This window comes from Astyanax mexicanus, chromosome 1 (assembly GCF_023375975.1).
Source record: "Astyanax mexicanus isolate ESR-SI-001 chromosome 1, AstMex3_surface, whole genome shotgun sequence".
Taxonomy (NCBI): Eukaryota; Metazoa; Chordata; class Actinopteri; order Characiformes; family Acestrorhamphidae; genus Astyanax; species Astyanax mexicanus.
The window spans coordinates 20,224,982-20,513,339 of NC_064408.1; the positions used below are offsets into that span (position 1 = coordinate 20,224,982).

At 37.5% G+C, this 288,358-nt stretch overlaps 6 protein-coding genes across 11 annotated transcripts in view; 4 read left to right on the top strand and 2 right to left on the bottom strand.

Annotated features, from left to right (window-relative positions):
- LOC103023522 (ADP-ribosylation factor-like protein 3) overlaps positions 1–5,030 on the bottom strand; it is a 10,774-nt gene extending 5,744 nt beyond the window's left edge. The window contains exons 1-3 of one of the 2 annotated variants that reach the window (XM_007254006.4): positions 4,194–5,030; positions 1,667–1,810; positions 1–31 (exon numbers count right to left, since the gene is read on the bottom strand). The exon at positions 1–31 is cut by the window's left edge and continues 86 nt beyond it. In XM_007254006.4, the coding sequence (XP_007254068.1) occupies positions 1–31; positions 1,667–1,810; positions 4,194–4,196 (178 nt within the window). In that variant the 5' untranslated portion in view covers positions 4,197–5,030. The remainder of the gene's footprint in view (positions 32–1,666; positions 1,811–4,193) is intronic. The other variant, XM_007254005.4, reaches the window with a different exon arrangement.
- Positions 5,031–6,286: 1,256 nt separating this feature from the next.
- Positions 6,287–15,708, top strand: wbp1 (WW domain binding protein 1). Its single transcript, XM_007254004.4, has 4 exons — positions 6,287–6,610; positions 8,630–8,732; positions 9,122–9,289; positions 9,812–15,708. The coding sequence occupies exons 1-4, from the start codon at positions 6,479–6,481 to the stop codon at positions 10,303–10,305; spliced, it is 897 nt and encodes a 298-aa protein (XP_007254066.2). The 5' UTR covers positions 6,287–6,478; the 3' UTR covers positions 10,306–15,708.
- Positions 15,709–20,727: 5,019 nt separating this feature from the next.
- lman2la (lectin, mannose-binding 2-like a) lies at positions 20,728–29,980 on the bottom strand. Its single transcript, XM_022667763.2, has 9 exons — positions 29,768–29,980; positions 29,092–29,210; positions 27,773–27,890; positions 27,556–27,638; positions 25,630–25,662; positions 25,315–25,476; positions 23,830–23,944; positions 23,571–23,690; positions 20,728–21,765 (listed from the first exon to the last, which is right to left on the bottom strand). The coding sequence occupies exons 1-9, from the start codon at positions 29,892–29,894 to the stop codon at positions 21,623–21,625; spliced, it is 1,020 nt and encodes a 339-aa protein (XP_022523484.1). The 5' UTR covers positions 29,895–29,980; the 3' UTR covers positions 20,728–21,622.
- Positions 29,981–31,509: 1,529 nt separating this feature from the next.
- On the top strand, positions 31,510–44,028 carry mtfp1 (mitochondrial fission process 1). The gene is made up of 4 exons (XM_007254003.4): positions 31,510–31,688; positions 37,103–37,230; positions 39,039–39,271; positions 40,562–44,028. The coding sequence occupies exons 1-4, from the start codon at positions 31,619–31,621 to the stop codon at positions 40,626–40,628; spliced, it is 498 nt and encodes a 165-aa protein (XP_007254065.2). The 5' UTR covers positions 31,510–31,618; the 3' UTR covers positions 40,629–44,028.
- Positions 44,029–45,979: 1,951 nt separating this feature from the next.
- On the top strand, positions 45,980–52,510 carry LOC103034713 (zona pellucida sperm-binding protein 3). 2 transcript variants are annotated; one of them, XM_022667844.2, is made up of 10 exons: positions 45,980–46,083; positions 46,261–46,436; positions 48,036–48,133; positions 48,313–48,380; positions 50,521–50,701; positions 50,881–50,980; positions 51,082–51,170; positions 51,938–52,023; positions 52,139–52,225; positions 52,320–52,510. In XM_022667844.2, exons 1-10 carry the CDS (start codon positions 46,023–46,025, stop codon positions 52,472–52,474), a joined length of 1,101 nt encoding a protein of 366 aa, XP_022523565.2. In that variant the 5' UTR covers positions 45,980–46,022; the 3' UTR covers positions 52,475–52,510. The 2 variants fall into 2 exon arrangements, with proteins under 2 accessions (XP_022523565.2, XP_022523566.2); XM_022667845.2 differs by having other exon boundaries at positions 52,110–52,225; positions 52,320–52,407.
- A 19,768-nt stretch (positions 52,511–72,278) lies between these two features.
- Positions 72,279–239,950, top strand: LOC103034396 (mediator complex subunit 13L). 4 transcript variants are annotated; one of them, XM_049474575.1, is made up of 31 exons: positions 72,279–74,587; positions 106,591–106,828; positions 178,587–178,671; positions 179,890–179,973; positions 201,747–201,898; positions 203,070–203,264; positions 204,908–205,072; positions 208,663–208,810; positions 210,055–210,159; positions 212,317–212,973; positions 214,573–214,786; positions 216,188–216,266; positions 216,364–216,485; positions 218,160–218,262; positions 218,761–218,981; positions 220,541–220,746; positions 221,928–222,838; positions 225,041–225,220; positions 225,903–226,126; positions 226,250–226,445; positions 227,194–227,530; positions 228,667–228,919; positions 229,184–229,372; positions 230,662–230,885; positions 231,478–231,620; positions 232,658–232,816; positions 232,937–233,101; positions 234,965–235,128; positions 235,644–235,805; positions 237,135–237,247; positions 237,663–239,950. In XM_049474575.1, exons 1-31 carry the CDS (start codon positions 74,516–74,518, stop codon positions 237,793–237,795), a joined length of 6,399 nt encoding a protein of 2,132 aa, XP_049330532.1. In that variant the 5' UTR covers positions 72,279–74,515; the 3' UTR covers positions 237,796–239,950. The 4 variants fall into 4 exon arrangements, with proteins under 4 accessions (XP_049330532.1, XP_049330541.1, XP_049330539.1 ...); XM_049474584.1 differs by having other exon boundaries at positions 220,577–220,746; XM_049474582.1 differs by having other exon boundaries at positions 218,764–218,981.
- Positions 239,951–288,358: the final 48,408 nt, after the last annotated feature.

The window sequence follows — 288,358 nt, forward strand, 5'->3', positions numbered from 1 at the left end:
CCTGAGACTGAACGCTCTTTATGTTGAAGCCCTGGGAAAACACAGCAACATGTCATGAATAAAACAAATACGGTGCCTACTAAACTGTTGGTAATCTACATGCAATTAAAGCAGGTCACTCTTCAAGACCTCTGTAGATGGTATCTGTGGATGTGGCACAGAGAAATCAGAGATAAGGGGTGTAGAATTGAAAGCCAGTTCCTCTAATACACCTGCTAAAACTGACAAGTCATAAGGAAGTTAAATCTGGTGTAATTAAAAAGTAAAACGTCATTACTGTGCAGGAATTTGGCCTTTACTTTCTAGCCCATTCTACAGGTAAATGGTGCAGACATCACAACAACAAAACAAACAGAACTCTTGACTGTATGAAACTTCTTCCATTGCTCCAAAGCTTACTTAGTCCCTAAGGTCCCCAAGTCACTCACATCTTTATGATCAATTAACCAACATTGTACTATCACGATATTTTTGGCTTCTCAGGGTTAGGTCAGCGCTACTCTTTTACTAGGTTTTCACATAGAGAATAAATGTATAGAAATATATTAGTGAGGATTTTTTCTTCTAATTTTTATCCCATTTTCTCCCAAGTTACACAGCCAATTACCCAACCAACTCATTAGAACTCCACCATCACTAGTAATGCCCCAACACCAAGAGGGTGAAAACTAGCACATGCCTCCTCCGACACGTGAAGTCAGTCACCGCCTCTTTTCAATGCTGAGTAGCATCACAGCGCACTTGGAGGAAAGCGCAGCGAGTTAGTTCTGATACATCAGCTCACAGACGCCCTGTGCTGATCAACCTCACTCTTTGGAGCGATGTGAGGAGAGAGCACCATCTACCCAACCAGAGAGAGCAAGGCCAATTGTGCTCTCTTAGGGCATCGGTAGTCGACGGCAAGCTACATGACAAGCTACATACAACCTAAATGGACTGGTTGTAGTGAAACATGATAACAAGTAAAACAATTTGTCAAATAGCCCACTTCTATTCTGCATTCCCAAATACAGCACTTTTAGCCAATGCTCCAAACAGGCTTACATGAATTTTTTACCTATTTGTTTGTGCTCATCAGTTGACTTACTGTGACTAAATTTCAAGATGGCTGCGCCCGGAGAACAACATTAGGGTATTGTTTGTATAAAAAGCATTTTTATTATACTACCTGTCCACTTTCAAAGTTCTCAGTGCCTCATTTTAAATGTCCTCAAATGCCCTCAGAATTCTACAAATGTAGTGTGGAGCTCCTTAGAGCTCGTTAAAGGTGCAAAAATTGGGAGTTCTATGCATGGGCAACGCTATGTACAACGCGAAGTTTGTACATGTTATCATGTTTCACTACACCCCAAGTCAATTTCACACTAGGGTTCTACTTTTAAACGCAAAAGCGTTAAGAGTGTTAAGATAGTAGTGTGATGCTCTTGGGAATATGTGAGAAGAACATAAAAACTTATAAGTAAACAAACTTCTACTTCCCTGGTAGACAGCAGTACATGTAATCTTAACAAGTGTCCACAGACCTTTTGTATGTTGCCAAATGTGTAAAGAAATTAATGATGTATTATGGTACAATACAACAATAAGGCTAAATCTATTATTATTCTGTAACAGACTAGATTCTGTGTGTAGTTTAGTGTGTGCGTCTGCCAGTGCATATCCGTACCTGTGTAGGTGTAATGTGACTGATGTCCTCTGCTGCCAGCTGTTTAAGCAGCGTGGTTTTGCCTGCATTGTCCAATCCCAGCAGCAGGATACGCACTTCTTGATCTGGAGAGTGTTTCAGTTTTCTCAGAACGGACAGCAAGCCCTGATGCACAATTCAAAAACATTAAGTTGATATTAACTTAATCAAATGTTAAACACCAGTTCTTGCAGGCCACAACACTGCAGAGATAAGCGCTTTGCCTCAGCACATGCAAATAGGCTAACTTGAGAGATATTACATATTTTTTACATATTACAATTTGTTTCTTTACGATACTGATACCAATATTGTTCAAACAACTCAAACACTGCTTCCACATAAGAACACTGTATTTTAGCTTTTGATTTTTTCAAAATGTGTTATTTAACTACTGATAAAATCCTTACTTATTTTAATATCCCAGGTAGGGATATGCCATATCATCTCCTATGCAATAACAGAATTTAATTTTTATTTTGTTGTACTTGTGTATTCTTGAAAATACTTATTTAATTCAGTGTTCTGTCATATTGCCAAGAGTAGCATTATCACGAAAATTCCATAAAATATTGTGGTTTTATTTTAGGGACATATCACCCACCCATAATTGTTACACAGTGTTTGAATGAAATGCAAACAATAGTTATATTGACCCATTTCTTACTAATTTAATCTAAAGGTGCTGAGCATTGCAGTTCTTCAGCAGTAATTAGTTTAATTGTGTGTTTTATTGGGGGGAGGGTGGCATCCCTTGCATCTCTTCTCAAATTAAGCTCTCCATCCCATTTTAAACACCTTTTTATAGCATGTCGGAAAATTGTTCTTCACAATATATTTCAAAAGAATGGAGAATAATTAAATAACACAGTGAAACACAGCATATGTAAACAGAGCTAAGAAACCAACAGACACAAGTAGTTAATGTGTGGCCAATAGCAAAGCTTCTAGAGAGGCCTTCCACCAATCAGGCTAAGCTTTACTCTGATGAAGATTGACACAGATTTAGCCAGGCATGCTGGGGACGTATATGTGCAGCTAAGGATACAAGAATAACCTGAGAACACATGGGCAGCCCTTAGCCTAGTTACCGCAACCTATAGGTCATTTTATTTTATACACACTGTGAAATAAAAGCCTTACAATCAGTCTAATTTAGCCAATGGTGTATGTATTCTATGTACAGCATGAACTGCTACAGGTAGTTAGGGAACCCTGCCAGGTGATTTTAACCAATTCATGTCCCAAAAACTGATATTAGTACGACAGAAAAAGGCTTTGTTTGTACAGTTAACCCTGCCTATTTGTATTGCTATGACTGGCATTTTAATAAATGTATACAGACAAACCAAATCAAATTTAAATACAGTCTTTTTGCTTAACACTAGGTCTTTCACAACAAATGCGTTATTGCCTTTACAATAAAGAACACAACCTCCATTTTTGTTGTTCTCAATATTGCCTGTTGTGTTTATTTACTAAGGAACTACGGTAAAATAGCTGGAACACTGACTTTGTTTAAAAACAATATTTAATCTAATTCCAATGTTTTAATATTCTTAATAATTCTATGCTATTTTTTCATTATATCAGTGGAATAGAGTGGGTTTAAAAGAAAAAACAATGTTGTTTATTGCAATTATCGCAATAGATTTATTGTGACAGGCCTATTTGAGCAAGTGAAAAACACAAGATGACGAATTGGAAGATGACAAAAAAATAAATAAAAATGTAAGAACTATAAAAAAACACAAATTAAACTAGATAATATGAAACAATACATTGTAAGTATATAAAAGTTAGATTTAAATATGTAGATGGGACATGTAAAATATGTGTAGGCCTTCAATTACTCTATTTTTTATTATTATTTTTATGGACAAATTAATTTTTATTAATGGTTATATTAATAAATTAAATACAATTTATAAATTAGCTCTGCTTATATTTGTTAAGAGACACAAAAAATACCTACATGGAAAAGACATATATGTAAAATGTATTTATAAATATATAAAAATGTATGGTCAAATGGTCAAATAACCTATATTGTTCTTTAATAGGCTGCATTGTTTAAAATACATTTAAAAAATATATAAATACATATTTTTAATGTATATGCAATATATCTTTCATATAAAGAAGCATATTGCTATTTATTATTAGTTTTCTTTGTGTATCGTGAGGGTATTTACTTTTTATCGAACACAATTTTCAATAATAAGGTTTTATTAAACGCGTTGTCTCAGCAAAGAAAATGTCAATTAAAAACTGAACATGAGCTTCTAGAAACATCTTTAGTCCTCCAACTGCTACACACAAGCCGAGGAGGTGCAACAGGTGGTACTGGCACAGGTTTAAAAGCTGACATAATTAGCTAGCTAGCTTAACTAGTCAGATAACAAGGCCACGTTTCTGCGCTGCTAACCTGCTAATACACCTGCAGGTGTGAGAAAACGCTGCTGGTTGTAATGTTTTGTCTGTGTTGTCGGTCAGGCCCGCTACTCACCATGTTGTGGTCCGCCTGTCTCTGTGTCCTGCAGATCCAGGATTTGACATCAGCCTGGCCTGAGCAAGCTGTCAGCCTCTATCTGTGCCACATGTGACGTCTCACTAAGCCTGAACAATGTCCACTTGTCTGAGGCTTCAGTACAGCCCAGCTTTCCTCCTAACTCACAACTCACAACAGCTCCAGTACAGCCCTGCTTTCCTCCTAACTCACAACAGCTTCAGCACAGCCCTGCTTTCATCCTAACTCACAACAGCTTCAGTACAGCCCAGCTTTCCTCCTAACTCACAACTCACAACAGCTCCAGTACAGCCCTGCTTTCCTCCTAACTCACAACAGCTTCAGCACAGCCCTGCTTTCATCCTAACTCACAACAGCTTCAGTACAGCCCAGCTTTCCTCCTAACTCACAACTTACAACAGCTCCAGTACAGCCCAGCTTTCCTCCTACTCACAACAGCTTCAGTACAGTCCAGCTTTCCTCCTAACTCACAACAGCTTCAGCACAGCCCTGCTTTCCTCCTAACTCACAACAGCTTCAGCACAGCCCTGCTTTCCTCCTAACTCACAACAGCTTCAGTACAGCCCAGCTTTCATCCTAACTCACAACAGCTTCAGTACAGTCCAGCTTTCATCCTAAATCACAACAGCTTCAGTACAGTCCAGCTTTCATCCTAACTCACAACAGCTTCAGTACAGTCCAGCTTTCATCCTAACTCACAACAGCTTCAGTACAGTCCAGCTTTCATCCTAACTCACAACAGCTTCAGCACAGCCCTGCTTTTCTCCTAACTCACAACAGCTTCAGTACAGCTCTAACAGATCTATCCTGTTCCTACACGTGCGTGGAGGTGTTCACCTCCTCTGCGCCTTTAAAGAGCAAATGAGAAAGCATGGCTTATTTATTTCATTCTTTATAAATATTAAACAGAGGCTGGTGTCTTTAGGCATGGCTTTCTGGGTTATGTTTAGTGTAATCAAACAGTTTGTAGTAACTGTTAAAAGCTTACAGCTCCTTAGCATGTTTATATAAGCTCTGTGAGTTTATGTAAGCAAAGTATAATAATAAGATAGTCCAATGATAGAGAACAAATAGAATAGAATAGAATAGAATAGAATGGCAAATAACAAAATAGAATGGACCTAATTGGACAACAGATTAACATACTATGATATAACTAAACAGGACAGAACACTATAGAAACAGAACAGAGTGGAGTTGATTTGATCAGCCTAGAATATAAAAGATCATTACAAGATACAGCAAAGTAAAATAGAACATATTAGAATATGACATAATGATAAAGATAGAGTAAAAACAAAACAGACTATAATACAATAAAACACAGAGTTAAATAGAAAAGATGTGATCTGATCAAACAACATAGAGTAGAATGGAAAAGAAAAAGAAATAAGCACAAGGTAGAATACAACAAAATACAATATAGCATAATAGAACAGAATAAAATAGAAATCTAAAGTAAAATAGAATAAGATTAGAATAGGAAGGAATAGAATAGAATACCTCAAAATAGAAAAGAATAGAACAGAATAAAATAAAACAAAAATTTCCCAATCCATGATAAATAAAAACTGACTGTATTGTCTTTAAAAGGGTATAATTGCTTTGTAATTCTATTTTATAACGTCGGTGGCGTTTAATGCTATTAAAATGACAATTATCTAATGTAATGTAATTTCTGGGGTGATATGTTGTCCACAAAAAATCCTATTCTGACAGGCCTTTATAGAATAAAATAGAATGGGGCATGATTGAGAAAAATAGAACAGAAAATTTTAGAATAACATACAGAACAGAAAAAATGGAGTATAGCAAAATATGAAATAACGTAAAAGAACTGAATAGAAAATCGTGGAACATTTTTGAACAGAACTGAGTATCCTTGTCTATGGGTGTTCCGGAAGATTATGTTAAATGATAAACTGGATTATTTACAGGTCGTTGACTGAGATCGTATGTTTATCTCTGTATGTATTTATAATGAGGGTCACGTGACCGCGCTGTGCGCTCCACCACATCTCTGGCAGGTGATCGGGAGCGCGTGTTTGGATTATAGGCACGGAGGAATTCCGGGCTGGAAAGGGGATATGTTTGGATCTCTGCTCTGGAATGAAGGTGTCGCCGGTTGTGTGAGGAAACGGCGCCCTCTGGAGCCGAGAGCGGGGCACTGGCTGCGGTGCTGCCCTCTCCCAGCCTGCTGCTCCTCGGCGCAGTGCGAATGTGAACAAAAAGAAAAACATGTCGAACGACTGTTCGCTCGGTGAATGCGGAATCTTCAGCGTGTCTCGGGTTTGAAGCGGAGCTGTCGTTTCCGCGGCGAAGAGGCCGGAAAGATGGTGCAGAAAACGCTGGGATCCATTGTAGGTCTGCTTTGCACAGGGACCTGTTTGGCCCAGGTAAGCGGATATGGAAGCGTTTGATGCGGGGCCGCCTGTAAATCAAGACCCGGGATCACAGCTGGAAGTAGGCCCTCTATTGTGCGGTTTTGTTTAGTTTTGTTCTTGTTTTCCCCACAAAGGAACTCAAACACGACGACTTAATAATCGCGGGTTTGTGGGGAATATAAAAGGGCAGTCGTGTTTATTCGCGTATCGTGTTTTGTTAGTATGTTATGAAGGTTAAAGATTGTTTTTCTTTGTTAGACATTCTCATTTTTATGGGCTTCAGCTCAACAGATTGCTAATGGATGCTAACTGTAGCTCACTAGCTAACAGACTAGCTAACGGTGATTAGCATCAAGGTGAACAATAACGGGGCTGTGAGAAATAGTTGACAGCGGTGGCTGTAGACATCTAACGAGTTAAAATGCTCGATAATAATTCGACTTATAGGTTGTCGTTAGATTATCTTAAACTGCCAGTTTGCTGTTATTTAATTATTGCTTTCTAGAACAATAACATAAGCTACCTGCTAGCCGGTGTTCTGTCGAATTGTGCTACATTGTCAAACCGTGCTACACTAATGTGTATTTAACTGAAAAAATACAAAAGAAAAACTAAAAAAAAAGCACCACATTAGACTGTATTTCCAGTAAAAGTCCCAGAAGATGTAGTTAGCTAGTATATTTAGATATCATAAATGACCGTATCATATTAAAGTTATGGCAATGAAAGGTTATTGCAAACTGTTTTGGTGTTTTTGTGATTAATGATAATTATTGTGTTCACGATTATTAATTTCCATTTACACTTTTGTGCAATGGCAGTGAGTCCAGGTTGTTCAATGCAAAACAAACAAACAAGCAAACAAACAAAAAAATGATTCATTGCAATACTTAAAGAGAAATAATCAAAAACTGTAGGTCAGCGCATGCGCAGTGCCTTTAGGAAACACGTATCGGTGAGCAGCATACTTCGACAGAACACCGGCTAACGCTGCTGTCGGTACTGAATCAGGAAATATAGTTAGCAGTTAGTTAATTATGGTGTATTTGGTAGGAATTGACAAACAAATTGCCCTTTTGGTTTGTTTTTGGAAAAAAGAAAGTTAGCTAGCTAACTAACACGATATAATTAAAAATGACACGTTTCATATTATTTTCATTCTTGTATGTGTTGGGCTTGTAGGAGTTGTTGGGAAACTTGGTCATCTCTCTCGTTTAGATTTAGGTTTATTCTGACAATAATAAATACGTTTACTAATGTAATGCGTATCTTTGTCCATATTTTAAATGAACTACTTTTATCCCCAAAACTAACCAAGCACTTGTACATTCTGTAAATAAGGTTAGATGTACAAACACACATTTGAACGCTGTCCTTTAATGTGGCTCTCAAGATGTTCAGTATCTGTTACCTGTAGGAACTTAAGTAAATTAAAACAACTGAGAAATGCTGTAAGATTTTACACATCTTTTACATGGCATGTGATTAATACATCACCATTGTTTTTTTATATTCAGTTAAAGAAAACAGATGAAAACCAGAGAGAACTATTTATTAAATGTCCAAATGTTCTCAGTTTAAGGAAGGGCTATCTATTACAAGGAGGGAACAATTAATAAAATAAAAAAGAAAGGAAAGTTATATATTGAAGTGATGGATGAAAATGTAAAAATAAATGGGTTTTGCAATTTATACATTTGAGAAGAACAGACTGTTAAACTGTGGAAGCAATGTATTAAATTAAGGAAGTAATTAAACTAATAATAATAATAATAATAATAATAATAATAATAATAATAATAAACTGTTCTCTAAAAGGTATGTAACTGAAGGTTGTCTGTTAGACCAAGAGGTTGAATTGTTAAACTTGGAGAATAATTGATTTAGTTGTTCCCTAAATCATTCAATTTTGTGTCTATATTTAAAATAATTTACATATTTCTAATAATGAGAAAGGTAATAATAATGAGACATCATAGTATGGAAATAGCTTTCATGTCTAAAGTCCTCTCCCACCACTTTATTTCACAGGGAAAGGAGTCATGTATTGGCGTGAACAGTGAGAGATATCACTGTGATATGGGCTACTGTTGTGGGGAGAGGGAGTGCTGCACATACTACTACGAGCTGTGGTGTAAGTTTTTTTTTTTTCTTCTTCTTCTTCCTTCCTTCTCACTGACCTATTTTACACATCACCCTTTGTTGTCTTCTTCCAGTTGGCTGCAGACAAAATTCCTTAAAATAAAATAAAAATAAAAATTCTTTGAAATAAACACCAAATCTCAAAGCCATTTTAAAAGTTATAAAAAATGATAAACGGCTTCTCATGTATTATTCACAGCCATAGTGCATTTGTTAGCTTTACACTAATGTTTGTAGTTATTTTCCATTTTCTTCTGCATTTTCTGTGATGTTCAATAATATTTTTCCTCTGCATGTAATCTAGTCTGTGGGTAGACTGTAAAGAAACCTATTCATTTATGTTCTTAGTTAAGTGCAGTATGTTAATGTTTGTGTGTTTAGGGTTCTGGCTGGTGTGGACTCTAATCATCATGCTGAGCTGCTGCTGTGCATACCGACACCGGCGTGTGAAGATGCGCCTGCAGCAAGAGCAGAGGCAGAGAGAGATCAGCCTCATGGCCTACCAGGGAGCCTCCAGTTCCTTCATCTCCCCACCACCCCTTAACCTGCGTGAGTGTGCCTACACAAGCTATAAAGTAACACATCATCACCCTGCAAGACACTGTTCTTGAAACAGCATTTGTTTTTTCTTTGGGGAAATGCTGGTTAGAAGGAAACCTGAGTGTTTGCTTAGTCTAACGTCTTGCTTTGCAGCCTCAGCGCTGAAATGAATAAACCACCTGCTTGTTTTGGTAGTTTATTTTAATAGGTGCTGATTACGCCTGGACATGTATCAATTGTGGGAACATGGTCCATGTCATTGAGGGTGCATATGTTCCCACCTCACTGCTCAACTTGAGCCAAATCCCAGTGCAGTATTATGTTGTCTCTCACTTACACTTAGTGCAGATGGGTAGCCTTTCATCTTGACATTTAGGTTCAACACAGATGTATCTTTCGTAAACATTTGATGTGTCATTCATGCAATGATTTTTTTTATTTTGTGTTTTTTCAGAAAGAAAATTATGTATTATTATGTATCTTCTTTTACCATTGTACTTGAAATTAACCTTCTCCTTTATTCAATTCCAGGCTTCTGGACAGACTGCAAGCTACCTGATTATGAAGAAGTTGTAGGCCACCCCCCAACACCTCCTCCACCTTATTCCGAGATGCCTCCAGAAATCTCACCCTCTATCCAACCACCTGCCAATCAGTCAGAGTCAGCTGTGGTTTTGGAGCCCCCAGTAGAGGCTGCACAAGCCGAAAACCAAGCATCTGATTCACCGGAACAGGACCTTGCAGCAGTCGCGGCCCCATCAGCGTGTAGGGAGGATGAGGGACCGGATGTCCCCTTGGAGGAGGAGCTAAATACACGACGGAGGCACGTGACTGGCGACTCAGGTATCGAAGTGTGCGTGTGCCAGTTGGATGTGGACGAATGCTCTGGGCCAGAGGAGGATGAAGGCAGGCTGTGTCAGGTATCTGGAGGTGGCTGTTGCTCTGAGCGTGAGGCCCTGAGACCCAAAGAGCACTCTCACTCACCCGAACCCTCCTCCACACCCAGCGGAGACCGCCTGGTCTGAGTCACATACAAAGGCTTCCAGCAATAAGGCATGGAAAAAGGGGATGGCAACGTCAGCTTCGTCAACGTTATGATTATGACCTAGTCAATTATATTTTTCATTTTTTTCATCCTTTTTTCCTTTTTATTTTTGCCAGTGGGTAGGGATGACCTTCAAGTGCACATGGTAAGGCATTAAGTGATGTCTTTTGCCATTCGAGTAACGACTGAATGAGTGACTTTCTGCCTGTGTCAACAATGATGACACATGGTCTCTCTTTTTTTTTTTTTTTTTTTCTTTCCTGGAGTGGATTTCTTTATTTAGCTTGGTTAAGTGGTTGTGTTTTCCCTGAATCACCCTTGTTTTGCTCTTTTTTCAAACTGGTTTGAGTGCAGTGCTGCGATTTGGAGTGGGAAGACAAAGCAGCACTTCCAAGTAGAGCTTCTTCATCCCAGCGCAGTCTCGGCCACATTACAGTACAAATGAGCATTCCCACCCACTCTGTACTCTGTACTTTGTCTGTGTGGCCTGGGTTTGGTCTTTTCCCCTCTTGACATTTTGTTTTGGCCATGGCGTCATAGACTGGCAGTCACTGACTCATCACAAGGGGGGCTGAAATGCAGGGAATGGTCAGGGGAAATGTTCCAGGAAGAGCGTCCCTCCAGTGGTGTCTAGGCCTGACTGCATGCTTTGTTTTTCACAAGCCTCTGTTAATGAGAGCACAGCTGCAAGCCTGACATCAGCCGAGCTCCATCCCCCAGGACCAAAGCACCTCTCAGTCAGAGAGGAAGAGAAGGGACTGGACAGCACAGCTTAATAAGAAGACAGTTCCTTTAAGATGAGGCAGTTGCGACATGCCCCCCACACACCCGCACACACCCTCTCCCCTTGGCTCAGAGACATGCTGTGGTCAACAGTGGGTCGTAAGCCAGCAGACAAGATATGCTTTGACTGCTGCTCTGGTTTCGGGGGCACCACTGCCATTCGCTAGCTTTCACTTTAACCCCCCGTTGACGCTCGGCCTGTGAAGTGAACATCTATAAAAAGCCAGTGGTTGGCAACCTTCACGCCAGACTGATAGCAATATAAATGTGTCTAGCCAAGTCATCCCTCCTTGGGGGTGTGGGTGCGGTGTTTAAGCTCTTTTGCTGTTTTAGCTGTGAGAAAAGAAACAGCAAACATTGCAGTTTAAGAAAGAGGAGAGATGAATAGAGGGAGGGAGTGAGTTGACTGAATATTTAATTGGTGTAAATACCATCTTTCTTTTCCTTCGTATTTGGTAACCTACGTCTTTTTCCTTCAGCTCTCTGTTAACAAGAACCTTCGACATTTTTGTACATGACACTTTCCAAAGCAATAAGGTTTCTTGATCCCTCAGGTTTTAGACCACTGTTGTGACCACAAGTTGCATTAATACCATGCATGTCTGTTTATGCGTGCGACTGTGAGGGCATCTCTTCCTGTCTCTTTGTATTTAAAACGTGAAATAAAAAAAAAAGTTTTCCAACAGAAAAATGGACAGACCCAGCCTTGACCAGTGCTGCTGCTGTTGCTGCTGCTATTTTGACCCTTGTTATAGAGCTCTGTGTGCGGGTATGTTTTGCTTTGCTCTCACTCGAATCGCTCCTCCCCTAGCTCATTAAAATCTGTCTATCTTCTGATCTAGTACGCCATTCTCTTAATGCATTGGGTACATTCTTTTAGCTGACTAACTAAAACCAGCACACACAGAGGTGCTGTGTACCATGTGTGACATTTTTTCCACATGGGTCAGCCTAGCTGTGTACTTGCATATATTCATTCATGTGAAGGGGTATGTATCTCTTGCATCACATGCTTTCTTTCTCCGTGGAAAGGCACCAAATGAAAACAGCCGTCCCGCAGAAGGTGTGACACCTGCCAGCACAAATAGTGGGAGCAGAAATGCTGTGCTCTCGTGGTGTCCTTGTAGTTCACTTTCAGTTCCGCCACTCTGTACTAAGTGCATACGGTGGCAGTTATTATTAGCACTTGTACTTATTGCATATTCATAGCGTTTAGTACAACTATAGTTGGTTTGCTCTGGTTTATATCAGTTACAAGATTTGAAAACCTGAAGCATTTTCTCTTGATTTGGATTGGTTTGGGTTGTTTCACACTGGTAAAATACAAGTGCATCAAAATGTGTTACATCAAACTATGTGGGAATGTTATCTCCGCTTATATGGAGCAACAGCAAACGTGGCATCTGCTATATTATTTGGCTCTAGAGTTTGTGTGGGATTTTTGCGACCAAGACCACCTACGCTCAAGGTGACATTGTTTTGGTCATCACCTGAGATTGATTACTGTGTTCACACCTGCCCAAACAAATCGCATCAAGGGTAAAAATGATCCAGTTTAGTTTGAATGAGTCTGAATTTAATTGGACTAAAAAATTACATGTGTAACGTTCACACGTTTTCTGTGGTGCAGACCGCCTGTTTCATTTGCAGTAGTTTGATGCATTCTTTATGCGGTTGCCAGTTATGCTAGAGTAGAGTCACCTACTTTGTTTTTTCGCTGTAGCTTGAGCCAGTTTTGAGGCACTTCAAGCTAATTTTCTAGCAGGAGGACCATTATGTTTTTAGAGCCTTTCACATAAAAGGGGGTAAAGTGATGGTAGTCCTGCTGTGTTAGCAGTGTTGCCTTACTGTGGTCATTTTGGTTATACTGAGATAGATGTACACAAGCATCTTTAGTCTTGACTTTAAGTTAATCTGTATGTGTTCTGTTCATTTTGAGCATACGCTCCATAATCATTCTTAGAGCCTTCTTTAGATTTAAGCTGGGTTGACAGTGTGATTGTGTTTCTTCTGATGTTCTGGATGTGGTTTAGGCATTCTGATCAGGCAAAGGCATGATCTGTAGTGTATTGTTCAGTAGTGTAGATAGTTGTTGTTCCTCCCTTGTGGCATAGAAAGCCTGTTTTGGGTGCTGAACGAGAATCTAGAACCTAGATTTTTGGGGAGAAATTTCTGGATTGATGAAAAATGATGAGAGTGGTGTAGCTTTCAGAGAAGTTTGAGGTTGTAACCCAGTTGATATGTAGAGTATGTGTTGACTTGAGTTGCATGTCTTCTGCATTAGCATCGTGATCTAAATGAGATTTCTTTTAGTTTTTGATTTTTGGTGATTCGGTTGGAAATTACGGAACGGGGTCTCCGCATGAGCCCGCTATGCTTGTGTGGGAGAAAATATATTGCCAAACTTATATGGCGCTACGTGTTTACCTGCATAAAAAAGGGCTAGTCAATTACAAACTCTAGGTTTGAGGTTCATGTGATGTTCTTGTTTGTATGTGGAATAATACACGATTGTACTTTTCAGGGCCTGTTTTGTAGGTGCACTGAAATAGAAGGAGCGTTTTGAGGGGTTTCTTTTGAGATTGGCAGAGTTAGCACCTCTTTGCAAGATTCGTTTGGTTTGGGAAAAGTAAGTGGCCCTCAGGTTTTTCTGCCTTTTGTGTGACTGTCCTTTGTGTGCGTATTTTTCTCATCTTTTCTTGCTATCTTCTTCTGCTTGAGGGAATACCCCTCAAGAGAGCGAGTGTGAGTGTGTGTACTTGTGTTGAGCTGTATGTGACGGCGATGAGACCTAAACCTGTGCCTCTCGTGGTCTCATTTCGCCAAACGGCTTGAACGTGGCAACAGAAACCTTGGCGACAGATCCGTAGAAAACGACTTTTCTTTCCCTCCCTCCTTTTGACCGAGGTCTCGTGAAGGGAGTCGAGCCTTGTGCAGGCGCATTGCTTCAGGGAAATTACGGTCCTGTCTCGGAAATTGCCACATCGCCCTCTGTGCTCTCTCTCTTTCTTTCCTTCTTTCCTACTTTTATTATTTCCTAAGAATTTTGTCTGGATTTTGACCCCGTCCAGTTTCCACAACACATCCAACCGGGATGTTTACACTTACTCTGTGCCTTGCTCCTCACAACGAAGCTTTCTCAACGGAAAATTCCCACCCCTACACTCCCTTCCCCCTCCTCCCTTCTGTTTTGTGTGTGTGTGTGACTTCACACCTCTGTAATGTACTGTACTGTACTGTATCTAACTAGGCTATGCAAAAAATAAAGTAAAAAATGGAGGAGGAAAGTAGGGGTGGGGTTTAAAAAAAAAAAAAAAGAAAGAAAAGCTCACGCACTCTCATGTATGAGGTTATATATGAGTGCGCTATGGTTGTCAGTCCATGCTAGCAATACTATTCTAAATACACATTGCACTGTACGTTAGTAGGCATACATCTTAATCTATTTAATTAATAAGAGATTTGAGGAGGAGGAGGAGGAGAATGAAAGGGGACAACAAATGGTTGCTACTATGATGATTTTTAGGTGTTGAATGCGTTTGTGAGGCCGTATCTTTTGCCATGTAAAAGGAGGAAAGGAAGGAAAATGAAAAAGCCATGACGGTTGGTGTTTGTGTCCTCATGTCTCGTCTTGTAATGTGATCTGATCTAAATAGCTCAGTTTGCAGTCGCTCCAGTGCGTCCTCTGTAATTCTCCTGTCAGCCTGCCATGGGAGAGACTTGTTTTCCCTCCTGTGCCACGGGTATATTCATAATGCTCTGTTTTTTTGTTTTTCCCCATTTTATGCAGTTCCAAACTGGCAGCATTCATGTTACTGTATTAGTTTCACCTCACTGGCAGCACTCAGTTTTCACACAGGTTGTATCTGTAATGGTAAATCTGGCTTCTTCACAAAACTGAGTGGAATTCTGCTGTTTTGGTGTTCTTTTGCTTATCAGCGACTGAACTCTGAACTGTGGACATTTTCTGTTTTTTTTTTTGTTTGTTTTCATTTTTTTCAAGTTTTTTTTTTTTTTAGTTTTTTTTTCTCTCCAAAGTATCTGCCCAAGTGGACTTTAAATGACGACGCCTGTGTTAGAGGGCTGTATGATTTGAACAGTGTGATTACAGTGTGAAGCTTTCTAGCCCTTTCTGCATGTCATATGAATAAGTTGGCCTTTCACACAGGCTTAGGGCAGTTCTTTCCATCACATACCAACGTAACTTACTATTTTAATGCCATAATTTGTACCAATCATTAATGTTCAGTTAAAAACGTGTATCTCATGTATGTTTATTGCGTTTCTTTGACACATATTTGTTGACAGATTTTGTGCGCAGAATGATTTTTTTTTTTTTTTTTTTTGACAAAACAACAGCAAAAAAAAAGAAGAAAAAAAGGTAAAATGTTTGCATGAAGTGGTCATTTGAGAGCACAGACCCTTTTCTTTGTTCTTATCGCCTAGATCAAGCCAAAAAAAAAAAGGTTAAAATGTGGAAACTGAAATACAAGCACTGAAATGTGTGGTTATATTGTACTGCTAGGGATTAGTAAGAGGTTGGCTGTGTACTCTTTAGTTATTTGTATTTTATTTTTGTAATAAAATAAATGATAAAGCACTCGACTGTCTAATTGTGTTCTTTTGATCTCTGCTCAACTAAGAGATTTAAGGAAATGTCACTAATGGGTTTCCATTCACCTAGATTTAGCAAATTTTGAAATGTGTATTAAACAAAAACTGAATGGAAAAAAGGTCAATATATCCAAATATCAATAAAGCCAAACTGAAAAAAGAGTAATGGTAAAGGACTTTTCTAATAAAAAATGATGTCAAGCTGTGAGAGCGTCTCCAATGTGTCCAGTAACTGTTTTTTTATTGCTATTACTTAATACAGAGTGTATACACTACTATGAACTGTCGACTACTATGAAGTGTCCGATCATGACAGTGGATTGATTGTGGTGCCTGGTGATCGCCATAAACATCAGGTTTTATAATAGTAATAGTATAAAAAACGGAGTTCTATCTCCGTTCTTCTCCCCCATTGCTGCTTCTAATCAATTCATTCACAGGTTTTTCGCATAGCTGTAGTGGATGGACACATTTTCTATTCTGCTAAAATTTTGTAACTGGGCAAACCTATTATGAAAAATATGGATGCCAACCCGTCTACAGACATTACTATGATCATAATGACTCATGATGTAATTACTGGAACTACATGGCTGTTCTTAGGAAAGCCAAAGAATGAACCTGTTTTCAGGATCCTGGCAGTCCCTAGATTCACCCAGAGGGCTGAAAACATGAATATAATTAAAAGAAAAGAAAAAAACACTGCAAAAAGGGAGCTTCGTCTGAACATGCTAGTCTAATCCTTAATAACTCCTTTCCTGAGAACAGTAACTTGGAAAACCTACAAGGAAATGATGCTATTGAACATTCTGAAATAGTAAATCCAAAGCTTGTCTGAAAAATGGTTCAGTGCTCTCTCAGAACTGTCTGGTGTGTTTTTACTCCCAGGTTTGTGGCCAGTGTCATTGTGATGGCACAGAGATTTGAGCCCTAATTTGGTGGGCCACTGTTCATCCAGCCTGGTGACTGGCTTAACGATAGATGGATGAATGGATGGATAGAACTATAATGGCTAATTATGTAATTACTGATATAAAATCGCTGTTCTTTGATAAATTATGAACTTTTGTCAGTGCTGACTCTTTAATCATAGGGCTAAAGACATTAACAAATGACAAAAATTACAAAAAAACGAAAGGAAAACAAATGAGAAATTTCCAAGAAGCATAATGCTTAAAGGGAGCTTAGTTTAAATGGAACTCGATTCTCTCGAGAACAGTAAGCTGGAAAGAGTTTAAAGAAATAAAGCTTTACATATTTGGAAATGATGAATCCAAAGTTTGTTTAAATAAAATGCATCTACAGTGCCTTCCCAGAACTGTCTGGTGGGTTTGTACTCCCAGATGAGTGGCGAACATAATTGTGATGGCATAGAGAGTTCAGCCACTCCTAATCACAGTAGTTTACATTTTTTTTACATAACTAGTAAAGAAACTAAAATCACAACTTACTGCCCATATTCTTCGCTGAAATCTATTTTGTAATTATGCATACCCATTACTAAACGTGGATGAAAATCCAGCTGCTGACACTGATATGATCATAATGCCTGATGTGTAATTATTGATATTTCATTATGGCTGTTGTTAGGGACGTCCAAGAATCTACCTGTTTATGGAAGCTTGGCCGTACCCAGAGGGCTGAAAACATAAATGTAATTAAAAAAAACAAAGCAAGGAAAAGGAATGGAAACTTTCTAAAAACACAATGCTAAAATGGAGCTTCGTCTGAACATGCCGCTATAATTCCTCGTAGCTCCTCTCCTGAGAACAGTGACTCAGAAACACTTCAAAGAAGTAATGACCAAGAGCCGGAGCTGCACTCAAGGACGTTGATTCAAGTGACCTTTTTTTCCTCTCGCAGTGTTCACTGTCAGCAACAACAACTCGCTCTGTTTTGTATGTGCATGGAAACAGCACACACACACACACACACACTGAGCATATACCCACTGCTCCTCGGATGTGTCCACTTAATGCTAACTTAGCAATGACTTTGTGCTTAATCCTCCTGTTAGCTTCAAATTTACTAACATCTTTTATGTTTGGGGTCAAATTAACCCCAGCAGTTTTAAACTACAGAAAATTATTATATAATAATACAGTTAGTACATAGGTTTACGTCACATGCTATATTTTAGTTGACTACTTAAATAGCTATGTAAAATAATTCTATCCTTCATCTCACCCACCCTTATACAACCAGGATACATGTTATTTAACTATGGAGACATTTGGACATCACCATAATATATTATTGATTTACCTGAAATTGAAAATAGAGATCTTATTGTTTTTTTAAGGAAAGTAGTGAACACAGACTGAAACATCTGGGACCAACATTCTTACAACACTGTGCCTGAAGTTGGGCTGCATGATATTGTAAATTGCAATATTTTGTTGTTCTTTGGTATTCACTGCAATTAGCGATATAATTGATGATCGATTAAAAAAAAATTATATTAATCTCAACAACATTCTCTAATTAATCACAGATATTTAATATATATATATAAATATAATTCTCCGAAAGACTAAAGCTTTTATTGATCGATATTTAAAAGAAAAATCAATGAAAAACAAAAAAAAATAGCAAAATGTAATTATATTTATATAAACATTAAAAGTATTAATCACAGAAATATTAACTAATTAATCATGATTAAAATCCTGATATAAAAAGTTAAATGCTGGTACTTCTCTGTTTTTCAGGAGGAAGGGGGACAAAAAAGTAATAAGGTGGGAGGTTTATTTTTTTGGTACCACTTTAAAATAAGACTACCTTTATAAAGGGTTTATAAATGGTTTACAATTAGTTTATTAATGGTTACTAATTAGGTTGTAAATGCCTTAAAAATCATTAATAATCAGTTATAACACATAAGTAGAAAGGGCAACCATGACCTGTTCGCCAAATAGTGAACCCACAGCCGTCTATAATGTTGCCCTTTCTATGTATGTGTTATAACTGATTATTAATAATTTTTAAGGCATTTACAACCTAATTAGTAATTATTAATAAACTAATTGTAAACCATTTATAAACCCTTTATAAAGGTAGTCTTATTTTAAAGTGGTACCATTTTTTTTACTTAATTGGAATTAATATTGATCTAATGTGTATTGCCGATTTGATATATGAAAATATATATATATTAGTATTTTTTTATTTGTTTTAAATGATATATTTTGCTGATACAATCTGTGTAGGTGTAAATTGAAAATGAGAGCAGTGGGAATTTCCTCTTGTATCTAGCAGGATGTAGCATGACATACGATTTATTTTGCTTGTGCGAAATTGCACATCCTGTAATGTTACTATTGCACAAGCACAGTTATATATTGTGCAGCCCTGCTCTGAATAGCAGTTGTCATCATATCAAAGAGAGAAGCTGGTTGGCAACACTGTGCAACACTGGTGAATCTGGTCAGAAGGAAGTAGTTGAATTCCAAATATGTTGTCATCCAATATTAATGAAAGAAAGCAATTTATTCAGTTTCCTCTATACATACTATATCTGAGTCTGGGTTCACAAAAGATCTCCTAAGAAGAAACTCACAAAGAATCTTCAGATCATTTATAAGGACAATGGAGTCCATTATAATAATAAGATCACAGCTTTGGACTAATCATCACTTAGGGCTGCACAATACTGGAAAAACTGACACTGCAACAGGAATTTTACCAAATTTCTACAGATCCGAATTGTTGTGATATTATTAATGTACCAAGACAGGAGTATAATAAATACAATGAGAACAGTGTGGATTTTGTTTTTTAAATAAGCATTTAAAAAATGTAGCATTACAGAAATTTGAACGGAATGTGACACTGCACATTCTGCTGTGCCACTTGTGCTCATACCCAATGTTCAAACAAAAGCATTCTCATATTATATCTGCTGTAGAATTTTCTTTTGTAAAATTTGAAGGAAGATATAGATGATTTTTTAAATGCATGTCAGAAACATTCTCTTATAAAAACTAGTATTGTTCTCAAGACACGCATTTTGGTTTTCTTGGGTAGCTGTTTGTAACGTAACATTTTATTTTCCAGCATTCACATAAATCAGTGCAGAATGGAGGAAAAATAGAATTAAGCTGTGTTTTAATCCATCATTAGTGAACAAGAACAAGAAGTGATGCAAACGAAAATCCTCCTCAAATAATATGAGACTTGTGGTGTGACCTTGTAAAGCCACTATTTTCCTTAATACAAAATCTCTAATTATAATCTGGTTAAATTATTCTAGAAATGTAAATATTAAGCCTGAATTTTAGAGCTGTATCTTCTTCTGAGCCTAACATAAGGTTAAGAACACAGAACTTAATTATTAAAGAAATTTTAAAATGGGAATTTTAAATAAATGTCTATAGTTTATAGAATAAAACAACAATGTTAATTTTAGTCACAAATATACCTATAGATAGCAAAATCAGAAAAACTGATTCAAAAACTGAAGTGGTCTCTTCATTTTTTCCAGAGCTGTATATTGTTATTGAAGAAGGTGTTGAACTAAACCCAACCTGAGCGTGTTATTTCTGACAATTAGCAGAGCTATGTTAGGAGAAATAAATCCACTAGTCTTGCAGTATATCTCTCCTCACTTTTTGGTTGTATTCGTTGGAAGTGTTTTTGGAGGTGTTCATTTTTTTTCAGCATATAATATAGTATTGTGTATCCAACTGTACCACAAAGTGTAGTCTCAGATAGTGTGCTAAATTTGTAAATTAACTGGGGTCTTGAAAAAAAAGATTTTTTTTTTCTTAATCTTAATTACCCCAAACAAAAACAATGTACAAAAATACATTATTTTTATTTGGTGGTGATGTTAAATGGTTTAGCTTTTAAATTAAACATATTAAAGAAACAATATCGTAAGTAAGTAGATAAAAATGATCAACATTTTCTGTCTTGAGACAGTTTTGTAAATCTGGCCTCTTTCTTATTTTAATGTTGATGATCTCTCAGTGCAAGGAGGAAAAAACAAGCAGGTAAGAGCAGCTAAGAGTAATGAAGCATTTTTTTCTAGAGTGAAAAATTGCACAATAATGCCACCAACTGGCAGTAAGGTTCATTCAACATGCAAAATGTATGCAATGACAACAGATATGATGAATACTGAAATTTGTATTCAGTCAGTACACCCAGACATGTTTCAGTAGTGTTTCATGCATCTGTGCTTTATGACAATAAGAGCAGCAATGTAATAAAACTATGGATTGCTTTCACTGCTTTAAAAACACAACAGCAATAATAATTACTTAAGAGAAGTAGGGAGACATAAAATCTCAATAAATAGAACATTATAGCTTCTTCAGTCAGTTCTGTAGTGAGTTTCAGGACCCACTGAATTGTACCTAAAGTAAAAGCATATGGAATTGAACGGATATTTCAAGCTTTAAATGGGGATGCTGATACTGGGACGGGTTTGGTAGATCGGTTGGAGGAAAAGACACATTCGGCAGTCTTATCAAAGGCAGTGCACCAAACCGCTTCTTCATCATCACAGCTCAGTAGAAGTAGAAGAAATGGAATATTTACAGAAAAAAAGTGGAAATCAATGATTTCTTATGTTGAAATACTCAGACATATATAAGGCCCTGCAGGTTTGGAGTCAAACAGGCTCAAAATACTCCATATAGTCACTTATATAGTCACATTATCATCTGTTGCTTTGATTTTAGTCTTTAAAGGTTCTTCATGGTTGTTTTTCAATGGCTTTCCTTCTTCGTCTCACATTATTCTTGTACCTTCACAACCCAGCGGTTCAGTCAGCGGCACTGAATGGGCCTGTGGGCTCCATCAGTACAGGCCACAGAGGTCCACAGAAGTCATTGTCTCTAAACCACAGGTCTTCAGTAGCTGCAGTAGCGATCACAGAGGTAATTTCGACGTGCTCAGTAGAAACGCTTGCGTCTGCTCTCGTTCCAGTGGCTGTAGACCACCAGTCCGACGACGATGAGGAGGAAGAGTCCCAGCATGGAGAAGAGCACGGTGAAGAAGATGGCGATGCTGCTCATCCCTTCTCCATCGTAGTATTCTGAAGGAGAAAAGGAGAAGGTTTGTTATTTTACAGAGTACATATGATGGAATAGGAAGGAAAAAGGAAAATAAATGCATTGGACATATTTGACTAATAAAATATGGGTCAGTTTGCTGGAAAATGATTAAGCCAAGTCCTGGACTAAACAGCATTTTGAATGGAGATTATCTATTGAGAGGAAAATATAGTCTACAACTAGGCCTAATCACTACATGTTCAAATGTTTGTGCACATTTATTATTATGAATGCATTCAGATACTTTAAGCTGCACTCATTTCTGAAACAGATGTTCTTGTAGAGAAGTGTTGCCAATGATTTTTTTTTACAACCTGTGGGCCACAGAGGTAATGCAAGGGGACTGAAGGCCAAAAAACAAAACAAAAAATCATATGTATATAGTTCAGTAAATGTAATTTAAGATGTGAAATTAATTATTTAATAAGATGTTAAGAAGTTCATTTATTTTCAGACCAAACATGTTTAGGTCAAGCCAGCTGATAATAGCTGGTTTGGCATAGTACAATCACAGGCATAGATAGCTAGTAGATTAACACACTAGGTACATTATTAATGAGAGTCTGAGTGAAGTGGTTTTCCTGTGTTTTACATATTGATGAATGGTTAAAACTGAGTCTTTGACAACAAAGGACCCTGAATCTGCACCATCTACAAGTAAAGCAGCCACTATAACTGTGACCAAGAGAACCGAAAAAAACAAGTATAAATTCAAATGGGGAAAAAAGGACAAAAAAACACAGAATAAGAACCTTGCACTAGGCTTCATGTGCACAGGAACAGAAAATTATGAAGTTTACAGTTGTGCCTAGAGATTCCCATCTATAGATTTTATATATTGTATATTTACTGCCACGTATTTTGTCTGTCATCTGGGCTGCTGTGTAACATTGCAAATTTCCAAAGTGGCATTAATAAAGGATAATCTTATCTTTTCTGGAAAGTAGACACAGCTACTCTAACAAAAAATAACTTTAACTAACTTTATACCTCTAGATCCATACTGGTCTCTCTGATGATATAGACCAGCGATTCTCAACTGGTGGCTCAAGACCCACCAAAAGTGGGTAGCGGACACAGTCCGTTACATTAAAAGAATTAAATATTACAAATAATTAATGCTTTTTAGATGTTGTACTTGTCTGTTATATCCAGGGACAAAAGAGACAGAGAGAGTTTCTTATTAAATGTACTCTAAATGCAGAGCCATGCAGATCTAATTTTGTGGCCTTATTTTTTTGTGCAGTAATGATATTTAGTTTTATTGTAGTATCTTTTATAAATCTAGTTGTCAGGTTTCATCTCAGTTTCTTAAGAAAATGCTTTTAAATTCACTTTGCATGCATATGTATGTTTAAATGGGATTTTGAAGGGTATTTTTCACAAATAAATTTGACTATTTTGTATTCTATAAAAGTTGTTCGCAACTTAATGACCATGACAAAATGTGCCTCCCAGGCTGAGAACCCCTGATATAGACCATATCTAACCCCCGTAGCACCACTGATGCATTGCTTAGTGTCACCAGTTCCATTTCACACACACCAACAGCTCAACAGCACTATATCAACATATGCAAAAACCAAACAAAAAAACAGCCTACATCTCCCACTGCACAACACCTGCACACTTAATCACACACTCACTGCCCTTCCCCACCCAACCTCAGCCCTTGTTATCCACAACCATCCACTAGATCTTTCTATACATCATCTGTACAGTACTGATCCCAAATCACAATAAGAATAAAAGTACTTTGTTCAGTAGCAATTAAATAATCCCATACTAATGAGCAGCTCCATATTGTCCACACTTGGAATGGTGACCTCGTCCTCCTCGTCTTCCTCTTGCTTACTCCGTAATACTGTCAGCTGGTACAGCTTCATAGAAATGAGGTCATGGTTGTCTGCCAAAAACAGAGCACATTAAATACAGAGTGGTTTCTAATGGAAATATATATATATATATATATATATATATATATATATATATATATATATATATATATATATATATATACACACAGTTGTGAATGTGGCCATTACCTGAGAGGTCTCCAGTGATGGCAGACGCACCAAAGTAGTAGCCCTGAGGCAGACGCACACCTGGGATGTCCAAGCAGTCCCGCCATTCATGCTGACCGTCAATATCAATCATAACCTGCAGACAAGAAGTAATGCAGTCAACCATGTGCAGCCAATACAACAATAGGAAGTAGTTGTATAAGTAGGTGTATAAATAAATTTCAGTTGGTAATTAGGGTTGTAAGAAAATATCAATATCATATGTAAATATTTTGTTTTATAATACTGTATTTATTTAAAAAAAAACAGTATATTTTAAAATTATTAGCTAAAAAATGATTAGTATACGGATTGATGTCAGAAAGTTGTTCATTTAGTGTTGTGTTTAAGCCCCTAACCACTAGATAAAAGTGTTGTACTCTGACTGGATACAAAGTAAACTCTTTTACTCATATATACAGCTCTGGAAAAAACTAAGAGACCACTTAAAAATGACGAGTTTCTTTGATTTTACCAACTTAAAAAACTCTGGAATATAATCAAGAGGAAGATGCATGATCACAAGCCATCAAACCAAGCTGAACTGCTTGAATTTCTGCACCAGGAATGGTATAAAGTTATCCAAAAGCAGTGTGTAAGACTGGTGGAGGAGAACATGCCAAGATGCATGAAAACTGTTAATAAAAGTTTTCATGCATTCCACCAAATACTGATTTCTGAACTTGTTATTTCAGCCATTTCTCATTTTTTTTGCAAATAAATGCTCTAAATGACAATATTTGTATTTGGAATTTGGGAGAAATGTTGTCTATAGTTTATAGAATAAAACAACAATGTTCATTTTGCCCAAACATAAACCCATAAATAGCAAAATCACAGAAACTGATTCAGAAACAAAAATGGTCTTTCAATTTTTTCCAAATGTTTTTATACTATAACAGATTTCCTAAAATGTAATTTTAACAATCTTAATATATTTTGCTTTGCTTACAGTATTGCAATATATTGAGTTCAGAAATCAATATTTGGTGGAATAACCCTGGTTTTTAATCACAGTTTTTACACATCTTGTCATGTTCTTCTCCACCAGTCGTACACAATGCTTTTGGATAACTTTATGCCACTCCTGGTGCATTTTTTTTTCTTTTTTCCTCAGTGCAGTGGAACTGTGTTATCTAAAAAGATTGTACTCTGAAACTATTGTGATAAGTTGGAATGGTCGTCCCATATCCTGATCTAATGCTCTTGAAAAGAAGGATGAACTCTTTTAATTACCCCTGATTACCCCGCTTTCAGAAGAAACAATGAATAAGCCACACACACTGAATTTCTTTCCACTGGTCGTCCTTTTTTCCACTGGTACATATGCTATTTGAAAGCTGGTTAAGGTAAAGCTGGTGTACCTGTATGGCAGGTGCACCTTCTAAAATGACTTAGACAAACAAAATAGGCCATATTTGTGTATGAATCATTGTGTATTCTGCATGTTTCTCCAGCAGCCCTCACCGTCAGTCTGCGGCGGACGTATCTGATGAAGAGGAAGGTGTCGTGTTTCAGGTTTCGCACCATCGCATTACAGCCCCCCAGTTCTGTAGGTCTGCCATCTCGCTCATGGTCGTAGCCTATGGTCCCATTCCCCACCATCGCCAAAACATATGGAAAGATCCTCTGATGCACACAAAATAAAATTCAATGCAAAAGAATTTAGGCTGCTCAGATACAGTCTATACTTAAGAAATACTTTATTGAACAGAAATAATAGGGTGTGACCTAAAACAGGTCCAGTTTAGTACAGGGAGAGGTTAATAGGTGAATGGGTACCTGGGTGCGAGGGGTGTACCTTTTCTTCTGGGCCTGGATCCATAAAGAAAGTAAAAAAAACAACAAAAAAAAACATAACTAATTAAATAACACTTTTATTAAAACATTAAAGTTAACTGTATACAAGAGATAAAAAAGTCACATTAAATTCAATTTCTTTATGCATGCTTGTAAGAAAAACAAAATTAACAGTAGGCTTAATGATCAAGGTATATGACAAGGCAGACAAGGCAGACAATTAAGCATTATACCACAGTTAGTTCCGACCCTGCAATGTGATTGGCTGAGAGGTGTTCTATGAGCGCCGTTATCAGCCGGTAATGCACTGTAACCGAAGCTCTAAGTATATTACTTCACCACATACAGGTAACCAAGAAACAGTGCAACACTTACAAGCCAAACAGATGAGCAATGCCATTTTTTTAACTTGTGGACTGTTTATAACCAAACAGATATTTTTTTCTTATTCTCTATAACCCAAAGTCTTTTAATAAACAGCAATAATGGCCGCAGGCCGAGTGGCGTAGATCAGCACAGCAGTGTATTACTACAATTATAATATGTTCTGTTTGGATATAAACACTCCTCGAGTTAAAATAGTTCCAATGCTGCTCTGTTTGTAGCTGCGCTGTTTGGCTTGTAAGTGCCGCATCGTCGCTAGGTTACCTGTATGTGTTGGAGTAACACATGGAGAGCTTCGGTTACAGTGCATTACCGGCTGATAATAGCACTCAAATCACCTCACAGTCCAGTTGTAGGTTCCTTGATTTCAAATCGTAAGCACAGAGCGTGTACAATTATCAATAAACATTTCTTCTCTAATATAAAGCACTGACCTGTCACCACTGCTTAAAAAAATCCTAACATTAGAGAAAACACTGTTATATGTCTTTCCTTGTTTGGTATGAAGCATTTAGAAAAGTGCTTTTCTCCTATTTTCATAAAAATAATTAGGGCTGCCAAATATTTACTGCATCCCTAATTGCAATATCAATTATTACCTGGCTAAAGCACAAAGGGGTTTAGGTTACAAACAGAGACAAGAAAGTAATGTGAGCCTCGCTTTCACCTGCCATGTTTGTTTTGTTGTATTATTTATGAGACATTTAAAAGGTTCATCATAGTTTTAAGAGATTGGACCGCTGTTTTTTGTGAGCAGCCTAAGGGTGTGTAGCATTTGTCATTAAAAAGTGTAGATTCAGCTTTTTCCATTTTCAGATTAAGATAAGACAGTGCTCACTGATCTGATGCTGATCTGCCCTCCTGTGGAATCCTGTTCCAACCACAACATGCCACACCTGTTCCAGCTTGGCTGGATCAAAAGTATTAGAATTGTATCGCTAGGGGGTGAGCAATTGTGAAGAATGTAATGCTGTGTTTGAGTGCTCCTCAGAAGGCTATTTAGACCAGATAGTGCTTGTTAAACAACGTAAATATCATGCGGAATGTAAAAGCATAGGCTGTATCATTTAAATGTATAGTTTTTCCAAAGTCACATTAAACAATACATGTAGTAAACTCTAGAATACTATAATCCAAAGTTTGCAATTTTTAAACACTATATGTCCAAATGTTAGTGGACACCCCTTTTAGTTGCATGCATTTCTGACCCACACACACAGCTTGTGTAGTCTCTGTGAGGAGAGAAATATAGTCAATAGAATAGAACTAGATAAACATGATGATCCTATTATATAACATCCTTGATTTCAGAAAAACAATGTGCAGATATCCTAATAATTTTGTTCATATAGCGTGTAGTGTAGTGTATTGTAAAATGAGTATTTCACTGCTTTAGACACAGATTTGAACTAAACTCTGTGAGAAAACAAATTACGATGGTGACCACTAAATTAGAATTCTATAAATCCTGCATTGCAGGCCAGACATAACAGAAATGATAAAACTTTACTGTTAGAATCATACCTCTATATGCTTTTCTTCATTAGGGTAGGTATCTACAAACACGCCCAACCCAGTGAAAAAATCCTTATTCCCAAACACTGGCCCTGTAACAGCAAGACATACAGCTTCTGTCATTTAAAAAACAGTACACAGAAGAATCCTAGTATCTAAACATTTAAATTAATGAAAGAGGACTACAAAATGTTCTTTTTTAGTAAAAGTGTTTTTTTTTTTTTACCTTTCTGCATGCGTTCTTTTGTGTACCACACTGCCAGGCCGTCCCCATTCAGGTTCTTTTTCCCTTGACCATGGATCTTGAAGTGTACCTGCAGCTCCCAGTCTTTCAGGTTGCATGGCTGCACAAACACACACAGACACATTAACATTACTCCATAGGGCATGTGCAACAAATGGGCCCCATGTATTTTAATTATGCTCAGTCATGCTAGTGGTCCAGATTGGTGAAGTTGCTTGGTGACAAAGAAGAAAATATTTGGGCAAGTATTTATTTAAATATATTTTAAACAACTGCATTATATTTAGGTTTTCTACATGTATTTCTAAACATACTTTACATACGTTTCTTTTTTTAATAAAGCTGGTCATGTTGGTCGACCAGCTTAGTCATCAATCAGCTTGGTCTTAGGGGTTTTGTGTGAGATTAACCCAAAATGGTCATGTGTGTGTCAAAGACCATTCATATTAAAAACTGTGTAAAGTTCCTTACAGCACTTTTTTAATCATTTTACCTCAAGAAGTTCCTAAGTGATATATACTATCATCACTACAGAACAGTGTGTAAATCTGTATTCTGTCACCTGACCTTATTTACAGAATGTAAGTGTGCTAGCTTAGAGATGCAGACAAAACTAGTTCATTTAAAAGTGTATCTTTGGCTTCTACATCTGTTCTAACCATTTGAACAATTCAGTGCTTTAATGAATTCATTTAAATTTTCAATTCCATTTTATTTCTATAGTCCTTTTTACAACAAAAGTTGTCACAAAGCAGCTTTACAGAGAAAAACAGGTCCACGCCTCTTATGAGCAGCACCACAGAGATGCCAATTATTGAGGTGACACAGTGGCAAGGAAAAACTCCCTAACATTAAGAGAAAGAAACCTTGGCAGGAAATTAGACTCATTTAGAAGAACATTAATAAATGTTTTACATTCCATATAACTAGTTCTGACATTATTTCTAGAGTATGGTGTTAACAACAGTTAACAATGGTGTTAAAACAGGATCTTATATTATCTACAGTCTTGTGCCCACAATGAAATTAAATTAATCTGATCCAATTTACAATTTGGTATCACTATTCAGAAACAGTCTGGGCTCTTATTGGTTAAAGTGGACTGAATTAATAGGGCCCATTTGGGAGGCCCAACTGGGTACCAGTAACAACACACATACAAACTATCTCAGAGGCTTTTTAACCCTGTGTAAGCCCACATTCTCATGTTTGCTGGCTTCAGCTGAACTACAATAATGAACTGTGTGCTTTAGGGTCAGACTGGGATAGAACAGGTTGAGTCCAGGGTGTCCAGTACTCACTATGCGGCTCCACACTGCCCCCTGCTTGCTCTGCACATCAGGAGTCAGACGAACATGATCAGTAGTTACCATGGTATCTCCCATCAGCTCCCAGTGAGAAGAGCCAGACACACCAATAGCTGAAAGAGAAGAGAGAGAAAGACAGAGGGGGCGTTATATATTATATTATACAGACAACACTGATTAATGACCTGCACAGAGGAGAGGGTCAGCTGCATATTTTACTGTAGGCCTATAGCTAAAGAGTTAGCTACCATGTTTGGAGAACATGGCCGGTTACATACTAGCATACATAGCAAAAAATAAATAAATAAATAAATGACATATACAAATATATGGCTATAATATTTAATGTTTAATGTCTATAATCAAATATGGTAAGCACATATTAGGTACCACTGTCAGCTAGAAAGCTAAATATTGACTGAATTTATTATAAATTAATAAAGCTGTAGAAATCAATGTATTATAACCTGCCATAACTTAGATTCTTGTCACGTGGGGCATTTTCATTTATGTACAGCCTATATATAATAATTCTACCTCATTTAAACACACTATAACGCTAAATAAGCAACGTTTTCGTATATTATTGTATAATAAGCCCACTATTTTTATTTACTGCCATGCCCGGTCAGCTGCTCCAGTGCACCGGTTGGTTATTTAGCTATCCTACCTTGGTACGGCTTCGACAGTGAATATTCCCTCTTTAAAAACTCCTCCATTTCATGGTCGTCGTCTGATAAACACGAATACAAGCTCGCGATGAAGATCAGATACTTCGCCAGCACCAGCCGAGCCATTTTGCGCAGATTCACCCCCAAACCCGTTCACCGCTTCCCCTGTTTTCAATGGTCAGCAGAGGCGGCGGCCATCGTATTGCATTGTACACGCCTCCCAGAGAACGCGATTGGCTGGCGCCACAACATGGCGCGCTCCTATTGGCTGCCGTGCCAATCAATCAATTCCCAGGGGTGTAATATAATCCATCTGAGCTATTGGCCGCTGCACTCAAATACTGACCAGTGGGGACCATACAAACGCTGTCAAATACGAATATATAGAATAAAATACGTTAATTCTATATTTTATTTTTCTATATTATTTTATGTGTCTTACACAGATAAGAAATAAGCCATTCGTCCACTGTAAAAGGTTTATATAGCCTGTAATGCGCGTTCCTAATTACATATTTGTATTGTTCAATATGAACTACTCACAAATGACGATTTCTAAATCTAAAATTGAAATACATTAAATAAAAAAACTAGCAATCATTGTATTATAAGTTATTAGCGTTATCCTTGAAAAAGCTAAATAGACTTCCGGCACGAATTATGTAAGCAAGACTAAAGGGACCGTCTGCAAACGTCTACATTAAAACAATCTTATGTTAAATACATTATGCGAAAGGTGATATTGGCTATTCACAAAAATAATAAACAAACAAACAAATACATAACAGCAGCCCCTCTCAACCAGGAAAATTTAGGGTCTATTTAATGTGTTAAACAACAACAACAACAACAACAATAATAATAATAATAATAATAATAATAATAATAATAATAATAATAATAATAATAATAATAATAATAATATTAATAATAATATGGTTGGGACAATGAGAGGCCTATCTGAACATAGACAAGTGTGCAAGCAAATGTTATATTAGTGTGTGTAGATATAATGTTAATATATCTGAATGTTAAAATATGTAAAACTATAATTAATATTAATGGCATAAAATGTTATGCAATTAAGGATATGTACCTCTTAATCGTGTCAAAATTGACTGACCACCTCAGTAGGCCCTACATACTTAAGATATGAGGGACTGAACAGGGTTTAGTTAGTTCAGGTATTTTGATTTTGAAGGCGGTAATCATTTTTGAGTACTATTTTGATTGGCACACATTCTCAGTGTGTGTGTTCATGTTGTACCTGTAATTTTATGTGTATAATGATTTAGTTTGTTAAAGGAAATGAGCGTAATTGTTATTTTAAAGGCCACTAGTTTCTTATAGAACATAATTATTTGAGATACATCATACTATTGTTATAATAAGGGCATTTCATGCCAATTATATATAAAAGTCCACTCAAATGCCCTACCATTGAGCTCTTGTGCAAGGCCCTTAACCCAAAGTATGCATTTATGTTTATGTTTTCTTAATCTATGCAAATAAAACATAATTAAAACTAAATATCTACATTCACAACTTAATTAGATATCACATATCACATGTTTAAACCACTAGGACCCTTTACATTGTGATATTAACCATTAGATAATGTATAATACAGTTTATGACCGTTATACATAGGTAACAATCCCTAGAAACCAAAAGAAATAGTTTTATTACAACAGCTCCTTTTTTAATCGCAGCCTGTAATTTGTGGACGGTCCCTTACTTTACAATGTGGCGCATAGGACGAAGCTGCTGCTCCTCTCCAGCCTATCTGCTTCACACAGTGTAGTGCTGTAACCCAGCTGTTCCCCAGGTAATGTGCTAGAAAGAGAGTAATGGAGTCCGTATCCGAAAACGAGAGCAAGAAGGTCGACATTTATCGTGACACATGGGTTCGCTTCCTCGGTGAGTAAATCTGGACTCTTAGCTCACGTGTGTTCATGTTTAATGGCAAGGAAGCTAACCTTCTGTGTCTCTGCTCTCACTAAAGAGCAGCTAGCTAGTTTTTACACCATGTACCTGGCTTTCTTTAAGCTAAACTAATGTTGTGAATGTGTCTAAAATAGACTATAGCACAGTTCTGTGTGTATATTAGTGTTAGTGTGTATAGCTATCTGACTGTCTTCATTATAGGTTGGATGTTAAACTTGCACGAGACAACAATGCAGAAGTGTGAGTCAGACTAGTGTGAACAAATAAGTAACTATAGTTAACATAGCTTAGCTGAGAGAGTCACACCCTGCACAGAGTGAAGTCTCAAAGCCACAGCTTTCCTGTCTGAACTCTTCAGTGTAGCTGGATTACACTGTAACTCAATATGTCTGCACTGTATTTTAAATATGTTAATTAATGCTAAAAATATTGATCAGACAAGTTCAGCATAATTCTGGATGAAATGTGTACCTACTGGTTTACTAGTATTTAAATCAGAAAATACATAAAGGCTGTTACTATGTTCCTCCTTAACCTCCATAAATGCATTTCACCTTGAAACCTCTACTGGTGCATTCACTTTCTAACTAAGGCAAGCAATTAAAAGTGAAACCTGGTGTTGAAAGGACTTGTCTTGTAGGGAAACATGATAACTAGTATGAACTTTTGTCGAATAGCTCAACTCCTTTTACCCCCAGCATTTTAAAATGCAGTGCTTTTAGCCAATGCTCCTAACAGGCTTACAATGCTAGTGTTAGGGGCATAGCATTGCCCATACAAAAAAAAAATATTATTTTACACTATTAACAAAGTAGCACACTTCACTGGTAGAATTCTGAGAGCTCTGACATTTAAAACGAGTCACTAAGAAGTTTGAAAGTGCACAGATCATTAGCTTATTATACAAAAATATACAAATGCGTTGCTTATTTAGCGTTACAGCGTGTTTAAATGTGGTAGAAATGATATATATATAAGCTAAACATAAGTAAAAATGCAATTGAAAAAACAGGAGGACCAGTGAGTGTTTTTTGCCATTTCTCGGTCACGTGACATCTCCTTCAGTAGCTCCTCCATTTCCACTCGCTGTTGTGTTTAAGTGGATTTCTATGGAAATGTGCGCCCAAAGTGTAATTACAGTGAGTGACGCGAGGAGACGAAACTCAGAGATGTGCATCCAGACAGGACTAAAATTACCGGAGGACCACAGAGTTCAGCAAAAAACAGTATGTAAGCCGGTAATTTTCTCAGAGGACGTCTGAAAAAAAACACATACATGGTCGTTTCGGATGGGAATAAAATCACAGAGGACACCCCCATAAAAAAGAAAACTACCCCAGGTCTCCCTGAGAAACTAATTCTGATTTTTACAGGATGGTTAATTTATAGCTAATAAATTCAGCTATTTAGTTTATTTAAAAAAAGAACTGTTTATACACGCAGTACCTTAAAGTAGTCCTCTGGATTTCAACAGAATTAATTTAGAAATTTGTTCCCCTATCCTGTCTCTTCATTCATGTTCGCCAGATTACTTATCAATACTTTTAGGATGGCAGGATACCTGTGCACTTTCAAAGTGTCACGTCGCATTTCTCCAAGGAGTACCTCACAGATGCATTACCACCTGCAGCTGCTGGTCGTAATGATCGTGACCGGCAGTGTCTGGCTAGAATTGTCCAAGCGAACAGATAAACAGCTGTGGCAAAAATAATTTCTACATTCAGTCCGTAAAGCCCCACAAACATATCCTGCAGGTCCTAAAATCTAAAATAATAATGACAAAAAATAGATTAGGTATCATATAAAACTAATAATACATACAAATAAAATTAAGATGACAAATATATTAACATCCTAAATTTCACCCATCAGTAAACTTTTGATTAAAAGCTAAAACCTGACAGATTCTATATTTTGTTGCTGGTTAAATAGAGCAGTGCACACTGCGGATGTCAAACTCACTTTACACATGCTACATCCTCTCATTTTGAAAAGGGTACTGATGTTCTCAGTTTGCTAATCACAAATTAAATATCATTAGCACATTTTGTAGAAGCGTTGTGAAAACTAACTGGCAGCTCACTGACTGACTGACTGACATATGATAGCTTTCTCTGACTGCTCTACATTTTATACAGTATGTTAAAGCTATATTCATATTTCCCCAATAAACTAGGTCATGTGCAGTTTTTGTGTACCCTTCAGGGATCTCACAGCACTCTATTAGTGCTAGCTAATATTTCTAAAGAACATCAGCTCCAATCTCAGTGAGGTAGCATGAGGAAACTACTGTGACAGACAAGTGTATAAAACAGTTACCAGATTAGTGAGTTAGAGTAATTCAATATTTTCAAATATTCCAAAAAAAGTGGAAAAGTTAAATCTTCGCTAAAACCAAATGGCAATAAAGAAATAAAAAACGTTTTAAGAATAAAAGTTGAAGTATCAAGCTGTAAGTCACATCACGTTCTTTTGTCAGGTGCCACGAAGGGGTAAGTGGTAAGCCTTTAGATAAGGGGTAAGCCTTTAGATGAGATGATCATAACGCAGCTTTTAAGAGTTGCTTTAAACATTCTGTCCAATCCAAAGCTCATCTGACAAATGATTCTGCACTACTCTCTTTGGACTGTCTGGTGTATTTGCACTTCCACAGGTATGCTGGCCGTTGCTGGGCCACTGCCAGTCTTGCTCAACATTTCTAAACTGTACACAAAAAAGCAAACACTTGCATCTTCATTTTGCTTGTTTTGAAGCCCTTTATCACCAGCAGTGTTTTTACATAACTTATATTGGATGGAAACCCAATTATTTCTCATTTATTCACACCAAAGTTTCAAAATTGCAAGTAACATTTGCGAATGCTGTTAATCTTGAATTTGTCCTGCCTTCAGCTTTAATACAGATCCTTTTGCATTAGTGTCAGTTTGGTTTTGGAAGAGTTAATGCTTTTAATATGCATCTGAACTCAATTAAAACATTACTGTTGAATGTAGATTCTAAACTTATGTAGTAAGCCTTACCACCTACATACCACCCCTGGTTTACCACATTCAGTCATATTCAATATGGCTTCAGCTCTTCAGTTGTCGGGAAGGCCAGGGTGACTTTGAAATCTGCTGTGTGACTAACTTAGATGCCATAGCCAGCTGGCTGAACACCCCCTCCCCTCCCACTCCTGACTACTAAACAAAACACAGCCCTGCTCTTATATTTTGCATGTCAAACCTCTCAAAACTGCCGTTTTCAAGTGTTATCTCAAAGTGCTGCAGTTGAAGCGCTCTCATAACCAAGTGTACATTTGGTTAAACAGCATGTTGGCAGTGTGGCACTGTGTGAAGTGTATTGCTGTAGCCCCTCATGATGATCGGATAGTTGTGAGAATCAATAGTATAACTGTTTGGAAAAATGCCCAATGGGAAAGTAAATGCTATTTTAAAGCAATAGTTATTAAAGCAGTCTAGAGTGAGTGTATGTTTTGAAGTGAGTTTTTTTTTTAAATATTGTGCTGCTTTTGGTTGTGCCTGCATCATATTAATGATTCATTATTGCATATTAACAATCACAAAATAAAGAGCAAAGATTACCCTTCATAGTGTAAAGGCAAACACATTTGCTGGTAATTCATAGAAATTAATGCAATCCAGTCGAAATCTGTTATTCTAATTCTGCTGGCAAAAAAGTAGAATTCGGCACAACACCTGAAAAGGTAGTTCTCCAAACTGCAAAATGTACATTGGTGCAGACTTCAGCCTTTTAGACTTCAGCGGCTTTAGGGAGTTTAGATCAGATCAGATCAACCAAATGATTAGAAAAAATAGATTTGATCCAGACAGTTGAATCATCACCAATGACCGTGACATCTGATGGGCAATCAGACACTTTACCTGTTTGTCTTTAAGTTCAAAATGCTCCTAAAGAGCAGATCCAGGTCTTTTTTGAGGTCCTTTCGTTTCACAAAAGCTAATGAGCTGACAAATAATTAGCAGTAAATAATAAAGCAATGTAGCATGTATCATTTTTCTTCACAAAAAACAAGCTGTTTGGCATCTATTTTAAACTGTGGCAGTGTTTTGTGTCCTGTTGTAGTTCTGAGATCGGATTTTTCAGCTTTCAGTTAAAAACATTTGGGGACAAAACAGTCTGAAAACACAGGAAAAGATTGGACACGTTTAGAAACAATAATATAATATAAAATATAAAATAACTAAACCTGTTTAGGACACTCACATGACTTTTTGTTTTTCATTTTGATAAGGACTTTGAAGCAGTGTATCGACACTAGTGTATGATAGTGAGACTTAAGTGACTTTGCAGTCATAGTCTGAAACCTCTGATGAGAGTGTGTGTGTATTGCTCTTCTTTTTTTCTCTTTTTTCAATGCACACTTGTATATATTTTAAACTGTTGTGGTAAAAAATAAAGATCACGGGGAACTTCTTTACTTTTGCTGCTTCTGGTGCTTCCAACCATTTTGTGTTTCCAGTTTCCTCTTCTGCTAATTTTATGGTAGTTCAAAAACATACTTTATAATGCACACCACTACTACTAAGAAGTATACCTGTTACTAGGGGTGAGCGATATGGCTCTAAAATAATATCACGATATTCCATGGTATTTTCACGATAACGATACTTTTGATATAATCTGTATCTAGTAGATATATAATGGGAAATGAGAACAGTGTGAATTTTTCTTTTGCTAAAAACAGCAAAAAAGTAGTACCCTGCTGTGACAATTAGAAGTGGGTGATATAGCACAATATTTCAGAGTATAATATCGTTCACGGTATTCAAAATTTTTGGCGATATTATCATGTACGATACGATATGGCACACCCCTACCTGTTACTCTCAGAGTTCCAGAAGCCGTCTTGGAAAACAGTGGTATTGTGCCATCTTTAGCTTTTACTACATTGCTTTTGATTATTGATAGAAAAAGGTTATTGTACAGAAGCAGTGTTCCTCATTCCAGAGCATTCTCTCTGTTTACATTCTGTGTGAAGTTCTCTTACCAGCACCGGCAGCATGATGGCAGCAGAGTTTTAAAGCCTGGGCTTTGCTGACATTAGGCCACAATCTCATTAAAGCCTCCGGCCCTCTTTCAGAAGCAAACCTAGATGTCACTAGAGCATTGTTTTCATTAACATGTCAGACCTGTAATGAAGCTCGAATATTGATGGAGCCAGGCAGTCGCCGTCCTTGCATGGCAAAGGGCCAGCGTGGAAATTATAATAATGGTTCTAATACATTAGCTGCGAGCGCCAGGCGCTGGGGGATCGCCGTGTTGGGGGCCGTAGTGAATTGTTCTGGGGCTTGCCACAATAGCGAGGCAGTGTGGAAGTTTAATTGCTGTCGTATCTTACCCTGGCACTGCCTGTGCCCCTGCAGGCTATGCCAACGAGGTGGGGGAGGCGTTCCGTGCCCTGGTTCCTGTCAGCATGGTGTGGGCCAGCTACGCGGTTGCCACAGCGTATGTGTCTGCAGACGCGGTGGACAAAGGCAAGAAGGCAGCTGTGGTAAGTTTAAATTGCAGGTTTGTGAAAGAACCTTAGGACATTTTACCAATTCATATACAGCTCTGGAAAAAAAATAAGAAACCACTTAAAAATGATGAGTTTCTTTGATTTTACCAAATTGAAAACCTCTGGAATATAATCAAGAGGAAAATGAATGATCACATGCTAAACACTAAGCTGAACTGCTTGAATTTTTGCACCAGGAGTGGCATAAAGTTGTCTAAAAGCAGTGTGTAAGACTGGTGGAGGAGAACATGCCAAGATGCATAAAATCTGTGATTAAAAACCAGAGTTATTCCACCAAATATTGATTTCTGAACCCTTAAAACTTTATGAATATGAACTTGTTTTCTTTGCCATATTTGAGGTCTGAAAGTTCTGCGTCTTTTTTGTTATTTCTACCATTTCTCATTTTCTGCAAACAAGTGCTCTAAATGATCATTTAAGTGCTATAAATGATAATCAGAGAAACTGATTCGGAAACTAAAGCGGCCTCTTATTATTTTCCAAAGCTGTGTATGGACAAAAATATGTAGGACACTTACAAATGCATTGTTTCATCCAAAATCAAGAGTATTATAATGAGTTTATCCTGCTTTTGTTGTAGTAACTGTCTCTACTGTCGATGGAAAGCTTTCCACCAGATTTTGGAGCATTGCTGTGAGAATTTGATTGCTTTCCACAACAAGATTGTTTGTGAGGTCATTCCAAAAGGAAGCACTGGATCACCATCATTCCAGATCACACAGCTCAGTGCTTGTCGGCTGTATACCCCTCTAGCCCATACTTGGCATTAAGTAAGCTTGGTGCCAATAGGTTCATGTTTATCTGCTCCAAAGGGTCCTATTCTATTGAGAATGCTTCTCTACAAGGGCTAGACCAGCTGTGAGTGTGCATTTGTGCATCTGTGTCAGCAATAGCTGTAGCTGAATGCTTTCATTGAAAGGGGTATCTACAAACATTTGTGTACCAAGGCTATAAAATACACTAGATTCAAATGTTTGTGGACTTGCCTTATAATTAGTGCATTAAGCTACTTTAAAGTGCACCCACGTGTGGATAAAATAGCCCTAAATAAGCAAATACCAGCAATTATGGATTTATTGGTGTCAGTTTCACAGAATTTACTATCCAACATCATGTTTACCCTGTTCATTTGATGAGTAATGAAGAGTAATGAAGCAGTAACTTTAGTAAGTCAAATACTAAAGACAGAGTCTTAAGGAGAGTCTTAGAGTGCCTATGTTTCAGTAAAAATACTGATATTTGATTGTACATATAAAATAATACTTATTAATGCATTGTAAACAAAAAAGATTCAATATATCACAATATTGATATCTTGTCCCACCGCTGCAGTCCAGAAGAAATCACTCAACATCAGTATTTGCCCATGCCAATGTTCCTATAGCTCAATGCAATCAAATCCTCATAATCCATCATCTAATGTAAATATTCCCAGAAGAGTAGAGGTTGTTACTGCAGCAACTGGGGACAAGTTCTCTATTAATATGTAAATATTATGAAATGGTAATTCTTTAAGTCTGACAAATATAAAGTCTCACTGAACCTTGTGTATATAAAAAAAAAGATACCATGTAAAGAAACTTATATATACATAAATGTACATACATAAATATAAATATACCTACATATTAGGCCAATGGAATATATTGTTTGATACATTTTGTTTATGGAGAAACTGAATTTATTATTGTAATAAAAAAACAGGTAATGTAAGAGGCTGATGTTTTGTTTTGTTTTCTGATTTTCTTGTTTCTGATTTATTGAACATCTGCTGTGTGAAGGCTCATGGTGACAACCCAGGAAAGACCACACGGATAGCAGTGGCAGTTGTGGACACATTTGTGTGGCAGGCCTTGGCGTCTGTGGCCATTCCTGGATTCACCATCAACCGTGTGTGTGCTGCGTCTCTGTATCTGCTGGGCAGGACCACGCGGTGGCCTTTATCAGTGCGCAAGTGGACCACCACCGCCATCGGCCTTTCTACTATTCCTTTCATTATTACTCCCATCGACAGGTAAGAGACCTCAGCATCGTATAAATTCATATCCTATATTTTTCCATTTTGTGTACCAAATCAAGAACAAGATCACTCCTAGTTGAACAACTTCACAAAATTGTTACATAGTTTCATTTATTTATCTACTCACCATTAGTGTGTAGCCTATTAGCCTCATAAATGGCTGATTTATTGCTTATTCAGGCAAGATTAGCTTGTGTTTGTTTCTTAATAAAGGATTAAATAAACCTGCCTTGCTCCTGCCAGACTGTGTTCCCCATTGCAAAAAAAGGAACTTTATTGTAAGTCTCAGCCAACAGACACACTTTGCAGGAAAGAAAAAGGTAACTTACTCTCATGGCATTCAACATTGTGTTGAAGCAGCTAGGCATTATATAAAATATAACTAAATACCCAAAATTAGGTAGCCCTGGCAGGCAAGACTACACACTGATTGTAAGTGAGGTTTGGTGGAGACATGCCCATTATGCAAATAAATGATGCCTGGAACCAGTAGGGAAGAGTTGCCTGGGTTAATAAGGTGCTATGTTTTTAAGTGAAATCTATAAAGATACAGCAAATAAAATGTACTTCAGAGAGCTTTCCCATCAAAAAGAGATGTGGTTAAAATTTAGGACACTTTTGCATTTTGAAAAAAAAAAAAGGTCTCACACTCTTATATTGGTTGGACCGCCTTTAGCTTTGATTGTTGGACGCATTCACTATGGTATTGTATTAATAAGCTTCTGCAATGTCACAACATCTTGCAGCATTGATGATGGTAGAGTCTGACCACTGCACAAAGCCTTCTCCAGCACATCCCAAAGATTCTCAATGAGGTTAAGGTCTCTGGACTCTGTGGTGAACTCTCTCAATCCATGTGTGAAAATAATGATCTCATGCTCCCTGAACAACTCTTTCACAATTCCAGCCCCATGAATCCTGACATTGTCATCTTGGAATATGCCCATATATATATATATAACCTGGTCTATATTCAGTATATTCAGGTAGTCAGTTGCCCTCATTCTTTCAGCACATACTGTTGCTGAACCTACACCTGAACAACTGCAGCATCAACCCCACATCATTTACTTAGTTAAATCCAGCAACTTTTTTTTGGCCAGGCAGTGTATATTGTTTTTGTGATGTTCCAAAGCAATGCATTAAACAAGCTATTTAAAATCCTAAATAGCAGTGTTTACAGATTATAAAAATACATTTCGGTTACATGGGAATTTCAAATGCTTGATTGTCTTTCAGTGTGTTTCTGACATTTCCTCTGTCTGTTTGTCTGTCTGTGTAAAGGTCTGTAGATTTTCTGCTGGACTCAAGCCTTCGTAAGGTGTATGGTGGAGGAGAAAAGCATGAATGAGCCCACAGGAGCCGAGAGTTCATCTAGATAAACCTCATCAGATTCCCGCAGCAGTGGCCACGTATATCTCCCACCAGTCACCATTAACAGACTGCTTCGTTCAGTTTCTTACACTGTCAGCATCTGATTGTGGCATATACAAATACTCACACAGCCAGGATATCGTCTTACTGAAAAGAGCCAGGCAGTGAGATTTAGTTTTTTTTTTTTTATGAGCTGTTTTATTGCCTGTTCTCAGGTTTTATGCACCTTAATGCTTTCCTCACAAACTGTTAGTTTTCATACTTTGTAAGGTTTTACTACTTTGCTGCACGTTCAGAGTGAGTAACAAATTTTCAGGTGTTGAAATGCTTGCTTGGTCGTGTGTGTTTCGTTTGCTCCTGCATGGGATTGACCCCTCAGGTCTCAAGTGTCATTAGATATTAACGGTTTATCTTCAGTCTGATACAAATGCAGGCTGGTTGGGAGAAGAGAACATGTTACAGAAAAAAAAGACAAAATATTAAACAAACATAAATGCCATCTCTGATTAATATTCTGGAGCCAGAAGAGGTGCAAAAATATTAAAGTAGTTATATAGGCTGTGTTCACATTACCAGACTAAAGTGACTCAAATGTCATACAGATCTGATTTATTCAGGGCTGTGTGGACATATTCAATCTGGTCTTTTAAAATCAGATTTTATTCAGTTTCATGTATGGTTCAAAATTTAGATATGCGACATCAATGTGCATACATTCATAATTTCTCTACATATGCACTTATGCTCTGTTCTGTTAGGGTCAGAAACTGTAAAATATAAATTGTACCACTTTTAAATTGCACATGAATAGCCAATGAAGTGGTATTTACAAGTTGGAAACTCAGTTAAACCTAGTTGTTAAACATAGCTGGATAATATTATTTCATTACATTTACGCCCAATCTCATCTCACCCCTTGGCCCTACCACTACATGGCCCTTCAAACAAGGATTTTTCAAAGGCACACTCAAATCAGAGGGCTGAGAATCACTGACGGCACAAGAGACCAAAGATACCCACCGTACCCAAAGTATTTTTCTTTGTTAAAAATTACGATTATCACTATATTACCATAGTTTAATGTATACGTTCAATGTTTTATGGCCATTTTCTTCTGTTCCAGCTGACAGAGGCAGAAGCTGCAGCATTTAAAGCTCACCTTCCGTCATTTTTTCTTTCATTTTAAAATGTCTAGTTGTGGTCTCTAGTATGAATGAATGACATGTGAGCCGTTTTTGTAAAAAAAAAGTGCTCAGGTGTCTCTGTATAGCTCTTTTTTAATGGACTGTTTTAGGGGTGTGTCCAAAATGACCGGATTCCAGCTTTGCTCATGAATATTCATACATGCAAACAGCATGCAAATATCTCTCCTCTGATTGGCTAGGAGCACTGCGACGCCCCTCCGCCGCTCTGCCGCTCACTGCCTCCCACCTCCTAACTGATGAGCGGTGATGTTGCGTCGCTTCAGCTCCGCCTCTGGGAGTTTCTCGAGCCAAGGTGGGCTGGTCTGTGAGTTTCTGCCTACGTAGGCAGAAAGATAATTCAAAATTCACCCGTTTTTCGGAGGGGGGGGAGGGGGGATTTCTTTGCTTAGCTCCTGCAGACAATGGGGGCTGCAAAACAGTTTAATGTGCAGGTGTACACATTCAACTCGGAGAGACCTACTGTATTCCACAAAAAACAAGAAAAATCGGATTTTCGCGGAAGGTGAGCTTTAAGGTGGAGCAGAAAAATAAAATATCTAATATAGCTAATTTCAGCTCCCCATCACAGTGGAATTAAGAAATGGACAATAATAATTAATTGCTGCACCACCTCCCCCCTTTCTGAGGACATACAGTGCCCTAAAGTTAATTAGTTAAACCATATGTTATATACAAATTAAGCACTTAAATGCAGCAATTGCTCTATTGTCATAAGCCAGCACCAGTGTTGTGCCAACTTCTGACTCCCCACTAGAATCCGACTCCCCCTGCACATGTGTCATGTTGCATTATGGGCACAAAAGATTATGCTTGCGATTCCTATTTCTGTTTTCAAATAACTATTATTATTTAAGCAACACATTAAAACAACAGATGGCGACATAATATCATATCAATGTCTGCATTTTAACACCGATGGGTTCATATTACAGATAGATACAGGTCATTTACATTTAGAAACGTGAACCTTCCGCTGAATTGAGTAATACGGTTTGTAATGTGAACGTAACCGTAGCACCTCAAACGTAGCAACATTTTTGGAGCTGTTATGAAATACACAGATAGAAATAGATTAATGCTTTGGCAGATTTTAAATGAAACTGAAAAGGGAAAAATAGCGGCTTTAAACTATGCTCACTATGCAAGTATCACCAAAGCCATCAGTTGAAAATATGTAAAGTGTAGAAAATATCTATATTTTAAGCCATAATCGCTACTAGATACGCACAACAACGTTGCCTAACAAAGCAGCAACTGTGACGTCAAACAGAAAATAATCATGCAGTTTTTCATTTATACTGTAAAAAAATAAAAGTACTACAAATGGTTCTTTGAGAGATGCCATAAAAGAATAATTTTGGTTTCATTAAAGACCCTTGTTAAAGAGATGTGTGAGAATGAAGAACATTTAAAAAAAACTTAATCTAAACAATCTTTAGCAAGTTATAGGTTCTTTATTAAACCAAAATTGGTTCTTCTATTTTTAAAGTGTAGGTGAATTTTATTGCTTTTCTTTCAGTTATAGTATATCCCAGCATTCACATATGTTAAATATGCATGTTTCTGTGAAGACTAGCTGGAAACCTTTGTTTACACAAACTGTTAAAAAACTTTACTGTTTTTTAAAAAGATAAAGATTTATTTTCTATGTTTTCATATATTATGAGGCATTAACTATTTGCATGCAGTGTAGTATAAAGTGTGGCCAGGCATTGGTAGCTAAAAGGTGTTCTATTCTAGCATCTTTTCTGTTAGTACTGTATAGTATATGGTCGATTCAAAACCTTGTGTCTCCATTTTTGTCAACTTCATTTTTGTCAACTGTTCCACTTAAATTGAAAGTGACTGTGCTTTTATCAGAGTTTCATGATGAATAGACATGATCGTTACCAGAAATGGTCGTTTGTTCTATTAACTTCTGTTGGGGAAAAAAAATATTATTAGAGACTGTAGATGATAGATAAATATATATAAAATAATTTTTTTTCTCCATTTTGGAGCTACAAGGTTTGTCAACTATATACCGTACATACATTTATATGTACACATGATTGTACGAAAACTGTTGGACAATATGTACTTTAAAAGTAAAATCTTTCATATGTGAAACAAAAAAAACACTGTTTAAAAAATGGAGGAGTACTGTAATAAAATCCATAATATGACCTAAAATATGTTTCTGGCATTTTATTGTGTTTTACTTAAATGGCATAATGAGTTGATTTGCACCCTTCAGTGACTGATCGTGTCTATAAGCAAGTTTTATTATTATTTGTTTTATTATTAGCTGTGTTCCAGTGTTTGAGCTGCAGCCAAGGTGAGGGCTGCATTTCCTGGCTGCTTATAGAAGGCAGTTTCAATGTGAAGAATTATTTGTATACAGCTGAGAAATGCAGCTGATGTTCGGAATTATTTGAAGGATGCAAACAACACTAACCATACACTAGACGACTTTAAAAAGACTAAAGTCTGAAACCCTCTCACATCTAAAGACATGTCAGAGACTTTTTATTCACAGATTTTGCCTCACAGGCTAAGGTTTTGCAAAGGTTGGGGGTCTTGCAGGGTCACTATTTGCAAGACTGCAAGTAGATTCTTTCTGAAATTATTTATGAATTAAATTTGTCTGCAACAGTGAAATCGCTTTAAATAATTGTTTGGTGTAAAGTCAGCATATTATATTCCTTGCGGCCCTCATTTACCCACAATTCTTTGTTTATGTAAAAAATTTTGTGAATCTGTACAAACTTTCTAAAAAAAAAAACAGCTAAAAACTTTGGAGTTTACCACGACTGGTTTGACAGACATTTGGTGGACAGCTGGTGGTTTATAGTAAACGTAAAGCGAAACTAGGGAAGTCTCACATTTTAGCTAAAAGCTAAAAAGAACTCTGACTTCAGGGCTTTTTTTAAATAGTAAATCCAACTAGTGGGATGAAATTGGCAAGGAAATGGCTACTACCAGTTTTTTTTTTCACATGTTTATTTGTACTACATACTCCCCATACTACCATGAACAAGATTTTCAACTGATTACCAACATCTTGGAGGTAAGGTAAGGGGTAACGTAAAGTATTAGGAGTACATGGCTTTAAAAAACAAAGATTTTTCACAAGTAAACTCCAAACAGAGGGCTATGAAAAATCACTGGCAAGATGGCTGCAAAAAAACATAAATGTTGTATTTCTTAGTTAATAATTATGAATAAAATCACAAGCAGTACTTCTCAAATAGTTAAATAAACCTAAAATAGTATAGAATATACTTTCTGGCTGCTGCTGCATAATGTATAGAGAAATGGGAAAATCTGAACAATAAGCTAGCGAACAGCTAACTTCAGCTATCTATCACTAAAGTATTAGGGGTGGACCATAATAAATAGTTGTTGCATTTCAACCACTTCCCATTGTAACTCATGCTGCCTTCAAGTCGTGTCAGAAATATCGTATTTACATTTAAGGCATTTAGCAGACGCCCTTATCCAGAGCACTTCGCTGTTTACTTTAAAATATCCAGAGCTAGTTTGTAGAGGATTAAGAGATGCACCAAACTTGATAATTTACAAGATAAGAGCACATGAATGCCACCAGAATCTCGGATTTACCAGTGGGACACTCAGATTTTTAGATAAGCTCAGAGATTTTCAGTTGGGGGCATGTCAGTATTAAATAAATAAATTTAAATTGATAAATAAATTCAATAAACTGTAGCAAACAGTTTGTATTGTAAACTGCCTACGCTTCTGTTATTGTTACAACACTTGCAGGGTGTTATTAGTTAACTAAGAAAATTACCAGTGAAAAAACATAAAATTCTAGTATAATTCACAATTCTAATTAGATAAAACAGCACTCAACTTATTCGCTTCATTCTCTTGTAGGGAAAAGTAACAGACCAAAAGTATAAACAAAGGATTTTTTCTAATGGTGTCCATTTTCACCCGACCAAAAACACTGGAACGCATGTCAAGTCGCAAGACCTCCAACCTCATAAGTAGGAATTTCCAAGGAGGACTTGAAGGCAGCATGAGTTCCAGGGGAAATGGTGACTGCAGAGAGTCAGTGATTGGATGTGTGAGATAAATTGGCTCCGCCTTTGTGTCCACCTTAAATTGCATCAGCAATTACAAAAGGCTTGCAAGAACCAGCACCACCATTTTGCCTGAAGATGGGTTTGATACAGGGTGGTCTGCTCTTACTTTTTGTGGTTTCTACTTTGAGCCAAAGAGGTAAAAATTTTAATCCAATCGTTGATGAGTTGATAACTGACTATGCATTTAATAATATGTAAATAATTATCCAGTTGTACAGAGTATGCTTGTTTACTAATAAATTTTTAATTATGAGGGAAATGTAGCTGCCTTTGCATTTTCTTTGGCTTTGAAAGCTGTATCTTTGTGTCACAGATCTAGTAATTGACTGTAAAGCCAATACGGTCACTGTTAAATGGAGGCCTGCTTTGAACTCGGCTCAAAAAGTAGATATTTCTCAAGCTCTTCTGGGTAGATGTCGACCATCCAGTGTGGCTGAGAATGTTCTGCTGTTCTCTGTTTGGATCCATGACTGTGGCTTCAGAAGACAGGTATGTAAAATAGTTTTTACACACCTATGGATGCTTTGTTCTGGTTTAGATCAGTTAACAAATGTGTACATTTGGAACATTTTCCGCTCGGTTTGTTTGTTTGTTTTTTACACAGAGAAAATTGTTGCATGCTCATTGTGTCTGGGGTGGGAGTAAGAAAGTAAATACAGGAAGAAAGTCCTGTCTTCTGAACTGGAAGAAATTACTGTACAGTTTAAAATGGAGCAGTTGGTAATTATCTGAACAATATACTACGCAATATACTTGTGGTGTAATGTTCCAGTTGGTAGTTGGGTTTGGATTGAGGTCCAATCATGTTTTCACCATAAACTAACAACTCCAGAGGTTTTTGGGCCCAGACAAGAACCACATTGAAGTCTAGACTTTTAGACTAGAGTCCAATTTAAACTGGACTAAAAATTGTAAAGACATAAATGTTGCCTTCAAATTTAGCTTGGAATACTCATACTCATGATTTTGAAGCTTGTTAGCACAACACGGTTTCTGTTCAAATGGTTTTGGTTGAAAACCTGAGCACCTGGGAATAAAGTTTTTTGGTTTACTTGCGTCTTTGTTTCGAATTCTGTTTCCAATAATAGCAAACAAAACAAATGAGCAAAGGACAAAGAGCATTAGGTAAGACTCTTATCCTGTAGAAGTATCAGTAGGATGTTATTTTTTTTCATTTTTTGTAAACCATTAAAAAATAAACTGCAATTCCTGTTAAATCAGCATTTATTTATTGATGCCCCAACTCAAAGGCTTATGGGAAAGTTCCAGTTTCCTTACTTATAAATACAAGTTTGTGGTGGTGTTTATATGCACTTATTTGTAAATACAATATTTTAGACCTGATTTGAAGGCAGCATTAGTCCAGTGTTTTTCAATACTAGTTCTGAACCCCCCCTGTCTTGCACATTTATTGCTTTCCTGTTTCTTAGCCCAACTGGTTAAACTAATCAATTCATTAACAAGCCCTTTCAGAGCTGCAGTGGGTGTGCTAAAGCGGGGACAATTTTTAAAATGTGTAGGACAGGGTGGTGCAACTGGTTTAAAGTAAGAAAGGCCTTCAGAAGTGTCTGAATACTAGTGGCAGGGTTCATACGGGTGCTTGAAATCCTGGAAAATGGTTGAATTTTAACATTCCGTTTTCCAGGCCTGGAAAGTGCTGGAATTTTGGAGAAAGCCGATCTCCGAGGTTGTTTGCCCAGCGTCAGCCAGAGCTGGTGAAACTTGAAAATGGGCCTTGAAAGTGCTTGAAAATTGCTTGAATTTTACCTTGTAAAAGGTGTATGAACCCTGTAGTGGGTACCTTTTTATTGCTCCCACAAATTTGTCGTTTGTGTTTTGTTGGTCTTTGAAAGCACAAGTACTTTTGTACTTACTTTTGGGAAAGTTTCCTGTTATTGTCGTTTGGGCACCAGACCCAAACTGTGGTTGGTGACTGTTTTCAGACACTTAAGTTGGCCTAAGATCATAAAAAAAAGGTTAGCAGAAAACAAGTCCCACCCCCCCCCCCCCCTTTGAAAGCCACTGACTTGATAGATTACCTTGTGTATGGCTACAAATTAAGGCCAACTTGTGGTTTGTTTCTTTAAGGTGGTTGAGGACAAGGTGACCTACACTAATCTGCTGACATATGGACTAGACTCTGGAGTTCCTTCCATTGTAAAGCGAGTGGAGTGTATTTATGACTCGTAGGTGGTGTCTTATTTTTTATATATATATATATATATATATATATATATATATATATATATATATATATATATATATATATATATATATATATATATATATATTTAAACATGCAATTTGAAAGGCTGTGTTGATTACATGCTGCGTACTTTCTTTTCTGCTCAATATTGTCAAGCAGGTCTGGGAAGACGACGTACTCAGAAAAGGCTAAGAATGACCTTGTCTTCACCCTGGAGTTCATGAACAGTGAGTAAATGATTCCCCCAAGGTTTGCATGCCCTCATACACCTTTTTCACCCTTTGGTTAGTGTCTTATCCACTGTTGTACTGCTATTAATAACACCAGCTTTCTATCCACCATATATCACTATGCTCATTTTTAAGAGTTTACTTTTTTCATCCAAATTTGTGTTGAAATTTCTGGTAATTTCAAATGAAATGTCTTATGAATGTGGCTTTTGGCTATCCTAACATGTGAACAGGCTATTTGACTAGATTTTGAATGGAACACAAAAATGAGTTGTTGTGGGACACGACAGAAGATTGACCACTTGTACATCTGCTCTTACCATTTTTTGGAGGGAAAAATCTGTTAAAAACCTTTAATGAAGCAGATGTGTCTGGTGTTGTGAGGCTGTCAGGAAAGGCATTAGCTTAAGAGCTTACCCAGGTGTCTCATGGGCACCTGACGTATCCACTTTACACCTTTAATAATGAAGTGATTTCACTGTGAGAAACTACGCAACGCAGCTTTTGGATTCATCAGATTGATCTACCATTTATGCTACTATACTTTTCTTGTCTTGTAATCTAAATTCTTTTAGTAGTTGTGATTTGCACATTACACTACTGATCTGGAACATGGGGTCACAAATTGCATGATCTTTCACGAGAAGGAACCTATGGCAAGCCTGACTCCTCAAAATCCTATTTTGTTATGTAAACGTGAACTGATACGTTTACGTGGCATGTGTAACTATTCTTGGCCTTCTCCTCACCCTGTGACTTGTTTTTGACCAGAAAATTTTAACATTTTATAAAACCAATTGGTACTTTTGGCAGTCTGGGCAGTGTGCCAAATCCTGCTGGAAAATGAAATTCGCATCTCCATGAAACTTGTCAGCAGAGGGAAGCATGAGGTGCTGTAAGATTTTTTTTTTTTTTCAGGAAATCACTGCATTGACTTTGGAATTAATATAACACAGTGGATCAACACCAGCAGATGACATGACTCTTCAAACCATCACTGATCATCAGTAAATTTTGCATTTAATTTGGAAAATCAAGGGAGCAGAGTTTGGAGGAAGAGTGGAGAGACACACAGTTCAAGCTGCTTGAGGTCTAGTGTGAAGTTTCCACTATCAGTGATGGTTTGGAGAATCATGTCATCTGCTGGTGTTGATCCACTGTGTTTTATATCAAGTCTAAAGTCGCTGAGGTGTTTTCCCAGAAAATCGTTCAGCACTTCATGCTTCCCTCTGCTGACAACTTTTATGGAGATGTTGCTTTTATTTTCCAACAGGACTTGCCCACACTGCCACACTGCCAAAAGTACCAATTGATCTTTTAAAATGTTCTTATTTTCTGAGACACTGATTTTTTGGGTTTTCATTAGCTGCAAGCCATAATCATCAACAATAAAAGAAATAAACGCTTAAATTAGATCACTCTGTGTGTAGTACATCTATATAATATAGGAGTTTCACATTTTGAACTAAATTACTGAAATAAATTAACTTTTCAATGATATTCCATTTTTATTTAGATACACCAGTGTTTGGTTGGGGCTTGCAAGGCATTGCCGATCACATGCTGAGCTTTCGAATCAATCTCTTGGCTTTTCACATATAGCAACTAAGCTGACTCAGATCCGAGGCTTTTGTCAGTGATCTCTGAAAACAGCCACTGAAAATATTGGTTTACAATTTAACTGTGATCCCAGGCTAAAGTCTGGTTTATCGGTTTACCCTACATGAAATTGAACTCTAATTGAACAAATCACTTCTATGGCCACCGATGTATAAAACCATGCAGTCCATGCATTAGTGAAAGAATGGGTCACTTTCAGGAGTTTAGTTGTAAAATTTCCTCGCTACTAAATATTCCATAGTCAAATGTCAGTGATATTATAACAAAGTGGAAGCAACTGAGAGTGGCAGCAGCTCACTTTGTCACCATAAAATGCTCAGGCACATAGTGCACAATGGTCAACCACTACAGACCTCCAAATTCCCATTGTTTTCTTGGGGAAGACCAACCCTGTATTTTAGCTCTTTTTTCCCATGCTCTATATTTCATCTAAATGGTGTGCTACGAGACCTTCTGGAATTCTGGATCTGGGCCATAGTGCTCCAAGCCATCTATAAATGATACCCCTGCCCTCTAGGTGATTTCACTGAGCCTGCCCAATCCTCCATGTTTACCCTGGACTCCAGAATTCACATTAAGGCTGAAGTGGAGCAGCAGGACTCTGAGAGTCTGCAGATTTACCTGCAGAGCTGTGTGCTAGCAACATCTCCAGACCTCCCTCATGCCAGCCAGCTGCATACAGTCATTTCCAATTCTGGGTGAGTAACTCTAACTCTACATCGTAATGCTCCCTTTTCCCACCACTTTCTTTCTCTTGAAATTCACAGGGGAGGGGGAAGCCTTAAAAAGCACTTTTAGTTACTGACTCAACAGCACTTTTCTCCTTCATTGGGTTTGACTGTATGAAGTGTTTTTATGACTGTATTCCTTTTAAAAGGTGCCTCACTGAAAGCAAGGAAGGTAACTCTGCGTTCTTGCCAAGACGGAGGCCCTCCGAAATCCTCTTTTATTTTCAAGCCTCTGCCTTAGGAGAGAATGTGAGGACTGTACAGTGTCTAAATATAGAGTAACGTGGGTTTGTGTGGGCTTTACTTTTGTACTTGTTTCCATGATTTAATGATACCTCTCATTTCTCCAGATTTTCTTACACTGTGAGATGGCGGCAAGGGATCCCCAGAGTTTTAGTGCAGATATAAAGGCTTGCCAGTACATGAAGGAGCAAAAGAGGTAATCACTCCTGGCTAAATTGAAAACTAAAGGGTAAATTAAACACAAATTCTTGAACTTTTTATAAACAGCTTGAGTATTTTTTTTACACTGCATGACTTAACCAAACTTAACTAGGAGACTCTGTTACTGTTTTCGTCATTTGTGACACCATTTGCAATGATTGGAAAACAAAAATGAGAAAAAAGACATGTTGCATGTGAGGTGAAGTTGTTGTTTCTGTTCCTCCTTAAATAGTGCTGTGGTTTTAGACATGTGCAAATATCAGAGGGCAGCTGCTGCATAATTTAAGATGGATTATAACATTTAAATCAGTAACTGCCTAATTGGTAGCAAACTTCAACTACTAAGGTATAATCCTGAACACACCTTTTGTGCTTGGCTTCCACTGGCTTTTGACTGGGCTCATTCAGATTGAGTCATTGACCAGTATACTCAACCAGATTACACTCAGTCAGTTTGAAAAAGTCAAACATGTTTGATGTAGTGAATTACATGATCTGCGATCATTAATACAAAAAAGTCTGCACCCCTCACACAATTCAAATCTATCTCCAATTGACAACTTAGACTAACAAAAAATCTGTAGATTAGAGTCAGAAAGCACGGACTCAGCTAGGCTAAATATCTGCGCTTTTAAAAATATTTTTATTGTCACAGAAAGGATTTTTGTTGAATGTAGTGAAGCTCATTAGATATTTGCTTTGGTTTGTTAAACTTCTAACTTGAGTCAATCAAAGCTAACAGATCATCAATTTCTGTTCTAGTTGGATGCTTCTGGATCACCCATCTCAAAGCTACATCTGTAGCTGCTGTGACACTGGATGTACAACAAGAACCAACCTTGTACCTGGTACAGTACCTTTCTTCCAGATGGTTTACCTTCTTTGTTTGGTGGATTTACCACACTCTAACACAGTTTGGTTGTTTGCTTATAAGGTGTTTTTTCCCCCTCATCTTTCATCAAGGGACAACAACACAGAAGGTTCTTGGGCCCTTTGCAGTAGTTGAACCTCAGAACAAAACTTCCGGCACATTCTGGACTGCTGAAGAAGGTCTGTATTGTTATTTGTTTATGGGAATGATGTTTGGAAAATGACAGTGCCTTTGAGCACATTGAAATTAGTGTGACGTTTGTGTGTCTTTCAGAACTGTCTGGGGTCCCAGTATGGGTGGTGGTGGTCACCGTCCCAATGGTGCTTCTTCTATTGGCAGGAGCCATTGCAACTGGCTACTATTTGTGCTTTTGGAGAGGTGGAAGAATCGGATACAGGCCTAGACGAGATCTTCTCACCAAGTATTAAGCCTCTTAATAAAGATGAGCATTCTTAAAGGCCAAAGCTTGTCCCTGATGTTTCTTCCATTGACTTGAGTCGACTTATTGCTTAGTTTATGTTGACATTTCCTTCAGTGCTGAAGATTTAGGCCTTGTATTGAAGGCCACAAGTGGAGCCACATGCTCAGTTGTATTGATTGATTGTGTATCATCTACTGAATGATTCAAATTTCCTTCTTGATCCAACTAACGTGGTAAAGGTGCGGGGCTTGTATCCTCTTTACTTGGAGTTGAGAGGATTCAGGTGCAATCTGTGGAGGCTGGAGAAGGGGGGGGCCGAATCACCTCTGCACATCTGAGCTTGCCACGCTGGATAAAAAGCCTCATCAATTATTCACGCCAGTGTAATGTCTCTGCAGCCCAGGTTGTTTACAGTATCTGGATGAGAGGTGCTGAATACCCTTGACCTTGTCAGTGCTGTGTAGAATCCACAAGGGGGCCCCACCGACACTGTAGATATCAATTGTACTGCTGTCAGGCCTGGAAACCTGCAGGAACAGTTCAGGCAGCCAGCAAAAACAAGAGCTGGCAGGCATCCATCCTCTGGGGACGATCACGACTGAAAATTTCTCAGCAGAAGGGTGTGCAAGGGGAAAGACAAAAGCACATTAAATTGGAGGGAGATTTTAGGAGAGAAAGCAAATTTGCTTTGGGGTCTGACTCTGTATTATGAAGCTGTGCATCAGGTTTGCACAGGTTTTTGTTCCTTCTTGAACCAAAGAGCAACTAACTCCTTGTATTGTTTTGACTTGTGGAGCATTTTTTTTTTACAAACAGCTGGATTTAAGGGTTGTAATCGAGGTAAATTTAAGCTTGGGCCCAAAGTTGCTACGTATAGATGTGTAGAAGTGTTGAGGTCCTCATTGTATCCTTGTATCTCTCCACCTACATATCCTTTTTTCAAGTCTTCTACACCCCGTTCTCCTTCATCCCTCCATCTCTGCCTCTTCTCCCCTGGCCCTAGGGCTGCCTCCTCGCCCTCATTAGAATAATTGGAATTCTGCTGCGATTGGCAGGTCGGCGAGCCTCGGCAGGGAGTGGGAGAGTAATGTTTTAATTCGGTCGCGCGAGTGCTGGGCTCTGACCGCATCCAAACATTTATTATGAGGCTCCCTTGAGCAATATCAGGTCGCATTAGGAGGCCCAAGGAGACAAAGAGCTGATGAATTGAATTAATCTGTGGAGCCCGGTGATAGATGGGCCTGTTCAGAGAGGCCGGCAGAATAGCCACATTGTTCATCTGTCACTTCGATGGCCATGGACCCTCTTTGATTTGGGCCTTGTATTGAAGGCCACAAGTGGGCAGGAGGGGTCCCCTCTCACCCCTGCTTTAAACATGGGAAAAGTGGCTATAAAGCGGCCTGTTGCAACCTTTAATTTCTCTTGGATGGACAGAGCAGAAAAGCTCTGGAAATTTGTTAAAGCAATTTTAATGACTTACTGACTGAACAATCTGACTGGTATTTATGATTAGTTGCCTGGTGATTGGGATTAAATTGGCTCTTTCTGTTGTGTAGAAGAATTTGTAAAAGGTTCTTAACAGAAATACAATAAAATTTTGAACAAAAAAGAACATTATTTTTTGCAGTATAATATATTGTAAAATAAAACAATTATTTAATCAAATTTCATTTTATTAAAGTTAACAAACCACATGAATTTGTGTTAATACTGTAAATAAATAAAATAGTATAAATCTAAATCTAATGATTCTAGCAATGGAGTGAAATAAATGATATTGCGCAGATAACAGTGTTCTGTTAGTAGGTGGGACATTTTACCAGTTTTTGTATTGACTCAATCAGCTAATGTGTTTTTAAAAGTGTAGCACAAGTGTTGGTTCACTGTTTGTTTTGCAAAATGTACTAGTATAATGTCCCATGACTTTTGCCACGTCCCATGGCAGCTAAAGAGAACTGCATTGACCTGCGAAATATGTTTGTGGGGTCTCCTGCTTTTAATTTGGATGCGAGTTGCTTGTCTATTGGCATGGACGGTTCTAGCCAGACACCTCCGTCACCATAATTACCACCCACTGCACTGTCCACTCTGAGTGATAATGATGTATTCCTGGGACAGACGTGACAGTGTTCAGGTGGCCTCGTGTTTTACCTCATAACCCCTTATATATTTAACAGGGGTGGGTGTTTTCAAGCTGTCGGGTAGAACTTTATATTCTCAATGTACATCCCATACTGCTAATGCCATAAGCTTGGCATGCTGTAAATATAAATATGATTATATTGTCATGGTGACTACTATTACCATCACTGAAAGCAAATCCAAGTCTTTACATTTCTTTGCATTAATCCTCTAATCCTCTAATCTACCCCAAACCCACTCACAAAATTAATAACTAAATACAATAAAAATTTGAATAATAAATTACGCAGATCATTTGCTAGTTCTGTGGATTCACACTTTAAATGAAATTCTGTGGATTAACACTTTAAACTTTAATAAATTTTTTATGTTTTGGCTGTAAAGTTTTAAAGAAAATATTAATATATATTTTTTTGAGTTGATGTTTTGCAATACTCTATCCTTCCATTAAAAACTAATTGGTGACAAACAGTGGTTTATTTTTTTGTGTTTTAACACCGCCCACAAGCAGATATGAAATCATTAAAAAGTTACTTTATTTCAGTAATTCAGTTAAAAATGTGAAACTCATATATTATATGTATTATACAGAAAGTGGTCTATTTGAAACATTTATTTCTTTTATTGTTGATAATGGCATACAGCCAATGAAAAGCCAAATAACAGTGTCTCAGAAAATTAGAATATTATATGAGAACAATTGGTACTTCTGGCAGTGTGCCAAGTCCTGCTTGAAAATGAAATGTTCATAAAAGTTTTCAGCAGAGGGAAGCGTAAAGTGCTGTAAGATTTTGTGGGGAAACAAAACTGCACTGACTTTGTACTTGATATAACACAGTGCACCAACACCAGCAGATGACATGACTCTCCAAACCATCACTGGTCATCAGTAAATTTTGCATTTCATATGGAAATCAAGGGACCAGAGTCTGGAGAAAGAGTGGAGAGTCAGACAGTCCAAGCTGCTTGAGGTCTAGTGTGAAGTTTATACAATCAGTGATGGTTTGGAGAGTCATGTCATCTGCTGGTGTTGATCCACTGTGTTATATCAAGTCCAAAGTCTTAAAGCACTTAATGCTTTTCTCTGATGACATTTTTTCTTTGGAGATGTGGATTTCGTTTTCCAGCAGGACTTGGCACAGTGCCCACAGAGCCAAAAGTACAAATTGGCCTTATATAATATTCTAATATTCTGAGACACTGATTTTTGGGTTTATATTGGCTGTAAGCCATGATCATCAACAGTAAAAGAAAGAAACACTTAATATAGATCACTCTCTGTGTGAAATACATCTATATAATATATGAGATTCACATTATGAATTACTGAAATAAAGTAACTTTTCAATGATATTCTAATTGTTTGAGATGCACCTGTAATTTTTATACTGTCAGTTCCTTAAACTGATTAAAAAATATAATATTGCTTACTTAATTGCAATACAAAATAATATACTGAATTGTAATCCGTGTATCATGATACATATTTTAATAGTACACAGCTCATGCACAAGCTGAATCATGTGAGGTGGATTAGAGCTGGATCTTAAGTCTAGAAGGTAGCTCTCCAGGCCCAGGGTGTATACTATCACAAATATTTGTATTTCTTGATATGTATAAGCAGTGTTAGTACTTGTATACCAGTGCAGAGGTCTTTCTGCTGCTGTAATAAATAATTGATAGGTGAACAGGGCTGCAACCTTAATGGTTATCCAGTGATTGAGGCGCATGGCTGGACTGTGGCATTTACCCCTCTCATATTGCAGTCTCTTGGAGGAAGTGTGTTTACTCTGGGGTGAGCAGGCCAGAGGAAACGCTCCCGTGGTCAGTGGGGAAAGGGAAGGGGTCGTGCTGAAGGCCACAACTGAAAGAGGTTAATTTATTGGGGTCAGTCTCAGGCTAAAACCAGCCACTCGCTCTAATGGACAAACCTGCGCTGTCCTTACAATAGCACTACAAGTATAGATTGATTTTTGTGTCCGATAATGATCGAAGCCATTATTTATATAGGAATATGGAGGAGCTCTGCATGAAGTGCTTTAAGTTACAGTCATTTATTTTCAAGCATGGTTCATTTCACACGGTTCATTTCTGTAGCTACCTATAGAACCGATGGGCTGGGATGTAAATTAAGATAAGATACAATTTGCTGCAAAATTAGCAATACTAATATGTGACGGCCTGTGATGCTTTGCTCCAGAATAGGACAATTAATCATAGTTAATCATAGTGACCAAATGTAAGGTTTTAGTGAGAATGTATAATTGCACGTAGCATGCTAAAAGTACTTTTAAAACATGCATTGTGGTGCAATATCTTTTCAGCTTGGATGGATCTAACAATTTTGGTCAGCATTCTGTTGTTCTCTCTCTTAGCTCACCAGCTCTCTTCAGTTTCATTTTTTTTTCTATTTCTTTTCCATATTTTCTCCCCAATTTACACGGCCAATTACCCAACCCACTCATTAGAACTTCCCCAATCACTAGTGATGCCCCAACACCAGGAGAGTAAAGATTAGCACATGCCTCCCTCAATACATGTGAAGTCAGACATCGCCTCTGCTGCTGATGTAGCATTATGGAGAAACATCACAGCACGCGACTCGGTTCAAATACATCAGCTCATAGATGCCTTGTGCTGATGGACTTCACCCTTTGTAGTAATGAGTTGAAAGAGCGCCATCTACCCACCCAAGGCCATTTGTGCTCTCTCATGGCTCCGGTAGCTGATGGCAAGCTACATGAACAGGATTTGAACCGCCAATCTCCTGATCATAGTGGCAGTGCTTAGCCCACTGGACCACTCTGATCCCCTCTTCAGTTCTAATGTTGTGTTTCTTTGGTTTACCAAAGCATAAGTTGAGCAAATAAAGACAATGTTAGCTGAGTATTGATAGTTGCAAATGTGTGGACAATATTTTGACAACCCCATAATGTTGCACACCTTAAGACATTTTATGACTTTGGTTTGATTTGGTTTGGTACCCCTTTGTCCCTAACTTGTTTCTCTTCATACTCTAATTATACTCTTGGTTTTAACTGTCTAAGAAATATTATAATACTTAGAAACATCACCATCTATGCTCACCTTCCTAATAGTAAAACAGTCTGATTCTAGGATTAATCAATGAACAAGGAGCCAGTAGATCTTTAAGAACAAACTATTATTGTCATGCCTGCAACAATAAAACCCATCAGACAAATACTGTATCAGTTACTCTATTCCTTAACAAAACGAAATGGCACATTTGTGTGGGTTTTGGCAGACTGTCACTGACACCAAACTATGAATGACTTCGTTGATGAGCTTTTCTTTTACGTTTTTTTGATGGCAGACAGAAACCCCGTTTTCAGGAAGATTCACAAAGTGTTTGACGTGTTATTGTTGTGATTCATGCAGCACAATGCAAGGCATGCATCAAGGCGGCGTTGATTCAGAGCAGAACGCCAGCAGGAGCGACTGAGGCTTGAATGAAAGGAGCTTGCCTTGTGAGATATGCTTGTTGGCACGGGCCGAATAGATGAGCTCTAAACTGTAATCGGCTAAGTGCGAACAATGCCAACAACAAATTCATCTGAAGCATTAAACAAGTTTTCCTTTTTTTCTTGTTGCTCACTTTGCACAGTGTAATTAAAATGCTCTCCCTGATCCGGGGAGACAAAGATTTAGGGATATTGATGGGGCATGTTGGAAAGTACATAAAATGAAATGGCCACCATATGCTGGAGCTAACAACAGATCAGGGTGACTGTATTAGGCATGGCAGGCCTCTTGCAGCATGCAGGGACCTTGGCTGGGCTCCTGAATTCTCAGAAACACAGACATGCATGGAATTAATTAGGATCTCGGTCATAAACAAAGAATGATGTGAAACCTCGTCGTATATAGAAAGAAATACGCAGAATTGATAGCGCTGGAAGAGGTTCAGATCAGGCCCTGTCCAAAACAGAGCTGAGGTCTGCCAAGAGTGAACAGAACAACGCTGAACTGAACTGGAAACATTTTTAAAGGGCATTGAAAGAAGAAAATCCTTCTAGAGAATGAGCATTTATAAGGAAAGGCTGTGTTTGAACAAACTTCACCTTGAAATTTTTTGTATGTGTGGGAAGAACTGATGCAGTGGTATTGAATTTCTGGGATGTAATGACGTCCAAAGGCCCCCTACTGGCTGTTCTGCTGGGGGAATGAATATTGATATTGGTTTAATATTTTAAGATGGTTTAAATCTGCTGCATAAACAGTTACAGCATGTGTATACTGATGCTGCATCTGGTAAAAAAAAAAATCAGTTGACTTACAATTACCCTAGATAAATACAATATATATTTAGTTATGGAGCAGTTAATCCAATAACACAGATAACAAGCCTATGTGGGAATTAGAAAGTTTTGTCCATTAGTTTCATATTGGTCCCACATACAGTATAATTGTCACTGGTGGTCACCATAAAGATTAATGTGTCTTAATGAGTGCCCATATGCCATTCTGCCCCTTTAATAGAAAATGTTCTGTAATGAAGTACCTTATATACCTTATCATACATCAGATGCCTTTAAGTCTTTAGGCTTCTTAACAATTTGAATAGGGAGAGACCACAAATGCTCCCAAACTCCACCATTTGAACAACATACCGTATTTTTTGCACCATAAGGCGCACCATATTATAAGGCGCACTATCAATTAAGGTCTATTTTCTGGTCTATTTTCATACATAAGGTGCACTGGATTTTAAGAGACAATATAAGGAACTTCTAATTCAGCAGGTCTCACCGCTGAGTGGTGGGGGGTGGGGGTGGGGGGGAGGTAGCTAACTAAGTTAAGTAAAGCTAAGCTAAGTAAACAAAACTATAATAATAATAAAAGGAGTGCTGAATGTTAATCGACACAGATTTCTCTCCTGAAAACTGCTTATTTGGGTGAATAAAGCACTTCCATTTATTTACAGTAAGTTTAGACTTACTGAATTACTCCTGCACTTATACTGCAGCATTAGCATTAGCGGCTAACCGCTCTAGCAGATCTAGCTGGGGTTAGCAGCAGGCTACAGGTCTAATACAGGTATAATACTCACCTCTGAACAGGGAAATAGCGGTTAGCAGCAAATGCTAATGCTACTCCAGCTCCCGTGCTGGAGAACTAAACTGAAACTCCTGTATAACGCTGCACTTCAGCAGAGTGGCTTTACTGCTCCTAATAAACTGACTGGTAAAATTCATACATAAGACGCACTGGATTAAAAGACGCATTGACGATTTTTGAGACAATTAAAGGATTTTAAGTGCGCCTTATACTGCAAAAAATACAGTATAGTATATTTTAAATCACTGATAAAATCTGAGAAACACAGTTTAAAGAGTTTGTAGCATTTGGCTCCACAATGCACAAAAAAACATATATATATTTTTTTCGCTCTGGCTTGGTATGTCTACTGCATGCCAACCCTCTCTACACTTAAAGTGCAAGCAGCAAACTGATTGGCTCCTTTTGTCAAAGGGCAGGACTTTACCCTTAAACAGATGCTGGGTTGAACATATTTCAACCCGTGGTTGATCTCCTCATTGATAACATCTCTTTTGCCCCAGCTCAAATCCACCACTGCCTAGATAGTAGAAATTTTATTGTCTTATCCAAAAGTACAATGAGATATCCAAACTTGAGATTAAAGATGACAAGTTCAAAAAACACTTACCTTTACTTTCCCTAATTGCATCAGGAGGCATTGTGCCCAAATGAGAACTTTCCTAATGACTTTAGAGTAAGAATTGTTGTGCTATACGACAATAAACTACAAGAACACACAGTTCGGTTCTGCTTTCCAAGGATTTTGAGTGATTTGTTTTAAAAAAAAAGTTGTATACCACCCCAAGTGGTATAGTAAAGAACTGTCTGTACACAATGTTCTTTTGAAGCCCTTCATGAAGAATCTTCATATCTAAAGTAATTTTAAAACTCAGTAAAAAATACAGCAATAGAAAAAAGAAGATGAAAAACAACTCACTCTAAAATCAATGTCAGGCCTTGAACGCACCCACTAGGGGAAGAAAAAAAAAACGTATGGCAAACTGTGATTTGTTTTCTGCTGGTGTAAACACACAAGTATTGATGTAGTTTGGTCATGTGCTTACTTGAACCCTAATATGTCTGGGGGGATGGCGTTGGCATTGTTATCCACTACACCACCAACATATATGTTCGCTGTATTCACACTGGCCTTGAATATTCTGTTTGCCTACATGTGGCTCCAGAATGTTCTCCCCATTCACACGGTTCTTATTCTGTAACAATATAAATAAAGATGACCGAGATAGTAGCATGTTCATTAATTTGAATGTTTTGTTTTATTTATTAGTTTACTAAAACTTACAGTATTTCTGGAGCTAACAAATAAAATGTTGGACCTAACAAATGTTGATAGCTAGTATCTTTCTATCAGCTCACACCTTTAATTCTCAGTGCCTTTATCTCGGGGAAGACGGCAGGAGGGAGTGTTTTTTTTCCTCCAGTGCTGTGCCACTGGGAAGTGGCTGTGAGTGGCTCTCGTGCTGGCCGGAGTGCTATAATTTTCCCAGGCTGGATGATGGATGAGCTGGTGTCAGCCTCAGTTCATTATAATGCATGCCATCTATTCTTCTCCCAGACAGCCTCTTCTCCAGGAAATGCCATTGAGAAAGAGAGAGAGAGAGAGAGAGAACAGAAAAGGGAGGGAGAAAAAGAAAAACATGCACGAGAGAGAGAGAGAGAGAGATAGAGAGAGAGAGCAGAATGTGATTATTTTGTGATTGTTTTGATGGACTGTGGTTATGAAAAGTATACACATTTTTCTTTTCTGATAACTACGTATGCATTATGGCCTCCCTGAAGCTGTTCTGCTGGCTGCTGCTGGTCATTCTGTGCTAAAAACCAAGTGATTTGTAAAAGCCTGGAACATCAGCGCACCACACCAGTAGTGAAAACCACTCTTTGAAGAGGCACCTGCCATTACTGGAGTCGCTGTAATTATTCTCAGCTAATATAAAAGGTGCCATGCATCTCTAACTAGCATCCACTGCCTTCACTGCTACTACCACTTTAATTGTGAGACTTTAAGAAGTGATAGATGTTTCACAATGTTATTTCCCTTGTTTAAGAACGTCCTACATCTACTACATCACTGAACAGTTTGTAGTTTTTAGCTGCACACTGCACAAAAACAAGTATTTTTATCAGCTTGATATGGCTGCTGCGCTTGCACAGATCTCCTATACTAGCCTGTTGACTCTCCTCCACTCACATTGTAAGCAGATTGGCTCCTTTTGTTGAAGGGCAGAACTTTATACTTGAAAGGATGCTGGGTTGAATGATGGTCTGTCTCCTCATTAATAACTTCTCTTAATAACGAGAGTGAGAGAGCAGAATGTGATTATGTTATGATTATCTTCTGATAACAACTTATGCATTATGGCCTCCCTGAAGCCATTCTGCTGGCTGCTGCTGGTCATTCTGAGCTAATGGTAGGTACATTCTTTTTTTATAGAAAAATTATAATAATTACACAGCTGCAATCACGATACAAAATACAATCTACAATAATCGCGACTCAATCAATTTATACCATCACCACATTTATCGAGCAAATTTTCAGGGTTAAAGCAATAGAGAGTCCCACAGCGTCGGATTTTTAAATATTAAAATTAACGTTCTTGTTTTTTTTTTTAAGTTTTCATAATATTTTTTAAAACTATCTTACCTGGCACAAACAGGTGGTCAATTCAATTGTCAAACGTGTTCTGGTTTTGCTTAGTAACACATATGATGAACCAATAGAATTCATGATAGATATAAGGTACATCAGCATCAAAAATTCCATAAGCGACAGATAACAGTCCATTAAAAGTGATCTAAAGTATCTTCTTCTGTACAATTAGGCATTGGACATTGCATAGTTTTGACAAAACAACTCCAACGGACAACAGCTCTAACAGGAAGTCTCCAAACCGCAACCAACCAAGAATTATCTCTCATTTTTTCAGTGAGATTTGGACTTAAATTGTATTTATATAAATTTTATTCTCATCACTGTAAAGAAGTTTAAAATCTATTTTGTTCCCATAGACTTTATTACACACTAAATTATAATTTGTTTTATTAGAATCATTTAACCAGTCTATATTACAGTTATCAAAGAGGTTTATAAAATCACTAAAAATGAGTTTATAGTATGAAATTTTGCTTCTCGCTTTAACTTTTATTTTTGTTTCCAATTTATAATGTTTCCTATCCAATCGACTTGTCTATCATTCCAGTTTGCTATGATCTTACATGATCCATTCTGTACACCTGCCTTTACCTGAGCCACTGTAATTTTTCTCAGCTAATATAAAAGGTGCCATTCATCTGTATCAAGCAACCACTGCCTTCACTGCTACTGTCACTTTAACTGTGAGGCTTTAAAAGCCACTAAACCCTAAATCATATTTTTTCATTAATAGCTGATGAAATGTGTTCCTTTGAAGTAATGAAACATACCAGTCCTGCCTAAAAAAAATATAAACATTTCCTAAACTTTAAAAAACGCTTTTATTTTGGTCATTTCCACCTCTGCATCGCCTTCTCAGGTTTAACTGTACTATAGGTGAGGATGATGTTTCTGTGTACTTTGGTACGCAGACACATCAGAATATACAGATCAGTCTGTCAATAATACCGCCCCCATCCAACTATCTGCGTCTCACTGCTGTCAGAGGCACACTGCTGCTGCTGCAGCTCAGCCAATCAGCTCACCCTCCTACCCCGCCTCTAAACCCATACATCACCCAGTGCCCCTCCCAACCTACTCCTCGCATTTTTTAGCCTTTTTCAAATTTGAGCTGAGGGAAGAGTCAGCAAGAAACAGGAGGTTTAGTGCCCCTTTAAGAAGTGATAGATGTCCCATAATGTTATTTCCCCGTTTAAGAATGTCCTATATCTACACTGTTCTAGAATGTTCTATTCATTTATATTGTTCTACAATATTATTTGCATTTATATGTCATTCTGGAAAGGTGTTTTAAAATAGACCTTTGTTTGTACTGTTCTACAATGTCTACAAGTGCTACAAGTATAAGTACTTGTGCTGCCGACTATATTTTATATTTATTTCAAAAAACATTTTAAAAAATTAATGTTTGATTACACTGTTCTAGAATTTCATCTCTTTATACTAAAATATTTATCCTGTGTTTATATAGTCCTAGAATAGTCCTTTTATAACATTGCATGTATGAAAATTCTAGAACTGAATAAATGGGGAGCCGTGACTAATGCCTTCATTACTCCTGCCTCTCTAACTTTGAGGCTTTGAGAGGTGTTAGATGTGATCACTGGCTTCATGTGAAAATAATATAAAGGGTATGAGATGTGATCATTACACCACATCCCGTTTCTTTCTCTTCATGACTCACACCAGCACATAAACTGAGAGAGCTGCTGTAAGCGGCTCACCTGGTTTATTATTTTTACATTCATTAAACTTGATTATTTATGGATTATGATATTACATTACATTACATTACATTTCATTTGGCAGACGCTTTTGTCCAAAGCGACTTACAATAATGAAGTACAAAAGTAATAGGAATTTAGATAACCCATTTTTAGATAGGGCTTAAAGGAGGTCGAAGGGAAATAAAGGGATAGAGAAGTGAAGTAGGGGAGGAAGGAAATGGGGTTAGAAGTAGTTAGTGTGTTAGAGGTGTTAGGAGAGTAAGTGCTCTTTGAAGAGCTCTGTCTTCAGGAGTCTCTTAAAGATAGCGAGAGATTCTCCTGATCTGGTAGTGGGAGGTAGTTTGTTCCACCATTGGGGAACTCTGTATGAGAACAGTCTGGATTGCTTTGTGTGGATGTTTGGCAAAGCGAGGCGACGTTCATTGGAGGAGCGCAGCGGCCGGGAGGTAGCGTAAGCCTTCAGGCGTGAGTGCAGGTAGGAAGGAGCCTGTTCTGTCATCACCTTGTAGGCGATTGTAAGAGTTTTGAATTTGATGCGAGCATCAACTGGTAGCCAGTGGAGCTCAATGAGCAGCGGGGTGACATGTGCCCGTTTTGGTTGGTTGAAGACCAGACGTGCTGCTGCATTCTGGATCATTTGGAGTGGTTTTACTACGCAGGCCGGGAGGCCAGTTAGCAGGGCATTGCAGTAGTCGAGGCGTGAGATGACGTCTGCTTGTACCAGGAGTTGGGTGGCCTGTTGCGTCAGAAACGGTCTAATTTTCCTGATGTTATAAAGCGCGAAGCGGCAGGATCGAGCAACTGAGGCCACATGGTGCGTGAAGGAGAGCTGGTCATCAACCAGAACACCCAGGTTCCTAGCAACCTTTGTCGGTGAGAGAGAGAGAGTCGATACTTATAGAGAAGTTGTGTTGAAAAGATGGTTTTGCTGGTATGACCAGAAGTTCAGTCTTTGAGAGATTTAATTGAAGGTGATGCTCCTTCATCCAAGAGGATATGTCAGAGAGACACGACGATATCCGTGCAGAGATTGAGTTAGCATCTAAGCATTCGCTGTTCTTTTATTTTACTGAGTAACTGATGATGATTATAATTTGCAATGAGACTGATGAGATAAGGCTGGATCATTTTAAGAGTATATAATGAAGATGTGATTAGGAAAGCCAGTCTAGTTTCTTCATATATACATTTATATGCCCTGGGTCACAGTGGGTCCAGAGACTATGTGGAATCATTAGACACAGAGGAGGAATATTCCCTGGACAGACACTAGTCCATTATAGAGACACAGCAACTAATGCCTTTACTCCTCTTTAAAATTTAAAAGCAAAACTATAACACCTTCAGAACCGTTGTGGCTGCTAAATGAAGTATAACTGTAACTGTGTTTTATTATAAAAAAATTTAATTACATTTTTGATTTTATTAGATTTTCATTCTTATTGTAACTTTTTAGATTTTATTACTTGTACTATAATTATAATTATGGTCCATTTGTATTAATATATGTTTATTTTAGTGTCCTTGTTCTTTTACTGTTCTTTTTATTTTAATTAATTGTTTTAAAAACATTTTTCTTTTTTTATATTTTTAGCTCCTAATTCAGTTTATTGTCTAAATTTGGTTTATAGATTTGTATTAATTTTATACTTAATTTAATTTTAAATTAACTCATATTAATTTGCTTGTTTCATCATATATTTTACTTTCTTCTTACATTATTATACCTACTGTCATTATTCTGTTACACTGTAAGTGAGAGTTATTCCTCAATGTATTTTTTAAATAAAAAAATAAATTAATTGATTGACTCATTGATTGACTCACTGATTGATTGATTCATGTAACATTAGTAAAAAGGGCATGGCATTGCTCCTTGAGAATCTTACTCAAATCATAATTGGGTAAAATTCTGTAATATTACTCTTTTGCCTTAAATCCAAATACTTCTTTTCTCTTTAGTGATGGTTCTGTATCTCTCAGCTTGTACAGAAATGCATGTGCAAAGTGTGTTCTTAAGGAGAGCCCTTAAAGTCACATTCTGACTCCAGGGGGAGCCCAGGGCCAAGATGTGCCAATTCTCTTCTAATGCTGCTTTAGAAGGTGATACAAGTGATAATTGGCTGCATGAGGAAATCATGTAATGGGTATGGGATGTGATTATTACAGCTGGGTCCGTTCTCTTCTTGTCATGACTCACGCCAGCCCATAAAGTGAAAGAGTCGTGGTAGGCGGCTCATCTGATTTATTGAAGAGGATTAGGGTACAGCACAGTATTCAGACACTGAAGGCACCTCACAACAAAGGTGGAATGCTGCTTAGGAGAGTCCTTTTCAGGCCTTGAGGACATATTGAACAAGGTGAAGAAACTACAAATGAATTCTGCCGTGTTGCTGGAGCGTCTGGATCAATAAGTGCTGGGCTCAGCTCTTGCCGGGTCTGATACATATCTCTCTCTCTCGCTCCCCCTTTCTTTCTCTCTCTCTCTCTTTTCTCCTCTGAGCTATAAGAAACGGCACCACGCCAACATCCACTTCTCTCCAACAGGAGAGGTTATCAGATACAGCTGGGTTTTACAATGCGTGCGGAAATAACCATAATTTGGCAAATGGGATAGTGCTCCCTCACTTATCACAGCATTGATTCCACGGCTGATGTTTAGTGTTTTCCTTTGGATCTGGCTGGCTCTGTTGGATTTTATCTTGTTTTACTTGCGCCAGTTAGGCCAAACAGTCCGGATTACATTCATAATACTCGATTATTTATGGATTTTTGACACCTAAGCATTCACTTTTGCTTTATTCCTTTAATGACATTGAGTAATTGATGATAATTATAATGTATTACACGAGTGATTGAAATTAGCCTGGATCACTTAAAGGGTATTTAATGGAGATGTGATTAGGAAAGCTGGCCTAGTTCATTCATTCATTCTTTCATTCATCTTCTTATCTCGTTCTTTCTGGTCAGGGTCGAAGAAGATCTGGAGCCGTCCCAAAAAGTTTGGGCACAAGGCAGGAATAGTCTCTGGAGGGGGAGCCAGGCCATCACAGAACACCACACACACAAACTCAATCCCATTCACTCACAGCCAGGGATAACTAAGCATGTTCAATTACCTTATTACATGTACATGGAGTACCTGGAGAAAATCCGCGCATGGGGCACTGAGGAAAACACCACACTTCTCACAGACAGTAACCAGATTAAGGATTAGACCCTTGGAGCTATGAACAAAAATATATGTAATCAGAAAAATAAATAATTAAAAAATCAAACACATATACTTTTTTCTTTATTTATAAGTATATGCTAGCAGTTTCTTTGTCATTGTGCAAACATCTATGTATGCACATCTGTATATTTACACTGCCTGGCCAAAAAAAAAAGAAGTCACAGAGTCTAATATTTCGTTGGACCACCTTTAGCTTTGATTGCAGTATACATTTACTGTGGTATTGTTTCTATAAGCTTCTCCACTGTTACAAGATTTATTTCAATCCAGTGTTGCGTTAATTTTTCACCAAGAACTTGCAGCGGCAATGATGATGGTAGAGTCTGACCACTGCACAAAGTCTTCTCCAGCACATTTCCAGGATTCTCAATGAGGTTAAGGTCTGGACTCTGTGGTGAACAATCCATGTGTGACAATGATGATCCCATGCTTCCTGAATCACCTTTTTACACTTTCAGCCTCATGAATCCTGGCATTGTTATCTTGGAATATGCCCGTGCCATCAGGGAAGAAAAAATCCATTGATTTAATAACCTGGTCTATATTCAGTATATTCAGGTAGTCAGCTGACCTCAGCACATACTGTTGCTGAACCTAGACCTGACCGACTGTAGCATTTGCTTTGTTAACCTTCCTGCTATCGTCAAATATATGAACATCCTTTATTCTCTTGGTTAATATGATCTTAGCAATTTAAACCTCCAAAAAATTATTATAATTACAGATCATTAAACATGTTGGCAAAGTTTACTTACCAGTGTGTATCAAGTGTTTTATTAGTATTGCATAAATATTATAAGTAATGTTTTGTTAAATCAGGGCCTAAAGTAAAGGGACATTTAGAGAAATTTTATAAAACTGAACGTCATGGTGATCTTAACATTATTACTACACAAATATGTCAAATATTGTTATTTTTGTTATGTTTTATGCCAACAAAACAGCCTTTATAAAACAGACATTAAATTTGAACCATTTGAACATTTTTATTTTTTATTAATTGTCTTCATTAAATTAAGAAAAGACAATAAATATGAATTACAAAACTAATGTCAACCATTTTTTCAGAGACTTGAAACAATGAATGGGGTCAGATTGAGCCCAAAGATAATAGGAGGGTTAAATCCAGGTGGAGACTTTTTTTTTGGCCAGCCAGTGTATAATTTTCAATTTCTTAATTTCAGTACAGCATATGCACTGACATGCCAGGTGTCATGGGACATAGAACTGTAATATCATGTCCTATTACTTTTGCTATGTCGTATAGAGGCTGATGTGTGTGGGGCCTCCTGCATTAAATGTAATTGTGATTTCTGCCAGAGTTGCTTGTCTGTTTACACTGACATTTCTAGCCAGAGGTCGCTGGTCACATCATAACCACACACTGCTCTGTCCACTGTGGGAGGTAATGCCTTCTATGATGTATTCCTGGGAGTCTGGAATTATATGCTGTGGATTAAAGAAGATTAAATTTCAACAGAACTTCAGGTACAGAATGTCTCATTTATCTGGAACCGAATATCAGACCTCACTGGAACAGTTTATACAGGTCTGAGTGTCCTTTTCCTAGCTGTTCCCTGAGGTAGGCTCTCATAAGCCTGTAGAGAAGTATTGCCAATAGAATAGGACTCTCTGAAGCAGATATACCTGAAACAGTTGGCACTATGTTGAATGCCAGACATGGACTAGAGAGGTAAAAAGCTTTCCAGCATAAGTTGTGAAGCAGTGCTCCATCCAATACTTTTGGGATTAGTTGCAGAGGTGGGAATCATCCTCACAGCAGTCTAGTACAAATCCCTCCCTGGACAGTCGAGACAGTTGCCATAATGTCTCAAATAACAGAGAACAGTGAATAAGCAGGTATCTCAGTATTTTTGTCTGTAAAATGTTCATTGTAGTGTAAAGTGTACATTGTAGTTTATTTCATAACAGTGTATAACAACTTTATTACAATATGTTAATAGGTTATGACAGTACACCTTATATAACTGCACTGTTTATTATACTATCTAACAGCTGGTGTCAAACGAAATGGGTTCCGAGTGGTCCAGCGGTCTAAGGCACAGCCACTATGACCGGGAGATCTCCAGTTCTTATCCGAATCCTGTTTATGTAGCTTGCCATCAGCTACCGGAGCCCCGAGAGAGCACAATTGGCCTTGCTCTTTCTGGGTGGAATCTGATCAGCACAAGGCATCTGTAAGCTGATGAATCAGAACCAAGTCGCTCCGCTTTCCTCTGAGTGTGATGCTACTCGGCAATGCCGCATCAGCAGCAGTTCGAAAAGAGGCGATGACTGACTTCACCCGGAGTCTTCACCCTCCTGGTGTTGGGGCATCACTAGTGATAGGGGGAGTCCTAATGAGTGGCTTGGGTAATTGGCTGTGTAAATTGGGGTAAAGAGGATAAAAAAAACTTTAAGTAAAGTGGAATTATGACAATTTGTGTTGCATTTACAATCAAATGACAAAAAATAGTAATTAATTGATACTGTTTTTCTGTTTTTTATCTTACTTTTGTCTATTACATTTCATGTTTATTTTAGCTGGGTTAATTGTGAAAAAATGTTAGATACATATTACTATGAGTGTGTAAATATAAATACATGTTTAGAATTGGCAAGTTTAAAGACATCTTACTGGCCTTCTTGCAAAAAGTAAGCAGTGAAGTAATGAGATAGGAATTCATACTGTAAAGTGTTATGGGTGTAATTTTCTTATACATGATGCAATTGCTCAGCAGAGATATGGAGAGTTATCTTTTTAATATGTGCACTCCTTCATCAGCTGATGATAAATGTGGAAGCTGTGTCATTCCTGTCAATCATAAGACATGGTTAGGTTCATATCCTCTTTAACCCTTTCACATCCAAATTCAGAGGAAAAGAATATGCACATGATCATTCTAAACACAGTCATACATCCTATTCTTTCACAAACAATATATGGCTGTAATTACTGTTTATTTGTTTGTTTGGATTCTTTCTTAATCTAACTTATTTAGAAACATTTTTCAGTTATTTTAAATTGCTCAGGAACTCAATGGAAACATGGAAAAGTTTCAGAATGGAAGCTAATCTCATCTCTGGCAGAAAGAAGGTAGCTGACCAATGTTGGCTTACTAATGGCAAAGCTGGTTATTGGCATTTTTCTCAGCATTTTCTGGGAGACTTGCCAGATACTTTTGTTTTCTTTTATAAAGTAGATTAGAAAAGAGTATTCATTCATTTTCAATTAAATCATTTTATTTCAGACCTAGTCATTATTATATTTGTAATAACTGCCGTCATTATTTTTTCAAATAAAAGTCTCTGTGCATTTATAATATAGTTGGTGAATGAGCTAGTTAAATTAGATTATTGTGCATTAAAATGATCTGGATGTATCAACATTGTCAGTCAGTGGGGTGCTGAACTTAAAATATATCAAAATATATGCTTGCCATACAGGATGGTAATAACTACACAATCACAGTCTGACAAATTGACTGTGTAGATTTTTAATACGCTCAACACTAATAGTGCCTATCTAAATGAGATATTTAGTTGTGGGGACAACCTATTAAGACGTGGGAACAAAATAATTAAGTCATGGTCCCAACTTATTAAGGCATGGGAACAAAATAATTAAGTCATGGGGACGACTTCTTAAGGCATGGGAATGACATCATTAACGCTTTAATAAGTCATCGCCACATGTTACTATTTTTTTTTTTTACATGATATCACCATAGAACTGTACTGCTTGGAAAGTTTACACACTACATTAAAAACTCATGTAAAAACTCATTTTTTATTAGTCTGCAAAATGACTTTTGTGCTTGGACTTGACACACAGAAGGTCTGACACACTTCATCTTCATCTAAAACACAGTGGCATATTAGAGGGAGCATGCCTTTATCTTCTTCTGCTTTTTCATCTTTTTTCTTTCTTTTTTCCTCTCTGTTTTGTATTTTCTTTTCTTTTTTTTTCTTCTGCTTATGGTGTGTTTAATTGGGTATCAGCGCCTCTAGCGTCGAGATGAGGTTCTGTCCCTCTCTCTCTCTCTCTCTCTTTTTTCTATCAAAAGAGGCTGAAAACGCTGCTGTAATCCCTTTGCTTTGATCACGTGCTTTTTTTGTGCTCTACTTTGCCAAATAGGAAAGCGAGTCTCTGTCGAAGCCTGGCGGCCGCCATTACATAGCTATGCGTGGTGGGCTGTCGAATAGCGCGAAAAGCTGCCAGCGACTGTTAGCGTAAGCACACACACACTACACTGTTTCTCACACACACACCGTCTCTATCTCTCTGTCTCTGCCTCTCTCTCACTCTCACACAGACACACACACATAAAAAAGTCACAGACACACACATATAGGCTACACTGTTTGTCACATCTACAGTATCTCTGTCTCTCTCACACACATACATATACACAGTCACACACAGTGGCTACACTTTTCCTCACAAATACAATATCTCTCTCTTACACACACACAAACACAAAGTCACACACACATATGCTACACTGTTTCTCTCTCTCTTACACACATACACACATATTTACACAAAGTTACACACATACACACAAATAGGCTACACTGTTTCTCTCTCTCACACACAGCCTCTCTCTCTCTCAATTTAATTCAATTCAATGTGCTTTATTGGCATGATAAATAGTGATACATTTCTGTTGCCAATGCCTGAGTTATACAGTTTTAACAGTAAATAATAGTGGACTGTCTCAGAGATTAACAATTTCTAAAGTGTAGAAATTAACAATTTCTAGAAAACAATTATCTATTTCTCTCACACACACAAACACATACATACACACACATAAGCTACACCGTTTCTCACAAACACACTGTCTCTCTAAAACACACATACACACACATAAAGTAAGACCCCTCTATTTGCATAGCCTCCATCCAAACACAGAGCGTGCGTCGCGTGTGTTGTGTGTGTTTTTTTTTAAGGATCCAGGAGCCTCGCTCTGTTCGATTTGTCCTCGGAGTGTCTCGGAAGCGCTCGGAACCTCTCGCTCGCGCTCGGCAGCTCTCGGCGACTCGGGGAAACAGCGGCTAAACAGTGCAACAGTGACGGATGGCACGCCGTGGACGCTTTCGGAGAGAGCTCGCTGTGTGATTTCTGGCCGACTCGAGCAGGGCAGATAGCTGAGGAGGCTCGTCAGACGGCCGTGTTTACTCGGTGACTGGAGCTATCGGCGGTGGATCTGTTCCTTATCTAGCTTATCCTGTATCTTAGTTATCTATCTGTCTGTCAGCGACTCGGACTCGTTTCTGGCTTTTGTTTGATTTTATTTAGCTTTACTTCTACAAGAAGAAGAAGGAGAACAAGAAGAAGAGAAACTGGCGAGAGAGAGAGAAAGAGAGAAATATCTCCGGGAGAGGACGTTACGTTATTTCGTAATTTCGTTCTACTTAGCTAACTAGCTAGTTATGTTTATAACCAGAGAAAGGAAGGAAGTTTTTTCCCCTTTCTCTTCAGTTTTTTTCCTTTCTCTTCTGTTTGTTGGTTTTTAGCTTATCTAAGAAAGCTAAGCTAGGTTTGGTAGCTAAGGAAGATTGCAGTTGCTGCTGCTGTTTGTTGCTACGGCTGCTGCTGCTGTTGTTGTTAGCTAGCGTTAATGTTAGCTTAATGTTGTTTTCTTATTGTTTTAACTAGCTAAACAGGTTAACTAGCTTTGCGTTAGCTAGCTAGGTTAGCTGACTAACTAGTTATCTTAACTAACTGCATAGCTAATAAGGTTTCTTTAGCTGGTTAAACATGTTCGTTTGTTGTCTTCGCTAGGTGGCTAACTAACGTTACCTCCTTCCCTAGTCTCTCTCTTTCTGTGACTGGGTGACTGAGAGACTGATAAAGAGAGAGAAAGAAAGAGAGTGAGGGAGGGAGTGAGAGAGTGAGGACAAGAAGAGGAGGGTCAGGTTTTTATTTTTAGCTCCTCCAGAACGCTAGTTAACTAGCTGGGGTTAGCTAGCTTGCGTTAGTTGCAAAGTGAAACGAGGATTTTTCACCATTCTTCCTTCCTCCCTTGCTCAGAAGCCAGACTGTGTTGTTGCTCGCGTATCAGGGGAAGAGTGAGGACGGCTCTATAAATAGCTCCAAAGAGAGGGAGAGAAACTACATCGACGTTAGCCAGCTAGTATCATTTTCTCTCGTGTGCCCCCTCTCTCTATCTATCGCTCTCTCTCCTCAGTCTGTGTGTGTGAGTGTGTGTGTTTTTTGCCGCCTTCTCTCATATATGGAGGGCTGTGGGGGAGTCAATGGAGTCCGCTCACTCGCTCCGCGCTTCTGTATTGTTCCTAAACAGAGACGCTTCAGTGGATTATACTAGCCATAGCGAGCTACAAAACTGAAACTTGAACTGGGAGCACGCCGATATTGAGACGTGTCCTCTTTTTTGTGTGGATTTTTTTTGTTGTGTGCAAGAAAAAAGGAGAAAGAACCGAGAGGATTGGAGAGAAGGAAGGAAAGAAAGAAAGGGCATAACTGGTCCTGGCTCTTGCTTTTTTGAATTACATTTATTTTTTTTCTTCTCCCGTGGATTACTAGGATATACTGTGATTATAGATATGCTATTACAGTTATTGTATTAGTAGTAGAAGAAAAAAACAAAAAACAAGTCAACTGGCATGGACAAGGATGGTCAAATCATCTCACGGCGGCTAGGAGGATTAAACACACGGAGGATCATCATCATCATACCCACCGCCACCGCATCGCCACAGACAATGATTCGGTTTCAGCCGCCTGACGAGAAGCATCCGAGCCACCCCGAGCTCGTGTGGATGGAAACAAAGTGTTAGTGCTAGCGCTAGTTTTCAGTTTTCGCCCCGAAGAAAAGAAAAAAAAGCGGAGACGGAGAAAGGAAGGAAGGAATTAAACCCTAAGGCATTCCTACGGATTCGCTACAGTGTTTTAAAAAAAGAGAGAGAGAGAGAGAAAGAGAGAAATCACGCCTCCGCTGGTTTACACTGCGTTGTTCCTCTCAGTCTGCTGGCTTTCTCCGTGATTTTTCTATATTTGTTGCTTGCTTTACTACTGAAGGAATCGTTCATCCACCTTCTTCAACCGACAACCAACCTACCCACCTACCTTCCTTCCTAAGTACCTGCCTAACTACCCCCTCTCAGAACCCTCTGCTCGGTTCTGATACCGATCGAGGATCTCGACATGCCCTACGCTGACGAGCCCATCGGCGGACGATTATGACTACAGCAGCGAACTGGGTGGCTAACGGGGCGAGCCTTGAAGACTGCCATTCCAACCTTTTCTCTCTGGTACGGTCAACCAACCTACTTCTATACACTCACTTATGTCCCATAGAGTCTAGCTAGCTAGTGGCAGCGATTGGGCTGGAGGGGGGAATGAAGCAGCTGAGGGGGTGTGGTGGTGGTGGTGTTGGGTGGGTGGGTTTGTGGGGTTTGTGCCTGACTGCCTGGAAGTGTGTGTGTGTGTGTGTGTATGTATGTATATGTGTGTCTGTGTGTTGGTTGTGGGGTTCTCCTTGAGGGCAGGGACCAATCAACCATCCACCCACCACCAGCCTACTGTTCTCAAGGTACAAAGGTGAAGCAATCTCTGGTAGCCTACTGTTATTAGCCAATCATTAACATGCCAAAAGAGCCTGAGAGCTGGGCTGGCTTGGAAAGGTAGGTTAACATTTCTTTTTTTGGCAGTCTGCCTCCTCATGAAATGAGCTTGAGGGCTACTGTACTGTTCCCCACGGTGTGGTGGTCAGGAGTGGTCAGGATTCATACTCACCATTCATCATGCCATTGAAAAAAGAAAGGAAAGAGATGCCTTGCTTTGGCAGACAGTTCATAATGGCCAGCTGCTACTGTATGGTATGGTTGGTAGTTGATTGGGAATGTTGTGCTGCTATTGCTCGGGTTGCTTGTTACACACACACACACAGGCAAATCTGTTTACTCAAGTTTCAGACAAAAACCCTTTGGGGAAAGGAGAGACAGGTTCAGCTGGGTGTTTTCTTAAGCTGAGCAGAATTCCCTCATCGCTGCAGGACATGCGAACCCTTTTGAAGGGGAAACATTGAGCACATCTCATTTACTGTCAGTTACTGTCCATAATTAGATGGTTTAAAAAGCGTAATTTTCCTACACTCATGGAAATGTGTCATTCATAATGTGTTTTGTTGCTATTTTAATGCTTTAAGGGATGTCTGAAGTCATTCAAGCGACACTTTTTTTCCTTGCATCAGGGGAGGTGATTTGATTTAAGCAGTGGATTTGTAAATATTCTGAATCCCATGCCTCTGGCTAGCCACTGGCATTCCTAGTGATTACTGGAAGATCAACACACCCGCCCATTCAGAAGGCGTAACAGCTTGCTCACATGTTGTCAAAATGGGAGGGCCGATCACAATGTATTAAGGTCAGGCCCTTTTTAGAAGCTCGTTTTCTTTTGAGCTGAATTAATATGTGAGTGAAAGCAGATTTTACTGTCCTATAAAGACATGAAGTGCCTATGTAATTTGTTGTCGTAAGCTTCCTGTGAAGTGGAACAGACTCTGTGCCTGTGGGAACATGTGAGCTGTGCAGCTGACATTGGCTTTTTTGAAGACTGCAATGATACCTGATATTCCATTAGTGCTGTATCTTCTATGTGAATCAGGGATATTTTCTTAGTTTCATTACAATAATACAGACTTGTATGTACATATTTGAAATTCAAATTCTAATGCAAGACATTTTTAACATCTTGGGCTCCACAGAACTTTATAACCTAAGCACAATGACAGCTGTTTAGCAGCATTTTAAATCTTGTATTTAACTAGGCATTAAAATATTAACTATCAACTTGTAGGTCTATATACTTTATTATGTGTTTATCTTAAAACCTTTTAAACTGTCACCACACTGTATATATTCACTTACATCCATACAATACCTTTTCTGTATTAAGCTATTAGCTATTAGCATCAATTTAACCAGTTTTGACTGTATCTCCTGGGATACATTACTCTGGTAATTAAACTAATTATTTAATTTTGGATCAGACACTTGTTTTTGCTTTGTTTGACAGTATTGTTTTGGGCTGCACTGTTTAAAACAAAGACATTACAAATGTTTTTGAGCAATGCTATTAAAGAATATTTTTTTGTTTCCATAAATAACCATCATAGTAAAAGAGATGTGAGTGTGTAGAACCTTTATATTGGTAAGGAACCTTTACATCAACCTTTTTAAATCTTTTTAAAGGTTCTTCACATATTTTATCTATTTTACAAAAGTTCTTAATTGAACCAAATTTAGTTATTTTATTGCATTACTCACAAAAACATCAGTAACACTTTTAGAATAGTGTACTAACAATTTTATATAATATGTCCAAACTATTGGTGTTAATTTGCCACATTTAGGATTAGATTTTAACTGTGTCAGGTTAGATGTTCTATATGTAAGATTTGTGCAGCCAACTTAATTGAGAGAAAATAGTTTTTACCACAGACACACCATGTGAGCAAGTGTAAAAAAAAAAGGCAAAAAGCTCAATATTTAAAAAAGCAACAAAAAACATATGTCCTATCCTTTTTAAGTCATAATCACCTGGCCAATGACTGATGTCGAAAGATGAGTCATGATGGTGGTAATCTTACACAGATTTCAGAAGCGGTCACTGAGATTAACTTCTCGTCCTTAGCTTTTTTCAGAACCGCAGAACAGAATATAAAAAACAGTGCTCCCTTTCCCAGAAATCCCAGGAATAGGGCAACAGGACAGGCGTTATTCAGAGGAACCTCAGCTGTGAGTCGAGTTTGAAGAAGTGCTGCTTCTAACATGAATTAGAGCACATGGAAAACTCGGTCTGGCCATCGATAGGAAAACAAGACAGCACAGTCTAAAAAAGAGTCAGCTCAGTTTGAGCTTGAAGAATGTGTCCGGCTGCAGAGCTATTTTTTGTGCCGGCAGGAAGAAAAGTCAGAGGGAAAGAGGGAGAGAGAAAGAGAGAGAGTGCGAGTGGGAGCTGGAGAATCTGTTTTCGTTTTAGGAAAGTATTATGTGTGATGTGCATTTCCTGAGTTCAAGCTCCGGCCCAGTTTGAAAGAAGCTGTCGCCCTCTGTGGCTCGGCCTTGACTTAAGTTGTAGTCACTGTTGAAATATGGAGTAAAAGGTACTATCCCTGAAAAAAGGGAAAGCACACACACAACAGCATGCCCACGCTCACATTTATATTCTATATACACATATGCTCAAGGAAACACATGTTGTTTCGCTTTAATTAAAGGAGTTTCTGTGGTCTTCTCCGACAGGGCTTCTCTGACTGAAACGTTGGTAATTAAGTGTCGTCGAGTGGCAGTATAATGTGATCAGCTAAGAGGTGCTCATTAACCAAACTGTATTCAGAAGGAGAGCTGCGAGTAGGCTGGCAACAATGCTGTGCTGCGGCCAGTGGGGGGAAAGAAAAGGAGGCTGAGTGAAAAGAGTAGAGAGCCAAGAAAATACAACTGAAAGTGAGTCCCTTTTATCCGAGTTAGTGTTGAGAAAAGGCAAAAGGCCCACGTTGAGATGCATGGAAATTTCTTCGTACAGTCAAGACAGCTCACCCCGAGATTATGCCAACCTTGGGCTAGGCAACTCAGAGGTCCCAGCCAGGTCTCCTGTGCCTCGCTGACTGCTAGGGCTTCCCTGCCATCCCATTAGAGGGGTACAGCAGGAGCCAGCAAATGCCATGCCCGATAGCTCTGCTAATAGCCACTCTAAGGGTGTCTTTTATGTCTGGCAAAGAGCAAGCTCCATTATGCAAGTGGTAGCTGCAGCAGTATTTTTTGTGAGGAGAATGGTTCTTAGAAAAAAAGAAGAGCGACCTAGAGGTGGATGATTCACTCAGCATAATCTCTTTATAATGGCTGTGCAAGGTAAGGCTAGATTCTGTTCAGTAGAGGGAGTCGCTGGAGGCGAGCAATCTGATTATTATCTTGGGCTACGAGTTAAGGTTTAGTAACCTGCTCACACTTCTTTTAGCAGAAGTCAGATTCTAGGAATACCGGTTGTCTAATTGCACCAGCTGTAGTGTAGCAAGAGAAAAGAGAGCCATCTGGCTTAAAAGGTAATCGTCCTCTCAGGCTACCGACCACTGCATGCAAGGTTGACTGCAGTGCCTTGGTTGTTTTGGAACACAGTTTGAGCTACACCTTGAAACTCTTGTTATTGACCTGAAAGCCCTTCATCCGGGACGTTCATCTGCTGGGGAATAATATTCACAGTGCATCACAGAGCTCTCCTCTTCCTCCCCCTCCACAGCACCCAACAGATTACTTCACTACAAATCGATCTATTAACGAGCCTTGTCGCTTCTGCTGCGCAGGGCACAATGATTGAGGGGCGTGGAAGCTTGTCGGAAAAGGGGGAATAAATCCTTCTTGGTAAAAGATGGATCTCGGGAGTATGTGTATGTGTGTGGCAGGGTCGGGGTGAGGAAGTGGGGAGGGGATCTGTGCCTGCCACCGGGTTGAAGCACAGCTCAAGAGCCTTGGTGGTATTCGTCTTCAGGCATGTGCATGTGGGTACCGCGACACTGCGGGACACCGATATTTGGGAGTGGCGGTGGTTTGAGTGTGAAATATGTAAGCCCTGCAGTGCCAGCTGTGTGCTATTCTTAGCCTTCTGGTGTTTCTGCATGCAGCGTGACACAAGGGAGTAGGAGACGAAGAGGAATTGGCAGAAAGGCGGGCAGACTCGCAGCCTCTGCCGCGTCATCTAGATAAAGGATGGTGGTCGTCCTCTGTGTCGCAGTCAACGCAGTCTTCTCTCCTTCAAGGTTGTATTGATGGGCCCGGCGGAGCTTCTAAATTCGGCCGTCTGATACGATCCTGCCAGGCTCTGACTGCGATGACTTCATCCGGTGGAGTCGCCTAACCAAATTGCATCACAGCGTGAGCCCATCTAGATTTCCAGCCCCACAATCTGACACGGGCCTCGTTGAACGATTTCCAGGGCACTGTACCGTGGTGCCTAGTGTGGGATTAAAATGAAGACTTTATACTGCTTGCTCTATAATCCTTTGACAGGATTCTGTTTGCAGTATGCTATTCTCAGATGTTGTTGCACAACAATAGGGAGGCTTTGGTTCAAGGTGGTCATGCTAAGTACTAGGGATTGTCTTGATCAACGCTGCATGGAAGTCAGGGAATTCTGGAAATGTTTTGTCATCTGCTAATTTGCCAAACTCGTTGCTTCAAAGCAATAGAAATAGCCATAACTTTGTGATTACTGTCTGATACACTATATGGACAAAAATATTGGGACAACTGCACTAACATGCTACTTCCCAAATTAAGGGCATTTTAATCAAGTGCTAGTCCTGCTTTTTCCAAAATAACTATCAGAGTAACTGTTACGTAGGTCCAAAAATATTGGATATGTGGAAATGCCTGAAGTGAGGAACCATGTGTAGAAGATGATCATTCCTCATGTGATCTAACATTGTACTGGTTACTAGTATTAGCTTGTTAGCTCACCCAGGAGGCAGCCTTTATTACTCATCAAACATGAAAACTAGCTATTTATTGCAGCTCTGTGTGAAAAGTAAAATACTTTCCTATGCTTGCATCTAAATTATTGTGCTATTGTCTGTTTTTCACCAATTATATCCAAATAGTAAGCCCACATATTAATATGGGAAAAAGTCTTTTTTTGGCAGATGTTTTTTTTCTTTTCCAACAGTTGTCATGTCGTAATGCACATCCATAGTGTCAAGCTACTTCTACATAACCTATCACCAGACATATGGGATTCCCATGAAGCTCAGTAGCATGGCTGTTTGTTGATGTCAATATTGTATGCCATACCTAATCAAGCAGTTCATGGAGCACCCTGAGGGCCCAGTGCACAGATGCTGCACACAGAGCGAATCACGCTCACTGTGTGCACTTGATCAACAGCCTAGTAGAATAAATATGGGTGTATTAAAGGAGTCATTAAGGTCTGAAGCTTTACTGCTGGTAGTGCATTCAGTCATGGTTTTAGTGGCTGAATTGAGGGCCACACCCACTCTGTAAGCAAATGACAGGTTGGGGAAGAACCGTTGCAGGCCGAGACCTGCTCTGAGGGGTGTTTGGTGCTATCTCCATGCTCAATCGGTAAAGAGTCTTTTTTTTCACCTGCCCTAGACACCCTCCTGTGACTGTTCACCACAATCTGGGATCAGGTTGGGTTGGTGATGCCTCAGCGATAATGTTCAGCTGGGGATGTGAAAAAGTGAAAGTTGCCTCTTAGGCAGTGTTTAAGCTTTGTTGATCAACCGCTGCTGCTGTTGTGGTTACAGGAACACTGAGAACTTACTTTAAAGTGCACGCACAAACCGGAGTAGTGAGTTTCTGTTGTTATTCTTTCAGCTAATAATCCACAAAAATACAGTTATTAGTGTACTAACCAAACAGGTGCTGACATCTCCATAGGTCCAATTTTAATGAATACGGGAATGGTTGGCTTATTAACGGACCTGTGTGGGTAATATAGCAGACTTACTGGCTCAGTTAGGAGGCACTCTAGGCAGTTTATATTAGTGTCCAATTACCCTTAAAGTAGCTGCTATTAAGCAATTACTTGATTACATGCATGCATTCGGTTGTGGAATATTATACTAGCAAGGCAATAACAAGCCTGTAATTTCCTACATTTTTATTCATCTATCTACCTTGTTTTCCCACAGCACCTTTAGATATAAGAATCAGAAAATTCACAGAATCTTTAAAACTAGAAATGCACCAAATATTTGGCAAGCCGAAAATAGCAACAAATGCTTTTTCATTGTTCAGACAGATCAACAGGGAGTCAGCAGGCAGTCAGCAAATAACACACACCAGGTTTAAGTTAATTTTTACTCCCTACTTGCAGCAATTAAATGAAATATCACACCGTGTATCAGTTTAGTTTTCCTTCTGAAAGATACAAGCTGCACAGGGCTAGATAGCTGAGTCAACTTAGCCTTAGCATTTGTTTGAATAGCTTTCTCTGTGTATCTCTCTGCTGATATAATTTGACTAAAAGTGCTCTGCTTAAGTGATTTTATGATTAGAATAGCACTCCTTGGTACACTTGTGACCAAAATGCCACTGCTTAGGAAGCTAAATATGACTGAAATAGCACTGCTTAAAATGGTATTGGGTGTTTAGCCTTCAGACAAATTCTTCAATTTCTTTTTGTTGCATTCCTAAGTTGAACCTATACTGACCAGTAATCCAGTTGGCTGAGTGCTAACTAGAGTTTAACTTTTAACCTTTTTTCTTAAATTTCATTAGAAAAATGGCAATTTATCACTTTCGCTCTCAGTATGGCAATATATCACATCATAAGCCATGTATTGTGATATGTATCTTATCTGCAAGTTCTATCCGGTAAACAGCTACAGCATTAACAAGTTTGAATTTTCCGCCTGGTTTTAAAGGGGGGTAGTCATAAGTTTCTTCTCTTTTTCCCATCAAATACCCAAAAGAGAACCAGGTGTCGGAAAACTGGGCTCTTGAAGCGTGACGGCTGCGAGCGCAAAAGATCGAGAACGGCGTCCCTTTGTAATTTACAGTCAATAGAAAAAGATCCCTAAACTGCCTGCAATGTTATCTGTCTGCTGTAACCCTGGAGACTGAATCCTGAAAATTGAATAAGTTGCTGAAGTCTTACAGATGTTGTATGTTGCCTAGCAACTGTTTTGACTTCCCGCCACCCCCCACTACCCTTCCTCTCTTGTTCTCCCTCCCGCTCTCTCTCTCCTTCTCTCTCCCTCTCTCCTTCTTTTCCATGCCTGTCAGAGTTAATTAAGTTGCATGGGAGACAAGCTGGTAAAGAAGGCCTTGGTTTATTTATTTGCCTGTTAATAATTCAGACTAAGCAGGGACAATGTTTTAGGTTGCTCGCCCATCGTTGGAGGAAGCTGCCTTGAGGGTCTCGTCTCGTGCCTTTGTTTGCCTACGCGTGGGCTCAGGTCCACCTAGTACATCACACTTTGGCTGCTTCTCCCCTTGCCCTGACAGGTGAGGAGTCGGGGGCTGGTGGCGCTGCTCCGCTGTGTGAGGCTCTCCCCTGATTGGCAGGTCCATCCGTCACTCTGCCCGAGGGACGCCAACTGCTCTAATTAGGTCGCTTGCTTCCTCTCGCCTCCCGGGGCTAGATCCCTGCTACGGAGCGGGATCAAATGGTGCCTCCTCCCATTGTGTTGTCTTGTAAAGGTGGCGGCAGAAGGCCCAATTGAAAGCACCTGTATGGAGGCACAAGGCCCAGGGGCTATTCGCCGCACCTGTCTGACACGTTTCTTTGTGGCCTGCTTATCCTGGTGCCGTAGTGGCACGCTATATATCCTGCTCATCAACAAAAGTGACTAGATCCAGCCACAATCATTTGGGTTAAGCACATTTCAACGGGTTAATTGTAGCAGGTTCTGCTCTAGATTCTGGGAGTCCGAACAGCAGGAAGTCAACTCTCCTCCTTGTTGTTGAAGGCTATGTTGGCGTCTACTCTGAGGCTTTGATGCAGGCAGGACACATGCTATGAACTTCCTGTGTGGAGCAAGGATGAAATGAGATGAGGCAGGGTAGTTCCTCTTCTGCTTTCCTTTTTATTCTGTAGTAGAACAATAACAAGGATTGACAAGATCCATATCGAGAAACTGGGTAATCTGTTGTTTGATCTCAGAATGTTCTGGGGCTGAGATTGTCCTCCACCTCTGTATGTAGCAGTGTAACTGTTGTTCTTTCTGTTCTCTGATGTAACCTCTGTGTCTCTGGGGAGTTATTTCATCAGGTTTAAGTTTGTTTATTAGCAGTCAGGAATTTTCATCCAACATACTACAAATAATGCATTAATGTTTACTTATTAGTCTGTAAAAGTATAATGATTATTGCCCTTGGCCACAATGAAGAAAATCTTGAAGTTGAAAGAAGTGGGAAGACTGACAGACAAAATGGATTGTTGTCCTTTTGTCCAGCATTTAAAAAGTTTATGCTGAAACAAAGTAAAGTGCTTATTTGGTTAAAAAAATATTTATCAGTTCAGTTTTCTGACCATATGAGGCTAAATTGGACATAAAAAATGGATGTAAAACTTTATCATTTCATTTTGCTCATTTAATTTAATAAAACACATTTTCTAATGCTTAATGTCTGCCCATCACAATCTAAATTAAAAAATTAGTAAAATATTTTTAGATTTTTGCATCTTTTAACAAAATTAGATTGAATCACACCATCCGATTTTTGTTACAGTGTGCAAACTTTCAGATTGTGAGGGGCAGAAAAACTAAAGAAATAGAAAAGAAATGGAAAAATGTAGTAATGAAGCTTTACTCTAAATTTGTTTTTGAAACATTAATAAAATTAAACCGCTAAACATTACACACAGGAAATTTGGCAGTGTTAATTTAACACTAACAGTGTTGATTTAACACTGCCAAATTTCCTGTGTGTAATGTTTAGCGGTTTAATTTTATTAATGTAAAGTGTAAAGTTTAAAGAGAGTGTAAAGTTTAACACTAATAAGTGTTGATTTAACATTAACAGTGTTGATTTAACACTGCCAAATTTCCTGTGCACTGGCCCTATTTTCAATTTTGCTTGTTTTAGATTTTTTTAATCAGTTTCTTCTTAATTGCACTTAATTAACACACTTCAAATCATGCTCTGAACTGTTTGTGTCGGAGCTCCCGTTCACATTCCCAGCTACTGCAATCAGTGGCCTTATTCAGCAGCATACAACAGTACACAGTGTAGTAATATGTTACAATAGAGAAATGACACAGTGCATAGTTATTGTATGTAGAAAGTGTACAGAGTGGTGGCGTTAGGCAAGTGTTGTGTAATATGCTTGTATTTCTGGCTTGTTTAATCCCTCTGTGCTTTTAGAAAACTGGAGACCCGTAGGGCTGTTATGAAGTGACTATATAAGATTTTGCTGGGATTGTGCTATTCTATATACACTATCCCCAGTGTGATAAACAGCTCCCCTCAGCAGCGTAGCGGCTCGTGTATCTAATTGTAAACGTGCCGCTGTGACAGCTTACAGGCTCTTTCCGAAAACAGCTCTTTACCCAAACTGTTGTTGGGTTTTTTATGAATGGAGACTTTTGTGTTTGCTTACCAGGTACCATCATAAAAGGGGCGCTCGGCTGTTCGTTCAATGGAGCGGAGAAGTACATGGTTAGAGAGCACCAGGATGTGTAGCAGATTCACAAGGACAAGTCTCCGCTCTGATACATGACCTTTTTATTCACGTGTTCCGACGCGTTCCGCCAAGATCGTTTTCCTGCACATGCTTCAGCACAAACATGCATTGTCGGCATAACCTGAGATGCCTGCACACGCGATAAATCGCAGGGCAGGGCTCTTTCAACAAACACTTACAGTTAATTTACTCCTGAAGATTCAGATATGATATAATCTCTGTAGGAATTAGTTCAGCACTTGTGATTGCAACGCAGATTATATTCTGCAAAACATATAATCTGTATGCTTTCTGTGTCACGTCCCCTCTCCCCTCCTTTTTTAAGTTTCATTCTGGTTAACGAGGCCTCCGACAGATGTGCTTCATCAGGTTTTCCCATGCAGTAGAAGTGTTGCAAGAGGCACCTTTGTTCTTCTACCTTTGAAATCATGGCCCTTTCATTTAGTAAGTGAGAAAGACAAACATTTGCAAAGACAGTTTAATTTGTGTGCTCTGACTTTATCTACACTGTAAAAAAGGTTTCAGTTGGCTAATAAATATAACACAAGTTAATTGGGTATCATTAACACAAAATGATTGAGTAAGCAACTGAACTGAGAATTTTGAGAACAGTCCACACTGTTACCTAATTTATAGCAGTAAAACATACTTTGGGAAAGGATTTAATAATATTATAAAATATTGGGCTCCTTATATACTATAAAGAAAAAAGTAAAATGCACCCCATCACTCCATATGTAGAGTAAATATGAACTACACTATACAGCTGAGACACACACACACACACAAAAGAAAAAGTTTACATAATAGTCATGTCTCCCAACCACCTCTTACCATCAGTGTGCAGTCTTGACAACCAGAGCTACCTTCTCATGGTTATCTATCTATAATTGTTAATGTTGTTATAAGCTGTAAGAGCAAGCTACAAATTTCTTTAGTGGAAAGGGTGACTTCATGCTGTGTTAAATTTCCCATGTAATGGGAGAATTGGCTGGCAGTATCGAAGCAGGGAGATTTAATCCTGTATTTAAAATACAGGAAAAAAATAATAAAAGTTAGTAATACTAAGTGACTAATAAAAATGCCTACTGGCAATCATGTTCCTCATTGCTGTTGTAAGTATTAACCGAAGACCCAAAGAGAAAGCAGCCCTCTCCGGCAATGCTTCACACTGTTGGTAGATTGGGTTTTTTCCCCACAGTGATTAATTTACATTAACCTACATTTTAAAAAAGTACTTCTCCATATGCTTGGCGCAATTATACATTCTCACCAGAGAGGTCCCTTAAATCGTGAAATCCTTTAAATGTACGAACTGTCGTTTTAAGTTTATTGTTGAACTGCTTATCTACACAGTTTTGACCTGAAATCAGATTTGTTGTATACTCTGCACACAATATGCACTTTCTGCACATTATGCATTGATTAATGGTCTCCAAACACGGTCTGACTGTTTGAACTTCTTGCTTACCAACCTGACAGCCAATGTCAAATAAGACTAAAAGTGTGCAGCGGTGTGCTGGCGACAAACTCTAAATGCTGCCTTGCAGGTTTTTCTAAGATTCGCCTCTTTGATAGCGCTGCACTTTTGGCCTATGGCCAGACTGTTTCAGGGGTGGCGGTTGTAGCAGCGTAGGCGGGGTGAGTCCCTGAGTGCTGTCTGTTATGATAAAGAAGAAGCTTACATGGTGTTTGTTCTGTGGCTTTACTGTCAGTCGCATCTTCTTGAGAGCCTGTTACTGGGACTGTTCATAAGTTAAGTGTTCCTGTGTTTCTGGAGGGATCAGCCCACGAGGCCTAGAGCTTTGCTGTGATCGCTGGCACCCCCTCAGAGAGTGAAAAAGATGATCTTACCCAGTCAGAATAGCGTACAGTGGTGGTGAAGCAGACATCTGAATCTCTAAAAGCTCCTCAAAAGCTGTAAAGTGATTGCACCTAATGATTACAAATACATTGCTTGACACCTGAACTTATTTATTTATGGAGGAGAGATACATGCAGGGTGTTTTGTGGCAAAATAGTCCTTTGAAGCACATTTTGTTTGGTTTTGCCACAATTTTACCACAATCATCCTTGCAAGCAGCTCTGGAAAAAAATTAAGAGACCACTTCAGTTTCTGGATCAGTTTCTCTGATTTTGCTATTTATAGGTCTATGTCTGAGTAAAATTAACATTGAGAAAATGGGAAAAGTCTGAAAAAGCTTTCAGACCTCAAATAATGCAAAGAAAACAAGTTCATATTCATAAAGATTTAAGAGTTCAGAAATCAATATTTGGTGAAATAACCCTTGTTTTTAATCACAGTTTTCATTTATTGGCATTGGCATATTCTCCTCCACCAGTCTTACACACTGCTTTTGAATAACTTTATGCCACTCCGTGTGCAAAAATTCAAGCAGTTCAGTTTGGTTTGACGGCTTGTGATCATTCATCTTCCTCTTGATTATATTTCAAAGGTTTTCAATTGGTAAAATCAAAGAAACTCATCATTTTTAAGTGGTCTCTTTTTTCCAAAGCTTTATATAACTCAGAAGACTATGGGGCAGTTTTAAAGACAGGAGTTAAGCTTAGTCTCGGACTGCACAACATTTTGAATGGAGATTTTCCATTAGAAGTAAAATATAATCTACGACTAGGCTTAATCCCTGTCTGAAAAAAAAAACAACCTATAGGTTCACTGGTGTGTTTGGGTCATGAGTCATGGCTGTTTCTATTTACTGCCATGTAAATAATTCTGTTTACCATTTAAAATACACTGATCTATGCAGAAAGTAGCTATTTAGCCTATGTGTGTTCAGTAAATTCATCTATGTTCTATCATGTGTTATCTATCCATTAATATGATTTGGGACAAATTGTATTGGTTATAACCTGATCAGCTTATCACCAAATTTGCAGTGATTTGCTGGGAACCCCTCACAGAGAAAAACAATGTAAAAAAGATGATCATGGAAAGGGTGGTTAGTGTGTGTGAAGGAACAGGAAGGTAGATGACACCTTACTGTTAGGATGCCTCCACTTCAGAAGGCGACAGAGTGACAGACGATAAGCCATTTGCTAGCAGTACTGGTGACTTGTGGTCATGACAACCAATAAAGATAGGTTGGCCGGACGGAACTGAGATTTTTTCAACTTTATGCAAATAAAGTATGATGAAGTCGAGTCAGAATTGAAGTCCTTGGTCCAATCACAGACATGGGTTATCTGAGGCTTTGCAGTCTAAGCACTCTGGACATTGTGTTCCTTCCTCTTTTTAGTTCATATTCCTAATGTTGCCATTGCAAAATGGAAGAGAGGAAATGTAGTATTGTATGGTTTAATGCAGAAGTTTGGACACTGTTTGGCTGTTCAGAGTGAATGTTGATTTCTTAGTAGTTGTAATATTTGTCTTTGTAGAAAAATACTAAAATATTGCAAAAATATATATAATAGGAGTGGACAAAATGGGTGTAAAATAATAATGCAATATTTTTGCAATGTTTATGCATCTTGGCATGTTCTCCTCCACCAGTCTTGCACACTGCTTTTGGATAAATTTATGCCACTCCTACTGCAACAATTGTAAGCAGTTCAGCTTGGTTTGATGGCTTTTGATCATCCATCTTCATCTTGATTATATTCCAGAGGTTTTCAATTTGGTAAAATAAAAAAACTCATCATTTTAAGTGGTCTCTTGGTTTTTCTAGAGCTGTATATAACTCAGAAGTCATTCCTCTTTTTATCTGCTTCTTTTTGGTCAGAATTTTGTGTCTGGAGCCTGTCTTAAATCACTGGGCTGGCACAAGGCTGGAATACTTCTAGACAAGGCATTAGTTCATGGCTGAGCACAAGACATGCTGGTTGACTTACATATAGGAGCATAGATTGTCCAGCATAGTACATTCATCTCAATGCTGAAATGTTGAGCAGCACACAATTGTCTCTAAAGACTTTAGTTTCCTCTTACCTCTCAAAAAACATGATATTTGGGGCCCTAATGGTCTAGCAGGCTAAGCGCTCCCACTATGATCAGGAGATTGCTGGTTCGAATCCTGTTCATGTAGCTTGCCATCTGCTGCCAGAGCCCTGAGAGAGCACAATTGGCCTTGCTCTCTCTGGGTGGGTAGATGGCGCTCTCTCCCCCACATCATTCCAAAACATGAGGCATCTGTGAGCTGATGTATTGGAATCAAGTTGCTGCGCTGTGATGCTACTCGGCAAAGCTGCATCAGCAGCAGTTCAAAAAGAGGTGGTGGATGACTACACAAGTATCAGAGGAGGCATGTGCTAGTCTTCACCCTCCTGGTGTTGGGGCATAACTAGTGATAAGGGAAGTCCTAATGAGTGGGTTGGGTAATTGGCCATGTAAATTAGGGAGAAAATGGAAGAAAAAAAACATGATAGTTGAATTGGCTATGCTAAATTGCCCCTTGGTGATTGCGAGTGTGGTACCCACCAGTCGACTGGAGGCATATCCAGGGGGTATTCCTGCTTTGGGTTCAGTGATTCATGGTTAATGCTGGACTCACCATGACCCTGACATGGAAGAAGCAAATAGAAAGATAAATGAAAGAATGTTTAATGAAGCAAATAAACAATGATAATACATGATTTATGTAGCTTATTTTTGCATATTTTCTTTCTAAACAACTCAATAATTCAAGACAAAGCAGTGCCTAAACTTGTAACCTGTAGAAACAGCATCAAGTTGTAAAATCATAGTAAATATGGTACATTTTATAAAACTTGTGGCCTTTCCATTGTAAATGTATGCTTGCCCTGCACTCACATTAGCAGGCGACAGATTGACAGGTGAACAGTCATTTCCTGTGGGAGCAGGCAACTTGCTGTGGCAGGGTGACAAGTAACAAACAATTTGAGATTTTCTGAACTTAATGAGTGTGAATTATGATGCAGTGAAACCACAATGTAAGTGTCTGGGTCCTGCAAACTCCTGGAGCCAATCGTATTTGACAAAGGTCTCCAGTCTCTATTGCCAGGTCTTACTTCTTCTGGCATTTCATTGCTGTATGCAATAGTGTCATTCCTACAACCTAGGAGAAACTCATAAACCATATAACCTATGGTTTAAACACTCAAACTGGGTTTTTTATTTCCCACAGACCAGTAAATCTTATTTGGTAATAATATATACTAGTTTTCATACATTCTAAAAATCATGAAACAGCCTTTAACAAACTTAAAATGGGACCTAGTAGCTCCACTCTTCATGCAGGTCTTCACTCATCCAACTACACTATTATCACAATTCACATCAGTGTCATAGGCCCTAAAATAGAACTGTGGGGGATACCACAAATTATGCTAAACTGAATATTTTTCCACATAACTCTTTAAGTTTATGCATTAGGATTTAAGGTGTAAAAATAGGAATTCCTATTATTGGCTTACTCTGGTGTTCAGGACACAACTTTTATCTAGAGATCTTAAATGTTTTTTGGTGTTGATTTTTAAAGTGTAATTTGCAGCCCGTTGTAACAGAAGCAGCCTCGCACCTCTAACCACAAAGTCCAAGGTGATGACTCAGGTTGTTCCTCAGTGTGTCACACGTTTGCTCCTCCAGTGAAAAACAAGTGTTAAGAATTTTCGTATTGTGCAGAAGTGTATTTGATGTGTTTGGTACTCATTACGAAACTGCCAACAACAGAATTTGAAAAGCTGTTCATAGCTGTTTAAAAGTTTCTACAATATATAGAACAAATAGGGATGTTCCAATCAGTTTTTTTTGTCCCCGATGTGATCCTCTTAATGTCTTAATGCTGGGGATCAGCTGATGTCGGTCCAATCCAGGCTGATCTTTGTGATTGTGGTCTCTTAAAATTTTCAGAGCTAAACTAATAAAATTAGTCCAGAATATTTCAATATATAAACTGCTGCTAAAAACATTGATTTTACTTTAGTACTAATCAGCAGCACACCTTCTCTGAATTGTGAGGCTATTTTTTATGCTTTAAAACCTATGGAATATAATCAAGAAAAAGATGGGTGATCACAAGCCATCAAACCAAGATGTTTGAATTTTTGCACCAGGAGTGCCATAAAGTTATCCAAAAGCAGTGTGCAAGACTGGTGGAGGAGAACATGCCAAGATGCATGAAAACTGTGATTAAAATCCAGGGTTATTCCACCAAACATTGATTTCTGAACTCTTAAAACGTTATGAATGTGAACTTGTTTTTTTCAGCCATTTCTTATTTTCTGCAAATAAATGCATTTACCAAAATTTACCAAAATTGCTACAGATTGAGATTGGTAACAAGTCTACATCCAGTCTTTGTTAGCAATATTAGCCTAGCAACTCCCATTGTAAAGCAGGAAACTTGGAACGATTTGTAAACATACAATTTTCTTTTAATATAAGATTAAGAATGGGATTCTATTGTGTGTGTGGTGTTTACTGTGGACCCGACTTTTTTGGCGATTCTATGGTGTTTCGCTGTTAAACCAGCAGGACAATCACACCCTTAAAAAGTCCCTAGGATTTCTGGGCAAGTATTCACCACAGTAACATAAGTAAAGGTTTGCATACATTGTTTGTTAGCAATATTAGCCTAGCATTTCCCATTGTAAGATATTAATATCAAACCACATAATAAACATGTCTTGGCTGATTGGTGTAAATGATAGATCTGTTTTATAAGATGTGAAAGACTTCGTTCTTCCGTCATGATGGAGTTGCTTAGTGACTTTGGTTTCCACGGTTACAAAGTTAATGCAGATTTATTTCTGTTTTCTGTAGCTTTCCTCCAGCCACCGATGCCTAAACTCCCTAATGGTTATCTACTGTATTCAACTCTTTATTTATTGATATTGTTTTGCAGAAATTCAGTTGCCCAATGATACGATTTGGGCCCTGTAGATGCAGAAATATCAGGTTGTTTATTTTAAAAGCTGAGTGGTAATATTAAATATGTTGTTTTATATTTTGACAACAGTCTGCACACATAAAGGTTGAATGAAATGTTGAATTCACTTTAAAATGTTAGGTTTCTTAAATTACTGCATGTAAACAGATACAAACTGGCTGAGTTGTTCCCAAGTTATAACAGTGGGGTATAAAAATTAGAAACCAAATAGTTTAAGAGGTATTAATGTCTAATTAAGTGGAATTATTTGTGTAAATGCTAACTTCAGATTGACCTCAATGACAATATGATTAACTAATAAATGTATTTTTTGATTTTGAGTTTTTAAGCTATTAGTTTTAGGTTAATAGGTTATTATTTTAAGTTATTAGTAAAGATACATTGACATTATTTTTTGGTCAAATCTAAACAAAATACATTTTTATTAATTTTGTAAGTTTTGTTTTGTATTAACGATTTTATACATTCAATAGCCTGAATGTAGTTTGCTTTGTTTTTAAAGAAAAAAAAGCTTTTAAAAAATAGAACTATTATTTTCTTTTGTTTATCAGAACAATGGAAGTATTTTTGTAATTTTCAGCTGAATGAATTTGGCTATTGGAATGAAATTTGTAATATTTGCTGCATCCTTTGTTAATTTATTTCTGTAATTATTTTATTATTTAAGCAATGATGTAAATATCATGCTCTGATTTCCTAGATCAGATTAAGATCATCATATTAAGAAAAAAATAACCATATTAAGAAATCTGTTAACTCGAGCTGTATTTTAGCTCAGTAATGGTGTTTTTCAGTCCATGTGTACTCTTAACCGGAGTATGGTTAACCGGATGGTGTCAAAACAGGTTTGGAGCAGCGCTGAAACTTGAGGATTTACATAATCATTGTCCTCTATCTAAAAGCATTATGATGTTTACGACACATTCTGCAAAAGTCTGATTTTTGCCTGATTTATGTAAACTTGTAGATTTCTTAATATCTGATTACCCAAGTTCATGTTAATGAACCAGTTTGTTATGTCATGTTAATGAACGGATTACTAACAAGCTCTGATGTTCTGTTGTAATCTGATTATGAAGTGCATGTAAACACACTCAATGTGTTTCAACCACTTTAACAATTAACAACCGCAAGGTTTAAGATGTATAAAAATATGTACATGACAAAGAGAGTGAGTAAATGGTGTTGGCTCAGTGTAACGTTTATTAATTTAACTTTCTGTCCATTTAAGGTTAAAAATAGAAAATTGGATGTAAAAACGAATTATTTCAAAAACTCATTTTTTTTAAATATAGTGCAGTGTACAAGTGTACAAAAAAGTTTTCATCCATGGTCAGTGTAACGTTTAGCAGTTAAATTTTCTGACTGTATCAAGCTAAATTCGAAATGAAGAAGAAATGTGTTTTCATCCAATTTTTCAATTATCAAGGTTTTCATTTTAGCCTTTCGCAAACAGAATTTCAAGAAAAATTAGAAGTTGAATGTTTTCTCAAATCTTTTCGGATTTGTCCATTGTTGTATATTCTAACACTAATCTGATGGTATAATTCAAATTGCATAATGCAAAAATGTAAAAATCAGAAAATAAAACATATTTTTTTTACATTTATAAAGTTACATTTATGAGGGGCAGAGATAAAAAAAAAAAATATTGGAAAACTGGATGAAAACGTATTTCTTGTACTCTGCACTACATTAAAAAAATGAAATAACGAGTTTTTACATCCAATTTTCTATTTTTGCATTTATCCTGAAACGGTCGGAAAATCAAATTAATAAACGTTACACTGACCGTGTTGTCACTGCTGGATAAAGACCTTGTATCTCCATAACTGCAAATTTACAGAACAAAAACAAAAAAGTCATTTTGGAGCATAAAATGTAACACAATATAAAGAGCAAATGCTTGATTCAAAATTTGCCAAAGTATGGAAAAAAGCAAATGTGGAGATACAGGTTTTTTACTTGACAGATGAAGGATGCTGGCAATCAAAGGGAAAGATGTGTCAACAAACCCTTGTCACGTAAATCTGACAGCTCGGTGTATTTCACTGCAGCAGCGCAGCTGTCTGAGCTGCAGTCAGTTACATGCATCTGTTGAACACAGAGTTAGAGCTGATTAAAGCAGTGGAGCTGTTTCATTTCTTTAAATGGGCCCATCAAGGAAAGTACCTGAAGTCTGTTAGCTCCAGGGTAAAAACAGACACTGTTTCTAACGAAAACAAGGCTATTAAAAGAGTTTATCTCTAACTGTCTATCTGTGCATCTGTGAAGGCTTTCATATTTTGGAGCATTGCTGTGAAGATTTGATTGTTTTCAGTGAAAAGAGCACTAATGCTCTTTTTTAGCATCTCCCATTGTAAAGCAGAAAACTTGGAGTGACTTGTGAACATACAGTTTTCTTTTAACATAAGAATAAGAATGGAAAAAATAAGAATCACATAAGGATCTATGTGCATGTTGAGTTTACTGTGGACTGGAATGTTTTTTTTTTTATTTCAGAGCATAAGTGAGGTCAGGCTGTTGGATGATCACCATCTCACCTCATCTCCATAATGCTGTATTTTTATATTGCTTAATACAACCGCTAACACATCACCAGGCTCTGTAATTTGTTTGAGTTTCTGTGAAGCTCTGTGAGACTGGAGCAGTACTAGCATTAGCCGCTAACAGCAGCACTAGCTCTTTTGCTGTTCAGAGGCGAGTATATTGGACTGTGCTTACGCGTGTCTACCCTGTTAAAACAAGCTTTGTGGAACGAACCGCTAGCCGATAGTGCCCTGGCTTACTGGAACACTTAGTGTTCCTCAGTGTAGCGCTGTGGAGCAGTGTTTACTAGCGCTAAGCACTGCTATCTGCTGTTAGCACTAAGCGCTGCTAACCGCGGCTAGCTGTTATTGGAAAAAATATTGGAAATCTAAGCTTACTGTAAATACACAAAGATTTACTTACCCAAATACACAGTTTTAAGGTGAGAAATTTGAGTAGATTAACATCCAGCACTCGTTTAACTTTACAGTTTTCCTTAGTTTTGGTCCCTTTTTCCTTTACTTAGACGACACCCCTGTTCCTTACTATTGTTATAGTATGTATGTATAAAATGCTGATGTGCCTTATGTTTGAAAATAGACCAGAAAAAATATGTTTATTGACAGTGTGCCTTATAATGTGGTTATAATGTGGTATAATGTAATTTTTTTCTGTAAAAATTTACAAATTAATTCATTAATTAATTTTAGTACTCTAAAATTTCTTCTCTGTTTTTTCATTATTTATTTTTTTTCTGAATTGTAAATTAAAACTAAAGTCATCTACTAAACTGTAAAGACGTATGGAATTATTCAGTAAACAAAATTATTTAAATTCTTCAGTGTAGGCATCTCTTGCTTAGATGACAGCTGTGAACATCTCGGCTGGATTTTCTCAGTCAATTTTATGAGGTAGAATCACCTGGAATTCAGGCTTTCAGTTAACAACTGTTCTGAACTCGTCAAGAGTTAATTATTACTTGAATTTTTTGTCTCTTAATGTGTTTGAGAGCATCAGTTGTAAAGTAGTGAAGAAGTAGAGTTACAGGTATACAGTGAATAGCTCTATTTCAGTAATGTTCTAATCCGTATTACAGCAGGGACTATTCAACTAAGTAAAGAAGAAAATAATTTAAAATGTTAAGATAAGATCTGCCTAACTGCTGGATGACTTCAGTTTTAATTTACTATGTAGAAAAAAAATTACTTTGACTGGTAGTGTGAATGCATCTGCTTAACCTGAAGAGCAAGTACTTTTTTTCTTTCTTTTACACACAAGCACACACACACACACACACACACAAACATTTCCACACTGAAAGCGAGCAGCTGGAAGACGTTATGTCCCAGGCCTGGAGCCTTTGCTTACATGTTGGCAGAGTTCAAGACCCTGATATGGAAGCCCTCTCACTTTCAGAACAGTGCCCACCTCTGCCCCGCAGCACACAAACACCCCCGCCACCACTCCCACCAAAAATCCGTTATTTTAACGGCACGTGTGGCCAGGTACCGATCCAAGTGCCAGCGCTCTGCTAGTTTAACGCTGGTGTTTAAACGCTGGCCAGCGTGGCAGGGTGCCAGGATGTGCTGCCAAGTCGGGCTCCTCTGGCGGGGGGTCGTACCCTGCAGAGGAATACTCGCCGCCCTGTAAAGTGTGTGCATTACCCTGCCTTCCCGCGAATTTCCTCTGCCGGCTTCTTCTCCTTTCGCTTTGAATAACTTGTGTCTTTCATCCTCTCTCATATTGATTACAAAGGATATTGAAGCTCAGTTCAAGCCATGAAGCAGTGGGCTGAGCTTTTGCACCTGACAGCTCTTTTTTTGTCTGCTTTCTTTCTCGCCAGCCCGGGTTGCTATGCTTTTTTCCGTCTCCCATTCTCTCTTTTGCTGCTGTGCTGTTTTCATTCTGAGAAATGAACTCCGTTTATTGACTGTCTTAGTTGCTTTAGATGTGTCTCAGTATCCCCTAGGCCAGGGGTGTCCAAACTTTTTTTGTTGGGGGCCAGAAGGAGAAATATATTTGAAGTCACGGGCCAACGACTAAATAAAGTAATAAAACAAATGAATATATTTATTAAAATAAAATATTAATGAAATATACCACTTTAAATAATAAATTTTCCTGATTATTTTATTTACACACCATTTTACGTGACTTACTTTCTTTATCTATATTTGACAGTGTTGTGTAAAGTAAGATTTTTCAAATTGATGTTCATTTCATGATGTCTCTTAATATTAAACTCCTTAATTACGGCAACTTTTAGACTCATTTGCCCTTTTTCTGCGCTAAAACTGTGCACTCTCTCCGCTTTTAGACTCTTTAGCCTGTTTTCTGCGCTAGAAATGCGCACTCTCTCCGCTTTTAGACTCTTTGGCCCGTTTTTCTGTGCTAGAAACGCGCACCCTCTCCGCTTTTAGACTCTTTGGCCCGTTTTTTTCGCTAGAAATGCGCACTCTCTACGCTTTTAGACTCTTTGGCACGTTTTTCTGCGCTAGAACTGCACACTCTCTACGCTTTTAGACTCTTTGGCACGTTTTTCTGCGCTAGAACTGCACACTCTCTCCGCTTTTAGACTCTTTGGCCCGTTTTTTTCCTGCGCTAAAACTTCACTCTCGCAGCTTAGACTCTTTAGCCCGTTTCTGACACCTAGTGTTCAAACTTTGAATCTCAGATTATGAAAACCCGCTTAACAGCGGGCCAACATTTATTCTATTTCTAAAATACCTTGCGGCCCGCTCAAAAACAGGAAACAGTAGTTTGGACACCCCTGCCATAGTTTGGACACCCCTGCTGTACATTTTTGTTGATAAATGAGGAAATTTAATTGTTATTAATGATCTGATATTGCCATTACACTCACACATGATAAAGGGCCGAACCAAGGTTCATGGCTTGTTACCTTGTGTAAATATTTGATCCGGTTAGTTTTGCTTTCACACTGCAGTTTAGTAAGTGCACTAAAGAACTTTTCTATCTTCTATCGTCATCAGCTATGTTGGCTGAGTCTCACTATTTTTTACATCAATTGGTTTGTAGAAGGGCTTGTGTCACTTAGCAGCATGTTGCCAGTTTTGCGAGTTCTCTTTCCAGCTGTTGCGCTGAATTTTGTCTGCTTTCTAGAATCTAATTCCTGTCAAAGCCATGCATATCACACAGTAAAATTAAATGATAAATAATTGTTCTGATTCCTTTCATTTCTGTTTATAAATACAGGTTGGATCTACAGTTACAGTAGATACAGCAGTCACAAACATAATCTGATGCATCCCATTCATCTCTGTGTGATGCAAGGAAAGGACACTTAGATTTAACTGCAGCACTGGTTTCATTTCTTCTTGTATTGTTTATTTAGAGATAATGTATGTATTATGCCTGTATTTGGTCTATCTATTCTCAAAAGTGGAGAACAAACTATAGTTTAGTTAATCCAGACTTGAGTCTACCTTCACTTGTGGTCAGACCAAACTTTGGTCCAAATGTTTGTGGTTGGTTGTACTGTTCAAACCTGCTTTTTTTTAGTTCTGTTCAAAGGTCTGGACTAAACATAGATGTATTTGTAGTTGTTATGTCTAGACATTTCTATTATAGACTTCTAATGTTTCACTTAACATTGTAAGTGACTCTAAAATAATGTAAAATATTTAAATAGTAATATTTACAGTACGTGTCTGATGACATGGCTATGTAAAATTAGTTCTTATCCTAAGAATTTTCTATTAAATTGGTTAAATTTCATTGTTCACATGATAAAATGTTAATTAGACTATTGAGAATATGGAGAAAGTTTCAGTGTTAGGTAGGGGTGTGCTATATTGTATCATACACAATAATATCGCCAACGTTTTTGAATATCGTGAATGATATTATACCTTAAAATATCGTGCCATATCCCCACCCCTAATTATCACATCAGTTTATAGTTTATTTTTTCTGTTTTTAGCAAAAGTAAATAACACTCTTCTTATTTCCTATTATATATCTAGAAGAGACAGATTATATCTGTCCAGTATCATTTTTTTTACATTAATCCTGGATATATAAATATAGTTAGGTTGTGCTATATCATATTGTATGCAATAATACATTTTTTTATTTTGTTGCAGTAGTGTATTCTTGAAATAGTGTTTTGTCATATTGCCAAGAATATCGTTATCGTGAAAATATCATAAAATATTGTGATATTATTTTAGGGCCATATCGCCCACCCCTAGTGTTAGGTCAAGTGTAAAGTGTCAAATAATAATATTAAAAAAAAAACAGAGGAACATATAATCACTTCAATAATTGTAAATCCTGCTAGCCCTCCTATATGATTCCAGTGGTATGTTAGCACTAAGCTTAAAGTAATGTCCAAATACACAAAATATATTTCCTGTTTTATTTAAAGCTTTTAACAAACTTTACTTATTATTATATATATATTTACCTCGGATTTTGCAGCTTTAGGAGAGCTTTAGAGCTTTCACTGCTGCTTTCTATCTTCTGACTAAAACCTTGGACTTCCTGGTTCTAAGAAGGACTAAGCTGCATTCCATTTCCTCAAGAGTACCCTTATATTCCCGACACACTGAGCCCAGAAAATGGGCGACGGTAACTGCAGTTGATTAAATACCTACATTCGGATAGGGCTGCAACGTCATCATCAGACACAAATGAGCACAAGCTCTTCAGTGGACTTACAATGACTAATGAGTAAACTTTTCTGCAACTTACTGCAAAGTGATACACCATTGTTCACTACTCCTACACAGTGTGAAGTTCCTTCCTACTGAACTTTACACTCCCTGTGGTTTGGAACCACCCGTAAAATGACTGAATATGCTGAAGTGAAGTTTACTTTGCAGGGAACTACTCGTGTAATTGGAATGCACCTCTTAAGTGATGATGACTGCAATTTGTTTCTCACAGTATGATTGTTTGATTGGTTCACTCTAATGTTCAAATTTGAAGTTAATTTGTGCATCTGGCCTTGAATTCGACTCCTGAAGTCCTAACCAATGGGAAATCTCACTTAGCTCTATCAGACTAGATATCACAGTGAAAATATGCTGATTGGATAATTTTCTGTCTGTTGTTGTATTTCCCATCAAAACCCCACAATAAAATGGGACTATTACTACAATACTCTACTTGCAGAGTTTAAATACAAGCTTGGTTCTGTTAAATATGTAAAAAAAGTGAAAATGACAGTTCTAGTTGCCAGCAAACATTAGACCATCTCTGAAGGCCTAGAAGGCCCTGAGGGTTCGCCTCTGGGTGCTTCCTTAGTCATAGTTTTTTTGCTATATGATGAGCAGAAGTCAGCATACTTGGGTGTTCAGTTTTGTTCAGAAATAATTTGTATCAGTTTCATTTTTATGATATCAAACATGGCAGCTGATTAAAATCAACAACTGGCTTTCAGTGGCTCTTCAGAAGGTCTGACCATGGCATATACAGGGGTTGGACAATGAAACTGAAACACCTGGTTTTAGACCTCAGTAATTTATTGTCTCGACGGAGAGTTCTGGTGGAAACAGGAGAGTTAAAGTGCACATTGAATTGAATTGAAATGAATGTTTTTTGGATACAATCCGGGTTAGCACCCGAACATCCCTTTCAGACCCCTTCCTCTTGCGTCCACAGTTAATCCTGTTGGATGTGGTTCATCCTTCTTGGTGGTATGCTGACATTACCCTGGATAGCGTGGCTCTTGATACATCACAAAGACTTGCTGTCTTGGTCACAGATACGGCAGCAAGACAATTGCACCAACAATTTGTCCTCTTTTGAACCTCATTATGTCCTCATTTTGTCACCCATAATGTTGTGTGCATTGCAATATTGAGCAATTTTGAGCAAAACAGTGCTCTAAACCTGCTAATTGAACCTTCACACTCTGCTGTTACTGGTGCACTCTGCAATTAATGAAGATTGGCCACCAGGCTGCTCCAATTTAGCCATGAAGCCTCCCACACTAAAATGACAGGTGTTTCAGTTTCATTGTCCAACTCCTGTAGCTCCTTATACACTGAACTTTGGAAAGTGGCATGTGTGAACTGGTTTGGTGCTGCATCCCAGAGCTGTTTTTGTGGTGGCGTTTGTAAGAGTTTGATAGGTGACAGTGAAGTAGGCCATTGTGCACACCTCCTGATGTGTCTGAACTGTTTTGGCTGTAGCCATGTACTGCTAATAGGAATGCTATTCTACAGACAGCTAATAAAGGTTAAAAAATGTTGTCTCATTTTAGTATTGCTCCATAACATGGTAGCTACACTGTGTAGCTAACATTTACGCCACTTACTGCACTATGTATCTTTGGTAAAGCAAGCATTATAACATTCATGCGAGCTGTGTAATGTTGTAAACCATCAGTTATCAGAGTCAGATTCGTATACAGTCCAATTATACTTCTCTACTGCCTCAGTCCACATCCTTCTTTCACTTTCATTGCTAGTTCTGTACCTCTCAGCTTGTCCAGAAACACGTGTCTTTTATTAGTGGCTCAAAGCACACATCATAATTATAATTTATAAGCATAGCCTAGATGCAAGAAATGCCAGTTCTAATCCAAATACCTGCTAACTGCTGCTTTAAACATAAGCGTGTTGTTTTACGTAATAACAAAGGAGTGCTTCATCCAATTTAGGCTGTGGACGTCAGAGAATACTGGAAGAATGTTACCATAGCTAGACCTACTTCCAATGAAAATGATGTAAGAAATATGATCACAAAGTCATATCTCTCTGGAGATGCATTTATTTTGCCAGATGTGAACCGTTTTGGAATCATTTTGGGATAATTATATAAACATATTAATGGCAGGTGTGAACAGAGCCAAAGAAACATGAAACTGTGTATTAAGAGCATCCAGTATTAGGCTGTTGTGTTAGGTTAGAAGTGCTCAAAATGGTCCCATGGCGCAATCAAAAATCACGCATTCGATTGTTTTCTATTGAGTAGTTCGGGTTTGATAATGTGACACACCAAGACTGTTATGTAACAGTTTTTGTATTATGCTAAAAAAAAAAAAAACAGCAGTGAGGTTCACGGTATGTCATTTCCATGTGCCATGTAACTCTCATTGTTCAACTACGCCAAGGTAAATAGAGTTTTTCCACTCTAGGACCCATTAAAAAGTGTATGAGAGGGTCCTTCTCTTTCTCTGGGAATCAAAGCCACACTCCCTCCAACCCCAGCCCTCTGCCAGAGCAGTTAGTGGATTTTATGAATGGGGACTTTTGTGTTTGCTTACCTGGTACGCTTGGCTGTTCAGTCAATGGAGCAGTGAAACTCTCAGTTAGAGAGTGCCAAGGCGCTAGAGTCACTCTGACGAGCCTCAGCTCTGATGCGTGACCTTTTTATTCATGTGCGCCGGTGCGTTTCTGTACTACCATTGCTGTGTGAAGACCTCTGCAGCTACTCCTTCCAGTACCGGAGGTTCGGAAGTCACTGAGATGTTTTGTTGCGCACATGCTCGTATGTCAACTCGAAATCAGAAGCCGACATGAGCTCGACAGATATCTGAGAAAAGATGTCCAGGCCTGAACGAACCCTGACATCCACAGTCAGGTCCTGTCAGCTCTGAATAAATGCACTGGCAGTCGGATTGCTCAAATGCTGTTTTTTTGTAATAGTCACTGTAGCTCAATAAGTATTCTTAAAGAAACCCCCAACACTAATATAAAAAAAAACGAAGTAGGGGTGGGCGAAATGGCCCTAAAATAATATCACAATATTTCATGGTATTTTTTGCAATAACGATACTCTTGGTGATATGACAAAACACTGAATTAAAAAAATATATTTCAGGAATACACTACTGCAACAAAATTAAAATAAATGTTATTATTGCATACAATATGATATGCAACAGTCAAAACTGAGATATTAAAAAATACAAGAATTTTATCAGATTTGTAACAGAAGTCAATTATCCAGAATGTCATTATACTAATAATAATGCACTCCAAATATCTTCATATATCCAGGATTAAAGTTACAAAATTAAATGACACTGGACAGATATAATCTATCTCTAGTAGATATACAGTATACTGGGAAATGAGAAAAGTATGATTTTTTTCTTTAAAAAAAAGTAGTGCCCTGATTTAATAATTAGGGGTGGGTAATGTGGCACGATATTTCAGGGTGTAATATCATTCACGATATTTAAAAATGTATCACACCCCTAGTTAGAAGTACAAAACTGATTGTTTTGATGGCTTGTTCACTTTGGGATTTTAATTTGGCTCATGTCTGACATTTGCCCATTTACTGACCAGCATGTGCAAAATGTGCAATTCAATCTGTTCCATCTTTCCTTAAAATTAATAATATCTATTAAATTAACCTTGATGTTGCAATAGAATGTATTCTTCAGTATTAAACATTGTGCTGTGATGTATATGTGACTTACTCTGGTAAGTCTGTGACTTTGGTTGAGGCAAAAAGTAGTTTTTCTGTAGATCGCTTGTTTATATCACTGCAACAGCTCACAGCAGCTACGTAATTTAGCCTAGCATTGTTTAAGACCTGTAACAAAAACAATATAATTATTTTTTGTATTAGACAGTGTTGCTCTCCTTTAGATGTGCACTCAGCATGTTGTCTGTTTAGCTGAAGAGATTGTAGCCAGATGTCTTTAGTTAGCTTTTTCTTTTTTTAGATTCCCTTCTTATGTGTAGTTAGATCTAGTCTGAGGTAGTCCAGATTGTTTTTTTTTAATAGAATGGATATTGGAGAGAAGATAAAGAACAAAAATTGATGTCTAGCATTAGTTTTTAACCTAGCATGGAGAACATTTTACTTCCCTGCAGTGATGGCATAGTTACTTTGAAAAAGTAATCTGAGTACTGATTACCCATTTAAAAAGTAACTTAGTAACTTTATGGGTTACTTGATTTTAAAAGTAACTAATTAGGATTATTACTTTATTAGCTACACTCAGCAGCTGCCAAAAAACACTAGTTTTAGCCTGTTAGCTTGTTAGCTCGCTAGCATGTTGTTATTTTGGCAGGGTTGCAGCCAACAGCAACCATTGTAAGTTCCAGCAATAAAGTGACGACTGTAAACATCTTCTTGTCCGTCGTTCAATACGTCCAGTCGGACTCTACAAAATCTTTTTGCTAAGGAAAATTACAAAAATAGTAATGCACCAGGACTTGGATAAGTAAACTAAATCTGATTTCTGGATTGGAAATAGTAACACGTTAGATTAATAGAAAAAATGGTCAGATTAGAGTGACATTACTGCTTCCCTGGGATTGGATTGCCCTAATGATGTGTAGTTAGGTCTAGTCTTAGGTGATATAGATTGTTGGTTGTTGAAAAAAAAAAAAGAATAGCTGGTAAAAGTGGTTTGACTAGGGTTAGCTTTTAGCCTAGCATTTTAGCTTTAGTTTACTCTTTTTTTTTTACTCTGAAAACAGATTTGAAGTATCAACAACACAGCATCACAGCATTGAATAGGACTAACAGAACTTTCAGTAGTGGCCTGGGTGTATGTAAATTTTTAGAACTGAACTAAAATGCAAATGAACTGTTATTAAAATTAGTTTTATGAAATGGAAACTGTTATGAATGGTTCAAACGATTATTATTGGTCTATGCAAAGATAAAAACAGTTTTTTTATTTTGGTGTACCTTTAAATTGAAATCTGTAAACTCCTATTTGAAAATTGGATGATGCTGAAGTTTAGCGAAGTTAAGGGTATTTTCTGTGCTTATTTTGATTGTGGATGACCATCGGACTGAGAAACAATACCTACTGTGAGGGAGAATGCTAGTGTTGCTAACCAATAACCAAAATTCAGTTGGAAAAGGGCAATGTATACCAGATAAAGTCTTAAATCTATGTGAAGAGGCACGATTGATTCTCTTAAAATTGATGAAACTTGATTCTGAGTGGTTGATAATTAAATTGGACAACAGAGTTTAGTATTATTTTCACTAAGTGTATCTATATTATAGGCATTTTGGGGGTTTTCTCATGATCAGAAGAAATAGGCAAAATAAATCCTTTTTTTTCATTGTTGATTGTTGTTTCATTGAAATGTTTTTTCACTATAAGCACATTGAAACCTTGTATTACCTGTGTGCAGCCACAGAGGGAGCTCTTCACACTTCACATGAACACTTCACGTAATCACATGACATCCATGACAAGGCTGGATGTAGAGTGAGGTAGAGGTCCATAGTAAACCTCTGACCTCTAAAGTACTTCTTAAGCTGGGAAAAAAAAGCTAAGTGCAGTCAAGCCAAACGCTTTAAAAACTTTAGAGAACATTAATACGATGAACATACCGTTATATCGCTTTTATCGCCCATATCGAACACCCCTAACAAGAAATGACGCAGCAGCGAGGATGGTGGGACGTGAAGGTAGCATGAATTCTGATCTTCTGACTGTACTGTTCAGACTGTTCTAAGGTAGCAGTGGCGCTGCTGTTGTTTTGAGGAGTGTACTCCCATCTTGGCCTTTACTCCTTTAGCAAGGAACCAGACTGATATCTCTATCCAGACGTCCTTGGCGCGCAGCGGCGGTGGGGGGAGCCACCCGGTGCTGCCCTTTTGACTGCTCATCAATAGCCCGGGCGGGGGCTCGTGTTTGACAGCGGCCGGCTGCCTCCTCACTCGGCCGGCTGCCGGACGCCTTTCAATCAAGCTGGACTGAGAAGGCGTCAAACAGTGGGCGTCATGCCAGTGACAGGCTTTCTCTCTCTCTCTCTTTCTCTCTCTCTCTCTTTTACTTTCCCTTTCTAGCCATGGTTCCGCCTCCTTCTGCATCACCCACTGTATCTCTCTCTCCCTCTCTCTCTCTCTCTCTCTCTCTTTCTCTCTCTCTTTCAGCTTGTCTGTTAGCAGCTTTCTTATCTTCCGCGGCTGAGCTTTTCTGCCATGCCCTTTCACACTCTCATTCCTCCTGTCTCTTTATCTGTCTTTTGTCTTTCATTCTTCCTTTTCTTTTTATCCACGGCTGAGAGCAGCTGTCGTTTCCACCCTGCATGTCACTCTATCAGTGCGCCGGTCCACTCTTTTCACTCTTTCCCTCTTTTTTTTTTTCTCCTTTTATTCACAGCAACAGTAATTTTCTGACTAATAATGACTATCTCTGCTGCGGCGTAAAGCTGCGAGCTGATGCCACTTGTGATCTGTCAGGCGAAGGTTGGTGTAAACAGAACGAGGGTCACAAAACAGCGTTTTACAGATAATCTGGAATTATCTGTCGAATCTTTGCTGAAGGAGCTCCGCATTGTGCCCGTCTCGCTTATCTGCCGTCGCCAACTGCAATAATAGAGCGAGTTAAGTAGCGCTTAAAGTGCGAGATGCAAACACAAGCCCATGAGAAGTGACTGTGAAGAAAACACAAGATGACAATCTGGGTTATTGACGTGGAGCCTCTGTGTCTTTACTAGCGAAGCTGCTATCATAGCTTATGATTAATTCGGAGTGTTGACTTTTTAATCAGCGTAGCTTCAATATTAAACATGCTGTTCCTCTGATGGGATTTTTCTGTTGGCATGTACAGTAAACTCACATTAATTCTCCATTTGTTTTGCTTAAATATGTAGATTTTATAGCATCTCTGTAGAAGAAAAAAGACTCATAGAGGTTTGCAGCCTTATCAGATTTCTGCTGATAAACCTTTGGGAACAGTTTGTCTTTGTTTGACAAGTTTTAGTTTCAGAGTGTGATGTGCATTATACAGTACTGTGCAAAAGTTTTAGGCACCTAAGCAAATTACACCAATTCATTTATCTCAGCAATACGATATGATTTAAACAGATGCAAATAAACATATATACAGTATAAAATAACAAGAATTTCTCATTTTAAGGTAAGTAGGTTGTCTACAAAGTGTAGTTCCATTTTTTTTTTCCTGGATGCCCTCTGCCAGCTTGTGCATGTGTTTAGTTCCATCAGCAGCTCAGCTGATTTAAGTCATCATATGATTAAAACTAGAAATAACACTCTTAAACTCAGATGAGGAGAGATTAGGAGATGTTTTAAGGAAATCAGGGCTGTAAAATTGCTGTTTGTATTTATTGTAATGCTTTAGTGTTTTACTGAGCTAATAAACACTTACTGCCCAGATAAGAAGCTTTTTCTTTACTTACAATTCCCACAGATGCCTAAAACATTTGCACAATACTGTAAATACTGTAAATGAACTGCTATGAATTGCTGGATATTAAAGATACATCATTCTTTTTTTACATTTTAAGCAAAAATATATATATACATTTTTTTTGCACATTTGTACATTGAAAAATAAGTTGAGAGAATCTCAGACAATTTTACCAAGAACTTGGATAGAGATACATGTTGAATTTGGAACTCTTATCGCTATCGGTTTACAATTTCTTTTTTAACAGTGTTCCGATGTCAAGATTTGGATGATATTTAAAACCGGAAAAAGGCCAAGAGGTGCTGGCCGCTCTATTACAATTGGCCGATTCTAGCCTCACTATTTTGTCCTTTTCTCGCATACAATAAATATACCAGCAAGTATCTGTTTTAAATATCATCCAAATCTAGACATCGTGCACTGGCAATGATTGTAAAAAAAAAAATATATCAACCGACAGTGATTGATGACAGTGCCGCTCTATTAGGGGTCCCCAAACTTTTGCATGCTGCTCTAAACTGTTCAAAAATGATAAAAATGCAAAAAAGCACAAACCAAACCATGTTCTCACTCTAAACCTCTTCTTGTTTCTCTCTGACAGGCGGAGTTGACCGGCATTAAATGGCGGTGCTACAACTTCCGCGGTGGCGGCGAGTACGGGCCGGTGATTTCAGCGCCGGCGCAGGACGACCCGGTGCTGCGCAGCTTCACGTGCTGCGTGCAGGCCAACCTGCTGTGTGTGTGGCGCCGCCGCGTCAAGCCTGATGCCAAGGAGCTGTGGATCTTCTGGTGGGGCGACGAGCCCAACCTGAGTGACATCATACACCATGAGCTCGAAAGTAAGCCTGCTAACCATTGTCTTGGGATTCAGTGTGTGTGTGTGAGTGTGTTTCTGTGAGTGTGTGAGTGTAAGAGTGTGTATTTGGAGCGCTTGCTCAGAGGGTCTTTACCTTTACAATGTGTGGAGACTGGTGGACTCTGGCCAAATTCCACTTTGGCTGCTGGTTAAGTGAGAAGCAAACTCTGGGCTGGTATTTTTAGCAGTGCTGCTGGATCCTTCTGTTGTTGCAGTTCAGCTTAGAACACACAGTTCTTATTAAGTGTGTTACATGATGTCATTAATGAGGCTGATTTTGAGCAATATGAAAATGTTGCGACTGATACTGATTCTGAGGGGCTTAGATTTGGAAAATGTCAATATTGGTTGAATATTGTGCCTGATTTTTTTTTTGTCAGTTCTGGCTGATACATTTTTATTTTGTTTATTTGTATTTTATTTTTATTCTAATCAGTGTCCTACTTTTTAAATTCCAATTAACCACAGAACCCTACTCTAACCTTTCTTGTTCAGACCAGAAAGTAGCAAAAAAAAAGTAATTTTGGTGTTCAGGCCGAAAAAAATGTGAAAAGACAAAATAATATACACTGGAAAAGCAATTTTATTTTAAGTCATGCTGTGCTTTGTTGATACGATTTAAAAATAGCAGACATAGTCTATTTAATTTATTAAGTGCTAAAAAAGTGGCAAATTTATTTTTAAAACCTGCTACAAAAATCTGCAATTAAAACTTGCAAAAAATGTTTGTTCTGCATTTGGTACTCAGGCTTTGGCCAATGTTTAATTCGATTGAAATGAAAATGTTTTTGTTTGTTTTCAGTTTCATTTCAGCTCTGCATGTTTTTTGGCAGAATAATCAGAAGAAAGGGCTGTTTGAGGAACAGAAACTGAAACTGTTTAACAGTTTAATACAGAGAGGATGGTTGTGTAGAAAGGATTTAAATCATTACAAATGAAAGGCACTTTAGAAATGTTTTCTACATTTTGGAATCTGTCTCAGATTTTGGCTTAAAAAAACAACAAAAAGCTGCTGATAGCTGTAGATACCCCACAAAATTCATATTTTAAATTCTACAAAAGCAAACGGGAACTTACTAATAAGCTAATTATGTAATTATTCTTCAATTATGTAAAGCAGTACAGGAGTATATAAGTAAGGGTAGGAAGTGTTTTTTTTTTGGTACTTTTGTTCTGTGTTTTGAGGAGATGCCGTCCTCCTTAATCTTCTCTTTATATCACTGTGTTGACCACAGCTTTTTTTATTTATTTACTGTTCTTTTATTAGGGTCCCTAAACGCATGGCTGAATGTGGGAGGATGTTGCAGGAGTGGCCTAATTTCTGTTGTTGTGCTTATTACTGCTGTGATGATTCTAATAACGCGCTTGGCATTTACAGCGAGCTCTGATAGCCTAAGAAATGGACTCTTGAAATAAAATGTAGCCATATAATTTCCCAGACGCTCTTTTGCACGGTTTACAGGACCTTGGGGAGGCACGCAGATGCTAGAGACGCACAGCGAGAGAGAGAGAGAGAGAGAGAGAGAGAGTGCTGAGTGCAGGCTCTTGCCTGTGAGACGGGCGTTGATTCTGTGTGGCGTGTGGCTCCTCGAGTGTGCTGCGTCGAGAGAGCACGATCAGCTGAATCTACACAAACTATTTATAGAGCCATTTGCATTATCTCAGTGCACACTCGCGGGAATCTCGTGGCTATTGACCAAGGCTGTGCCGAGCCGGGCAGATAGGACATTGGGGATGACATCAGAGAAAGGAATGGGAAGCAGGAGAGGATGATATGGATATAAAATGGAACGTGTGCATAAATTGTTGGAAATTCTGATTATGGTGTAGCTTCTTTGTGTATCTGACTGAATGAGCAGCAAGTGATCTCTATTTACAGTGAAATTACATCCAAAAACCCTTTGATGTTTATTCAACAGAGATTTTAGTATTGTATGCACAAAAATTTAAAAGTGTATGCATGTATAACATAGAAACAGAAATAAAACAGGAGCAGAATTTGATTGGATTGCCATGTCATTGATATGCCTTTCCATTTTTTTTGGGTAACAGAAAAAACTGATAGTGTCAGTGATAGAGGAGGAGGAGGAGGAGGAGGAGGAGGAAGTGGAGTATGAATCTGATTGCAGTCAATCAGACTCAAGTTTGTGGGGGAGGGGAGTATGCATTTGCAGGCAGCCTCTCAGAGTAAAGTGGGTGGGCAGAGGGGGTAGAGCCTGCATCTGATTGCAGCCAATAAGAGTAAAGTGGGCAGGGAGGGGAGTGTAGTGTGTATCTGATTAGAGCAGTCACAGTATGTGTAAAGTGTACAGGGAGGGGAGTGGATAATAAATGTGATTGCAGCCAATAAGAAGCAAGTGGGTTTGGGGAGGTTCAGAGGGGAGGGGTCATGTGTTTGGGTGTAGCCCAAAATTGTTTGCAACAAATCAGAATAAAGTGGGCTGGGAGGAGAGTAGGGAGGAGAGTAGGTAGGTAGGTGGGTGGGTGGGTGGGTGTATGAATGGATGGATGGATGGATGGATGGATAGATAGATAGACAGATAGACATATAGACAGATAGATAGACAGACAGACAGACAGACAGATAGATAGATAGATAGATTGATAGATAGATGGCTAAATAATGACTATAGCTATGAACTAATGGAATTTCATCCATTGCAGAATACAGGATCTTCTTCTTGTATTTACTTTTTTTTGGTCCAACCCAGACAGCAACAACCAATAAGCAGAGACAAAAACCTATTGTCATTTGTTGTGATGGATTATGGAACACTTGTTTTTTCCCCGTGTGAAAAAACAACAAACTTGTTTCCAAGCTTGTTAATAGATTTGGACCTGATTAGAGATCCTCTTGAGACCCTGCGTCCTCATATGTGGACATTACATTTCTGGTTCTCTGCACCTTGATACTTCATGTTTTAAAACATTGACCCTTGGCCTCATATAGTAAATTGATTAAAAACAAGATGACAGGAATCCCAGTCAAAAGTTTCTGCAGCCAGTCCGACTAAACAGGTGTAGTTTAATCTGGTATATTGGCTAGATAATGACTATAGCTATATACTAATTAAATCTCATCCATATTGCTTCATGTTAAACTAACTGTACAGAAATCTGCACTAGTCCAGAATACAGGATCTTCTTCTTGTATTTACTATTTTGGTCCACCCCAGCCAGTCATGACCAATAAGCAGAGAAGAAATTATCTTGTGAATAGTTGTGACATACAGTATTATAGACCATTTGGTTTTTTCCCTGTGTAAAACCATCACCCAGTTTTAAGAACTTAGAGATTAGAGATCCTCCTGAGACCTTGTGTCCTCATATGTGGACAATACATTTCTGGTTCTCTGCACCATGAAAAATGTACAAGCAAAAATCCAGGTTTTAGAAGATTAAACGAACTATAGATGTGAAAAGCCCTTATTGAGGTACACTAGATCAGATGAAGATCACCCTGTTTGCTGTAGTTTTGGTGTAGGTTGTGTAATTGTTAACCTTGTTTAATTAATACAGTCTTCTGTCCAGTTTGTACAAACAATCAGGCTGTAATCTGAATGCTGCTTTTGTATCATGGAGAGCAGTGTGCGTTTCATTCAGAGAGACAGAAAATTGGTCTCAGATATTTGTGCTCATCCTTGTTTAGACACACACACACACACACAAGTGCACACATGATAGAGAAGACCTCCGGCAGCATGACTCATGCCACTCTGTATGCCCCGCTCCGCATGTGCGAGTGAGTGTGTGTGTGTGGGTATGTGTGTGTTCACATGTCACTCACCACAGCCCACCCTCTATCTCTGCTGCTCGCTTTCTCTCTATGTTCTCCTTGGAGGCTTCATCGCTGACCCCCACTGCCCCCCCAACCATTTCTATAAAACAACTGCATCTAGCTGCCACATGCACTGAATGGCAGGGCAAGGTTAAGGTCAACTATCTCTACTGTACTTTTTGTCTCCATGCCAGACAGGGCCCAACCGAGCCCAATACATCACTTTTTTAGCTGTTGTCACTTTAAGGGTGCTTTTACCTGTACATTGGTGGTCTTGTTCCAGATCAAAATAAATCATGGTCTTGTTCATTTGTTGTGTAAAATCACCTTGTTTTGGGTGGTTTTAATTTTGAGATCAACTACAAGAAATTGAGGAAAGCTATCATCACCCACTAATCAACAGAATAAGAAAAAGGAGTAACAGCATTACAGCACAATTTTTTACAAAAAAAAATTAAGAGAGCACTTCAGTTTCTGAATCAGTTTCTCTGATTTTGCTGTTTATAGGTATATGTTTGAGTAAAATTAACATTGTTGTTTTATTCTATAAAGTACGGCTGAGATTTCTCTCATATTCCAAATACATATATTGTCATTTAGAGCATTTATTTGCAGAAAAGATGCAGAGCTTTCAGACCTCAAAGAACACAAAGAAAACAAGTTCATATTTATAAAGTTTGAAGAGTTCAGAAATCAATATTTGGTAGAATAACCCTGGTTTTTAATCACAGTTTTCATGCATCTTGGCATGTTCTCCTCCACCAGTCTTACACACTGCTTTTAGATAATTTTTGGATTGGATTATATTCCAGTGGTTTTCAATTTGGTAAAATCAAAGAAACTCATCATTTTCCAGTGGTCTCTAAATTCTTTCTAGAGCTGAATAATTATATTTGCTGAGAATGTTTATATAACAAGCATGTTAATTGGGCAAATTCAAGATTCAAGTCTTGAGTACTGGGCTTGCAACTGATGCTGCTGGTAGTAATCACAGTAGAAACAATTATGAGGATGTGCCCCCTAGATCAAGAAAATGTGATAGTATATCTCAGTGAGTTGCTACCTATGTGTGCCCTTCTGTCCTTCCAGTAGTAAAGAAAGCTGTTATAAAGTGCCTTCTATGCTACCCCTATTAGACAGTGTCCCATTAGAGAAAATGGGATGCCTTGCAGTATAGGGTTCTTCTACTAGGCCTGTCACGATAGCATTTTTTTTTGTGAACGATATATCATCCCAGAAATTATTGCAATAAACGATAATATTGTCATTTTAAGACCATTTAACTTCACTGACTTAATGATAATAGTATAGCTTAACAATGCAATTCTAGCCTTTTAAATACAACAATATTTTAAACAATCATAGTTTGGAAAATGTATACTATGTTCTTTACCTACCTGCAGTTCACAATGTGTGTATGGAGTTGCAGTTTAAATTGAAGCATTGGTCATTAAGCATGACTGGCTTAAATATGTTCACTGTTATATTTGTGAACAAACATAACAAAAAACAATAGACAATATCACGATTATCAAATATTATTGAGGTCATGTCCATTTATTGTACAATAGGTCAATAATGTAATTGTTGTGACAGGCCTATTTCCCACAGGTGAAAAACATAAAGACGTGCCTGATTAAGTGCTTATTTAATGGTGAAGTGCCATGCCAGTGGATACAATGTGATGTGATACCCTATATATGCTCTCCCAATGGAAAAAACAGTATTTGATGGCACAAGACAAAGTAAGTTGTTGTCAAACTTCAATCTATTCCACCCATTTATTGTTTCAGTTTTAGCCATGCCCCCTGTAGAATGTATAGGCCCCATGTTGTGCAGTTTTTCTCTCCTGCCCCTTAGTCCCCCACTGCATGTGATTATAGTGGTGTGATAGCATAGTGGATAACACCATAAACCTGCACATTGAATCCTTGAGCAAGACACCAGAAGGCTGCTAAACACCGGACACACCATATAACACAGAATCATATATCATAAAAATGCTTAACACTGATTAACGAGTGTCAGTAATTCAGTAGTCCAAATCAGAACATGATGCGTATATTGTGTGTTTGCTTTGCGTTCATTTACCTTGATATGCTGAAAACTAATCAAAAGCAGGGTTCCCTTCCACATTTATAGGAAAATCTGGAAAAACTGTATTTATAAACAAAAAATAAATGAAAAATAAATTATTAGTTACTATTTTTATTAGCAGCCACAAAAAAGAGAGAAAACATTAATGATGATTTGTCATATCTATATTTGTCATATCTATAATTCTAGGGTTGCTGGTTCAGGTTGCTGGCAATATCTCTGTTTTTGCAGTTTCTTCTTCTTCTTCTATCAGTATTGTGTGAGGAATGCACAAGCAACAATGCATTTGTTATAGAAAAAAAATCCCTTTACCCTGATTTTTATTGAAAGTTAAGAGTTTTTTCTGTATGCTGATATAATAAATTTATGTTTAGTAGATTGAAATAGATTTCAGCCTGAAGTCAGCCTGCCCTGTTATATAATAGTGTCTACATTAAAGAGAAAAAAATATGTTAAAGATAATGCAAAAGCCTTAAGTCTTGTTTTTTTTCAGCAGGTCTGCATGTCCTGTAGCATGGCCAGACATATTCTTCGCGTCAGGAAATGTAAAAGAATCCACTGACGAGAAATGAGGGAGTTGGATTTAGAGTCAAGTGTATGAGCCAGTACATTCCCAGCATACATTCTGGAGCAGTTTATTTGAGTAGCATTTCAGTATCAAATTCCTCACATCGTAGTATTTGTGTCTGCTTATTATAGCAGTCCAAACTCTGCTGCTGGTTAGACACATGAGGTATTCCTACTGCAGTGTGGGATGAGCCACATGTGTGTGTGAGAGAGTGTGTGTGTGTGTCTCTCGCTGCTGTAGATGGAAAAACACTGCTCCAATGTCAGCCTCCTCTCCCTATGTCCTTACCCGCTCTCTCCCTCGCTCTCTCGCTAGCTGTCTCTTGCTCCCCCTTTCTCTCCCTCCTCACCCCTCCTATCCTTCCCTCTGTTTTCCCACACTCCGCCTCTCTCCGCTGACCTTTCCCCAGCTGGGTGTGCAGGGGTCAGGTGAAGGGCAGTGCCGTGAATGGAGCCGGGCAGAAAGCCCTGACCACCACCTAATGGGCTTTTTGAACCCTGCCATGGTCTTATAGTGAGGAGCGCTTACCAGCCATGGAGAGGCTTAAGGAGGGGAGCCCTGTGTTGGCAGGCACGACTCTGTGTGTGTGTGTGTGTGTGTAGGAGTGAGTGTGATGGAGCTTGAAGAGGCTGTGTTTTTTTTCAGTGGGTTTGTAGTTTCAGGCCATGGAATGATTTAGTCATATTAATAATTCTCTTTTATTTGGCCTGGAAAAACAGAGAGGTGCTGCAGATGATGTCATGGCTGAGTGTCTCATTGTTTCATCCTTGTGTTCAGTTTTCAATTCTGCAAATGGGCTTTTCTGATGCCAGTATAATCTCAAAACAAAAATAATAATAAAAGGTAAAAGAGTTGTGTAAGAGACGTTTATTAATGGGTGTGGCCTCAACAGAAAAAATAAGTACAATGCTTATCTTATCAATTCTGGATTCTCTCTAGAATTCCCAGATGTTAGATTCAGCACTGGAATGATCATGAAGTGAAGTCAGATTTATGAAGTGACATCAAAGCTTATGAAGTAACATGAAAACAGTAAGGGCAGTACATTATTGTAAATGACTATGATTTGTAATTTGAGCCACCACTAAAGGACACGTTTTTCTGGACAAGCTGAGAGACTGGCTTGAATTTTTGCACCAGGAGTGGCATAAAGTTATCCAAAAGCAGTGTGTAAGACTGGTGCAGAAGAACATGCCAAGATGCATGAAAACTGTAATTAAAAACCAGGGTTATTCCACCAAATATTGATTTCTGAACTCTTAAAACTTTATGAATATGAACTTGTTTTCTTTGCATTATTTGAGGTCTGAAAGCTCTTTTTTTGCATTTCTCATTTTCTGCAAATACGTGCCCTGAATGACAATATTTTTATTTGGAATTTTGGAGAAATGTTGTTCGTAGTTTATAAAACAAAACAACAATGTTCATTTTACTCACACATACCTATAAATAGCAGAATCAGAAACTTAAGTGGTCTTTTCATTTTTTTCCAGAGCTGTATGGACTGATGTGGTAGAGTAGTATTTCTGGATTGTATATAAAGATGACTTACATTAGATTAAACATTGTCACACAGTTGTGGCAAGTGATGTCTTGCTTGCTTCACCAAAGTCATGCAGTGCAGTTAGCAGTGTATTAATGACAGCAATGACATTGACTCTATTCTTCCTATTACAGTATATAGAGCATTGCAATAATTTTGAAGCTGTTATTTTAATGTAAAAATTCTACATAATGCTGCTTTAAGAGAAAATTATGTAAAAGTAACACGTTTATGCAATCATAAAAAATATTGTGAATTATGTTAAAAAATGTGATATATAACAAAAAAATATTTTCAGGTTTCACTGGAAACCCTATGATGTAAATCAGTGGTTCTGCATGGTAAAATCTGCCAGAATTATTCAGTCAATAGTCTTTCTGGTAATGAGACTGGATGTGGAAAAGTATGTATAGAATTATCTATTCTGTTGTGTTTTCCAACATGTTTGGTCTTACAGGCAAGTCACGATGCATGAACACAGGCTCAGCTGGCTAACCAATTTTCAGTATTTAAAAAGGCATAGTTTGAGCAGCATAGTAAACAGTACAACTGGCATTAGCTTGGTTTCTTCTTAAACATTTTGCAAAGTTTATTACTAATTATGAATTTCTGGTGGAAAATTTGGCAGTGTTTCCTGTCACTACAGTCAACTGAAACTTCAGATTATGTAAGATACTGTGTAGCTTTAATGAGAAGCACTAAAATAAGCAAAATGGAGAGATTTAACTCGGTCTTGCTATTAGCAGAATCATCTTTACAGCCATTTACAATCATTTTAATAGATGTCGCAGGGGAGGATAAGCAGTGGCCCACCTAATTAGGGCTAAAATCTCTTTGCCACCCTCTGTGGCTGTATTATAACTGTAGTAAGGTATTAAAGTTTGCTATGATTTCTAGTTCAGCATTTTCCAATAAACAACCAGGCCTGGTCTGGTCATCTGTGCATATTAGTGCATATTTTAACATAATAAGGTTTGTGTGCAAGCTCAGTTTACATTGATTTATATACAGCTCTGGAAAACATTAAGAGACCACTTCAGTTCCTGAATCAGTTTCTCTGTTTTTGCTATTTATAGGTATATGTTATAGGTATATGAGTAAAATGAACATTGTTGTTTTATTCTATAAACAATGGATAACATTTCTAGCAAATTCCAAATAGGTTTAGATTTAGATCATTTATTTGCAGAAAATGAGAAATGGCCTCAAAAAATGCAAAGAAATCAAGTTCATATTCATAAAGTTTTAAGAGTTCAGAAATCAATATTTGGTGGAATAATCCTGTTTTTTTATTCACAGTTTTCATGCATCTTGGCATGTTCTCCTGCACCAGTCTTACACACTGCTTTTGGATAACTTTATGCCACTCCTGGTGCAAAAATTCAAGCAGTTCAGCTTGGTTTGATGGTTTGGTGGCTCTTGATTATATTCCAGATGTTTTCAATTTGTTTAAATCAAAGAAACTCATCATTTCATCTTATTTTTTTCCAGAGGTATATTTAGAATTAGAATTTAGATTAAGACTGGAGTCTGTGTCATGTTTTTTAGCTATAGCTACAAGTACAGTAATGCAGCACATGCTATCATTACTAAGAAAAAAGATTAGCATCATTAGCTGGTTATACAGGTTCCAATTTACATTCTGTTACTAAACAATTAAAGCTTTTTGTGCTTTAGTGTGCCAAGAAAAATGCATTTAATTTCTGGTTTATAGTTTATGTCTTTGAAACAATTTGCAGTCTGAGCTCACTGTCTGCTTACTGAGTCAACTATGCTTATTAAATGTATATCTTTGTTTATTTTAGTGTTGTCTGAGGTAAAATTATTGATGTAAAATTAAAATATTCATATTTTAATACCACAGATGACTACTGCAACTGCATAATGCTTAATACAGCCATTATACCACATGATGTTTGGAAAAAAGCCTCAGACAGCTGTTAGCATTGTTTCCTAGCGCTTGACTGTGGCTAAGCTTATCTGCTCCTGACTCCTGGCATTGTCCTTGGCTCAGTGTCAAAGCAGCAGAACACCTCAACATCACTGCAGATATATTCAGCATGATCCTAACCATCCACTGAGTTCCAGTGCTGTGCTGAACTGCTGTTTCTATCCACTTCCATTTGAAAGATTTGTGTGTTTTAGTTCGGCTTCTTCTGTGTGGTTTTGGGTTGGGTTGGACTGTGCTGAGCAGGCTGACGTCATGTTATTCCTCACCAGTCAGAATTAGGGCAGTTTTTTTGGCCAGAATATTTCATACACTTCACTCAAACCAGATTTTCTGTGGTTGACCCTGAGTATCTATCAGTGAACAAGCTAGCTAACTAGCATGCTTAGCATTTTATAAACGTTAGCATTTCCAGCTGCATTTCATTTAAATTTCATTTAACTAGGCTTCTACTTTTTTCTACTTTATTTTATAGTTTAACTATTTCTTCCCTGCTTTAGTTCTTTAGTTTTAGGTTGTAACTTAGCAATAAAAATGATGCTAACTCACTCATAATGCTAGTCTATCTTTAACAGCTCATAGTTAGCAGATGCTAACACTGTTTTGATTATTTGTTGCTTTGAAGAAAGCCCCCTACAAAAATGTTTTTGTACATTTTGTACCCATTAGCTGTTTTTGTGTGATGACTGTTGTGGGTGTCTGCAGTTTAGTTAACTAGCATTTACTCCATATGAGGATTGATTTATGCTGTGTTTCATTCACAGTACCTCAGGAGTCAGATGTCAGAGCTGGGAATGATGCCACCACACCTGAGTAGATGGTGTTCCAGTTAACAATCAGATAGCTAATTGTACACCGTGTTAAACATTTCCAAATATATATATATATATATATATATATATATATATATATATATATATATATATATATATATACATACAGCTAAACATTTTGGAATTTAGCATAACTGGTTTGACAGACTTGTACTGGTGTTTCAACAGAATACATTATACTTTTTTTACCTCAGGTTAGCATTGTTAGCAATAATTAAATAAATTTTGCAGTTTGTTTGCATCTGGCAATCATGTTGTATAAATATATAATTAGTAATATTGTAATATTTTCACATTTAGTTTTATTTGCCATTTGATTTATTTAATATTTGTTCCTTCTATAGGCTTGTAAAACTACATTATTGTTTAGTGAATTATAGTGAATGTAAGCATACTTTAGATTATTGTAATGCTGTTAGTATACAGCAAAATATTTATTGCACAGGCTTGAATTGTAGCTCTGTAGGCAATCAATTATTGCTGTCACACAAAAACCTTGTATCTCCACTTTTTTTTTAAACTAAACTGAATCTAGTAGATGTTCTTTATTTGTGTCACATTTTCAATGATGAACAGACCAATAGAAATGATGAAATAAATTATTGATAACATCAAATTGGTATTAGACTAACCCTCATTTTTAAACCGTGGATAGAAACTGTTAGAGAAATCTGTGTATAAAAAAATATTTTTAAGCTCCGATTGAGAGGAAAAGCATTTGCTACTAAGTGGAAAAAATGAAAACTACATGACAGCACAGAGTTAAATAAGAATGAATATATTTAAATACAAGACACCTTAATTTTTTCTCCACTTCCTGATTTTGAAATGTGGATATAATTGAGATTGTGAGATCTACTAGTAGTGTATAATACTGTTATGCTTGCAATTCGATGTGTATTGATGAATATTGTGGAAAAATCTTAATAAACTCTTTGGTATCAAAAAAAGAATGATGCCAAATAGCTTGAAATAGAATCTTTTTCAATTTTCTTCCACTAAAATTTAAGAGGTAAATTTGCTGTTTTTGAGATACGACCGGTACAGTAGCTTTACTGAAAACATCACTTTCTAACTGCATTTTACTGTATGTATGATTATTTATATTCATTCAGGTAAAAGCACACTCACTGAGATGAATAGTTATGGTAACTGCCTTTAGCGCAGCAGTGTGTTATTGTTTTATTTTTTATTTGACTTCCAGTATTTGAAAGTTGACAGCCCCTTTAATCATCGTCGTAAAAGACTCACAATGATGGGTGATTAAGTGCTGCTGAAGGAACAAGGGGAGCGAGTGTTTTTATTAAAGATACAAGAGTTGTTTGACTCATATAATTGTATTACAAGGCTGCAACACGCATCTGCAATCAGGAGCTCTCTCAAGGTTGCCTCTGACGCACCAGAAAGCCGGAATATGTCTGCTAGTGGCTGTTTAGCGGGAGTTCTGTGACTCAGTGGGTGTTCCGAATGCGAATAGGGAGCAGCCGTGGAGAACACTGGTTTTATTAGACTTGCTCGAGTAGGCCAGTGTGGTGTTTGTGAGCCGCTCGGCGCAACGCTCCGGATGGCAGCGTCGGCTCTAGTTGGGCACTTTTGGTTTCACAAAACTTTGCCCTCATTTGTGTGGCAGCTCATGAATAGCCTCGCCAAACAATGCGCATATTTAAAAAAGATCAGCAAACCGTGCCAAGGACCTCGGTCAAGTGCACATTTAGTCAGCATTGTGGAGTCATCATCCGGCTCATAAAAGACTCCTTTTCATCTAAGACCTCGGGTCTCATAAACCTGGCTGAGAGGAGGCCGCACAGTAGCCATCTATGGCTATATTAGCCTTTTCATGACACCCACTCAATTTACTGTCAATTCAGTACATTTATACCCAGGGTCAGTATGGCAAGCGGAGTATGAAATCAGGTTGTCAAAGGAAATGTTGAAATAGGTCTGTGTCTTCCGGCGCCAGAGCTATATTTGATACAGGCCTTTAAAGGGCCCATATCCTTTATTTTTGTGTATTTTACTAGATTTTTCTTCCCATCCGTGGACCAGTTATGAGGTTTTGGGTAGGTTTATAGACCAAAAGAGTCATAATTCATTTTTATATGGCCATTTTCCAACCATTATTATGCCTTAGAATTACACCGACGGTTTTTGTTACTGTGCCTTTAAGACAATAATGAAAGTAATGTCTGTTCTGTATGACTGCCTTGTGTTGTTACTCATGCACAAACATCATTGGCATGGCCTAAACTCTCCTTATCCTTTACAAGTTCAGCGTGAATAGGCACTTACACACATTATGGGAATCAGCAATAGAGAGCACCAGTACCATGAAGCAGTTACTGACGTGCAGCACTTAATGATACTTGAGTGAAGCCAGCAGCCTCTCTACAGTGAGGGATTATTATTTTATGTTTACCTACTTGCACATGCTACTGCATTTCTAATTCATTTATGTATTTGTTTATTTGTCATAACTTTTATTTTTTCAAACCTTTTAAATGTGCAGTTAGTCAACCAATACATTATGTTTTTTTCGGATACAGAACATTGTTTTTAACTAAAGGAAAAGCTATACAAAATGAAACCCTACCGGTATTAATATCAGGACTTATAGGCACCTATCATGTAGTTAAGTTGGTTGGTGTCAGTATTTGTACTCTGTATCGGCAGACGCTTTAAAATCTGACATTGGTATTTTCAGGAGTGAAGTATCAGTGCAGCCCTAATTTAAAACATGTTTCAGAAAGCTACTTTGTCCTTCAGTGAGTGTTGAGTATTTTGGTCTCTCCCCATTGATAGAAATGAGAGCCTTGTCTTGTGTTGACTGGATAAGTGGTGAAGGGTTTAGAGAGGGCAGATTTTTCTACATAGGCTTTGGCCTTCGTCACAAACAGCACTCGTCACATATGTACAGGCAAATAGATGCACCAAAGATTGTCTGATATGACTGTTCAGAAATCAGATACATATTCGATCTAGAACCACATATTAAAGTGACTCTTTTATAGTGGCAGATTTGAAAAGAATAAAAAAAAATCATATTTTTGTAACATTAAGACAAAATACAAGTTTTGGTCACTTGAGCCTGTAATGTGAATGTAGTGTAGCCATAATATTGATTTAAATAGGCTGATATATTTAAACAGTTCTGTGGTGACGGTACAAGAACAACGATATCTAAAAAATACATTTTGCTGGTTCGTTTGGATTTTGTATGAACTGGGCCAGGGATGGGATGTTAAAGTGCTTGAAAGAAGGGCTGCAACGATTAGTCAATATAATAGACAATGTCAATTATTTAAATTTATCGACTACAAATTTAATTGTCGACTAATCATTAATTTGTAACGCATTAGAAAAAAATTCTGGGGACAGAAGTGCAGTGGGAGATGGTCTAATGGATCACTCATACAGGTTAAACTCAACTTGGTCTGCGTCTCCAAAAGTTCCCAAACACAACAGATTATACTTACTAAATATTAGTACTTTCCACATTAAACAACATCTAGACATTTAAATGCGTTTTAAATCTCATGTTCAGCTGTGTCTATCGCTTTTAGAGATGGAGAACATGTTAGAAATAATTGCTGACTAATCGACTATTCGAAAAAATAATCATCAGATTAGTCAGGCTATTGAATAGAATTAGTAGGAATGTGCGAGTTATTAGAGACCAGTGAGCTTTGTCTTTCTCTGTCTTTTCTCTGTGGTTTGTGTGTGTGAATGTAAGAGAGATTTGAGTGCAGAAAGGCTGTTTGACCCATATCACTGATCAGTTCTCTTTATCTGTTTCCGCCAGTTCAGCCTGGCTTTTTCACTAACACACTCTCAGCTTTCCTTTTTTTTTTTTTTTTTACACCACCTGCTGCTCCTTTGTCTCTAAGTGTCATCGGAGTGCTGCCCATACTACATCAGCTTCCATAAACAAGCTTGTTTATGTACATTAAATAATTTTTAATCTTCTTGGTGAATTTGTCTCTATATTTCTAAAGCAATTATATGTGTACAGTATATGATATACATATAACTATTGTCCAGCTCTATGTTGGTACTAACATAAAATATAATAAGAAACTAGTACAGTATATGTCACATCTCTTAAACTCGTGTATCATTTAGGGTGTACTCACACTAGGCAATCCGAACCGTGCCCGGGCACGGTTACCTCCCAAAGCACGGTTCGTTTGGCTAGTGTGATCGCTCCGAACCGTGCCCGGGCACGGTACGCTGAACCGTGCCCGGGCCTGCTTGGAGAGGTGGGTACAGATGCAGTGTGAGCGCAAACCGTGCCCGGGCATGGATCAAGATGACGTCAGTGATGCGACGCTACTGTAAACGGAGGACATGTTATACACAATTCTGCATATAATATTTTTGAAAAGGGTTCTAAAGAGCACCATAATGGTTAGTGTTACCCATAATAAATTAGGACTACTATCTACAAGTCCTAAACAACAAACACATTTTATTATTACTTGAGTTTTATGTTTCGCTCCTTTGGTCACTATTTATGTATATAGCAAGTACGTCTCTTACCTTACTGATGAACGTGAATTGTAGTCCGCGAGTAAAGCTGCAAATTTCTCCCTGGACGTCTGCTGCTTGTGTAAAAACCTTCTTACACGTGCAGCACGATTAGCAGTAAATCGCTGTGTTGCACAATCAATGAATCTCTGGTTCAGTTGCGTATTTGCGCGCCTAAAACGACTCCAGAGAAACAAAAACAACAGTACAATCCTGAACTCCATTGTTTTGCGCGCGCATACTGTTCTTCAAAACAAAAGTCACCTGTTGATGACGTAAGCGTTCTCGGGCACGGATCGTTTAGCGCAGTGTGAGTGCAGGCCTGCGGGGGAGTGGGGAGTGGGGAGTGGGCCGAACCGTGCTCTGGCACGATTCAACTAAACCGGGCCTAGTGTGAGTACACGCTTAGGATCCAGAGTTTCCCACTTGTAAGTACCACTTCACTGGCTGTTTGAGTGCAATTTACAAGTGGTACAAATGGTATTACCAGTTTCCGACACCACTCAATGTCGAGTGTTTGTGAACAATGTTAGCATATCATCTCCTGTTCTAAAGTAATAAAACAAACATAAAAACTAGACATATCAGCAATCTGATTAACTGATTAGCATTTAGTGTGAAGAATAAATCATATTAATGTGTTAATTCCAAATATTGGCATTCTGTAAGAACTGTTTTATATATACAATAATCAATGATAATACACGTCATGTATTCATGTATTCACTCTGTAGCTAGCAGACATGTATTAAGTACTAGAGACCGAGAGTAAAAGTACAAGTGCTCCATCAAAAAGTGACTTGAGTGTTGTTCTTTAAGCTCCACTCTTAAGTAAAAGTACTAAAGTATTCAACATTCTTTCTACTAAAGTATTGCAAGAAGTTTATTTTAAAATGTAGTATTGAATGTAAAAGTGCAGTACTGTTACATTTTTATTTATTTATTACAGAAAGTAGTGGAAAGTTCTCAGAAGGAAAGGCAGAATGGGGGCAGCATGGTTGGTCTTCTTATAAGATCATCTTGATTGTTTGATTTGTTCAATAATGAGGAGCTTCATCAAACCCGGTGATAGTGCAGAGCATCTACCACTCTGGCTTCAGTGATAATGTGGAAATAATTCCTAACATTTTTATAATTGTTGTAATGATGCAGCATATAAAAATGTTTAGAGTGACTATAATACTCCAGTAGATACAGATACAGCATTTTAGTATTTCAGTACAGTAGTAAAGTAAAAAAATAATACTTCAGTAGATACAGATACAGTATTTTACTACTGAAATACAGTAGTAAAGTAAAAATAATACTTCAGTAGATACAGATACATCATTTTAGTACTTCTTAAGTACAGTAGTAAAGTAAAAAATAATACTCCAGTAGATACAGATACAGCATTTTAGTACTTACGTACAGTAGTAAAGTAAAAAAATAATACTCCAGTAGATACAGATACAGCATTTAAGTATTTCAGTACAGTAGTAAAGTAAAAAAATAATACTCCAGAAGATACAGATACAGCATTTTAGTACTTAAATACAGTAGTAAAGTAAAAAAAAATACTCCAGTAGATACAGATACAGCATTTTAGTACTTCTTAAATACAGTAGTAAAGTAAAAAATAATTCTCCAGTAGAAACAGATACAGCATTTTAGTACTTCAGTACAGTAGTAAAGTAAAAATAATACTGCAGTAGATACAGATACAGCATTTTAGTACTTACGTACAGTAGTAAAGTAAAAAAATAATACTCCAGTAGATACAGATACAGCATTTAAGTATTTCAGTACAGTAGTAAAGTAAAAATAATACTCCAGTAGATACAGATACAGCATTTTAGTATTTCAGTACAGTAGTAAAGTAAATAATAATACTCCAGTAGATACAGATACAGGATTTTAGTACTTCAGTACAGTTGTAAAGTAAAAAAATAATACTCCAGGTAGATACAGATACAGCATTTCAGTACTTACGTACAGTATTAAAGTAAAAAAAATACTCCAGTAGATACAGATACAGCATTTTAGTACTTAAATACAGTAGTAAAGTAAAAATAATACTCCAGTAGAAACAGATACAGCATTTTAGTACTTAAATACAGTAGTAAAGTAAAAATAATACTCCAGTAGAAACAGATACAGCATTTTAGTACTTAAATACAGTAGTAAAGTAAAAAAAATACTCCAGTAGATACAGATACAGCATTTTAGTATTTCAGTACAGTAGTAAAGTAAAAAATAATACTCCAGTAGATACAGATACAGGATTTTAGTACTTCTTAAGTACAATAGTAAAGTAAAAAATAATACTCCAGTAGATACAGATACAGCATTTTAGTACTTACGTACAGTAGTAAAGTAAAATAATAATACTCCAGTAGATACAGATACAGCATTTTAGTACTTCTTAAGTACAGTAGTAAAGTAAAAAATAATAATAATACTCCAGTAGAAACAGATACAGGATTTTAGTACTTAAATACAGTATTAAAGTAAAAAATAATACTCCAGTAGAAACAGATACAGCATTTTAGTACTTACGTACAGTAGTAAAGTAAAATAATAATACTCCAGTAGATACAGATACAGCATTTTAGTACTTCTTAAGTACAGTAGTAAAGTAAAAAATAATAATAATACTCCAGTAGAAACAGATACAGGATTTTAGTACTTAAATACAGTATTAAAGTAAAAATGAATATTCCAGTAGATACAGATACAGCATTTTAGTACTTAAGTACAGTAGTGAAGTAAAAAATAATTCTCCAGTAGATACAGATACAGCATTTTAGTACTTCTTAAGTACAGTGGTAAAGTAAAAAAAAATAAAAATACTCCAGTAGATACAGATACAGCATTTTAGTACTTAAATACAGTAGTGAAGTAAAAAATAATACTCCAGTAGATACAGATACAGGATTTTAGTACTTCAGTACAGTATTAAAGTAAAAAATAATACTCCAGTAGATACAGATACAGGATTTTAGTACTTACGTACAGTAGTAAAGTAAAAAATAATATTCCAGTAGATACAGATACAGCATTTTAGTACTTAAGTACAGTATTAAAGTAAAAATAATACTCCAGTAGATACAGATACAGCATTTTAGTACTTAAATACAGTAGTAAAGTAAAAAAGAAATACTCCAGTAGAAACAGATACAGCGTTTAAGTACCTACATACAGTAGTAAAGTAAAAAATTATTCTCCAGTAGAAACAGATACAGGATTTTAGTACTTAAATACAGTATTAAAGTAAAAATGAATATTCCAGTAGATACAGATACAGCATTTTAGTACTTAAATACAGTATTAAAGTTAAAAATAATACTCCAGTAGAAACAGATACAGCATTTTAGTACTTACGTACAGTAGTAAAGTAAAATGATAATACTGCAGTAGATACAGATACATCATTTTAGTACTTCTTAAGTACAGTAGTAAAGTAAAAAAATAATAATAATACTCCAGTAGAAACAGATACAGGATTTTAGTACTTCAGTACAGTATTAAAGTAAAAAATAATACTCCAGTAGATACAGATACAGGATTTTAGTACTTCACTACAGTTGTAAAGTAAAAAAATAATGCTCCAGGTAGATACAGATACAGCATTTCAGTACTTAAGTACAGTAGCATATATAAGTAGTTAAACTTCGTTAGTATACATCTCTAGTAGCTGGATAGCTATATATTTTTTTTCATTATTTAACAAAATCCAAAGTGCGTTGAGCCTCACGCTGCCCTACATGCTTTTTCCCAGCTGTCTGCTTGACTTATTATTTTTGTGTCACTCGCAATCGCTGTCTACTCGCGCCTGAAAGCAGAGGCAGTTTTTTATTGCTATCAGGTTAGCGGAAGCTTGTTATCACACAGAGAATGTGCACTGACGGAGTGCAATTAATAGGCAGCCCTTGGCGGAAGCCAAGCTTGTGGATGTCGGCAATTAGCCACCATTTAATGAAGTATATGCTGTAGTGTGCGGCTTGCTTGCATCAACCCAGAGTTTTAGTGTGCGGTGGCATTCGTGTGTTGTGGGAACAGAAGAAACAGTGTGACCCCCCCTTCCTCCCTCCCTCCTGCACCCCCCAACATACCCCCCTTTTGTCCTAGTCTTTTTGCTTTCTCTCTTTCTCTTTCTCTCTCTCTCTCTCTCTCTTTTTGCTAAAGCTTTTTTTTTGCAGTCTCTCTCGCTCTCCCTCTCCCTCTCCTCTCCCTCCTGTCTCTCTCTCTCTCTCTCTCTTTTTCTGCCGTAGCCGACGGTTCTCAGATTTCTCCCTGTGTGCTCATTTTCAAATTTGTCTCTGCTACCTCTCTCTCTCTCTCTCTCTTTCTCTCTTTCTCTTTGTCGCTCTCTCTCTCTCTCTCTCTCTCTCTCTCTCTCTCTGCTGTTGGGGACACAACCATTGTTTCAGCGAGCTCACTGCCATACATCATGGGCTAAATATAGATCTTCAGTGAATCGATGAGCGTGTGCGAGAGAGAGTGAGGGACCGCTGGAGGAAAAACACAGGACTCTTCCTCCGTTTATCACCCGCCCGCCTCGCTCCCTCGCTTTGCCTACTACTACACTGTCTGCCGCCTCTGGAATAACGAGCCACAAGTTGTTTGGCATGTGGAACGACCCTTTTCCGGCCAGAGGTGGAACAGCAGCCGGCGCGCTACTTTCTGGCCCACTTTAGTCGTGTGCGTTGATTTGAAAATGACCGGGGGGCCTGTCTTGTAAAGTTCACTTTAGACAAGGTTCCTGACTAATGCTGTGTCCCAATTGTGTGCTGCACACTCTTTCTTTTATCATGAGCTATAGACTAGTGAGGGGTTTAACAGGTTAGTATACAAAATGTTAATGTACTAACCTACTCTGGTTTAAACTAGATAAGATGAAGTACATTTTAAAAGTAAAGTACAATTTAAAAAGTAAATTAATAAATCCTGTTTTTACATCTGGTCAATTACTGGTTAGTCTGATTGTAATTTAGCAGTTGAAGTGTGGGACAGAATATGCAAATTCAACTGTTACAGGAGTTTCAGTTGTCTAATGCATATCGAATTGATGGATATATTTACATAGCTTGACTACCTACCTACTGAGGTGGTGTGTTTACAATTTTTAAATTACATTTTTAAGTGGCTTGGAATTGTATAGATACAGCTCTGAAAAAAATTAAGAGACCACTTCAGTTTCTGAATCAGTTGTTGTTTTATCCTATAAACCACAGACAACATAACATTTCTCTCAAATTCCAAATTTAGAGCATTTATTTGCAGAAAATGAGAAATGGCTGAAAAAAAAAATATGCAGAGCTTTCAGACCTCAAATAATGCAAAAAAAGTTTTAAGAGTTCAGAAATCAATATTTGGTGGAATAACCCTGGTTTTTGTCACAGTTTTCATGTATCTTGGCATGTTCTCCTCCACCAGTCTTACACACTGCTTTTGGAAAACTTTATGCCACTCCTGGTGCAAAAATTCAAGCAGTTAAGTTTGGTTTGATGGCTTTTGATCATCCACCTTCCTCTTGATTATATTCAAAGAAACTCATCATATTTTTTATTACATGCTTGCAGCTTTTATATTAACACACTGCAAACATAACCTCCTTGTATTTTAGTGAAGGAAAGGTGTAAACTATGTAAATCACTGCCACACGTAAAATAGTTCATTACAGGTTTCTGACAGAAGCAAATGTCTATCTACTGACAGTCACTCTAGCAGCTTCTATATGTAAAAAAAAAAAATCTCCTTTATCCTATTTTGAAAATAGCAATAAAACTGTAATTCAAATAATCAAGTTAATTTAAATAACTCCCCCAGCCTTACATAATTCCCACCTGATTCCCACCCTGATTGGCCCAATTTGCCTGATTTGGCTGTTTATCTCAACAGTTTTTTAGCCAAATTTGAAATCCCAAATTCCAAAAGTTTGCTTTGGTGATGTATCTTGGTATAAATATAGTAAATTTAGTAATACACCATCATAAAACTGTAATAGGTTATTATTTCATTGTTAGAACATTAGATCAGGATTAGCTCAATCTAAGTGTGAGCTTAGTTTAGCTTGCTAAGCAAACAATCCTGAGACACAACATTGGTGACCTGGTGATTTCAGCTTTATTTATTTTACATTACATTACATTTACATCTGCTGCATTACATCTTCAGTTACTAATCCCAGCACTTACACTGCTTACGCTGTGTTTCCACTCTGAAATGCTAAAATGATGCTTGTACTGTAAGGGGAAAAAATTACCTATGCTAGTTGGCTTTCAGGCGCTTCCTAATATTCCCGGGCACAACCACAAACATTTCCTGTTTATGTCTCTCAGCACCTCGTCGTACGGGAGCGTGTAGGCGCTTAGCTTTTTAGCCATTTAGCACATTTAGAGTTTCATGGTCCAGCAGAATGCTTAACACGACTTCTTATACAGCTGCTCTGCTATCACAACCTCGCCATCACAGTCACAAATTGACAGATTACATAGATTTATAAATGGGAGCATGTGAGGCTTTGTTAATGACAAAGGGTCAGCCAGGGTCACGTTTGAGTGGGCCAAGCAGGGTTAATCGAGGTTAGCTGTCAGACCGAACAGCAGTGCTATAGTGACAGGCATGCTAGCGACACAGTGGACACAGTCACACCCTTGTAGCAGCAGCTGGGATCAGTCTCAGTTGTCTTTCACAATGTGCTAATGCTGGAGAAAGAATCTGTAAAAACTGACGTGAGATCATTTTGTCTGTTTCTTTTTGTTTTTCAAAAAAAGTAGCTTAGCCGCCATTTGTTTGCACAGGAAATCAGGACACAGAGTAGACTTCCTCAAGCAGCCCACTGTCTGGCAGGACTCCAGCAATGCGGGGCTCGCCTCAGACATTGTTTCAAAATTAATCGTAGGAACTCCTCGCTCACTGTACGAGAAGAAAAAAAAAAAGAACAAGAAGGAGCGCTAATCTTTGTTTGAAGTCTCCAGTCTCGTTTTTTTTTGTCTGTTTGAGCGGGGTATTACAGTGTGAAAGCATTATTAGAGAAATTTTAGACCCTTGGAATCTGAATAAGCAGAAGCTTTCTTGGAGCTAATCATGTTCTCCTCACGCTTTGACAGAACCGTAATTGCCTTCCCCTGTTTTAACCTGTATTATCACAATACACCAATGGTAAATATAGCACGGCTATTAAATTAGCCTTTATTGTATTACAAGAGCATATCTTTCCTCAGATGCTGTTCCTCTGGGTACTTAGCCACTCCTGGGAGTAGTAATATCGATCCCATGGTAATTTCACCTGTTCTGGAACCTGAACAGTGCAATGATGGAAATTCCCCTTCCGCAATCCCATTGATAACAAAGGAAAAAAAAATTAGGTTTCTTTTTGTTTTTTTATTTGTTTGCTTTTTCCGCCAGGCTGTTCCTTTCACAGTGGTTTGACATGCTGCAGCTATCTTGAGCGTAGCGGTTCCTAAAGCCCTGGCGAATCGATAAGTACACAAAGCAAAATGGACGGAGGGCGAGACGGAACACATTAACCGGACATCAGTCAAGGATCTGCTCGGCTGTAAAGACAACTTGATGCACAATAGGATAAATGTCAGTGATAGCATCTGGGCCCGTATAAGTTATTTGTTGATTCGTCCGACGTTGGAGGTTTTCACAGAACGTCGGGTCACAGCTGCCACCAGGCACCCTCACCGTGTTCTCCATATTGGAAAGCTGCTTATCTGATTGTGATTTGTTGCTTTGGGAGTGCAGGTGAGCTTTGCTGCCCATTAGCATGAAGCGATCTCTCAAGGTCACTAGCGTGCCGGCGCTTTGTTTTTCACGGTCTTCTCGGGCAAAGGAGAAGGCCCTTCTCTAATCAGCCATTAATAAAGAGCTCCTGTGCTGAAGTAGACTGTTCTTGTTTTTGTGGCTACTTCAACGAGCGGACGAGTGTTCTTGAGACACTCTCAGGTTACACGAGGGAAAAGGCTAATGGCTGTAGTTCCAGTCCTTTGACTCTTAAGATTTCACTTAAAAAAAACAAAAACATTTACAAGCCAATACAACTTACTTTTATGTAGTTTGACTAGAAAGTATGCTAGCTTAAGATAGTTAAGATAGTTGAAAGTATGTTAGTACATTAAGTATGTTATACAGCTCTGTAAAAAATAAAGACCACTTACAAATTACATGTTTCTTTGATTTTGCCAAATTAAAAACCTCTGGAATATAATCAAGAGGAAGATGGATGCTGTACTGCTTGATTTTTTGCACCAGGAGTGGCATAAAGTTATCCAAAAGCAGCGTGTAAGACTGGTGGAGGAGAACATGCCAAGGTGCATGAAAACTGTGATTAAAATCCAGGGTTATTCCACCAAATATTGAAGATTTCTGAACTCTTAAAACTTTATGAATTTGAACTTGTTTTCTTTGCATCTGAATTTGTTTTGTTATTTCAGCCAATTCTCATTTTCTGCAAATAAATGCTCTAAATGACAATATTTTTTTATTCAAACATATACCTATAAATAGCAAAATCAGAGAAACTAATTCAGAAACTATAGTGGTGTCCAGAGCTGTAGATCCAATTGCTTTAAATATTACAAACGCTTCTTCTGGGTTAGCTATTTCACTAGTCATACCTGCTTTGCAAACCAAACTAGCTTGTTATTTCAAGTTGTTTTATTTTAAAATGTGATATTTACTATGTTTAATAGATACTACAGTGGTGTCCCTGCCCGTTTATACTGATTATTTGAAGAATCTCTCTAATTTGCAATCATTTTAAGTGTGTATAATGCCGAGTTCGCAGCCAATAACAAGGCTGAAACTAAACTTCTACTGAAGACCCAAGACTTCACTCTTTGCATGGATTTGCATCCAGTACTGGTGTCTGTTGATGTGACTTTGAATTGACAGTTAGCGTTTTTTAGACAGCTCTTTTGGCTGTTCATTGATGTTGCATTAGCAACAGTTTGATAATATGGAAATGTCTGGCTTCATATGACTTGTGCTCTGTTCATATTGTGAGCCTCATTAATCAGTCTTGATTGAGAACTATAGCAGTTCTGTATTTGATATTTTAAAAATGGAATAAATTCTGCTTTTTAGTAATAAGAGACAGTCAGGAGGGTCGACATGCAAATGGGAAACCCCCTTTGATGTGGAGATCTGCACAAGCGCAGCAGCCAGAACATTATTGAACCAGTCGCTACACAGTATTTATTAAAGTTTTATCTGACTTTATTAGTGATTTAAATGATGTTTTTCAAACTGTCATATGACTTGAATTACTTTAAAATATTTTGGTCACTCCTCATTCATAGAGAGTTTAGAGTCTGGTGTACAGTGACTGGAAATAACTGCCTGGAGGTGTTGTAAAGATGGCTGCCAAGTGTACAGACCTTTCTATAAGGACTTTGGCTTTGTCTGCTACATCATTAAGCACATATATACACAGATTTGTGAAATATTAAGTAATTTTTATTAGTAGTTTATGGTAGGGCTGCACGATATTGGAAAAAAATTTCATTGCAAATGTTCTTTTTTCAACAATATATATCGCGGTATCAAACAATGCAGGGCCATGACGCCACCAGCCCCACACCCACCTGCGAACTGTCTCGCGTCCCGACCGATTAAGAGCTGAGTCAGCGCCGAGCAAAACAACAGTAATCGGCCCTTTAATCAGCCATTTAAATGACTTTTTAAAAGGTGAATAAGAGCATTTTTCTGGGATTAAAAGTGTGAATTCAGCTGTATCTGGAAATATCTGCACAAAACTGTGCTGGACTGAGGTGCACAGCTTTCCACATGTGCATTGACAAGCCCCTGTTCAACCATGTGGATGGAGGCCTGCCTCCCCACCCTTGTGCTCCCCCTCCCCCTCATGCTTCTCAGGCAGCAGCAGGCTATCACTTATACAGACACAGAGACAGCGCTGTGTATCTACTTCTTGTGTCAAAATCAAAACAATCCAACATGACGTGTTTAACTTAATTGCTTTAAGTGACATCGCATGTCGATGACGATGCTTAAACGATATATTGTGCAGCCCTAGTTTATGGTTATTTATTTTGTCTAACAAATAAGCTTGTGGCTAGAGGTTAATGTATGGGCTTGGCTACCAAATATGACTAGAATGTTAGCTTGTAGCTTGGGGCAAATGTATTAACATGTTGCTAATGTCGTATATAAAAATGTTATAGTTCTAATTACATTTAATGTCTTATACAGTATACACATTGAAATTCTTGCATATTAACTGCTGTGTAGACAGTTCCATCTAATAAAATTACTGTATACACTTATTAATGATTACACCCCCTAATACAAGTGTTAATTACTTTATTTACAACTTGTACATTTCATTAATTCTGCTCTTCCTGCTTTGTTTATGCCAACAAGTGCAATAAATACTGCTTGTTAATGCAACTTGAATGTAAAGTGTGACCTCAGCCTGCATTATTTCCAGTTGTGGAACTGGATGGAGTGTGCTTGTGCCAGGTTTAGCCCTACAGTCTGAAACTGGCCTCAGAATGTACAGTGTGCTAATATTAGGCTAATGTAGCTGACTGGGTCAGAGAGAAAGATGCTGAGAGATGTGTGTAAGTTACGAAGTGGGTCATTTGGAGGCACACAATGAGAGAGATCGAAAGAGAGAGAGAGAAAGAAAGAAAGAGAGAAGCAGCAGAAGAGAAGATAAGAAAGCATTTCACTGAAATTCAGCTGAAATTGTCCTTGACTGACACAGTGTACAACCTGTGTGGAGAATATATAAAAAGTGTGTGTGCTTGTGTGTGTGTGTGCGTGTGTGTGTGTGTGAGTGTGTGTAAGAGAGAGAGTGAAGGAATGTTCTTGGAAAGTTTGCTGAGATTTTGTACAGTTTGGCCTGTGTCTGTGAAAAAATGAGTCACATGGAGAAAATGGAATTTGTTCGTGGGCAAGAAGGAAAACCAGTGTATAGATGCAGTGTTTTGAGTGTTTGTGTATTTATGTGTGTGTGTATGTGTGTGTGCGTGTGTGTGTGTGTGTGTTTACAATAAATGTAACTATGGGTAGACTTGGGCAGTCTTAAGTCTAACCAGATTGATCACACTCTAAGTAGAGTTGGGCAATAAGACAATGTTTTATCCTATCGCAATAAATTGTCTAACCATATTGTTTTTTTTATATCACTATTGAGGATATGATCAGTGCTTAATGTACTATATAAACAGTATTTGAATAGCAGTGCTTATTAGAATCTCTCACTGGAGATGAATTTTGTCTGAGTGTAAAAATCCTGTGATAAATGCTTTGTATCATAAAAATGTCTTTAAATATTCTGAAGCAATATTTTTACTATATCGCACAGTGCCTTTCCTTATTTTATGAATATTATAAAAAGTTTGAAGGCACATTTAAGCACATTTAATGTTAATGTTTTACTGTTAAAATGTCTTTACAATCAGTCAGTCAGTCAGTTAGTTCATTTTAAATTCCCTTTTTCTGGAATGTCACAAAACCAACTTATTGACATAAATCCACCTCTTCAGCCTTCCTTGTAAAAAAAGTGTATTTAAATATTTTATATATTTTCTAAAAGTATACTTAACATGAAAAAGTATATACTTTTTACATTTAAAATATGCACTTAAATACATACTTAACTTACTATTTTGGAACAACTATGGGCAACTTATATTTATATAAAGCATATTTCAGTTCTAATTAAGCTGTATTTAAATACAACATAAACTTAAGTGGATTTAAGTATGTGTTTTTAAACACATTTAATTAAATTGTAAATATACTATTTTGCATGTACACCAAAAATACTTTAAGTATTATTTAATACCTCTGTGTATTTTTTCTATTAACACAACATATAATTTAAAGCATATTGCTTAAAAATACATTGTATGGAAATACAGAGAAAGTATATTTAATGTGTAATGTGTAATTTTAAGTATATTAAATTGAAAATGCGCTTTTATTATTCTTTACCTAATGTGAACATACTTTTAATGCTCTTAAGTATACTTCCTTTTCACAAGGGATACTACAGGCTAGCTTTGTCCAAATATACTGTAGTTCTGTAGCAGTGTTTCAGCACCCAGTGCTTTTTCAATGAGACACAATATATACAGAGCAGCCAATCAGAACGGAGCACTTTTATGACAGATCGGTGTTAAAGGCACATCAACGGAAACAGTCTATTGTATTTTAATGGGAAATTAAAGATATTGAAAATGACTGTGTAAAGATGAATTATAAATTATTGTAATTATATAGATTATATATACTATTTATAATGATGATCTTTATATTTGGAGCTTTATATGTGGAATGTCCCTGAAAATTATGTTACTCTCCCTGTCACCCTCACAAGTCCAGCGCACTGATTCAGTCACTTTATGTTCCTGGACCTCTAATCATTGTCATCTCTAGTCATTTGCTACATATCACACAATAATAATAATAATAATAATAATAGAACAGAAAAAAAGATTAAATGCTTTATTGTCACTACAAGTACGGCTTTCTCTGATGAAATATTTATGAATATTTACGTTTGGTTTCCTCAATTTATTTCTTAGTAGGTAAAAAGCCTCTGTAATCGTTGTGTGGAAAAAGTTGCTGAGATGCTTTATTTACATTAGGCTTTCCAGAGAAACTGTCGGCATATTTACATTTTGGCACATGTCCAATAGTAACAGGATTTTTTTTTTATCACTTTTCTAAAGAGTAAATAGTTTGATGTAATATGTAAACAGATCTTCAGTTTATACGGTCTTAAGACCAAATCAGAATGTTTGTAATCATACAGAGTAGTGTCAGTGAATAGATCACATTCAATAAGCAGGAGCAATAAGAACACAGTAAGAGGAGTAAAATGCACATGCAGTTCCATGAACATCAACAGATATCACACATTGTTGGTGAAAAAGGCTGGAAGATCTGGCCATGCTTGGAACCGTAATGCCTAAATATTTTCTAGAACAGAATTGACTAGACTGATTTTTTTTTAGCATTTAAATGCAATAAAACTGCTGTAGTGTTAAACCCAGTAAGAAAAAAGGAAAGCAGTAGGCCTACCAACATCAATATTAATATCCACACTAATATGATGTGAGGGACATCTATTTATTGTTTTTGAGATGCAACACTGATGCATCATAGGTTGTCAAAGTCAAGCATTCACATGTCTACCTATTCAATCAACAGCAGGTTAGGCTGTCAAATTCATGCTATTGTTATATGATATTTCTCTTAAGCCCTATCTGGATGGACGGGACTAGTTTCTAAGGGGGTCCTGGGGTAGTTTTCTCTTTTATGGGGGGGTCCTCTGTGATTTTATTCCCATCCAGAACGACCATTTATGAGTTTTTCTCAGATGTCCTCCAAAAAAAATTACAGGCTGAATTATCTACTGTTTTTCAGTGAACTCTGTGGTCCTCCAGTAATTTAAGTCCCGTCCGGACTCACATCTCTGAGTTTGGTCACTTTACGTTTAATAAAATAGCTATTCGTCCACTACCACGCACCGTAATTACACTTTGGGTGCGAGATCTATGTAAACACAACAGCGAGTGGAAATGGAGGAGCTACTGATCGTGATGGTATGTGACCGAGAAAGCCAAAAAACTCACTGCTCCTTCTGTTTTTTAATTGCAGTCTGGATGCAAGAGTTTTATCTCTGAGTAACACTGACAAGCCATAGTTCAGGGCCAGCAAGCATGAAACATCTGGCCAATGAGGTTGTTTGAACTATAATAAATGATAATTTATATGAATGTTTATTTATTTATTTATGATTACCTGCTTTGAGATCAATTTTTCTACAATTAGGTTCAACAACCCTCTGGGCTTAAGAGCTACTAGTCTGTATCACTCCATCCCATTACTCTTTATTTTCCAAAACAGATTTTTTTTTGTTGCCTTAATTGCTGACCCCTGCCATAGTTTTTGTAATTTCACAAAGCCAATCATTTACTTATATCTGTCTTTTCAGCCTGTAAAGACAGTGTAACTCCACTTCTTTGACGTTATAAGAAAAGTTGTCTTGCCTTTTTTATTTCTAAGGAATAAAGAGAGGTTGGGAAAATGTTTTCTGATACATATTTTTTTACCTACCAGATCCAACAATCCAGCCAGAATGTTTTACCTTCTGCTTATTGCAGTTGAGGTGTCACTTTAGTCCCCTTATCCCTTTGTAGAGACTTATATATACATTTGCTTGTGTGTTTGAATGCAGGTGAAGAGTAGTCTGTGTAGAGATTGCAGAGTGAAAAACTGCCAGCTGAAAGAAGGAACGAAGGCTTTGTGGTGTAATATCTGTGTGCCAGAAAGAGATAGAGAGAGAGGAAGACAGTGCAAGAGAGGAGAGAGAAGAGTGTGATTGTAGGAGGAGGTATAGACTGGGGAGAGAGAGAGAGAGAGAGAGAGAGAGAGAGAGAGAGAGAGAGAGAGTATCTGCGGTGCTCTGTGTTTACAGTACTTGTTGTACTTTTGCTGCTGGATCAGTGCCGCAGTCTGAGAGAGAAATGTTAGAGAAAGCTCTTTTTTTCTCTCTTTGTGGTGAAAAGACATCCCTCCTTCACAGTGCTGCCTTAATCATCACAGAAATTAAGGTTAAAATGGTAAATGTAAACAATGAAACTCTCACTGCTGTGTTTTTAACACTCTTGTTTATTAACAGAGTTCAGATGTGGACAGATTAGCTAGCTTCAAACAACACTCGAGTAAAGTTGTGTTTCTTACTTTCTTACTGTGAAAGTAAACGTAAACGATTAGCTCTTTTTGGAAGGATTATTAGGATTAAATAGATTAAAATTGGTGTCAAATATTTTCCCACAGCTCAGTATTCACATTTTTTTCCACAGAAAACTCTCATGAGAAGGCTCATGAGTCATTACCAAGAAACTTTATGTGCAATGACTTCTGATAGTTAAGACATAACTGCAAACTATTAAGAAAATCTAAAACTTACTAAATTTAATTATAATTTAATTTATTTTGCTGAAAACAAAGTGTTAGCACATGCTAAAAAATGCTAATGAGAGGACTATAGAACAGAAAAATTCTCAACAGACAATTATAAAAAAAAAACAATTATAGTGCCGTAATTAATTTAAAATGACAATAATGCCACATTTCTTATATGACATTCATAAATATGATGTCCACGTTAGATATATTTGCATTTAGGCTAAGCTAGAAACATTACCTAAGAGATTAGATTGTTGTTAGCTTCTTATTCCCATTTTCTTTCCCACCTTAATTGTGCAGCACCATAATTCAGAGTTACCATGAAATACATTAAATATTTTTTAAGTGTTAATAAGGGACTTTGTTTAAGGTGAACATCAATACTAAGACTTACAAGCCTATTTACAGCCCTGTTATTTTTGTCCATGAATCACACAAAAAAGTATGAGTCGCATAGCATAGTTTAGTTTTATTTGTTTTTATTCAGTTCACGAGTGCTTTACTTACTTTATTTTATTTTCTCATATGCCATTACTCGTATATACCCATATGCCATTTGTTGTAAATCGCTTGGCATACCAACACTACATAAACACATTTACCAGTTTATATATCAGAGAAAATTATTTTTATGGCTTCACTTTTGACTTAGGAGGTATTTTAGTGGATTGAAAATGAGTGGACACATCATCTATTGAGTACAAATAAAAAACGGCTTTTTATTCAAATTCTGAAGCACATTTTCTATTCACATTGTTCTATTCAGTTGTGCACTAAATCGTGCAGAAGTGGGTTTTCTGCAAAATGTTTGTACTTATCTTCACAAAGTGAATCAACAAAGCGTATCATTTGACATGGGTGCATAAACAGTAGCATACAACTGTAACACAGTTTCCTAATGCAGGTTAAAAGAGCACTTCTAGTCTGCTGGTGTGTGTGTGTGTGTGTTTATGTGTGGGCTGCTGAGTTATGATAGTATGAGGTATGCATGTGTGCACACACTGTAAGCTTTATATGAGACACTCTCTCTCTCTCTTTATTTCTCTCTCGTTCGCTCTCTCTCTCTCTCTCTCTCTCTTTTTCTCTCTCTCTTGTTCTCTCCCTCACTCTGTGGATCAGTCAGGAATCCCTAAACTGCTTATTACCTTTTTTTCCTGAAGCAAGTCCCAAAACCACACTTACATTAACAAGAGCTGCCTGTTTTTTTTCCTTTCTTGATCTTTTTTTGATAACAGCTTCACTGTAATACAAACACTTCTCCAAAATAGCACAGTCCTGATTCATTCCAGCTCCCTGTGCTCATCTTACGTGAAGCACTTCAGTTACAAATAGCTTATTTTAAAGTTTAAAGGAAGTAGTGGCTCCGTTTTGGCTGAATGGGAAGTTTCTGTATTGGTATTTTGCGATCTCAAACCCTTACCAACCAATTCATAATGGTTTATTAGATTAAGCTTGTAGTTTAATAATTAAACTAAGTGTATCAAACAAATGCTGTAGCCTACTCATCAAACAACGAAGTGCGCAGCAGCTGTGATTGGTCCACTGAGCCTCATGTTCCCGCCCACACATTCCTACTTTCATGGCTTAAACTGCAGAGCTAGGTAGAGTCGCAGACACATGATCGCAAAAACATAAACGCCCACAGCAGCGTAGGGCACTCACACAGAGTTTAAAGTATAAACCAACCTTTAGCAGTCATTACTATTGTCAGCAGTAAAGAACACATCATTTAATTTAATTTAAAATATTTCTCATTCATAACATGCTAATTGAAAGAAGCAAAGATGTTCTACCTTTTATTCATGTTTATAAATCAAAGATGGTTTAAGTTAATTGTGAGTTAACGCAGATAAAAGTGTGTGTTATCTTGTTTTGCAGGGATGAAAATTATTTCATTATTTCATTTCATCGTGCAATTACCAACATTAGTAACAAATAAAGTAATTCAGAAAGGTAGACTCGAAGCAGTTGATACTATATGTTATAATTTACCATACAGCTCTGAAAAACAAATAAGAGACCACTTAATGATGATGTTTTTCCTTGATTTTAACAAATTGAAAGCCTCTGGAATATAATCAAGAGGAAGATGGATGATCACAAGCTGATCATCAAACCAAGCTGAACTGCTTAAATTTTGCACAAGGAGTGACATGAAGTTATCCAAAAGCAGTGTGTAAGACTGGTGGAGGAGAACATGGCAACATGCATTAAAACTGGGTTGTTCCACCAAATATTGATTTCTGAACTCTTAAAACTTTATGAATTTGAACTTGCTTTGCATTATTTGAGGTCTGAAAGCTCTGCATCATTTTTTTATTTCAGACATTTCTCATTTTCTGCAAATAAATGCTCTAAATGACAATATTTTTATTTGGAATTGAAGAGAAATGTTGTCTTTAGTTTATAGAATAAAACAACAATGTTCATTTTACTCAAATATTTACCTATAAATAGCAAAATCAGAGAAACTGATTCAGAAACTGAAGTCTTTCTTTCCAGAGCTGTATATGCAAAGTCCCCATTTTTTGGTTAAAGGAATGCTTTAATTTGTATAATTAACTTTGAGTTAGGCTCAATTTTAGATTTGGGCCTCAGTTATTGAATGAACATTGTAGAAAAGGGTATTTAAAGACATAAAGACCAATGTTTTGGGATACACTATTATGAAACAGTAGGGCTAAACATGTTAGCATGTTAGCTTGTGGCTAATGTCTTTTATCAGAAGAGTATGAATTTGAATTCGTATGCCAGTATGAATTTAAATATTGTATACTATTAAGTTTATAATTACTAAAATTTACAAGAATCAAACATAAACAGAATAAAGATTTCCGCAGCACTGATTTTTGTTAGCCAACCATCCATGCAAACTCACCAGCTATCGGCATAATCCTGTAATCATTTATCTCATAGATTTGTGTGAACTAATAGAGATTAACAGCTGTCTATGAATTACATAGTGAATGGCAATTATTAGGGTCCAAGCGTGATGCTCTCTTAAGGAGCAATTCTTCAGTAAGTTAAATAGATATTATAGAGGTGACAGTACAGTGTATCAGTTTGTATCATGTCATTTTATTGTAAAAATCAGAAGCTTAAATAATAATATTATATATTATGTGAAAAAGGAAACTGTAAATTTGTTTTCAGCAGATCGCTTAGATAAGGCTAATTTTAGGAATTCCCTGCGGAATTTCAGAGAATTCCGAGGAACACCCCCACATATCCTTCTAACCCGAGCAGCTCATTATTCTGTCAGATTTTTATGGGTCATTGGGAACTAAGATAATGTTGCTGAAATGTGAATCTTCAATATGTCAGATCAAAGGGCAGAACAGGCTAATATGTCAAGGCAGTTGGCTTCCATTTAGATTTTGTCTGAAATTGATGTAGAACTCGTAGATTTGTGTGAACTGAGAGCTTAGCAGCCGTCTATGAATTACAGAGCGAATGGTAATCATCGGGTCTAGGCTTAATTCACTGTTAAGGAGTGAGTAGAAAACAAATGATGGGGAAATGAGGTTTTAGAATTTCCTCTGTCGCTGTTGTTCTTTTTACTCTACTGTATTAAAATTTGAATTTTTTATAATTTATTATTGTTTGTTAATAAACAACCAAAAAAAAAAATGATGACATGTTATTACTATTTTTTTTTTTTTCACCTTGGACCAATGCTGCTCGACCCACTAAAGCAGGGGTCGGAAATTAAGTTTGGCCGCGGGCCAGATATTTTCCTAGCCATTATGTGGTGGGCCACAAAAAAAAACAAAAAAAAAAAACATCTGTTTTGGAAAATTAAGTGTAGTGGGATGGAGTGCTACAGACTAGTAGCTCTCCAGCCCAGAGGGTTGTTGAACCCAATTGCAGAACAGTTGATCTCAAAGGAGGTAAACCCAAGAAGAAAGGAAAAAAACGCTGCCTCGGCTAGTGAATTGGGACACGGCCGGGAAAAAAAAACGCTCTTACAAGAAGATAGGGAGCCCAAGAACGGGCGGAAAAACGAGAACTGGCAGAAACGCAAAGTCACACCCAGAGAGACAGGGGAGGCATGTAAACAAAAGCTCACCAGAGAAGCGTTTTTAAATGTTAAATGTTTGTTTTTTTACTATTGTTCATTATAGTTCAAACAACCTCACGGGCCAGATGTTTCATGCTTGCAGGCCACCTATTGCCAACCCCTGCGCCTATAGGTTCCCTTTTTCCCTGCATCTGAGTTTTTTAATTTGTTTCATGCAATTCTTGTGCAGTACCACTGAACAATACAGGAGAACAGAACGAAAGGATTTACTAGCATAACTCCCGACTTCTAAGGGTTGAGGGATTAAACAATGATCAATAAACAGTATTTAACTCCAGACGAGTGTTTGTTGTCCTTGTTTGCACCGTGTGAAGTCTGCTCCAGCCTTCCGCTTTATATAACTGGATATACAAGCAGATACAGGCTGTCGTAAACCGCAGGGTAACTCGGAGCAGTTGTGTAGTGTATCAGTAGTAATTGTAGATTGCTCAATCAGGTTCACACTTGCCTCTGAGGCTTTGAGAACAGTTAGTAATGAGTGGCTGTGGAATATCGGGAACCAGGGAGGTGAAAAAAAAGAGAGACCTGTGCTCACAGGAGAAGAGAGAGAACAACCAGTCTAGACTTCTATCCACAGGCACCACTGGCCTGAAATAATATTGGCACTCTGACACACACAAACACATACACACACACACACACACATACATACATGCATGACACAGTCCAGTAGCAGCAGCATTGCAGTGTATAGCCAGCCTTGGCTGCTGGAATGGTTTCATTTGTCTAATTAACTTTGTGTTGGGCTCAATTTGAGGTGAGCTGGGCCTTAGTTATTGAATGTATGCTGAACAAAAAGGTATTTAAATGTTTAAAACAGACACTGTTTTGGGACACACTGATAGAAAAAAAAAACATTAAAACAGTTATTGCAATCATATTTTCATATCATATCATTTTATTGCAAAGCACGTTAGCTTGTGGCTAGTGTCTTATCTCAGAAATGCATGTGTTTGAATATGGTATCAAACTAAGCTGTAATAAACTGAAAGAGGAAATAGAATACAAATTTTAGCAACACCTGTATAAGTTGTAAGATGTATGATATCTTGTGAGTGTGGTTAAACAAGAGCCAGCGTGGTCATGGCAGGGTGATGTAAATTATCATTATAAAGTATCGTTTGAGTGAGGACTGATAGTGGTTGCCAGAAAGATAAGAAATTCTATTTCTAAAGTTGTGTGGGCATTTAACATTCCTCGATTGCACACAGTGTCACATGTGTACAGAGAATACATTTAAAAATGTATTTTTACCACCCACAGTAGACAGAGCAGTGGGTGGTAATGATTATCACTGGTAGCATCTGGCTAGATGACAGAGAAGTGACTTTGGCAGAAATCACATCCACATTTAATGCATAAGATCCCACATTTATTTCATACAGGATTTCTTTGTCTTAAGCTTCCATGGGAAGTCATGGCATAAATATTTTTACTGTAATTTCTTGATAGATGCATATTAAAACTGATACTTATACCTTTAGACTTCTATAAGTTTTGTTTACCGTATTTTTCACACTATTAGGCGCACTTAAAATTCTTACACTTTCACAAAAACTGCACCTTTTAATCAGCCTGTAGCCTGCTGCTAACCAAGGCTAGCACTGCTAGAGTAGCATTAGCATTACCCGCTAAGCGCACTAAGCGCTTAGCTCAGAGGTGAGTATTATCAGCCTATAGCCTGCTGCTAACCCTGGCTTGCACTGCTGGAGCAGCATTAGCGTTACCGTTAGCAGTTAGCCTCTAATGCTCCAGCTTTAGTGGAAATCTAAGCTTACTGTAAAAAAAAATGTAAGCCATTTACTCACCCAAGTAAACAATTTTTAGGAGAGAAATCTGGGTAGATTAACATTTAGCGGAAATACATGTTAAATTAGACGGAAAACATTGCGACACATCTGTGCCTTACTAGAGTAGCATAAAATGTGCCTTATAATCAGGTGTGCCTTGAGTATAAAAATACATGAAAATACATGTTTATTCATAGTGCACCTTATAATCTGGTTCGCCTTATAGTGCGAAAAATCCTTTAGGTAAAAGAAGCCGCTTTGTCTCTAAAATAAAATACAGTAGGCTTGAAAGCTTGAAATTTAGCTTTTGCTGGTTAAGTACTTTTTTTAAATGGTTAAACCATAAAAAATTCCCACAATGTAGAAACAAGACAAGTAAAAATTCATATTGGTATTAAACAAGAATTAACAACAAAGACGGAAAATAAAGGCTAAAATTGCTACAGTTTATAAACATGAAGTGCTTAGGCATCATTTAAATATTTAAGTACATGTCAATGTACAAATCTTTAATCTGTGCCTTTTGACTTGTTGTTTGAACTTAAAAACAGCTTGTTTTTGTTGAAGTGAACTTTGAACCACCCAGGATGTGCTGTTCCATCTGGCTTGAACACATGTTCACATTCATTTAACAGCCGTTCTCAGGTCAGTCACCCCTGGAAGTACTGGGGCTACAGATTTTGCAGCAGGCAAAGCTTAAAATAATCCCACTGACATGATGACATGGTGCTTGCCTCATGAATCAGTATTGTTTATAGTCAATAATTATACTGTGTTTACTGTATTTTACTGTACGTAACTGCCTCTATTGTCAATGATACTGATACTAAGGCTGTGGTTTGGCAAGAAGCTGGAAATATGATACATATCGTGATACGGGGGTTATGATTTAGTATATTGCAAGACAATGGGCCCTATTTTACACCCTGCACAAGGTGCATTGTGATGCAATTTGATGCTCATTGCTATCTTACACTACGCCAACAGTCTATGTTCATGCCTTCCGCCTGTGTTGTGATTTTTTTAGGCCATATCATCCAGCTCTATGGTGCTGCTGAATAAAAAAATAACGTAAACCTGAGATGAAGAATTCTGAATTCTGAGAAACTGACACTGATAAATCCATAATTCCTGGTATTTACTTACTTAGGAGTATTTAATCCTCTTCAGTTACACAAATGTGAAGTATCCTAGAGAATTATCTTGTGATATATTGAGTAACACAGAATTTGAGTATCATAATGACATCATTATCGTGTGAAGAGTATCGTGATAATATTTTATTATTCTATTGTGAGATGCCCTGTAATTCTCACCTCTACTATCTTGTGGGCGGAGTTTATACACAACACAAAATGAAAGGATTCTTTGTCTGCCACAATTCCTTAACATGTAAATAATAATTAATTATTACTGTGTTATTTTTTGAAGAATTGATACATTATTGCAAAACAAAATATCGCAATACTTTGATATATTAATATTTTTTTCACACCCCTAACTGATACAGTGTCAGTATTGGTAAAACACTTGTATTATATATTATATAAACATTTTTCCAGCCTATAAGACTCCTTAGTTTTAATGATCATCTTGGTTGGTTGGCCTGTGTTCTGTAGAAAGCATATCAAAGGGTTTCAAATCTGATGCTTATGTCTTCTTCCCTGAACACAAAGCAAGCATAGAATTGGGTCATTCTGCTGTGTGTGAGTGTGTGTGTGTGTGTGCATGCTGGCTGATCTGTGCTGAGCTGGGGCAGAGAAGATAAGTGACTGTCAAATGATGTAACAGTGTTGGATAACTCTGCTGGCTTTTCTCTCTTTTCTGCCCTCTCTGGATTGTCACGACTGGCAGCGGTCCAGTGTCTCTCTCTCTTTCTCCCTCTTTCTATCTGTTGTGTGTTTCAGTGAGAGTTGGCACTCACCTCTACACACACACACACACATGCTGAAATACATATCAGTAAAATAAAACATCAGATACGTGAGTGTCAGGTTGCAATAAGACACTCCTCATACAGTATTTGACGACATATCATGTTCAGCTGTGAATTTGTGATGACAGTTGTCTTGATCTGAAATATGCAATGGGTATGATATGGATATTAATATGTAATGGGGTCTATGAATAATCCAGATCAACGCTATGGATTATTTACGGTGCTGTACAGCAGCAGCCGCAGCATTGCTCAAAGTGGCACTCAGTGGAGGAAAAAAACTCCACGAAAAAGAAAAATAAATAAACCTATGAAAAGAGGAAATAAACCATCCGTCTGCACTTACACCCACTTACTGGGGGCAGCGACCTTTACCACTCTAATCAGGCAGAGTTACACACAGTGTTACAGGATGTGATGCTAGCTTTAGCATTCTATAGGCCTACCTGTGTTTATTAACAGCAGTGATTTTATTGTAGAAGTCTAAAGAATATTTTTAATTTCATGGTTAGTTTTGTTACGACTGCTACCTAAACGCTGGTAAAAAGATTATAAATATAAACAGAGTTTTAATATGATTTTAATATGATTTTCCAGAGACATAAATGACAGGGAATATACACTTTAAAAGTAACTGAGGAAGGATTTACAGTCTACGCGCTGTCAAATTCCAAAGTAAAAGTTGATGCATTGAAACAAGTTGACACAAAGATGACACAAATTAAAAGTGACTCATATATTTACATTGTAAGCTATTGTATGTTATATTGTATTATTTTGTTTCCTTTCTTTTACAGTTTATTAACACTGAACACTTGGTTTTACACTTGGTATTAAAATGTGTCTCTGATTAGTCAGACTGAAATCTGATTGCTGTGTTTGACAGAGTATGTGAATTCCCTTGTCGTGCTGCACTTTTTTACTGCTTTGTTTAGTTGTACTAGCAGGAATTTTGGTAGTACTGGGAGGGGTTTTGGTGGTACTAAAGCCCTATCTGGATGTGATTATTTTCTCAGTGGGTAGAAGTGTGAAAAATATTTCACACTTCTACTCAGTGATAAAACTTCTGCATCCGGACTGCAAATGAAAAAACAGGAGGACCAGTGAGTTTTTTAGCTTTCTCGGTCACATGACATCGCATTCAGTAGCTCCTCCATTTCCACTCACTGTTGTGTTTGTGTATCTCCGTGGAAACGCATGCCCAAAGTGTAATTACGGTGCATGGCAGTGGACAAATATCTATTTTATTAAAACGTGAGGTGACAAAACTCAGAGATGTGCATCCCGACAGGACTAAAATTACTGTATGACCACAGAGTTCAGTGAAAAGCAGAAGGTTGTTCAGCTTGTAATGTTCTGAGAAAAACATATACATGGTCAATCCAGACAGAAACAAAATCACAGAGGACTCCCATAAAAGAGAAAATTACCCAGGAATCCCCTGAGAAACTAATCCCAGGGAGGATTTTTGGTTGTACAGGGATGAGTTTTGGTTGTAAAATGATGAGTTTGGTTGTAAAGTGATGAGTTTTGGTTGTAAAGGGATGCATTTTGTTTGTAAAGGGAGGAGTTTGGTTGTAAAGTGATGAATTTTGGTTGTAAAGGGAGGAGTTTCGATTGTAAAGGGATGAATTTTGGTTGTAAAGGGAGGAGTTTTGATTGTAAAGTGATGAATTTTGGTTGTAAAGGGAGGAGTTTCGATTTTAAAGGGATGAATTTTGGTTGTAAAGGGAGGAGTTTCAATTGTAAAGTGATGAATTTTGGTTGTAAAGGAAGGAGTTTCGATTGTAAAGTGATGAATTTTGGTTGTAAAGGGATGAATTTCGTTTGTACAGGGAGGAGTTTGGTTGTAAAGTGATTAATTTTGGTTGTAATGTGATGAATTTTGGTTGTAAAGCGAGGAGTTTCGAATGTAAAGTGACAAGTTTTGGTGGTAAAGTGATGAATTGTGTTTGTACATGGAGGGGTTTGGTTGTACAGCTTCTTGTTTGTACTCCCACTGTTCATTTTTTCAGCATTTTTTTTTTGCTACGATATGAGTGAATCAGACACAGCAGTGCTGCTGGAGTTTTTAAACACTGTGTTTAATCACTCACTGTCCTCCACTCCAACAAGTGAACAGAGTATTACCTACAGTATGTTTAGCCTGTTGCAGGGTCTTTCATACACCTGGCCTTCACACCTTCGCCTGCTGGAATTGTGCCACTAGCTTAAACAGCCTCCGCCGCTGTAGCGTGTCGCCCTGTTCCCCGTGCTAGTCTCTCGGGGCAGCATGCATTATGATGTAAATGTGGCTGTTAGTTCCTCAAACAACTGAGTATTGCTGCTGCATTGGGGGCCCCCGGGGGCCTCCTCGTGCTGGGACGGGGTGCCAGGCGCATGCAGGAGCCTAAGAGTGGAGGAACAGTGTGGGTTGATCTCCACTTTCTGCCAAAAGGCATTTATACATATCATCGTTTCCCAATAAAAGAAAAAACTGTTATATCACAATATTTCAGGGTGATCTTGCAATATCTGATTAATTTAAAGAATCCTTGAATTATAACAAATTAAATATTATAATATTAAATGTTGTATGTAGTATATGTTTAGTAGAAAGCAAAATATCTGTAAACGTATGTGTATTTTGTATACAACAGTAACCTAGACCCTCATGTTTTATAAAATAATAGCAAAAAAAAATGTAACAAACATATATAATAATGCACAACAATACTAAAGTGCAGAATATTTATGTACGCTGCAAATATAAATATTAATTCAAAAAATAGAAAGCTATATAAAGCTTCACAGCAAATATTAAAACATTACATAAATATTAAATACATTGTATTTTTTTTTCATTACTCAATGTAAATTAAATATCAGAACTTGCTGTTTTGTAGGTTTATTGTTTTATTATTTATTTTGTTACAGAATTATTAATTTAAAACCAGAGTCTTGGTAAATTACTGGTGTTTACAACATACTTGCAAATAATTATAGATTGTTTTGTTTCTGCTGTGGGGGACACTGAGTTGTAACTGAAGTAGTAAACAGGGTCTCGTTTCACATTTCTTCAAATACTTCAGGCTGTATGTGAGCGCGGTGAACTCCAGCCGGTTATGTTTATGATTTGTGTTTGGGGAAGTCGCTCCAGTCGCTCCCGCCCGCCTCGCCCAGCAGGCTGCCCGCACCGCTGCCGGCCTGACCTGCAGGCTGTGCAGTTTGAGTAATGTGAGGAGAGAGAGAGGCGGCAGAACACAAACATTTGTTTTTGCTGCTGGGACTGATTACGCAATGCAGGAATAAACAGCGCAGTCCATTTTATTTACTTCCAGACACATTATGTGGATTGGATATATTGGTGTGGTTACCTACCCACCCACACATGCAGGCAGAAACACATACATGTACATACATATACCATACACACACACGTACTACACACACATACAGAAGCACAAACGCTCCATACATCTAAAGGCTTCCCAGCACAAAAGACTGTTCTCAGAGCAAATCTCCACAAATCTGATCCTGTAAGCAGACTAAACGGATCTGGGGACATATTTACTCTGATACTCAGACTGCACTTCTGTCTGAGAGAGGAACAGACTGCTGTAACCTGACACCAGAAGGAGAGTGAGTGAGAGAGAGAGAGAGAGAGAGAGAGAGAGAATCTCAGGAGCCTCATCTGAGCCACTCCAAAAACACTATGTAACAGGCCTGACTCGCTCTGTAATTGACTCCAGATTTTCTCTCTTTCTCTCTGTCCCTCCTGCTCTCTACATGCTGCACCCCATACCTCATTCTGCTGTTCTAATGCCACAGAACAAAAGTGTGCTCTCGTGTTACTCTTAAAAACAAGTCATTTCATACCAGTGAAAAGTCACATTGTAAAAAACTAATCCAAACAAAAAGAAACAAAAATCCCAGCTGTTCTTCTTTTCTTTTTTTTACTGTAAAGTGTGTTCTAGTGGAGATTCTTGTAAAAAAATGTTTTTCAAAGTATACTTACCTTGGAAAAGTACATACTATTACATTAAAATTAATACATACTTAACTCATACTCATACTTTTTGGAACAACTTATATGCATAATAAAGTATATTTCAGTTGTAATTAAGCTATAAGTTGTGCTTTTAAAGGCTTTTTTCTTATACCTTGCTTAAGTACTTAAGTAGATTTAAGTTTGTGTTTTTTAAACACCTTTTTAATACACTTGAAGCATATTGTAAATTTACTTCTCTGCATATTGATACACAAATTATGTACAACTTATTGCTACTGTAAAAAAAGAAAAAACTACAGTAAAGTGCACTTTGCCACAACATACATATTTTCTATCAACACACCATTTAATTTAAAGCATATTTCTTAAAATAAAACATTTTTTGAAAATGCCGAAAAAATATATTTAATGTGTACATTTTTGTAAAGTCAAATATATAAAAAATGTAATAAAAGTTTTGAAGTTCTTTCCCTTATTTGAATATATGTTTAATGCTCTTAAGTATACTTCCTTTTCACAAGAGAAACCTGTTTATGTAATTGCTACTGGAAAAAAACTACAGTAAAGTGCACTTTAAGCAGCATTGCCACAATATATATTTTCTTGCAACACAATGTTTAATTTAAAGCATATTGCTTAAAAAAAATGAATGAAAATACACAAAAAAAAATTAAATGTGTACTTTTTTAAAATAATAAATATATAAAAAATGTATAAAAAATGTAATAAAAGTTTTTAAAATGTACTTTTAGTATTCGTTACCTAATTTGAATATATGTTTAATGCTCTTAAGTATACTTCCTTTTCACAAGGGAACCTGTTTATGTAATTGCTACTGGAAAAAAAAAACTACAGTAAAGTGCACTTTTAGCAGCATTTAATGCCACAATATATATTTTCTAGCAACACAACATTTAATTTAAAGCATATTGCTTAAAAATACATTTTATGAAAATACAGAAAAAATATATTCAATGTGTACATTTTCTAAAGTCAGATATATATAAAAATGTATAAAAAATGTAATAAAAGTTTTGAAAATGTACTTTTAGTATTCGCTACCTAATTTGAATATATGTTTAATGCTCTTAAGTATACTTCCTTTTCACAAGAGGAACCTGTTTATGTAATTGCTACTGGAAAAAAAATTAAAAAAACTACAGTAAAGTGCACTTTAAGCAGCATTTAATGCCACAATATATATTTTCTAGCAACACAACGTTTAATTTAAAGCATATTGCTTAAAAATACATTTCATGAAAATACAGAAAAAATATATTTAATGTGTACATTTTCTAAAGTCAAATATATAAAAATGTATAAAAAATGTAATAAAAGTTTTGAAAATGTACTTGTAATATTTGTTACCTAATTTGAATATACCTTTAATGCTCTTAAGTATCCTTTTCACAAGGGGAACCTGTTTATGTAATTGCTACTGAAAAAAAAAACTACAGTGAAGTGCACTTTAAGCAGTATTTAATGCCACTATATATACAATATATCTAGCAACACAACGTTTAATTTAAAGTATATTGTTAAAAAATACATTTTCTGAAAATACAGAAAAAATATATTTAATGTGTACATTTTCTAAATAATAAATATATAAAAAAATTATAAAAATGTAATTACATTTTTGAAAATGTACTTTTAGTATTCTTTACCTAATTTGAATATACGTTTAATGCTCTTAGGTATACTTCCTTTTCACAAGAGAAAGCTGTTTATGTAATTGCTACTGGAAAAAAAAAACTACAGTAAAGTGCACTTTAAGCAGCATTTAATGCCACAATATATATTTTCTAGCAACACAACGTTGAATTTAAAGCATATTGCTTAAAAATACATTTTATGAAAATACAGGAAAAATATATTTAATGTGTACAATTTTAAAATAATAAATATATTAAAAATGGATAAAAAATATACTTAAAGTTTTGAAAATGTACGATTAGTATTCGTTACCTAATTTTAATATATGTTTAATGCTCTTAAGTATACTTCCTTTTCACAAGAGGAACATGTTTATGTAATTCATTAAAGAGTATTAAATGCTGTGCACGGGCATGAGTACTTCACTTAAAGGGTTCTGCTGAAGTGCCAAGTCATATAGAACCTGTTTCGTGATACTTACTGTAATAGAACGCATTTGCAGGGTGTATATTTAGAGTATATTTAGATTACACAGTGGTAAAGCTGTCTCTTTACTATTTTAAAGTGATTTAAAGGCTGCTGACAACTGATGGTGTCACTGCAACGGCTCTGCAGTAGTGCCAAGTCATAGAACCCTTAGTGAAAAAAAGTAGATTAAAGTATATTAGGCATTATTATGCTATAGTGCACTATAAGTTTAAAGTTTACTTGTAGCCACATTATTAATCAGTATATTAAAAGAGTGCTAAAATGGAACAACTTTTAATATGTACTTATATTATATTTTAACTGTATAAAAAATAGTACAAAAGTCTTACCTAAATTGTGCTAAGTGTAATTAACTGTACTAAAATGGAAATGAAATATACTTAAGTAACATTTAAACATACTTCTACTTCATGTATGTAACCCCATATTTTAAATATGATTACAGTAAAATTATAATACATTTGATGAGTATTACAACTGTATCACTATTATACACCGGGTATATTAGGAATGTACTAAGAATTGATATTAAATATTATATTTACATTAGAGTACAAATATGCTTCTTGTTCCTGTCTTGTAAGTAGCACACTTCTAGTATACTTTGTTGGGTATAAAAATATATTTTTAAATACTGTACAACAATTTTTAGCATGTTACAAATTTAATTCATTTTTTTAATTTGACATTTAAATGTGTTATTTAACACTGTATCCTATAATTTACTTACATTTATATTTTTCTAATTATAATTACAGAGCATTGAAATACATTTTAACTGTTATATTAATGTAACACCTAAATATATTTTTAAAACATTTTACCAATGTAGTGATTTAATTTACTAAAAAGTTACAAGATACATTGTACTTTAAGTGAACTACTTTAACAGATGTTTTTTAACACACTTTGCTGAAAATGTACAAAAGTATATTTGGAAATATGTATATTAGAAGTACTGTATATTGAATTACATTGAACTAAAAATGTATTTCATAGTAGTGTATTTATTTAACATACACCATAATGTACTTTAAAAAAAAGTATGATCAATGTTTACTTTCAAACATTGGATGAAAGCATAATTTTAATGTAATTTTAATATATTTTAGGTAAGTACATAAATATTTACACATTTGTCTATCTGTTTTAAGTACAATTAAGAATAATTTTTATTTTCACCAGGGACCCTTTATGTGATACTTAAAGGTATTAAAAAAATGTAACAATCGCAGATTTTGTAAAAAATATATATTTGTGTATGTTTAAAGGCTAGCACTTTTAATTTTTATTTTAACAGTGTAGTGTATTGAAGTCTGTATTGAAGGAAAAACTGTATCTGGACATTTTCTGAGGTTGTGCTGAATTCAAGTCAAGTCAAGTCAAGTAGTTTTATTGTCAATACTGCCTATGTACAGAACATACAGAGAATTGAAATAACGTTACTCTACTTCCCAAAAATTACAGCAAGCACAGAAAATAGATATACAATATAAAAGAATGGGAGACACTATATGTACAATACAACAAGGACACATTAGACATACGTGAGACAGAAGACAAGAGTGCAATAGTGATGGGGGGTGAAAATTAGATGTATAATATAAAGAATGAGAGACACAATATGTACAATAGACAAATAGACATACTTAAGACAGAAGACAATAGTGCAATAGTGATGGGGGGTATTTAAGATGGGATGACAGTACAGGTACATATGACTTGAAGTTGCTGCCAAAAGTGAGCATGTGACAGCATGTTTTGATCAGTGAAAACCTAAAGATGAATAAAAGCATTAAGACCTAAATGCAGGTCTGAGCATAGGTGGGAAATTTTCACACAAACAAAAGCTTTAACACTCAGTCGCATCAAAATAGGCCATCCGACTAATGCACAGCAGAGTATAATCTTTTATCTGGCACTCAGTGTGATTATGGATTCTCCAGCAAGGCTGCAGAACCGAAGCGCGTCTCGTATTACACAGGTTAGCCAACTGTGCTATTCATCTCAAAGCAGCTATTTTAGCTCAACTGATTCGAACGATCTCTGTCATCTCTCGCTCAGATTGCCAAATGCCTTGGCATCAGTCTACAGTTAACATATTTAATATCTGCAGAAGTGAGTGGCGTACAGTCTCGCTTTTTCTGCGGTGAAAGGCTGTAAATGAGTGAAAGAGAGAAGCCTCATTCAGTTCTTCTGGGCTGCTCTGAAAAATGATTAGCGTTTATTGAATTTTGCTGCAATGCTACCCGTCTGTCATTCACCTGGAGAAGAAGAGCAAAGCTGGATATTTAGTTTCAGCAAATACCTGCTGCAGGTACCAATTTGAACCACGTCTATGGTTTGGTGAATTACCGTGTCTTGTCTAGTGGCGTGAGAAGTCTCTTTGAAGACCACTGTACCTGTCAATCACAGCAGACCACTGAAACCACCAGTGGCCTTGTTCGTCATCTGCTGTTGTAGTGCTTTCAAAACACTGGACAAGTGTACAAAGGATCTGACACACTGCCTAAACCTTTGTGTGCATTATAACGCTAGCTGATGTTGAGGTGATCTGCTTTGGATGGATTTATTAGTTTTTAATAATTCCAGCACTCTGAAAAATTACTGAAAAAAAGAATGTTCAAAATAGTTTATAATAGACCAGTTTTATTTGTCTAGAATTCCTAGCCATGCATAGCTTGAAGTACTGGGGATTGAATGCAATACTCTACAATACTCCAATGATAGGATCCAACTTAAATATACAGCTCTAGAAAAAACAAATAAGAGACCACTTAAAAATGATGAGTTTCTTTGATTTTACCAACTTAAAAACCTCTGGAATATAATCAAGAGGAAGATTGATGATCACAAGGCATCAACCCAAGCTGAACCAAGCTTGATTTTTTGCACCAGGAGTGGCAAAAAGTTATCCAAAAGCAGTGGGTAAGACTGGTGGAGGAAAACATAAGATGCATCTTATTTTTATTTCAGTCATTTCTCTTTTTCTGCAAACAAATGCGGGAGAAGTGTCGTTTATAGTAGTTTATAGAATAAAACAACAATGATCATTTTACTCAAACATATACCTAAAAATAGCAAAATCAGAGAAACTGATTCAGAAACTAAAGTGGTCTCTTAATTTTTTCGGAGCTGTATGTTACAATTTATTTCAAGGTCAGAGACTTTCTAAAAGTTTTTTTGTTTGTTTTTATCCCCCCCCCCATAATTTGAAAACAATTGACTGACGGTGCAACATCCTATCACAGTACCAAGCTGGAATTCACTGAGCTCCTGAGAATGACTCATTCTTTCTCTAATGTTCGTTGCATAATGTGTAGCCCTGCTTATTATTGTGTGGAATTTTCATTATTGGATCAATAAGAAGGTCTGCAGTTCATTTGTATACATTTTTTACGTTAACTTGCATAAAAAGTTATATTCTATTGAAAACTGTAAATTAATTTGAAAGATCTAGTGTCAGATATTAAGTCTAGTCGTGTCTAAGTGTTTTATGTTGACAGTGACACTCTGCTACTTTGCAATGTAAAATCAATGCATTATAAAATATGAAAAGTTCTAATTGAATTTTAGCTCTTGGAACCGTTCACTTAGATCAGAATGAGTGAGAACACTCACGAGGGCTCTTAGCAGCAGCAGTGTTTATTCTGCTCCTTTTATTCAGTGCTTTTCATTTTTGCCACTTTATTTGCAGGCCTTGTGCAGCTTTTCCAGTATTGTTTATTTAATTTCCTCCCTCTCTACAACGATGCTTTAACCTGTAGACTTCACCATTATCACATAATAGAATATTTTCTCACAGCTCAGTGAATGAAAAGCATCTGAAAGATTTCCAAAACAGGTGTTTATACTGTGTTTTAAAGGATTTGAACACAAGTCACTTAAACCCATTACGCAATACACAATACACCCGTTTTGTATATTCAGGTATTATTTGTAATCATACAAATGAGTTATTTGGAAACCATTTGGGTTTCTCATATCTTGGGGAATCCCACAGGGTTCTATTTTGGGGGCTTTGAAACTGTTATTAATAAGTGTGGGTTTTAGGGGTTAATTTATTTTAAACTATTAAGTAATTGAAGTATTAACCCTTGTGTGGTGTTCGGGTCTGTGGGACCCGTTTTCATTTTTCATCAAATGATACTAAAAAAATATTTTTTCTAACTCAAACTCATTGGCATTGGCTCATTTTTTGTGAAAAAAATATATCAAAACACATTTTCGATAAACACACACTGTACACCCCCCCCCCCCTCCCTACACATTTATATTACATACAGTATGTTTGGCCAAGGGCTAATAAACATTGCTTCATTTGTAAATTTGAAAGTAAACAAATTTTCTACTCATATCTTGAGTTTAATTCATTTTCTTTTACATTTTATTAAAAAACTAATAAAAAAAAGTAGCACTTTTTGAAAGAAATGTAACATAAGAAAGGTAAAGAGCAAATATTAACCATGTAAGCTGTTTATATTGCTTGAAATTTAGGTGAAGCAAGCATGTGTAAAGCATTTTAATGTAAAATTGCTTAATTTTGCTGAATTAAATACAAGTAACAAAGTAAACGAGTAACAAAAATATGAACACCACACAAGGGTTAAAGACATCATGATTAGAGCTGTGCCATATCGTTTCGTACGCAATAATATCCCCAACATTTTTTAATATTGTGATCGATATTATACTGTGAAATATGGTGCCATATCACCTAACCCTTATTATCACATCAGGGTTTTTTTTTGCTGTTTTTAGCAAAAGAAAAATGCACACTGTTCTTATTTCCCATTATATATCTACTAGAAACAGATTATATGTGTCCAGTATTGTTTATTTTACTTTAATCCTGGATATATGGAGATATTTGGAGTGCATTATTATTATTAGTATCATGACATTCTGGATCATTGACTTCTGTTACAAATCTGGTAAAATTATTGTATTTTTTTTTTAATATCTCAGTTAGGGATGTGCCAAATCATATCATATGCAAAAATAAAATGTTATTTTCATTTTCTTGCAGTAGTGTATGCTTGAAATATTTTTTTTAAATTCAGTATTTTTTCATATCGCCGAGAGTATCGTGATGACGAAAATACCTTGAAATATTGTGATATTATTTTAGGGCCATATCGACCTCCCCTAGTCATGAAGAAGGGTCCATAGAAAGGGTCCACAGATTTATCCACACTGGCAAAAATCCTACTAATGATGCACCAATAAAGCCTTAATGTCCTCTAATGTCATTATGTGTGTTTATAAATGTTGCTTTTCTTTGAGTGGTCAGCAGTGTGTGAGAGTTCATGTTGTTTATGTATTTGAGTTTCACATTACAACATTATGAGGGGCTTGTTTTATATTTATCTTGTTGACAGAAGTGCTAATGGAGAGGAGCAGAAGGAGTCAGCACACGTTTGATTTCATAGTTTAAAGCTTCGACAGTAGTTATTATAGTGACGCTAAGCTAACAGCTAGCCCTCAACTGCTCATGTCTATTACAGCAGTACAGAATCAACTGACTAAACTAAGCATGAAACAGCATCATCCTGAAAGTTAGAATATTTTCAGACTTAGTCAGTTAGAGCGTTTATTTGCAGAAAATGAGAAATGGCTGAAAGAACAAAAAAGATGCAGAGCTTTCAGACCTCAAATAATGCAAAGAAAACAAGTTCATATTCATACAGTTCAGAAATCAATATTTGGTGGAATAACCCAGGTTTTTAGTCAGTTTTCATGCATCTTGGCATGTTCTCCTCCAACAGTCTTACACACTGCTTTTAGATATCTTTATTATGGTGGTGCCTGGTGGATGCTATGGTGTTGCTAGTTGATTGTATGTTGCTATTGTATCTCAGGTAGTTGCTGTGATGCTGGAAAATGCTTGTTAGGTGGTTGGTTGCTACACTGTTACAAGGTGATAATGGTGGTTGCTAAGGTGTTCCTAGGTAATATCTAGAACTTTCGTGTGGTATTGAAGGTGGTTGATATGATGTCTCAGGTGCTTGTTTAGGTTTGGTGGATGTTATTGTGTATCTGTATCTGTTTTGCACCCCATTCATTTATTCATACTTGTCTTTAAGACAAGTTTTTAGCCAGTAGCAGTGTGTGGATGAGCATTGTCCTGTTGAAATAGTGAACCATAAATAATACATAAATAATAATAAGTGTAATAGTAGTTATCATAGTGCAGTGGACTGTGTGTGTGTGTTTTGAAACTTCTGCAAAAGTTCCAAAACAGAAATAAAAACCCTTAAACTAAAGCTATATTCAACAATTGACTGAAATGATGTGGAATTTGTAGTTTTTTAGAACTGTGGGTCGGGTCCTGGTGGAGATCTCCCCGCGGGCCGTGCTTCGGGAAGGCGACTGGCATGCGCAGGGCGGGCGGAAGCAGCAGAGCGGGCGGCGGCCGGAGGGAAGGGCCGCTTTGGTTGCGCAACGCTTCCCAAGCCCAGTGCTGCGGCAGAGGCAGCGGCAGCGAAGGCACGGCAGCGCAGCCGGTCCTGGGGACGGGGCCAGAAAGAACAGATGCTTGCGGGAGTGGCCACTCGCCTGTTTCTGCGCAGAGGAAGGGAGGGAGCGGGAGGGAGGGAGGGAGGAAGGGAAGGGTGGAGGGAAAGTGGGGATAAATAGATTGCAAGGGAGGAGGGGAGGGAATAGCGCCTCAGAGAGACTCGGAGAGAGACACTAGAGAATGCGTGAGTGGGTGGGAGAGAGAGACAGAGCGGTTAGATAGGGTTACTCGTTTTGTAGGGGCAAAAGATGAAAAGTAGAGGGCCCTCTTGAATGACCTTTGACCCGTAAGGCCCCGCCCCTTTCCTCTTGAACTGTGCGAGGGCTGCAGGCGATGCTATGGACGGTCGTACCATCTGGAATCGGGCAGAGTCCTGTGACACAGCGTCCTTCGCTCTTAATGAGGCCCTTAATGAGGTTCATGTGCTACATGAAGCTGACCTCTGTATGAGTGGAGAGACAGGTAGACACCAGGGCCTGACCTGTACCATGTGATTGATCGGCTTAATCAATCAATCTATTAATTGATCAATCAAATAATCGATCAACCTTTATTTTCACTGGGAAGTACATTGAGGGTGTCCTTTTTTAACATAACATAGCCTTAAGGTACAGCTTGGAAACACCCACACCTGTGTAAGTAATATTTGTGAGGGTGAACACTGGCCAGTGTGCTCATGGCAAGGCAACATGAGTTATCAAGGTGAATTAAAGTAACTTCCGATAGTGGGTGCCAGATGAATAGGATATACCATTTCCAGATATGTGCAGATATGTGACAGTTTCATATGTAAGGAAAATACCTCACAGAAGGCATTACTACACACAGTGGACAGTGCAGTTTGTGGAAATTATGGAGACCGGTGGTGTTTGGCTAGAATTGTCCATGTGAACCGATAAGTGATTTTGGCAGAATTCAAATCCACATTCACAATGCAGGAGACCCCCCACACACGTCACACACATCAGCGCAATGTTCTTTAGCTCTTTAGTTCTTTAGAGGTATGGCAAAAGTCATGGGACACAATACTATTTCCTGTCCCATGACTTTTGGAACAGTAACTTAAATTTAAAAAAGAGCTAAAGAAATAATAATAAAAAAAATGAACTAAAACGATAGAAGCAAATTTGGAAAAAAATACAAACAATATGATGAAAAGTTGACATATTGAAATTGAAATGGGAAAAAAGTAAGATTTGAAACAACCGAACATATTGATAAACTTTTAAACGTAATAATAACCACAAGTGGTAAAATAATTATAATATTACTATGAAGTAAGGAAAACAATATAAATATAAAAAAGATAAGACAATAAGGCTATAATAACTCTGGACTTTCAATTTACCATGCTGCTAGCCCATCAGTAGCTCACTTTTAGCCCAAACATAACATTTTTGAAAAACTAATTAACATAGAAAAACATAGGAAAGTCTAATTAGCGGAAAGTAATAAAACCACATATCAAATTTTATCAGCCAATATTTACATTTATATTATAATTTATTATAAAAAATTTAGCAGAGCAGAGGAGTAATGAGACATTAATCTTAAAAAACATGCATTCCTGTAAAGGTAATTTTTACATTTTTGTTAATGTATCATTTTAAAACTTGTAACAAAATGTAAATTATTTAGATTTTTTTAAATAAAAACTAATAAAAAACTAAACCCTGTTTAGAACTTGTTTTTAGAGGCACATAAATGTACTGTGACCCTAAAACACTCAAGTTGACATAACAGCCTTGACTGATTATATTTACACCCCCAAAATAGAATACACCCAGCCTACTAGTGAAAGCCATATACCATATATAAACACAGGACAAATAAATATGAACACAGGGTTCTTGTTTCTGTGCTAAAAATAAAGCTAAGCTATGCAGCTTCTGTTGTGGCATAAAGCAGCCAGTCAAAACAGATCTCATCACATTACAGTAATTATATATTCAGTATAAAAGGAAAATCAGTATGTTTTATTCTGGGGAAAAATAGGATAGGCTCTTTAAACTGTACTTTAAGCAAATATACAATACTCACTAAATGAATTCTTTATCTTCAAATGTATCAGTTATCGTAACTATTAAAGGTTTAAATCAGCATAAAATTACACTTATCTTAAAAAGTAGTGACTCAGAAATGCAGTGGGTCATCTTCAGTGATGAGTCCTGCTTTTTTCTAAAAATGGTGATGACCAACAAATCTGTGTGTAGAGGTATTGACCAGTGATCCAGATCCATAATTTGATGATCTTCCGGAAGAACTAGTGTCATGGTTTTGGGTGCATATACCTATATAAATAAATAGCAAAATCAGAAAAACTGATTCAGAAACTGGGTGGTTTCTTATTTTTTTTTCCAGAGCTGTATATCTAATTGAAAAAAATGTAGGAAACTTTTGAAGGTGCTATCAACACTCAATCAAGTCCCTATTGCAACATCTGCAGAAACTGCATGAATATTAAGCTGAATGGGATAGAGATTGGAGAGAACACCATTAGGAACCTCTACAACATGCGTTGCATACAACTTCTGTATGTGTAAATCAATAATTATGACCAGTAGTTGCCCATATCAGTCAAATCAATTCAAAAGTCATTTTAATAATAAATTGTAGCTGGTAATCTTTATTTTTCTTATGAATAGCACTGCAGTCCAACACTTGCTTTTGGGTGAAGCTACTTCTCTTACGATGAATGTTTTTTTATTTTGATTTTTTTTTCCGGGTGGGCCTGTTTTTATTTAGACGCTCTCAGTCCTTATGCTCGAGATACTGGAGATGACCTGCTGAAAGCGAGGTTACGGAGTTGTGAGGTCTGTTTATTTCGGCAGTAGAACAGTACGTTGCTGTTCCGTGCTGTCAGAGGCACGCTGGATTCCTGTGGAGGCGAGCTCTTCTGTTAATTCCTGCTAGAAATGAAAAAGCTGTGCTGGATTGGCCAATCCAGGCTAGCACTGGTGGTGCTGGGCGTGTGCCAGCGCTCCAGTTTCCTTCCCTCCTGCTCTCGGCCTCCGCCGGGGGAGCGGAGCTGTGCGCTCGGCTGCACGATTGTTTGGCTGCTTTAAGGCCTGTTGCTGGTGAGCTCTCTGTTTAATGGCTAATGAATCATAGGCAGTGGGAGCTACATGAGCCAGTGCTGCGTGCTTGTTAGCTTTTCGCAGCCTTACACGACTGTACAGCAGCCAATTGTGGACCCTGTCACTGTTTTGGCAGAGCATGTGATGGACTGTTTGTTGTGATCTGGAGATGTAGCTGCGAGGTGTCATGTATTGTAGATGTATTATAAAGTGTATTTGTTTTAAGTGACTCATTGCCTGAATTAATTGCTTGAATCATAAGATCATAAGATAAATAGCAATAGTAATAGAATGATGGAGGAACAAACTCAATGATTTCTATTGCTGTAAAAATAATCATTAAAATAAACACATAAACGTTTACTTTTTATTACTTTATAAACTTTTTTTTATTTGTTTTTACACTTATTATTAATTAATTGTTGCATTATTTACAACATAAATATTAAACAAGAAAAACATTACTACTACCTTTACTACTACTACTACTACTACTACTAACAGTAATACTAAATATATTAAATAATAATTGTTATTGTTCTTATTCCTATTCTTATCAATTATTTTTATTATTAAATACTAGTAAACGAATATGGGCCAGTCCACCGAAACTTTGATTCTAATAACACATGTATTTACCTATTTAAAACATGTACTGATCAATCTCAGGCAGCTTTACTTATTTTTACAAGGTTTCTAAGCCAAAGATGTTTGCAAAACTTGTGTGACATTTAAAAAGCATGTTTAAAAGCAACTCCACTAATTCCTTTGATTTTCTCTCAAAAAAGTAATTGGCTGCATGTTCATTTTTACATTGACTTCCATTGAACGTTTTTCTTATCTTGTAAAACTGTTATTGAAATAAGTACATGAAAAAAAAATAATTAATAAAGCACTGTATTGTATGTACCAGTACATTTGGCACTGTTTTGGCTGAACCAAAATATATTCAATTTATTATTTTTCACAGCTTAGCTTCCTATTGAAAATGAAATCTTTTATTTAAGAAAAAATATATATTTCTGTAATTTATAATATCAATAAATCTGCACTTCATGTTTTGTTTTTTTAATCTTTTTTTTTAACTTGTAAAATATTCCCATGGTCTAAGTCATGCTTCCGACGCTGCTGAGTGTTTAGAAATGGTTTTGTTTACCGCATGAATTCGTGCAGTGTCAGGCACGCTTTCAGAGGGATTTCTAACCTACATCTGTAACCAAGTATCTGACCATAACAGGAAGCTTGCTTCTCTTTTTTCCACCCTCATGTCAGTTTTCAACAGAAGTTACTGTACCTGTTTCCTGCCGAGCGCACAGCCTCTGTTAGAACGCCTGCAGTCTGCTTTCAATGGATGTTTGCTGTCTTCTTCTTCTTTTTGCTTTTGGAGCTGCTGCTTTCTGCACCTGCTAAACACTCCTCTGCAGTCTGAGACGCTGAGCTATACACTTACTGACTGACTGGCTGTGTCTGATCAGTACTGCAAAGACTAGACTTTTATAAATAATAAATAAGAAATCAGGTCACTGATTGGATTGTGATTGAAGGGAGAGTTGAGTGTGCTGTGCTTGTTGGTGATGTTTGTGAGGAGCTGGAACTTGCAGCTGTTCTGCTTGTGCAAGTGTTTCAGTAGCAGTTGTCCAGGAACATGTTATGTAAAAATCTTTGTCCCTATCTGGTGAAGTGAGGCAGAGTTTTATAGCATAATGTAAGAAACTGATACTTGAAAAATGTATAATGTCTTTATTGCCAGTTGAGAAATTTACTTCTGATGGTTAGACGGCTGCCTTTTGGGGTTAGATGGTTGTTGCCATTGAGAAAGTCTTCATTTTGTTGGCTCAACTTACAGAAGGCTATGAAGTTAAGCTAAGCTACTAAATTACTCAGCAGCAGGGATGTGCCATCACAATCATATGTCACATGACATACAGCTCTGGTAAAAAATTATAGACTACTTTAGTTTCTGAATCAGTTTCTCTGATTTTGCTATTTATAGGTATATGTTTGAGTAAAATAATAGCACGATATGTCATGGTATTTTTGCGATAATGATACTTTTGGCGATATGACAAAACACTGAATAAAAAAATCTATATATATTATTTTAGAAATACACTACTGCCAAAAATGATTTTTTTTAATTGCATAAATTTTGCTCACCCCTAACTGAGATACAATAAAAAAGCGCAAGAATTTTATCACATTTGTAAGAGAAGTCAATGGACCTGAATGTCATGATACTAATAATAATGCACTCCAAATATCTCCATATATCCAGGACTGATAAATGATACTGGACAGATATAATCTGTCTCTAGTAGATATATAATAGGAAATGACAACAGTGTAATTTTTTCTTTTGCAAAAACAGCAAAAAAAAAAGTAGTACCCTGATGTGATAATTAGGGGTGGGTGATATGGCATGATATTTCAGGGTATAATATCATTTACAATATTCAAAAATGTTCGGGATATTATTGTGTACAATATGATATGGCACACCCTTACTCCCAACCTGTAGAAAGAAACCAGAAGCAAAATGATATATACTAATTCTCACATAATACTGCATTTACATTGATTCTGGACATTATTCGCTAATTAGCTACACACATATGTTTTTTGACCACTGCTTAGAAATGTAAGTGTTTTCATAAATTATGATAATGATGTTAATATTAGAAGCAAGTCCTCTAGTCCAAGCCTGGCATTAGGCATGGTGCCATTATAGGTTCATGTTTATCTGCTCCAGAGAGAGTTTTTGTTTTTGTTGGCAATACTTCGCTTCAGGGACTAAAAGACAAGCTGTGTGTGTATTAGGGGTGGGCAATATGGCCCTAAAATAATATCACAATATTTCATGTTTTTTTGTGATAATGATACTCTTGGCGATATGATAAAACACTTAAAAAAAATAAAAAATACACTATACACTGCAAGAAAAAAATAATTAATTAATTAATCATTAAAAAAAAAAAAAAAATATATATATATATATATATATATATATATATGTTTATATATTACATACAATATAATACTGCACACCCCTAAGTGAGATATTAAAAAATACATTTATAAAAATATATTTATTGATTTGTAACAGAAGTCAATGCTCTAGAATATCATGATGCTAATAAGAATGCACTCCATATATCTCCATATATCCAGGATTAAAGTAAAATAAATGATACTGGACAGATATAATCTGTCTCTAGTAGATATATAATGGGAAATGGGATGGGTGATACGACACAATATTTTAGGGTATAATATCGTTCACGATATTAAAAAATGTTAACGATATTATCGTGTACGATATGGCACACCGCTAGTGTGTATATGTGTGCATTTGCACATCTGTGTCAGCAGTGAGTGCGACATATTGCATATTCTCACGTCTCTCTCCTCAGTCGATTCCTCACTGCTCCCAGACCGGTCCCTTATTACACCATCTCTGAATTTAAATAAGAATCGTAGCGTTTTGATGCGGCAAGATCAAGCAGCTTCTCCAGAAATGCCAGTTGCACCCTCCCCACCCCCTCGCCGGCCCCTACTGTGAGCACTGCCCCATTACCCCGTCTTAATCCCTCTAATAGCGGTCTTGCACCATTAGCGTGTGAGCGGTCTCTCTGCTCTGTCTATACATCTGCTCGCACGCTCCCTGATCATTAATAAATCTGCAGTCACGCCATGTGCAGACACACTCTGAAGTGCTGTCACTTACCTTAATCACAATTGCTGTATAATACACTGCTCAGCATCAGTGCTTAGCACGAGGACATGTTGCCTTCTGTGGAAATGCTGTGTATTTTCCTGCTGCTGCTTCAGTAAAACCAGTACTTTGTTCAGATTTCACATCCTTTCTGCTTCATGCTCATCAAAGTGTCTTTTGTAGAATGAAAAGTAGATCAAATCAAGACCGAAATAAGGAATTGAGTGTAGGCTTGCAAGGGTATGTTATTTTTGCCGTATGATAACATTATCAGAAAATATCACAGTATCACCATTTCAAAATGACCCCTAAAGTATTAACAAAGTAAAAATAATAAGTAATAAATAAATAATTAATTTCACTTATGATGGATGATGACTCTAGTAAACATACACTGCGTGGCTGCTGTGGGATGTATGATGATATTCAATTTTGAAATTTAGCTATTATTCTGAGCAGGATTATTCACTGATAGTTGTTGATAGGCTGAGTGAGGATTGGTTGGATAAAGTAAGTATTGCTGTTTGCTACGATATGTATATCATGTCCGCAACTTGTTCTGAATCTTTGTCTGAAACCTAGAATTGCTGGTTAGCAGCGATAGTAACAGCCAACACAGCTGCCAGCCTCTGCATTGTTGGAGCATTTTAGGCGCAATACAAACTGTTTTTCTGACCTGGATTAACCACTTATAGTTGTTGACAGTGTTGCTGAGCCCTCTTGGGGTATCAAGGGAAATTCCATGATTTTTTTGTGGGTAAAATCAGTTTAGATTGTTTCTGTTTCTTTTTTCTGGTTTGAGTGTTTTGAGTATGGAGACAGTTGTGTTGCTGAGACTGTGGGGCAGATGAGTTGGACAGGAGATGCACATAGGTGGATGAGATTTTCTGTTTGCTTGACTCCAATGCCTGTAATATGTAAATATCCATTGGTCTCTCTATTGTTTTTTTTTTTTAATTAAAAGCATTAACCCTCTGTGATCGAGGAATGATCTGTGTTTCTTCATCTTAATTTTTTAGATTTTTTAGATTTTGATTGTGTATCTTATCATAAACTAGCCAATCAGAGCAGAGCACATCATATTGTTTGTGAGTTCACCTTCATTCAGAGGTAGAATAACAGGGTTAAATGACCACGTCTGAGCATTTTTCACACTTACCAAAGCCATATACTTACTCGTAAAGGAATGCTCCATTATATAAATAATATAAATAATATATAATATATATTTAAAATTAACAAAGACATCATATTAATTTTTATAAAAAATGAATGCAAATTAATAATTTTTTTTATAAATTTTATAAAAAATTAATGGCAAAAAGTTAAATATACAGCTCTGAATAAAAAAATTAAGAGAACACTTAAATTTCTGATTTTACTATTTATAGGTTTATATTGAAATAAAATGAACATTATTGTTTTTTCTATAAACTACTGACAACATTTCTCCCAAATTCCAAATAAAAATATTGTCATTTCGAGCATTTATTTGCAGAAAATGTGAAATGGCTGAAATAACAAAAAAAGATGCAGAGCTTTCAGACCTCAAATAATGCAAAGAAAACAAGTTCATATTTATAAAGTTTTCATAAATAGTTCATAAATCAAGTGGAAGGTGGAATAATCCTGGATTTTAATCACAGTTTTCATGCATCTTGGTATGTTCTCCTCCACCAGTCTTACACACTGCTTTTGAATAACATTATTTCACTCCTGGTGCAAAAACTAAAGCAGTTCAGCTTAGTTTGAAGGATTGATTATAATCCTAAAATCAAAGAAACTCATCATTTGTAAGTAGTCTCTTATTTTTTTCCGGAGCTGTGTATGGTAATACATTGGATCTAATGGCATGTATGGCTTTGTGAAGTGTATTACAGCTTAGTTTTATAACAAACTGGAGGATTAATTAATGAAAAGGCAGATTTTGTAGCTGTAACTCTGTTTTCTCACTCAATCAATCTGTTTTATTCCAAAAAAAAAGCCTGTTCCTTTAATAAATGCAACCCACATAAGCAGCCACGCAACTGTCTCAGGCCAGAGCATGCCCCCACCTCCACCAGCGCTCAAATAGGCTTTAGGAAGCACACTGGCGTCGGCTGCAGGACTTCTGCTGTCAATAGCAGCTTTGTGTGTGGTGGCGGACACCGCCCCCCCCCCTCTATACCTCCTCCTCCTGCTCCTCCCCTCCCCTTCTGCCGTTCACGGCTCCAACTAGTGGCCAGCATGAGGAGCTGCAGTGTGGTCAGGCGGAGGGTGGGAACTGCGTGCTACGACCCAGTTCCATCAGTACTTATTTGTGTCGGGGGCCGAGCGGCAGCTGATTTGTATTGTGGAGGGAGAGAGAGAGAGGGAGGGAACGAGGGAGAGAGGGAGGGAATGAGGGAGGGAGGGAGGGAGGGAGAGAAGGAGGGAGGAAGGGAGGGAGGTAGAGGAGGGACAGTATTAAATATACATGTGTTTGCAGCGGAGGGAGAAGCCGAAGTGTTACGCCACTGATTTGCAGGCTCACATGGAGACAATCACATACGCACACATTTACACACACACACACGCTTTTTTTTTTGTTTAACAGAACCTGAAAGGGAACCAGCTGCGACTGACATCAGTGTGTTTTGTGTTCACACTGTAAACTTAATTTACAGGCAGCTAAAATCCATTTGTGCTCCTCTTCAACACTGATGAGATCTTGATGAGAACTTGTTTTACACTTTACAGACATCATCATCAAAGAAAAAAAATAGTTTGCAAAAGTAGGTGCACCCAGAAGGAAGTGTCGGATTGCAGTGCAGTGCTATTCAAAAGGAAGATAAAGGTTACCAGGAACAATGAATGATGAAAGATTAAGACTGACATGTGCTTGGTTATAACTCTTGGCTATATTTATTGAGCTACACATACAGACGTAATGTGTGTGCAATGCATGTGTAAGACAACATGCCAACTTTCTCAGCATGGAGTTGTAGAGGTTCCTAATGGTGCCCTGCGATTTTACACAGTTCCTGCAGATTTTACATTAAAAGTGAAGTGTTGATAGATAGTCCAATAGCATCCCACACAGTTTTAATCAAATACATATCTGGCCATGCAGCTTCACCATGGCATAGTGTCTTTGTCTTCAAGGTGAGCTCTTAAAACAGCAGCAGTGTAGTACCAGTTATAATTAAGTTCTAATTCAATGGTTTTATCTATTTTGTTTAGTTAATGTATTTTCTACACTGTAGATTAATATTAAAGACATGAAAAAAGTTAAGGGACACATGGAATTATGTAGTAAATAAACAAACAAACAAAGTGTTTGTCCTTGACAATCCCCTGACCTTAACCTAAACAACTATTGTTCAGCACCTCCAGGAACTCCTTCAAGACACTGAGAAAACTATTTCAGGTGACTCTCCCTCATGAAGACACTGAGATTAAAATACCAAGAGTGTGCAGATCTGTCCTCAAAGCTAAATGTAGCTATTTAAAAGATTTGTAAGTATTACAAAGTAATTCTACAAGAAAGAAAACACATTAAATAAGAAATGGTGTGTCCAAACTTTTGACTGGTACCATATGTGGAAGAGCATTGCCCTGCTGAAATAGTGCACCCATAAGGCCACTGGTTGCAGAACTTTATAAAAATAATGTTGGGCTATCAAAATGCCTGTAATGAAGACCAAGGGTGATCTAACATCGTACAAAATTGCACCATGATACCATGAGGTGTTCAGCTCTTAAATTAAATGTGGTAACTATAAAAAACTGGGGTGGGATTTTCACATCTAGCCTTTAATAAAAAGACTGACTAGCTAGCAGAATTGAACATGACTACACTCAAGGTGAGATGTACATGTTACTAATTATTATGTCAATAAAATGGTATTAAAATACAATTCCAACAGTTATATACTATAGTAAAAAGGTAAATTAGACTAAAAAAAAAACATGTTAAAGCTCGTCTGTGTAACATTATCCAACATTACAGTATTATTTCTCAAAATTATTTGATTAATCCGTAATCGAAAGTAAGAATAGTGATCTTACACCATCATCAGCTCAAGTTCTGCTTCTTCCAAGTTTGCAAGCAGACACAGGACTAAGATATGAAGCACACACACACACACACACATACACAGACTACACTCAGTAGTGCTGGCGCTGCAGTTTGATAAAGAAGTGAAACTGTGTTGCAACCTCATTCTCAGCGGCTGCAATGACTCCTGCCGTGCAGGCTTCATCCATCCAGCCTGCTCTCGCTTCAATATCGAGATGCTCTACAGCTGATAAAGTGCTACCTGTTCGACCTCTGCTGCAGAACATGACCTAAACCTCTGTCAGATTGTGCCCTTTATATATATATACAACTTCAACTCCTTAACTCATCCCCAGCTCTCTAACTCATTCCCAGACACGGCAACTCATTCCCAGATTCCTCAACTCATCCCCAGCTCTCTACCTCATTCCCAGACACAGCAACTCATTCCCAGATTCCTTAACTCATCCCCAGCTCTCTACCTCATTCCCAGACTCCTCAACTCATTCCCAGCTCTCTAACTCATTCCCAGTCTCCTCAACTCATCCCCAGCTCTCTAAGTCATTCCCAGACACGGCAACTCATTCCCAGATTCCTTAACTCATCCCCAGCTCTCTACCTCATTCCCAGACTCCTCAACTCATTCCCAGCTCTCTAACTCATTCCCAGTGTCCTCAACTCATCCCCAGCTCTCTAACTTCATCCCAGACTCTGCAACTCATTCCCAGTCTCCTCAACTCATCCTCTTGGAGTATTTGCTCCATTTTTAAGTGATTTTTTTTTATTTGAGAACTCAAAGGCTTCTTATGACTGTAGCTCAGAGCACATCCCACTCTGTTGCTAAGCAGTTTAGCAAAGTTTGGGCTCATACACTTGGCTGGCTGATTCCAGTGTCCTCCCACAGCTCGCTGAGGTGAGTTATTGTGTTATTAGAATCATAATATTGCATTATTATGGGAAGAAAGGGACTCTGAATATCATTATGGGGATAAACGTCTTGACTTGCTGTTTCAGCACCCAAACAAACAGCCCTGAGACTGAGCACTTGTTAGATGTGACATGAGAGTGTGTGTAGGAGAGGGAGCGAGAGAGTGTGAGCGTGTGAGAGAGAGAGAGAGAGAGAGAGAGAGAGAGAGCATGAGCGAGAGAGAGAGCAGAGATTGTGCTGAACAGGAGTGAGATGAAGACTTGCAAGATGTTGGCACTGAGGGCAATGAAGAGGGAGTGTGGCGAGAAAGAGAGTGAGAGAGAGAGAGAGAGAGAGAGAGAGAGAGAGAGAGAGAGAGAGAAAGGCTTAATATTCTGAACATGTGCACCCCCCTTGCTCTTAAAAATATTGGCAGTGCTTCCTCTCTGCGGCCTGATGCTAAAGAGAGACAGAGAGAGAGAGAGAGATCATGATGAAAATATACTATTGAGAAAGGGAAGAGGCGAAAGAGAGAAAGAAAGGTGGAGAGAGGAAGTGCAAGGGAAAGAGAGAGAGAGATCATGATGAAAATATACTATGGAGGAAGAGAGAAGGCGAGAGAGAGATAGAGATAAAGAGAGAGAGAGAGAGGTAGAAGTAAAGAGAGAATTAGAAAAAGAGAGAGAGAGTAAGAGAGGTAGAGGTGTGGAGAGAGAGAGTGCTGGAAGCAGTAGAACGGTGGAGGAAGGGTGGAGGGTGGGATGTCGGGGGGGGGGGGGGGGATTGAATGTTGAGGATCTGTGTGTTCTCACCGGCCATGTTGCCATGGTTACGGGGGAATTCTGGCGAGTAAGGAAATTTCATTCACTCCACCGTCGAAAAAAAAGGGAGAGAAATATCAACAAAGCCGGGGAACATGACAACCCCCGGGCCACCTTCAGAGAGGTGCGCATGCCGCGCCCCTCCCCCGCCCCAACCCTCCGTCTGCGGGTGTTTAAGATCTGGTGTGGTCTGTATATTTTGCCAAACAATCATAACAACAATAATAGCATAAATGTTAAAAAAGTATATATATATATATATATATATATATATATATATATATATATATATATATATATATATATATATATATATATATATATATATATGAAAGCTTATAAAAGATTGAATGCTTAGAATTATCTCTTTGCTACGATTTAAAAGGTAACACTGATTTGATATCACATTGGATCAGGTTTGGAAGAAAGAGCACAAAATTAAGGTGGAAAAAAGAAAACTAGAGAAAAGAAAGTCATGTGATCACAACAATAGCCATGCTCAGCTTAACGAGCAATGAGTAACTAGCTAAGCATTATATAACAATTACAGTTCTTTTGGCCTAAGCAGTATAATTTTGCATATTACACATTATTTTTTACTTCTTTTTTTTTTGCTTTTTTTGCATAGTGTGAAAACTCAAATAACCCCTTGCATAGTGTTAAAACATAATGATTAATCACGATACTGGAATATTAATACCGATATTAATAATACTGTTTAATGGATAAAATCCATTTGTCTAAGAAATAAGTGCGATAATAGTGTACTCATGCAATTACAACATTTTTAAGAGCAGTGGACTTTTTTTAATACATTTATTTCTAATTTTAATATTTCTCCAACACCAGGAGGGTGAAGACTAGCCCATGCCTCCTCCGATACATGTGAAGTCATCCACCTCCTCTTTTTAAACTGCTTATGCAGCATTGCCTACTCGGTTCTGATACATTAGCTCACAGAAACCTTGTGCTGATCGACATCACCCTTTGGAGTGATGAGGGGATATAGCGCCATCTACCCACCCAGAGAAAGCAATGCCAGTTGTGCTCTCTCATGGCTCCGGCAGCCGATGGCTGACTCACTCAGTGGGAGCCCCTACAGTGGACTTTTAATACTGTCGATATTATATTGGAATTGGAATATTTAAAAAATAAATAAAATTAAATTATAGATTAATAAAACAAAACAAATATTTTTAAACATGTTTTGCTGTCAGCTCACAGACTTGTCCTTGCCTCTGTTGAGAAAACATAACAGTGTGACTGACTTACATATTATTACATGTTGACATAACAACATGTAATAACCTAATTAATGGGACAGGCCTACCGATACCATGCGTACCATTTGAATTTTTTATGTAATAAATAATCAAATGAATAAAAATAGTGTTTCTCTTGTCAGAATGTAAATGTTCATTAGACTAAACACACAAATAGCAGTTTGTACATTTTAAAAGAAGCAGGAAGCATAAATTGCACTTTGAGCCCCGTCTAAAGGACGTTGTTTACACATGCATTTCTGGACAAGCTGAGAGAAATAGAGTCACTGAAAGTGAAGGAAGCATGAAGATTAATGTGGAAAATTAAATTAAAAGAAAAGTAAGTACATTTAATATGCAATAGATTAATACTTAAAGCATCATTATGCAAGAATGAGTAGTTATTGCTCATGGGCTCCCCCTACAGTTGTGGAGTGTAAATCACTTTTTAACACAAGTACTGTGAATACAAATCACTGCATTAATGCACTATACAGCAAGATCATTCATGTTACCTCAAGGGGCTTGGGAACGCCTACACGTGTATAAGTTGTGAGGTGTTTTCTTGCAAGTGGGGTTGACTACTGGCCAGGATTCTCAATCATCATTCCTCAATCTACAATGTACCTAGAATGTGTTATAAAAGGCATTACCACACACAGTGGACATATATGATAGTAATGATAGTAATGATAGTGTTGATAGTGACAGGCAGCATCTGGCTAGAATTGCCCTCTGGCAGACTGTAGCAGGTCAGTGCTACAGAGATTTTTAGCCTTCATTTACACCTGATTTAGTAAGACTAAATTACCCCCCCCCCCCCCCCAAATTCAATGATTAAGAGGGGTATCCCAATACTTGTGTGAGGGTAATGTAGCAAAGTTAAACAAACAGACCACCTGCATCTCCCCCTCACGAGCCGTAGGCAATCTCTCAAAACGCCCTGCAGGTATGGGCCGTAGAACAAAAAGTCACAGCACGCGGCGTCCTGCTAGCTTTCGCCTCATCCAGGGGACCCACAGGGCCTCGGTGTCTGCGTCCCCTTTTAGTGCTGCTGCTGACAAGGCAAGGAGCGGCGTCAGCCTGACAACCGCGCGACCACCTGACAGTGTGCAGTGTGCGCACTCAGGCCACGCCGCAGCCTCCCGCCGCCGCGGCTAAGTGGAGCTGACAGCAACGCGGCGGAGCGCACAGGCCCCACGGTGCAGGCAGAAGTAGGCGGGTGACAACCAGAAATGTCCTTAGCACACACTTGCAGTACATTAACAGGAGTAAAGCACGTCCAATTTAGCTAATATGTGCTAAGCTGCTAATTAAGCAGCTTGAAAGGGGCCACGTTCCACATTTTTCCCGCCACTTTATGAACCAAAACAGTCCCATTCATTTTAACATGACCATTTGCATGCCTTTGTGTTTGTGTTGTATAGTAAATAAATAAATCCCATATTCATACACTGAAATTATACACAGTTGGAAAAGCGTAGTGAATAACAACATTGCCTTCTCTGGCTGGATGCCTAAAAAAGGTCAGTTTGATCCTGTAGATCCTTGGCTGTAAATGGGACTGGGTGACTGAAGGTACGGCTGAGGTGGCATTGAGGCATTTTAAGCATTAATCTAAACACTTAATGCCCAGCCTTTTTTTTTTAAACAGCATTATGTAAGAATTGGTATTTCTTGCTCCCAGACTCCCCCTACAGTCAGGAAGCATAATTAGCACTTTGAGCAACCACTAAATTTACCACACAATTTATACATGCATTTCTGGACAAGCTGAGAGACACAGAACTGTCACTGAAAAGTAAAAGACGCATGCAAGTTAATGTATAATGTATTATACCACAGTTAGTTCCGATCTTGCAATGTGATTGGCTGAAGGGCGTTCGTTCTATGAGTGCCACTATCAGCCGGTAATGCACTGTAACCGAAGCTCTCTATATATTAGTCCGCCACATATTAGGTTGCCACCCTTTAGAAATGAAAATAAGGGACACATACCATAGCTCTTCTGCCACCATGGGCCAACTCCTGTAGGGCGTGGCACCCGCAGCAGTGATCTGTTTTATATTGTGCTGGTGTTTTTAGTAAAGATGTGATCAAGAAAGCAATCAGTTAAGCTTAAAATATAAAATGCAATTTAAATGAGTGTAATTGTTTGTAGGGTTTCCAAACCTGCAGTATCAAGGATAGAGTACGTGTTCTCTGTATTTTTATTAAGTCAGTGGAGCATCACAGTCATTTTGAAGCTGTTATTTGAAGGTAAATTACTGAATACTGTTGGATTCTTTTACTTGTGTGAGTGTGTTAATCAGAGCAGAGGCATGCAGATCTGGGGGCAGGTGTTAATGAGTTAAAGGGGGGCTCAGCAGGGTTCAGTAATCTGTGGGTTAGATTAGAGTCTATTTATGTCTTTGATACTGATCTATTCCTCTGAACCAGCATGTTTAACTGTGATTGCGGAGGAGACTGGCCACCTTGCCCGTTGCCATCACAAGTGCCTGTATTTATGTTGCTTCTGATCCGCTGTCTCTACGGGCACTGGATGAGTCAGAATCTCTGTGTGTGTGTGTGTGTGTGTGTGTGTGTGTACAGGCTAGCATGCATATGTTTAGTGTTATGGCAGTAGAATGAATTTGTGGTCTAAAACAAAGTATGACAAGAATCTTTTTATGACAAAACACTGAATTAAAAATATATATATATTTAAAGAATACACTACTGCAACAAAATGAAAATTTAATTTTATTATTGCATACGATATTATATGGCACCCCCTAACTGAGATATAAAAAAAAAACAAGAATGATATCAGATTTGTAACAGAAGTCAATGATACCGAATGTCATGATACTATTGGAGCACTCCATATATTTCCACATATTTAGGATTAAAGTTGAATAAATGATACTGGACAGATATAATCTGTCTCTAGTAGAAATATCATAGGAAATAAGAACAGTGTGAATTTTATTATTTGTTAAAAAATGCAAAAAAATGGGATCTGATTTGATAAATGGGGGTGGGTGATATGGCACAATATTTTAGGCTATAATATTAAAAAATGTTGGCGTTGTTCTTGCGTATGATACGATATGGAACACCCATATATATATATATATATATATATATATATATAGAGAGAGAGAGAGAGAGAGATTTGACTATCTTTTAAAGAGTTAAAAAAGATAAACCTCAATTGACCAAACCCAAACCTTTATTTTTTTTCTCATTGATATTGATTTTTTCTCATTAATTTCTCATTGATTCAAAAACAAACTTATTTATCATAACATACAAATCAAAACAAAAGGTGCCTAAAGATTCCCACCCCTAATATTTTTTATATATTTATGGTAACACTTTATTTTAAGGAACACAATTTAGGCGCTTATTCGTGTCTTATTATTTGCTTAATAAAGCCTTGATTAGACATTTGTAAATTATTTATTCACTACTTATTAGCCCTTATTCTGTGTTATTGTTATTGGTGCTTAATTAGGGGTCTATTATGTGTAAATATTTAATAATGGCTGTACTAGTTTTTATGGTGCACTATAACCAGTTATGTCAGCACCCTGTTAAGCAGGTTATTAAACATTAACTATTAGCTTATTCTACATGTTATAAGTGTATAATTAGCAGCAGTTTGATCTATGTGAGTTTGGTAAGGTTATGGCTGTGCTGGAGTTTATTGAGTTAATAAAGGGTTAATAAGTCACTAATAGACCAAGATGTCAAGAGAGTCAAGAGTCAAGAGGCTTTTATTGTCATTACATCTGAGTACAGGTACACAGTGTAATGAAATTATGTTCCTCCGGAACCATGGTGCAACATAGAACCACAATCAATAGACAACATAAAGTGCAGGAGTGACGACAGTGCAACATAAAATTATAAAATTATAACACTAAATAACAATAAATACAATAAATACAAAAGACGAGACAATTTAAAGACAGGACAGTGCAGTACCGATACGGTATAATAAAGTGTATAGTGGGGATAAGGTGCAGAGATGTGTGACATACTGTAACATATAGAACATATAGATAACATATAGATGTGCACCATATTCTAAAGTGAGGTTCTGTTCATCACTAATTAGACACTAAAAAGAACTGAATAAATATTTAATCAATCACAGACCCCTAATTAAGCACCAATAACACTTACACAGAATAAAGGCTAAAACATAGTGAATAAATCATTTACAAATGTTTATTAAGGCATTATTAAGCAAATAATAAGACATTAATATGCGCCTAATCTGTGTTCCTTAAAATAAAGTGTTACCATATTTATATATTATATATTTACATATCCTTTAGAAAGTCCAGCATTAACAACAGCCTTTATCCAGTATCTGGTTTGGTCGGTTAGTATTCTCAGAGCTGTAGGATTTTATATCATGTGATAAATGATCAGATGCTGGTGGATTTGAACAGATCAGTGCAGTACCTGGAAACATAAGCTACTGGAAGTTGAAAGTAAAAACGTCGTGTTATTTGGTGTTACTACATTAATCTTAGCCGGTACTTATTCTAATGCTATATTGTTTTTTTTTACAAGCTAAAGCAAACACACCGCTGAGATAAATGAGCTCCTGCGTTACGCACACGCTTGTGGTTGAAGTTAAACAGTGAGCGTTTTTCAACTGCTGCCAGAGTCTTCTCTCTGAATGTACACGAGCAATAAAGAAACAAAAAAAAACAGAAAGAAATAGAGAGAGAGATGGAGGGATTCTTTGATTAGGACTGTCAGATCCCCTCTCTAATAGCTTAGGTGTGTTGGGGGGTGGGATGGGGGATGCGCAGCAGGGATCCAGAAAAGAATAGAAAACAAATCAGCTGCATTTTTACTGAAGCTGAAGCAGGATTTGTTAAAATAGCTTTCTAAACCCTGTTGGATCATAATTAAAACTTTACATTTGCTTTATAAATCCTGATTGATATACTATCTTAATACGCTATCTATCTATCTATCTATCTATCTATCTATCTATCTATCTATCTATCTATCTATCTATCTATCTATCTATCTATCTATCTATCTATCTATCTATCTATCACAACATATAATAAATAAATAGCACAGTTAGTGTGTTGATATTTGTTTGTTTGATATTTTCCAAAGGAATGTTGTTCAGATATGGAAATAAGACATGATATAAACAAATATCACATATATTTGCATATGAAAAAAAAAATGAAGCATCTTTTGGATGAGTGTTTAACACATTCAACAAATTAAGATTGTACTGTGGTTATAAAGGATTTTTGCAGTGTAAAAACTACCATATATTCAGCTTTTAGCATTATACTGATTAATACTTATAAATAATAATAAATATTTAATAACCTTTAGATTATAAAGAATATGAATGTACATGAATTATATATTTGACGTGATGTAAAATGTGTTAAATTAATATATTTTCTTTGTAAATAAAGGCCCAAACCTGTTACTTTAAACCTGTGGTGATTTACCTAAATATTTTTATTATGTTTTATACGATTACTATGTGATGTTATGTTTTGTTTTTTTATATATTAAATTAATAAATATGATGTAATAAGAAATATAGAAAAAAGACACTAATATAAACTCAATTCCATATTAAGTTAATTTACTGTATAAAATAATCTCAATTTACCTTATTCTATTATGAATTATAAACACTATGGGCCCAATTTTAGCGATTTATTAGCGATAAGCTGTCAGTCACACACTGTGCAGCTTGATTTAGGGCGTGTCAGTGTGTCTTTGGTATCATAAGGACAGCTCAAAATGTGCAAAAGGCATGTACTAATTCTGTTAATTAAATGTGGTCGTGTTTTGGGTGTAAAGTGAAATAAACCAACCAGTGTTTCACTTGCCATTTCTTTTAAGAGCCAGGTGTGCTCTGACTTTGGCAGATTGCTATTTTAACGCAGCAGAGCTTCTGCGCCTCCCAGCAGAGGATACTGACCTGTGCAATGTTATTTGATTGTGTACAGTATTCTTTTTTTTTGTTGATGTAAAAGTTGGGTTTTTGCACTGAGGTGTGTCCATTTGTGTGTGTGACGAATGGGGGTGTATGCATGTTGAGTGTGCACGTCTCACCTGCGTAGCTGAGATAGGATTGAACGTCAGACTGTTTTAATCAGTCAGTTGCGCACCTGTGTTTCCTGCTGCCATTATAGCAATACACCAGAAATTTACTTAAGCACACCTCACTTTAGACTACCACAGCCATCGGTGTATATACATACAGCTCTGGAAAAAATTAAGAGACCACTTCAGTTTCTAAATCAGTTTCTATGATTTTGCTATGATATTTTCTATGATATAGGTATATGTTTGAGTAAAATGAACATTATTGTTTTATTCTATAAACTACAGACAACATTTCTCCCAAATAAAAAAAATGTAATTTATAGCATTTATTTGCAGAAAATGAGAAATAATGGCTGAAATAACAAAAAAGATGCAGAGCTTTCAGACCTCAGATAATGCAAAGAAAACAAGTTCATATTCATAAAGTTTTAAGAGTTCAGAAATCAATATTTGATGGAATAACCCTGGTTTTTAATCCCAGTTTTCATGCATCTTGGCATGTTCTCCTCCACCAGTCTTACACACTGCTTTTGGATAACTTTATGCCACTCCTGGTGCAAAAATTCAAGCAGTTCAGCTTGGTTTGATGGCTTGTGATCATCCATCTTCCTCTTGATTGTATTCCAAACTCTTTGGAGCAGGTAAACATGAACCTATTGGCAGTGTGCCTAGTGTTAGGCGTGGGCTAGAGTGGTTAAAGCCCCTCAGCAATGAGGTGTGGAGCAGTGGAACTGTGTTTTTTGGAATGACTGTGCTCAATTCAGTACTTTTGGGACGAATCCAACATTCTGACCTCACTAATGCTCTTGTTGTTGAATGCAGTCAAACACAGAAGTATCAGAAAGTAGTGGAAGATCTTCCCTGGACAATGTTACTACTAAATAGTTAAAATGTTAAAGCTATAAAACTGATTAAAATCCCCTTTTGTTTTCTAGACATTGCAAAAAAAATAAAAAATAAATAACATTGCTACCCAATAACATGGATTTCGGTTGTAATGTTCTGGACCAGTTCAGGTTGATTGCATCTTTGCTTTTGTGTTTGATTCTTGCAGATGTCTGTATTTCTTGGTCCTTGAACTGGTTTGGGGGAGTTTTTGCACATATAGCAGTGGTTCTAATATGTGTGTGTGTGTGTGTGTGTTTGTCTTGCAGTGGTGGAAGAAGGTCTGTGGGAATGCGGGCTGTCCTATGAGTGCAGGACACTCCTCTTCAAGGCCATTCATAATCTACTGGAAAGGTACAGTGTCAACACACACACACACACACACACACACACACACACACACACACACACAGACACACACACACACGTGTCTCTTAAGCCCAGAGTCATGACTAACCTTTAACTCCAGATTGGCTCTACCCTCATAGACCCTCATAGAGCAATACTAAACTCACTCCAAGCTTCCCACACCCTGTGAGTCATCTGCACACACTGCTGCTGCGAGTCCATCACCTTGTGTAGGTTTGGTGTGTGAAGTTTGCTTCTTTAGTTTTGCACTGGAGATACTACACTGAAAAAAATCATGAGTAAAATTGACTTAAAAAAAGTTTCGCAACTTTCTGCATTTGCTTTTTTAAGTAAATTTAATTTCAGATAAATTTAAGTAACTTCATGTTACACAGAAGTGTTACTCTGTGTAACATTTAAAGACTTAAATGTTACCTAGAGTAAATAAGCGAACTGAACTTCAGTCAATCGTTTCTTTTAGTAAACTTTACCTAAATTATTTTTGCTGAATCAATCCTTTCTTTTGGTAACCTTTACCTAATTTCTGCATACAATATCACCTAATTACAATTACTTAATTTTTCATATTATTTCTAATTTTTCCCCATTTTCTCCCCAATTTACACGGCCAACCCAATTACTCAACCCACTCATTAGGACTCCCCCTATCACTAGTAATGCCCGAACACCAGGAGGGTGAAGACCAGCACATGCTTCCTCTGATACATGTGAAGTCAGCCACCGCTTCTTTTCGAGCTGCTGCTGATGCAGCATTGCCGAGCAGCATCACAGCACGCTTGGAAGAAAGCGCAGCGGCTTGGTTCCGATACATCAGCTCACAGACGCCCTGTGCTGCGGACATCACCCTTTAGTGATGTGGGGAGAGAGCGCCATCTACCCACCCAGAGGGAGCAATGCCAATTTTGCTCCCTCTAAGCGCCGGCAGCTTGATGGCAAAGCTACATGAGCTGGGGTTCGAACCTGCAACCTCCCGCTCATAGTGGCAGCGCTTTAGACCACTGGACCACTCGGTGCCACAATTACTTAATTTATACAATAGTACTCAAATAATTTATGATACATAATATATTATAATTCCTGAAATTTAATGAATTTTGTTATTACACTGTCTTAACACATGGATGGCATGTAATGCACTCTTATTAGTATATATAAAATCTTTTTTTTAATCATACTTGTTTAAATGCTCTGGTCTGTTTCCAGATGCCTAATGGAGAAGGACTTTGTGCGAATCGGCAAGTGGTTCGTCAAGCCTTATGAGCTGGATGAGAAGAACCTCGGCACCAGGTACGTTTAGCACATTTTATGTTCTCGAGAACATTTGTTCTGGTTCTTAAACCTTCATACCCTCCCTCTGCTCCTTCCACCACCTAGATATGAAGCCCATGTGAGACCTGTATGTGTAGAACAACTGTACACTGCACATGGAGAGCTTAAAGTGGATTTAAAAGAAATCTTAAAGACTGCTTCTTTAAAGTGGATTTAAAAGAGAAAATCTTAAAGACTGTTTCTTCTTTAAATTGGGTTTAAAAGAAAATATCTTAAAGACTGCTTCTTTATAGTAGGGTTTAAAAGAAAAAAATCTTGAAGACTGTTTCTTTAAAGTGGGTTTAAAAGAAAAAAATCTTGAAGACTGCTTGTTTAAAGTGGGTTTAAAAGAGAAAAGCTTAAAGACTGCTTCTTTAAAGTGGGTTTAAAAGACAAAATTGCAAAGACAAATTCTTTAAAGTGGGTTTAAAAGACAAAATTGCAAAGGCAAATTCATTAAAGTGGGTTTAAAAGAGAAAATCTTGAAGACTGCTTCTTTAAAGTGGGTTTAAAAGAAAAAATCTTAAAGACTGCTTTTTTAAAGTGGGTTGGAAGCCCAAATGGGTTGCAATGAAAACTCACCTGGAACCTACCCAGCCCACATTACACCAGTATGATGCCATGGTCCAGGGTAGGTTAAGAAAGGAGAAGTGAGAGCAGCGTTGCCACCGCTGGCTCTTCGGAGATCTTTTAGTGCGTGGTGTCAGAGCAGTTTGCACCATGTGGTTACGTTTTTGGGAGCGTTTAGGCGTCCCTGGAGGCGCCGGAGCCACCTGCGAACACGTTGGCCCAGTGGCAGCAAGTTTGCAGGTGGGAGCAGCACTTGCGCTGCAGACGTGTGACAGGGGTGACAGCGTGCGAGAGAGAGAGAGGGTGCCAGACGGTCCAAGTACACAAGGGTGTGAGAGGTCTGCGTGCGTGTGTGTGTGCGTTTGTGTAAGGGAGCAGATTGATGCTGGGAAAGAGCTAATGGAGTCAAATTAGTGGGCTGTCAGGCCATTTCAATTGCAAATGTTTGACTTGTGCGCGTTCGGAGCTGCCTTTGATTTATAAAGACTGCTATGAGGAGCTTACAGTTGTGCTCGCAAACGCGCCGCCGCTCCGTCTCTTGTTTTTCACCCTGTGACCTGATCAGCTCAGTCGCTCCGCTGGAACAGACTTTTGCATTAATTAAACAGAATCAAGGGTGAATTAAAGAGATGGAGAAATAAGAGAATGGAGAACAAGACAAGCAAACCAAGAGTTTTTTTTTTGTTTGTTTGACTGAAAGACGCCAAGCTCATACAATTTATAACCCCTTAACCTTCACTTTTATTACTGAACAACTACTGGAAATTACACTGACATGCCAAAAGTCATGGGATAACAGTAAGTAAATTGATCGTAGTGGAAGGCTTTGAAGAACACCCACACCTGTATTACAACCCCTGGCAATAAGTATGGAATCACCAGTCTTGGATGAGCACTCCTTCAGACATTTCATTCTGTAAAACAAAGTCTGATCAAAAACATGATACAATAATAAGGTCATTCCAAAGTGCAACTTGTTGGCTTTCAGGAACACTCAAAGAAATGAAGAAAAAACATTGTGGAAGCCAGTGAATGTTACTTTTATTGACCAACCACAGGGAAAAAAATATGGAATCACTCAATTCTGAGGAAAAAAGTATGGAATCATGAAAAACAGATAAACAAAAGATGATTCAAAATACATCACTAGTATTTAGTTGCACCACCTTTGGCTTTTATAACGGCTTTCAGTCTCTGAGGCATGGACTTGATGAGTGACAAACAGTATTCTGCATCAATTTGGTGCCAACTCTCTTTGATAGCAGTTGCCAGATCAGCTTTGCAGGTCGGAGCCTTCTTGTGGACCATTTTTTTCAATTTCCACCACAAGTTTTCAATTGGGTTGAGATCTGGACTATTTGCAGGCCATGACATCGACTGAATGTGTCTTTCTCCAAGGAATGCCTTCACTGTTTTTGCCCTACGGCACGATGCATTGTCATCTTGGAAAATTATTTCATCTCCAAACATCTGTTCAATTGAAGGGATGAGAAAACTGTCCAAAATGTCAATGTAAACTTGTGCATTGATAGAAGAATTAACCACAGTCATCTCCCCAGTGCCTTTGCCTGACATGCAGCCCAATATCATCAAGGACTGTGGAAATTTGGTTGTTTTCTTCAGGCAGGCCTCTTCATAAATCTCACTGGAACGGCACCAAACAAAAGTTCCAGCATCATCACCTAGTCCAATTCAGATTCTTGACTCATCACTGAAGATAACTTTCATCCAGTCATCCACAGTCCATGATTGCCTCTCCTTAGCCCACTGCAGTCTTGTTCTTTTATGTTTAGGTGTCAATGATGGTTTTCTTTTAGCTTTCCTGTAATGAAATCCCATTTCCTTTAGGCGATTTCTTACGGTTCGGTCACATACATTGGCTCCAGCTTCTTCCCATTTATGCTTCATCTGTTTAGTTGTACTTTTTCGGTTTTCAAGACAAATGGCCTTAAGTTGCTTGTCTTGACGCTTTGATGTCTTTCTCGGTCTACCAGTACGCTTGGCTTTAACAACCATTCCATGCTGTTTGTATTTGGTCCATATCTTGGATACAGCTGACTGTGAACAGCCCACATCTTTAGCAACCATGCGTGAAGAGTTACCTTCTTCAAGAAGTTTCACAATCCTCTCTTTTGTTTCAAGAGACATTTCTCTTGTTGGAGCCATGGTTCTTGCCACTCTAATTCGTCCAGCAGCCCTCCAAGGTGTCATGACTGCAGGTGTTTTTAACTGCAGACTAACGAGCAGATCTAATCTGAGGCAGGTGTCCATTTAGGGAAAGGAAATTGACTAGGTGTGTCCTTATTTTCTACCTTCAATTTGAGTGATTCCATACTTTTTTCCTCAGAATTGAGTGATTCCATATTTTTTTCCCTGTGGTTGGTCAATAAAAGTAACATTCACTGACTTCCACAATGTTTTTTCTTCATTTCTTTGAGTGTTCCTGAAAGCCAACAAGTTGCACTTTGGAATGACCTTATTATTGTATCATGTTTTTGATCAGAGTTTGTTTTACAGAATGAAATGTCTGAAGGAGTGCTCATCCAAGACTGGTGATTCCATACTTTTTGCCAGGGGTTGTATAAGTTATTATGAGCTGTTATCTTGTGAGTGAGGTTGGACATTGTCCAGCATGCTCATAGCAAGGCAACATGAATTAATATCAGATTATAAGTTGCGGGATGGATGGATGGATCCTCCAATGAACGTCGCCTCGCTGTACCAAACATTCACACAAAGCAATCCAGACTGTTCTCATACAGAGTTCCCCAGTGGTGGAACAAACTACCTTCCACTACCAGATCAGGAGAATCTCTCACTATCTTTAATAAACTCCTGAAGACAGAGCTCTTCAAAGAGCACGTATTCTCCTAACACCTCTAACTAACCTCCTTCTACTACCAGATCAGGAGAATCTCTCACATTCTTTAATAAACTCCTGAAGACAGAGCCCTTCAATGAGCACTTACTCTCCTAACACCTCTAACTAACTACCTTCTACTACCAGATCAGGAGAATCTCTCGCTGTCTTTATTTAAACTCCTGAAGACAGAGCTCTTCAAACAGCACTTATTCTCCTAACACCTCTAACTAACCTCATTCTACTACCAGATCAGGAGCGTCCCTAACTATCTTTAATAAACTCCTGAAGACAGAGCTCTTCAAATAGCACTTACTCTCCTAACACCTCTAACTAACTACCTTCTACTACCAGATCAGGAGCGTCCCTCACTAATATTGAAAGCTAAAGATATGCAAGGCATTAAAAAGAAAATATACAGGAACACATGTGGAATTATTTTGTAAACAAATAGTGTTAAACAAACCATGTTTTATTCATAAGATAATCCACAGTATGTAAAATCCTTAAAATAAATTGAATTAATTAATGAATTTTAATTAAAAGGTGTGTTACTGGCACTGTATGTGCTCAAATATAGCATTAAAATAGACATAAACATAGATAATATATCCACTGGGCTGCTCCAGTTACTTTTCTTTCTGTGACCACTGTGCCTCAAAGGGTTAAGAGTCATGACTGGGAATATGCACTGGGAGATCCTCAAATCTGTCAGAGTGTGGAGAATCCGTCTACAGCTCACACACACACACACACACACTCTCTCTCTCTCTCTGTGTGTCACTCTCTGTCTCTCTTGTCTGTGTGAGTTTGACCCCCCTTGACTCCCTTTAGAACAATGAGGAGCCGTCGTCTCCCTCAAGAGAGAGAGGCTTAGTAGCCTGTGTGAGTCTGTGTGTGTGTGTGTGTGTGTGTGTGTGTGTGTGTGTGTGTAAAGGAAAAAAAGATGAAGGCAGAGCAGCTCTCAGGACGTGTGTGTGTAGTGTGACGCTATGTTTATGTTCACATATAGGACGACGTATGTGTGTGAGGACAGATGTGCTGCACAAGTTCAGACTCACAGGATGTTTACATCTGTCTCTTTGTCTGTGTGTGTATAAGTGTGTGTGTGTGTGTGTGTGTGAGCAGTGAAGGGGAGCTGAGATTTGGAGGGCACCCTGCTGAGCTCTCAGAGTGGGGAGAGGGTCTGTCATTAGGTTGGAGTTGCTGTGTGTGTCAGTGTGTAAGTTTCGGTATATTATCAGGACCAACAGTGTCCTGACTTTGTAGTAAAATCAAAGAATTATAAAAGCCAATTATTTTATTTCTTTATCATTCTTTTATTTTAAACTGATTAGTTACATAAAGTTTGAACTTACAATCAAAAAATCCATTACATTAAATAGGCTTCAGAACACACAGTTGAGTCTTTGCAGTCCATATATGAAAGCAAATGAAATAAAACAAACAAAAAAAAATATATATATATATTTTATTAATTTTTATGGTGTTACAAAAAACAACATATTTACTACAGTATGTTACTTCCAACCATGTTAAAATTAACCTCTTTGATTTTTAAATGAGATGTAATATAGGGCATTCAATCAAAACATAGGTCATTTGCATCCTCTACAAGCATAGTATAAAAAATGCAAAAATATGTATTATGAGGTTAATTTAAGAGTTTGATTATTATATACCTGCTAGACTAAATAGAATTTATAGTAAAAAAGTAATGTTCACAATTTTCTATTTTTTATTATTTTTAAGGAAATGAGAAATAAGAAGAAAATCCACTTGTATAAAAGTGAGAGAAAAAATATGACCTACTACTGTCCTGACAAAACCAGAACCTGTGTGTGTGTGTGTGTCTGTGGTAGGGGGCTAGACCCCGTTAAGCCCACCTGATTCTCCTCTAGTTTGACAGCTTTGTCTGTGCCACACTGTCAGCTGCTGCGCCGCCCGCAGGGTCCAACACACAGCCAAGCAGTGAATTATTGAACAGCCTGCTTCAGAGAGAGAGACATAGTCAGACAGAGAGAGAGAGAGAGAGAGAGAGAGAGAAAGACACACACACACACACACACACACACACACACAGACAGAAAGACATTGGGCACACACACGACATGCCATTCCTTAACACACAGAAATCCATATGTGCCCAGACACTTGCACACACAGCACAATCTCTCTCTATTGCTCTCTTTCTCTCTCTCTCTCTTTCTCTCTCTCTCTCTCTCTTCCTCTGTCTGTTGCTCTCTCTCTCTCTCTCTCTCTCTCTCTCTCTCTCTAAATGAAGCCACTACACTAAATTCCATAACAGCGCTGTTTTTTCCTCCATCTCTCTCTTTCTCTCTCTCTCTCTCTCTCTCTCTCTCTCTCTCTCTCACACTCTCTTTATCTCTCTCTATCTCTCTCTCTCTCTCTCTAACTGTCTACCTACCTCTCTCGCCCCTCTCTGAATACATGGATGTTAAATAATAACCACATCACGCTACTTTTCCCCAGCAAGGAATCCACAAGCCGGCATGCATTTGCATGCATTAATCTGGCCAACGATACACACACACACACTTACACACACACACATACACGTGTGTGTTCAGCACCCCCCCATCCCCCTGCCCTCAGCCCCCCGCCCCCTGCTCCATGTGATGCTATGTTGCCCCTCAAGACTCTTCTTCTTTACTTCACTTCTCACAGCTTACCTTTCCTTTGTGTTGATTTCTAGTGTTACACAGCGGCGCAGCTGGTCTGCAGGGGGCGCAGCAGCAAACACACACACACACACACACATACACACACACACACAGACACACACACTCACACACACACTCACATACACACACACACAGCTTAGTTAAGTCTCATTGCCTTGTATTGCCCAGGGCATGGGGAGTACCATCACATCTCCTCTGAAGAGATGCTGCACCCCTCCTCCTCCTATTGCGCTGTCTCTATCTCTCTCTCTCCCTCTCTCTCTCTTTCTCTCCTTTCTCGCTCCCTCTCTCTCTATTTCTCTCCCTCCAGACCTACTCTCTCCTCTCCCTCTCTCTCTCTCTCTCTCGCTTCCCCTCCTTTCTTTGTGTCTGGGAGAGTGCGCACTGTACATTGGTAACGGATTGCATCAGACTCCCACAGAGAGAGATAGAGAAGGAGGGTGGTGAGGAGGGGGGGGTGAGAGAGGGAATGAACGAACGAGAGAGAACGAGAGAGAAAGAGAGAGAGAGAGAGAGAGAGAGAGAGAGAGTGAGAGAGAGCGCGCAAAAGAGAGAGGGGAGAGAGTAGGGCTTATAAATTAAGCATTCGTGTGGCAGTTGAAGGATTGGATTGTGTTGATCGGGATTAGAGCTGCCTTTTATATAAACTGCCTGTGAACACGTTTAGGTGAGCGGCGCATAAATTCATAAATTGGCATTGCCTCAGACCATATTTGCATTTGGAACATCTGAAATAATCTCAGGTCAGCTTCAGTTCTGCAGCGCTTTTGTGCATATGATCGCAAGCACACTGTATGTTTTTAATGTGTCCCAGTGTGTGTGTGTGTGTGTGTGTATATATGTAATCATGTCTATATGTGTGCGTGTAAGTGTGTATATGTGTGTATGTGTGTGTTTTGGACGCTATCCTCAGCCCACTTTGGCCAGGGGGGGAAAGGAATGACATTGAGACATTAGCCATCTCCTTGGCAACGGACATTGGGTGTCAGACTACATCACGGGGTCACTCCACGCTGCTTACCCAGCTCAGGAAAAGCAGACGTGAAAAAAAAAAAAGAAAGAGAAAAAAAAGAATAAAGCAGCCAATAATGACCACGTGCGTACAGATCTGAGACCAGTACTTCACCCTTCATTCCTATGATTAACCCTTTTGAGTTGCTAAATCACTAACTGAAGTCAAAAGCTAAAGCTGTGTGTATTTTTTTTTGTAATTCAGTTATTTTTTTTTATGAGCTGTAAGATGTTTTTAATCGATCCACTGTTATCATTTGCTTGATAAAAAAGTTGTCAGTTAATTTCCTAATCTGCTTAGTTAATATATGGATGCAGAAGCTGCAGAAAAATAGTTTTTTAGAGTTCAATCTTTTTGTGATGCAACAAGCTATGTATTTTTGCTGTAGGCAAAAAAAAAAACACCTCAAAATACACACCACAGATTGCTGCCAAACTCGTCATGCAGTACCTCTATAGCCCTATCCGGTTGGGATTAGTTTCTCAGGGGAAAGTCTGTGAAAAATATTTCACACTTCTAATTAGTGATAAATGTCTTGCATCCGGACTGAAACAGTAAAAAACAGGAGCACCAGTAATTTTTTTTTTGGCTTTCTCAGTCACATGACATTGCGTTCAGTAGCTCCTCCATTTCCACTCGCTGTTGTGTTTACGTGGATCTCCATGGAAATGTGCACCCGTACTGTAATTACAGTGTGTGGCAGTGGACCAATAGTTATTTTATTAAATGCAAGAAGACGAAACTCAGAGATGTGAGTCCGGATGTTCAGAGAAAAACAGTAGGTAATTCAGCCTGTAATTTTCTCAGAGGACGTCTGAGAAAAACACATACATGGTCGTTTCAGACAGGAATAAAATCACAGAGGACCCCCCATGAATAAGAAACTAATCCTGTCCGGATAGGGCTTATATTTTAGGCAGATATGTAAATGATTTCAGGTAAGATGTGTTGATTAGACACTGAGTCTTCTGAATGTAAAAGTGCTTCCACAATGACCCAACATTTTCAGCAGGATAATGCTCACCCACACACAGCATTTACGGAACCAGCTGAGATGCCAGTTTCAAAAATCTATGAATTTGCAGGACCTTCAGGTCCAGCGACAACATCTGTGGGCAAATGTGCCACATGATGCCACATTCATGCCCACTCTTGTAAAAAAAAAGGAAGTATACTTAAGAGCATTAAAAGTATGTTTAAATTAGGTGAAGTAAATTAGTAATTTTTCCATTTAATATACTTTCTCAGTATTTACATTAAATGTATTTTAGACAATATGCTTTAAATTAGACATTGTGTTGATAGAAAAAACAATTTAGTGGCATCAAATAATACTAAAGTGCACTTTAGTGTTTTTTCCCCCCAGTAGCATAAAGGTGTAAACAATATGTGTATCAACACGCAAAGCAGTACATTTACAATATACTTCAAGTGTATTAAAATGTGTTTAAAAAACACATACTTAAATCTACTTAAGTTCGCAGAGGTTGTACGAAAAAAGCACAACCTAATGCTTAAATATACGTGGTTAAATATACTTAAGTTGCCGTAAGTTGTTACAAAATAGTACATTTAGTATGTATTTAAGTACATATTTTAATTTTAAAGAGTATGTACCATGTTAAATATACTGTAGAGTCGAGCAGCATCACATTTAAAACATTCACAACAATTTAATTACAACAACTCCTTATTTGTGTATTATTTGTTTTGTCCCTGAGTGTACATTCACTGAGCAAGTTACGAGGATCATTTATCTTATCAGCCAGTCACGTGCTGTGTTTTTTAGCTTCCCTGGAACGTGACAGAAGTATTGGGACACGTGTTCTCTCGTCCCCTGATGTTTGGCATGTCAGTGTAACTTATAACACTTTAGATTGAAGTTATAAAGAGTGTTTCAGCCTGGACTGCTTTTTGACACAGACCTGCCAGTTCTGTTTAGAGCAAAGCTCATTTACAGTTACAGAACTGTTCTGTTCTATGTTAGTTAGATAAATAGTTTTACAGAGAGGATGAAAATGGTTGTGTAAAACTGAATTATGGGTCTTTTTGGTGCAGAAGAACACAACCGTCATAAGTGGACCTCGGGGAAAGAAATTAAACACAAAAAAAAGTGGGATATGGACTCTTTAAAGTCAGAGTCATTAAAGTTAAAGAGGCGCAGAGTGAATTGACTTTGATCATCTTAACGGAATTGTTATTCTCTTTTATGCCTCTGAAGCATGGTGCATTATTAAAAGCTTCCTAGCTTCTTCTTAACAGGCTGCTAATTGTCTGGGGTGGTAGTGTAGCGGTAGCTGAGGAGATTGGTTTCTGCTATTGTTTTATTGATCGGCTCCACGCGTGTAAGTATTATCTCTTTACGCCGCATTGATTGCTTTGGATGTGAAATGGAAAGTAAATGACTGCAACAATAATCACCTTGACGAAACTCTGCTGGAAGGGAAAAAATGGTTTGTTTGTAATTTGATTATCGCTGTTTACCCACCAGTGACACCTTAATAGCAGGTTGTCTAATTAGATCTTTAGCCGCTGTTTTTTGGGGTCTAAAGTCACGCTAACTTGCGCATCCAACGGATGCTACTCTGCGTCATTTACATTACAAAGAGAAATAATGAAATAAACATCTAGCGTTTAAAATAATGAGCTCAAACAGTGCAATTCAAAGACCTGGCGAGGCGGCTCTACAGCTACACTTTATACCACAGAGAAGTGTTATGAGTTTAGGGGTGTTTTTTTTTTACTGTAGTTGGTTTCTTTGGTTCGGATCAGTTGATGATTGGTTCGTTTTCTCCTTCTGTTTGGTTTGGTTTCACACAGGAATAAACCACCAAAATGTGCAACAATAAACCACGCAAGGACATTGGCCCAATCCCATTTCACCCTTTGGCCCTATTTTCTGTCATGGGAAGCTGAAATGAGCTTTTATTAGCTTTTATTTTATCTTATTTTTCTGTTCCTCCTTGAATGCTGCAGCTTCTGCCGTCTGTTGTACCATTTAAGGTGGAAGGGGAAAGTTAGCTAACTAGCTACCTTCTGAGACAAGCTACTAGCGATCTTTTTTATGCATGTAATGAAGAATTTGACTGTGAAACATTAAAACTACACATTAAATCATGGTAAAAAAGGGCCAATCGTCATTTTTTCTTACCTGTGATTCTCAAAAACCCTCGGTTTGAAGTGTGCATCTGAATAATCTCTGTCTAACAACAGAGGGGTAGGGCCAAGAGGTGAAATGGGAAAATGGGACCAATCTTCATTAATTGCACGGTGCACCAGTAAGAGCAGAGTGTGAAGGTTCAATTAGCAGAGTAAGAGCACAGTTTTGCTCAAAATATTACAATGCACACAACATTATGGGTGACATACCAGAGTTCAAAAGAGGACAAATTGTTGGTGCACGTGTTGCTGACGCATCTGTGACCAAGACAGCTAGTCTCCTGTTTCCACCAGAACTGTCCATCGAGACAATAAATTATTGTGGTCTAAAACCAGGTGTTTCAGTTTCATTGTCCAACCCCTGTATAACTACAGACTGTACTCCTGTATCTGTTTCCTCCTTTCACCCTGTTCTTCAATGATCAGGTCCCCACAGTAGACCACCACAGAGCAGCTATTATTTGGGTGGTGGGTCATTTTTCTCAGCACTGTAGTGACTCCACTGGCATGTTGGTGACAGTGGGTTAGTAGTGTGTTGTGCTGGTAGGATGCGCTCATTGCCACAAGTGTCCACACTTTGTACACAGCAGCCCTGTTCCTTTCCATTCAGGCAGTTCTCTCTGAGAGGACAGAGGAGACTCGTAAAGATTATAGCAGCATCGTATAGCTGTAGTGCATCTAACACAAAGCCCTTCCCCTCTCTTTACCGCCAGAACTATAAAAACACAGATAAGGTTATATAGATAACGCTTTACATGTGCAAGTCCTACTACAACCGTGCTCTGTTACAAGTTGTAACACTAAGGTAGCCATTTAAAATGTGTTTAAAGTGTTTGTATTATTGTCACATTTAGACATAAAGAATATTTACTCACAAATGACACAATTTAGCTTTAATCAACTCCAGATTAGGTACAAATCCAGTAGAAATTGTTCTGACTGTTCAAATATACTAATCATCAAAAGAAATGTTGGCACCCAGAAGGAATCAAGTGACATGAATGAAGCTTGGTGGGAAGTTTGGTAGGAAACACCACTGTCAGGGAGTGACTCCAGAATGGCAGAATAACAGCAGGTCATCTTCAGTCTAGTTGGAGGCAACCAACAAATCCAACCAGCATGGATGCAGTTTACATTGGAAAATGTGTGAGGTGCTATTGGATACGCCTGACTATTAAAGAACAAGATGAAAGAAACAAAATGACTACTAATTTTAAAGTACTTCTATATGCTCCAGTCTGCTTCTTAGATTTAAATATAAAGAAAGTCAGAATGTAGGACCAGTTCAGCTAAAGAAAACATGAGAATGTAATAGTTTGTAGTGAAGAAGTAAATCAGACAGGTTGGAAGGAACCAGTTTGTTCAGAGTAGTGTTGGGCAGTATGAACAAAAATGTATAGCAGAGTATTTTTTTAAGATTCTGACGGTTTCACGGTACATCACTGTATTTTTTGTATTATTATTTTAATTTTTATTTTTTTTTTCCTATTTTCTTCCCAATTTTGCACAACCAATTACCCATCCCATTCATTAGGACTCCCCCTATCACTAGTAATGCCCCAACACACCAGGAGGGTGAAAACCAGCACATGCCTCCTCCGATACATGTAAAGTCAGCCACTGCTTCTTTTCGAGCTGCTGCTGATGTAGCATTGCCGAGCAGCTTCACAGCACACTCAGAGAAAAGCGCAGTGACTCAGTTCTGATACATCAGCTCACAGACGCCCTGTGCTGGGGACATCATCGCTTAGTGATGTGGGGAGAGAGCGCCATCTACCCACCCGGAGGGAGCAGGGCCAATTTTGCTCCCTCTGAGCGCTGGGTTTAAACCTGCGACCTCCTGCTCATAGTGGCAGCTCTTTAAACCGCCGAACCACTTGGCGCCCGTGACTGTGATTTTATACAGGTTTGTGATTTAGGAGTTAGGAGTACATATAAAACACTAAGGCTTTGAATTAAGGCTTCAATCACTATTGGGTTCACTCTGTAACACAACTACTTTGTATACTTCATGCACATAATAACTAAGCAACTGATGTGAATTAATGCCAGTGTGTGTAAATTGAATGAATACAGTAGCAATTTTAACGCCGGCTAGTACCCACCTTCACCACGTCGAGAGTTTACATACTGGTGTTTGATTACATGTCAACAGCCCTTGCTGAATGTGCTAATTGTAATGTAAGTAGATGCATATCTGTGTGTGTGTGTGTGTGTGTGTGTAAGTGAGTGTGAGAGAGGAAGACTCTGCGGTGTGAGCAGAAGCGGGTGAATTATTTAGCGCTGTACACACTTGATGGCTACATGCTTAACACGGCTGTCCCAGCATGCTTTAATAGGCTGGCACTGCGCACAATTAATACTTTTACACTGAAATCAATCAGATACTACAGCGCTGGAGCGAGCGGCGCACGGACACACCATTTACCATCCCCGGGGTGGCTCTGTGTGAGTGTGTGAAAATGTGTGTGAGCGTGTGTGTGTGTGTTCTGTGTCATGTACAGCTTATGTACATTTGTCTAGTGTCATGTTTCAGACTGACTGCAAGAGAGTGCGTGTACAAACCGGCTGTTCCCCACCCCTCCAAAAAGACACGGAGTATTCCTCTATTCATTTACTGAGGAGAAAATATAGAGAGACTAACTTACAGGCATAACCAATCAGAATCTTCATTTTGGGAAGGAACGGGACTTTTTTTTTATATTGAAGTTCTGATTTCAGTGAGAGAACTAATCCAGCTCATTAATCAGCTTAACAGTACTTGCTTCAATTCATGAATTAAAATAAGGGTACCACTTTAAAATAAGACTTTTAAAAATGTTCATAAAGGGTTTAAAATGTTTTACAATTAGTTTATTAATGGTTACTAATCAGGTTTTAAATGACTTAAAAATCATTAGTAATCAGTTATAACACATATGTAGAAAGGGCAACAAGATAACAACAGGTCATTGTTGCCCTTTCTACGTATGTGTTATAACTGATTATTTATGATTTTTAGGGCATTTACAACGTAATTAGTAACCATTAATAAACTAATTGTAAACTGTTTATAAACCCTTTATAATGGTAGTCTTATTTTAAAGTGGTAGCAAAATAAGTAATTACTATATGTCATTCACAGTGTTTTTTTTTTTTTACTGTTAACCACACCAAAGTAAAATCTTATGTTCTTCAGAAATGTTAGCTAGCGCACTTATGCCCGGATCAGACTACACAATTTTTGCCCGATTTTGACCTGATTTTTTCGGCGCAGACACATTGCGTGCGTCGGATCCAAATTTCAGTGTCGCGAGCAAAAAAGGTCCGTGTAGTGTGGCACAGTCAAAGATCAGTAATTTGACGTGAGTGACGCTGTCGGAGCGTCCGACAGAAAGATTAACATGTTAGAATTTTTTGTATTTTATCGCCTAGTTTTTTATGCTCCATGACGTGCTCCCTGACTCTGACCAATAGGAATACGGAGCGTTCCGTGGCGCACAGATGTAAACACGAAAAAAGAAAAGCAGGACGGTGCTACTGCAGTTCTCTGGATCAGAGAAACAGAAGAATAATCTAATAATCATCTAATAATTCATCTAATTCATCCATGAAATATTCTGTTTACATTCACTAAAACCTAAGTAGCTACATCTTTACTACACCTCAAGTTCTCTCTGGAATACATGAAGCATGGACTAAACTGCAACTGGACTAAATACATGCAATGTAACAGACACCTAAACCATGGTTTCCATGATGGTCTGGATTTTTCAGCTGTGAAAAAAGCTGATTAAACATCTAAAAACTTTTTCTGGTTCTGAAACTTTAAGGCTGGAAAGGTATCCAGACATTTTGCACATGGTTTAAAATGCATTTTAATATTTGTTACATTAATCAGAGATATTAAAAAAGTAATAATTGTAGACTGTACACAAATGTTTAAAATAGTCTGCTACTTATGCTGTTTACTTCTTTCAAATCAATAAAAAAAACAACAACACCCAACAACAAAGTGTGTGTTTTTTGCCGTCCGCCAGAAGCACTCAAACATTTGCATACAACTGTAGAAAGTAAAATGAATGTTAATGGGTGTCATTATATAATTCTGTATTTAGTCATGTAACTCAAACTTTAAACAGCAGCAATACGACGAGTTAGGAAGCGGATGTTTTGCCCCCGCTTTGTTTCATTTCTAAACTAGTGTCTGTAAATTGATTTAGACATCTCTCTCTCTTCCTCACTGTTTCTTCCACACTCTCTCTCTCCCTCTCTCTCTCATTCTTCCTCTCTCATTTTCTTGCTCTCATTCTCTCTTTCCAGCCATGAGCCAGCATCTTGTCCCTTTATTTATTAATACTATGCGGGTACAGTAGCTCTGCAGGCCAGTGTGCACAGGGATGAAGAGCACACGCTGGTCATGTGTGTAATGTGCGTGTGAGTGAGACTCCTCACAGTGCATTAGTGCAGTGCTGTGGCGCTCTGCATCAGTGAGCAATCAGAGTGCGTACATTTCACTCATATACGCATCATAAATGCAACGCTATTTGATCTCTAATTCTTCCCTGCCTCACTTGAGAATATATTAACATGATCTTTTATTCATGTATGTTCTCATTGCCATATACAGTATGTAACATGACAGGATCGTCATGGCCAATATGACTGCAGTCGTTTCAGAAGCTCAGCTTGGAACTGTATAGAGAATCACGTCTCTAACCCGCAAATGATCTTTTCTGAAGCTTTACTTCAGAAAACTCTTAGTGGCCTAGGAAAGATTTATTTAAATGCAATTACATTAAATACAGCTCTGGAAAAAAATAAGAGAACTCTTATAAATGATGAGTTTCTTTGATTTTACCAAATTAAAAACCTCTGGAATATAATCAAGAGGAAGATGGACGAACACAAGCCAACTGCAAGCTGAACTGCTTAATTTTTTTAACCAGGAGTGGCATAAAATTATCCAAAAGCAGTGTGTAAGACTGGTGGAGGAGACTGATTAAAAACCAGGATTATTCCACCAAATATCTTAATATCTTAAAATGTTATGAATACGAATTTGGGGTTTAAAGGCTCTGCATCTTTTTTCTTAGTTTGACCATTTCTCATTTTCACAGTATTTTTATTTGGAATTTGGGAGAAATATTCTCCATAGTTTATAGAATAATACTATAAACTATAATCTCGCTAGCTTTATTCAGTGATTTGCAGATGGGGCAGATGGACCAAAATACAATTTTACTGTGTGTTTTGTATCAGGTTTAGCCACAGTTTTAATGAGGGTCAGAGAGTGTAAATTTTACCAGTCAGTGCACTGTAACTCTGTTTTGGTCAGTTGGGTAACATGGCGTTATAACACAGAGTGTTATTCACGTTGCCAGTGTGCCGATGCCCAGCTGGCTGGTACCGTAAGCCACAAAGCTACAGGGAAAAGAGCTGCTGCTTTTTATTCCTGCTCAGAATACCACCACTTCATCCTCTGGGACTCGTGACCACAAACAACACACACACTCACACACACACACGCGCGTGCACGCGTACATCTGAAACTCAAATCTGGACCCGGTTGTAGAGTTCACTACTGAGCAGAGCTTTCATTGAGTGTCCAAAAATACTATGTTTAAAAGTAACTAATGGGATTTGTCCTTTTTTGTTGTTTTTATCTTTGTACTATCTTTGTAAAAATGCACTTAAAATGATCTAATTATAAATAATAATAAATCAGTCAAATCTTTATTTCCACTCTGAACACATTTGAGGGTAATCCTCATTTTCAATTAATTTAGGCATTTACAGTTGAGAATAAAAAAAATATATTAAAAAAAATTGAGTTTCAATCTGGTTACACTAAAATAAATAAATTAAAAATCAATAGAAATAAATTAAAACAGCAGCAGTTGGTAAAATTTAAACACAAAGAACATTTATTCTCCTGTTGCTGCTTAAAGAAGGATCTTGTTTGCATGACACTGTAAATCGCCACTGTCCAATGAAAAACAAGTATCTCCATTCTCCAACAGTTTGAACAATTTGAACAATTCCCTTCTTGAGGAATTGACCAGAAGAAATACTTCAAAATGAACTGAAATAAACTCTTTTTACATTGACTTCCATTAAAAGTTAATTTTTTTTTTTCTGTTTTGGAGATACTTATTTTTCATTGAACAGTGCCGAAGTTTGGATTACTTGTTGAGTCGGGGTGTACAAATGCACGGATGTACTGAATCAGTTTAAAGCAGCGGTGGGCAATTCATTTTCCTAAGGGGCCACATAATACACTCATTTTGGGGGGTGAACCAAATTTGCCTTAATGTTCATTTTATCTGTTTTAAAAACAAAGCACTTATATATTTTGGTAAGATGTTATTAATGGTAAAATATATATTACAATTGGGCAATACAAATACAAATATCATACCATGCTGCTTCTCCATTAGCAGCCGGAGTCAAAGAGAGCACAAGTGGCCTTACTCTCTCTGGGTTGGTAGATGGCGCTCTCTCTTCTAATCGCTCCTAGTGTGATGTTGGCCAGCACAGGCATCTGTGAGCTGATGTATATGAGCTGGGGAGCTGGAAAAGGGGCGGGAAATTACTTCAAGTGTATCGGAGGAGGCATGTGTGTGTTTGGGGCATCACTAGTGATAGGCAGTCCCACAGAAGGGGTTTCACATAATTCACATACACAATTACAAATAATAAAAAAGTTGGTAGTTGATTTAGTTTTTTAGTTTTTTTTTTCAATGTCAAGTGAGAGAGATCTAGTCTTGTTTTGGGGTTGAATAAGTGCAGTAAAGTTCAGTTCAGTATCTGAGGTGGATATGTGAAGGGTCTGGTATTGAAAGGCACAGGGTGGAGATTTAACTATTTTAATGTTAGCAAGTTATTGTTGATTACAGTGATAAAATGAAATAATAAAGGCCAATATATACAACATATTTTTCTTATTGTCTGCAATATTCTATTGTGTTAGTAGTTTCCTCTGATCACAGTTGTCTATTGTGTATTTTTAACACAATTCAAGATAATCCTACTGAAGTAAATTAAATTTTAATACAGTGCTCTGTCATAGCTTATTATCACTGATTTAGTCATAGTATAGGTTTAATCATTGTAGTATTAAATAATCATAAGATTCTGATGTTTCTGAGTGATGTGTGTGTGTTAACGTTGTGTCTTGTTCTGATTTCTCCGAGCTTCTCCAGTGTTTGTGTTCAGCGTTTCCTGGAATTCTGTGTATGATAATGGTGCGAGTACACTGTGTATAGTGATATTGTTTGTAAGCTGGTCTTGTACTGTAAAAACACATTAAGAGGCCATTCAGCAGAGCATTATTGTGCTCCCTCCCCAGCCGCCGCCGCGATGCTATCAGAGAGGGTGTTATCGCCATCGCCTCTGATGGCTTGTCTAAGCCTTTGATAAGATCTGGGATCGGAGCGGGAGGATACACGCGCATGATTGGCTCCCGTGTCAACATGGAGCGCACGCCAAAACGCCCCGCCCTCTTTTCTCTCACACACTGTTTCTCTCTCACCGCTCAGATGCCTTCACTGGCCATAAATGACTCATCTGTAAATAAAATAGTGCTGTATTATTCCAGTAAAGCATTTAACGTATTTTGGTAGTTATGCATGCTCTGTTATTGTTGAGTTCAATTATTAAGGTTCATTATTAAGTTAATTACTCCAGATAATGTCAGAATAATCTCCATCAAACAACGAGTTTCCTTTAGCACATCAGTGTGAACACAGACAATAAAAAAACATGCATTATTATTATTATTATTATTATCATCATACAAATCTGTACAGACTGACAAAAAGTTACTTCAGAGTCTTTAGGAATTACTTAATTATTATGCAGTGCAATAATAATATGGCTAATAATACTATGACTATAACTAGTAAAAATAATTATAATAATAATATTATTATTTATAATCATAACAAATCTACTATAATTATATGCAGTATAAAACATGCATCACTATTATCATACAAATCTCTACAGACTGAAAAAAAGTTACTTCAGAGTCTTTAAGAATGACTTAATTATCATGCAGTGCAATGATAATATGGATAATACTATTATGACTTACTAGAAAAAAAATTATTCTGATAAAAATAATACTTATAATTATAACAAATCTACTATAATTATATACTGTATGTTTGCTGTTTTTTTTCTGTGAGTATGAGAAACAGAATTTGATGCAGATGATAGCTCAGCATTGTGTTTAAGTATTCAGAGAGATATTTCTCAAAAAGCTCTATTGCAGAAGTTAGACACAAGTTTAATATCAAATTACATTATATTATTATTTAAACCATTAGAGGTAACAATATTAGGAGATTATTAGAGATAAATAATTAGAATAATAAAATAAAATGTTTTTTTTATTATGTATATGTTTTTTAAATGTATTTTTTAGAAATAAATAGAATAAAAATAATATATATATATATATATATTACATTATATATTATATTACATATTGTAATTGAAGGGATGTAGTTACTTGTCTGTTCTTTATTTAGCACAGTAAACCTGATTATATATTCTAGTTATATTGTATGTGACAGTGACTATTTGGGTATGATAATGGTTTGGAACATTCTTGTTTGTGACAGGATGCCATATCAGTGATATTCAGTCATTTTTTGCCATAGAGATATCAGTCTTAGACCCATTATGGGGTTCCTAATAGGTGCACTGTGCCAATTTCAGAATGTTCAGTGAATTCCCGAGGCCTGTATATATATATATATATATTTATATGTATATATTGTAAGAGGATTATAATGAGCAGTGTGTTGGCTGCTGAGGAGTGTGTACTGAACTCCTGTGCTCGTTAGGAAGTCACACAGTGTCCTGTTTACCTGCTTGACTCCTGCACTGTCACATCAGTAGCAGGCAGGGCTGGGATCTGCTCGGGTACAAAAGGATGGTGTGTTTCTGAGCGGAGCACAAAGCAGCGGACTGGGAGGATGTTTCAGCAACATGCTTTTCATAGGCTGCGGACTACACGCTGAATGGGGTTACAAGTGTGTGTGTTTGTGTGTGTGTATCTGCGTGTATCAGAGTGTGTGTCTGTGTGTGAGGGGGGGGTGTATACATATCTGTGGCCTGCTCCAATGCTCTAACAAGAGACTTTTCCCATCGGCACCCTATGCATCTATAAATAGCGTGTGTATGGTGTTAGGACAGAACTGCAGGGGGAGGAGGGGGAGTGTATTGGTGGAGGGTGTGTGTGTGTGTGTGTGTGTAAGTGTGTGTGTGTGTGTGTGTGTGTGTGTGATTTTTTTTTTCTTTCTGTTAGATTCATGCACAGCAGGAATCTGAATTATTTAAATGTGAGGAGTAGCGGTGGAAAGCTAATGCAGCCAGGACATGCAGAAGTATGTGTGTGTGAGTGTGTGTGTGTGTGTGTTAGCAGCGGGTGTGTGCTGAAACAGCCTGCTGTTATGACTCCAGTGTTCTGTTGTTCTTGGTGAGCTTGAGGAATGCTCATGTACCACACAGATCGCCTCAGTCCTCTGAGAGATCAGCGCCCTCTTCTGGACGTATCGGTGAAAGACGGATCAGTGTCACACACACACATACACACACATATTTACACACTTATAGCTGTGGAGACCAGCTCAAATATGGATAAGCATATCGTTGCTGTCCTATGAAAAACACTTAACTCCATTTTTGTCGATTTTGAGTTTACTACATAATTTGAACAAACAAACTGTCCCTTACACTGTGCCAAAATGTCTTGATGAACGGACCAATACAAACTCTTCAAAATGACCTGAAATAAACTCTTTTTACATTGACTTCCATTGAAAGTTAACAAGGTTTTTTCTCTCTCCTGTAAAGTTGCTGTTTTGGAGATAAGTGTTTTTCATTGGACAGCGACGATATAGGGTCTGACTGCAGACCTGCATTGTGAGGACCTTGGCAGATTAGGGACCAAAATGACGCGCACCCCATATGAGCCCTTTTTTAAAAGAAAAATTTACTAATTTATTAGTTTAATGTTGTTTTTAATAAGCAGTCTTGTAAATACTTTACATTTTATTGTTTAAATAATTTATAATTTTATCCATTCCGTTCTGACAGTTAATTACATGCATGTTTAACTTTTGTGCACTTCTGGTACTTTTGGAAGAACCACTTTTGAATAACTGCCCAATAAAAAAACAACATATTTTAACCTTTTTAGATTTAATATACAGTAGCTGTAAATTCCAGCCACAAATATTTAGACCCTATACATATATACACACAATATGTCCAAAAATATTTAGACATCTTTTTTTTCTAATAAGAGAATTCATCTTTTTTAAGCTGATCCAATTGATGACATGGTGTTCGTTCACAAAACATGACTGTCTATTATAAAGGTACTCTACAAAATATTTGCAAAATAAATAGTATTATCTTTTAATGACCTTATATCTTTTTTTCAAACTTCTGTTCTGTTCTGTTTTGTAAATGAACTCTCTTTATACTGTAAGAATGATGTGATTTTTTTTTCTTTTCTCAATATTATCCATTATGTTCTTCTTAGTGAATTTTTATTGACTTTTATTGACTGTTTAAAAACAATATATATAGTGATTAAGCTCCTTACATAAATATATATTTCTTACAAAATAGTTTTATTTTGTCATGATTGGACTAAAAAAACTTTTAAAAAGAAGCCATTTTATTTAATTTGGAACAGATCACTATATGTGGATGCAGGTAAACTGAAAGTAGAGGAATCATTTAGCATATTATTTACTGAATACTCATGGAAAAGTGCAAAATCATGGAAATGTGCAATTCACAAATGTGTATTTCTATTTATCAACTATTTTAAGCTAATAAAAATACATTAGCACAGAGTTTGTTCAGTAATTTAGCCCTATACGATGGAGCTCTCAGGATCTGACACACATTTTATTATCATTAAAGAAAGTGCCAACATTGCTTAAATATGTTTTTATTTTAATCATTTAATCATAGTTTTAGGTGATTTTTTGTTGTATTGTACATGTCTGCACTGATGTTTTAAAGATCGTAGTCATGAAAATTAGCCAAATTTGCCTTGAAAACATGGAAAAGTCATGACAAAGCCATGGTGGGAATGTATTGGTTAAAAAGTGTATGAACCCTGTTTAATACAAACCTATGCACTTATTATGTACCAGAAACATCCATAGGATGCTTTTAAAATTTTGTTCTGATTGGCTGCTTGCTATTGGGCCTAAATCCAAAAGCTGTCCCACCTGAAACACACTGTAAAACTTCAGCATGAGCAGATGGAGCAGAACTGATTTAACTGGATAGTTGGATATTTATAGTAATTTCAAGAGACACACCTACATGAAAATTTGCTAACAACTGTACTGTAGTATTATCAGCCATATATTCAATATACGGTATATATTAATCCTGTCTAAACTGAGACTCTCTCTCTCTTTCTCTACAGCAGCAGTGAGCACCTCTCCTGCTCCTTCTCCTTCTTCCTGCATGGTGAGAGTAATGTGTGCACCAGTGTGGAGATCGCTCAGCACCAGCCTGCCTACCACATCACTGAGGAGCATGTGCGCCTGGCCCAGACCTCCAGCAGCCCCATACAGGGTGAGCCAGCCTTTCTAATGTTTACTTAACGTTAAAGTGAACCAGCTGAGTTTAAATGTTCTATATCTTTGCAATAAATTAATTTATTAATTCAATATTTAAGGCATTCCTCAGCTAACTTGTTTTTGATTATAGTAGATCATTATTTAATTTGATCATTTTTAACTTTTTGAATAAAAGCCCTTTTTGTTTCACTACACCTCTAATGCGCAACATGGTTCAAAAATGACCCTTTTCTATGTAACTTACTTCATGTATGGCTGAGTGTTTCTATGATATATCTTCTCAAAAAATGTAAACTGAATTTAGTCATTCAGTATCCAAGGTATTCCTCAATTAACTTGTTTTTAATCATAGTACATCCTTATTGATTTTTTTCCTTTCTCACTTTTTGAATAAATGACTCAAACGTGTCCACAGAAAAAGTGTACAACTTGCTGCACTCAAACTAAAGCAAGGTATGATGCGCACACTACTTTATATAGTTTTTATTTTACTTGCACATTTTTACTAAGTAGTTATTTTGCACTAAACATTTTATTTATTTAGACTAAAAAGTTTACATTTTTGTGCATAGTTTTCTTTGTGTGTCCTGATTAAAATACTGAAAGGCATAGGCTGTGTCAGGTTTTTAGTATCTACATGTATCCTAGAGGTGTGATTATCAAGTTAAAAAGCTTTGCCTGATGCTCTCCATGTGTTTAGTCAAAGTAATAATTAATAAGTCATGTAATGAACTATCATCAATATTCTTATGCTGTAAACTCATAAACACTCTAATCTAACCATTTTTGGAAAGATATCTTAGGTGTGAATATGTATATATAGTCTATATATTAAATAATATTAATAATAAAAATAAAAAAAAACCAGGTGCTTGGTAACATTTGGACCAAAACATGATCAGTTCCAGGAAAATATATCAATTCTGCTTCCTTTTACATTTTAAATGATTATATATTTGAGCAGCCGTATGGCTTCTGGAGTAAAAGAGCTCAGGGCATGTGGCTGCCTGATATAATTACTGTGTTATAAGACCTCAAAGAGGAACTGACAAAAACAAAGAAAAAACACGCCAGATTTACCAGTAAGAAACTGGTATTTTCCTGTATTTACTGGCTATTAGAAAAGTTTAAGCCTAATATTCATGACTGTTCTCTGTGTTTTTCAGTGATCCTGAGTCCGTATGGGCTGGGGGGAACTCTAACTGGACAGGCCTTTAAGATGAGTGATCCAGCAGTGAGGAAGCTGATGGAGGAGTGGAGCCACTTCTACCCCATGGTGCTGAAGCGCAAGGAAAATGAGCGGGACGAGAGCAACCCCACCTACGACTCCCACAGCCACGTCGCTCTGGAAGTCATTGTTGGTGAGTGCTACTTCTACTTTAATAATAATTGTGTGTTTGAAATATTGATCCAGTTTCACAGAAGCATCTTAACATTAAAAGCATCTTAAAATGGAGAAAGAGAGTGTCTGCTTCCTGTGATGCTCGCTCGACCATCTAAGAATTATCTTTGAAAAGAAAATCTTAAAAAAGTTTTAGGTAACCCACCCCTGATGTCTAAGGTGGATTTGTTCATTAGAGACAATTTATATAATATTCAAACAACAAGATCATTGCAGATTATAAAGCAATATTATGTTGCATGTTTTTCTATTAAAATAACAGCTTCAGGACAGCTTTGATGACATAGGGAGAAAGGCCCAGTCCCATTTCATCCCCTGGCCCTACCATAAAGCCCTACTCCTAAGAAATGAGGGTGGAAAAAATAAGAGACCATTTACAAATTATGAGTTTCTTTAATTTTACCAAATTAAAAACCTCTAGAATATAATCAAGAGGAAGATGAATGATCACAAGCCATCAAACCAAGCTGAACTGCTTGAAATTTTGCACCAGGAGTGGCATAAAGTTATCCAAAAGCAGTGTGTAAGACTGGTGGAGGAGAACATGCCAAGATGCATGAAAACTGTGATTAAAACCAGGGTTATTCCACCAACTCTTTAAACTTTAAGAATATGAATTTGTTTTCTTTGCATTATTTGAGGTCTGAAAGCTCTGCTTTTTTTGTTATTTTAGCCATTTCTCATTTTCTGCAAGTAAATGCTCGAAATGACAATATTTATATTTGATATTTGGGAGAAACGTTATCCGTAGTTTATAGAATAAAACAACAATGTTCATTTTACTCAAAACATATACCTATAAATAGCAAAATCAGAGAAACTGATTCAGAAACTAAAGTGGCCTCTTAATTTTTTATTGTATCTTAATAATATATATATATATATATATATATATATATATATATATATATATATATATATTACTATAGTTTAATGTGTAATTTCAATGTTTTATGGTCATTTTCTTCATAACAAGCTCAAAAAATGTTTTGTAAGCGTTATGTTTGGAGAAAGGAAAACACTGCATTGCAACATAAGAATCTTGTCTGATATGTGAAACATGGTGGTGGTAGTATCAGGGTTTGGGCCTGTTTTGCTGCGTCTTGGTCAGAACAGCTTGTCTTCATTGATGAAACAATGAATTCTGAATTATATCAGAGAATTGTAAAGGAAAATGTCAGGACGTGTTCATGACCTGATTCTCAGGAGAAGGTGGGTCATGCAGCAAGACAAAGACCCTAACTTAAATTCAGTGTCTCTTTGATGGTAAAGTCCAATAACTTTCCAATAGAATTAATTATATTGTATATATAGTTTTATTTTTACTCTTCTCTAAAATTCTATAGAACCAGAACACTCCCTCACTCTGTGTGGTATCTCTCTGTACTGAACCTCCTGTTCTTCTCCCTCTATACATCCATCCATGTGTTTACCTCTCACTGTGTGGTATCTCTCGGTACTGAACCTCCTGTTCTCCTCGCTCTATACATCCATCCATGTGTTTACCTCTCTCTGTGTGGTATCTCTCGGTACTGAACCTCCTGTTCTCCTCGCTCTGTACATCCATCCATGTGTTCACCTCTCTCTGTCATTCCTCTGCAGGTGGAGTAAGGATGATTTATCCAGCAGCCTTTGTGCTCGTTGCTCATGCTGATCTGCCAGTAGAGCAGCCTCCGCCTGCTCAGGGCGCTCAGAGCGGCACCAGAGACTCCTCCAACTGCGGCATCCCCCTCACACCCCCCACCTCGCCGGAGCAGCCCTGCTCAGGTAGCACACACACACATTCACACACATACACATACAGAGTTACTGTGGCACAAAAAGCCCTTTATTTATTTTTTGATGTTTTAAATATACACTACAGTTTTAGAACACTTCCATTTGTTCCTTAAGGTCCAGTCAACAACTAAAAATGGTACAAAATCCATTGTACCAAATTTTGCAATAAACTGTCAGGGCCTCTAAGGAACACAAATGAACTAAAAACTGAAAAAAGTAATTTAAGTGGCTCCTTTTAGTGGAAGTGGAAACTAACAGGCTTTCCAACAGTATAAGATTAATAACCATTAAGCATTGTTATTGAAGTAATCAAACTACTAATAACAAACTACTAACTAATAACTACTAACTACTTGACTTCTACGTGAATCTACAAAACATATATATATTTTTTTTACTTTCTGTGCTATATTTATTATGGTCCTTTTCTTTATAACAAGCATTAAAATTGCGTTTGTGGTAGTTCATCTTGCTAGCTACCGTAGTTAGTTAGCTAGGTTTCTCGCTCAACCTAAAATTGTGCCACAGCAGTAATTCATTTTGCTGCATTAAAGGTAAACAGATTTTTTAAAAACAAAACTCTAGTAAATATCTAACTTTAATTTCCTATCACAGAGAAATGATGATAGTGGGCAATAATAAAGAACTGTCACAACAATAAACAGGGTGACACACAAAAACAAAGAGGTAGAAGTAAGGTCTTAATACTACTTAAAATACTACACAGATACTAAATATGAATGCAAAGTTTTATAACTTGTACTATATCTGCTTTATGTGGTACATTGTAACATTAGCATTAGTGCAACTCGCTAAATTCAGACTTCCCAAGGTTCCCGGAAGTTGCAGGAGTCTACCACTTATCAATAACTCCCTGACTCCCTGATGCCCTAATAAAGTGGCCCAAGAGTGAACACAAACATGCATGCAGTCGACACAGACTTACAGATATTTTTCCCCCAATCGTATGTGTGAAAGAAAGGAAAAAGGAAAAAATTGTGTGCATATTCATAATGCGTATGCAAAACAGAGAAGGTCCTGATTGGCCTGTTCTCTGCAAAGAGTCTGTAAGCCAGCCAATCAGTTTTTAGTGTGGGCGGGGAGTTGTTTTTTATTTTCCCTCCTGGACTGGATGCGTTCAGGAGCATCATGGCTCCCATCAAAACTCCTTTCACCTCTGACTACTCTAAAGTATATCCATGTCTGGTAAAAAACAATGAAAATAATACAAAAAATAATAATGAAAGTCTTGCCCGCTGTACAGTTTGTAATAGGGATCTTAGGATTGCCCAGGGGGGACTAAATGGTTGCAAAAGGAATGTTAAAGTGAGTTAATGTAACTATATATATATATATATATATATATATATATATATATTGGGGTGGGTCCAAGTCCAAGTCCTGGAAGGTACCTTCCTGTGAATTATTCATAAATACCAAATGCCTTTTCATTTGGAACAGTGATGTTAATAGTAAAAAAAATATCTATCTTGCTCAAATATTTAAGCAGTCATTTAGGAAAGAATAAACTGTGTAAAATCCGGGGGCAGATCTGACTTAGTTAAGGAGGACACTGCCGAAGTGCGCTAGAGCTAATTAGGTAGAAATCCCATCAAGACAAAATCTCTTTTCTAAAGTAAATATCACGTAAGCCCTGAATGGAGAGCGTCATGCTTTTGGCTTCTATTACACAGCAGTGAAGGATCACATCCTGTACAGAATTACAGTGTGTGCTTAAGCTTTCCTCATTTGGATGAGCTAATCATTAGGACTGAATACACTGATCAGCTCTTTACATCCCCCCATAGATCCCCCCTCAACAACCTCATTTCCTCTTATCCCAACCTCATTACCAAGCACCTCTCCAGTCAGAATGTAATCACGCTTACGGTGCACTTCCTCTTAATGGCTCTGCTAACGACCCATGAGCCTACATTACTACCTGCTAGAAGAGATTATTAACCCTGCCATGTCTGTCTCATCTTATTCCACTGAGGCTGCACACACCGCACTTTCTCCTGATGCGCCAGTCCTGCACTGGACCTGCATCACGACTACAGACTGGAAACTAGTCACAGTAGTTCTTCTAACAGCAGCACAGAAACATAACCCAGATTTACTGGAAAAAAGAAATATAGATTGGAAACGATGACGCACAGCTATTAAAACACTACAGCAGTTTGGTTGTATGATATATACATAAGGAGGACATATTTAATATGTATTTAATGCTTTTTAATGTTTCACTGCGTATACATAATTTATCAAACCTCATTAATACCTCGTCATATAATATGTTAACATGGCACATGCAAAATTGCTGCATTAGACACCCCCGATTAGGAGCAATGTTAAATGCATTAAACTGATTTAATGTTTGATAGATGTAACAAATCTATAGCTGTTAACCCATTTTTATGACTTATGTTCATAAACATTATAGATTTCCAATAGTAATAGTAATCAGTGGAGCTCAATGAGCAGCGGAGTGACATGTGCCCGTTTTGGTTGGTTGAAGACCAGACGTGCTGCTGCGTTCTGGATCATCTGGAGTGGTTTTACTACGCAGGCCGGGAGGCCAGTTAGCAGGGCATTGCAGTAGTCGAGGCGTGAGATGACGACTGCTTGTACCAGGAGTTGGGTGGCCTGTTGCGTCAGAAACTGTCTAATTTTCCTGATGTTATAAAGCGCGAAGCGGCAGGATCGAGCAACCGAGGCCACATGGTGCGTGAAGGAGAGCTGGTCATCAACCATAACACCCAGGTTCCTAGCAACCTTTGTCGGTGAGAGAGAGAGAGAGTCGATGCTTAGAGAGAGGTTGTGTTGAAAAGATGGTTTTGCTGGTATGACCAGAAGTTCAGTCTTTGAGAGATTTAGTTGAAGGTGATGCTCCTTCATCCAAGAGGATATGTCAGAGAGACACGACGATATCCGTGCAGAGATTGAGTAATCTTCAGGTGAGAATGACAGGTATAGCTGGGTGTCATCAGCAAAGCAATGGTAGGAAAAGCCATGTGAGTGGATAACCTGACCAAGAGAGGCAGTGTATATTGAGAAGAGAAGAGAATTGAGAATTAAACAATTTATCCAAACTTTCTAATGCATGAAATGTAGATGAAAATCATATATAAGAAGAATTTTATTCTTATGAATCCAGCCCCAGATATTTAACGCAGTATTATCACAAGAGGAAAAACAGGATCTCTGCATCTCCACCAGTTTCCATAAATGCGATTCTCCTAATCCTAATCTGACTCTTCACTGCTACTTATTTGATAAGCATCTATAGCATGTCACCCTTTGTGTTTTGAAGACTCAGATTATGAGCTTAAGTACTGTAAGATAGCAAATCCTCGCACGCTTACTCATTCCCCGTTATCATCTCTCGTGTCATCCTTTTGTCATTAGCATTTAATTAGGGGTCGGTGAATGAATCGCAAATTAAGATACAGCTGATTCTGTTGTTGAGATGAATGAATTAGAGGACATTCTGGTGGGTTTTGAAGTAGTTTACTTTTCTCCTTATTAAAGCAAACAGCAGTTAATCACCGGTGGTGAATTTTATTGTGTCGTTTTAGGTGATAGTGGATTTCAGACTGCGGTCTCCAGTGTTGCTAGCCATGAGTGTGGCCCAGCCCAGAGCCCAAAGCACACCGAGAAGAAGCTGACCAATCAGATGGTCCATCAGGCCTGGAAGGAATGCTATGTGAACCAGTTACATCATAGGTTTGTCTTTTTATTTCTCTGCTTAATTTTTTGTACTCATCCTCACTGCTTTACTAGTTTATATAACAGACAAAATGTATACGACATTTAATTTAATTAATGTAGCCTAATCAGCAGCTCTTACTTTCTAAAACATTGTGTCATTCATGCTATATAAAACTTCATGTGATATTTAGATTTGTTTATCTGCACTTGTATTGTCTGTGTATTAAGTATATAATACTTAATGGTTTCAACAGTCCCTAAAAATGAAGTTCTTCAGCACAGAGACTGAAGCAGCATTAGCATTAACCTCTAACCATGCTAACCGTTAGCTCTTTCGCTATTATAGTATTATCGGACTGTGGTCTGCACGCTAACCATGTTAAAACAAGTGGGACGAACCGCTAGCTAATATGTGCCTTATAGTGCGAAAAATATGGTGTAGGTTTGACCCTTTAGGTCCTGTCGTAGACCCTGCTCAAATGGCGTTGAGATGCTCATTGTCTGTTTTTTTGCACTTTGCACCTGCTTAGTTTAAATAGCAATATGCAAATATAACTACGCTGATTGCTGTGGTGGTCTTAAAATGAGGTGTGTTCCGGAAATCTCTGGTGTATTACTGTTTGGAAGAAAACACAGGTGCACCACTGGCTGAAATAAACCTCAAAAATGAACAAAAATAAACAATCAGACAGAAGTTCATTGCTATCTTGGCAATGCAGGCGCATCACGGATGCCCAACAAATGCACATCCCCTCTTGTTACACAAACATTCACAGCGTACCAACCCAACTTTTACATCAACAATAAACACTTATGTGATGAACACGCCGGTCAGTTTCCTCTGCTGAGAAGTGCTGAAGCACTGCACCTATAAAATACCAATCCACCAAAGTCAGAGTGCACCTGCTCCTAAAGGGTATTTAAATGGCAAGTGACACACTGATTGGTTTATTTCACGTTACACCACGTTATGGCCCTTTATATGTAAATTACTAGTTTAAAAAAAAAACACCAAAACATTTAAACTTGTGCACTAAATTCACAGGTGTATGTAGAAAGTGAAAGTCATTGAAAAATGCGAAACCATCCGAAGAAAAAGTTTTGAATTCCATTAATAGGGTCATACTAACTGTATCCCACTATTTCTTTTGTTTAAATTGTGTTCAGTAAATATCTGGCCATCAGGACTTCCAGTCTGTCCGTGTAAAAATAGCAGACTCGAGTCATCAGTGTTTCTCCCTCTTCTCTCGCCCACGCAGATGCAGTCTCTCCAACAGCATGACGCCCAAGAAGGAGGTGTCAAACGGACTGGCCACGTGGGACTTCACTGACCCTGGGGAGAGAGCCCCCTGCAGCTGCTCCAGGTGGACACTCTTACTCACCTTTAGTCCTCCTCATCACACCGTTCTGTTTGCCTCAGCAGCAGATCAGCATCTGTTCATATAGGGTCTTCAGCTCAGACTGCCCACTGTGTGCGTTTTGTTTACGTGAAGATTTACTGTATGACCAGAATACCTACAAAATGTACCCACAACTCTGAGTATTTATAGGGAGCTGAATCCTACATTTGCTGCAGTAGCAATCCATAATCTTCTGAGAACTTTACGCTAGAAGATAGACCAATGATGTGTGGATTTGATTGCCTTCAGCCTCAAGTGCATTAGTAAAGATAGTGAAATAGTGATGCTGGCTAATTAGTTCTAAATCAAAAATATCTCAAAAGTATTAGATGGTGCTTATTTGTTCCATAAGGTTCTATTAACAGGTGTAGGGTCTACTAGGGTACTGCTTCAACAACCATTTAAAGCAAACTTACAGTTATTTTAAGGAGTGAAAGCTAATTAAGACTAGAACAGTGGTTCCCAAACTGTGGTACAAATACCACTGGTGATAAGTAAAGCATCCCTAGGTGGTACACCATGCATAAAAAAAAAAAAAGGATTTCAAGTTTTCTTCATGACATTACATTTGCTTCATAAGTTGTTTTAGTAATTTCTGCTTTTAACATTCTGTACATTACATAAATTATTATTATAATGCCGAAACATCCCTATAATTTGTATGTAGTTTAGAATATGTAATGTCTGATATATTTATTTAATTATAGCTGAGTTAGTTCTTATCCTGCAATGCGATTGGCTGAGAGACAATCTAAGAATGCCGGTATTGCACGATAATGGCACTCTGAAGCTCCGAACCTGAATCTCCGAACCTCATCAAGTACTGTATTATTCCACCACATATAAGCTTAACCTAGCATATCAGCACATAGCAAAGTAGCAGTGTTATAATTATACATCATTAGATATAAATATACAGACTTTCATATAGACTTTTATTTGATGTTAGTGCCTATTATAGTAATCACAAATAAAAACTAAACGAAAACTTAATTCTGAGGTTTCACACTGTTATTCTCTGGCCATTTCAAACCACATACAGCTCTGGAAAAGAAAATTAAGAGATCACTTCAGATTCTGAATCTCTGATTTTGCTATTTATAGGTGTGTTTTATTCTATAAAGAGCGGACAACATTTCAACCAAATTCCGAATAAAAACATTGTCACTTAGAGCATTTATTTGCAGAAAATGAGAAATGACTGAAATAATAAAAATAGATGCAGAGCTTTCAGACCTCAAATAATGCAAAGAAAACAAGTTCATATTATAATGTTTTACATTACATTACATTTGGCAGACGCTTTTGTCCTAAGCGACTTACAATAGTGAAGTACAAAAGTAATAGTTAAAGGTAAAAATATTTTTTGGCATGGCCTAAAGAAGGTTAAAAGGAAATTATGGGATAGAGGAGTAAAGGAGGGCAAGAAGGAAATGAGGTTAGAAGTAGTTAGTTTGTTAGTTTCAAGAGTTCAGAAATCCAAATTTGGTGGAATAACCCTGTTTTTTAATCATAGTTTTCATGCATCTTGGTATATTCTCCTCCCCCAGTCTTACACACTGCTTTTGGGATAACTTTATGCCACTCCTGGTGCAAAAATTCACGCAGTTCAGCTTGGTTTGATGGCTTGTGATCATCCATCTTCCTCTTGATTATATTCTAGAGGTTTTCAATTTAGTAAAATCAAAGAAACTCGTTGTTTTTAAGTGGTCTCTTATTTTTTTTTCAGAGCTGTGCCATACACTAAATTTAACTTAACCTCTCATAAAATTTACATCAGTTTAATCTCAAGTGAATATTTACCATATTTGCCAGCATTTCTCTCTGCTTGTTTTGTTGAGCTATGAGTAAGTAATTATATTAATATGCTTTTTGAATGATAAGAAGATCTATATGTGTATATATGCTGTATATACACTGAACTGGCCCTACCAGGGTTCTTTATTGCAGTAGGAGGCCTTGTTTTTTTGCTGATATAGATTTGTAAGTGTGTTAATGGTAAAGAAATGGGGTTTCATGAGCATCATAAAGTAGTGTGGATTGACCTCTACTCCATGCTCTGATTTTGGCCTCATGGTGAGACGGCTGTCTGGATCAGCTCCTGTGTTTTTGTCCTTGAAGGTTGAGGCAGCAGGCGAAGCAGCAGCAGGCGAGCGGATCCTGTGCCAACCCACAACCCGGTGCCAACCCGTCCTCCTGCCCCGCCTCCTCCGCCCCCTCCTTACCCCCGCCCTCCATACCCAAACACAAACCTGCGGACAAACCCGACAAATCCGATAAGGGTCCTAAACGTGTGGCCATAACCCCCTTCCACCACCGTCTGTCCGTGGATCAGCAGCAGTGTCCGGATCAGGACCCCCCGGCCGGTTCTCAGCTGGCTCTCGTGCCTCTGGACCCTCCGCTGGATTCCCTGCCCAGCTGCAAATACCCCAAGCCCATGTCGTCAATCAGGAAAGGCCCCGAATCCCTTCTCCACTCTCCGGTATCACCGCTGCCCCCTACGCTGAGCCCGCACCCAAGGGTTCAGGACCCTGAAGCCATGGAGGCCCCTGTGGGCTTGCCCCATTGCTTGGAGGGGCCCCCAATGCCCCCGCCTCCGGAGATGAGCGAGACGGCACTGTACACGGCTTCCCTGGTGCCCCGAGACGCTGGCGGGGGCTGGTGGAAGAGCTACAGGAATCCCAGGGTAGACAAGGCCGAGTTCAAGCCTTCAGAGCTGCCCTGTGATTTACTGGAGAGCAAACTGGAAAGCACCGGTGAAGGAACCGTACTGAAGAGGTATGTGTTCACACAGGATACAGCTGATCCAATCTTTATTTCAAATTAATCAATGTTAATATTCATCAATATTCTAAAAATATTAGAATAGTCAGTTTCCAGCATTTGCAGTATTTATAGTTGTTAAATGGTGCACATTAACACTTTAATATTCTATTTATAATACTCTTATTATGTAAGAACTTAAATCATGTATAGCTCACTTTACCATTTTAACATTTCTTACATTTTTTAACCCTTCAAGGAAATGTATCTGCGCCAGTACTTGCCCTTAAACAAGACAGGGTTCGTATGGTCATTAAAAACCTGGAAAAGTCATGGAATTTGAAAAAAGCCATTTCCAGGCCTGGATAAATATAGGAAAAATAAAAATACCCAGAAAGTTTTGGAAAAGTCATGGAAATTTGGTCTACAAATCTTTGTGTTTTCGTTATAGAGGAAGAAAATCTATTTTGAGTTAACAAAAACATCAGCACAGTTATTTAAGTAATTTAGCCCGACACAATAGAACTCTCAGGATCTCATTTTATTACACATCTTATTATTAAAGATTGTGAGTCAACATTTTATCTGATTCATTTTAGACCTACTATAATTAATTTTAAGTATAGTTTTAGTTCATTTTTGGTTTTATTTTCCACGTCTGCACTGATGTTTTAATAATCGTATGAAAAAGTCCTGAGAAATGGTGGAAATTTATTGGTTAAAAAATGTACGAACCCTGACAACAGCAGGTATTTAATGCATGCTGAATCATTTATACAAGATACTAGATTATCATAGCAGAGACTGAATAATTTATAACAGATGCTTATTCTCTTACTGTATAGCAGTTACTAAACCATTTATAGTAGATACTGAATTATTTATACCAGATGCTAAATAAGTTTTAGTATATACTGAATTATTTATACCAGATGCCAAATAAGCTTTAGTATATATTGAATTCTTTGTTACAGATACTGAATCATGTATGAATCATATGCCAGATTATTTTAATGAATTATTAATTATATATACTGAACTGTTTAAAGCATTATCATTATCTGCTATATCATTTATTGTAGATACTAAATAATTAACAGTAGATTATTTACAGTATATACTGAATTATTTACTCTATAGCAGATACTGAATCATTTACAGCAGATACTGAATCATTAACAGTAGTTATTAAATTATTAGAAGAAGATACTGAATAATTTACACCAGATACTGAATTATTAACAGTAGTTATTAAATTATTAGAAGAAGATACTGAATCATTTGGCAATAATATTAAATAATTCATAGTTATAAGTCACTGTATCAGCTGTGGCAGTCAATGGATAATTTGTACTAGATGCAAAACCGTTAATAGTAATTACTGTATAATTTTAGTATATAAAATATAATTAATAGTAGTTACTGAATTATAGGCCATAAAGTGAAAATCCAAAGTATGCATAGGGTTCAAGAAATAAACAACAATATTTGTAATAGAAATATATTTAAAAAATATTCAATATATTAATCATCAGTCACTGTTAAACTAATTTGCTGATAATAAATATCACTTCTACAGGTTATACAGTATAGATGTGTTGTTGTTTTTTGCAGGCTTTATGCACATACGCACAAGCGGTTTAAGATTTCAGAGGAGCGGCTGAGGGAGCATATCAGCACCCTGGGTTTCCTGCAGCAGCCTGGAGTCGAGGGGCTCACGGACCCTGGAGATGATCCATATGACTTCAAGGAAGGGGACATAGAGTACAGCTTCCCCACATCCAAAAGACTCAAGGGCCCGGGACGTGATCCCAACCGGAAATCAAAGGTGGGAAACATGTCTGTAGTTTGGAAACTTTGCATTACTTCACACTGAGTCTGAGTTTACTATCATGAATGAAAGTAGTGGTTTTCAGTCCTGGTCCACTGAATCACAAATAGAATGTATTCACGCTGCCAATTAACAATAAGCCCTTCCTGAGGCAACCTGAGTGTTAGAACATTATGCTGGACACTGCCTTTAAAATATCCTTAAAGTCCTTAAAGTGTAAAAACAGTCACAGAGCTTAAGGGGTTAAACAAACACTCCAGAAAAAAAAATACATTGCAAAATGAAAGCTTTGTTCTCCAAGTTTGTTAGGGATATTGCTTGTTCACAGTCAACGAGTAAAAAAGCCAAATTCCAAATTCCTTTTTTATTCTGAAACCTCAAACCAATCCTCAAAACATTCAGAAGTCATGTGCTACTCTACAAACCTTGAACCTTCTTGAAACTCAAAGTATTAGATGTTTAAAGAAGCATAAAAATACATTTATTGTAATTTGATGAAAATAACAGCTTGCCAACTGTTAAGCATAGGGGTGGATTGATTATGTTGTTGGGCTTATTTTGCAGCCAGTGACACTGACAATAGAATATTTCACTGATAGGACTAGGAATTAATATACAAGACAGGACACAAGAAAAATAAAGGAAAAAAACAAACAAGCACTAAAAACATAGATGTGCAAGGTGTGATATTTGCCAATATTGGTGTTACGAAGTATTGATAATACAGAGTTTCCGAACATTTGACAAGGACAATATATATATATATATATATATATATATATATATACACACAATATATACGTGCACAATAATATCACCAACAATTTTGAATATCGTGAACGATATTACACCCTGAAATATTGTGCCATATCACCCTCCCCTAATTATCACATCAGGTACTACTTTTTTGATGTTTTTAGCTAAATAAGAAATTCACACTTTATGTCTACTAGAGACGGATTATATATGTCCAGTTTCATGTATTTTACTTTAATCCTGGATATAGGGAGATAAAGATGAAGTGCATTTTTAGAATCATGCCATTCTGGCTCATTGACTTCTGTTACAAATCTGATAAAATTATTGTATTTTTTAATATCTCAGTTAGGGGTGTGCCATATTATATCGAATGCAATAATAAAATGTAATTTTCATTTTGTTGCAGTAGTGTGTTCTTAATATTTTTTGAGTATCGTTATCGCAAAAATGCCATAAAATACCATGATATTATTTTAGGGCCAAATTGACCACCCCTACTGTAGATGTCTTGCTGCTCTAGAATTGGTCACTGCTGCTATGCTGCATTTCCTAATGGATAGAATTGTAAGTCATTGCAGTGCTGCAGTGCTTCTTGTGCACTCAGTGTTTGGACAGTTTGTAATAATACATGTTCTTTAGGGAGAAGAGATGAACAGCAACAATGCAGTGCCTGAAGGAAAAGATGCCATGTCCATTTTTAGCTCTGCTCCTAAATCCGGTGAGTCTGCAGTCTGCGGAGTGTGCATGCTTATCTTTAAAGGGAAATCAGTTCGAGTTAGAGCTGATCTCACTGAACGCTTGCTGTGTGTTTTCAGAGGAATTGGCTCAGGATGAGTCTGGAGCCAAGGCCAACCCGCCTCTTACAAGAGAGAAAGATCTGATAGTGCTCATCTCTGACCTGGAAAACATCTTCGGAGAAGAGGAAGATGAATTGGGGGTGAGTGATTTTTAACGGCATGCGCATTTCAGAACACGGGTTATTTGCTCACTCCAAGGTCCAGATGTGTTAAAGTTTTTTTTTTTTTTATCTTCTAGTACCTCACTACTAAAAACAAGTAATTAAATGAATTAAAGAAATAATTTAAATGTAAAACCATGGTACTGTTATCATCTTTGTTCATTTGTTCTTCATTATCAGTCATTTCTTAAATGAGGTTATATTTGTACTATAATTTCTGAAACTAATTGTGAGCTTCAGAGAGTAAGATTAGATTTAGCTTAGTCTTTAGATGTACACTAGTCTCTCATTACATTCTTTATGATCTGTAATTAGCTTTTACATGAACACTGCTACCATCCCCACTGCTGGTAGTTGTATTTGTGACTCACACTCATATTCGACATTCTTTATATGTTTAATACGATAAAGCAGTGGTCTTTAACCGGTGGGATGCAGTGTTTTTTTTTTTTTTCAAAGAAAAAATTGCTTCCGATATATAAAAAAAGATATACTGCAAAAAACATAATTTAAAATGTGATATATATTATTTAAATTATTAGCAAAAATGTTTTTTTTTTTGACTGGCGTAGTACTGTCACATGGCTGCCAAAGCTAGCTTGTAACAACCTAGTTACGTTAATATTTACTAATAGTCTAAGTTTCTGTCATATTGTAGAAGTTTTGGCTATCATGGATTCATGGTAAAAACAGGGCCTTTAAGCCTGTTTTTAGCTTTTAGTCCAGGAGCAGCGCTGTACAACAAGCTGCTTTTTTATTTTCTCATTTTTGCAATGACTTTATCACTGCACTTCACCTGTCAGACCTCTAATTCGTCTTTTTACTGCTAAAACTGAGACTTAGTTCATTGTTAATCTGAGCTAAAGGCACTGTTTCCATGTGGATCAGCCAGACCTCTCTCCCTGTAGCAGTTTTCTCCAGTTTTTTGAAAGTGTAGGAAACAATACTCACTGCTCTCTGACTTCATCTGTAATTGCACTAAAGAAAAGACTTCTACTTTTAATAGAGTTCTCTGTGTTTCTGTGTCTTTTTATAGTTATTATGATGAAAGTGTAAATGCTGCAGAAGAGAGTGCAGTAACACAATCTGTTCCAACACGGCCTTAAATCCATTTCCAAAGCTCAGTTTATTTCCAGTACTTCTTACCAGCTGTAAAATTTTAACTAATTAACTGTTAGTTAAATACAAAAAAAATCACCCCTTCTTTAAAAAAAAAAAAAAAAAAAAAAAATTTAAAGACGATACTTATATATATTTTTCACAATACTAAAATTACTTTTTCACATTTAAGTTACATTTAGTTCAGTCCCTGGCTGCTTACTGCAAAATTGTGTACACTGGATTTTGCACTATTTCTGCTCTTTGACTAGACCTGAGGAGCTACAATGGAAAAAATGAAGGAAAATTAATGGGGTTGTTCTAAAACTTTTGACCAGTAGTTATTGTATAAATAGTATTTGCTTTTCCTCTGTAGGCCTTACTGAAGTACCTGAAAGTGTTTTCATATTTTGGAGGTTTTCATATTTTTTAAGTTTTTAATTGCGGTAAATAGTTTTTAAATGCAGTAGAAAAGTTATTTTTCGTGTTCTAACAAAAATGAGTAAAATAACTGCTAGAATTGATTTAATCTTTCTCATTTTACATCTTTTCCAGACCACTTTTCCTAACCATCAGCAGTCAACCAAGACTGTGGCCCCAGGAGCGGAAGAGCGCCCTCAAGGGATCGATGGAAGAGTAGCAGTGCCATATCCCTCAAGTAAGTTAGTTTGCCTGCAGCTCAGTAGAGTAGAGTCAGTAGGGTGTTGAGTTTGTTTTGCATTGATTATAGACACATATAAATACAACCAATTAACCTTAGTTTAGCTATGCACTCTAATGCATTCCATAACAGTCGCTATAAAAATAAAAGCTTTTATTTAATAGATTCTAAATGAGGAGAACAGTTCCCTCTTTTCCTCCATTATATAATTTGAGTACGGACAGTTTGATGTTATATTTGTATATAATTGTGCTGTTAAAAAGTCAATAATATAGATTTCAAAAGAGTCCACTGCGACAGAGCAGACAAAAAATAGTAATACTACTGAGTTAGTTTCAAGTCTCATACCAATTATTTGATGTCTTGAGTCATTAGACACAAGTATATTTAGTCCAGTCAACCATGACTGATTTATTTCTCTTTCTTTTGGTCTCTTTCTCTCTCTCTCTCTCTCTCTCTCTCTCTCTCTCGCTCGCACACTCTGTCCGCTCTCAGCAGTAGCAGAGCTTCAGCGAATGTTTCCCACTCCACCCTCACTGGAGCAGCACCCTGCGTTCTCCCCCAACATGACCTACCGTGACACTCCCAGCCAAGAGCCCCCGGCCCCCTCGGCTGGCGTGGAACACCCCCTCAGTGCCCATGCCAACAGCCAGCTCAACGACTTCAAGATGGAGGTGGAGGATGGCATGAGCAGCCCCAAAGCAGAAGATGCTCGGGTGAGTACAGAAAGCACCTCCTTAAGTGAATTATGTATTCTGGGTATAGCCCATTTACTGCTACGTCCTGCTTGTATTAGGTCCATGTCTATAGCTAATAATATGTTATAACAGAAGCCTGAAAGAGCTTTAGTATGCTTGTCATTAACATTCATTTCATAGCAGGATAGTATCTGGATATACTTTGGATAAACTCAGATTGTAGTTACCTTCAATAAAATGGCCTTAAAGAAGAAATCCGATGTGAAATGTACTTGGATTGTAGTGAAACATGATAACAAGTAAATGCTTTTGCCACATAGCATAACTCCGGTCTCCCCCAGCATTGAGAAATACAGCACTTTTAGCCGATGCTCCCAACAGGCTTAAAGTGCCAGGAATAGGGGCATAGTGCTGCCCATGCAAAACAAATGACTATATGTACACCATTAAAGGAGAACTTGGTGTGAAATTGACTTTGGGTGTTGTAAAACGTTAAAGCGTGATAAAAAGTACTAACCTTTGTTGATTTGCTCACCACTGTTCTCCCACAGCTTTCCAAGATCCAGCAATTTTGTGCAGTTTTTCCAAACAGGCTAGAATAGGTTTTAACGGGGCATATTTTGTCCCTGCAGATAAATAGCTTTTTACACCGACCTTACTTTAAGATAAATAAACTTCTTGTGCACTTTAAAGTTCCTTATGCCTCGTTTTAAATGTCAGGGCTCTCTGGATTCTACCAATGAGATGTGGAGCTACTAAAAAGCAATTTATCTGCAGGGGCAAAATATGTTAAAACCCATTCTAGCCTGTTTGGACGAACTGCACAAAATTGCTGGATCTCTAAAAGCTGCAGGAGAGAGGAGGTGGGCTGTTTAACAAAGGTTAATACACTTTATCATGTTTTACTAAACCCTACTAAAAGTCAATTTCACACCAGAATTCTCCTTTAACAAGCTCAAAGTAGCTCCACCTTTCTTTGGTAGAATTGTTAGATGCTTAAAAACGTTGTTGGATGCACTGAGAAGCTTGAAAGTGCGCAGGTAGTTCATTAAAAAACACACAGTACATTCAGCTAGTTCTCTGGGCACCTTCATCTTGAAATTAAGTCATGATAAGTTGACTGACGAGCACAAAAACAGGTAGAATAGAGAAACAGATTGCAAAATTAATTCAGTAGAAATGTATGAATATAAGAAATATATAATACAGTTGGAATTCATGCGATTTCTGTGCAATTAACTTGGTAAAATATGCCCCTATCACTAGCATTGTAAGCCTGTTGGAAGCATCGGCTAAAAGTGCTGTATTTTAGAATGCTGGAGGTGAATGGAGGTGGGCTATTCAACAAAAATTTTTACTTTTTATCATGTTTCACTACAACCCAGGTCTTTTTTATACAAGATTTCTTCTTTTAAAAAAGCAGGCTGTTAGAGTACAGCAAAGGGAATTTTGATGAAGCCATTTGTTTTAAGTCCATTCATTACCAATAAAATGAGTTGTCTTGTAGTTACATTTGCATGTTATTTCCAATTTCTTTTTGGAGTTAAAGTGTATTGAGGTTTCCCCCTCCTCTGCAGGACTTCTCATATGTGTACCGTGTCCCCTCCGTCCAGCCACAGTTGGGCTGTTCCATGTTCGCCCCTCTGCGAGCCCTTCCCAGCCAGTGCCTCCCGCCGCTGAAGATCCCAGAGCAGTGCTACTACAGGCCTTCCTGGGCCCTGCTGCCCAAGATGGAGCACTACTGCCTCCCAGCCCAGGCCCCGTTCTTACGGGATGGATATGTGTAAGTGTTAATGGTCATTTTTGGTCATTTTTTATGCTTAATACATTTAGGCCCAATCCCAGGGGTGTCTAGATTCTTGTTAGGCTGGAGGGGTACATGTTTACAACATGTAAAAATGTTCCTTGTTAAAAGTGATTATTAGCACCATATCACCAGAGTTTAAAGTGTAGTTTTAATGATTTCTGGCCAAATTTTTCATAACAAGCATAAAAATGATCGCTAGAAGTTTGTCTCAGAAGGTAGCTAGCTAGCTAACTTTCCCGTTCCACCTTAAATGGTGCAACAGCCGGCAGGGGCTGAGAAAATGGACAATAATAATTAATTTCTGAACCATCTCCCCCATTTCTGTAGACATACAGTGCCCTAAAAAGGGCTAGGTTACTGAACTTTAGAGCTCCCGATGATGTAGCTGGTGCTCGAAGGTTTGTCCCAATTCTTAGGGTGGAGGATTTTACCCCTCTGAAACTCTGTTCCAAGGGGAAGGGTTACATTTTGAAACAAGGGGTGTGGGTAACTTAAAGAAACACTGCACATATATCTTGTAATAAAAAATAAAAATAGAAAATCTGAAAAGCACCTAAAGATTTTCCTGGTTTTTACCATATTTTGATCATTACATGTTCAGTTGAATAATTTTAAGCCGACAACAGGAGCTCCTTGTCAATCATTATCTACTGCAGCCAATCATCTTAACAGATCTTTCAAAAAAAGGCGGAAACTGCGGAGCAGCCAATCAGGTTATTATATCTTATTCAGGATAGTTGGTATCGGTATCGGTACTCTGTATCGACTGATACCAGAAAAGCTGGTATTGGTATCGGTCAGGAAAAAGTGGTATCGGTGCATCCCTAATGGAAAGCATGCTGTAACTCCAGTGCAACAGTAGCAACTGGGTCAACTGTAAGTGTACACTGACATGCCATAATTCATTGGATCGCAGTATGTAAAGTGATTATGGACGAATACTTTAAAGGACAGCTTTGGAATGCTCACACCATAGAAGTTGTTAGATGTTATCTTGTGAGGCTAAACACAGGTCAGCATGCTCATGGCAAGACAACATAAATTATGTGAGTTAAAGCAAGGCCTAGGTAAAGTTAATCATATGTGTTGTTAAATCAGGACCAGAACCCTGAAGAAAACCGATGTCTAAGCTAATGTCTCTCCCCAATCCTTTACAGAAACGTGCCCAGCATCAGTACGCTCCAGGACCAGGACTACAGCCAGATGAGCACCTGCACCACGTCTGTAGGCACGGTGGGCGGAGTCCTCCCTTCCCCGGCCACGCCTCGCTTCTCCGTCCCCACACCACGAACGCCCCGCACCCCCCGAGGCATGGGCACGGCCAGTGGACAGGGTTCTGTCAAGCAGGACGGCACTGAGCTGAGTTCCCCCGCCTCCACCCCCTCGGCCAGCCTGCCGCTCAGTTCCGTGGAGCCGGCAGCGTGCGGGCCGGCTTTACCGGAGGCCCACAGCCTCTACGCCATCCTGCTGCTGTCCGACTCCGTCCTGGACGTTTTCAAGGACCGCAACTTTGACAGCTGCTGCATCTGCGCATGCAACACAAACGTGAAGGGTGCAGACGTGGGCGTGTACATCCCGGACTCCACGCGCGAGGACCAGTACCGCTGCATGTGCGGCTTCAGCGCTATCGCTAACCGCAGGCTGGCACACGGCGCCGGCCTCTTTCTGGAGGATGAGTTGGACATCTTTGGCCGTGGCTCGGAGGCGGGTCGTGCTGCGGAGAGAAGACTGGCGCTGTGCAGGAGGGAGCTTCCGGCCGGAGCTACGAGGAGGGGCACGCAGGAGCCGCCCATGTCCGTTTTAGGGCTGATTCAGGAACAGTGCTCCCAGCCCATCACCTCTTTGGCCTCGCTGCATAAGCCTGCTGCTTGCTCTTGCCGGAGCAGACAGGGGGCGCTCTTGCAGAGCTGGGCGGCTGATCGGCTGTGGGCGGACAGCATTGACGCGTGTGTGGAGTGCTATAATGCACTGGTGCAGGGGCTGCAGTATGTGGACAATGCGACAGGAGGGAAGGTAGAGCAGGCTTTGGTGAGGAGCACCGCCCTGCACTCATGGCCTCATACGAATGGTAAGTTTAAACTGTGATCAGACGGGTCTTATCATATCAAATCAGATTTAAGATTGCATATACATCCAATTCATGGGAATGCCATATGAATGTGAATCGTCACATCAGTTTTCATGCGTATTTTTGTCTATACACATAAGTTATATATTTAAGTTATATATAAGTTATACATATGCTATACATTCTGTATATTTTGCCTGTACACATACAGTGAGTCCAAGAAGTATTTGATCCCTTGCTGATTTTCTTCGTTGGCCCACTAATAAAGACATGATCATTCTATACTTTTAATGGTAGATGTATTCTTACATGGAGAGACAGAATATTAAAAAGAAAATCCAGAAAATAAATCTAAGGAATATATATTAATTGATTTGTATTTCATGGAGTGAAATAAGTATTTGATCCCTTAGTATTCATTAGCAGTTCTGGCTTTTACAGACCAGTTAGACACTCCCAATCAACTTGTTACCTGACCTGAAGCCACCTGTTCTCACTAATCACTTGTGTGAAAAACACCTGTCCACAGAATCAGACAGATCACACAGATTTCAAGTCTCCAACATGAGTAAAACCAAAGAGCTGTCACAGGACCTCAGAGTCAGAATTGTTGACCTTCACAAAGCTGGAATGGGCTACAAAAAGATTAATAAGGTGTTGGATGTGAAAGTAACAACTATTGGTGCAATTATCAGAAAGTTTAAAGAGTATAACATGACAATCAACAGACCTCGGCCCGGTGCTCCAAAGAAGATTTCGCCTCGTGGGGTGGCAATGATGCTGAGAACGGTCAGAAATCGTCCTGCAACCACTCGGAAGGAGTTAGCAAATGACCTGAAGGCAGCTGGGACCACAGTTTGCAAGGAAACAATTGGCAACACTTTGCGCAACAATGGATTCACATCCTGCAGTGCCCGAAAGGTACCCCTGCTGAAGAGAGCACATGTGGAGGCGCGCCTCAAGTATGCCAATGATCATTTGAAAGATGAACCAAGTTATTGGGAGAAGGTTTTGTGGTCAGACGAGACCAAAATTGAACTTTTTGGCCTCAACTCCACCCGCCATGTGTGGAGGAAGAAAAATGCTGCCTATGACCCCAAGAACACTGTGCCCACCGTCAAGCATGGAGGTGGAAGCATAATGTTTTGGGGGTGTTTCTCTGCCAAGGGTACAGGGCTACTTACCGCATCACTGGGAAGATGGATGGAGCCATGTACCGCAAACAAAGGCTTTGCCACTAAGTATTGAGTGTGTTTGGCAAGAGGGATCAAATACTTATGTTCCTCATTGAAATACAAATTAATTAAAATATATTCTTTAAAATTATATTCTGGATTTTTGTTTTGATATTCTGTCTCTCCATGTTAGAATATATCTACCATTAAAAGTGCAGAAGGATAGTGTCTTTATTAGTGGGCAAACAAATAAAATCAGCAAGGGATCAAATACTTCTTGGACTCACTGTATACACATATACTATATATTCTGTATATTTTGTCTGTACACATATACTACATATTCTGTATATTTTGTCTATACACATATACACATATACTATATATTCTGTATATTTTGTCTATACACATATACACATGTGCTCTATAATCTGTATATTTTCCTTATACACATATGCTGTATATTCTGTATATTTTGCCTATACACATATACACATGTGCTCTATAATCTGTATATTTTCCTTGCATACATATACACATATTCTGTGTATTTTGTATATTTTGCCTATACACATATACACATACAGTTGCAAGAAAAAATATATGAACTATTTGGGATTACTTGGATTTCTGCATAAATTGATCATTAAATGTTTTCTGATCTTCCTCTATGTCACAACAATAGACAAACACAGTCTGCTTACATTAATACCACTCATAAATTATATGTTTGCATGGTTTTATTGAACACAACATGTTAATATTTAAAGTGAGAGGAGAAAAGGTATGTGACATACATTTTCTTGCAACTATATGTTATATATATATATTGTATATTTTGTCTATACACGTAAACAAATATGCTATATATTCTGTATATTTTGTCTATAGACATAAACACATATGCTATATATACTCTGAATAGAGAGAATGGGAAGAGACAAAAATTCTTGAAACTAAGGTAGCATGGCTCAATAATAACAATGACTCAATAATAACCCTAGTGTGTGTATTTTGTGTTCCTCAGTGTTGGACATCAGCATGCTCTCCTCTCAGGATGTGGTGCGGATGTTGCTGTCCCTACAACCCTTCCTACAAGACGCCATTCAGAAGAAACGCACTGGTCGGACCTGGGAGAACATCCAGCACGTTCAGGGGCCGCTTACATGGCAGCAGTTCCATAAGATGGCAGGACGAGGCTCATATGGTCAGTCAGCATGTGATTATGACAGCATGGTTATTTTCTGTTGTCAGCCTGAAATTATAACAATGGATTTGTCCTTGCTATTGTCCCAAATGCTTTTTCCATTCTATGAAACATATACAGCTCTGAGAAAAAAATAAGAGACCACTTAAAAATTATTTTACCTAATTGAAAACCTCTGGAATATAATCAAGAAGTGGCATAAAATTATCCAAAAGCAGTGTGTAAGACTGGTGGAGGAGAACATACCAAGATACATGAAAACTGGGATTAAAAATCAAGGGTTAATCCACCAAATACTGATTTCTGAATTCTTAAAACTTTATGAATATGAACTTGTTTTCTTTGCATTATTTGATTTCTGAAAGCTCTGCATCTTTTTTGGTATTTCAGCCATTTCTCATTTTCTGCAAATAAATGCTCTAAATGACAATATTCTTATTTGGAATTTTGGAGAAATATTGTTCGTAGTTTATAGAATAAAACAGATATGTTCATTTTACTCAAACATATACCTATACATAGCAAAATCAGAGAAACTGACTCAGAAACTGAAGTGGTCTCTTAGTCTGGCCTCGCTCAATATTCCAGATCTTTATATTTTTCTAAATTAAGCTCAGATGAACGATGGAAATGTATAATTTCTCACCAGTTTTTTTTTTTTTTGCTTTGTTTTGTCATCTAGGTTCAGAGGAGTCTCCAGAGCCTCTTCCTATCCCCACACTGCTGGTGGGCTATGACCGGGACTTCTTAGCCCTGTCCCCTCTGGCGCTACCCTTCTGGGAAAAACTGCTTCTGGAGCCTTATGGGGGTCAGAGGGACGTGGCATATTTGGTTCTTTGTCCCAATAATGACCCCATAATAAACGGAGCCAGAGCCTTCTTCCAGGAACTCAGTGCGGTCTATGAGGTATTAAAACATATCATTTTAAATGTGAATATTATAATATTAGTTGATGTAGCAAGTAAATACTGTTAAAACAGTTTTTTAATGTATTATTTTGTGATGTCTAAATCTTTTCCTGCATTTCAGTCGTGCCGTCTTGGAAAGCATCGTCCGCTGGGCAGGGTATCCAGAGACGGTATAGTGCCTGTGGGAGTGGATGAAGCTGAGAAGCTGGAGGAGGATTTGGTGGATGAGTGGCTCACTGGACCGTGGTCTGGACAGCACCATGAAGATCATCTCAGCAAACTCAAGCTTTATGCCCAAACCTGCAAACAGAGACTAGGTAACTTGGTCTACTGCCAACATAAAACATGAATAATTACACATCCTCCTTACATAGTGTTATATATTTATAAATAATATACTGTAATCCTGTCCTTAAATTGACTTTAAATTGTGAATTATGCTTTATATGACCAAGAACATGGCCTAACAAGGTACAATAAGGACGAAATTAAATTCAGGTTGACTTAATGCCATTTTTAATCAAAAATCCACACATGCACACATGCATATATCCTCTGGAAACACACATGAGACAAACTTCCCTTTTAAATACAACCCCCTGCTGAAAAATCAAGTTCAATACCATTTTTTTGTGGTAGCTGGTTTCAGATGATATATACTGGTCTTTGGTGGTTATGATGGTTGAATAGCTGATCATTCAGGCAAAAAGACACCCTATACTGGTCAGCTATAGTCAACCAGCTTTTGACCAGCATAGATTATGATGTATTTTATATGCATTGATGTCTAAGAGGGACAAAATGTTATTTTTATATTTTTGCTTTAGAGTAGCTTATATAGAGGCTGCCAAACCTGTAATTAGAATATTTTTGTTTGTGAAATATACAATGGGACGAAAATCATCACACAGCTTGGCTGTTGCAAAGCCAAAAGAAAGTCAAAAAAGCAGTGATGGCTGAGTATTCATGTTGTCTGTAAAATATAGGCTCCAAACAACTGATGTGTACTAGAGCTTTACCCAGGTCTTTCAGTCTGAATTCTTATATTGTTTTCTTTTTTTCTAGCTCAACAGCTCTCAGTCTTGTCGTTGGACAGCAGTCTCCTTCTACTCCCAAAGCCTCAGCCGAGCCCAGCTCCCACCCAGCCTGCTCAGTCTACCCCATCCAGCCAGCCCACCCCTGAGGCAGACGCAGCAGCAGCAGCAGCATCGGCAGCATCAGCAGCAGCATCGGCAGCATCAGCGGCAGCGTCGGCAGCTCCCGCTTCAGGCAGCACACCCACACCCACGAGTACCACCAGCGCAGCCCAGGCCGCTTCTGCTGAGCAGGGACAGAGCGAGACCAAAAACGTCCCTAACTCTACCCTCAACCCAAACAACCAACCAGCAGAGAGTAATGAGAAGTAAGCCTATACACAAATGAACACAATTTATCTCAAATAAAGCTGAGTTGTCAAGACAGACTGTGGTTAGTTTCTGAAGTAGGGATGCACTAATCAGGCTATTGGCAGTCAAATAGCGACATTTAGTAACAAACAAAGTAAGGTTTAGAGCAGCAATTTTCAACTGGTGGGTCTGGAACCAACAGACAGCATGTAAAAAATAAATACATAAAAAAAGTAATTAATAAAAAAGTTTCTTACTAATGTACTCTGAATGCAGAGATATGCAGAGAAGTGAAATATCTAATTTTGTGGGCGTATTTACTTTGTGCAGTTATAATATTTCATTTTATTATAGTAACTTTTACACATGTAGTTATCATGTTCCTCCTCAGTTTTTTTTAATTGCTCTTAAATTCACTTTTCATGCATAAGTATGCTTAAATGGGGTCACTGGCTAAGACCAGTTGAGAACAGCTAAGAAACATTTGACATTTGTGTAAGCTATATCAAGTAATATGTGGCAGATTCGTACTATTTACCACTCTTAGACTTACTTTAAAACACTACATGCTTTGGGGAGCAAAAGATTAAGTTATTATGTTGCTTTGCTACCAGACCTGTAATAATAACTATTTTTGTTTGGATGATTTATGGTCCGAAAAATTATAATGATGAGTGATTTTATTGTCATTTTATGCAAATTGTATGCTAGTATAATAATATAATAGCATAATAATCCAATCCCACCCTTTTATTATTTTATTACTTTTGATTCTTAGTAGTTCAGACATTAAATATGATAAATATTCAAAATAATCTAAACAAAATAAAAACACATAAAAACAAGACACACTGACAGAAAATGGCAGGAGAGAAGGATATGTCTTTTATCTTCTTCAGAATGCTGTCTGTCTCTTTCAGTTTCATCATTAAAGCCATTATTGAGATCATGTCTTTTTGTTGTACCGTAAATCGATAATGTAATTACCATGACAGGCCTGTTTTCTATCAGAGTAGTTGTTTGCATCTAGAAAAATAATGGAAATAGAAATTATACAATAATTAAACAATAATTCACATCTTACCAACAAAAGGCTATCATGACTGCTGCAATAAATATATAAAAAAAAACATATTCATCTCTTCTTTCACAGTAATTCTGCAGAGCGGGAGCGAATCGGCATTCCAACAGTGGCAGACTCAGCGGACAGCCACGTCCACCCTCCAGCCATCGTGCTGTACATGGTGGATCCCTTCCTGTGCTCTGGGACGGGGATGGGGCCAGGAGATGATGAGGAAGCAGAGGAGGTGGAGTCAGGCAGTGTGTGGCTGCTGTCTCTGTTGCGCTGCTTTTCGGACATGCTGAGCATGCTGCCGGAGAACCTGCAGCCAGCGGTGGTGCTGCAGGTCAGCATGCACTAAGTCTTCCTATTCACACTGCATTGATATTTAACTTCTTAAATTTCTCATTGGTTGTTAAATTAATATTACACAATACTGTGTTTTTGAGAATTGACACAGTATTACGATACTTTAGTATATTGATATAATACATTTTAACACTCCTAAAGTAATGTATTATTACATTTATCAGTGTCAGATTGGTGAATTTCAGTTTTATGGTTAACTATTCAGGTATTTAATAGACCTCTATGTATTGTTTTGTCACAGGTGGTGCCGTGTCAGTATCTGCTGCAGCCGGCCAGTGGAGAGAGTCCTCTGTACCTGCAGCACCTGCGCTCTCTGGCTTTCTCCGCCCACTCGCAGTGCAGACGCCGGCTGCCCACACAGACGCAGATCAAATCACTCACAGGATTCGGCCCAGCCGCCACTGTCGAATCTCTGCTCAAGAGCCCAGAGGTGAGCAAGGATTATTGCTAAAGTGTGCTGTTGATAAGTAGATTTATAAGGGTTTAGAAATTATTTTTAGTCAGCTGAATCCTGGTCCAGTTTGTCTGCAGTATAAAAAAAAAACACTTTTTTAGGTGGTTTAGAATTTTGGACCAACTTAAAAAGTTGAGGTAGAGGGTTCTTGCCGTAATCATTGTTTAAAAACAGAAATAAATAAAGCTATCTGAAGGTAATCTCTTAAACTCATTCTGCTGCGTAACTGATTTTCATGGGAAGGGGAGAATTCTGAAGTATGGCAGAGATGCAAAATTCAGCACAATGCCTAAAAAAGGCATCTCACCGAACTGACAACTCTTTACAAACCAGTCAGTGTCAAGTATAAGGCAAAACCGGTGACTCAGATTTGAACTGAATCGATATTTTGAATCGATTGAATCGAAGTGTTTCGATACACTGCTTCGAAATTCATATCACAACAGAAAAAGCAATGTGACTGTCTCAAAACATGTTTCATTTTGCTCTGTGTCTAAGTGCAAACAGCTGAATGAGAGAGAGAGAGAAGAGAGAACTGTTCTGAATGTTCTGTCCCTAAAAAGTTAAAAAATCTTATCTCTGATTTCAGAACTGTGTTTGTTGTCTGCATGATACAGGACAATATTGTCACATTTTGAAAAAGAAAGCTTTGTATCTATTTTTGTCAAAAAAAAAAAATCACACACACTGACTTGCATTATTATTTATTGCTCATAATTTGTCATAATTAGAAAAGGAAGAAACTCAGAAAAGCCATAGATCTGCTGTTTGGCGTCATTTTAAAGTAAAGTACCTCATTGCCCACAAGGTGTCACTGTGGTGGGTGATGATTTAAATGGCTCACAAGATCAAATCATTTCCAAAATCAATTGGTTCCTTTGATTCGATCTCCCAAAAGCACCACTTTTGCCATCACTAGGCAACGCTGCCCAAGTAGGAGATGAGGACGGGACCAGTCAAACCAAATGTATACAATGTAACCAAAACATACACCTTGGTTTGGACTGTGGTCTGGGGTTTGGATGTTAAAAAGTCCTAAGGCACATTAGGAACACATACTCAACATACTTAAACTGAACACAAGCTCAGTTTAATTGGATGCATCCTGAAGGTTGTTGTTTTTTCATTGATATCTGACTAGCTTAAATTAGCACAATACATTAGCTAGACAGAGTGTCCTCATATGCACATATTTGGACACATAGTTTATATTGCTATATTTATTGCATCCTAAGTGACTAAGCATTATTATCTGTGTCTCACAGAACCCCAGCTCTATGCAAGTGTACTCTCCTCCGTTCATCCTGGGCCCTACTCGTAGTAAGCAGCCAGAGGCAGGAGAGGTGTGCTCAGATACTCCTGCTCGAAACAACGTGCTCTTTGTGGGCTACTGCTTATCCCACGACCAGCGCTGGATCCTGGTGTCCTGCACTGACCAGCAGGGGGAGCTTCTGGAGACCTCTATTATCAACATAGATGTCCCCAACAGGTACAGACTACGTATAGCACCATAATACATTTCCTGCTTGTTGATGTGTAATGTTTTTGTGAAATGCTATAAATCTAAACCTGGTATGTTCCAGGTTAGAGGGGTATATAGATATTGTACAGCTCTGGAAAAAAATAAGAGACCACTTCAGTTTCTGAAACAGTTTCTCTGATTTTGCTATTTATAAGTATATGTTTAATTAAAATGAACATTGTTGTTTTATTCTATGAACTATTGTTTTTTTTATATATTGTAATTTAGAGCATTTAATTGCAGAACATGTGAATATTTGGTGGAATAACCCTGGTTTTTAATCACAGTTTTCATGCATCTTGGCATGTTCTCCTCCACCAGCCTTACACACTGCTTTTGGATAACTTTATGCAAAAATCCAAGCAGTTCAGCTTGGTGTGATGGCATGTGATCATCCATCTTCCTCTTGATTTATATTCCAGAGGTTTTCAATTTGTTAAAATCAAAGAAACTCATCATTTGTTAGTGGTCTCTTATTTTTTTCAGAGCTGTATATGCAGCTTGAATCTTAAAGTTAAGATGTTATAAACTTGTGGTCTTATTTGTTTATTTTTTCCAGGTCTCGTCGTCCCAAGTTCTCTCCACGTAAAATAGGCCTGAAGAAAGTGTGGGAGTGGTGCATCAGCATTATCCAAATGACAGCAGTGCCATGGAGGATTGTAATTGGCCGTCTGGGTCGGTTAGGTCATGGAGAGCTGAAAGGTAAGTTATTTCGTTTATACTGTGGTGTAGTTTTTTAAAAGCGTTCTGTTAAACATTCTATTTGCATGTTTTAACCTTCTTTCCAAGATGTCAGATTTACTGATATAGACAATCCATCAGTAGCGAACCATGACCCTTAAACCTCGGCCCTCTTACCCCCCTTCCCTCGTCTAAAAAAAATGTTAACTGTTTCCTCTCCTAATGAACTGCAAGACAGGAAACAAAAACTAAAACGAAAGTTCAGCTTTCGCATTCCCTCCTAACAAATAACTGAACATCACACAAGCTCGGGTTGCACTGCAGAGTTACAGGGGTTGGACAATGAAACTGAAACACCTGTCATTTAAGTGTTGGAGGTTTTATGACTAAATTGGAGCAGCCTGGTGGCCAATCTTCATTAATTGCACATTGCACCAGTAAGAGCAGAGTGTGAAGGTTCAATTAGCAGGGTAAGAGCACAGTTTTGCTCAAAATATTGCAATGCACACAACATTATGGGTGACTTACCAGAGTTCAAAAGAGGACAAATTGTTGGTGCACGTCTTGCTGGCGCATCTGTGACCAAGACAGCAAGTCTTTGTGATGTATCAAGAGCCACGGTATCCAGGGTAATGTCAGCATACCACCAAGAAGGACCAACCACATCCAACAGGATTAACTGTGGATGCTGTAAGAGGAAGCTGTCTGAAAGGAATGTTCGGGTGCTAACCCGGATTGTATCCAAAAAACATAAAACAACAGCTGCCCAAATCACGGCAGAATTCAATGTGCACCTCAACTCTCCTGTTTCCACCAGAACTGACCGTCTGGACAATAAATTATTGTGGTCTAAAACCAGGTGTTGCAGTTTCATTGTCCAACCCCTGTATATTAACAATGTGCCAGGGCATTACTTAAAAACAAAGTCCTTCCTCCTTTCCGGATGCGACTATTTTTACACCCACTTCTTTGATGACGAGTGTATGTTAGCAGCTAATGTGCGTCATTTATACTGTAAATGATGACTCCCACTCTGTCATTCTGTCTCTGTGACTCAGACTGGAGCCTCCTGCTGGGTGAACACTCTCTGCACTCCATCAGTAAGCAGCTGCGTGAAGCGTGTCGCATGTGTGGAATCTCAGCTGCTGATTCCCCATCCATCCTCAGTGCCTGCCTCGTGTCTATGGAGCCCCAGGGGTCCTTTGTGGTCATGCCAGGTAAAGAGCTGAACGCTGCTTGAGGCCCTTATTTGTCATCTCCTAACACACTTCCTAATACAGAGCCTGAGACCCAGTGTGTGTGCATGTCTCTGTGTGTGTGTGTGTGTGTGTGTATAGATGCAGTAACCATGGGTTCAGTGTTCGGACGCAGCACAGCCCTGAACCTGCAGACGTCTCAGCTGAACACTCCACAGGACGCATCCTGCACCCACATCCTGGTCTTCCCCACTTCTTCCACCACTCAGGTGGCTCCCAGCTCCTACCCCACCGAGGACAATCCAGGTACTAACAGACCTTCACTTGACCTTCAGCTCTTATGCTTCTGACCCTAAAGGAAAATTCCAGTCTTGTCTATCTGCTACAATAGACAGTCATTCCCTGTACTTAGTTGACTCCAAAACAGACTTATAATAGACGCTAAAGGAAAGGTGTTCCAGCATCTGTCTGGCTTCAGTTCTGAGTGTTTTTCACTGAAGTACAAGAAAACGATTTTTTATGCTAATGGACTTTTAGCATCTGCAGCAAATGGTCCGTTACCATGCACAGTAATTTCCTTATACTTAGAAAAGAGCAGACAATCAGTCGACTCAAAACAGACTTATAATAGAAGCAAAAGAGAAGGTGTTCCTGCATCTGTCAACAAGTTTACAGTTCCTCCACTAAGCATAGGGAAATTAATGTCCAGCGTAATGGACCATTTGCTACAGATGTGGCACCGCAGGGGGAATCGGGGGAAAAACACCAGACTAGAGTTTCCATATTCACTTTTTTTTATATATATATTCACTTTGTGTCTCCAAAAGGGCAACTTTACAGGAGAAAGAAAACATGAAAGTTCGATGGTTGCCATTACTCTTCAAAAATAAATGCAATTTAGTTTTTAATTTCATTTTTATAAAAAGACTTGTACTTCATAAAATCAGCCAAACATCATTCGAACAGAAGTTTACAAACCTTTGCAGATGACCCTCATTAGATAATATCGCAGATTAAATTAGCCAGATGAACCGTCTGCATACAGCATTGATATAATGGTGTATACATTCATTTCATTTTATTTAATTCATTTTATTTAATTATGCATGTATCTTTTTGTCTTTTATTCCAGTATTAATGCTGTGATAGTTGAGCAGAATTCAGACACGCACTGAGACAGAAAACAGTATTTATTGTATAAAGGGGCAAAACAAAGAAACCATAACCATACCAGAGTAGAAGGACAGTTCAGGGTTCATACATATTAAGGTGATATCAGAGGTAAGGGCAAAAATCTCGATAATCGAGAAAAACAAAACAAGGTCGGTACATGAGAGATCAAAACACAATAAACAGAAATGTGTCATAAAGTGTGGGTTAGGCAAACAGTACTCAGCAAGGAGTGAGTGGATCGGAGGTGTATTTATACTGTATGGGACAGGTGTAACCAATAAGTGGGCGATTGGCTTCCGGGTAGTGTCGTGTGCAGTGTAATGCGGTTGCGTGAGGGAGCGGTGTCAGTGTGTGGTGCATTCTGGGTAGTGTAGTCTGAAGACTGGAAATCGCAGGTGGTGCCGAGTGTGAGAGAGACAGTTGCGCTTTAGTGCCAGGTGTGACAAATGCACAAAGTATATTAAAATATTAAGGACAATTTTTAAATGAATAAAAAAATAAAGCCACATAATTGAGTTATTAAATATAAATAAATACATTAAAAAAGGCCTAACATCTGATTTGAGAGTGATGATCTGGTGAGACTCATCAGGAACAGGTCTGGGTTTAGGACTAGGGTAAGGGTAAGGTTTAGGTTTGGGGCTCAGATTCAGGTTATAGTTAGTACCAGGGTTCTGGTTTGGGAAAATTAAGAGAATTTACTACATTTTTAGTTTATTGTATGTTAAAGTTAAGTATTTCTGAAGTGTTCTGTCTAAAACGTGTAATGTAAAATGTAAACAGTCTATTGTAACATTTCATAATTACCTTTATTATAAAGCATTTTTTGTTTGATAAAGTTTTAGCTCAGTTAAACAACAGCCTTTATTTTACCGATTAGCTTACAATCTACAGTGCTGCCACCAGAGGGTGATGTGCACCTTCAGCAGAACACACTCCTTGCCCAGTGTACTTGCTGTTTCACACAGCCTCACTTTGTTCTCCTCACCCGTCCAGATGACATGTTTGGCCTGCCGTTCCCGGACGAGCTGGAGAACGACATTGGGCACGATATGATGTTCTTTACGGGGAACCTGCACCCTTCCCCCAACACCTCGCCTGTGCCCTCCCCTGGATCTCCCTCCGGCATGGGGGTGGGCTCCCACTTCCAACACACACGGGTTAGCATCTGCTCCGAGAAGAGCTTTCTTTAACACTTCAGTTCAAGGACACGTTTAAAAGAGTATTAAAATTTTCATAAACATTTATAACTTACACATAAATTCTATATAGACGTAAAACATAATATCACTGTCATAACATAGACTTCTAACTCTGAAGTAGCTTTATGGTATTATTTAAATGTACAATAATCTCCATAGTCCATTTTTCATTCATTTCTCGTCCAAGATAAAGTAAAAAAATAAAAAATCAGTGCTGTATTATAAATTAAAAAAAGAATTTAGGACACAGGTTTTGATATGACAGCGATGAGAAACATGCTTTGTCTAGCTGTGACTTTTAATCATGCGCCGTGCGTGCTGTAAATGTTTTATGAATCTCTTAAAGCAGGCAGGGACCCTCAGCTCAAGTGTTACCAAAACAGTTTTATGTCCCTGCTGGCTACTATACTGTACTGTGGTCATGTGGGCGTAGTGGGTAAACTGTGTGTGTGTGTGTAATTCCATGTTTGCAGAGTCAGGGAGAGCGCTTGCTGTCCCGCGAGGCTCCTGAAGAGCTGAAGCAGCAGCCTCTGGCTCTAGGCTATTATGTCTCCACCGCTCAGGCTGAAGGGCTTCCTCACTGGTTCTGGGCCTCCTGTCCTCAAGCGCAGAATCAGTGTCCACTGTTCCTCAAGGTACTGCCCTGTTAACTGTTCTTCCTTAAGAATGATTTGTATGTTATGAAAAATGCACATTTACTAGTGGTGTCAATCGATGAAAAAATTTAATCGCATTTGTTCTTCTTAAGACGCAAGATTTTATAGTGGGTATTTAAATATTAAATATAAAAAAAAAAATTAAGGTAACAAATGTAAAATGCAATTATATATACAGCTCTGGAAAACATTAAGAGACCACTTCAGTTTCTCTGATTTTGCTACTTATAGGTATATGTTTGAGTAAAATGAACTTTGTTGTTTTATTTTATAAACTACGGACACATTTCTCAAATCCAAATAAAAATATTTTCATTTATATTGTCATTTAGAGCATTTATTTGCAGAAAATGAGAAATGGCTGAAATAACAAAAAAGCTTTCAGACATCAAATAATGTAAAGAAGTTTTAAGAGTTCAAAAAACAATATTTGGTGGAATAACCCTGTTTTTAATGCATGTTTTCATGCATCTTGGCATGTTCTCCTCCACCAGTCTTACACACTGCTTTTGGATCATTTTATGTCACTCCTGGTGCAAAAATTCAAGCAGTTCAGCTTGTTTTGATGGCTTGTGATCATCCATCATAATTTGGTAAAATAAAAGAAAATAATTTATAAATCTCTTATTCTTTTCTAGAGCTGTATATTAGTGGCGTCAATTATAATACTAGTATATACTTGAATGTTTAAAGGGAGATAAAATGAATGTGGGGCGCTGGAATTTGGAAGTTGAGGTCAAACGTGGTGGCTTAATTAATTTGCGTAAAAAATAAACGCGTTACTGATTCCAAATAATCACATGCGTTAACGCTTTAACATTGAGAGCCCTAATATTTACATATTTGTGTACAGTAGGGGTTGCATCATCAACTAATACATCTAATAGTACAGTACAGTGTCTGAAGTACAAGGGGAAAAGAAGAAGAACAGGAAACAGTAGAGCACACCCAACACAAGAGATAAAAGATTATTTTTCTAAATTATTGTAAAAGTATTTAGGCAAGAACAGTAATTTTATGCAAAAAATATACACATCTCAGCTGCACAAATATACACATATATGCACATGCTGCTGCAACCTTTATGAACAGTTCAGCTAAAAGCAGAACATTACATTACTGAGTTATCAAAAAAGACTGTTGAAAATGTATAATATATAATTTATGATATAATATATTTTAAATATATTTTTAAAAGTTTAAAATATAATTTAAATATTTTTATAAGTATGCTTCTTCACACAACTGAACACAATTTATAGCTATAGGACGTGGCTGAATGTATTTTTTTGGGTTTTATCTTTCCAGGCTTCTCTGCACCATCATATCTCCATAGCTCAGACAGATGAGCTGGTCTCCAGCAAGACGTCTCAGAGGAGCCCACATCCACTGGACTCCAAAACCACTTCAGATGTGCTCAGGTCAGCAGCGACCTCCATACAATACGATTCTATTTAAATTTTTCTATAGTGTTTAGAATAACACTAACAAACATCTCGTAGTTAATGTTTATCTGAGTGGAAAATAGTACATTTTACCTACTATAAAATATTAAAAGATCACACTTTGTTTTACTTGCATGAACTGAATTGTGTTAATAGTATGTTAAATGATTAGTAAATATTTGTTTGTTATATTAAATATAAAGCTTGAATTGGTGTTTTTTGGACAATTTCTTTAAATATACTTGTTACTTTTAACTCTATTTATGTTTACCTGCATCTGTTCTAATGTGTTTTTGACACTATTATTACTGTGATAAATGGTTTTAAATACTGTATGTATTTAAATACTGTATGTGCCATAATCCAAAGATTAATGTTTTTTTTTTTGCAGGTTTGTGCTGGAGCAGTACAACGCCCTCTCCTGGCTAACTTGCAACCCTGCCACCCAAGACCGCCGCTCCTGCCTTCCTGTGCACTTGGTCATCCTCATCCAGATGTACAATGCCATCCTGAACATCCTATAGGACTACTGGAGAGAGGCCAGTCAGCTGGGTGCACAGTACTGTCGTCCCCTTCTGAAATGTAGCCGCCGTTAGCCGCCGCCCTTTTTGGCTGAAAAAGTGGAACTTCTGGTCTACCTTTGCACTGCCTTTTTTGCGTAGGCTTGGCTATGGCGTCCCTCGCACGACTGCCTCGAGCTTTAGGCTCCAGCAGCAGGCGAGGAAAAAGCAGCTTGTACTCTCCGTGGAAGGCGGTGGTCAGTTTGTCGGAACTGATGTTTGCATTTGACCATCTCTGAAATAAGCCTAGTACAATCACTACCCTTTAACTCTCTCAGCCATACGACGCGCTTCTTACGCCACGTGGTCCGAGCTGGAGAAACGGACGGGAATGTGGAATCCTGCACATTTGGACCGAATTTCAAGTGGCAGCCATGCTTTCTGTTTTTCTTGTTCTTCTTCTCCCCCTCCAGAAGATCCAGCCCAGTCTCCCCGAGGAGGAACACAGCTGTGTGACATTGTGTAACAACACTATGATGAACGAAGCTGAGAACTTTAGCCATGATCAACTTATCCTCCTTATTCACGTCTCTACGCAAACTTTGACGAGCATCCATGCCACTGCTGGTAGAGCATTAAGAGAGTCTACAGAGACGTTCTGGTCCTGGTTCAGCCGCAGCAGTTTGTCCACATGCTCTGAAGACTCACCGAATGTCACACAGCCACTTACTTACACTATGGCCTAATCCGATATGCAAAGTCTGAATCTGAACTGTTATAAGACTCTGTCCATTTCTGTCCGTTTCCTCTCAACTGCCCGTGATGCATTTCAGCCCCAGAGGGGTAACCTGACACACGCCAGAAGAACCCGGGCTGATTTTACTCCACAACATCCTTTTATTCATCATGTTATTCTTATTTTTTTACATCTTTGTAAACTATTGTACAGAGCTCCTCTAAAGTGTCGCTCTCAGTTTGCATTCAAAGTTGAACACTCGAGAGACGGCGACTCAATAATGGCACTTTCAACTCCCTCACTTTTGTTTCTTTTGAAGAGTCAATTTTATTGTTGTAGATAAATTGCCAACGAATATTTGACAATGAAATCAAAAAGATGAAAAGTGTATTTGTTCATAGTGTAAAGCTGACTTTGCAGAGAACTATTTTTATTAATGAAAGCAAAAATTTAAATAAAAAAAAATACAATCAAGGCCTTTTTTCCAAATTCAAATTGAAAGCCTTGAGCTCAGAAATGTTATCTCTAATTTTAAAGATGAGAATTGTAACAGAAAAAGTTGAAATGCCATATTTATATATTATATATCCCATTGTATAATGACATATATATCATATCTCTTTCAAGCCACCACAGATGGGGAATATTGTGGTAGGGGTTTACATACATACATACATGCATACATACAGGCACACACACACACAAACACTCACACACACATTCATACACACAAATCTTTATAAAAGACAGACAAAACAGTATAAAAGTTTATGAAATTAATGCATTAAGTTGCATATTTACTTTTTTATTTACACGTTGGTCTTGCCTTTTAATTTAATGAGCTAAGTTAATAACTAAGCAACGCAGAAAAAGATATATTTATGAAAGTGTTTTCTTTTACTGCAAAATAAACTTGAAATAGGCAATAGATTTAATTCAGTGTATTTGAGCATAACGCATATTGTATATTTAACTAATATGCATTATTTGCAAGGCAGTTTTGAAAGATGTCAAGAAGAAGATTAAAAAAAGAACAATGTTAAAGCATTGAAAAAGGTCTGTTGCTCATTCATGTTCATTCAGTTTGCCCTGTAATTTGTATACTCCCTTGCATGTTTGTAAATACACTTTTCAGCAGTGTTTTTTCAAATTTCTGAAAGCTGTACATTTCATGCCAGTTCTGATTTATTTTATTCAATATGACTCCTATGAAGTTTTTTTTCTCTTTCCTATTTTGCCTTTTTTTAAAATATAAATATAAAGTATATCCACCTCATTCAAATACAGCCAAGGGTGCATTGCCAAGACATATGTATACTAAGGACAAATACTTTGGGGCAGGTTTGTTACACCTACCATCATTTTGAATATCAGACAGATCTGTCTCTGGGAAGAGATCTGTATCTTTTACACTTTTTTTAAGTAAATTATTCAAATCTGAAAGTTGAATGGCTCGAGGGTGTTATTTCTCCTCATAACATGGACATATGATTTAAGCTCTGCCACAGACAAAACACCTTTGTTTGCTTAAAGACGCATGATTTTAATAGAGATTTGTTAATGTGAACACACTACCTTTTAAAGTTATAAAAACTTCACTTGTGTAAATGTGTAAAAGTTCTTTAACCAATTGAAGTTTTTACACTTTAAATTTTTATTATTTCTTGTTTCTATAGAATTGTTTATTCTATGGCTTCATTTAGAGAACCATTTGTGAAGGATCTTTATTTTTAATACATATTTATGTATTAGTTATCTTTCCTGTCAAATCACTACTTTTGATAAGGCAAGTCCAGGTGTCCAAACACAGCCATCATCATTGGATTCAACATCCAGGTAAATCCAGGTAAGGTCTGACAGTATCATGACAGATAAATTAAAAATCATTTATTTATTTAGTTATGATATGCCTCGATAAAAACTGCTATCAGTCAGTCCAGGTAAAACCAAAACCCAGCCACTTCCTGGGGCTGATGCAGCACTATTATCAGTACCCTGGCAATACTACAAGTGCTCCATGTGCCACAGGCTAGGAACACCTCTATGAAAAGCAGTGGAAGCTCTATCAAAATGTTTATACTGCATTCACAAACAGCTAAGGGTTAAGTTCACGACTACGCAGCCAGACTGACATTTAAGCACTGTCATCTAAAACAATATCATGTGGTCAACAGGGATTGGATACTAGCGCTGAAAGAGCTGTTTTAACCCTTTCAGACCCTGTTTCAATTACAATGAACATCGTGTAGTTTCTGTTTATCAAATGTTTTGTTGCTCAGAACACTAATTGGGACCTGTTGTCCATCAGAATAGATTATAAACCAGCCAATAAAACAATAGCTTAGCCTTGTCTACTGCACTTGTCTACTGAACTCAAGCTCATTATTACTAATTCTTTGTGACTTAAAACACAGTTCAACATGTTTAGGAATAAAAAAAATAGTTAATTGGATTTATTTTAATATATATTTAATATTAGGGTAGTAATATTAGGAATGTTGTGTGCATTACAGACAGAAAACAGACTTCATTTATTTTTCCATAATTTAAACATAAATTAGGTCTGAAAGGGTTCATTGTATTCAAGATGCTTTTAATATTATTTTATATGAATTGTATCCACAGTGGTAGATCACAGAAACTCTAGAAAATGTCTGAAATGTGGTGGCTATTAACCGTTTGCTATATCAAAAAGAAATATTACATTTATCTACTTTTGTACATTGCTTTATACCCACCAACATACAGTATATGATATCTACTGATGTGTGATGTTTTTAAAATATATACATTATCTTCATTACAATAATTTTTAATATACCATGTAGTGGGAAAACTGTAGTTTTCCTGGCATTTTTAAATAATAAGAGTTTAGTTCATTGAAGTGTGAGGGAGCCAAACCTCTGACATTTTTAGTGTGCAGGTGCTACGCTAAAAGCTATCCCTTAACTGACCAGCTACAATCTTTTCAGATAGTTTTCCAGCTAGCACACAGCAAAAAGGATTCAGTGAGGACCGCATCTTTAGAATAATTACTTTTTATTATAAATTATTTCAGTGTAATGCTAAAAGTTATGCTATGGTATGCTGTATGTGGGTTCTGTGTGATCCCCTGTGGTGTTTTAAACCAGGCAATTAGAGCAGAGCTAATCAAAGGAAAGTTAGCATTGTTTATTAGCCAGTAAACAAAATCTCAAGCTAACTGGCTGGTAATATCTATGCTACAATGTCTTCTTCAAAAACAAACCTGTGACATTTTAAAATGTGTCTAAAGTACTCCTGTTCATTACTCGGGTAGAAGTGTAGATACTAGGGTTTATACTTCTGTAGAAGTTGAGGTATCAACTCAAGCTTTTTACTCAAGAGCAAAAGTATAAGTACTGGTTTTCTAAAAGCCATAATGACTATAATGTTATATTAAAATGTTAATGTTGATACATTTGGGATGCACTAGTCTCCCTTTTTCAGCTGCATATATGGCCAATGAAAATGAATGTATTTTAGTAAAATGTAAATATATTAAAGAAGCTTAGTTGGGACATTTTGCTGCTCGAGTTCTCTGGAGTCTCTGCACGGATCATCTTCATACTAGACTACATACTTCTGCTCTTGCTGGAGTGTGACATGACGTGTGGAGGTGAGATGGATATATGTGTGTAATATAGGGTGTGGAATTAAATAAGTTTATAGTTCTCATCCAAGCACAGTCAAATTCACTCTATCTGGATGAAGATAGGGTTTTTTTTATCAATGTGAAGTAGGAATAAAAACAAGCTAAAATGAAATAGGAGTAATGAGGCTATTTTTAAAATGTAAGGAGTAGAAAGTTTAGATAATTGTGTGTAAATGTAAGAAGTAGAAGTAAAGAGTAACCTCAAAAATAATTACTTGAGTAATGTATAAAAAACAAAATTATGACTTAAGTAAGGTAACAAAATATTTATATGCTTCATTACTTGACACATCTGGACATTTTTAGTAAACAGATGCTAGGCTAAATGCCAATTCCTTTCATTCTGAAAAGTAGAATGAAGTATTTTGTTAAAAAAGCAAAGAAAAGTTAACATATATTTCATTTTTTTAGCTAAGGGGTTTCATACAATAAAGGCACTGCATTAATGCTACTGTGTGCTGACTGGTTGGTGAGCTGATGCTAAAAATACAGTCAGAGCACATTGAGTTTAAAATGCTTTTAACTGGAGTTTAAAAGCTTTAAAATTGTATATGTAGTGCTAAAACATTTGATAATTTTCTGTATTAAAGAAATTAAGGCTTTTTTTATTATCAAAATTATCAAACATTTACAAACTACGATCTCTTCAGCTAGCTAACCAGCTAGCATACAGGACTGACAGAAAATGAGAAGCACAGCAGCTATCTGGTGAGACTCTGGACTAATTACAAATTATTACAATGCTCTTTTTACAGTGCTAAAAGCAAAAGAAAAAAAACGATGCTATGATATGCTATTTGGCTTCTGTATGAGCCTCTGTGGTGTCGTAAACCAGACAATTAGCTACAACATAACTCATCATGAAAGGAAAGTTAGCTAGCATTTTTTTTGCTTAGAGACAAAATAACAGGGTTTTGGTTAGCTGTTAAAAATCCTTAGGCATTCTCACACCAATTTAAGTGACATACACAGTGTTTATACATCAAAATACAGTTAAAAATAGTAATTCTAAGCATTCTATGGCAATTCAAATTCAAAAGCTTAACATTAAAACAGTACCTGCTACAGTACCCATAGCTTTTTTTTTTTTTCACACAGTATTTCTGACATGTTTACCTGTCATTGATGTAGCTCGTGTACTGGAAAATGGCAGTAAAAGTGCAGCATGTGTCTCATCAGATCAAGCTTTCATTAAACATGTCCTCGTCAACCTCGCACGCAGCTTTTTATAAAAACAACAGCCTGATTTCTGAGCCGGTCTGGCCCCTGGTGCTGTTTTTATTTAAAGTGCAGACACATGGAGGCTCACAAGGAACCTAACCAGATGACTCATATTGACGACCAAAATGGACACAATGTCCATTCTGAAGACCAGGGTCGAGTGAAAAAGGGGCCCACTCAGCCCTGACAATTCAATAACATGGGGCCTTGGTGCTAGAGCTGGGAAAAAAAAGAAGAAATCAACCAAACATAACAATGAGAACGGCTCACAGAATGCCGGCCGCACTGGTCATTGTACAGCGGACTCTGAAGAGTCACTCTTGGGCTTGGGCACCAGTCTAATGGCAGCCCATGGAGTGGTAGCTGGGGCTAATTGTGTTGCACATTACACACAGATGGCCTATTAAGCCATGGCCATTCACTTGTTACCTACCTCAGTGTTCCTCTTTAGCCACCAAATGGCCTCTAAATTGGACAATGGAATTCAAAGTGCACCCTACTATTGAATCCATGCAACCCTTCAAATGCCATTTCAATTGCATATGAGCTTGTCTGCGACATCCAGTTTTAACACAAGCATTTATATTTGCTTAAAAAAGCTCACTATAATAAATACAGTGTTGTGGAAAACAAATATTTGGCAGCTTCTTGATGTTTGTCACATAGCTTAAAAGATGCATATAAGGATGCAGCTGAATGCATCTCACTTATACCGAATGTTGCCACGTTATTGTTTAAGAGAAAAATGTTTTGTTGTGAGAAAAAGTTAATATAGTGCCTTAATCTGGAAATTTTAAAGAAATTTCTAAACGTTTAGAAATATACCCAATCAATTGTTTATCACATTTCTTAATGGTTCTTTAGTAAAGACAGGGGTTCTCTAAAGAACCATGACATTTATAACCTGTTTTCTTCTAAAAAAAACATTTTATTGAATATCCAAACAGTACTCATTTTCATTACTAGAACCCTTTTTGCGGTTAACTAAATATACCATAAATAACTATCTTACCATAAGTGACTTTTCCTGACAACTTAGCAAGTTTGTAATCCAAACGTTATGCACAATTACAAAATTCTAGCAAAAAAACAAGCAAAATATGTTGTTTTCATCTACTACAGTTTTTTTAAGTGTTATAGGTAGGCTACTGTGATTAAGAAAGTCATGTAAAACAGCAAAATAAAGAGATTGAACATTTTGTTGTCTTTATTTTTATCAGAATCTGTTTTACAGTCATTTGTGATCTTTTGCAATAATATTTTTTTAGACAAGCTTTGTGATTAGCATTTTACAGTGCCTAAAACAACCTTTGAAAATCTCAGACTGTTATGGTCAGTCAAACTGTAGGCCTCTCATGCTATCGTGAATCTCCTTTCAGGGAATTATTCATCATTTTTAAATAATTTGCACACATGTGGACGCAGCGAAATCAGCACACCCTTAGACTTTAGATGAATTGTACCTGATTAATCAACTCATTAGTTAATAAGTGAGTTAGTAGATGTATTCAAAAAATAGAAAGAAAACTATGCTAGACCCTGATTTTATATATTTTGTTTTTCTTGTATTTTTATTAGTGTTTGACAAACAGTGGTTGAACTATCCCGGCGGCCCCTGCCCCTCTGTTATGCTGGGTGTCTGCGTAGTGTCTGTCATGGCTACCCTCAGTCTCCGTACCAGGCAAACAGCAAGGTGGGTGGTGTGTGTATGAGTGAGAGACAGGAGAGAGAGAGAGAGAGAGAGAGAGAGAGAGAGAGTGGCCCCTACAGTCATACTGGGGTCAGACTGTGCGGTAGGTCAGCCTTATTTCATGCCGGCCTGTTGTGGGTTTATTAGGTGAGAAGTGCAAACACAGGCTCTCCGGCTACACACACACACACACGCACACACACACACACACAAACAAATCTGGTGGTGCTGTCACGCACTAAAGGCCAAAACCCAGTACAGTGTAAGTTAGGCAGCCTGGCAGATAGATAAGGGCCAGAGTCGGGGTACATTTATAAGGTGCTGGCTGCTCGCCATGGGCTCCTCAATAAGCTTCAGTACTGTATTCACACACTCTGTAAAACTTTATTAGTCGCACAGACACCAGCTAGAGGATCTGAGTCAACATCAGGGAATTTAATCCATTTCAGATGACCCCAAGTCATTTCAGATGACCCCCTGTGTGTGCATAAACTGTATCTGTAAGTCTGTAAGAGATTTTTATTATTATTTTATTTAGATGAAAAATTGCAATATACTGTAAAGAAAAAAAACTGTAGAATTCCAGCAGCAATTATATATTTTTGTACACTCATTTTCTTGCAGTTATAAACTGTAATTTTTTGCTAAATATCAGCAAACAACAAAATCACTTCTTGTAAAAATACAGAAATTGTTGCAAATTTGTTTAACAACACAAGCTGTTAAAAAAACGATAATTCATGTATACTACATTTTTTTCATTAAATTACATGACACATTCAACAGTTAAAAGGAGATAATTAATGTTTTTTATTTCCTTTTAAAAAAAAAAATACATAAAACAATAAACAACCTATTCTTGTAACTATACCATGATTTTCCAGAGAAAAAGTTTACAAATACTGTAAAATGTATTGGAAAAAGCCTGTTAAAAATCAGAGTAATTTTTCAGTGTAATGTGCGTGCATTAATTCTATTTCCTTTACATTTCTATTGTGTTTGTAATTTACTGACATCAAAACCAACTGAACAATTATGCAAGAGCTGACTTGAACTTATTGTTTAAAAAAAAATGAAGTGAAATGCAAATATCACTTTTCACTACAGAGTAATTAAAATAAACAAATTCATCAGCACTTACTTCCAACAAGCAATGCTCCTCTTTAGCTATGTTAATTAGCATGCCATCTTTGTCAGTGTTGTGTGCATATGTGCGACTGTAAAAAAGTAATGTGGAAGAAGGCGCCAACATGACACACTGTGGGTTACAGAGCTTTAAAATGTGCCAGTAATTGCCAGACTAGCGTGATTTAGCTGAGACTAAATTAAAGCTTAAGTGAGAACAAACTCAACTGTAAAAAACTGCTGAAGTGTATTCTTAACAGTTTACTGTATAATTTACAGTAAAAAATAAACTATCCCAAAATCCCAATTCCATTAACTAAAATAGAAAAGCGAGAGAGGCGCCTTCAGTTTCCACAATCTTGTAAAATCGAAATTGTTTTCTGAGTACAGCATTTCTCAAACATACTATCTACTATATTATGATATTATTTTAGATATTGGATGGTTTTAAAAAATGCAAATAAATGTATGTATTGTTATTTATATGCTACATTGTATTCCTCTGCTAATTATACAGAATTTTGTAAAAAGAATATAAATATATAAAAATATATTATTGGAACACTTTTCACATTTTTAGGCATAATAGAGTTACATATCTGTTGAGTGGGCATTACATGCATTACATGCCTTTTCACATAATCACACAGAGTAATCTCAATCTTACATAGTTAAAAAAAAGGTTTCACAGCTTTTCCTTTACCGAGAATCTTCAGAAAGGAGTTCCATAATTGTATGTATAAATGTCTTTGTTCATCGCAACACTGTAACCAAATACACTTATCAGCACAATGAAGAGGAATCTGCATACAGTGGACATGTCAAAAAACACCAGGATATTTTTCACTTATATCTATTAATAATGCTAAATAGTAATGCTGAACAGTTTGTCTAGTTTTCCCACTGTTTTAGACCAAAGTATTTAAATCTCTGTAAAACTCCAAAAAACTTTTCACACTTACATTTTGCTAATTTAAAATATTATAATAATTTTTTTAGTATGTATACTGGGATTCCTTGGTGGGAGGTGTAGAAATGGGTAAGCTGAAATAATAAACACTGGTTACCTTAGTAAATAATAAATAGCTTCACACATTTTAACAAATTCCTTTTTCACTTTACAAATTATTAGTTACTTTTTAGCTAAAACTTAAATACAGAAATTCATACAGCTCTGGAAAAAATGAGACTGCTTAAAAATGATGAGTTTCTTTTATTTTACCAAATTGAAAACCTTTGAAATATAATCAAGAGGAAGATGGATGATCACCATCAAACCAAGCTGAACTGCTTGAATTTTTGCACCAGGAGTGGCATAAAGTTATCCAAAAGCAGTGTGTAAGACTGATGGAGGAGAACATGCCAAGATGCATGAAAACTGTAATAAAAACCAGGGTTATTCCACCAAATATTGATTTCTGAACTCTTAAAACTTTATGAATATAAACTTGTTTTCTTTGCATTATTTAATGCAAAGAAAACAAGTCTGAAAGCTCTGCATCTATTTTGTTATTTCAGCCATTTCTCATTTTCTGCAAATAAATGCTCTGAATGATAATATTTTCATTTGGAATTCGGGAGAAATGTTGTCTGTAGTTTATAGAATGTGATTCAGAATATAGAAACTGATTCAGAAACTGAAGTGGTCTTTAATTATTTTCCAGAGCTGTATTTTTCTGTATTTAGTTACACAGTAAGCGCACAATAATTACAGTGCCTGTAGTATTGGGAAAGTACTGTAAATATTCTACAATATTTGCAATAATATACAACCTTTTTAAACAAGGTAGGCTGGGTCAGCAAGCCTTTTTAGTGCCCAGCTAACAGCAGAATACTAAGGTAGAGTGGAAGCACAGAGTACAGAAGCCTGTAGATCTACACTACTCTCTACACTCTTTGGTGGAATAAAGTGGTGAGTTTGTGTTTACATGGCTGGTGTGATTTGAATAAATATTTTTGGTTATGGGGCTTAAATGCAGCTCGAAAACCACAGCTTCACTTCCTGTGGCGCTCGAGTCTGAGAGGAGGAACATCCTTCAGACCGAATGAAAACTCCACTTAACACTGGAGCCAAGGTAAATACACAGAGATAAAAGAGCGGGAGACTTCAAAGACCGCCATGCTGCCCACTACAGTGCTTCATCATCACGTGCGTGCCATTAGGACCCAAACGCAAAAAGGGAAATAGTCCTGCTTATAGTGTGATAATGCCTATAGAAAAAACAACAGTCTGACAAACAAATAAGTAAGGAAACATACATTTATAGAGACTCTGGTGCCATCTGGATGTTTGTAAAATGACAAAATGGCTGACATATAGATTATTCTGATAAAAATAAAATTGGTTTTAAAATAAGGCATTTTTTAAGGCATTTTTTGATAATGAAGGAGAATTGTGTTAGACAATTTTAATGAACATAGATGCCCCTTAAATGACATTAGAAAACATAACATCTCCTCACTGTGACACAAAATATATTTTTTACTTTAGACATAATGACAAACTGTTGTTTGCATTGTGTAAAAAATAAATTTTTGTAACTCTAGAAATTCTCCAGAATGAAATTATAAACAATGAAAATAAATATTTCCTTCCACTGAAATGAAATTTAAACATTTTTATTTGCCATTTGGAAGATTTACAAGGTTTTTGTGCAACGCCAATAATAATTCACAATAAATTTAACGAGTGTATGTATGGAGATTATGGAACACTTTCTAAAATTCATACAAAATTAATTTAAAATCCATGCTATTTTATCCTTTATGCTTAATTATTATATTACAAGCAAACCAAATAGTAATCTAGACAAATCCATAAAAGTCTTGACAAACACTAGAGCATTGTTGTTTATGTGGTTTAGTATTTTGAATACTGAATGTCACCTCAGAGAATTATAATATATTTGCATTTGAACAGTATTTTTGGATTTAGCTTTTTGCTGTTTCCATTGTGTTCAATTGTAATTGAAGGAGACTTTATTGTCATTCACATCAAATGTGGTACATGAGGTGGAACAAAATTGAGTCCAGTTACACCCAAAGAGCAATTGTTATAGTAGATTAGGGCTGCAACTAATGATTATTTTGGTAGTCGACTAATCTGATGATTATTTTTTTCCATTCGTCGATTTGTCAGCAATTATTTCTGCCATGTTCTCCAGCTCTAAAATAGATAGAAACAGCTGAACATGAGATTTAAAAGGTATTTAAATGCCTAGATGTTGTTCAAAGGTGAAAAGTACTGATATTTATGGATTAAATATATATTATTTATTGTGTTTGGGCACTTTTGGAGACAAAAACTAAGTTGAGTGTAAACTGTGTGTGAACCATTTACCCATCTCCTATTGCGCGTCTGTAACACACTACTGTTACAAATTAATGATTAGTCGACAATAAAATTTGTAGTCGACAAATTGTAATAATCAACATTGTCGACTATAGTGACTAACCGTTGCAGCCCTAGAATAGATAAATATTAAGATTAAATAAAATAAAATAGAATATCAGGACAGTACACAAAATATAAAGGGGAGTAGGAAAGTAGCAATTTCTTGAGTTTGGTGTTCGATTATGGTGTGTTTTCCAGTGTCTGCGTGGATTTCTTCTGGCTGCTCTAGTTTCCTCCACTTCCCAGAAACACACATGGTAGGTAAGTTTGTTATGCTACAATAGGTATGAGTGTGTGGTGATGACCCTGTGAATGAAGGACTGGTACCCTGTCCAGGGAGTACTCCTGCCCTGCGCCCAAAAATTCTAATTCGATTCTGTGTGGTAAAAAGCTCCTTTTCCTAAAAAAATTGCATGATGAATTGATGGATTTTTACAAAGAAAGAATGATGACAGATAATGTAATGCAGAAACGTAAATCACTAGCAAAGTTGGTAACACTTTACAATAAGGGAACATCCATTAACAATATTGTGACAGTAATAAACATTAAGTAATGTCTAAACTAATTATGAATTATGAATCGTTAAGACATTATTAAGTATTATTATGCATTTTATTAGTTAATAAGGAATTGAGACATTAGTTAAATGTTTTGTAATGATTAATAATGTCCTAACTACTGTTGATTAATAATCAGCTGACATTGTGTTGTAAGTACTGTTAATAAATGTCACCTAATTGTAAAGTGTTATCATAAAGGAAAATGTGTGCATATTAATGAGGAAAAACATATACAAGCATATATACAAAAACTGTTGTGTATATAAATAGATGATACTCATGGGAGACAAAAGTATTTATTAAAGTCTGCCATTTTTCTGCACTTTAAAACTTTAAAAAGTATATTTGTTAAAGAAAGAAAAATTAAATGGTAAAATGTATCAACTTTTGGACAATAAATGATTTGTTTTGTTTTTAACAATGTGTCAAAACCATACTGAATATGTTAAACAACAGCAACAGTACCCTGAGCAGGAGTGTGTTCTCTGTAAAAAAACATATGTGTATATATATATATATATATATTGTTGTTGCTCATAAAAGTAAAATAATAAGTGCCTGAAATTTGACATGTGGTTGTACTTCTGTATCTCTCCACTAGGGTGAGTTGTTGTTCCAAATATCACAATAAAGGAGAGCCACTTTACTCTAGATTAAACACAGGGAAATGAAAGTGCATGCTGAACCACTTTTGGTTCCCTAAAGAACCTTTAAATGAATGGATCTTTAAAGAAGGTGTTTGTGAGTGAAATGCACGAGGAACAAATAAATACTTCTATATTATGTAGAGCAGTGGTTCTCAAACTGTGGTACGTGAAGCACGTCAAGGTGGTACACCACCAAATAAACGTTTTTATTGTATCAAAAACAAAAGAGTTTACAAGCGAACGCATGTGGGTAGGAACGGATGTCTGAATCCTTAAGAATTTCTTGGTTTTATTGGAGACAATGACATGTTGACTGTCGGATAAAAACATAATTTTCTCGAAATGTCATGAACTTCAAAATAAAAAAATCATTTTGCAGCATTTAAATTTGAATTTTAAAGTATACATTTTAATAACTTTTAAACGTTTTTCACTGACATCAGGATATCCATAAGTGTTATTACACATTGCATTTTTGCATATGTTCGTGTGGATGACTTTAAGGTGGTACTTTGAATTTTTAGTTTGATTGTGGGTGGTACTAAATGATGTAGAACCACTGATGTAGAGGTAAAAGGCTTTTGTAAAACTGTATGTCCAGGACCTCAATTATTAAGAGTGTATAAAACCTCTACTTTATATAGCTCTATATAAAGTATACATGCTTCCATGTTTATCATTTCCTTTTTTAGTTATTCACAAAAATCAATGGCAGTTCATTTTTACATTACTTTATTTTAATTCTTAGAATTGATCAGGATTTTTTGGTTGCTAGGCCTCAATACCTTGTGTTTTTATTGGCTGTTCTGTATTTTGTTTGGTTTAAGAAGCTGAATCTAAGCCGAAACATTCAACTCATTTAATGTTAACCAAATAGACATTGATATTAATTGTTATTACAAAACAATGAGTTCTAAATGCAGATCAGTTTTCATATGTAAACTAGGATTCCTCTAAACTTAAAAAAAAAAAGTTAAAAACACAGTTTCTACCGATGGTTCTTTGAGTTTGCAGGACCTTTATTTTAAGGTGATCTGCACTCTGCTATTGTGATCTAGTGCAACTGTGTTATTTCATGTCTCACCCTGCCTTCATTCTCTCTCTCTCTCTCTTTTACTTTCTATCTTTCTCTTTCTCTCTCTCACTCACACACACACACACAAACATTACACATATGTGCATTCTTTTCATACTGTAAGAGAGAAACACCACTGCAAAATTACACACACATATTGTAAGTCGCTTTGGACAAAAGCGTCTGCCAAATGTAGTGTAATGTAATGTAATGTAACATATATACACACGCTGCAGGCGCCTGTCCTGTACAAACACACACTCACACACACACACACTCTCACACACCCTCACACCAAACCCACCTCTGTGTTCAAACCAGGTTCCAAAGCCGGTTTATCACATCAGTCACGAGGATCAGGTCTGTCCTCACATGCTGATGCCTCCCTCCATATATATCTCCACAGTTAGTAATCAACCCTATGAACTATCTGTTGACTCTGGCATCCTCATAACAGTGTCAAAAACTGAATGAAATATGAGCTCATTACATATATTTTCACCTAATAATAAAGCACCTCATACTATGCTGATGAGCATCTAAAACCCTACTATTTCATAGTAAGTCCAAGTAACAACACGCATATTTAGGTAATGAGTGCTGCCTGATCATTAAGCAGAGTGAGCTATTAATTAGATCACTCCATTCCCAGTAATGTATTTCCTCTGGCTTTCCACAGCTTTCCAAGGTAAACATTTTGTATGTTCCATTATTGGAAACAACTGGGCCTCAGAGCGGCACACTAACTCGACATGAACCCACATACCAGCTACAATAATCATTAGGCATTTTTAACACTGCTTTTTTTAGACAACTCTGGTTCCAATTTAATCTCATTGTAAAAACTTCACCAACAATTTCCTCAAAAAAAAAAAAAAAAAAAAAAAAGGTTGCCGTTTGGTTTCGGATACGGCAAGGGTGAAAAAAAAAAAGTTCACACACACACACACACACTCAAACACAAATTCACTGTTCCATACGGAGAGCTGAAGATCTGTTCCAACAAACGAATCAAACTGCAAACACAATATTCACGCTTCCACCTCCCGATCTAAACGAAGATATGAAGATAAAAAGCCTAACAAATCCCCAGGACATTCTGACAGACCTGCCAGAGTAATGCTAAAAAACTAGGCACACACACACACACACAATTTAGTTGTTTTAGTAGGAAATCAGATGATTTAGTCACAGGATCTCTGCAAATGTGTAAGTAGTACATGTTCTTGGCATCTGAGAAAATTACATTTGTAAAGCAGTGAGCTTTTATCTGTTAAAATATATTCAAACCATTTTAATCAAGTAAGTTTGGATTTTACGGATGTCAATGTTTTAATTTAAGCAATTCTAGAGCCCTCACGACAGTCCAGTATTGTTCACAGTTATGATATAAATCCTAGTTCAATCAATAAAAGCTTTAACTACTTAAATCAGAAGTTCTAGTGGATTTGGGAACAAGTAAAAATCTTTAAAAAATCTTACATAAAATCACAATGTTTGATTTTGTGTTATATTATGTTTGTTTGCATTTGTTAAAAAAAAACGTAACAGTAATTTAATCCAGATTCTTCATTGTTAAATTCCGATACAGTGTAAAAAGCAAATGCCAAATTCAAATCAACTTAGAAAACCAAACAAATCTTTGGACGCATGGTTCCAAAAGCAACAACAGGCAAATACTTATGTATATTAGTAGTGACACATTACTATTGTGTCACAACACATGTAACATGTAGCACAATATGTCTCTTCTACATATATAATACTGTATAAATACATACATATATCTAGAAATATATTACAATATAAGTCTTTATATTATACATATACAATTGTGAAGTCTTATTAAAATGGCATGTTTTCTGATTTTATGAAATGAACTGAACTGTTTACAGAAACTTTAATTCAATCAATTCAATTTAAAGCACAGTTTTAGAGCTACTTATACTTCTAAATTGGACATATGGCAAATAAATAAAACAGAACATACACAATATGACAAAATGATTATATATTTTTTTTCAGTTTCATTTTTCGCCAACAAGTTGTATATTAAAATGTGTTGATTACATGTTTTAATGTATGGGGTTCAATTCATGTGTTTTTCCTTTTTAAACCTGGAACAAATGAAATTTTACAAAAAAAGTACAGATTGTTGGGTGTTATACTGTAGTTTAGTTTTACCTTGAAAATGTATGAAAACCAACACACACACACACACTGACACATAGCATGCACTGTTAAGCTACACACACACTCAAGCTACGCACACATACACTCAGACTGCACTCACACATACACTGAGAAAAAATTCTAGTGGCCTCAGCTGTGGGTAGCCTACTCCAGTGGAAGGAACCAAAGGAGAAATGAATCTAGAAAGAAATAAAGAAATATAGAAAGAAAAGGGACTCTGGCTTGGTGGATTTGGATGCAGCTTGCCCCCCGACCTCTCGAGGAGCTGAGTACAGACGCTGAACAGTTTTACCCGAACATTATTGTGGTCTTCAAAGGCCGCCACCCCCTTCAACAGTGCCTATAATTTCGGTCATCAGTCACCATTTTTCGACCAACAGATGTTTCCCACTGTCAGTAGGCCGCTCTGGGGAAAAAAGGAGAAAAAAAAAACAAGTTGGACTTGCAGCCCTTAAACAGTCGCATATGGAAGTCTCTCATCCTTACTGCACTTATTACAGTGGAAATCTACTGCATGCTGAGCTCCAATGCTGGAGCCTCTCTCAAATCCAAGATGGCAGCACTCATACACACATGTAAGTGAAGGTTGAACTCATGGAGATGCAGGTAATAGGCTGATGTTTGCTGACTACGGCTTGTTAAGAATTTTTTAAATCTGTGGTTGATTTTCTGGCACAGTGTGAGCTTCAGAAATGAATGTTTAAGCTGCTCATTTGGTGTAATTCTCACTTTGTTATGTATAACCACAGCTGTGGTGAGTGTTGTTTTCTCTGGAGACGGGCCGGAGCAGCCTGTGCTTTCCCAAATGAGCATTAATCCAATTTCTTTCAGCCATTTAATTACCTTTAATCTCCCTTCTTCAAGTTACTTTCTGTATTCATTATAATGAACTGTTTAATGTATAGTAACTCATACAACCTGTATTATACAAAGTGTATTATACTGCATTATACAAAGTGTTAAGGTATTCTATGACCAGCCAACAAATACAATTTTAACAAATAATAAATAAAAGTAATTCCATAAAGTGCAGCATAACTTGTTTTGTTATTGTACTTTTTTTGTTATGTGACTTTTTGAGTAACATTTTTTCAAACATTTATTCTTGATGTATGCATTAGTGTTTAAATGTACAAAAGGTTTAGCTACATAAATAAGTAAATTAGAATTTAGAAAGCTGTTTATTACCTATTAGAACATGCATAATATAAATACATAAAAATACATACAATCTAATACATTTAATAAGAAAAGTAGTTGTTTCTGCCTAATGTAAATGTGTTCATTAAAAATATTGGAAAACTATGAAACAAAGCTTTGTTCTTCAGACTAGCTCACAAGATCTCAAATAGTGTCTTCACAATTATAAGTTCTTGTTACTTTGTATTGTAGTTATGTTTACTTGAATCTGTGCTTAATCTGGACTTGATATGGCTTTATACATTATACAGTTATACATTGGCTTTTTACGTTAACAAATTGCATTGTCCTTATAAGGATATATATCTATATATAGAGATATTTGATGTGTGTTATATCCAAATGAGATCAGAATTTACAGTTACCATGCAATACTAATTGTCTCTAATTAGTCCTTCATTACTTATTAATTATATATGATGTATAATGTAGTTTATATTAATGTTTATTTCTATTAGTCTTATTACAGTGAAAATAACTTATTTTAGTGAAGTGTATCTATGTTTATTTTATGTTTATTACAGTGTTAAACAGTGAATAAAAAAGGGCCTGTCTTAAACACCACTAGCACTGTTTTATATACTATAATTATATATACTTTGTTATATGCTATAATTATACAATATATATATTATACCACACAGTGAATTTGTCAGTGTTAAATCAACACTATTGGAGTTAAATTAATAATGGTAAGATTTAAGATTTTTTAAGATTTGTTTTATCTCTAGTAACTACAATAATTACACAGCATTTGTCAGCACTGATGTCTTAACATTATAAATTGCTGTATTAAATGATACCAATAAAAAATGCCATGTAAACCAGTAATCCCAGAGAGAGAGAGAGAGAGAGAGAGAGAGAGAGGGAGAGAGTTTTGAATAATTGGATATGACACGTTTTGTAAGGTTCTCGACAGGCGGGGTGTTTTGAGCTGTTTTCTCTTCCCGATTTCTCCGTTTAAACATTTCCTCTCTCTGACAGATCCTGACACGCGCTCACACCGCGCTCCAGTTCACTTCAGCCCTCAACTTCCCGCCTTTACACCTTTACACCTCTCACCCCGCGCACACAGCTTCACCACAGCACATCCATATTCACCCCAATCACACAGCATCCCGGCATGACGCCACCAGATCGAAAAAAAAAATATATAAACATAATACATAGATCAAAATATATATATTACATTTGAAACCTCAAAAAATGTGCAATCATTAACCTTTTCCTTTTTTTTCTCCTCTTCTTAATTTTACACATATATAAATTACAGTTTATTTTTAAATATTTTTCATTTAATTCTGAAATAAAAATATAGTAAAGTAAATCAAAGTCTTAAATTTGGCGCAAGAGTGTAAAAATACAAAGCTCATATTTATCTTAATTTTGAAAACTATATGTATTATTTTCTTTATGATTTATATTCATCGTTCAAATGATTTCATACAGAAAAATTCATTTCAGCCACTGCATGGCGCTAAATATCCATAATTTGTATTGGCTTCGAGTTCACCGAGGTGGGCAAAAAAATGAAAAAATAAAATAAAATAAATAAATGATAATAATAATAAGTTTTATTTATTTTTATTAATATTCATTTTAAAATTATGATTATTATTATTGCTTATGCTGTTGTTAATGGTTATTATTGTATTAGATTATTTATTTTAAAATAATTTAATGCAATTGCATTGCCTCTTCCTACATATACTGTGTACTGTGTGTGTGTGTGTGTGTGTGTATCTAAATGCTTAACACGAGTTTAATGGTTCGAGTAACTGCATTTCCCTACGGACAGTAAATAAAACGAATTTCATTTAAAAGTAAATCTGACTAAATTTAGAAATTGCTAAACAATGATTTATAAAACATGGTTAAATTAATTACATCACGCAACATAAAACCCATCGTTAAAAAATATGTTCAGGGTATTTGTGAACATCAGTAAAACGCAATATCTGAGTAACGTTTTAGCAGCCACACCACTGTCCCACAGAGAGTCTGAAGAGTAAATTCAAAATAAACTGTAAAATAAAATTAATTGGGGCATACGGATGCGAGCGTGACATTTTTCGGTATGTTACCCTTACCTACTCTAATATAAATTGAATTAAACTGTATAAACTGCAGATTTGGAAACAGTTTGAGAGCATGTTTGAGTCTTCATACTGATTCTCAATCTAGAGTCAAATAAAAAGTCTCTCTCTCTCTCTCTCTCTCTCTCTCTTTCTCTCTCTCTTTGATGATGTGGTGGAGATCGATTCATACAGTACCTTATACACTGAAAACAGCACGGTCTTCTCTGGAGAACCAGCATATTCACATAAACGCTCCCTGTTGTCAATACCGCATCCTCAGCCCTTTTAGCCGTATGTGGTTCACCAATTACTCAGAAACAACGCCGCTGCTAAACGCTGGTATACAGGGCTAAAGGTATATCTGTATCAGATACTTAAATTCAGAGCTTTACCCTCCTAAACTGAGCTGAAAATGTCGGCTAATTGCTGTATTTATACTACATACCTCTTGAAATTAGCAGGTGGGAGAAGCTTGAGCTAACTGCTTTTGGAGCTCAGGTTTAGCTGCTGCACTGATACTGGTTCTGGTAAGATAAATAGTTAGACACGTTGCTCTCAAGGTTTGTAACAAAGTCAATTGGTTTAATGTAGCCTATGACATTTTAAAAAAGCTACAACATTAACTGCATACTTAAGTGTAATTAATTATTAAAAATGTGTTAAAAAAAAAAACAGTAATCTAATCATTTTACTTCTGGTGTTCTGACAAATTGTACTATCCTATACAGCAAGCACAATATTCCGATAGCCTAAATCACTGTATCAGGGTAAAGGTGAGGTAATAGAGGTGCCAAATTTAATTGATTAATTAATTAATTACTTCGTTAAATTCGCCATGTACACTTTTGGAACGCTACAGGAAACGCTAAAGGAATTACCGGGCATGCGCAGTGCCATAAAGTAGCACACCTTGATAGAACACAGCTTTATCTTGTTTCCTAATTTCTAAATTTGGTTCTTAGAGTTAAAACCTTCTGTAAATTCAGAACTAATATCCCTTTTCCTTATAATTTTTTAATCAAACATAAGATGCGTTTTAAAGCTTAAAAGTCAGTACATGTACCAATTACATGTACACCAAAAACAATTTTGTGTACACTGTATTTTACTCTATTTGTATATAATGCTTTTAGCTACTTTAAAATAACTTTAGTTACTTTAGTTGTGCGGTAAGGGCACACTCAATAATTCTCATTAAATTAAGAAGCAGTACAGACTGATTTGTTGTTATTTTCAACAGGGAAATGTTGTAAATATATATATTCCAAATAATTAGGGTAATTTAGGTTTTGGAGTAAATTACAGTTACAACACAATAATTTGTGCAGTGAAACAAAGAGCCATTATAACATAGAACGTGCTATAGAACATCTTTAGGTTCCTTATTGTACACTTCTACACAGTGTTTATATTAAAGTATATAGTGTGTTAGAACAAAAACTACCCTAAATGTTATTCATTGTATCTTGCAAACAGCTTCACACAACTAATAAAAATTTACGCTTCAACATTTGAGGGTGCCAGAATAGCTGGATTACTTACAGATAAATTGCAAAATGAGTAAATGTATTATTCTCATTATTCTAGAGTGACTACTGTGCAGCATGCTGTTACATTTAAACATATGTATTCTTTTAAATGTTCTTTTCTTTCATTCTGTTAATAAAATGTGGGGAAAAACAGCTAAATTGTTTTAGCTGGTGTAAAAACCCAAATCTGTTGCAAATGAAAGAATCCTCATTAAACTGCTGGAAACCTAACTGGGGCAGATCTTGGATGCATTCTTTTGCTTCATGCACTTCCTCTTTGGAGAGAGAAAATGAGAGAAAGCGAGAGAGAGAGAGCAGACTCTGGCATCTGACTACAGATTTATCTCTCCTTCATACAGCAGCCTCATATCGCCAGCAGTCCTTGGCCCATCGAAAGCACACTGCAGTCTGCCATCATTTCATATTTTGGCATGACCTACCAGTGAGCATGGCCATGGAAATTGTCATTATGTTTGGGTTTTAATTTATCAGCACTTTATGCGTGACTAAACGCTGAAGACAGTGGTTAGAATCTGGAGTCCCTTTCACGGGTTATGAAACCCAACAAATGAACACTAATAATAAGCTGCATTGATATGGAAACTGTTGGCTGATGCTGATATTCAGTATTTCTATGTGAATTTTTAGCATTTGCACAGTAGTTCAGCGTCACTAAAACATTCTGCTCTCACTTGATTGCAATAAAGTCTTAAAAAAAATTGCTGTCCAATGGAAGCACAACTCGATGGAAATAAAATGTCCCATCTATCTGGGCTTTGGCAAAAACATAATGGAGAGTATTCAGCCCTAGCAACATGATAACACCTCAAACTTATACAACTGCAGGCATTCCCAAGCTGTCACCTGAGGTAACACTTCATGAGCAATGTAAAGAAAATGCCTAGGGCTCCAAAAACAGTCTGTAGGTGGAGTTAATATTTTTCAGATCTAAGCATTACCTGTTCAGAAGAGAATTGCCCTAAAACTAAGCAACCGTCTTGTAGTCCTTCTGGGATTTAAGCTGTCTCCGTCCATGAAACCCATTGCACTTTTGATCATGGAGCTTTTCAGAAATTCTAAGGCTGCAGCATGCTGTGTTGGTCTGTTATTGTGTTTCATACCTGGCAACCTGGGGTGTTAACATGGGACCTGGGTATGGGCAGTATGCAGGTTAAAAGGCTAAAACACATTTTGCTCCATAAAGGACAATTTGAAGAACACACTGCTGTCAAGAGTTGGCAGTGCTTAAACGTAGCGTATATCTTTAATATCTAACACCCTGATCATTTACTTACTATATTCAGTGCAGATTACAGAAATTATAATAGATGTTGGTACTTTAACATATTTGTACACAAATGTTGTGACTGATTTATGGAGAGGAAGCAACCATAGATGTGTACAGTGAAAACACTTAAAGTGACATGTCAAGAGTCTCCATCAGTTGGTGGCTTGAGAACACAAACATGTATAAGTTGTGAGGTGTTATCTTGTAAGTGAGGTTGAATACTTGCCAGTGCAGAATAAGTCAATGAAGGCATTACCACCTACAATAGACAATGCAGCAGATTGTAATTATTGCAGCGTCTGGCTAGATCTGTCCATGCTGAGAGATAAGCAACTTAGGCAGTAAACACATTTATATTCAACGCAGAAGAACACACATGTATCCCACAGGTCAGTGCAGCATTCTTTAGCTTATATGGGACATAATAATAGTTTCTGTTTCAAGACGTTTTGCATATCTGTTTATTTTTATGTGGTTACAAATGCAGTAAGACTAATACAATGTAGACACTTCAGCACAGAAATGCACTTAAGCCACTTTAGTCACTTAAGCCACTTCCTGAGTACAATGAATACATGATCACTTTTTTTTGTTAATATCTTTTTATTGTATAGATATAAAAACATTGTGCACAACATCAAAATCCTGCAAACAGCTCAACATGTTTTGCACACCCCCCAAACAGGGGAAAAGGAAAATTTAAATAAATACATATATGCATACACCTACATATCTACCTGCATATAAGCACTTGTACATACACACCTGCATTCCTGCCAATTAGCAGTCACTTTCAGGATAACTTATCTTTTACGAAAGCAATAGCTGTAGTCAATTTTAATATATATTATTTAGGGGTGTCACGATTCTCTAAATCCTCGATTCGATTTTATTTCCGATTTTAGGGTCACGATTCGATTTGATTCTCGATTTTCTTTTTTCTTTTTTTACAGCAGAGAGGCCTATGCCAGTTTTAGATGAGTCTTTGGTCAGTCATTGGTTTGATTCATCAAATTTCTTATTTCAAAAAGTGGGCTTGATATAAGTGAAGCAAAGTGATTCAAGTGATCTGTAATAGACCGGATTAGGCACTAATGGTCAAATTTAAATAATTTAATTAAGATATATCTGTAATGCCATCTAGTGGCTTTTTTTTTTGGTAGCAGGCGTGTGCACATAACAAAATAAATAATAAAAAAAATACAGGAACAGTCATGTAAAAAACAGTAGAACAATTAGAGCCTTAACAAACTGAACTCTATCCTACTATAACAGTTAAACATGAAAAATTAGACTTTAAGACTTTTTCGGGCCCTGAGAATGACAAGTTTTTTTCTTTAACAAAGATATATTATTAACTTTATCTAGCCTCAAACATATTTGAGGCTAGATAAAAAAAATATATATATTTTTATATTTTCTTAAGTTTTTCTTTAAAAAGATGAGAATGTCCACATTCTCTGGAGAAAAGGCTGCTCTTGAGCAGCTGCGTCGGCTACACTGTGCTGCGCCATTTGCGTAGTGCCCTGCGCCATTTGCGGGAGGGATCGTCGATCCTCTTTTTGACTTCTATGTTTGAGACCATGACATAATTTCGATGAAATATCGAAATCATGACACCCCTAATATTAATACATGTCTATAGAATGAATCCAATGCGAATCCAATATCATCTGGCATCATTAGTGAACACTTTACTAGTGGTGTGGACAGCTTGGCCACAAATAGAACCTTTCTCTCTCATAGAACCAAGCAGCAGCAGCTTTTCAGAGGGGTCCATCAAACCCCTCGGTCCTAAAGGTGCTATCCACATCTCCATTAGAGAGAGGGAGAGAAGGCCGGATCAGGAAACTGAAAATAAGACTGATGGAGACACAAGTGAGAAGTGAGAGAGAGACTGATGCTCTTATGGACACTTATAAGAAATGGCCAGAGAAATAAAAAGTGCACAAAAGCTCCTCACTGGATCACGGTTTAGTGGCCCGGGGTTTCAGGGGTTATGCCAGATATGGGCCTTGTTATTGTGGTTTTTTTTTCTTCTTTTTTATCAGGATAGTTATTTACCATCAGGCTAAGATGCAGTGGATTGTGCTGAGGATGAGCAAAGCTTTGTATGAAAAGGAAAGGTATTGTTCCTGAAGCCTTCACAGGGTAAAGCGAGAGAGCTACAGAGAGCAAGAGTGCGCACACGTGTGTGTGTGTGTGTGTCAGTGTGTGTCAGTGTTTTGTGTGTGTTACCACAGTCCTGCCACTCATCGCATCTTTTCCATCAGCCTGTGAAGCTCTTCTTCCTGTAGGAGACACGCAGCACCTTCTACATCAACCTACACTTCAATAATGTCCTCTTCTATTCACAACCTGAAAAAACCTTTTATGTGCCATAATCTATATCATCCCTCACCCTCCGCAAACTCAAACACTCCTCCGCACCCCCCCCCCCCTCTCCTTTTCTCTCTCTCTCGCTTCAGCTTTCGCAGAGATCAAAGGCTGAATGAAGTTACAGGGAAATTTATAACAAACACCCAGGCACCACTAAAGGCCAAAGTGTGTCCTCCGCCGACGGCTTTTTATCCCAGCTGAAGAATGAAGACTCCGCGGCACGGGAAAATGCACAGATTCAGGGAGGCTAGTGCACAGCCCTGCGGTGAATGGACGCATTTTTCGGGGGGTGGATTGTTGGAATCAATTAGTGAACAAAGGATCAGTGAAAGCAGATCTATCGTGGCGTAAATGCAACAACGCTGCACCACTTATACCTGGGTCATTGAGTGGTTCACAAAAAAAAAACTGAATATGAATACACACATAGAGAAGCACAGATGCACACACACACAGTGAACAGTGCATCAGATGTACTGTCGATGTCGATGATTTCTGTGACAAGACCAACACCCTATCAGACCACCATCTACCCTGCTTTCTGCATTAGTAGTGGAACCGTCACAGATTTTTTTCAAATCAACATTGAAACTATTGAATGATTTTTTTCCTCTCACTTAAAGATAAAAGCACAGCTTTTGTTTTTTAAACATTCTCCTTCATAAATTCAATCTTATTTAATTTTTGCTGGAAAAAAGTTGGCGCTGTCCAATGAAAAACAAGTATCTTTATTTTTTTGTCGATTTTTGGTTTACTACATATTTTTAACGCACAAACTGTACCTTACACTGTGTGGTTGTGTATATGTAAAATGAAAATACTGGGCATTAGAAATGTAGATGTAGTGTGAGTGGCTCAGGAGACATCCAGAGATGTAAAGTAAAAAAGTAGAATTACGTCATTACTGTACTGTTAGTACTACAATGCTGTATCTGGATCTACTGCAGTATTCTTTTTTCTAATACTTCTAATTTACTTTAATACTTCACTACATACTTATGATGAGTTTAATACTGTTTATACAATACATTTTTATGTGCTGCATCGTTACTTGTTATAATTATAAAAACTGATCTTATAAGAATACTGCTCCTGATCTGTCTTTCACTCAGTAATAACTACAGAACACAGTCGCGTGTTTCATATTCCCATCCTTTACAGTGAAATGGCAGGGCAATGCAGAAAAACACAAAAGTAAAAAAACTTGCAATGAGGGTGTGTTCGATGCTGTTTGCATTGTTAAATAACGATATATGTCAGCTTAGCTGAATAGCACGCTTGCTAATTTAGCAAGCTACCACTTAAACAACATATTCCATTCTTTATTTTTTAATTGTCCGTGTATACGCTCAAAGATGTATCATATAGAAAGTAAAAGATCCAACAAGAAAAACAGCATTTTATTAGGCGCCAAAAGTTGAAAGAATTGCTGGGAATGAGGCTGGGTGTAGGACTGGTCAGAAGAATTTATTGGGCAATTCAGTGTAGCGTGTCACTTCACTGCATCTTAATTCAGTGGTATAACGTTGAGTAAATCCCAGCTCTATTTGCCACTTGTTCTGTTAAATGGTCATTTACTTTGCAAAATTGTGGCTACAATTCCTGTAGTCCTATAGAAAATTACTGGTTGCTTGTAGCTCTGTCGCCAGCTAGTGTGGACGCAGGGTTATACACTGACACCTTGGCCTGAGGATTAGGGTAGGATCCCAAAAAGACTAGTGCCAGTCATTTTCTCTCTGAATGGGAAGATGGTGCTCTCTGCCAATATCCCTATATCCTTCCCATTGTAATTCTGGCCAACACAGGCATCTGTTAGCTGATGTGTTGGAGCTGGGGATCTGGTGCTTTTCTCAGCTTATTGCTGGTGCTGCATTTGGCAGCAGTTCAAGGCATGTATGTATCTTCACCTTCTGGGTTTTAATACGCATCCTGGGTGATCCTGATCACACATGACTGCCAAAATGCATAGCAATTCAAACCTGATGTGTTGCATGTGTCTCCAGTGGAGGAGGGGCTGATTATGATCAGTGTCTTCCAGTTTTCTTAGCACAAAATCAAGATAAAAGGCAGCTAGTTGTGCTTGCACTCTACCTTTATCCATTATCTTGTAGTATTCTGTTGTGGATGGTAGACAGCATGGTTTCTAAATTGTGTACAGAAAATTTCAGCAGTGATGCAATGTGCTTTACTTTCAGGGATATATCAAGATGCATTGGCATTCACACTACAATAACAAAGTGGTTGTATTTGGCCCAATCCCATTTCACCCCTCTGCCCTACCACTTCTGCCCTACCACTTGCTTCTGTCACAATCTATTTGCATACTGGGTGTGTACAACAGTTTTTGACTAACACTCACCAACAGTGTGTAGTTATTCCCCCTGGGCTAACTTAGAAATAAATCAAGTTCCCCTTCATTTGTAATAACTTGATGTTTTATTTATGCTAACTCAAGCTTTCATTACCCATTACTTAAAAAAATTGAGCAAACCGGCTGCCTTAAAAAAGTTAAGTAAACTCAAGTTATCCGGTCTTACAGTATAACAAAAATAAAAAAGTTAAATCAAGTTTAGTTGTAATAACTTGATGTTCTAAGTTATGCTAACTCAAGTTTTCATTCCCCACTATGTAACATTTTAAGGCAACCGGTTTCCTCAATTTTTTTAAGTAAACTCAAATTATCTGGTCTTACAATATAACAAAAATAAAAAAGTTAAATCAACTTCCCCATTAGTAGTAATAACTTGATGTTTTAGGCTATGCTAATTTTTTTTAAGTTATTTTAACTTGCCGGGCTTACAGTGTGGGACAACCCTTCAAGCACCCTATAAGTCTTCAGGAGCGCTAAAGGTAAGTAACCAAGCTGCTGCTGGTTAACTAGTTAATTTTCCACCTTAGATGCTGCAGCCCCTGCTGCCTGTTGCACCATTTAAGGTGGAACGGGAAAGTCGGCTAGCTAGCTACCTTCTGAGACAAGCTACTAGCGATTTTTTATGCTTTATATATAAAATTTATAAATAAAACATTGAATCATTAAACTATGGTAATATAGTGCTTATTGTCACTTTTAACAAAAAAAATATGTACATTTGTGGGTTTCTTTCCAGTGATTCTCATACCCCTTGGTTTGAAGTGTGAATCTAAAAAATCTTTGTTTGAAGGGCTAATAAGCCCTAGCCGTTCCCCCATACCGCTCCAGTTTAACAAGAATCGGGACACCCCTACCCCTCGGCGTGCACACACAAAACAGAGGGGTAGGGGTAAGTCGTAGGACCAAGGGGTGAAATGGTATTGGGCCAAACTGATCACCTGCAAATGTGGTTTGAGTAATCAAATTGTGGGAATCCTAATGAGTGGTTGTGTTAATCAGCTTAGCCAAATTGGATAAGAAATTGGAAATAAAATGTAAAAATTAAGAAAGAAGAAATTCTGTAGATGCAAATGATCTCAGTATCATGATTAACACCCCAATAGACCAGCATCCTCTCTGGTTTCTGTTTTAAGTGTAGTCAGTTCAAGAGTGAATAGTTGTGGGCTGTAGAGGGATTACAGCCTCGTTTCAAGCATTAACTCTCGTGTGTTCAACTGCCACACACACTATACGCTATACACTATCGCCATGTTCGCTATCTGTTTGCCGCCAGAGTGACGTGTGCAGCACGTCATGCTCCCATGATTTGACAATAATGTGGTTTCTTGGACAATAAAACTGCCAGTTAGAGTTGCCCGGCGTACTGCTGATAATGACAAATGGCCTGGCCCGTGTGCACACAAACAAGCTTGGAAAAAACCCTTAACCTAGTGCAACCTCAGCTGTGCAGCGCAGGCTCCATTAAAACACAGACGTAATGGAGGAAACGAAGAGCAATTCACAAGCCGCACGCTCGCGTGGCCTAACTGGACGTCCGCTCGCTGCCTCCTAAAACGTTATAGAAAGCCATTGTGTTCTCACAAAGCATGCATGCAATTAGATTTCCGCCTGTCATGCTTACATTTATTTGCGAGTTTTGGCCGCTGTGCACTTTTTCCGTCTGTGAAATCCGCCCGGCCGCTCCGTGCCTGCGTTTCTGGCTGCCCTTTTAAACCCAACTGTTGCCATTTGTTTTTCTGAGGATCAATGAATGGTATTTGAGGCTGCAACTGAGTGCTCTGTTACTGGAATCTGTGAGGTGGACTCTTACTTGTGAATCTTTTATACATCACCAAAGAACGACTACTGCTGTCAAGGATCTTATCCTATGATAAAAAGGATAAGGCTAGTAAATGTGCAAAACTAAAACTAAACATACCACTGAAATCCATAGACAGAGGTATTTCAAACCTGATGGAACAGTGGAGCTTGAGTTTCTTATTATCTGATAGAACCAGGACTTGCATGGTCGTTAAAAGACCCCTTTTATACTTGAGTTTTAGAAACCACTGCTTTTTCATTGATTTTTCATTCTTAAACCTTTGCACAGTAGTGTAACTTAGTTGTAAACTGATTAGCCAAAGATGACACTGTATGTAAACTGTAAATACTAGGCATTAAAATGGGTTTAACTGTACAAATCATTTAATGCAAAATGTAACAAAATTATGTCACAAATGATATTATTAGTTCACAGTTCACAAAAATTGCTAAATTTCTAGAGAATCTGATCCACCTGAGATTCATCTAAACATGAGCTACAGATGAAGACTAATAATATCAGTATGATCATTGTTACAGGTTTGCTTAATCTGCATGTTACAAATTAAAAATGCCTTCCTATTCTTATTTGTAATTTTACTTTTTTTTTTTTCAAAACTTTCTGCTGTATATTCTCAGTTAAAAACGAAAAAAAAAAATCATATTTTCAACTTTTGTTTTTTGTTTAGTTATCCTTTTTCACATTGCTCCAGGGTAGCGTAGTTGTACAATATACAATTTCAACACCATCACTAGATGTAAGGCAGATTGAATTAAATGTTGCAAATAGGAAATTTACACTTTTCCTGCTTTTATATTTATATCTGGTGAATTTAATTTATTTTACTCCAACATTATTAATATCAAAATTGATGGGAAAAAATCTTATATATATATTTTTTTTAATATTAACACAAATTGCAGACAAAGAAAATGTAATGTTTATTGCAGTGTCACTTTTCTTAAAATATGGCACAGCCTTTCTTTAAAGTTCTGTACAGTAGGTTACCATATATTCTACACAACTGAGTGACTTTAACAGCTTAACCAGTGATCAGACAACCTTGGTCCTGGAATAACTGTATATCTTGTATGCTTTAGGGTGTCTTCATATTCTAACACACATGAATCAGCTAATGTGCTCATTTAGAAGCTCTTTCTAATTTTGAAAAGGGAAAAAGTCATAGTCTGTTAAAAATGTCTTTAAATAATAGTCTGGCATTTCAAATGGAGACTGAACGAAATTTGGACCTAATCCCTTTACAGAAACACATCCTCGAAAGTTTAAGGGTAGGATTTGAAACTGTATGGTAGATCATGGAAAAACAATGTGAGAGGCAAAACCTGATATCAACCATCGGGAAGAATTTGCTCAGGCTGGTAATTGGGCTTAGTTGAATTCTGTCTATTCAGAAGATAAAATGAATAGGGATTGTGTGACGGATTTTACAGACACAAGACATTACATATCCTTTGTAATGTACTATATATCTGCTCGACAACAAAAACATGTATCTCTATTTTTGTCTGTTTTCAGTGTTCTCCATCATTTGAGCACTATAACTGCTTTGCACAGTGTGTAAACAATTTGGGATTAACCGACCAATAGAAATGTTTAGAGTTAGGAATGTTTATGCCTTCTCCTGTTGAGTCACCAATTTGGAGATATCTGGCTATTTTAAAAAACACTCAATTTAAAGTTCTTTTCCTGATTGTTAGTCCTTTAGATAGAGCATGTAGAACTACATTAACAAATTTGACCTAACATTTGCCATTTCATTATATTACATTACTGCTTTTTCAAAGCAAATCTTTGAAGTGTGTATGGAGACACGGCTGTAACTGTCACTGTTAGCACAACACTGCAGGTCATGAAACATCTGAAAGCTGTTCTCAGAACTGTTCTCTGAGACAGTTCTCAAAATATGCTCAGAGATGGAGTCCAGGAGTCCATTCTTGTAAATGCCACACTTGGCTCCCACCTGATTTGATGGCGGAACAATGAAGACAAGTCCTGAAGAGCAGGAGCGCACGAGAGGAAGACAGAGCAGAGGGACACGGAGTGGCTACACGATGGCGGACGAACGCCGCAATCTCCCGGAGATAATGAGCGTCTGTGTCTCTGCGGGCAAGATAAACATTATTTCTGGCATATTGTGGCCGCCAGCAGCTTATTTATGGCCTGCCTTTTGTGCCGGGGGAGCTAATAACGCTTCAAAAAAACCAGCAGAGTGGGAGCCCTTCTCGGCTCCGGCTCTCTCTCCTGCCCTCGCAGTGCTACAGGCACTCCAAGCGCTACATCAAACGCTCCGTATCCTGGCCTCGCTCCCTGTTAATTGTATACCTATTGTTCCCATGTAGCGCCCGAGCAGTGAAGAAGGAGAAAATGGAGGCGGGGAGAGGGGGAAATAGGCCTTCATAATGAGGCCACTGCAGCTGAGTAAATATACTCTAAAACAATATGAACTGTTTTGATGCCTCCCCTTGGCTCGCGCACGCTGCCAGGCTTATTACGGCCTCACCTTGATGATAAATAAGGCCCTGCAGGGTTGTTACGGGGGAAATGTGGAAGTTGGAGGAGGATGCAAGCTAACAATTTGGGGGCAAGTGGAAAAGGTACTCTGAAGATGGAGTTTGGGGGAAGACAAAAGCCAACGAAAAGCTCTCAAGGTCTCAAATAAGGACACCATGAATAAGGACAATCATGCCCAATGTTGATTTTAGCAATTTTGCAGCTTTTTGCAATGGGTGTGTTGCAGGACATTAGTTTTCCATCTGTTGCTGAGGTACACTGGTCATTTAGATCTGTTCGGCTGCACCTGTTGATTAAGCCCAAATAGATTCTTTTTTAGCTCAAGTTATTAGGACTTATTTTTGTCTAAAGCCAGCAGAACTTTATTTTTATAATCATGTTTGATCACCATTTTGAAATATTTCTTTGGGCCTGTTTATACAGTATACGATAAGGCTCATACATTTTCATCTAAATTACACCTGCTTTTATTGTAGCTTTTTCTCTTGCGAATCTTGCAGGCTGAAGTCTCGTGCTGTTGGCAGGGAGATCTACAAGGCCAGTATTAAAACTATGCATCATGTATTATTTATTATATTATTCAAATGCATCGAATCAGGAATTCCAAATGTGGAATTTATATTGGCAAACCAGAAGTTATTGAATAGGAATAAGAGTTTTCTAGGTCCCATGAAAGCTAAAGAACACTACTCGGACCTGCGAAATATGCATGTGGGACATGTGAATGTGGATGTGAGTCTCTTCACATGTTCAGTTCTAACCAGAGAGCACCAGAAAATGAGCTCCTCTGCCCTGTCCACTGTGGGCAGTAATGTCTTCTATATCCCCTATCCTCTTAAATAATGTTTAAAGACCAATTTACATACTGCTCTCCCATGACTTTCGGCATAGCTGTGTAATTGTGAACAGTTGCTACAGCACAAGACAAAGATCCAAACTGCAGTTTAGTACTAGTTATAAATATACACAATACTGTGCAAAAGTTTTAGGCACCTGTGGGAATTTTAAGTAAAGAAAAAGCTTCTTATCTGGGCAGTAAGTGTTCATTAGTTCAGTAAAATACTAACATTACAATAAATACAAACAGCAATTTTACAAAAAACAGAGCTTTTACAGCCCTGTTTTCCTTAAAACATCTCCTAATCTCTCCTCCTCATCTGAGTTTAATAGAGTTATATCTAGTTCTCATCATCTCAACAACTGGTTGGTAAATTACTGGTAAATGTGGTAAATCAGCTGAGCTGCTGATGGAACTGAATATAATATACACATGCAGGCTGAGGAGCATCCAGGAGAAATCTGGAACTACACTTAGTTCTTCAGCTTGGCTCACAGGATACAACATACTTAGTTAATAAAAAATAAAAAATCATTGTTACATTTTACTGCATGTATGTTTATTTGCATCTGTTCAAATCATGTAGTGTTTTTTTCAGGTACAAACACTCACATTGCTGAGATAAATAGATTAGTGCAATTTGCTTTGGGTGCCTAAAACTTTTGCACAGTACTGTATATTTTAACTCACAAAAAAATAAATAAGTAAAAAATATAAATGTCTTAAAACTAGAGTTTAAGATACAGAGAAAGTGGAACTCCTGACAATCCAGCGAGGCCTAACAACCAAGTAGACCACCAGAACTGACCCTATCAGATAAATTGCGCTTCCTGCTTTCATCTTGGAGAGCCAGAAACTCAAGCTTAACTCTCGCTTTAGATCTGAAATCTCCACAATGGTTTTTGTCCATCCCTCCACTTTGAGAAGACAGCTCAGTGCTGTGGCTCTGCACAGATGTGGAGATGATCAAGAAGCTCTTACTGAAAAAAAAAAGGAAACAGGCAGAAAAGACAAACATTTGTAGAAGAAGCTGTTGGTGTTCTCAGAACGTTGGTCTGACCACCGCAGATCTCAGGCCTCAACATCATTGAATGTCTTTGGGATTGATCGGATGGTCAGGAAAGCAAGGAAATGCTCTAACTGCTAGGAATAAACTAATTTAATTCTGATATATGTAGAAAAAAACTCAGAAAGGTGAGACTTAATTCTGTAACAAATCAGTGTTGGGTATAGAGAGAAGTAGCTTGTGTTGTTGGCGATGACAGTATGTAGCAATGTTCTTTAGTGTGAATGCTACAATGCAGTGTGGAACCAAACCTAACCGGACCAAATGCGTAAAATGTAACACATTAAACGTTGTTCAAGTGTTAAATCATTTACTCGCAACTGTCTTTAGACATATGTAGGTTATTTTAGATGTTGAGAGGGTAAAGATTTGGTTATGGTGAGGTTCAGAATCTAAACTATGAGCTTGGGTCATATACAACTCAGACACATGGCCCTATTTTAGCGAGGGCTCAAAAAAATATGCCTTGCGCAGCTCGAAACACACAAAAGGCATGAACTAATTATCTTAATCAATCATGGGTGTGTTTTGGGCGTAACATTAAATAATCCAATTAATGTCCCAGTTGTCATTCCCTTTACACGGCAAGCAATTGATATATTAACAGCATGGCACCCTTTCGAGTCTCAGCTGAGGAAACTGACTTGTACGTTAACGCTGTGAAGGGACACCAGCCGCTAATTTAAGGGAAGAGCAATGTTATCTTACTATTTATTCTGTATATTGTTGATGTAAATGCTGGATTTGCCTAAGTGTGTGCAATGTGCATGGTATCCTGCATGGCTAAGATAGGATTGAGCTGCTGACTGTTAATTGCTGTCAAGGTTTTAATCAGCCAGTGGCGCACCTATATTTTCTGCTGCAAAAATAGAAACATGTCAGATAATTACCTGAACACTGTTATGTCCTTGTCCTGTTCCTCATCAGCCTCCATGTTTTTCCCCTCCTTTGTTTGTTTCAGAGCACATGGCTCTGGTGTCTCTCCTTGTCTCCGCCCATGTCTTTACTGCTCCCACCTATTTCAATTTGTAGCTCCGCCCCTTCATCAGTGATCTCAGGTGTTTCCCATTCCCCTTGTGTGTCATTAAAGCCTCAGTGTTCCAGCATGTGGTTGTCTGGTCGTGTGTGCGAGTTCAACGTCAATCAGGTTGTTGTGTTTTTGTTTTCTGTTTTGTAGTTTATTCAGTGTCAATTCCAGTAGTCCTGTCTCTTTATGTATCTTGTTTTGAGTTTGTTTACTTGTAAATAAATATGACCTTTGTTTACGTCCGCCTCGCGCCCCCCTTGCTGCACAACCTTAACAGAAAAAGACTAGGAAAGACACAGAACAGGACATGACAAACACACCTCATTTCCAGACCACCACGGTGTATAATTGTATCATCGGTGTATAATTATGCTATTTCACCAACGCTATTTTAACAGCAGGGGCACAAGGTGTGAAAATAGACTGTTGACAGGGTGTAAGATAGCAATGAGCATTGTGACGCAACTTGTGCAAGGTGTACGATAGAGACCATAAGGCTACTTTTAAGCTTAAATAAAATCAAATCACAGTAAGATGCTGACTCTAAGGCAGCAGGATTGCAAATAGGAATCTCGGGTAATACTGCCCTGCCATTAGCAGCCAGAGCCCGAGAGAGCACAGCTGGCTAATACAAGTGTCTGTTGGATGATGTATAAAATCTTTGAGTGTAAAGCAGAAATAGAAAACAAAGATGGTGATTGACTTCCTATGTATCAGAGGATAAATGTTCTTGTCCTCATCCTCGTTGTGAGGGCATTGCAAGTGATAGGGTCATATCTATCTATCTATATTAAAGTGGTGCTAAATTTCCAAATTTTGTCCTCTAATTTCATAGTAAAGATAAAACGCAGCAGTTGTATTTTGTTCTGTTTGAAAGTCACACAGCAAATGCACGAACAGCAAGGTCTCTGGTGTCATATTTGTGCCTCTGTCTGACATATGGAGGTGAGAAAGAACGGGTCAGAGGTCAAGCCCCGTGCTCTACGGGGCACCCTCCCGTTAGTAGAGGGAATATTTATGAGGTGTCATTTTTATGGCGATGTGAGTAACAACAGGTTTAAGAGAGCAACTCTAACCTTGCTGCGACTGGACCTGACCTGGGCTGAGAAGAGAGAATAACATCTCTGGGCTTTAATTAGCAGGAGGGCCAACAGTGAGTCACCTCTGCATCAGTGAGCACAACAGTACGCCTCAGGCTCGGCCATCCCTTACAGGCAGGTGAGGAATAGCCTGTCCACTGCAATGTATTGCTGCGTCTATAGACAAGGTTAGCAGCATATGTAGCTACAAAATGCTGGAGGTATGTAACATCAACCATGCACTGTGCATTTGTACAAACACCTTATTGCACAAGCTGAAGCACACTACTGTAGCCATTAGCATAGGAACCAGGGAGGAAATTGTTTTAAAATAAACTTTTATTTTATAAGCGCGCCGAAATCTGCACCCCCGCCATGAAAAGCACCCGCTCTTGATAGCTTGTTTCTAAGTAAAGTTAGCTAAAGCAATTTTCTCCGCCTTTAGTAAGAAGATGGTGTGTACGCACTGCCGAAAGTGGGTGCTTTTCATGGCAGGGGTGCAGATTTAGGCACTACTATGGTGCTGAATTCAGCACCCCTGCCAAGAAAAGCATCCCTTCTCGGAAGAGGCTGCAGATGACGTTTCTTTTTCCTTATTTCTTATGAGTCAGCCTAGCTTAGAAAAGTATCTTGGGTATTTTCTTGAAAGTAAAGTTAAAGCCAAGAAAACATGGATGCACTTTTTACAACACCGGCTTTACATGCGAGGTCAGTGATGAGAGCAATGAATTGCAACACTGACAGTATACTGCAATAAAAATGACTTTTGGATAATGTCTTGTTGTGCTAACAGACTAGGAGGTTTTGGGTTATCTGCTGCCAAAATCTGTATAAACTGTAAAGTTACATCCTTTTAATGAGAGGACACCACCATAAGAAGTGCTTGCAGTAAACAAAATTAGAAACACAGGACCCAATGCTACTAAGGTTTTTTTTTTAGCATCACAGCGCACTCGGAGGAAAGCGCAGCGGCTCGGTTCCGGTACATCAGCTCACAGATGCTGTGCTGCTGGCACTGTGCTGCTGTGGGAAGAGAGCGCCATCTACCCACCCGGAGGGAGCAGAGCCAATTTTGCTCCCTTTGAGCGCCTGCAACTCGATAGCAAAGCTGTATGAGCTGGGGTTCGAACCTGCGACCTCACACTCATACTGGCAGCGCTTTAGACCTCTGGACCACTCGGCGCCCCAAGACCAAAGCTGATCTTGCATCAAACTAAATTGCACCCTACATCATGCCTTCTAAACATGTGACATGTGAATACAAACCACCGATCTTGGTACCGACTACAGTACCTCCACACATGGATGTAATAATCATCTTCACCAAGACAAAGAAGGACTTACCACAAAAGATGAGTCTTTCCATGACAATCTGACATGACTACCTACCAGGTTTCATTCCTGTCAGTCGGTTCCTTCTTCGTGCGACTACCGTATTTTTATACATAAGGTGCATTAAGCAACACTGGTAAGGATGCCTACATCGAAATGAGCAAGGGTGGTTGCCATGTTTTCTTTCAAAGTAGGATGAGCCCTGGATGTTAATCTACATTGATTTCTCTTCTGAAAACTGGTCAGCACTTATGTTTATAAGGTAAGCTTAGATTTCCAATATTTTGTCTGAGGGTGAGTTTTCAGGTAAGTAAGCTGCTGCTGTTAGCAGCTAATGCTAATGCTTAAACTTTGTGTTTCAGCAGAGTGGCTTAACTGCTCCTTAATACCTGACTGATAGAATTCATACATAAGGTGCATCGGATTATTAAAATTAAAGGGTTTGAAGTGCACCTTATAGTCTTAAAAAGATGGTATATTTTCACGATGAATGCTGATTTACACAAGATTTTAAAATACAGCATGAATAGTGGTACAAAATATCTGCCATAAGTATCTTTTCTAACAGAGTTTCTTTTTGGTCATGTTTATTAAATCTTTATGAGTTCTACAGGGTTTTGTTTTAGGTCCTATCATGTTAACTGATGATCCGATGATTTTAAATGAGCATTTAAAAGTCTTTCTAGCAAATAAAAAAATCTTTTTGCCACATTTCATGTAATTTACATGATTTCATGACCCTTTTCACCTGTTGTAACCAGGTGAGTACATTTAATATTTTCTCTTAATGATGTCAATAAATATCCACACATTATAACTCGATCCTCTCCTCCTCTGGTCAGTTTCAGTGAGCGAGGTGGCTCTAATTGGCTTGCAGTGTCCGTCTCATTTCTGTTCCTTTTTTTCTCGTTTCTCTTCATTGTCCACATCAGAGAGGCCACTGTTGCCTGCTGTGAGTACAGACTGCAGTGGCCTCAGCGTCTCCAGAGCCGGGTAGCAATGACAGATGCAGCGATCCACTTAGACAGAGTGAATATGTAGCAGGAGCTCACTGGCTCCCTCCACACAGCCTGTCAGTCCAGCTTTCCATCAGAGCCCCCAAACTAGCAATTAACTCTCCCAGTCCCACTTCCCCCAACGCTGACCCTCCGCTGCCTCGACTGCAGCCCAGGGGTACGGTGACCCACAACCAACCCCCCCCACTACCATCAGCCCCGCCCCCATGCCCCATAACCCCCTTCCCATTGCACGCACCAACTCAGGGACACTGTCCCCACAGTCTACATCAGGCCTCTGAACTTTACAGCTGAAGCAGTTTCCTCCTCTAACAGACAGAATGATCTCCAGCAAAAACATATTGAAATAACATCCCTAATTAAAAGGATGTTATTAAAGCTGAATTAAAGCTGAAGGCTGACATTCTTTGGGTTATTAAACAATTAATACATCAGATTAAAAACAAACAAAGGTAAGCACTTGTATTCACTTCCTATTTTTATTGAGCGTCTCAAGCAATTCAACTATCCGCCATTTTGTCCTCGTTTAAGATATCGACTATTCCTATACAGTTTTTCTATCTATGGAAGTAGTTTATTGCTAACAAATATCAAAAGTATTCAACAAAGTATGCAAAAAATGTGTGTAAAAAGGCACATATTTCAAAATGGCCGACTTCCTGTTGGGCAGAGTCAATCATACCAATACTGACAATGTGTGTAATGACGTCTTTTATTTTTGTCGTTTTGGCCAAATTTCATGAATTTCCAAGCAGCTGTGTTCTGGCCATGCTCATGTTTGTACTTGTTCTAGAGTTGCCTCTCCACAAAAAATGAATCAAAACACAGGTGATGCTGATCTAACAATCAGGTGCTGATTGGCTGGCTGAAACACTTGACTGAGAGGTGCATTCTGGGAGTTGGAGTTTGTGAAGGTGGACAAGTCTGTAGAGGCATTTAGAAAGATATTTAGCAGATATAAAATTTTTTGATACACAAGAAAAGCAAAAATGATGACTTTTAAAGACTGACAGTGTGCCCTGTCTTACACCCTGCGCAAGCCACATCACAATGCTCATTGCCATCTTAGACCTCCGTTGTCTAAGATTGACATATAATTTTCTACGAGTGTTTTTTTTTTCTCCTGGATGGGATGCATTCAGGAGCATCATGGCTCCCATCAAAACTGACTGCACCTCTGACTACTCTAAAGTATATCCATGTCTGGTAAAAGTCAAAAACAATGAAAGTCTCATGCCCTCTGTATAGTTTATAATAATACTAAATGATTGCAAAAGGCATACTTAGGTGAGTTAATGTGACCATCTATCTACATACAGTTGCAAGAAGAAGTATGTGAACTCTTTGGGATTACTTGGATTTCTGCATAAATTGGTCATTAAATGTGTTCTGATCTTCATCTAATTCACAATAATAGACAAACAAATAATTATATGTTGGCATGGTTTTATTGAACACAACATGTGAACATTCACAGGGAGTGGGTGGTGGAAGGGGGGGTGGGAGTATGTGAACCTTTGGATTTAAAAACTGGTTGAGCCCAATTCCGGGGGCATCAACCTGAAATTAAATTTTTGTAACTTGGGATGTCTGTCATGTGAGAGGAATTTTGTGTAAATAACTTCATGAACAAGCTCTTGAACCTATTCTCTAAAAAAGAGATACACTATGTCCCCTTTAAATGAATACAGGTTCATACTACAAGACATTTGTCATGTTTCATTATACATGCATTATATATTATGCACTATATACTAAAATATGCAATAACATAACATTAACCTGAAACACAATATCTGCCTTAAAAAGTCAAAAGTCATTTTTTTATTATCTGCTAAATTTCTTCCCCACCTGCCCCCCCCCCCCAAAAAAAAAAAGAAAATCCAGACTATTGTAATACCAATCGCTGCTCTGGACCCTGAGCTGGATTCGGACAGTTTGTGCCGTAATGTACTATGAGTAATGTAACCCACTTAGTCCCGGAGGAAATAAGCACAGGAATGATTGCACATTAGCATGTAGCTTCCGCCTCAAGGCAGATGACATGCAAGTGTAACGGCTCTGCTGCTGCAGTCCAGCCCAAACTCCCCTCATCCAACCTCTCACCTCTGGGTATGTTCAGCTCTAATGAGAAGAGTCCCTTTCACCTTCACTGTTCTCTAATTACTGAATCACAGCCTGCAGATTTACCCCTCCAACTGCGGTTTAACTCACTTACACACACACACACACACACACACACACTGGTCATTCTATAGTAGAGTTCCTACCCCTTTAATAATGTACATTTTAATTCATTGGTATTATTTATTACAACATCAATTCCAGAAAAGTTAGGACACTTTTTGAATTGAAATGCATGTAAATAAAAAAAGAAAGCACATATCAGATGAAAGTTGAAAGTGTGACATTTCACCATATCATGAAAACAGTAAAAGTTGTGAAAGGGCGAATCTCATCTTCTTTTAACAGCAGTTTGTATATATCCAGGAAGTGAACAGATCAGTTGCTGGATTTTTGGGAGATGAAACTTGTCCCATTCTTGTCTGATGTAAGATGTTTTAGCTTGGGTCTATTTTTTTGTTATAATGCACTAGGGGTGGGCAATATTATATCGTATACAATATATTGTGACACAGAAATATCATGATATTAAAAATCCATATCGTGATAATAGGGCTGTTCTGTCTTCAAAGTAGTCTATTATTTACTGTGAAGCTTTAGGTGTGTTTATTGTATAATTGTTTTAGTTTGCAGTTTATAAGCATGCACTAAATATACTGCAATATTTTTTGCTGCATTATATATTTTTATGCTATATTATTTATTTTGCCACATTATGATTATGCTGTTATACTATTATACTATATTCCTGGAATGAATGAATTATTTTAGTTTTCCTATATCGCCAAGTATATCGTTATCGCAAAAATACCCTCAAATATCGTGATATTATTTTAGAGCCATATCGCCCACCCCTATAATGCACCAAATATTTTCTTGAGGTGAATAGTCTGGACTGTAGGCAAGCCTGAAAAGACTTGTGATGTGAGTATATGGTGTTCTAAAACCTCTATATACTGTTTTAACAGCATTAATAGTGTCTCTCTAGATGTGTAAGATTCTCTTGCAATACACACTAATGCAGCTTTATATCATCATGTCACACCTTTAGCCTTTGTATGTTTTGTGTGTTTCTCTTTCAGCTCCTTCTGTTTCTGACCTGCCTTTCAGTCTGTTTTTTTTTTTTGCCCCTGTTTTTTGTTTTTTTGGCCTGTGTTATTGTCCTCTCTCCACCCTAGCCATTAGTGTTGTCACCTTATGTCTTGTTTGCAACCACACCCCCTTGTTACCGGTCCCAGGTGTTCTTCACCCTCCTCGTTTATTTAATGCCCTTTGTTTTGCGTGTTTCTTGTGGAGTCTTTGGTGTGCTATGATGCTGTGTATGTGTGTTAGGTGAGTTTTTGATTCCAGTGTTAATTTCTGCTCTTTAGTCTCTTATTTTCTTAGTTTTGATAATTTTTTAGCTTCCCACTTGTGTTTTTTTGTGTTTCTTGCGTTTCTCGTTTTTGTTTTTTACATTTTGCTTTGTTTATCTTGTTGTTTAATAAATAGTTGATACCTGCATTTACATTCGTCCCGTCTGCCTCAGTTCATGACACATCAGAGATGCAGACTTCTTTTTCACTGTACACTGATAACAAGCTGGATGCTCCCTCTTCTCTTGAGTCTGCAGGACATGGCATCCATTGTTTTACAAAAGCATTTAAAATTTTAAGTAATCTGACTACAGAACAGTTTTTTAATTTATTTTAAGGGCACTTTGGCCCGTTTTTGGATGATGTTGACATTCTTGGCCTCTTTCTCTGTATGATCCAGCTTTAACTTTTATATGTGGATTGCACAATTTCTCCAGATCCTCTAAATCTTTATACGATTTTATGTACAGTAGATGGTGGGATATCCAAATTCTTTGCAATTTTACCTTTTTCTGATATTGCACCACAAATTAATTTAAAATTTTCATAGTGTACATTTTTTGGTGGAATTGGGGTTGATCATGATTATATACAGTATTTAGGTGTTAAAAAGTAAAAGTAGAGAAACTGTATTCATTTAAAGGGGACATAGTGTACCTCTTTTTTAGTTTGAATAGATTCATTGGCTTTAAAAACATGTTCATAAAGTTCTTCACACTAAATTAATCCCACATAAAGAGATCTCACCAGGTCTAATCTAGACCATTTCAGTCCCTGAACTATTTAAGGGCTCTGATACTTTTATGCAAATAAGCTGTTGCTGGCTTGTGGCAAAACATGAACAAGCTAGTTCATGCATAACTGCAATAGAAGCACAAAACTCATTATTTAAAATACTTAACATCTTCCTCATCTAATGACTTGCCACAGACAGTAGGTACAGATTCCTCCCTCAGACGAAGCACAGCGCTTAACTGATCTAGTAGGCGTGACTCCGGTGGGGGTTTACAGGTGAGTGGTGGGGCCAGGGTGGTTCTATGCTTGTTTCCTTATCAAGTAGTTTTATTGTCAATACTGCATATGTACAGGACATACAGAGAATTGGAATTTCCTTATGTGATAATGTCACAATAAGGAAGCCATCCAAACGACTTATAGAACCATATGATTCGTGACACCAAACTAATTCAGATGAATCACAGAAAATTAGGTGAATTTAAAATACATAATCATGCAAAAATCTGTTGAAAGAGTTTTGCTAAATTTGTGAAAAAAGTGTGAAATGATCACTTATTCACCAAAACAGTTTGGGTAACCTAGCCTATTGTACATATAACAATGAATGTTCTTGCTATACGAGATGGATTATTGCAGAACACCATTAGGAACCTCTACAACTCTACCTCTATAGCTGTAGATGTACAACAATTGTTAATCATTTATTGTTCCAGGTAACTTGGTTCATATATTTTCTGAATAGCATTGTAATCCGACACTTCCTTGTTGATGCAACTATTTTGCATGCATTCTTTGATAATGTGCATATTATATTAGGGATTGTATATATTGATACATTGATTAAAGATCATGTTAAACTGCGTCTGTACCCTCATGTCTGTACACATTGTTTTCAGACGGTGCAGCAGGGTCTGTGAATGTGTTACGCAGTGTGTGTGCATGGCTGCTTTTTGTATGGGAGGGTTGACTGCAGTGCTCTCTTTGTATTGGTCTGGTAAAACTAGCATGGAGCACGAGCCTTTCGTGACATCACTCATTAAGCTGGTTTATATTCTCATGTTTATGTCCTGTCGTTGAAGAACAAAAGCCTAAATGAGGGTGAGGCGACCACTTGAAAGGGCTGCCCTAAGCAGATCATGATGTTTGTCCCGCTATTAAGCTCCTTTGCTCGTTACACCAATACATTCGAGGCATAACGGTCTAATTTAGCCTTATTAAATGCGCAGGAAAGCTCAGGTTCAGGGACAAGATACGAGCCCCGTCTAGTCTAATGGAGGAACCAAACAAGCGTTCCTGTTCAAAAGGAGCAGCCTTTATAAAAAACAAAAAATTATAGACAACAAAAAAACTAAAACAATATTATAGGCAGACGTCTAATGTGACTTTATCTGCCCTAACAGTGTCTATGTTTAATGTACTGGCTATTCCTTTGATTTGGTAACTGTTTGGTTATTGCTGCTGCATATTATATGGACTCATGCCAAACATGTTTGATACTGAGTTAATAATAAGTTGTTAGAACAAAGCCTTTAATGTGACATTGTGGTTAATTTGTAATAAGGCATGGTCATGAAATAATGTATTAGACCACAAATTTATATATTGATCCAAATATTTCATTATAAAAAAATAATGAAAATATTGAGGCCACAAGATAATATATTAATATAGAATCAAAGACCACTTAAATATGATGAGTTTCTTTGATTTTACCAAATTGAAAACCTCTGGAATATAATCATAATAGGAATATAAGAGGAAGGTGGATGATCACAAGCCATCAAAACAAGCTGAACTGCTTGAATGTTTGCACCAGGAGTGCAGGCATAAAGTTATCCAAAAGCAGTGTGTAAGACTGGTGGAGGAGAACATGGCAAGATGCATGAAAACTGTGATTAAAAACCAGGGTTATTCCACCAAATATTGACTTCTGAACTCTCAAAACTTTATTAATATGAACTTGTTTTCTTTGCATTATTGAAAGCTCTTAAAGTCAGAAATTTGTTTTTTTTCAGACATTTCTCATTTACTGCAAATAAATGCTTTAAATCACAATATTTTTATTTTGAATTCGGGAGAAATGTTGGTTGTAGTTTATAGAATAAAACAACAATGTTCATTTTACTCAAACATATACCTATAAATAGCAAAATCAGAGAAACTGATTCAGAAACTGAAGTGATCTCTTTTTTTCCAGAGCTGAATATAAATGAATTACAACTCAATATACTGATTTGTCATTAATACATCTATCTTAGAATTGCTAGTGTATTATTTCATTGCCCCAGATATTACGTTGTGTCCTAAATATTTTAACTTGTAACTTCTAAACGTTATTTTGTGTCCCTATATATTATCTTGTATTTTTAATGTAGTATCTTGTTCCCTCAATTTGTTAATTAGTAGCCTCAATATATTATATCTTATTAATATGTCAGTTTATTGTCTCGTGGCTTCAAAATACAATATCATGTAACCTCGATACATTATCTTGACCTCAATCAAAGCAAATTAGATTAATTTTCAAGTCATATGTAAGTGAAGGTGAGTGAAACACGTATATAATATGTACTTTTTTTTCCACCTACTTCGGTCCACACGGTGTGTATGAAGTTGCAGTTATTGCGGTCATTTAGCAGGACTGGCTAAAATACTTTTTACTGTTATATATGTGATACAAACATACAAATAAACACAACAGATGATATCAGGATTATCAAATATTGATAATATTGAATATTGAAGTTATGTTCATTTATTGTACGATAAGTTGATAATATAATTATTGGGACAGGCCTACTTTGGGCCGCTATTGGCTGCTAGATTTTCTCTGGAAAAACAGTGATGACTAATCGAGCGAGGCAATAAGGAACACAGAAGGTTATCTAAGGAACCACAGGCATCTCCATACTTCAGATATGGTCTAATCATCAGCCTGTGATCTGAAGCTCAAGTGCAGATGGGCTAGGCAACAAGACAATGATCCTGACCTGCACTCATCCCCTTTACCACCGTCTCTTCTTTACCCCTCTAACTGAAATCCTTTGCCTAACTCATTACAGGAGGTCATGTGAAGTTTCCTCAGTAGGGGCCTGTCTGCCTGCAGGCTTTCTTCTCAGCCGCTGCAGCCTGGATCTCACATGGTACTGTACTTACAGCCAGGCCCTTTGGCTTCAGTTACCGGGACTTAGACATTTAACAGCTCTCAGTCGACCAACATAAACAAGCTACTTGCAATCCCCCCCCACACACACACACCAACCCACCCACCTCCTCCTCTCCACCCCAACCCTCCACTTTTTGTGTGTGTGGGTAAAGACACTTTCAGGAGGCAAAAGCACTCGGTGGAAATTAGATCTTGTAATCCCTGCCATTCGTGCTCTCTTAAAAGTGCGAGGAGGGACAAGTGGGGGTAATGCCTTTTACTGCTGTGGCGACAGGGGGGCTTTAGCGTGCCTCGCTCATGGCCGTCTGTGCCCTTACCTGACCAAAAAAACAAAAAAAAAGTAAAAGAAAAAGAAAGGGCCCCTGCTATTCCTGAACCCTTTTCCCACTCGACGTTCTGGAATATTCCAGCACCTGGGAAAGATTCGCCGCAATCACAAAAAAAGAAGCACATTAATGTGCAACAGAACTCGAGACCCCCCCCCCCACCCACCCCCTCACCAACCACACCACTTTTTTTTTTAAAGCTTGGCCTTGTAAAACCTTTGCACACCAATTCCTCCTGCCATCAGAACTGTGTAATTGTCAGTTTGCTTTAAAGCAACAGAACGCAGCAGACTTCCAGAACCTGCTGTTGCAACAAGCCAGAACTCTTGGCCATGCCAGTGCAGCAGGAGCGGTACTGCTGGCAAAGCTGCAGCCCTGGCCCCTTTTTTTCCTGAAATAAAACACTATTTGTATCCAAATAAAGTCCCCCGACAGTTAGAGTCATTAAGTATTAAAGTGCATGAAGGGCAAAGCACGCTTGTGTCAGAATTAATTGGTGCATTGTCTGTTTGTGAAAAGTGAAAATGCATTGGCTGGAGCTTTCTCGAGTTATGGAAAGTTTTATGGAGTCGGCTTTTGTTCCGCAAATGACTAATAGCGCTGCTTTTGACAATGCACTCCATCAAAACATGCTTGCAGTTTTTTTTTACCCGTCTTCCTCTGCAGCCAAGCAGCAACACTCCAAAGCTGCTCATGAATATAACTGTGTTTAACAATGTCTTGAGCACCAAAAAACAGAGGATGCGCATTTTATTTAAAAAGAAAGATGCTACACACTGTAAGATATGAGATATAATGAGTATATCTATTAGCAAATGTACATAGGCTTTTAGTTTACGAACTGTGCTATTACTGACTGTAGCTGTTGTGCTAATAAGAATGGAGCAGTTAAAGAAATAATTGAATTAGCAGCAGAATTACAGTTTAAGGTTTAAGAATTGCATAAGATGTTTTAAGTAATGCCATAGAAAAAACATTTATCTAAAAGAGATGTGTCTATAAAGGACCTTTAACTGTTTAGAGAAGTGGATATATGAGTTCCTTACAAATTTAAAGGTTCTTCACACTCACATCTTATTTACAAAAAATATATTTTTCTAAAACAATATTTTTGAGCAATGCTATAGTTTGGAGATTTGATGGAGATTTGTCTGTATAAAACGTATTTTTCGTTTTAAAATGTATCCATTTTCTTCTTAATTTGGAAGGTCAGTAGCATACTTTAATTGTTAAATATGATTTATGCTCCAGGCTAGCAAAATGTTCAACTTTTAAAAAGGTGGGGAATTAGCATTAGCTACGAATTAGCATTTGCTGAGAAAATGGCTGGGTAAATGTGCATGAACTGATTTTTTATAAAAGTGCCAATTTAACTCATTCAGTATAACATTCCCACTTATTAACTCAACTTAACTTTATTTATAAAGCACTTATTACATATTATGATATATATTTTTAATAACTACAGGGTTTTCTGTGCAAACTGAATTAGGCTACTCTTCCATTAAAGAAGTGTGTAATTACACTTGTGGCTCACTAAGTTAAAGGGTTAATAGGATTCTGTGTCATTATTACAGAGACTAAATCAGATAATTGATTTTTTTAAACCAAAAGAATGTGAAAAAGGTAACGACGCCAGTAGAAATCCATTCTGCTGCTAACACAGACCCACGCCCACCATCACGCACAGTCTCAGCACAGATCCCAAAGCCAGGCCGCCGATCTGCACAATGGGCCCTGTCTAAAAGTGACCTTTGGGACAAGCTTAAGGCCTGGCTCCATCCAGCGCGACGTGGAAGGCCAGCCGCCGCTTCTGACAAGTCTCTGCGCCGGCAAATCACTCATTTTCATACAATCACCCCCTGCTCCCCTTCCTGCGCAAGGCTGGGCGCGAGGGTCGCCCGTCTGCCCGCTATTGTGTGCTAAATTTAGGCCCCATTATTCGGCAGTAACAAATGTCCGCCGGGGTAGTCACTTTCACATTAATACTTTACAGCTCGAAGGGAAGTCTTCCCTTTGCAATGGATCAAAGGTCCCCTCTATTGTATGGCACTTCCTCTTTTTCCCTTTTTAGCTCCTGGGGTTTGTTGTTTTTTCTCGCCCAGAACGCTCCCCTCCTCCCTCCCTCCTCATGTCAGACCGTGGCTGACCCTCCTTTGGACGCTGTGACAGGCAGGCATGAGAAGATGACCTTTTACCTCGTCTGCAGGAGATACAGGTGTGAGATTAATAATTCTGTGGGAATTTTTTTATTTAAGGTTGCAAGAAAAAGTATGTGAACTCTTTTGAATTACTTTGATTTCTGCATAAACTGGTAATTAAATGTGTTCTGATCTTCATCTACATCACAACAATAGACAAACACAGTCTGCTTAAACTAAAACCATACAAATAATTATATGTTTGCATGGTTTTATTGAACACAACATGTTAATATTCACAGTGAGGGTGAAAAAGTATGTGAAGCTTTGGATTTAATAACTGGTTGATCCTCCTTTGGCAGCAAAAACCTCAACCAAACGTTTCCTGTAGTTGCAGATCAGACCAATGGCAGAACAGTCAGGAGGAATTTGGGATCAGTCCACTTCACTAAACTGGTTCAGTTCAGCAATATTTTTGGGATATCTGGTGTGAATCGCTCTCTTGAGGTCATGCCACAGCATCTCAATTGGGTTTAGGCCAGGACTCTCCAGAAGATCAATCTGTATAATCACACACTGATCACACGTACTGAAGTCAAACATCACTGAGCTCGTTAAGAAGCATTTTTGAGACTCAAGATGAGAAAATGGGCTTAAATGGAAAAAGTGGTGTTATACTGTATATTGTCTTTTATCATACTAAACCAGGCAGCAGCAAGAATTTAGCTAATGTTTGATAAAAAATGCCAAGATGGTTCCCCAAGAGGACTGGCCTCAGTTTCTTTTCTTTTTTAAACAGTGAGTGTCCAATTGGCCATGTGTCCTAAAGCTCTGCAGTTATAATGAACAGGTTTTTAGGCCTTCCGGAGCTGGGCTGAAATTGGTCACAGATTATCCTAATTAGAAAGTGACAGTGAACTCAACCAATAACATTTTAATTGGGAGTAATTTTGTAAATATTTAATACCTGTATAAAATACAATACACATTTTAACAGAATTTAGATGTAATAAAAAAGACAAGATAAGGCAAGACAAGACAAGTATGGCCACTAATGGTTGTAATTTTTGAAGATGCGGAAGTGGCTCAGCGGTTAGAGCACTGGGTCATTGACAACAAGGTTGTGGGCTTGATACCTTAATCATAGACATCACAAGTATCACTACTGTCACGTGTGTGTACTCAATCAGCCCTAATTACACACTAGACAATAGCTTTTGGATAAGTTTATACTCAACTTTTCACACACACTATTACACATGTATAAGTACACACACATTGTTACACATGTGTAAGTACACTTACTCTATTACCTGTGTAAGTACACTCACCCAACTCAAAATGAACCTTAATACATATGTAATTACAGAACCTGTACCTCTTGGTTACATGGATTGTTACCTTGTAACTACATAATACTTAGGGACACTTATTATAAAGTGGGACCCAAGCCTCCAGTGTTGGACCCTTAAGCAAAGCAATGGCTGCCCACTATATCACTGTAAGTCTTCTCAGTGTGCTCACTGGTGTTTGTGTGTGTGTGTGTGTGTGTGTGTTCACTGCATGGATAGGTTAAAGATGGATGCCAAATTCCACCTGTGCCCAGCACAAGAATGGTATACATGGTTGTCTTGTTGTTTTAAGCGCAGCAACAAAGAGCACGTTAAACAATCCTTTCAGCAACTCCGTCTCTGCTCTGTTGTTCAACGCTGTTAGTGCGCTTCCTCTGGCTCCCACGCTGAAGGATGTTTAACACTATCATGAGATGACATGAGTGATGGAGGGTTTCCTCGCATGCTGTGAACTTATCGCTGGCTTGGTGCTCGGACAGAGCTGTCACAATGACAGGGCCTGCATCCAAACACTGACAAGGTGGGGGATTGCGTGCCAGCAAGTCCTAAATCCTTTACCTAAAACTAATCACGGCTATTTTTGCCACAGAAACGCATGACAAGGACGATATTTTCAGCTTCATGTCTAGATCTGTGTTTTCCAAATCAGATCCTGTGGCTAGCCTTGCTTTACTGCACTTTACTGAAAATCTTATTACATTACTATAATCTTAGCTTTTTTAAAACCAAGAAAGTGCAATATTTGACCGGTTCGGCATTTTAACTGGCCCTCCTCAATCTCTTAAACCTTTTAATGCTGCCCACATTTGTTCATTCCTTTCTTTCATATTGGTGTCATTTGTCATTGTCATTTCCTGTGGGTCTCGGGCGGGGGAATAGTAGCCGAGCTGTTTGCGGCTTAGCGGAGAATGTGCTCACTGTGGCTAGTGACTGTGAATGACCGTTCTGCCATGCAACCCTAATGAAACACCCTCCATGCATGCGACCGCCTCACTCAGAGCCAATGACATCAGTCCCCGGAGTCTGTAGACTGTAGTTACTGTTTACATACTTAAAGAGTCCATATCCTATATTTTTCTTATTTCCTTATTTTCATTCATCCCTTGAGATACATTTTTTTACATTTCTATTGTATTGTATACTAAAAACGGCCACTAGGTATTTTTTTTTACATTTCAGTTTTCCAGTCTGTTTGTGATACTGCTTTGCAGTAAAGGACGAATTTTATTCATAAAGCCGATTGAGGATTTGACCATGAAAGTCTCTGTTCTAAAAAAAAAAAATAAATATATATATATATATATATATATATATATATATATATAGTAAAACCCCTAACCCCTGGATTATTCAGCAGCAAAGTGTTTATTGTGGTGTTACTAACCTCTACTAAAGCATGAGTAGACTGATAAATCACTGTGCTGATCAGTTATTTATCTTTCTTACTGAGCTCTGCAAAAACCTGAAAATACTGATAAATCACTGTGCTGATTTTTCGCTGTGCAGTTATTCCTCATATTGTTATTGAACTC

Coding starts and splice junctions, on each gene's coding strand:
- LOC103034396 (XM_049474575.1), top strand. CDS start 74,516: ATGACTACAGCAGCGAACTGGGTGGCTAACGGGGCGAGCCTTGAAGAC. Junction 208,811..210,054: donor GTGAACCAGTTACATCATAG/GTTTGTCTTTTT, acceptor TCGCCCACGCAG/ATGCAGTCTCTCCAACAGCA. Junction 226,446..227,193: donor AACCTGCAAACAGAGACTAG/GTAACTTGGTCT, acceptor CTTTTTTTCTAG/CTCAACAGCTCTCAGTCTTG.
- mtfp1 (XM_007254003.4), top strand. CDS start 31,619: ATGGAGTCCGTATCCGAAAACGAGAGCAAGAAGGTCGACATTTATCGT. Junction 31,689..37,102: donor CACATGGGTTCGCTTCCTCG/GTGAGTAAATCT, acceptor GTGCCCCTGCAG/GCTATGCCAACGAGGTGGGG. Junction 37,231..39,038: donor AAGGCAAGAAGGCAGCTGTG/GTAAGTTTAAAT, acceptor TGCTGTGTGAAG/GCTCATGGTGACAACCCAGG.
- wbp1 (XM_007254004.4), top strand. CDS start 6,479: ATGCGGAATCTTCAGCGTGTCTCGGGTTTGAAGCGGAGCTGTCGTTTC. Junction 6,611..8,629: donor CAGGGACCTGTTTGGCCCAG/GTAAGCGGATAT, acceptor TTTATTTCACAG/GGAAAGGAGTCATGTATTGG. Junction 9,290..9,811: donor CCCACCACCCCTTAACCTGC/GTGAGTGTGCCT, acceptor ATTCAATTCCAG/GCTTCTGGACAGACTGCAAG.
- lman2la (XM_022667763.2), bottom strand. CDS start 29,894: ATGGCTCGGCTGGTGCTGGCGAAGTATCTGATCTTCATCGCGAGCTTG. Junction 27,891..29,091: donor GGGCAGTGTGGAGCCGCATA/GTGAGTACTGGA, acceptor GTGTTTGTGCAG/CCATGCAACCTGAAAGACTG. Junction 25,663..27,555: donor ATGAAGAAAAGCATATAGAG/GTATGATTCTAA, acceptor TTATGGATCCAG/GCCCAGAAGAAAAGGTACAC.
- LOC103034713 (XM_022667844.2), top strand. CDS start 46,023: ATGGGTTTGATACAGGGTGGTCTGCTCTTACTTTTTGTGGTTTCTACT. Junction 50,981..51,081: donor CCTCTGCCTTAGGAGAGAAT/GTGAGGACTGTA, acceptor TCATTTCTCCAG/ATTTTCTTACACTGTGAGAT. Junction 52,024..52,138: donor AAGAACCAACCTTGTACCTG/GTACAGTACCTT, acceptor TCTTTCATCAAG/GGACAACAACACAGAAGGTT.